The sequence below is a fragment of the Podarcis melisellensis genome, assembly GCF_964234715.1.
Source record: "Podarcis melisellensis genome assembly, chromosome: 5".
Classification (NCBI taxonomy): domain Eukaryota; kingdom Metazoa; phylum Chordata; class Lepidosauria; order Squamata; family Lacertidae; genus Podarcis; species Podarcis melisellensis.
Genome location: NC_138537.1, coordinates 94939530 through 95227887, shown reverse-complemented (window position 1 = coordinate 95227887; position 288358 = coordinate 94939530). Strand labels below are relative to the sequence as shown.

General features: G+C 44.4%; 2 protein-coding genes and 1 long non-coding RNA gene across 3 annotated transcripts; 1 reads left to right on the top strand and 2 right to left on the bottom strand.

Moving 5' to 3' along the window:
• Positions 1–48119: 48119 nt before the first annotated feature.
• SEMA3D (semaphorin 3D) lies at positions 48120–230570 on the bottom strand. The gene is made up of 18 exons (XM_081911730.1): positions 230442–230570; positions 180672–180849; positions 166546–166706; positions 157743–157805; positions 154889–155008; positions 151093–151186; positions 142528–142656; positions 134123–134265; positions 108256–108370; positions 104255–104324; positions 102802–102946; positions 80312–80534; positions 77173–77261; positions 74635–74676; positions 72580–72737; positions 70922–70986; positions 66082–66221; positions 48120–50437 (listed from the first exon to the last, which is right to left on the bottom strand). The coding sequence occupies exons 2-18, from the start codon at positions 180823–180825 to the stop codon at positions 50012–50014; spliced, it is 2337 nt and encodes a 778-aa protein (XP_081767856.1). The 5' UTR covers positions 180826–180849; positions 230442–230570; the 3' UTR covers positions 48120–50011.
• On the bottom strand, positions 66228–70913 carry LOC309370307. The gene is made up of 3 exons (XR_014168507.1): positions 70620–70913; positions 67402–70053; positions 66228–66581 (listed from the first exon to the last, which is right to left on the bottom strand). It is a non-coding gene; the product is annotated as an uncharacterized lncRNA (long non-coding RNA).
• On the top strand, positions 228254–231770 carry LOC309370616 (uncharacterized protein; the record flags this gene model as incomplete). Its single annotated transcript, XM_081912534.1, has 3 exons — positions 228254–228436; positions 230422–231114; positions 231241–231770. The coding sequence occupies 3 exons, from the start codon at positions 228254–228256 to the stop codon at positions 231253–231255; spliced, it is 891 nt and encodes a 296-aa protein (XP_081768660.1). The 3' UTR covers positions 231256–231770.
• Positions 231771–288358: the final 56588 nt, after the last annotated feature.

Sequence of the window (288358 nt, the reverse complement as noted above, 5' to 3'; positions counted from 1 at the left end):
ATTATAAGCAGCTGAATGTATGAACTGAATTCAGTAAAAAGCTTTGCATTTTGAAGTTGTGTTACAATTTGTGATGGCCTGATAGCACATGCAAGCCATTGCATGTTGCAGTCAAGATGTGGGGTTAGAGTTCTACAAACTAGATATATTATCCATGGAGTCTTCTGCAAACAGCACTGTAAAAATATCATAAAGTCAGAAAGTGAGAAAATCAAAGATTTTGAAATATGTGAGAGCCTACGCTCATCATAAACCAGCCTTGACTTGGGATACTTAATTTTGGAACAGTTCTTACAGAACTTAAAGCAAACCATCTGAATATAATCAGTCTATCGTGCTCCTGGATTCCTAACATAAATCGCCTAAGATCACTGTATATAGACATCGCACTGAACTTGATTACATCATCTTCAAATATGCTGTTTCCAAATGCTGGTCTATGGTGCTGTTTTCATGATCTTGTACCTGATTGAAATGGAATCCTTTCCAATTCCAACCCTAACTTGGGCCCCGTGAGTAAGAAAACACTTTTCAATCTCTTTCACATTTGTGAAGAAAGGAACATGAAAGTATGGAAAACTTAATTTGATGGAAATAAAAGCCCTAGAGCTATTTTCCAGTTCTTAGGAAGATCAGCCTGTAAAGTTCTTCCTGGCTATAGTAAAGATACTAGAGCACATCTTACGCTATCTTCCAAAGTCATAATAGCTTTGATTAATAGGGAACGTTCCAGGCATTCCTATTCTGCAGATATTTCCATCTTAGTAAAAGTGACATCACATATTTAGGAACATTGCCCACAATAACAGATTTCTTTTGCGAAGATGGGTTTATCTGCACAGATATTTTGCACATTAGCTAGATCCTAGCAATGTTCTCATTTTTTCTTAACGGAATTGGGTATATGAGGCAAAATGTGTGAGCTAAACGTACTGATATAATGATAATTTTTCATGAGGACTTTGGGAAAAAAACCAAAACACAGATGTGGAAATGTGGAGATCTAAGAAGGAATACATATCGTCCAACATCTCCTAGATGACAATAGGAACACTCAGATGCACTTTGTACTAACCCATCCACCAAGAATCTCTCCCACAAATCTGCTTTCTCTTCAGCTTTTACACATTTCCAATGGCTCTTCTCCACCTGCTGCCTTCTGGGTCCATTTACTCTGCAATTGCTCCTGGGACTGAGTTGTGCATCAGAACTCTTCTTTTCCAGGAGGATTTTCAGAAGTTGACTGGAAGGTTCAATCTGGCCATAGATCTGGCATGTGTCATTTCTGGCTCACTGGGAGGTTTTAGAGTGGGGTTTTGAGGTGATGGAAATGTGAGGTTATTGGTTTTAAATGGTACTTGGCTTTCCGTTACTTTTGTAACCTGCCTTGGGAAACTAGTTGGGTTGGTAAGGGATAGATGAATAAGGAGAAAGCAATATGACATGATAGTTGCAGCTCAAACTCATTTGGCAGCAGACACTGTCTGGATAGAGAGCTGTAGGACGAATGGCAGACAGGACTCCCATGCAGATGTGTGAGGTTTTAAAAGGCACTTCCAAACATTGGGCAATGTTTAAAGAACTTTGGAACAACAGACAGAAGAGGGTTAGTTATAATCCTTTTGCACTTTTAAGAGAACAAATGAACGTGACCTTCTTGAACCACAGATTATATATTTTTTTATATATATATAAATTTTTATTAAGGTTTTTCAATACAATTGCATATTTAATAGAACGACATTGATTGTTTAACATCATTTCATTACTACTTTGGACTCCCTCACGTCTCCCACTCCCACTTGCATCATTGTGAAATTGTTTCCAAGCAAATTATCGTTTTGTTCACAGTCTTAGATTCAATCATTAAAATACAGTCTCTTCCTTTCTCTTAAATAAAATATATACTTTCCTTATTTCCTTTATAATTAAACTCATATCTAGTTTAGTGGTAGACAATTATTTCTACTCTGACATCCTTGTTAACATTCAACCAAATTACAATACTTTTGTAAATAAATCTTGAATTTCTTCCAGTCTTCTTCAACCCTCTCCTCTCCCAGGTCTCGGATTCTGCCAGTCATCTCAGCTAGTTGCATATAGTCCATCAGCTGCATCTGCCATTCTTCCAGGGTGGGTAAATCTTGAGTTTTCCAGTTCTTGGCGATCAGTATCCTTGCTGCCGTTGTTGCATACTTGAACCACAGATTATAAACCTATAAATTAACAAAGCACTTTATTAAATACCTTCCTCCTATTAACTATATTCCACATATCAAGTACATTATTTCCTTTTCCTTTTCTTATTTCCTTTTCCTATTTCTGGATATTGGCAGCTTGGGTTATAATAGCAAACATTATTTAAATTCAGTCTGTTCCTAGAATGTAATGCTATCAATGTGAAATGTGAAATGTGTGAATATTGTTTTCTTGTTGTGTTTTTTCCTCTTCTCATCTTGGTGCTGGATCTTTCAACAGTGGACCAAGATTGTGGCGTGACCTTGGTCCAGTCACTGCCTCTCAGCCTATCCTGTAGCCAGGCAAAAACACTTTGACCACAGCCCAGAGCAGGCCCAGTGAAGGCTAGATAGAGAGGGTCACCCCCAGTGTAGAGCCGATGATGTAAAGTAAGGTAAAGGTAAAGGGACCACTGACCATTAGGTCCAGTCGTGGCCGACTCTGGGGTTGCGGTGCTCATCTCGCTTTATTGGCCGAGGGAGCCGGCGTACAGCTTCCGGGTCATGTAGCCAGCATGAATAAGCCGCTTCTGGCGAACCAGAGCAGCACACGGAAACGCCGTTTACCTTCCCGCTGGAGCGGTACCTGTTTATCTACTTGCACTTGGATGTGCTTTCGAACTGCTAGGTGGGCAGGAGCAGGGACCGAGCAATGGGAGCTCACCCCGTTGCGGGGATTCGAACCGTCAACCCACAGCGCCACCCGCGTCCCAAGAACAATGTAAAGTACATTGAACTAAATAGTCCAGTGGCATAAATGGGTATGATATAGCTTCCTATGGGCCAGATTTAACTTAGCAGTACATGTGGTTTTTGCATTAATATGCATCTTTTTATGTCAATAGAAGCAGTGGTGGGTCCCGAGGGGGGTGGGTACTGCAGCAGGCAGGGAAGAATTTAATTATTATTATTTTTAAAAAATATATTATTATTAATTTTTATATAAAGTTTCCAAAAAACATGCAACATATTTTCTCATCTTATACAATGTTTTGGATTTCCATCAACCACATCTGAAGATTTTTCAGTCTTTATCACTTAATCTGCATTTCATTATTTTCACTATTACTTTTAAAAGTCCTTCACTAATAATTCTCTTCATGCTTTCCTCTGCAATATTTCACACAGTCCTCCTTACAAAACTTATTGCAGTCCTACTAGCGTAATCTGTTGATTACAATTGCTTTTCAAATAAGGGAAGAGTTTATTTATTTTCCCCTAACTCTGATCCTGACAAAAAAATAAAAAAATCCCAGCGCAGTCATTGCTTATACTAGAAGGAAACACTCCTAACAGTAAGCATTTCAACACCAAATAATATGAGAAACAAATATCTCCAAACAGTACAACTATCTCTGTTTAGCAGTGACAGTTCCTATTTTGAGTAAGTAATATCCAAGGCAATACGATATCAATATACACTCTTTATATAGTGTGGAATATATGAAATCACATAAACAGAAAACTTATGAATCCCTGAAAGTCACAAAATATGCACTCTTAATGGATTCTCTTGAAAACATAAAACCAAATAAACATAAGTCTTTTAAGTCTCTAAAAGTCTTTGAAGACTATGCAAGTCTCTGATAGAAGCAATGTATCGTTGTATTTGGTCATCGTGTTGCCTTGGATATTAATATTGTTTGCAATACAGGGGTTAAATTGTTTAGTTCCTATTTTGAGGCAGTTTTTATTTTAGTTTTTGGAGATGCTTTGGGGGGTCTTTCTTCTCTTTCTTTCTTTCTTTCTTTCTTTCTTTCTTTCTTTCTTTCTTTCTTTCTTTCATATCCCCCCCCCCCATGAGCTCAAGGTGGCCTATAATATGGTTCTCCTCCTCATTTGAGCGTCACAACAGCAACCTTGTGAGGTGGGTAAGGCTGAGAGGCAGTGATTGGACCAAGGTCACCCCAATGACCTGCTTTCTTCTAGGCCTTGGCCACCTCTGGCTCTTCCCACGCTCTTATGTGAATGTCTTCTTGAAGCCCTGGATCTGTACCACTTAGTTCTGGCACCGTTTATTGACATGTGCTTCCTGGCTTCTTGAGAGAGAAGGGACGACAGGCTCCAGCAAGGAGCAGGGGCTAAGCAGGGGCAGCAACTTTCCTTTGCTAGAATATACAGTTACCTTCAATGGTGGCAAAAATGCCAGCAATCCCCCACCCATAGCTGTCAAGATAGAGAAGGGGAAATATGTTACCTAGGATTCCTTTTCATATGGCAGTAAAGTTATCAATCCCCCACCTCCTCAACTCTATAGCAGGCATAGGCAAACTCAGCCCTTCAGATGTTTTGAGACTACAAATCCCATCATCCCTGACCACTGGTCCTGTTAGCTAGGGATGATGGGAGTCATAGTCCCAAAACATCTGGAGGGCCGAGTTTGCCTATGCCTGCTCTATAGATAAAATACTGGCAGTGCACAGTCAGAGTTAGGGGTGTCCTTCTGACAGACAGTTTATTTCATTCGAAACCGATTATGTCTGGTTTGAATATTTCTTTCTCCCTCATTGGCTTGGGTCTTCAGAACTACAGGGGCCCTCATTTATCAGAAACACTTAATTTATCACCTGGTTTTTATTAAAGAGAGAGGAGGAGAGAGAGACCTATTCTGTTTGGACAGCCACTGTATGCTGGATTTAAGAGATTAAGGTTTACTCTAGGAAAGTGTTATTGTGAGATATGAGATGAAGAGCATGACATCATTCCTGGCAACCAAGTGTCCATGAACAGGGCAGGGGGAGGTGCAGCATGCTGAGTCTCAAGGGTGAATAAACCCAATATAAGCCAAACGAATCATAGGATTGCCTTCGTAGGAGTTTTCTGGAAGTATCAGCCCTGCACTGCTGTAGTCCTATAATATGGTAGCCCTTTTAAGGCATTGTATTATGGACGTGGGTGGCACTGTGGGTTAAACCACAGAGCCTAGGACTTGCTGATCAGAAAGTCGGTGGTTCGAATCCCTGTGACGGGGTGAGCTCCCGTTGCTCAGTCCCTGCTCCTGCCAACCTAGCAGTTCAAAAGCATGTCAAAGTGCAAGTCGATAAATAGGTACCACTCTGGCAGGAAGGTAAACGGCATTTCCATGCACTGCTCTGGTTCGCCAGAAGCGGCTTAGTCATGCTGGCCGCATGACCCGGAAGCTGTACGCCGGCTCCCTTGGCCAATAAAGCGAGATGAGCGCCGCAACCCCAGAGTCGGCCACAACTGGACCTAACGGTCAGGGGTTCCTTTACCTTTACCTTTATGCAAGGGCAGCAAAGGATCTCAAGTTATGCTCTATGTATTGCAATAACCAGACATGAAATAGCCATCTGTATAAAGGTCAATTCAAATGGGGATAAAAATACTGGCCTGCCAGCTGCTGTAGTCTTGAAGTAGGAAGGCTGGGCAAATGGGGATTCATTTAGGGGATTCTTAGATTGGAGAAAGCAATCTTGGTGCTTCTGGCACCTGAGTAAAGCACCCGAAACCAGCCATCAAGGCGATATTTACAGAATTGAACAAAGTGCCTCCAATATATAGTTTGAATTTTGTAAGCTCTCTTGAAAATGGCTATTTAGCATCTGGCATGGATATTTTTGAAAGGGTTTTTTTTTAAAAAAAGAGGATATTGTTGATGCAAAAACATACTCCTAACATCTGTGGCATCCAAACCAAATTTTGAATTATTTGGAACAGGACCAGAAACGCCATTAATGTTTCTATCAGCATTTTGATGAAAGCCTGATTCCCTCTTCTTAGCATCAACAAACTCTGACTACATCCAAGGAATCTTGTGTAATACAAGCAGCTAGAAGTTGGCATTATGGGGCCTGGGAGATGGTTCTTGATGATGCATTTGGAGGTGTATGAATGAGCGAACAGCTGCATGGAACCAATTTGTTCCACTGAATCAATGATTGGATAGAATGACTCATGCATTTATTCCACTGTTTTGGCTGCTTCTGTCTGTATGGTCTGAAGCTCAACATAAAAAAAAAAAACCATCGGAGATCATGGCCACTGGTCCCATCGCCTCTTGGCAAATAGCAGGGGAAGAAATGGAGGTAGTGAGAGATTTTACTTTCTTGGGCTCCATGATCACTGCAGATGGTGACAGCAGTCACGAAATTAAAAGACGCCTGCTCCTTGGGAGAAAGGCGATGGCAAACCTAGACAGTATCTTAAAAAGCAGAGACATCACCTGGCCAACAAAGGTTCGTATAGTTAAAGCCATGGTTTTCCCAGTAGTGATGTATGGAAGTAAGAGCTGGACCATAAAGAAGGCTGATCACCGAAGAATTGATGCTTTTGAATTATGGTGCTGGAGGAGACTCTTGAGAGTCCCATGGACTGCAAGAAGATCAAACACATCCATTCTTAAGGAAATCAGCCCTGAGTGCTCACTGGAAGGACAGATCCTGAAGCTGAGGCTCCAATACTTTGGCCACCTCATGAGAAGAGAAGACTCCCTGGAAAAGACCCTGATGTTGGGAAAGATGGAGGGCACAAGGAGAAGGGGACAACAGAGGACAAGATGGTTGGACAGTGTTCTCGAAGCTACAAACATGAGTCTGACCAAACTGTGGGAGGCAGTGGAAGACAGGAGTGCCTGGCGTGCTCTGGTCCATGGGGTCATGAAGAGTCAGACACGACTAAACGACTAAAGAACAACAACAACAACAAACTGAGTAATTGGCAATAGAAACTGCTAAATCATACAATTCAAGGCAATGTGTGGTGTGTGTGTGTTTTCACATAGGGAGATGTGGGAAAAATTTGTTTTGTTTTGAATTTTAATGCAACCCTATCTATTTGCAATCTCCAAAACAATACGCAGGACAAAATGCAGCTGTCCTTCAAATTGTGCAGCTCTCTGACTCTTGTGGTGCAACTCTCCAACACAAAAAAATATACAAAGATGCATCCATTAGTGGAGGGTCTACAAAATGTGCATATAATAGTGAAGAAAACATATGGAATGTATGTGTATATTAAGAGATGTGTGCACTGAAATGCTGACAATTTTTCATTTGTCCTTTTTTAAAAAGTGCTAACTGATGTAGAAATGTGCTACGCTGAATGTAAGGTTAGAAAAAAGAAAACTGAGAGAAACCAGAATTGATATCTACCCCTAGTTTCACATATTCATCCCTGCTTTAGTTTTCAGAGAATAAGTCAATCTACAGGCGTAGCTATATGGTGCTTTGTTGGGTCTAAATAAATGCATAAAGATCTCCCAGGCCAGATGCCTGCTGGAATAGATTGCCATTCCCTCTTCAAAGCAGTGGCCTCAGATTTACCTGGAGAACAGGTAAATGGGGCCTGGACTGTCAGAGTCCCAGCTTGAGCTGCAGCACCAGGCGTCTGAGTGACTCTCTGTCCAGAATTGGCTGTTGAAGTGAAATAATTGAGAGGCGTACTTATGACCTCTATTTCACAGTGTAAATCTGTTGTTCATTTGTACTAAGTAAGTACTCTTTTTTATCATCATAAATTTCTCTTTGCATTAAGCATCCTTCTTTTCACGCCTTTTGGAGAGGAGCCCAGAAGGTATGTTCCATATTTGGTTTTGACACTTTGGTCATCTTCCCCAGTGACTCAAAAAGAATAACACTAACAGACCAAGGGTCTGGCAGATGGTTATACATTCTGGACAAATTATTTATTTGAACTTTAGAACACTCAGTTCTTATTGCTTTAAAAAAACCCACCACCATCCAACCCTATATTTTAAGACTTCATTAATCAACAAGAAGCAACCAGTCTACAACTAGAATAATTAATTAATATGCTCATTTCAAGCAAGACTGTGAACAATCAATATGTTCATGGTGAGAATGGCAAGAAGATGCAACTTTAGCTTCACAAGACTTCCCTGAAAGTAGGACTGGCTATTGGAGATGGGAGATAAAGCTCTCAAAGCAAAATGGGCATGAGCTCCTAGTATAGGTTTTCCCTTCCCCTTTGCAAAGACTCATGGGACAGCTTTTTCCCATCAGCCTATCATACAGACAAGATACTGGGCAAAAACCTGCCCAGTATTTTGCTATGGGTCCCAGCGCTGCTGGGTAAAGGCGTCTCACACTTATTGGGCAAGGAATGAGGCTTACAAGGGCAAAATTCCACTAATTTTTGGATGGATTGAAACAGTCATTATGAGATCTTCTGTTGCAATTTAAATGATGAAAGTTTATCAGATTTACCAGTTTAGAAATAAAAAGCAGCAAGTGTCTTTATGCAAAGAGGTATGATTGATGAAACTTCAAGCCACAGTCTAAATAAGCTTGAACTGGGCACCTCATATATGCCCAACATTTCCTTTATGCCTTGTTGTTGTTGTTGTTTAGTCGTTTAGTCGTGTCCGACTCTTCGTGACCCCATGCACCAGAGCACACCAGGCACTCCTGTCTTCCACTGCCTCCTGCAGTTTGGTCAGGTTCATGTTTGTAGCTTCGAGAACACTGTCCAACCATCCTGTCCTCTGTCATCCCCTTCTCCTTGTACCCTCCATCTTTCCCAACATCAGGGTCTTTTCCAGGGAGTCTACTCTTCTCATGAGGTGGCCAAAGTATTGGAGCCTGACCTTCACGATCTGTCCTTCCAGTGAGCACACAGGGCTGATTTCCTTCAGAATGGATACGTTTGATCTTCTTGCAGTCCATGGGACTCTCAAGAGTCTCCTCCAGCACCATAATTCAAAAGCATCAATTCTTCAGCGATCAGCCTTCTTTATGGTCCAGCTCTCAATTCCATACATCACTACTGGGAAAACCATAGCTTTAACTATGCGGACCTTTGTTGGTAAGGTGATGTCTCTGCTTTTTATGCCTAATGAGAGTCTGAACAAGTTGAAGGAAGGCCTTGAATGGCCAGAGTGTCAAAGGTTCAAATCCTGATAGCCTTAGTTACACAAATGGGCCTCAGCTACTCTAGACTACAGATGCAAAACATTTAAACAAGATGAATGATTGCAAAACACATCAGGTGGTCTTCATTTGAAGGCATTTAGTGGAAGTCTTGAGGAATTGGAGTCAACAATGGAACGAACTGAGGAATATCATCAAAAAGACCACCTGGCTGGGTCTTGCATTGTGGTAACATATCTACCTGTCCTTTATCTCAATGAGCCACAGAGGGCAAAGTGGGTTGTTAAAGGCCAGGTAAGTTTGACAGAAACATACTGCATCTAGTTATTGCTTTGCAATGTTCCAGCTTATAAACACGTTCCTGTTTTTAAAGACAAGTACTGTTTAAAGTTCTTGTCTCTTAATGAAGTAGACGCTGTTTTTCTTAGTATCTGCCGAGAAGATACAATTCCACATTTCCTAAGCGCTGCTCCCACTTCTAAGGCTTCAATATTTTAATGTGACTTTATTATTTTCATAAGCATGAGCCTCGCTGTGTGTCTGGCTATATTTTATAAGCCATTAGCGTGCCAGCTGGCTGAGGGAACCAGATAAACGATACTCGCCTTAAACCGCATAAATGTGTGTCTTCCATCATTCTGCCCCGATCCTTCTCCTTTACCATTTTGTGTGGGGTGAAGTTTCAAAAGGGTTAAACTGAGCTTTCAGTCCAGCAATTTCCAGCTAGGCCTCTTGCCTCTTCTTTGGAAGAATTACAACCCTTTTGCCACATCTAATGGCCATTCTATGGGAAAGTCATGAAAACCTCATTGTAAATAAATAAAATGGCTTAAGTATGCTAGAGAGAGGTTTCCTATAAGCAAACATTTCCAGTCTTCTGGTTCTCTCTAAGAAACCTCTTCCTGCCCTTTTTAGCTGCCAGCATGCGGTGTTCCTAAAGAGAAAATGATGACCAATAAACACTTTCTTGCCAGGAATCACTGGAGGGCACAATTGTCTTCCCTTGTTCCAAGGAAAGCTCACAAAGCGAGGGATCTACCACACACACTGTGCCAAAGGAACGCCCTTCGTCGTTTGGGAAGGATATCCCTCAGACAGAAAATATAAAAGCAGTTGAAACGAGATTTCATGGACCTCAATTCCCACAGCCTATTCTGGGCAACAAGCTTGATTACCCTTATAAAACATTCTGCACTAAATAGCTAAGACACTTTTTGTTTTGTTTTAAAACCCAACACTTTTTACTTCTGTCTGATTTAGAAAGAAGAAGAAATCAGTTTTTTTCAAGAGATGTTTGGAGGAAACTGGACAGCTTTTCAATCAATTTTCCACCATAGCAAGGAAGGTCATTGTTGCCTTCTCTTTTGTTGCTGTCCATAGTTCTCGCTCTGATGCACTTACTGCGTCAATTTTCTGAGAGGAAAAGAAAGAGAAATGTTTGAATTGAAACCGATGTAGCAGAACAAGCGGCACAATAAAAATTACAAATTAATTTATGAGAGAGAGCTGCATAAAAACCATTAAAGTCACATTAGATTGTATTCTTAATTCAAATACAGATATTCCTTTCCTGATCAAAAATGACACCATCTGAAAGCAACATTGATTGATGGGGAAGTGAAAGCTTTAAAAGATCTCTCATCTCTCCCTACCCCCAACTCCATGAACTGCTTTCCCTGCTGGTGTGCAAGTAGTCTTAGGGATTGTGAAGCTGGTAGCATTTATCTTGTGTGGCAAGTATCACAGGCCACTAAGAGCACAAGAACCTGAGCAAAGTCCTCCTGGGTCAGCCAATGCCCATTTTAGGCCAGCATCCTGCTTTCACAGTGGCCAGAACAAACACAAACCCCTGTGTTGCAGAATGTGACAATCTACAAAAATGCAAACGCAACACGCTGGCTAATAAGTGTTAGTAAATATATAATCGGTATGGTGTCATTCAAAATATACGAATAAGCCACTTCAAAATAATATATATAACAACAACACATCTCACAAAATATAAAGTAACTGCAAGTTGTTATATATATCAGAGTCAAATGAAGGTTGAAACAACCAAGGAATAGCGAGGAACACCAAACCGTCTCTCAAAGGAAGACGTCTCACACAAGTCTCAAAGGAAGACGTCTCTCCGGTCTCAAAAGGACAGTGTATCTGGAATAGTTCAACTGTTTCAGAATAAAGTCTTCATCAGCAAATAATTATCTTCTTTTTTAATATAATTTTTATTAAGTTTTCCATATTTTATTACATTTCAGTATCAAAAAATAACGTAAGACATTGCTTAAATAAAGCATCAACCTCCTTCCTTCACTCTAACAGACTTCCATATTTCATTACCAATTTCTCCATATTCCTAAATTCACTTTTTTACCTTAAATCAATCTTTTAACAATCACCTACTTATAAGTAAATCAGCTCCTTCATTTCCCATTACCAAACATTTCAACTTAAACCTACAAACGTATTCAACTGTTTGCAATTTTCTTTCATATAGAGTATGAAATTGCCCCAGTCCTTTTGTAACAAATCATCACAGCGATTCCGAATCTTCCCCGTCAGCTTCGCCAGCTCCACGTATTCGACCATCTTTACTTTACTTCATCAGCAAATAATTATCAATGAAATATACATACTAGTGAAGATCATAGTAGTGTATCAGTGCTCTTCCTTTGGGACTTGTGTGAGACGTGATATATATGTTATTTTGAAGTGGCTTATTCGTATATTTTGAATGACATCATACCGATTATATATTTACTAACAGTTATTAGCCAGTGTGTTGCGTTCACATTGGCCAAGCAGATGCCTGAGGGAAGCTCCTGAATAGGACCCTGGCACAAGAACCTTCTGCCCACCTGCTATTCCCAACATCCAACTGTGGAGGGAGAATATGCCAGGCAGTCAGGGGCAGCCTTATCCCCCATGATCTCGTCTAATCCTCTTTGCTTTCACAAGACTGGTGGTCTGTTAGGATATTTCCGTTCCACCTTAAAAGGGAGCAGGCTATTGCGTGTTGAGTCCCACAATGCCACCCACCAAAAAATTCACACTTCACACATGATTTCTTTTGTTTAAGGTTTTTGGCATAATTTTGGCCACAACTTTATTAAAATACAAAAAATGTGAGTGGTTGCTTAGGCATTGGTTGACTATCTGTCCATGCCCTCAGGGACAGAGCTGGCCCTTCCGGATTCCAGCGGAAGCCAGCGTGGGAAACAAGTATTGGGTGAGAAATGAAGCTGGGAATCAGACTAACACTTCTCACCCTCATGTTCCGGTGGGGCTTGCACGGCCCAAGTCCGACTCCGGGGACAAGGACGAAAAGAATGGCAAGCCCCTGGATTCCTTTAACGGAATTCCCTTCGCATCATTTGGAGGGATAGGCACTTACCCCTCCAAGCACCAATTTAACCAATGCCTAACCGCCATGGAGCCCTCAGCTCACCGCCAAACCACTCACAGCCTCAACCAAGACCTCAGCTTGGTCACCACCGCACCAATCCAAGCCTCATTCCCTGAAGCAGAAAGGTGCACACCATCAGCACTGGGGAAAAAAAGGATGGCCTCTGAAAAAGAATCTTGGGGTGGGAAATCACATCACCACCCAGCTCCAAAACCTTTTTGACCACCGCAGCATTGATGCGTTTTCTGGCCCTTTCAGTGGCGGCCGGGCAACGACTGCCCCTCCAAACGCAGCGTTGCAAGAGCTTTGACCAAAAGATTCTCGCTGTTGGCACCATTGCCCGCAGCGTCTCCAGGTCACCCAAAATTGCAGCACGTAGTGACAAGCAGTCCATGGTCACTATGTCGTTCTCGCCCAGCTGCACCACAATAGCAGCTGGCGGCCCCTCCAGGAGCAACTGCCTCCGGATACTTGGCAGGAACTCTGACCAGCGCATTCCTCGTCTGGACAGCCAGGACAACTGAACGTGTGGAGGAAGACCGAGATCTGGACCCCATCCAGATTGCTGTGCTGCGACGCCAGCCCAATGGACGATACTGTGCCCCACCATCCAAATGCGGACCACCGCTAAACCTAATAAAAGTATAAAATAAAAGCAGTGTAAGATACCAATTGTCAGCGAACATAACCTTTGAACGCATTTGATTTCCAGCGACCCAAATCCTTTATTCTGGCAGCTGACAAGCCCCAGTGGGCAGCTGTCGTGGCAGCCCCTATCCTAAAAGAATGGGGGGCGAAACCTTGTGCTGTGCCGCCACAAGCCAGAATCGCCTTACGCATCACCTTTGCAAACTGGTGTCTTGACAGGGGCAAACCATTCTCATGCCTTAGCAAAGGCCCCATTGGTTCACGACTAGCAGCACCTGACCTCAGCAGGGCAGCACTGATGACTGGGCCCCACCATATCGTCAGTACCAACAAACATTGAGGGGAAGCAAATAATCCCAAGGCAATCGCATCCCGCCAGGCGTCGTTCCCCTTAGGGGAAAGATGCACCCCATCTGCCCTAAAGAGGGCAACAGCCTTGAAGAAAATAGCAGGGTGCAATATTACAGAACCACCTAAAGCAAGGGCCTATTTTATTTTATTTGTTATTTTATTTTATTATATTTACTTTATTTTATTCTATTGTCCACCACCTTATTAACATGCTTTCTGGCCTGCTCAGTGGTAGTTTGTCTAGGCATTGGTTCCCGACTAGCTGCACCTGACCTTAGCAGGGCAGCACCGATGACTGGGCCCCACCATATCGTCAGTAAAAATAAACAGTGTGGGGGAGCAATGAAACAGGATCAGACTCAAGCTCACCCCCAAATGCTCCCAGGGACTCTTGTGTGGCCCTACCCCTCGAAAAGGGTCGACAAAAGCATAGCGAATCCTTGGATTCCCTTAATGGAATATCTTTGCGCATTGGAGGGGACATGTGCTCCAACCCCCCCCCCCTCCAGACCACCTTGAACCAATGCCTTAAATTATTTTGAGTCCAGGGAGAGCTGCCATCAACTCAATCCAAGTCCTCTTGCATGCAGGAATGCAAACTTATGCTGGAGGAAGACAGCAAATATTCTCGCCCAGCTGTACCACCAGCACTGCGGGAGGACCTGCACAGGTCACACTCGACCACACCAAAGGAAGGATCTCCTCCCAAAGCATTCCCCATCTGGACATCCAGTAAATGTTCACATGGGCAGGAAGACTGAGATGGCGCCCCATTCCAAACTCGTCAACATGCTTGTCAGCCTAGTGTACAATGCTGTGACCCAAATGTGCACAGCTGCTCCTATGAAAAAAGGAAATAACAGACAAGCATCAGCACAGACATCATTTGACACTTCTTGATATAACCCTTGTCAGCGTCAGACTTCCAACGACCCGTATTCACAATCCTGTCTACTGACAAGGACCCCAGTGTGCAGCCTTTGCAGCAGTCCTATTCGGAAGGAATGAGGCGTGTTCAGCGGTAAGCAAGCCGCAGGCTGTGATAACTGGTGCATGACGTAAGCACATTGATGCCTGGCTAACGGGAACCCATTTTCATGCACTAGGAGCGGGCCAGCCCCCAGGGAATGAAAAGCCAAATATTATGTTATCCATAACCAGGCAAGGGCCCTCCTCACTTGTGGCGGGAACCCTGATTGTGGCACTCCTGCCCACTAAGTCTGTTTTTGAGTTCCCGATTCTAAAGACAAGCTCCAAAGGATAAGGAAAAGTCCTGAAGCAATAAGCCTCCAGACTCTCAGCCCCATGCTGGCACCAACAACCATTTTCCTAACCCTCAGTGCGAAAATGCAATGGACTACTGAAAGGAATCTCGCCTTGATCTTTAACCAGCAGACAAGTTTTAACTTGTTGCAGATACTACATAGGTAAAATTGACAAACTTCCTGCCCGCTGTCCTATGAGGTTGGAGCCTATTCCAACCTTCCAAGGCCCTGCGCACTATAAACTTTATACAAGGGTCTCTGAAAATTAAGCTTCAGTGTAACAGATATTGCAGCGGACTGAATTCTGATAGTTATAACAGCACGCCCAATCTGCAGCAGGTGGACCAAATACTGCAGGATCTGCTCAGAGGATAGGGGCCAATTCATCTGAATGGCCGAGGACTGCCAGCTTAAGGCTAAGAAATCCATCCAGGCCATCCCATAAGAGCTAAAAGCAGAAGGGGAAATGGAAGCTGCTGCTCTCTGTAAATACTAATTGTTGTCAAAATGCCACAGGTGGTCTGGAAAAGTCTGGCAACAGCTGAGATCTGAAGCACTTCATCTGAAAATGGGATAGAGTGACAGCAACATCATTAGAGGATCCCGTAATTTGGAGAGAGGAAAGCACAATATTAAACCTTAAGCGGCGCAGTTCGAAAGCGTGAGCGGAGGGGCGGAGAATCTGCTGGAGCGTGAGGACTGTTTTGCCAAGACGCTCACCACTACCTGGTTATCAGACCAAAAGCAGATCCGATGGTCACTGAACTCCTCGGGCCACATGTGAACTGCTACTACAATGGGGAAAACTCAAGAAAAGTTATGTCACATGATTGCCTCATCACACCGGGCTTGAGGCCATAGCTTTGCACACCAGCGGCCCTTGAAATAAAACCAAAGGGCAAAGATCCAGCAGCACCAGCATGAACCTGAAAATCCTTGTGCAGGTTCAAGGTATCCTGCCATGACGAACTACTATTGCATCCATTCAGGAATTGCTACCATCGCCTGATATCTGCCTTCACCACACTTGGTAGGCATACACAAAGGTAAGGGCACCTCAGGCCGCAGGCAGCTTGGCCTAGTGGGAAGATTAATTAAGTGGCCCAGAGGAAGTATTACAAAATAACTTTCTTCAAGGCAGACAGCTTCTCCATAGGCAAGTGGTTTGTTTTAGCAACGATATCCACTGGATCCCTAAATAAAATGGGAATAAGGGCAAAAGGTATTGAGCTATTGCTTGCCAGCTTCCAGCCCCCGCTTGGGCAGGGGGCATCTTGTGCTGCCATCATGATATGCAAATTTACAGGGCCGACGCTGGCCAGAACCCCTAAAGAAGTCCTGACAAAGCTGCCGCCGAGCCAGCTTCCTTTTCCGACACACACTCTGTGCAATGCAAAAAACACGCTCTGTGCAATGCAACTACACACTCCGTGCAATGCACACACAAACCCTCCGTGCAATGCAACTACATACTCTGTTCAATGCAACTACACACTCCGTGCAATGCAAAAAACATGCTCTGTGCAATGCAACTACACACTCCGTGCACTGCACACACAAACCCTCCGTGCAATGCAACTACATACTCCGTTCAATGCAACTACACACTCTGTGCAATGCAAAAAACACGCTCTGTGCAATGCAACTACACACTCTGTGCACTGCACACACCCTCCGTTCAATGCAACTACACACTCCGTGCAATGCACACACAAACCCTCCGTGCAATGCAACTACGCACTCTGTGCAATGCACACACACTCTGTGCAATGCAAAAAACAGACTCTGTGCAATGCAACTACACCCTCCATGCAATGCACACAAATTCCGTGCAATGCAACTACACACTCCGCGCAATGCACACACACACTCTCTGTGCAATGCAACCGCACCTTCCGTACGATGCAACAACACACTCCGTGCAATGCAACAACACACCCCTGTGCAATGCAACAATACACTCCGTGCAATGCAAACACACTCTCTGTGCAATGCACACACCCCTGTGCAATGCAACTGCAAATCTCTCACGCAATGCAATGCAATTGCAGCCCGTGCAGCGCTGTGCCCTGCAACGCACAGAACAAACTGCAATGCGGGCACGCAAAGGTGCTTTCTCCCACTTGCATATTGCAAACGTGGCGCCCGTTACATCCCTCGCAGTGAGGTAAACACCAAAAGGACCTAGGTGTCCAGGTAGAGCAATGGGGGAGCATGCAGCTGTCCCATACAGGGACCAATCCTGCAACCTGGGCATTACCGGCACTATGCGCTGACCCAGTGAAACCAATGCTTATAGACCACATAAGGACACTATTCAGGCCGGAAACGCTTCCAGGCCATCAAATTCTAGGACAAAGCCCTAGGATCACCTGCTAGGCCAGGCATAATTGTTTCCAGTGAAATAGGAGAGTTGAGGTAGCCCACAGCTTGCCCTTTTAGAAGGAAGCACCCCTTCAAGAAAACCCAAAGTTCTTTTATCACAAATGGGCAGAACTACCCAGCAACAGAATAGCCTAAAAGGAGCAGTTAGTTTTGTTTTGTTATAACAATGGCTAAGAGGGGGTTATGAACCCTGTCTCCCAGGTCCTAGTCTTACACTTTAGCCACTAAGCCACAATGGCTCGTCTCTAAAATGGCATTCACCACTATCAGGGCAAAACAAACTTAAAGAAAATAAACTTGTTCAGAAATGGCATAGTTCAAGAGCATATACAGAGTGCTCCAATCCTTGGAGGCAGAGAGCCTCTGGGGCCGTCTGCCTCAGATATACATTAGGAGCAACTGGGCCTGCAAGCAGATACATTCCTATAGCGAGAATGAGTCACGTTACAGAGACTTAACAATTAACTGCTACCTGTAGCAGACTTAGGCTTGGAAGTTAATGTGCAGGCCGAATAGGCCTCCCTGTTTCTGCTCTTGAAAATCTTAGTCTCATAGCAATATTAAAGGAAGCCAAATTAGTGCTCCCACCCAAGGCTAGCTTAAAATTTGGCCAACAGCGCTGCACACACTCAAATTAAAGCCAACCTTCGGGGATACTATAAACGAAAGTGATTCCAGCTAAGCTGGGAATAGCCCTGACTAGCCCCACAATTTCAACGAGAGAAATGGGGGAAACCTTTTGCGAAAGAAAGCCCCTAACGGGGGCTCTTTCCCTATTGGGAAAGGCAAGCCACAGATACAGGGAGAATCTTCCCACAGGGCAGGGTAAGGGGTGGGGTGGGAAATAGAACAGGAAAAGGGGGGAATTAAATTATTTAAGGGACTAGAGAGGATTAAAAAGAAAGGGGAAATAAAGAAATAAAGAAATGTAACCAGACAATGAGAAGATTGTCCAAGTGCTCCAAATGATCCGGTGCAAAAATGGCCAAGAGGACGTCCTACGTCTGGCCCCTGTATTTAAAGACTCTGACCCCTCCTCCAAATTGGCAACAATCAAAACTCCCCAGCAACCCAAAGTTAACCACTTAAAGGCTTGGGTTCCTCACCAAATTTGCCTAGTCACTGCAGGGTGGCCTGTTTCCCCAACCGCAACACGTGCTCTCTGTTAGGGAGAACACGCTTTGTGAGTCACAGAGTCTGCGTATTTCCTGTTCACAGGATGTTTATGTTTGCTATTGCTTTCGTTTTCTCTCTCTGCGCCAGAACACGCTAGCAGGCAGTCATGTTTGTTCTTTGTTCTGACCAATGCTGAATAAACATTCTAAATGATACCCTCCTGAGTGCAACTTTTGCTGTGTGAATTCTGCTGACAGAGTGTGCATCAGCCCAGAAATGTGGCAATCTATTTCTGGAGCTGGTGTCGCTAATCGCTGATACTGTATCTACGGGGGATCGATGGACGTCCGGAGTTCGGCCTGGAGGCAGTGACGGCCGATGTCTCCCTGGCAGTATCCCAACATGGTCCACCATACATGTTAGGTTTGCTCACCTCCCAAGAGGGCAGGGGGACAAGGGACCTGCAAGTATAATGGATTTGCTAAAAAGATACTTGGTTTATTGACAGAATAACATCCTCAACAGAGAGGGATTTGCAAGAGCTGCAGAACTCCAGAACTATGAAACTTACAGCAGGCAGTGAGGAATTAGCTGACTATAATTCTGAACGCAGGGAAGCAGGATACTTCACCAGCAAGTTTCACATGGTTATTAGTAGGGTTGCCATATTTCAAAAAGTGAAAATCCGGTCAGAAAGAGGGCAAATTTGCTGGGGGTTTTGAGCTATGTCTATGGAAATATGGGCTGCCATACACCTGGATTTTCCCAGACATTTAATACCGATTTCTGCCTGGATACTGCTGAAGTTTTCTGCATATGTCTGGGAAATTCCAGATGTATGACAACCCTATTAGGTGCCCTTCAATTACATGACAGTTCCCAGTTAGTGACCCTCAGGAGGCAACAGAATTAAAACCCCATTGCTTTTGCAACACTTGGCAACCATTTCTTGACTACGTGGAAACAGAAGGCCATGAAAAATCACCGCCACACTCTCATTTGAGCTTATGGGATGATTTATTCAACTGAGCCAAGATAGACATTTGGGACACTCATAACTTTTATTCTCGTAGGCAGTTGTAACGACCAACAACTTGTGATATTCTTTATTGCTTGTATAGTTCAGTGGACCTGAAAATGAATAAAAATATTTATATTTTTTAAAAATCAAAACTTGGTTCCTACTACTATTACTTCACTTTAAAACTTGAATGAATTAGTAGCTAGCACCTAACTTATTAAGTGAAAGTAGGAAACAAAGCTGAGTTTCAAAAAGGGTGTTATAGAAATATAGTGAGCACCACATGAAAATACACTGGAAAAAAAGCAAAGAATAAGCTATTATACTTTCATCACAATCCTCATAATTGCAGCATAAACCCATTCTCCGCCCTCTTCCAATAAATCTGCTCCACTGAGCAACAGGCTATAATTGTAATAGTTTAACAAAGACACTATCAGATGTTGCTTCCTGAACTATATTTGCTTTGAACCAATGTCTTCAGGCAGAGGTGAGCCACCCACCTTCCACCCAGTGAAAGTTTACTTGGATGAAAGAGAGAGAGAGAAGAAAAGAAGGATATTTCCAAGGCTATTTATCTGAGCAGGCATCTATATTTATCAGACACCTATACTTAAGGCAAATAGAGAGGTCTTCAAAATCACATGAAGTAATCAAACAGTGACAGATCTTATTTGCACTGCTGTACTTGCTGACAACTTAATTGTTCTTCTCCCTATGATATTTCAGTCACAGGTCTCAAGAAAACCCTGTAAAAGCAAGCAAGTCAGACAGTTGCATGTCTGTTCATATGCATTTAGAAAGCAGTGTGTGCCTGTTTGATGATTTCTCTGGTTTGGATCTAGACAAATCCTTGACATATCTCTGGTGTGGGGTATAAGGTAAACTGAGCCAATTGCAAAATACTTATGGGGTTTCTGTGCCTTTGACAGTTATATGCATATGGGTCAATTTGGATTCTATCTGGCCAATCTTTTCATATAATGGAATGAGCAGATGCCCCTCAAAGTAATCCCAGACTTATAAGGGTCCAGTTGATACTGTTCCTTCCTCTCAAGCAACTCAGATGTGCAGGCCAGCACCTTAAAGGCAGACAAAGGTCTGTATAGTTAACGCTATGGTTTTCCCAAGACGCCTGCTTCTTGGGAGAAAAGCAATGACAAACCTAGACAGCATCTTAAAAAGCAGAGACAATACCTTGCCGACAAAGGTCCGTATAGTTAAAGCCATGGTTTTCCCAGTAGTGATATATGGAAGTGAGAGCTGGGCCATAAAGAAGGCTGATCGCCGAAGAATTGATGCTTTTGAATTATGGTGCTGGAGGAGACTCTTGAGAGTCCCATGGACTGCAAGAAGATCAAACACATCCATTCTTAAGGAAATCAGCCCTGAGTGCTCACTGGAAGGACAGATCCTGAAGCTGAGGCTCCAATACTTTGGCTACCTCATGAGAAGAGAAGACCCTGGAAAAGACCCTGATGTTGGGAAAGATGGAGGGCACAAGGAGAAGGGGATGGCAGAGGATGAGATGGTTGGACAGTGTTCTCGAAGCTACCAGCATGGGTTTGATCAAACTGCGGAAGGCAGTGGAGGACAGGAGGGCCTGGCATGCTCTGGTCTATGGGGTCATGAAGAGTCGGACATGACTAAATGACTAAACAACAAAAGCATGGCTTTAGAGCAACAAAAAATGCGTCCTTGGTTTTCCACAGGCTCTGTAATTTCCTGATCAAAATTATCTTTTCCAATGGACGATTTTTAGACATGGACCATTTTTAACCCATGGCTGATAAAGCGTAAGGAAAACAGATGCTTCTCATCAGGAAACCAGTCTGCGTGCGACATTATTTACCATTACTTGGGCCTGTTCCAATCTGCATGCCTGACTCTCACGAGGGCAGGTCATACGTCAGAAACTGAACAAAGTATTGAACTAGTGTCAGAATGTATTTCTGTCACAGTACAGCATGTGCCTTATCTATGTATTTTGCTGTCTTGATACTAACACTTTTTGTGAGAGATTGAAGGCAAAAACTACAGCCATTGAAACAGATGCACATCTATATAGTAGGGTTTGCCATACATCCGGATTTTCCCGGACGTGTCCGGAATTCCAAATGTCCGTAATTTTACTTCTTGAAATATAGCAACCCTAATCTGCAGCAATAGCAGATCTCACATCCAACATAACTATTCTGAAAGATGATCAGTGATACTTCAGTGAGGCAGCACAGCACAGTTTTGACTAGGTCACATCCTAAGGAAAAATTGTCTCAATCTCTTGCTGCAAACACAATTAATCTTGTCATCCCTTAAAGACTAGCTGTACCTGCAAATAGCAGGATGCAAACCAGTTACTTACAGGTCTCCATTATAATTCTCTCCTCTGTTCCTGGCATTCCTGCTGCTGAATTGAAAAGGTGTCCTACACAGGAACGTATTTTCCGCCCGCAGAAGGGCTGCTTTGCATCTTTTTCCAGAGCATATATATCTTACATACATGGAAGCATAAAAAGGACCTATTGTAACACTTCATGGAAAGGATCCCCAGGGTCATCTAGTCCAACCCCCTGCAATCTCTGCAATCAGTCTCTGCTGAACCTCATCCCAAAGCAAACTTGAACCGCTGTGTATTGTTGCATACCACCCCAATCTCTGAGCGGAGCAGCACAGGCAGGGCTGTCTTACTGATCGGGAATGCCAGTGGTGCTGCCAGGTACCAACTGGAGGAGAGGCAAGGGAGCAGGGAATGCAGGGTGGTGCAAACGGTGGCAGGAGCAGTGGGTTGGCTTTGCTGCTGTGCTCGCACTGCGCTGGGTTCCCTGCTGCCTTGCACCTCACTCTCTCAAAAACCAGCAGTAGCAGGCAGGCTCAAGAAGCCAGCTCAGCAACACAGCTGGAGTGGAACCTCTGCTACCTGCATATCTCTCTCTCTCTCTCTCTCTCTCTCTCTCTCTCTCTCTCTCTCTCTCTCTTTCCATGTGTGTGTTTCTACATTTGTTTTCCTAGTGAAAGGGAGCTAATTCCACTTTACAGCGTAGCTCCGACTCCCCACCCCCACCCCACTTGCTTGTCAGTTTGTGAATTCAATCTTCAGTAAATCCGAGGAGCACAGAAGGTGACAGGCACAGAGGCCAGGACAGATAACAAGTCGGGAGGATCTGAGGATTAACCAATTGCTCCCTGATGTCAGGATGGGAATCCGTGGAAATAATCATTTTGGCATCCGCCAGGAAAGGCCAAAGGCCAGGGTTTAGTGCCGTCACAGTTTCTTGACATCATCTAAACAGGTGCTTAATGAGGCATGGTAGGTTTTTTAAAAACTGCTTTTAGGGGTTTGGAAGAAGCTATGCCCTGAAGATGCTATGGGAGACGGTAAGGCTGTTTGGGAAGTAATGATATATTATAAATGGAAGATCTGCCTAAAGACACCAGGATTTGCTGTGTTGTTGTTGCTTTATGGGAAATCTACCTGCAGGTTATTCATGGGAAATGGAAAAAAAAACAAAAACCCTTGAAACCATGCACCTTGGTATCATTGGTCAATTGACATATCCTGTGCTTTAATGTGATCCTTCTGACTGCAGCCAGAATAGGTAAAGGTAAAGGTAAAGGTACCCCTGCCCGTACAGGCCAGTCGTGTCCGACTCTAGGGTTGCGTGCTCATCTCGCTCTAGAGGCCATGAGCCGGCGCCGTCCGAAGACACTTCCGGGTCACGTGGCCAGAGTGACGAAGCTGCAGCTGGCGAGCCAGCGCAGCACACGGAATGCCATTTACCCTCCCGCTATAAAGCGGTACCTATTTATCTACTTGCACTTTTGCTTTCAAACTGCTAGGTGGGCAGGAGCTGGGACCGCAAGAAGAAGAAGAAGAAGAAGAGTTTGGATTTGATATCCCGCCTTTCACTCCCTTTAAGGAGTCTCAAAGCGGTTAACATTCTCCTTTCCCTTCCTCCCCCACAACAAACACTCTGTGAGGTGAGTGGGGCTGAGAGACTTCAGAGAAGTGGGACTGGCCCAAGGTCACCCAGCAGCTGCATGTGGAGGAGAGGAGACGCGAACCCGGTTCCCCAGATTACGAGTCCACCGCTCTTAACCACTACACCACACTGGTGTAAGACGTGAGCTCACCCCGCTGCGGGGATTCGAACCGCCGACCATGTGATCGGCAAGTCCTAGGCGCTGAGGTTTTACCCACAGCGCCACCCACGTCCCCGCAGCCAGAATACAGAAGCTCAATCCAGATAAGACAGAGGCACTATTAATTGATAGCTCCCAGGACCAGAGAGGTTGCCTGCTCTTGAGGGGGTTACACTCCCTCTTAAGGAGCAGGTACAGAGCTTACGTAGACCAGTACGGGAGAGACATCTTTTATTGCAGCTGGGGCAGATGATTCCATCAGGTGGTGCTGCTGCGGATGCACCATGGCAGGGGGCGGCAAGGCTTACCTTGCCTGGGCCGGTTCACTGACGCGGAGCCCCCTCCATGGGCCGGATCGTGGGCACGCACACAATTTCTGGTGTCTGCATCTGTGCAGACATGATTTCCGGTGCCACTCAGCGAGTCCCCGCGTGCTGCGCGAAACCAGCAAACGGAACACAACATAAATTTTCTTCCCAACCAAGCAAGGGATACTCACTTAGATGTCCTTCAGGCATAATGTATACAAGTATATTGCTGCTGTCATTGTGATGTAGCGTTTAGGGTTTACTTGTGAGGTACCTGAGCCTGACATCGCCTCTGAAAATACAAGAGTACTTGATAGTAACTTCCTTTCACTGTGATGGCCACTTCAAAGTGAGAAGTTTGTATATTTTTGTTTATATAAAGTCAACGCTTTGTGTTGTCTGAGCTACGTGCTAAATAGCTGTTCCAAGAAGATGCTTAGCAAAAATAAAATAAAATCCCCAAACCTTGTTTATTATCACCAGAGAGCCATGTTATGCATCAGGGATCATTTTCCCTGGTCTGTTCCATAGTTAACCTTTTGAGCTCCATTTCCCATATCTTTTCGTAATCTTGCTGGAAAGGCTTAGTGGAGTTGATGTTCTAGTCTGCTTCCTCATTTGATCCTCACAACAACCCTGTGAGGTAGGTTAGGCTGAGAGATAGAGAGTTTCATGGCTTAGTGAGGATTTGAACTCAAATCTCCCAGTTCCTAATCCACCACTCTAGCCACTCCACTCAGGAACTTCCTTCAGAGAAAGCACTTTCCCATGAGATCCTGGACTTGCCATGTCCCTGAACAGTCACTCCAGTCGCCATCAGCAGGTTCATCCTCAAAATGCTTTATTCGCCTTTTCAGCAAGTTTTTAACTTACCTGTTTCTCTCTCCTTCCAAGGCAACCTGAGCCGACATGAAATTAGAAGGAGCAGTGTTGTCCTCTCCCTTCAGCAACAAAACCCCCAACTTTCTCTTCATGAAATGACTTCTCTAGTTGCCTTTTAAAAGAAATGCCTTCTATTTTCCCTACTCAATTTCTCTCTGCTTTAAGCAACCTTCATATCCATGTGCTCCTTCTTTTCATCCAAAGACTATTAGTTTGAAAGGTAAATAAAACTTGATTCCGCCCGCTTCGCATCCCTTCATTCACCTTCATTTTCTCTTGGCTTTTCCAGTTAATTTTCTTGATTCTCTTTAACATCTCCATCTTGATATTTTTCTGAGTATTCAGTTTAAATTTTGCTTAGATAAACTTTTTTGGGGTGGGGACTTTCTCAAGGTCCACCATCTGTCTACAATTTACTGTCCCTGTTTTATTAGGATGAAGTCTTCATTGATCTTCTATTTTCCTTTGGTTTCAATTTAAAATTTAGTGCCTCTGTTAATGCTTTTCAGGGACAAATACCTGATTAAGATATATGTGAGCAGTATTTGAAATCAACCACAGCAGAGATCGCAGGTGAAAATTACCTGTGTCCCTTTTTAAAGTTGTAAATGATGAATTTCAGCAGAGGGAAATCCCTTCATTTACTCTATAAAAAAAAAATCCCAATAGTTTTGAAAAGTGATCTTACCTAAGCTGGTTGGTTGCCTTTTCAAACCTGTTTCATCTTCCCCACCTCCCTCCCCTAATCTCTCTGCCCATTAGCTCCTTCAGCTCTGACCAGTGAGAGGGCTAAAGCCAGTACTATAGCCAGGGACAGGCTCACTCAGTGGAATGCGGCTCGCTCCTTCCACCACTTGTTGGTCATAAGAACATATAAAAAAGTCCCCTGCGGCATTAATACAGTGGATGCAAATGTCTTTATTTTCTTTTTCTTTTTAAAAATAATTTTCATTAAATTTTGCAGTTTTGTGTTCATCACAAAAACATTGTCTCAAACAGAAAAATACAGTTCCCCAGCCCTGCCCCCGCAGACTTCACTCAACTTCCTTTTCTGGTTTGTTATGCAATAACATCTCCTGCTTATTTTCATGCCTTAAAAGGTAAAGGGACCCCTGACAATTAGGTCCATTTGTGGCCGACTCTGGGGTTGCGGCGCTCATCTCGCTTTATTGGCAGAACTGCTAGGTTGGCAGGACCAGGGATCGAGCAACGGGATCTCACCCCGTCGCGGGGATTCAAACCGCTGACCTTCTGATCGGCAAGTCCTAGGATCTGTGGTTTAGACCACAGTGCCACCCGTGTCCCATGGTCAATGAATAGAGCACCTCAAAATTGGTGCAGGCAAGGCTCCACAGCCCATAAATCTGCCACTGCTCAACACCACGTCCTCCTGCACCTTCAACCAGCATCTACTCATCTCCCTGTCTTCCATAGTTAGGTTGCCATTGGCTGTCACATCCATGTCCCTCTAGCAAAGCATGCAGAATTGCAAAGGCACCCTATAGCTGTAGTATTTCTCCCCCTGGTCCCCATGTCTTGGATTCCTTCTCTGGGTTTCCCACGCTCCCTTTGGGGGTCAGGCGCCCTGGTTTGGGATGTTTTGTTCTTCAGCAAGCAAATATCTTGCTGCTCTTCCAGCTTCAGCCACGTCAACCAATCCCGACTGGTGCCTTCTTTTTTTTTTTTTAACTTTGTGGAACGGAATGGCCAAACACTTAACTCTGCCAATCAAAGGGAAACTTAGCCTGAAATATTTTCCCCATGTGTTTCTCTTTGGGAGCCCCACTTTAGACAAACTCGTTCTGACTTTCATCTGGTTTGAACATCAGAATAAGACAATTAGAAACTGATGGAAGCTGTATTTTGAAGGGGAAAAAAGTGGTCCAAACCCATGCCATAAACTTTCTGTGACTTTCCAAGGTGTCAGTATTAACAGATTTGTTAATGATTGGAGATTTATTAGATCTGAAGATATTTCTCTCATCAAACTCCTTCTCTCCCCCCCCCCCACTGTTTTCCAACTCTGCAATGCAGATATCTTGTAGAAACAGATGGTTTGTACTAGCTAAGGAGCATCCTGGCCTACATTACATTCCCTCTTTATTAGATATCGTTGCTGGGCCCTTTTGCCAACTGCTCTGTATTACAGTAATTTGTGAGTATCTTCAACAGGAGCTCCTTATGAAAACACCACGGAGACCTTGAAAGGCCACATGTGCTTCTGTGTTGAATCACATCAAAACCCAGGTCACGGGAGGCACCGCTCTGCGCTGCTTTAAAATTCTCCTTGCCACCCTGTTCCGATCATCCTGTAGCATCAGAGTTAAGTCTGTTCATGCGGGTTTCATTCATGCATTTAACCTTTGTAAAGGTAAAACTAATAAAGATTAGATCCAACTGTCACTGTGTTAGATCACAGCCTCCAACTGAGCATATGGTGTGTCTGGGCATGAATTATGTTCTTCGATGCATAGATCTGCCGCTCAGGGTTTCTGCCTGTCACCAAGGTGATTATATAGCCAAAGGTCAGGGGTTGTTGGAACTATCAGAAAATATTAGACATAAGAAAATACCAACCCAAATATCTACTGGAAACCGCAAAACCTGCTTTTCTTCTCTGCACATGGAATAGGACAATAGACAATGCCTATTTATCAGCAGTAAGGCATATTGATTTCTGTGTTAGTTACTTCCAAGGAAGTGGGTGAGTCTGCTCCTCTCTGTCTCTCCCATCTTTAATTTATCATGGACAGCTCTGTCCCTCTAGTGCAGCCTTTCTCAACCTGTGGGTTTCCAGATGTTGTTGAACTACAACTCCCATCACCCCTAGCTAGCAAGGCCAGAGCTCAGGGAAGATGGGAGTTGTAGTCCAACAACATTTGGGGACCTGCAGGTTGAGAACCGCTGCTCTAGTGAAACACGTGGCCTTGAAAAATACCATAGAGCTGCAATTTTCTCCAAATTGTGTAGGATTACTGAGTGTGCACTCCTGTCTCAAAGACATCTACACTGGCTCGGCTGTGCCCACAGAATGGAAGATGGCAGGGTCCCCAAGGACGTGCTCTACGGGGAGGCCAACTCTGCATTGTAAAGATGTCTGCAAGCATGACATGAAGGCTGGCAACAACAACCGTGCTATGTGGGAATCACTTGCAGGCGACCGCAGTGCCTGCAGACATGCAGTTTGTGCATCCAGAGCAGTGATCAGAGGAGGAATGACCGCTGGGAGGAACACAGAAATAAAATCACCATGGTGCAGGGGCTGGCAACCTAAGGCCCATGGGCCACAAGCTGCCCATGGTGGTCATTTTACCGATCCATGAGTTGCCCCTGAACTGGAAAAGCCAAGAGAAAATGAAGGTGAATGAAGGGATGTGAAGCGGGCGGAATCAAGTTTTATTTACGTTTCAAACTAATTAGTCTTTGGATGAAAAGAAGGAGCACATGGATAGAAAGCCTGCTTAAAGCAGAGAGAAGATGAGTAGGGAAAATAGAAGGCATTTCTTTTAAAAGGCAACTAGAGAAGTCATTTCATGAAGAGAAAGTTGGGGGTTTTGTTGCTGAAGCTAGAAATGTGCATGGGGGTGGGAGCAAAGAAGACAGGGAGAGGACAACACTGCTCCTTCTAATTTCATGTCGGCTCAGGTTGCCTTGGAAGGAGAGAAAGACAGGTAAGTTAAAAACTTGCTGAAAAGGCGAATAAAGCATTTTGAGGAGGAACCTGCTGATGGCGACTGGAGTGACTGTTCAGGGACATGGCAAGTCCAGGATCTCATGGGAAAGTGCTTTCTCTGAAGGAAGTTCCTGAGTGGAGTGGCTAGGGTGGTGGATTAGGAACTGGGAGATTTGAGTTCAAATCCTCACTAAGCCATGAAACTCTCTATCTCTCAGCCTAACCTACCTCACAGGGTTGTTGTGAGGATCAAATGAGGAAGCAGACTAGAACATCAACTCCACTAAGCCTTTCCAGCAAGATTACGAAAAGATATGGGAAATGGAGCTCAAAAGGTTAACTATGGAACAGGCCAGGCAAAATGATCCCTGATGCATAACACGGCTCTCTGGTGATAATAAACAAGGTTTTGGGATTTTATTTTATTTTTGCTAAGCATCTTCTTGGAACAGCTATTTAGCACGTAGCTCAGAAAACACAAAGCGTTGACTTTTTGTTTATATAAACAAAAATATACAAACTTCTCACTTTGAAGTGACCATCACAGTGAAAGGAAGTTACTATCAAGTACTCTTGTATTTTCAGAGGTGATGTCAGGCTCAGGTACCTCACTAGTAAACCCTAAACGCTACATCACAATGACAGCAGCAATATACTTGCATACATTATGCCTGAAGGACATCTAAGTGAGTATCCCTTGCTTGGTTGGGAAGAAAATTTATGTTGTGTTCCTTCTGCAACTCTTTGTGCTAAGGCTCTTTCAGGTTGCGGTGATGGAGTTGCCGGAAGAGGCCCTATTCTGTGTCGCCACAATGAGGCTCACCTGCAGGTAGGAGAAAGCCACTCCTGACATAAGGAGGGGGGGTTGCGGGCTCACGCCCCATTTACATCCTCGCGGGGCTGGCTGCAGCCCAGCAGGACTTGGGGAATCCCGGGATTCATTAGCAGCCATCATTCACTGCACTAGCCAATCGGCTGGCGGCAGGGGCGGGCTTAGGAGAGTTCATTTAAGGTCGGGGCAGCCCGTGCTCGCCCCTTTCTTTTCTTACAGCCAGCTGCGGTTTCCCACCCACCCACCCTCTAGGTTGTCATTTGGACTTTGCTATGGGCTTCGGCTGGTCGCCGCAAGGGGCCTGGTAGGAGTTTTTCCACTTGGCTAATTGGCATTATTTTGGAAGCCATTTGGTTTTTTCGCCTACCTCGTAGCAAAACCTCACAACACCTTTGGTTTGGGCGGTTAGGCATTGGCAGGGGTATTATTATGCAAATGAGTTGGGGGGGAGGAACGCCATCACCTCCCCCAAATGTTGAAGGGTAGTTCGTTAAAGGACTCTGGGGGACGTCACCTCGTCCGAAAGCTATGGAGGCTAGGGCCTAAAGCACGCTCCCGAGCGGTAACCCCTTGGGGAGCGCCTAGGGATGTGCATCTCGGGGGCTCCCCCTGTTGGTGCTTAACCCTTCCCAGTTTTATACCGGTTAGTCTGATAGGGCCAATGCCTAATACCAATACCGCTCTTACCTGTAATCAATAAAGTTGTGGCCTTTTTTCGCCCATTAACCTAAATTCTGGTGTCCTGTGTCTTTATTTATTACATCTGTGGGAGGGGGCAGGAATCGCCACACAACACTTCTTTTCTTCCAGCTCTTCTTTCCTGCAGGCTTCCCACAGTTCACTGTACCTGAGGGAAGAATCACCTGCATTTGGACTGTGCTGCTTTAGGTAAGTTCACATTCCACCACTCAGTGGTCTTTTTTTCAATACAATATTTTTTGTATTGGTCTCTCCTTTTTCTCATTTTCTTTTCTGCTGGTCTTTTTACAGGTCTCTCCAAAGAGCTCTCAACCCTCAAATGAGGCCAGCGCTTCCAGCGAGTCCCAGAAGTCATGGTGGTAAGAAAAGCAATTTTTTTAAATAAATAAATAAAAACTCGTTTTCTGTAGGATTGGTGGAAGGTGACTGGGGGCAAACTAGTGACTCTAGATGGCAGACCAAAGAAGGGGGACCCGCAAGACACAAAGTCACCCTCAGATAGACAAACGAAAGGGTGAACAATCTTCTTCTTTCCACACTAAATCTGAATCTCATCCCTCTGTTGTGCCCATGTAGATCAATGGCTCATCCTGCTTCAAACAAAAATGGCGATCAAAATGGTATTGTATGATTGAAGGACATTCAGGTGAGTATGCCTTGCTTGGCTAGGGAGAAAATCTCTACTGTGTTCCGTCTGCAGCTCTTTGTGCTAAGACTCTTTCAGGTTGCGGTTGATGGAGTTGTCAGAAGAGGCCATATTCTGGGGTGGAAAATTTAGCCTGTGAGTTTTTCACTGTGGGCAGGAGAGAGAGAGAGAGAGAGAGAGAGAGAGAGAGAGAGAGAGAGAGGTGCTGCAACAACAACAACAACAAAGTCCTGTGTATCCATGTGAATACATGAAAGCAGGAGACCAGCAGGAGCACACTGAGTAGCCGTGGAGAAAGTCCAAGCCCTGGATTCCTGGGAGAGAGGCCATGATAGGTCGCAGGATGATGGCTTAATGAAGTAGCAACTTCTTCTCCTCATTTTCAGGGCTATAGAAAGTATTAACAAGATCCAGTGGCGGGGTAGGTGTTGATCCTTTCTTCAAGCAGGTGGAGTCAGGTTTCCCCTCTTTCCTGTGCCCCTGGGAGATACTGCTATATCGCTCCCACAAACGAAAAGTTCTTGAGGTAGGCTTTAGCCGTGCCAAAGCTTCACGCACACTTGTATAAATCGGAAGGAGCGTTACTGAAGTCAGTGAGGAATGTTAACTCTAATCTTGCTGATAAACCTGAGTGAAACCGGTTTGGAGATTGACTCTTTCAGTCAGTTTTGCAAGAGCAGCCAAAACGGTTTCAACAAGGTTACTTACGTAGCAGAATAGTGCTCCTCCTAATGTACCCTGTAGTATTATAATACCAATTTTTACTTCATGTGCTTGACACCACATCTTTTAGCTGGGTCCAGGCAATTCTAACTCCGGCTGACATGCTTTCAGAGCACACCGTCAACCTTTTCCTTGCTTTAAAGGTGCGGCCAGCATGTGCAGTCACGCTGGTGTTCAAGAGCCAATATATCGCTCCCCTGAAACTGCAGCAAAACTCCAGTTTGAAATGTGGCAATTGTTAGACCTAAGTTCTTTGGGAATCACTGTGAGCTTAGGCCTAATGTGAAATAGGGTGAAAGGCCAATCCTAAAAGTACTCCACAAAATGGTAAAATCAACTGAGGCTTAATGTTATTTATTTATTTAAAAAGGAGAGTGTGTCAGCCCTGCAGGGAGAAATTCAGTTCAGTTGGCTTAATTCCTACTTACCCAAACAATGTGCAAACCATGAGATTCACACTGAATTTTTTGATGCAGTTGTCTGCCCCACCCTAAATGTGTACAATGATGCATATTTCAAGGGAAAGTATGCATAAAGAGAAATATGTTGGTGAAAACAACCAGAAAAATGCATTGTGTTTTGGAAAATCGCTTGCAAAAACGTGTCTGTCAGTGGAAAATGCTGATGGTTTTTTGTGAGGACTTCAAAATATTTTTGACTGAGGCAACCAAGTCACATACATTCATAGAATTGTAGAGTCAGAAGGGACCCAAGGGTCATCTAGTCTAACCTCATGCAATGCAGGAATCTCAACTAAAGCATCCATGACAGATGGCCATCCAGTGTCCACCGTCTCTCATGGGAGTCCGTTCCGCTGTCAAACAGCTCTTACTGTCAGAAAGTTCTTCCTGATGTTTGGTTCAAATCTCCTTTCTTGTAACTTGAAGCCATTGGTTCGAGTCCTACCCTCTGGAGCAGGAGAAAACATGCTTGTTCCCTCTTCCATGTGACAGCCTTTGAGATATTTGAAGATGGCTATCCTATCTCCTCTCAGTCTCCTCTTTTCTTAGATAAACAGATCCAGCTACCTCAACCATTCCTCATAAGGCTTGGTTTCCAGACCCTTTATAATTTGGGTCGCCTTCCTCTATGCACGTTTGAGCTTTATGACCTTGGACATGATTTTAATCAATCAAATTGCACACTCAAAATTTGTTCAGCCGCGTGAAATTAATCATGGTAGCTGAACCCCAAAAGTGAAAGATCTAAGCATGCCTAATAACCAGATAAGCTTTAGGAGGTGAAGCAGGCTTCTGTAGGGAAGACAGCTTCTGTTGCCAGGATACATTCACTAATTGTGCATGCATGAAATCTGAAAAGTGATGATCTTGGGTTTCATTTGAAAGACACTCCACTAGTTCTCATGGAGGCCCTGTTAAAAATGGGTGAGTATAATCTGAGGAAATCCCAAAAGCCATAGGAAACATTCGGGAATAACAGTTGTGGGACAGCTCTCTTCTCTCAGTCAATGCCCTGCAGATGCTTCTGTGGTTAATGGTTATTGCTTATAGAGCACCATCTGCTTTATAGCATGCAATGCACAAAATAGACAATTCTTTGCCACACTGAGCTTCCAGTCTCAACAACTGCTCACATACACCCACTACAAATGCCTCCCTCTCCCTTCTTGCATTCTGGCACCTCCATTCTCGATTTGGGGGTTTGGTTTTTTTATAAAAAAAATACTTGAAATTTGAACCACCCCCCCAAAAAGTACACAAAATATTTTTGGTTTGCAGAGTTTATTCTCAACTCGGAACAGGGTTTCCTTGGCAAACAACTGATTTCTCTTTGGTGGTAACTTCCTTCTGAAGTGAATGTCTTGTTCAAGTATTCGGCTGCAGGCATACACCTCTATGACAGCAAATCCGAAGGAAAATTTCTTCCCATTTGTAGGCAGCTGGTTACCATATTCCACTGAAAACAATCCTTCCAGCAACATGAATGGTGTAGTATGCCTGAAAACCTTATATGCCTGCCTGCCTTTCTTTCTTTCTTTCTTTCTTTCTTTCTTTCTTTCTTTCTTTCTTTCTTTCTTTCTTTCTTTCTTTCTTTCTGCAATAAAAATACTCTCCATGTAGTTTAATGTCTGTGGCCTGTAAAATAATCTTTCCGAAACTTTTTTGAAAGCAGAACCTGGTGATCCAAAACATGCTTTTATTGAGAGGATGGAATTCCTTCAACAATCCACAGAATGCTCAGCCTTCAGGCAAATATGCTGTGGGTGAGTGTTTCGTTTCACATTTCTGACAAAAAGAGACAGCACTTTCTACCAATAATCTGAACCAGAGAGGCGGGAGAGACGCTTGCGTTTCCAAAGTGCTCCTGATTTGGGAATGGGGTGGGGGGTTGGTTTTCCTTTTCCCTGTATCGTAGGATTCTCACTAAGATTGAAACTGGCTTGGGGACTCAAGTATTGACTATGGCTGTTCCAGGGTGTGAGGTGCAGGTGGAAGTGAGGGAAACAGAGAATTGGAAAAGAGTTGCATTCCCAATGGACTCCCGTGTAGGATTTCATGCAGGTTGGCATTGAATGCTGTTGACCTTCTGCCTTTTGCTGTTCTCCAGATGAAATTAGCTGTGAGGACTGCACCAGGCATTTTGGTTGACGTATTTCCACTTCTTCTTTTTACAGGAGCGGCTAACCGGGCAAATATTTGTGTTGCAGCACGAGGCTAATGATCATGATGCAGGGCTGTTGAGAGATATGGGGAGGGGAGACTGGGACATTTCTTTTTTTATATAAATGCACCAACAGCAACAACAGTAATGTGAGGTATCAATTCTCATGAATCCTGGAAGCAATGGATGGATTGGCGCCTAAAGGACAAAGCCTTCCGAGCCTGGCAATCGGGAAAGAGCCGTTTGGGGATGACGTCTTTAGGATCTGGATGCAAATGTTAATGAAATTTTGTTGTTGTTGTCTAGTTGTTTAGTCATGTTTGACTTCTTGACCCCCTGCACCAGAGCACGCCAGGCACTCCTGTCTTCCACTGCCTCCCGCAGTTTGCTCAAACTCATGCTGGTAGCTTCAAGAACACTGTCCAACCATCTCATCCTCTGTCGTCCCCTTCTCCTTGTGCCCTCCATCTTTCCCAACATCAGGGTCTTTTCCAGGGAGTCTTCTCTTCTCATGAGGTGCCCAAAGTATTGGAGCCTCAGCTTGTGGATCGAGGGCCCGACCCCCAATATGTGAAATAAACACACAAGGACACACGATATAAGGTTAATGGGCAAGAAAAGGCCACAACTTTATTGATTACAGCAGTGAAAAGGTATTGGCTTAGGCATTGGATGACTATAGGAGGTGGGTTTATTCAACAGTAGGTGGAGCCTGTTAATGCTAATTCAACTATAGGCTCACCCCCTGATGTCACTGAGGGTCGTGCCATGGCCTCCCGCCAAGCAGGCATCGGACGGAATACACGACCGCCAGATTCCTTTAACGGAATAACCCACGGTAGATAGCATAGGCGATGGCCACACCTAGCCCTTGACACACATGAATCCAATGCCTAACCTACCCACCAATACCACAAAAGTTGTGACGATTGCTACGAGGTAGGCGAAAAAACCAAAAAGCCTAATGCCAAATGGAAAAATTCCTACCAGGCCCCCCAGACAACCGGGGCGACCAACCTAAGGTCCATAGCAAGGCCAAAAACCTAGACCCTGAGCTAAATGGGAGTGGAGGGTGGGTGACTCGCTGCGGGACGACGACGACTGAGGAGGAGGTGGAGCTGGGCCCCGCAGCATTAAGCTGCTAAACACGCCCCCTGGAGACACCTGGCTGGCTGCCTCCGGTGGGCGTGGGCACCAGCCAGGTGAGGAGGGGCGGGGGCTATGGCCCCTGGCCAGGAGGTGGAGCTCGGGCTCCCGCCCACAACCACTCCCCTCTCTTCCAGGGAGGAGAGTCTTTCACGATCTGTCCTTCCAGTGAGCACTCAGGGCTGATTTCCTTCAGAATGGATAGGTTTGATCTTCTTGCAGTCCATGGGACTCTCAAGAGTCTCCTCCAGCCCCCAGTAATCATGGACTCTGTGAAAGGATCCCCTTGCATTCCCATTCAGAACTGCTTGGCAGCGAGTACACCATCCAGTTGCATTTGAGTAACAGTGGATGACAAGGCGCAATGTTGAAACATCCTTCCCCCATCTCATGCCCGCCTTTCTTCTGTCACTACTTGCTTGGGGAAGAGTTTCTTTTCCCTGTTAGGTCAAGAACTCATTTTTTCAGTGTAACGTCTCATAAGAAGTTTCTCCTGTTCCAGAATCCAGTCCAAAACACACCAGTTTTACAGGATTTTCTCTGTTTGTATGAGTTCATCTAGTTCTGCAGAAAGGCTCATCATTAAAGAAGGCCCGGAACAACAGATATTTCACTAATTGTCTTTAATGCTTGACCCCTTTAAACCTTTTCCGACAGAATGAAATATTTCAGCTTAATTGGCTTCCCTTTCTGTGTATTTTGTGAAACATGATGCATAACTGGTGCCAGATCGCAATTTGAGAACTGCCCCGCCATATTTATTAGATGTGTTTCTCTTCCCCCCCTCCCCCTCCCTGCTTCTCTGTTTGCCAAACTTTGTACGTAGTTCTCTGCATTTATTAGCAGCCTGGCATTCATCTGTCAAAACTTTGCTTGACATGGATGTAATAGAAAGGGGAAAGCATCACCAGTTGGATTTCTGCTTGTCAAGGCACAAGCGCAGAGCTGGTTTAAAAAAAGCACTTCTCTCGCCAGTGTTTGATTTCATTCATCTGGAGTTTCCCTCCACTTGTGTTCAAGATGTCTCCCTGCTCAATTCGTTGCGCTGAGACCTGGTGTGTACCCAGGGATGGCCTGAGGTGTTTTGGCACCTGAGTTGAAACATTCCCTCTGCCGCCCCCCACAATGGGGGTGCAAACTCTGCAAGGTATCCTCTCTGAATCGCTCCCCTCCTGCCCGAAAGCAGGATTTTTCATTGGCTCTCCCCTTCAGGAGAAGCCAATGCAAAACCTCACCCTACTGCCGGGTGCGGGAAGATCTCCTCCCTCACCAGGCAGGAAAGCTAGGTGGCAGGATGCCTCCCCTCTCAGAGGGAGGGGAAGCATCCCACAGAGCATTGGCATCAGTCCCTCTCTCGCCAGAGTGGTGCATGCTCTAGTTATCTCTCTCTTGGACTACTGCAATGCGCTCTATGTGGGGCTACCTTTGAAGGTGACCTGGAAACTACAACTAATCCAGAACGCGGCAGCTAGACTGATGACTGGGGGCGGCCGCCAAGACCATATAACACCGGTCTTGAAAGACCTACATTGGCTCTCAGTACGTTTCCGAGCACAATTCCAAGTGTTGGTGCTGACCTTTAAAAACCCTAAACGGCCTCGGCCCAGTATACCTGAAGGAGCGTCTCCACCCCCATCGTTCTGCCCGGACACTGAGGTCCAGCCTCCGAGGGCCTTCTGGCGGTTCCCTCATTGCAAGAAGCAAAGCTACAGGGAACCAGGCAGAGGGCCTTCTCGGTAGTGGCGCCCGCCCTGTGGAACGCCCTCCCATCAGATGTAAAAGCAATAAACAACTACCTGACATTCAGAAGACTTCTTAAGGCAGCCCTGTTCAGGGAAGTTTTTAAAGTGTGACATTTTAATGTATCTGTGGAAGCCGCCCAGAGTGGCTGGGGGGACCCAGCCAGATGGGCGGGGTACAAATAATAAATTATTTTTATTTTTATTATTACTGGGGTGGGGGGCATTGACTGAAGCATCTCCCCCACTCACCGTTGTGGGCAGGCTGGCTGTGTGTGCCCCAAGGAGCCAAGTGGGTTTCATTTAACAAGAGAAGGGGCTCAGGGCCATGGGCAGGTTTGCGTATTCCCCAAATCAGCCAAGACGTCGACAAGAGCACCAGCCATATCAGCCTGGAAAATCCCCCAGAGCTTTATGGAAGACAACCAGATCTATCAACCTCTGATGGCGAACCATCCTAACAGGTCCCCTGCCTCTGCAGAGGGGGAAAGGGGCCGAGAGCTAAATCTCAGCAAGTGATAAAGGATAGATGCTCATACCCCCAACTTCTGGGTCACATCTCTAGTGAGAGCCATGCAGCTAAGCTGGGGCAACCAGCTCTGACCTCTTCGTACACTGGGTTTCTCAGGTGGACCAGGCAGGGGGAGGGGACAATAGGCTTTATTATCTATTTCCTCCCAAGATAATGGAAATTGTAGGAGTAACGGAGACAACAGGAGGTTGGATGCAGGTGAGCTGTGCAGAAGCATGCTGGTAAGCATGCTCCAAGCAAGCTGCCGACTAGCTCTGCTGCGGCTCCTTTTATTAGTCAACAATTGGAAACAGTAGTGAAACCACCCTGAACTTTACGTCTTTCCATCTAAGCACATTTCCAGCATTAGCAAATACACGTGTCAGCAGGTGTTTCCCTCAGATGTTCCCCCGATACTTGATTACGTCTGCGTCCCCGGTCATGCTCCAGCCAAGTGATATGTCTAACAAACAAATGGTGAGGGGACAAAAGGTCAGGGGGGAAACCCTGTTTTTTAGCCAAGAAGGCAAAATGTCAGGGAAAGCAGGGAACGCTCCTTGACACACTGTTGCATGTCTGGTGCGAGGTTTGCCTTCACAAAGTGGAGCGTTACCTCCACAGGAAATAGCACAGCAAAGTTCTCCAGGAATGCTTACTCTATGGTATTAAGCCTGTCATGCATTAGTTGGACTTGAGCATCTTGGTTATACGAGGCTGGTTATCCCACGCTTCCCAGACTGTTTGGGTTTGGAGTTGAGAGCCACTGGCTTTGATCTGTCTAGGAATCATCTCAACCATGTGCTCACCAATTCTGCAAGTTTCTGTAATTAGCTCAAATGATGGACACTGGTGCAGGAATGGAAGGACCCATTTATTCCTCCTTTGTGTCTCTTTGAGTCATTTTCACATTAATCTGCTATTTTTATTTTAAAAACATCTCTATGGAGTTTACATTTAAATCCTTATTAATCATTGGTTGGTTGGCATCTGCCTGTCATGGGAGACAATGGAGGAGTTCACCTTTGGGGGGCGGGGTGAGGTCAAACTGCTGGAAAGTTGCAGTGCCTGCTGTGACTGTAGAGACTGATAGGGGAGAGACATGTTTCATTGCAGCTGGGGCAGAGGAAGGCGTCTGGTTGTGCTGCTGCAGATGCACCATGTTGTTTCTTCTCTCTGCGCTCTTCCAAGTGGTCATTCCTCGTCTGATCACTGTAGATACATGACCTGACTGTCTTCAGGCATTGCAAATGTATGCATATTTAAACACACATTTCCCACACATTTTGGCATTACTATTTTTTGAGACAATAAGTATAGCACAAAATTGGGAGGATTTTGAAATTCCAAGGGAAATCACTTCCTGATCTGCACATTGCTCTGAAATATGCAGATCAGGAGATCAGTTCACATGGAAATTCACAGAAACCAAATTCACAGAAACCAAACCAGGCTGAAGTCAATATCTGCCTTTACTCCTGCTGAGTTGTACTATCAGGGCTGATGATCTTCGTCTGGTCTATGCTTGCAGCTACCATTTTCCTGACATAAGAAAGACACACACACACACACACACACAAAATAAATAAAAATTGTCCTTGAGCAATACATGCAATATCCATTTGTACACATGGTTCCAAACCCAGCAAGAGATGTATACCATCAAAGTCTCCAGTGTGCACATCATTCTACATAGATCAGGGTTTTATAAGCCCTCGTGCAACTGGAAAACCCAGTAGGTCACCTTGGGCAAGTGTCTCCATCTCTTAATCTCACCTAGCCAGCCTATTAGGCGCATAAACTGACAATGGAATTGAAAAGCACCACGGTCACAAAATATGGATTTAGAAATATCCAGGGCTAAATGGATCACCATAATGACCACATGGAAATGGATGACAAATGTCCAGTAAACAAGATTTGGTACAAAAAAAAATCCTATTGTGGATGTTAAATATGCACAGAAGCTTATTATGAAGGTGAACAACTTTTGGCTCCGTGGGCAAAATTGCAGCTGACAATGGAATGGGCGAGAAGAGATTGAAATTAAACTTCGACCTATTGACAGAGTCACGTCCCTTAGTTTTGCTGCTGTAGGAATAATTTGCATTTTGAACACCTCTATGAAGCTGTCTGTTCTGATGGCAAAACATTTACACATAAAGTGAAGAGTCCTTCGGAATTTACTGTTTGCTAGAGCACAATCAATATGTACATTTAAGAGCTCACTTCCATCTTGGATGCAAAACTAGAATCCATATTGATGGTAAAGTAAAAAACAAACAAACACACCACTCATGAACCACTTAGCAGTGTGCTAATTATTACTTTTCACAGGTAGCAATTTATTTTTATTTATTTTTTGCAAGCAGACCTTTTGGTACTATCTTAAAGGGGGAGATGATTATGAGGTTGAAAAACACTGCAACAGAATAAAATAATATGGGCCCCTGTTTTTAAAACATCTAACTGTACCCTCTAATCTGAATATCCTTGACTAATCCTCTCAAATCTACACTGAATTGATTCTGTGGTATTGAACTGTTTGCAGCAACCTGATCATTCCTACACATGACTATATATATATATATATATATATATATATATATATATATATATGCAGGTTTTGGTGTCTTCGGGTGTCTTCCCGTGTAAAAGTTGGGGTGTCTAGGCGACGTTTCGACGAGGTCTCACTCGTCATCTTCAGGCTGGTGCTTTCGGCTTCTTGTTACTGGAACAGAGCAGGATCTCAGTGTTTGAGTTCCTATAAATACTGTTGAGGGGGTGTGGTGTATAGCCTCCAATGTTCTGGGCAGAGAGGAAGTTCCTCGTCGAAACGTCGCCTAGACACCCCAACTTTTACACGGGAAGACACCCGAAGACACCAAAACCTGCATTCCTGTACCCGTGAAAATCTACGAAAGCAAATATATATATATATATATATATATTATTCAGGACTTTCTGTTACAAAATTATACATACATAAATCATAAAACATGACATGACTGGCAAAAATAGGCCACTAAGGGGTAATATTATTCCATTTTAAATAATTTTAAATTATTTCATTTTAAATCCATAATTACATTATTTTTATAGATCCAGACGTTGAGAGAAAATGTCCAAATGGCTTTTTAAACTGACCTTGAAATGTCAATTTCTTTAACAGTTTCTAAAATAACCATACAAAGTAGCCAAAAAAGAGAGAGAGGTCTGTCTTAGGGGTGGGGTGGTGGTCTAACTGGCCAAATTTATACATTTTATTTCTAAGTGGGTTTTAAATAAAAGTAGTATGAAGGATTGAGGAGTCTCCTCCAACTGCGTGGGTCAGATTCACAGGAATATAGTTGCGGACCATTTTATGATACATAAAACTGGAACTTAATTCAGAGTAAAGTTGGGAGGTGACTGGCGAGGGAATCAGAGTTACTTACCCGTCACCATTAATCCCGTTTCAACATTCAGATTCATTTTAAGATACCATAAAAACTGAGGTGAGTCCATTTGAGTCCAACCTAAAAATCATTTCATGGTGTGTGAAAGTAAAGTTATAGGCCATAATCTTAAGGGGTACGAACTCCATATGTGCAGAATAGGGATTTGGGGAGAAATTTTATTCGTTTTTCATATAAAGGCAAACCTACCTAAGTATTACTTTCTGAAATGGTACACTAATCAAAACACAGCTATCCCTTGAAACCTACGCTCCCCTGAATTATGCAATGCAGTTTACCAGGCAAATAATGGATAATGTACGTATTATTGAAAACAGCATTAGAAAAAAAGCTTTATAGTAGGGGAAATTACTCTGCAAAAATGTGTGTGTTGGGAAAAATTGCACACAAATATGTATATTTTAGGGAAAATCTGCAGTAAAATGCTGATGAATTTTCGTAAGGATTTTTTTTTACAATTACAAACTGATGCGGAAATGTGAAGAACTGAGGACTGGAAAACTGAGAAACTGGGACAAACCAAAATTAAACCATTTGCCCATCCCTGGTGTGAAGTTCAGCTTCTGAGGCCTCCCTCTCTGAAATGCATCGCTTAACATTGCCTGGAAAGCAGTTCCTAAAACATGGGAGAAACTTCAGGAGCTGGTGTATAGTGTGAAGAGTTACAAGAAGGAGGAATATCCCTGTATGTATCTGAGGACCTCGCAGGATTACAACTCTGGTAACTGACATTTGTAGCATCCAGTTCCCTATGTTTGCTGAGTGTTCACAAGTCCGATTAGGAATCCAAATCCCATTAAGGTTTGTGCACTGCAGACATGATACTACCAATATCAAAATATAGGATGGGGGACACCTGGCTTATTAGCAGGACATGTGAAAAGGACCTATGGGTCTTGGGGGACCACAAGCTTAACATGAGTCAACAGTGTGTTGCAGCAGAAAAAAGGCTAATGCTAGTCTAGGCTGCATCAACAGAAGTCTAGTGTCCAGGTCAAGGGAAGTAATCGTCCCACTCTGTTCTGCCTTGGTCAGACCACACGTGGAATACTGTGTCCAATTCTGGGCACCACAACTGAAGAAGGATGTTGAAGGCATCTCCTTCTACCGGCCAACAATAGAAAGTGTTCTTTCATACTGCATCATGGTGTGGTACGCTGGTTTGACATCAACTGATAGGAAGTGCCTACAGAGGGTGGTGAATACAGCACAAGATATTATGGGATGTCCCGTGAATCCACTGGATGAAATAGCGGAAGAGCGTTGCCTCAGGAGAGTGAGGAAAATTCTCAGGGATGATTCACACCCTGGCTGGCACTTTCTTGATCTCCTGCCCTCAGGCAGAAGATATAGAAGCATGATTAGTCGCACCGACAGGGTAAAGAACAGCTTCTATCTGTGGGCTGTTATGCTGAATGAAAAGATAACAACAGGGCAACTGACTTTTGGGTTTGCATCAGTAAATGAGGGGAATTAAAACTAAGAGAGCTGAGTGGGGGGTGCTTGTGTAATCTCACTGTATACAAGTTGTACAAGTGACAATAAAGTATTTCAATTTCAAAACAAGCTGGAACGTGTGCAGAGGAGGGCAGCCAAGATGATCAAGGTTATGGAAACCAAGCCTTGTGAGGAATGGTTGAAGGAGTTGACTATATTTAACCTGGAAAAGAGGAGACTGAGGGAAGAGATGAGAGCCATCATGAAATATCTCAAGGGCTATCACATGGAAGATGGAGCAAGCTTGTTTTCTCCTCTGGAGGGTGAGACTCAAACCAATGGCTTCAAGGAGATTTCAACTAAACATCAAGAAAAATTGTGGTGGCCTGGGAATCCAATTCAGAGGCTGAACCGGAGGAATCCCAACCTGCACAGGAGTCCCCGCCTCCAGGGCCGGCTGAACTGGGGCAGGGCCTTGATTCTGAGGCGCCTGCACCTGTGCCAGATCCTCAGGAGCAGGCACCAGGTGAATCCACTCTGGCTCCAGAGGTGGTTGAGGACTCAGTGCCTACAGGTGAGTCTTCCCCTGGGCCCAGTAACCCTTCAGCCTCTCCTGAACTGCAGAGGCTCAGGACAGAGAGGCGAAGGGAACTGGTTTCTCCCAGGAGGAGTGCTCGCCTTAAGGCCAGGAGAGGCGGGTCTCCTGGGGGCCGGGACCACCCCTGGCCTCAGAGAAGATAAAGGCCAGTCAGTCCGGTCCCAGGTTGCAGGATCAATGCCGTTGAAGAGCTGTTTCGGCCAGCATCCAGTCCTGTTCCCCCCAGAGTTCCTGTCCTTGCCCGGCTTCCCGCTGTGGACCCCGCTTCGCCCGAGGAGGACTGTCTGCCGACCCTCAACTCAGGTCCTGGACCTCGCCCCACGGTAACCTCCCCCCTGGACCAGCACAAAAACTTTCTTACAGTAAGAGTTGTTTGACAGTGGAAGGGTTTCCCTTGGGAGGTTGTGGACCCTCCTTCATTGGAGACGGTTGGATGGCCATCTGTCATGGATGCTTTAGAGGAGATTCCTGTATTGTGGGCGTTTGGACTAGATGACCCTTGTGTACCCTTTCAACTCTATGATTCTATGAATATCCAGATCAAAATCTGTCTGTTTGCTTTTTTTTTTTAAAGAACTAACACAAAATGTTTCTAGTTGGATATAGTCCACACAGCAGCAGCATAGCAAGAATAGTGGTTAGTACTAGCAGAGGCCAAGGTGTGTGGGTATGAAACACCACCCAATCGAAGACTTGTCTGGACCTTTTTCCAATATTATGACTTGTCTATGATTTTTTTGGCTTGCCTAGGCAAAGCTATTAACCAGCAACCCACAGCGGTAATAAAAGGCACCAGGAGCACTTTTTCTGCTTCTTACATCACTCCGGCAGCTAAAGAAACAAACATTCTCTACCCTTGTAAAGGCCTCCATACATTAGAATGCAACTTTCTTTAAAATCTCCAAATGCTTATTTTATTTGAACTTTTGTCTGAGGGAGACCCTGAGTGAAAATGGAACAGAATTATTTATCTAGTTACTCAAGGCAACGTTATCTAATGCGCCACCAAGCTACAAGAGATCTTGGCTTCAACTTTAAAGCAGCCTCACAAATGAGTTCATGAAAGTTATTGCCTTCCAAAACTTTTTACTAGCCCTCCTCAACTCTTGGCCTATGATGCTCCTTTGCCTTTCCATAGGGCCCAAAATAAGAAAGTGCCAGGTTGTATAAATTTAGCTACTCTAGCCGCTAGGAGATTTAAATCAGGACACCGAGCGAAGAAGTGATCTGCTTTAAATGAGGATAAATGTGAGCCTTTGAGGGGAAAGGAAGAGCAGGATAATAAAGAGAAACTCTCCACCAATCTTGGGTTGATGTATAAAAATATAAAATATATTATATATTTCACTGCACAATATAGTTTTAAACACTCTGCATGTTTTATAAAGACATTAAAACTGTAGTATTGCACTAGATCCCTCCTTCCCCTTAAGGTCTTTATGGGCAATGTTCTATATTAACATTGAGAGCATAGGGGTTTGCTGTTTAAAAAATGAAATAGGTTAAAGCCTAGCCAATGAATGAAGAACGCTCCCAAACAATTCACAGTAAGGAGGTAAAGGAACCAGCCTTATTACACATGAAAGGAAAAGACCAGCTTCACTGCAACACCTTGGCAATCTTTCCTAAGCTGTGCAACTTTTGTTTTTTAACTACTTTCAAATAAACCCAGACATGAACGGATTTCACACCTTGGCTAAACTATACCAGCTTATTGCAGAGGAATATTAGCCACACAAGGTAAAAATTAATAATAGAAAAGATTAAAAAGCCATATGGTATCGATTTTCTTCTACAAGTGTGATTCCTTTGTCCTCAAATGATTTACACCTGTATTTACACTTGCAATATCATTGAATTGTACATTCACCAGGTGATGTTTTTGGAATAATTTGCTTTTTAAAAAAAGGTCTCTTGGTTCCAGTTAAATCGTCGATGGCAAGGTGAGATGAAGTGGTCAATGAAATATTTTCAAATCTGCTATGTATATATTTACATTAAATACTTGCTATAACTTTGCCTTGCCAGAGAACTGGAATAACATATACAAGGCTCAACAGACCATTCACACTTCTCATGCGTAATGCTGTAACAGGGAAGGTTATGTCATTCCTAAACATTCTTTTTTCTGATCTTGCACTCTAAACAAGAAAAGAAAAGGAAACAATTTCTGGATCTGGTAACACTAAACTTACCTATATATTATCTCAAACATTTCCTATTGATGGATCCAGGTCAATGACCACATTGTTGCTCCTTTTCTTCTTGAAATGAGATTCAGAAACAGCATTCTAGACGATTGCTTGCATGTGTGAATGAGTTACACCAGAGGAAACACCAGAGAGAGAAACTTTATTTTGCCCCAAAAATGTTTTGGCTGTGTGCAATGGAGACACTGAAGCTGTGAATTACAAAATGTTGAATAAGCAAGATGTATGTGCGTGTATTGGGCTGTGGTATCCAATGTGGGTCCCTTTGGATGAAGCTGGGAGTACAACTCCCCTCAGCCTTGACCAATGGGCCATGCTAGGGAGGTGGAACGGGACTGATGGGACCAGAGTCTGGAGTATGAAACATTTGGAGGTCACTGATTGGTTCAAAATTGGGAAAGGCGTATGACAAAATTGGGAAAGGCGTGTCTCCCTGCTTATTTAACTTATATGCAGAATTCATCATGCGAAAGGCTGGACTGGATGAATCCCAAACTAGAATTAGATTGCTGGAAGAAATATCAACAACCTCAGATATGCAGCTGACACAACCATGATGACAGAAAGTGAAGAGGAATTAAAGAACCTTTTAATGAAGGTGAAAGAGGAGTGCGCAAAATATGGTCTGAAGCTCAATATCAAAAAACCCGAAGATCATGGCCACTGGGCCCATCACCTCCTGGCAAATAGAAGGGGAAGAAATGGAGGCAGTGAGAGATTTTACTTTCTTGGGTTCCATGATCACTGCAGATGGTGACAGCAGTCACAAAATTAAAAGACGCCTGCTTCTTGGGAGAAAAGCAAGGGCAAACCTAGACAGCATCTTAAAAAGCAGAGACATCACCTTGCCAACAAAAGTCTGTATAGTAAAACTATGGTTTTCCCAGTAGTGATGTATGGAAGTGAGAGCTGGACCATAAAGAAGGCTGATCACCAAAGAATTGATGCTTTTGAATTATGGTGCTGGAGGAGACTCTTGAGGGTCCCATGGACCGCAAGAAGATGAAACCTCTCCATTCTTAAGGAAATCAGCCCTGAGTGCTCACTGGAACAACAGGTCCTGAATCTGAGGCTCCAATACTTTGGCCACCTCATGAGAAGAGAAGACTCCCTGGAAAAGACCCTGATGTTGGGAAAGATGGAGGGCACAAGGAGAAGGGGAAGACAGGATGAGATGGCTGGACAGTGTTCTCAAAGCTACCAGCATGTGTTTGACCAACTGGAGGAGGCAGTGGAAGACAGGAGTGCCTGGCGTGCTCTGGTCCATGGGGTCACAAAGAGTCGGACACACCTAAATGACTAAACAACAGCAACAACATGTTGTATCCCCCTGGAACTTCTAGATTTTTTGATAACAGTTTGAGGCAGATCACAGCTCAAACTAACAGTAATTCCACATTCCACCACTACCTTTGAAATCAAAGGAGGAGAGTCATATATAACAAATGAAGTCATTTATTACTCACAGGATCTGCTATGTTTTAAAGGACTTTACTAGAGGAAGAATTTAAAAGAAGTGTTCAATATATGTGGAAACATATACGGTAATTTGTATATTTCAAGAGATGTGCATTTCTCCACCACACTTCCCAAACAAAATTGATTTGTTTGTTTTGTAAAAAACAATAACAACCCATTATTAATTTTTTCATAAAATTCCTGCAAATATTTTGTTTGTACATGATTCCCTTGTGCCCACATATCAAATTTTGATTTAGGAAGATTTCTACGTGAATAACCTTTGCAAGTGATATTAAAAACCTTCATGATTTCCCCCAGAGTTATTTGTTGTGTGTTGTCATTGCAGGATGGTCCAATATTGTTTTTGCTTTGGTTTAACATAATTAAGGAAACTTGCACAGCACTTTTGTGGTTGCGATGTACGGTAGAAATTATTGTATGACATAATTAGCACGTTTGGGGCATTTATTATAGCCATTTATTTTTTCAGTTGCATTGAAATTGTTCAAATTCTTGTGTTCATTCTGTTTCCCTTGAGGTCCTTCCCAAGATCTACAGTCCTTAGGCCTGACCTTCATTGCCGACTGAATAACAAGCAAATGGCTTTTTCAAAGACCTTCTTCCTCAATATCCTTTGCTTTGTCTAACTCCTTCAGTGGCCTCCAGTGCCCCTTGAAATGTTTGATCCTGTTAAAACCAGCTGTGTGTCTCATATATATATATCATGCACATTTTGATTGTGTGGTGTTCTTTTTTAAAAAATCCTATTTTGTAAAAAAATAAATAAATTACTAAATTGATATGAGAATCAAAGTCCTGCTAATATCTAAAATACTGGACATTTGTACTAAAAATATTGATTTGTTGTGGAGCCAAAAGCATATAGCGAAGGTACTAAGAATTTGCAATAGCCCCATTACCATACGTTCCTTCTATCTTTCTTGGAGATTCCACCCAGCCTCCATTCAACTGAATCTTGCACAGAATAGCAAATGCAACACTTGCCTTGCCCCGGGCACTGGCAACCCACACTATGCCACTGCTATAAAGCAGCGGCTATATTGCTAAATTGGGGGCGCGGGTGGCGCTGTGGGTAAAACCTCAGTGCCTAGTACTTGCCGATCACATGGTCGGTGGTTCGAATCCCCGCGGCGGGGTGGGCTCCCGTCTTTCGGTCCCAGCTCTTGTCCACCTAGCAGTTCGAAAGCACCCTTAAGTGCAAGTAGATAAATACCGTAGGTACCGCTTTATAGCGGGAAGGTAAACGGCATTTTCGTGTGCTGTGCTGGTGCAGGCTCACCAGAGCAGCTTTGTCACACTGGCCACGTGACTCGGAAGTGTCTTCGGACAGCGCTGGCCCCTGGCCTCTTAAGTGAGATGAGCGCACAACCCTAGAGTCAGTCACGACTGGCCCGTACGGGCAGGGGTACCTTTACCTTTTTATATTGCTAAATTAGAGTGTCCATCATGTTGGGGTCATTAATTAACTTGATTATGCACCACCACGTTAATAGGGGGTCTAAATGACCCAATGCTCATTTAATGAAATCTTTTTTTTAAAGAAAACCACCCTGGGGGAAAACCCCAACACCCCCATATTGCAATGATGGTTCAAAATGCCCCTGTACAATCAAACCTTTAGTGCAGCACAACCTAGGGGGAGCAGGTGCAAACCCCTTTAAGATCAGTTAGGAGCAGGAGCCCAGCATGGTTTGATTTTCTAATGGGAATTATGACGATGCGAATCATTAACATCCATATTTTCCATACACGTATCCCTTTATCCAAAAAACAAATGGAAAACACAAAGCAGCTGTACAATTATTAACCAGAAGGAATGTAGGTACATATACAGAGCAACAGACGATAACTACTGCTAATTTTTTCCAGAGCTGAGAGTCAATGCTTTAATGAATTTGCTTTAATGAATGGCCCGCCAATTACATGGCTTTCCCATAGACTTTGCTCCCAAGATGAGTAGAATGCATGAGAAACAAGGAAAGTCTGTCGTTTTTGGTATCCATCAAAGCTTTCTTCCATGTGAGGAAGTAGCTAATTTGTCATTTCACACCCAAAAAGGCGTGAAAAGCGAAAAGGGTGGGTGGGTGGGGGCAGCAGAAAGGAGGAAAACTGGTAAGAAGGCACTTCAGTGTAGGGGCAAGTCTTGAGATGATGAGATGCGACTCTTGTTTGAGCTCAATTTGGGCGTTATAAACCAGCTCCACTGATGCCAAAAGACTACGTGGCCACAGGGTTCTCCTGGAGGAAAAACTGAATTCTGTCAGGAAAACGGAATCTACCAAACAACAGAAAAGTTAAAAACAAACTAGGAATATTTTACAAAATTACAAAGCTGCCCAACTCTAACTTGTGCGTTATTTACACATGGACGTTGTTTTCATTTCATTTTAATAAAAATATAAAGCATTAATTTCCCTAATGCACCCCTTTCTCTAAAATGCACAAGACCTTGACAAAAAGAATACACAGCTAAGGACAAAGGCTGACTCTGCCAGGTTTGGCTGGCAAATGGCATTTTCCTTGGTGGGTATATATGGGCTGCCATTTACATCAAAGAAGCAAATGCAAACCAACAAAGGAGTTTAAAGTAGCAGAGGTGATGTGATACAGATGGGTAAAAATGTCTTAAGAGACAGACAGGAGAGGTGCTGGCAAAAATCCCATTACCAACTAATAGGATTTGTGTGCATAACTCCCATTCGCTTCTTAAGGAATTTTACTCTTGAGCATCTTCGCTGGCAGGTCCAATTAGAGTCAACAGGTCACCTCAGCAAATGGCCTTCAAACTGGTTGCTACTTACACTCTAGGGAATGAAGCTCTACACGTCTTCCGAAAAAGTGAGGATTACATTTGTTTGCATGTGCTATGATCCGTTCTGTCCACCCAGCCAAAAAATACCTAAGTGGACCTATGTGTCCTGAGACCCCGTGTGGTAAAGGTCCTGGGAGGGACATTCCTTGAGGGATGACCAAGAAGCTGGCCGAGAACCTACAACTTACCCGGCTACAACTTTAGGCCTAGGAAGGAACAGAAAGGGCCCAATTTTGTCAGCTGTGTGGATGAATCCCTCACATGCTGCTGCCAATGGAGCCTGGTGCCCATTTCTATGTTTCAATGCCTCCAAGGACAGGGTCAATGTGCAGGATCATGCCCTGGGAAGGGTTGGTGTGCTCAGCGCAAGAGGTCTGATCTAAACCAAAGGAGTTATGGTGCAGGGTGATGCCTATCTGGGATGGATCTTTTCAACAGACACCAACACTTTAACCAGCCTGCTGTGAAATGGCGCGGTGAAACATAGCGGCTGTTCAGTCAGCCCATTGTCCATGTTTTTAAACAGAAAACAACAGAGCAGCCATTCGGTACGTCACATAAATTAACTCTCCGGAGCCTGAGATGCAAAGAAAGTCATCTCAGTTTGAAACCAGGGGACATCGGAACAGCACACAAGTCCTGAAGAAGTCTCTCCTGCATTGCTAGTGTATTCTTCTATGGGGGGTCTCATATACATTAACAACTAGGCATGGACCGGTCTCTCTGAGAGAAGCAACATTGAAAGGGAGGGCCCAGAAAAATAACAAAATTGTTCTCATTTGCAAAAAAAAAGTCATTTCTTTAAATAAAATATGCAGACTATGTGGACGCGGGCGCAGTGTGTGGGGTGGCTGGCTGGTGATGCCTGCGGTTCCTTTTCTTCTTGATCTCCTGGATATGTTTCCACTTGGGTCCTCCTTTGTTCCGCTGACGCTTCTTTTCCCGGTGCCACATCTGCTCACAGTACTCATCCAGGCTGAAGCTGGGGCTGCTGAGAAGCTGGATGTAATCCTTGTACCGCAGCCGGGACTCCGCTAGCAGATCCCTCCCTCGCCCTTCTTCATCCTCCGTCTTCTGGGAGCCTTCCATCTGCCCATTCTCGATGACATTTAAACTCAACTTCACAACGGTTCGCACGAACGTGTGCTCCTGAGCATTGCAATAGTAGGCCCCCGTGTCCTTTTTTTGCAAGCTGCGAATCAACAGCCCATATTCTGTCTTGATGATCCTTTCATCCGGTTTCAGCTGTGGGTGGAAAGAAACAAATACTGTTGTAAGGCTTACGGAAACAAAAAGGAAGTTTTCTGTAAGTTGAAGTGAATGCCAAAGGTGGAGAAGGAACAGCTGACAAAGAGATCTGGTCAAAGAACAGGGAGCCAGTGAGGTCTGAGTTAAGTTTTCCTCGCTCATCTTCAGTTTTAACCACCATACACCTTATCTAAACTAGTTCACCTTGTGGTTGGCATCTTGTTTAAAACAGGTTGCTATGCTGGCATTCTTGAAAACCCTTGTAGAGCCTATCCCATACGGACAACTTTTTCTTCATTTGGCTGCTAAGGTACCAAATACACCTTTGACGATATAACTGTCTTCTTTTGCACCAAAAAGGGGGGGGGGATAAATTTGACTACTGTGTACACAGAGAAGGTGGGGGGAGGCGTGAAAATGGAGGAACAGAAAGCAATGGACACTGCAAGGAAACGGGAAGTGTAATACCTCATATAGTCCACTGTGCCTGTATCTGGGACAAGAATGTGTGTTTTGTTGGTGTTTGTGCTGCAAACAGGAGTCATGGGGGTTAATGCAGAGACCAGGTTCATGAACAGATTACTTTGCTTCAAACTGCTGGGGTGGCATTCCGAAGCTATGGGTATTTTTTGTTTTTAAATGTAGTTTTCCAAAATCATGCTAGGAATTAATATTGAACCCTTGTCCTTTCAAATTCCAATTGGTGTCCGGGGAGGGGGGGGGATGGTATTTTTCGTATTAACAATTTCGTATGTTTCAGTCAATGAGGTATTAGTTTGTCTTCAAGTCTGCTAATAACACAGAATACACAGTATTAAAAATAACGGGAAAACCACAACCATCTTGTAATCGACATAAGTGCAGTAAACATTTCCTGATGTGAAAGCCAGCATTTGATTTCCTGACATTTTAACATTTAAGTAATAATTATAGTGGTTACACGACAAAAATGTCAGAATTTGTTACTGAAAAGGTAGGCAATTGTCATTGAATGAAGACAAGGATGAAACGATATAATCTTGCCAAATCGGAAATGCTTAACTTGAGCAGGTCGATGCAAGCTGGTGGTCCTGATCCGGAGCAGGAAGACTGGAACAGTTAGTAGAAATTTGCAGCTGGGAAGCAGCTTCAACCCACTGCAATGTAAACTGCTTTAGATGAGATCCTATAAAAAGCGATGGGATGTATGCAATTCCTACAATGGTTTTCACAAATCATACACAGGCAGAGCAAACCAAACCCTTGATGTGCTTTGCCAGAAGAAGTTTGGATCAACTGGAACTGCCTCTACCAGCCTCTCCCCAAATGGACAGAAGCTACTGCTGGGACTATCCCTGCTGGTGGTAGCCTCAGAAACGGTGTGGTTCATGGGCAGAGAGGGGCAAATCCTGTGAAGGCCCATGTCCTGTGACACCACAGCAGCCACAACCTGGGCTCCTTTGCTGTGCTAGCCTGGCAGCTGACAGAGAAGAGGAATTTTCCTTGCCCTCCCCACACTTCTACCCTGGTCAGTGAGAGTGGCAAGGCGGTTGCTGCAGACATGGCTGACCGCTCAGTTCAACCCTGCCAGCACTCTCAGCCACAGAGGGTTGAATGGCAACTTACACTCCAAAGCAACTACTCTATTCCAAACTTAAAAATGGAAAGCGTAATGCTGGTGGTCAACAGAAGAGGTTTAAAGACTGTCTCAAGGCAAATCTAAAAATATATATATTATAAACATTGACAACTGGGCAATACTGGCCTGGAAGTGCTCCAGTTAGAGAACAACCTTTACCAAAGGTGTCATGGCCTTTGAAGACACTCAAACTCAGGATGAAAGGGAGAAACGCGCTAAGAGGAAGGCACGCTTGGCAAATCCACACCGTGATCAACTCCCGCCCGGAAACCAATGTCCCCACTGTGGAAGGACGTGTGGATCCAGAATTGGCCTCCACAGTCACTTACGGATTCATTGTTGAAACCGTGTTTATGGAAGACAATCTTACTCGGCTACGAGTGATCGCCAAAGAAAAAGAAGACAACTCACGCTTTATATAGTGCTTTTCTTAAATGCTCAAAAAGATCCCCCGTGGATGATCTCTGTAAGGTTGCTCAGCACAGTCCCTCCCAAATTGCAAATAGAGGGCTAAGGAAGATTGGCTTGGTGACCAAGGGAATGTCTGAACCGGGGATTTCTGTCCTGGCTCACGGCTCACAAAGATGCTCCTCTGGAAGTCTCAGTGTGTCAGGGGAAAAAATGGCTTGCAGAAGGCAGCACAGCGTTCTTCTACTGCCACACTGAGGCCCACAGCGTGAAAAGCAGGGAGGGAAGAAAGTTCAGCCTGATTCTGTAGCATGCAGCAGCAGGGACCCTTCAGAAATCTCAGCACCATGCTTGTTGTACAAGGGGACTATTCAGAGACACAGGGCTGTTGTGAAAGCTTTACTCTTTTTTAAAAATTGAGGGCGTATGGGGAAAAGAGAGAGAAAAAGAGAAGTGAAGCTGGAAAACTGCCCGAAGCGCACATGTGCCTTTCTAGCAAACTTCAGAAGGAATATAGTCAGGAGGCATGAAGATGGCTAAATTAAATTTATTCACACTGGGTAGACTGTACACTGTTTCTTTATGTGAAAAATATGTGGACAATTCCCTCTCTCCCTCCACAATATGCATACATACACAGCCTGGCTTGCTACCATGCAAACTGAACCATGGCTTGAGAGAGATCTGTGCAGCTGTCTGGATGCCACCCTGCCGACCCATTGACTGCATCACAGACCACTAGACAGCTGTTGGAAAAGGTTGTCTGTATGATGCAGTAACCAAGCATAGAGCTGGTGGCCAGGGAGGGCTTCCGGCTTCAGTTTTGTCCTGCCCCACACTTGCAATGTGATCCAGACAGGGTCGGATCCAGACCTTTAGAGGCCCTAAGCACTTAAATGATTTTGGTGCCCCCATAAATATCTACTTCAAAATAGAAACAATAATAAACTGTAAACTAAAATTGGCTTTTTGGAAACAAAACCTACAGTAAGATGGAAATTAATGTTTATTTTCGTATACTTCCACTTTATTTATATATTTTTTAAAAAATCTCCAACTTTTTCTAATAGCAGAATCTTTGATCAGATCCTCAGAACTAATCTTGCGCCACACATCTGCTTCTATACATAGTAGAGATAAGACGCCCAGCCTGCCTTGCTGCCAAGTTGTTCTGTTGGGATTTTTAATATTCTTCACCTGAGAAAATGAAAGCTCAGCTGAGCAATTTGAGTCCATTAATGTTAAAAACATACAAAAGAAAATGTCTTCATTTGGAAAGGCACTCAATATTGTCTTCTACAATTATTTTGTAAAGTTCAGCACGACTGAATCCTATTTTTCACATTTTTTGTGGCACTGAACTTATGATGCACATATGAGTGGAAGTGCTGAAGCTTAGCTGAGAAATCAGTGTTCAAGTCCTATGGGGAAGCATCAATCAGTGTCAGCAGGACTCGAACCCATGTCACAGCATGTGGATACAGGCTGTGAGGCCCCCTTGTGTCATGTGATGAAATGAACTTAGTTACTGCCCACCACCACATGAGAAAACAACAACAACACTGTCCTAATAAACTTAACAGAATCACACTATTATATACATGGCAATCAACTGTCATTCACTTTTTACATGATGCCTTAGAATTGGTAATAAACAAAATGAAACTCTAGGGTGATTCCTTTATCAGTTATCACAAACAACATAGCATGTGGCATCCGAACTAATGTATAAGTTCGTGTTTAATTTCATTGTAAATTGACACATCAATTGCCTCCAAAATCTTTGCTGTTAATATTTTGCTCCCCGCCAGAAAACAAAGAAAAGTTATCTCCAAAATTCTTGCCAAGGCCTTTAAAAAACCTCCACATTTGGAGAAAACCCACCCCCCCCCCAAATCTGGCAACTGAGCGTTGCTGCATTCACTCTCAGTGGACACCTGAATGATCCCATAAGCCAGGGGTCAGCAACCTTTTTCAGGTGCCTCAGACCTTGTGGTGGGCCAGACTATTTTTTTTTTTTGGGGGGGAGAAATCAACAAAGTCCTATGCTCCACAAATAACCCAGAGATGCATTTTAGATAAAAGGACACATTCTACTCATGTAAAAACATGCTGATTCCCAGACCATTCATGGGCTGGATGGAGAAGACCTTTAGGGCCTTAGGTCGCCTACCCCTGCCCTAAGCACTTAAAATTTAAGTGCTTATTTTACTTTATGGTTAAGCCAGCCCTGGATCCAGATTATTAGCCAGCGGCCACACGAGAGAGTTGGGGGAGAGTTATGTAGCTGCATAGTTCTCTCCAGCTGAAGTTCATGAGTCTTGAGAGTGCTTACCTTTGCCTGGATTGAACCCAAACTGTGTAGAAAGGGAAGTTTTGAAGAGGACCTACCTCTTCAAATAAAGTAGAGAGCATTACTGATCTGTTAAATATGGTGGCTCCTATCTGTATCTTCTTTCACTAAGCTTAAGCCAAGTAATGTAATTCAATGTTAATAAGGAAACCTCTTAAGGGATATTTTTGTGCGCAATTTCTTCTTGTGGGGCAGCTCATCTGATTTAGTGATCTGTTACTTATTATCCTTTCTTCTCTTTCCTTGGTGAAATTCCTCTCCCTGGTTTCTCATTTATCCATTTTGTGGGATTGCAAATCAGTAGCGTTCTGGGCTGAACATGACCAGGGAGCGATTGAATTTGTATATGCATCCCAGAAATGAAATTAAGACATTATAGCTAAGGAACTCTTAGTCTGGAAAAGGAGGCTTACAAAACTCTGCAGTAGCACTGGTAAAGCGAATGCGACCTTTTGTGTGTGGTTTTCCCCAAGGAAGAATCACGACACATTGATGTATCATCTAATAACAAAGGAAAAATGTTAACTTCATCCAAATAGACATTTATGCTGCTCTATCTGATTAAAACTCATACAAGTAAGTGGCCAAGATTTATTTAATTGAGTGACAGCCCTAAAGGAAACTAATGAATCAATAATGATTACACTGTTGCCTCAGCTAATATTTACAAGCATTTTAGTGAAAAGAGGAATAGAAAGAGATTAGATTTGATCTAGTGGTTTGGAAGAATCCAAGGGACAGCCTGAGTGAGATAAACACAGGACCAAGAAATCTGGACTTGACAGTCATTTGATGTATGAAGGTAGCATGGATGATAACATTAAGGCAAGTGGGAAATAATTAACAGAAGAGGGTCCTGCTGGGTGAGACCAAGGCCACTGAGACTAGGACCCTTCTTCCAATCAGCCAGAAGTTTTTGGGAAGTCATCAAGGAATGAACATGATAGAGCATTCTTGGGCGTTAAGAGATCTGATGAACATGGAATGTCTATTAAGCTCCTATTGTTATTGGCTGTTGATAGGCCGACCCTGCATGAACTTGTTTCATCTTACAAAGCCAGCTTTTGGCAATGAATTCCACAGGTCAAATATATGTTACTAGGGTCTGTGACCCTATTCACTCTGTTTGTCAATCGCCCTATCATTCCTCACACACTAACCCCCTACAGCACCCCTGCTACTATTCAACTGCTATATTTATATGTGATAACTCCCCATCTCATTTTTCGCTTATGATGGATAAAACAGTCTTGGTTACAACCTGTTTTGGAGGCTTGTTCACAGATTACAGAGGCAAATCCAGGGTTACCAACAAGCATACACTTAAGAGAGAACTGCAACTGATGAAACACATGTGATGTGGTCCCATTTTAAAATAAAAAGAAGGCTACTGTGTTAAATGGTACTGAATTGTGGTTGCCCTATCATATCTATCTATCATCTATCTATCTATCTATCTATCTATCTATCTATCTATCTATCTATCTATCATCTATCATCTATCTATCTATCTATCATCTATCTATCTATCTCTATCATCTATCTATCTATCTATCATCTATCTATCTATCATCTATCATCTATATATCATCCATCTATCTATATCTATCTATCTATCTATCTATCTATCTATCTATCTATCTATCTGATCTATCATCTATCTATCTATCTATCTATCTATCATCTATCTATCTATCATCTATCTATCTATCTATCATCTATCTATCTATCTCTATCATCTATCTATCTATCTATCATCTATCTATCTATCATCTATCATCTATATATCATCCATCTATCTATATCTATCTATCTATCTATCTATCTATCTATCTATCTATCTATCTATCTGATCTATCATCTATCTATCTATCTGATCTATCATCTATCTATCTATCTATCTATCTATCTATCTATCTATCTAATCTATTATCTATCTATCTATCTATCTATCATCTATCTATCTATCATCTATCTATCATCTATCTATCATCTATCTATCATCTATCTATCATCTATCATCTATCTATCTATCATCTATCTATCTATCATCTATCATCTATCATCTATCTATCATCTATCTATCTATCTATCTATCTATCTATCTATCTATCATCTATCTATCTATCTATCTATCATCTATCTATCATCTATCTATCTATCTATCATCTATCTATCTATCTATCTATCATCTATCTATTATCTTATGACAGGATGAAATGATGACTGATTTGGGCAACACTTCACTGCTGTCTTCCTCCTCTCCCGTCTTTATTTTTTTCGTATCCTGCTTGCCCAGAGGTTCAGCCCTCATTCTGCCTTTCCTCTTTATTTTACACCCTTCTCAGGACTCTGGAGTTTCATAAACACCTGACATTTCATTACTTGCTACTAGATCTTTAACCTTTCACACAGATGCTTAATTTGTACCAGTTTCTGGGAGGCAGATGAAAAATGGTCCCTTAAATTCAGGGAACAGACAAAAAAAGGTGGATAAAAAGACAATTTCGTCGCATTATTGGTTTTGTTTTGTTTGGATGGCTTTCATTCCCTTTCTATATCAGTCCCAGTGTTACTGATATAACTGAGCTGTTATAACGTGGTTGAAAAAGCCCACTTCATGTGTATATATAGTTTCATATTCATATTGGGTAAAATCAAGTCATGAAGAAGGGCCAATCCGAACAATCATTTTTACCTAAAGATGTTTCCCAAGCAGCCCCAGGGACAAATTCCCGCAGAGAACCTTCTCCCTGAAATGAGGGCTCCAAGATACAGGTGTGACTTTTGGGTGGTGATTCCTGAAACGGCCCCCTTCCAGCTCCCATGATCTTGAGTACCACACCAAGAATGAGAGCTCAAACACTATTGCTAGAACAAGACATTCTCTGAACTGAGACATCCTTGGGGACCATCGCAGAGAGAGCAGGAAACCATATGGCCCAGCCACTGCACTGTTGGATCTGTCTTAGGCCAGTTTTCTGTCTCCAATAACGGAAATAATAATAGAGAATCATAGAACTATATAATTGTAGATTTAGAAGGGACCCCAAGGGTCATCTAGCCCAAAATAATATAATATAACGATATTATATATACAGGGCGGTAAGCCAACAATGCTGCTCTGTTACATGTTTCTAGTCCCTAGTATTTAGTTGTAAATTGCATCTATGCTTGCATGCTCTCTTTAATAATTGCAGCTGCAGACTGTTTGTAGATCTACACTCGGTGCACCTTTTTTGGCAAGTGGGATCCTGTCTTATTTACTGGCCACCACTATCCTTGAGGGAATATGTTTCCTAATTCCTAATTTGTCTTCCCTGAACCTTGCAATTGCCAATCATTTTTGAGACTGGAATGCATTTGTCTCATAAATTAAGTATACCTTATGTCCAGCTCTCACTTCCATACATTACTACTGGTTTTCCCAGTAGTGATGTATGGAAGTGAGAGCTGGACCATAAAGAAGGCTGATTGCCGAAGAATGGATGCTTTTTGAATTATGGTGCTGGAGGAGACTCTTGAGAGTCCCATGGACTGCAAGAAGATCAAAACTATCCATTCTGAAGGAAATCAATTAAGAGTGCTCACTGGAAGGACAGATCGTGAAGCTCAGGCTCCAATATTTTGGCCACCTCGTGAAAGGAGAAAACTCCTTGGAAAAGACCCTGATGTTGGGAAAGATGGAGGGCACAAGGACAGTGTTCTCGAAGCTACGAACATGAGTTTGACCAAACTGCGGGAGGCAGTGGAAGACAGGAGTGCCTGGCGTGCTCTGGTCCATGGGGTCACGAAGAGTTGGACACGACTAAGCAGCTAAACAACAATGTTAGTATAATTACAAAGGACTGAAATACCATTTATTTTAACTGCCTTCCTCAGTCCAAATTGGAGAGTCATATTTAAGTATTCTGGACAGAAAGCCTTGAAGCAGTGAAGAAAGAAATTAACAGAGGATGCAAAACTGTGCATACAATCTGGCTAGGTCAATGCCACTTGCCCTTTGTGGATGGTGTGCTTTGAAAGCTCCCATCATTACAAACCACAGCAGCTCTTCCACTGTTAAAATATTGCACCTGTCTGTGAGGAGAGAGTGGATTCAAAGGCTGCTTTCTTTCATTAATCAACAAAAGCGCTGGAGGTAAAAGAAAGGCTACAAGCAGGTTAAATGCAACGTGGAAACAAAAAGCAAGCATGCATTTTTGCTGGGGCAAACGGAGAATTCTTTTTGGAAAACATTTTTGCTTTCATCTCTAAGGAAATTCTGAAACTCACCCTATATTTTGAGGAATGCTTGTCATTATCACCAGCACTTCTTAATATAACCAATCAAATTTAACAATACAGTGTGAAAGTTTTTCAAGTTACGCCAGACAGTTTTTGAGTTACACAAGGAACGAAAAAAAATGAAAAGGGAGAAAAATAATACTGTATTTAGGTCATTTGATTCTCTTGTTTCTGTACCAAACACATTTCTAAAATTAATCTTTAGCCATCCTGATAGACAAAAACATTTTTTCTTTTCTTCTACTGTCTGCCACAAAATGGACCTGTGAGTTCAATTAAGGTAGCTTACTGCTAGAGAGGGAATAGAATAACTGTTGGGTTAGTTGTTTTGGGGTTTTTTTGTATTTTCAAAGTGAAATACAATGCCTTCTAATTAAGGGAGACTTTTTCCAGAAAAGCTCTGGAGTTGCCCTTGAAGACTATCTGGAGACTGCAGCTAGTGCGCAATGTGGCTGCTAGGCTGGCAAGTCGGGCAACCCGATCAGATGATGTGCCACATGTCACGGCTAAAAATTGGCCGCTGTTTCTTTAATGCTTAAAAAGCTGGGTCAGCATGAGTCAGCGGCCTGCATCAGGTTGTAGATATAGAGTGAAAAATGTTAGTTGGGTTGGGTTGGTTGGTTGGTTAGTGAAAGCTGGTAGTGTTGACGTGTACAGTTGGTCAGTTGCTTTTGCAGAAAGACTTTTAAGAATAAAAGCAGAAAGTACTCTGCAAGGATACTTTTCTCGTGGACACTTTTATGCCGACAAGGGTCCAAGGACCAGGGAGCTGCTGGGCCTAATTCAAGGTAAAACATGCAAAGCTCTAAAAGTACCTAAGATAATACCTTGCCCAGCATCAACCATCTTGGACTCTATGATCAGCAGGTGAGGCCTTGGTGGTGGTGCCCAGTTGGCATTGATTCATGACAAGGCCTTTTCAGTGGTAGTTGCCCATTTGAAAACAGCCCTGTTTATCTGGGCATTTGGTGGCTGGAGGACACTGTTCCTGGCGACCATGAAATTATGGTATGAAAGAATGTTTTTGACTGTAACTCTCTCTAGAATATTTTAACTGATTTATAATACTTTAATTAAAAAAATTGTGGAAGTGTTTGACACTTTGGGCTCCTTCGAGGGGAAGGGCTAGATATAAACTCAATTAATTAGGCCTACAAGGACTATCCATTACTACTCTGAAATAATCTGTTGATACCTCTTGCATACACTGAGGTGTTTTTCCAAAGGACCCGTGGCACCAGTTGTAGACTACCATGATTTCATGTGACTACAATTCTTGCTGCTCCAATTCCTATGTTTCCACATGGAGGTTGCACTGGCAGAGTAACTCCCAATGTATTGGAAATGTTCTCTAGTTAGTTTGCTATTGTGAACAGTGCTGTCACCAGATGCATACAGGCCGCTCATAACTCTTGCAGTACAAATTCCAGATGCTGTTTCAATCCTCGGAAACTAGGAATGTTGGCCACACCATTCACTGCAACTAGGAAACAGCCAAGAAGGCGGAATACAGGGCTAGAGGAATTGCCAGTCACTTCTAATGCAACCATTTTGTTCTTGTGATCCATGACTATTTCCACAAAACATTCTAATTGAGTTTTCTGCTCAAAGCAATAATAAATAAGGAACCTCAGAAACGGTAACTAACAAAATCCAGGAGGCCATTACCAAGTGAATCATCCTTTCACATACATGAGCATCCATCCATCCATGTTTTTGAAAAGCCCTGCCAATATCCCACCATCATGCCACTTTTCCCAGCTGTGAATTTTACTAACTGTTTAGCAAGAGCAGGACTCAACTCACCATTACCGAACTCTGCAATTGCGGTTGCCAACTAGACTTTACTGCCACTGCCCAGTTCCAAACAACATGAAACAGACACATGGAAAAATAGCAGATTACTGATGGAGCAGGTGAGGAAAAAACTTGTTCTGACTCAGTTCCATTTGGCCAACTGTAAACATGGAGGAATGGAAGCAGTAACAGGAACTCGCAGTTGTCATTTCAAGAATACGGCTTGTCGCATATCCTGGAAATGTACACGGCTGTTTGGCAAAGCAAGAGTCCCATGGGAGTCTGCGTTGGGGCCAATCAAATGCAACGGGGGCTCAGATTTTATATATTCACAAGAGGCCCCTTTGAAGAAACAAATAAAAAAATCAGAGCTTCTTTTTTTGGCCCTGTCACTCATCATGTATGCAGAATAACTTAATGAGGAATAAATAAATAGAAGAGCATATGATGCATTGTAGCTTTATCATCATCATCATCATCATTTTATTTGTATGCCGCCTTTCCATAGTTGAAACAATGCTCAAGGAGGCTTACAACATAATTTACATAATTTACATAATTACCAACATAACAAAAGTCATAAACAATAAATAAAGGTAAAGGTAAAGGGACCCCTGACCATTAGGTCCAGTCGTGACCGACTCTGAGGTTGCGGCGCTCATCTCGCTTTATTGGCCGAGGGAGCCAGCGTACAGCTTCCGGGTCATGTGGCCAGCATGACTAAGCCGCTTCTGGCGACCCAGAGCAGTGCACGGAAATGCCGTTTACCTTCCCGCCGGAGCGGTACCTATTTATCTACTTGCACTTTGATGTGCTTTCGAACTGCTAGGTTGGCAGGAGCAGGAGCAACGGGAGCTCACCCCGTCGTGGGGATTCAAACCACCGACCTTCTGATCGGCAAGCCCTAGGCTCTGTGGTTTAACCCACAGCACCACACGTGTCCCTAAACAATAAATAAAACACATTAAAAAATTTTAAATGTGTTTTAAACAATAAATAAAACACATTAAAAAGTACACAACAAAAGAAAAAAAACCAATTTCCACATAAATCATAATATCTAAAACTAAGAATACAGCACTATGAACAAATAATGTCACAGATGTTATGAAGATCAATTCATCTCTCTCACCTCTCCCACAACCTACATAGTTCCTGTGATAAGTCAGTGACTAACTTTCAAACCACAGGAACAAACACGCCCTTCATTCAACAGCACTAGAATGAGAGTGCCAAGCAACTGACTCGTGACCCTTTTAAAAAAATCTTCAGACTGCAGGGAGCTGGACTCCCACTGGCGACAGAATGACCTGGTGACAGCTCCGGGGCCAGCGGAGATCCTGTTCGCTCCCCACACCCTGTTCTGACTGGAAGTGGGATTCCAAAGCATGACCTCAAAGGTGAAGACCAGGGAGGCATCCTGCTGGGCCAAATGCCTGCTAAACGAATCCGGATTTTGCCCTCTCCTTCCCCTCAGGAAACCGTATTGCATGTCACCGTGAACAACACATGACCCTTCTGTTTCTGGAGTGACATTTACAAGATCTGCTGAAACATCACAGCAGCTATTACAGCACTTCACTTGGTGGTATCCTGGGCACAATGTGCAAAAAGGTGGCATCAGCATCCTGAAATATGGTAGCCTTTAAGCTGATATATTTTTAAAAAAGAAGCATGGTTACAAAAGGAGGGGAAAGTGTGTGAGAGGGAGAAAGGGATGAAGAAAGACTGAAAGCAAGAAAAGTTGTTTAAATAAATGGGAAGAAACTGTGACTTTACAAAGAGTAAGGCTGAGTACACACCATACATTTAAAACACATTTACAGCACATGACTTCCCTAAACAATCTCAGGGCTTATTCACATCTATGTTTGCCTCTCAGTCGGAGGGGCAATTGGGTTTTCCACAGACTGAGCTCTAAAGGGCAGGTTTTCTAGGGGGGAACCTTTTTTCTGGTTTTGCAGAAAGGCAAAACCCCTCAGACTGGTGCCTCGGAAGCATGGAAGAAGCGGAAAACTGATTGGATCCCTGCTTTCTAGGCTTGAGACAAGTGGAAGTGCGGAAAAGCCCTAACTGTAGGTGCTCTTCAGCATTTTCCCAGCGCTTAAAACTGCAGTTCAGTGGTACCTTGGTTTGCATACGTCTTGGTTTGCATACATTTTGGATTACAAACATGTCAAATCCGGAAGTGTGTGTCCCAGTTTGCAAACTTTTTTTGGATTACAACCCCTTTTTTTTTTACGAACAAATTTTTTGGGAGGCCCCATTGGCGAAAGCGCACCTTGGATTACAACCTGTTTTGGTTTACAAACGGACCTCCGTAATGGATTATGCTTGTAAACTAAGATACTACAGTGGTGCACCGCAAGACGAATGCCTCGCAAGACGAAAAACCCGCAAGACGAAAGGGTTTTTCGGTTTTTGCGACGCTTCGCTAGACGATTTTCCCTATGGGCTTGCATTGCAAGACGAAAGCCCATAGGGAAATCTCGGGGACCTCTTTTAAATGCTGGCGGTGGGGAGCAAAGCCTTTTCACCCCCTCTGGACTTCAGAAGAGGTCCAGGAAGGCCGGCGGGGGCGAAAGGCTTTGCTCCCCACCGCCAGCATTTTAAAAGCGGGCCGGGATAGCAGGGAAGCGCTTCCCGCTATCCCGGACGGCTTTTGAAGGCAGGCGGGGGGGGGGGAGCAAAGACTTTTGCCCCCCACCAGCCTTCAGAAGAGGTCCAGGACCTCTTCTGAAGGCTGGCGGGGGGCAAAAGTCTTTGCTCCCCCCTGCCTGCCTTTCCGGGAGAGCGGAAAAGGCAGCGCTGCCTTCCCGCTCTCCCAGGAAGGCAGGCGGGGGGGAAGCAAAGACTTTTGCCCCCGCCAGCCTTCAGAAGTGGTCGGGGGACAGACTGTCCCCAGACCTGGTCTGAAGGCGGTTCGGTTTCCATAGGAACGCATTAATTGATTTTTAATGCATTCCTATGGGAAACCGTGCTTCGCAAGACGAAAAACTCGCAAGATGAAAAGACTTACGGAACGAATTAATTTCGTCTTGCGAGGCACCACTGTACTGTACTTTTAACATTGGGGTAATGTATTTCTGGGGATGCGGGTGGCGCTGTTGTGTAAACCACCGAGCCTTGGGCTTGCCGATCGGAAGGTCTGTGGTTCGAATCCCCGCGATGGGATGAGCTCCCGTTGCTCGGTCCCAGCTCCTGCCATCCTAGCAATTTGAAAGCATGCCAAAAAGTGCAAGTAGATAAATAGGTACCACTCTGGCAGGAAGGTAAATGGTGTTTCTGTGCACTGCTCTGGTTTCGGTGTTCCATTGCATCAGAAGCGGCTTAGTCATGCTAGCCACATGACACGGAAAAACTGTCTGCAGACGAATGCCAGCTCCCTCAGCCAATAAAGCGAGATGAGCGCCGCAACCCCAGAGTCGTTCGCGACTGGACTTAACTGTCAGGGGTCCTTTACCTTTTTAATGTATTTCTACAACTATAGGGATTAAGAGTGCTCAGCCAAACATTGTGAAAATGCCACAGCCTCCTGCTGGACAGCCCAATGCATCACAATTTACCAGCAATATGCTTTTATTTTATTTTTAAATTCTGATTTCAGGCATTGTTGTGTCCCCCGTGACACACTGTAGCGCAGAAACTACCAATCAGTGCTGGTTAAGTCCTAAAGACAGCTAGGCTCTTTGCTTCCTAAGTCCAGACCCAACTTCACTCCTTTTAAATTCCTTGATGGTTGTGTGCCATAGCTCCACAGCAGAACACAGGTGGCAGGGGCTAAATCCCAGTTTGGATCACAGGCATCAGCATTTAAAAGGATCTCAGAAAGCAGCATTAGGAAATACTCCTACTTGAGAATTTGGAGAGGTGTGGGTAGCCATGACAGATAATGCTGGGCCAGATGTATAATTAGTCTAGCTGGTAATGACTGTAATAAAGATTTGGTTGATTGATTGTTTGAATTAGCCGAGCTCAGTCTAAGACAGCTCCAGATGTGCAAACGATGCCTACTTCTCTACCCATTTGCTGTGCAATACCAATTATTAGAGTGCTTAGCCAACAGAATTAAAAAAGGGGGAGGAGCAAAGGATCCATCTCTGCTGTACTTTCCATCCCATTGTATACATGGCAATAGAGTTTATTTTATGGAATTATGTTTATAAATTATTAAATGCATACAGACACACACACACCTAGGAGCACAGAAATGCATACCGGTAATTCAGGGTCTAAAGGTCTGAATACAGGTTCCATCATGATTCATCATAACTTCTAAGATCACCCAAGAACATCATCTGCACACATTATAATTTTTTTGCAATGTACCACAGAGGAACACAGTAAAATACTGTAAAACAAAACAAAACAAAACCCTTTGCTGAACGCTTTGCCCTGAAGATCTGGCTCTGCATGTTTTCCAAAAGCACCACGAGAATTTTTGATATTTTGTTAGGTTTACAGTAGGCAAGGACATGATTGTATGAATACTGAATACATGCTTTATGTTATGAGATGGGCTTCGTGATGTTAAATTCTCGAGAATACTCTCCAAAAGATTATTCTCGAGAATTTAACATCACTAAATGTTATGCTCATTGCGTAAAAAGTAAGCCAGGTTCCAACTGCTCAGAGTTTCAGAGGCTCCCCAGAGACCAGCAGTGAAAGCCTCAGGGGATCAAAAGCCTTTCTTTCATCTTCTGTTGTTTATCTATGCTCAACTTTTGAGAGGTTAATTGTCTGTGCTTCTCCTCCTCCCAACCCCTGGGGAAAAGGAGTTTCCAGAGGAGATGTATGCACAGATAAACAATGAATGGAGAAAGGTGGCCTGCATCTCTGTGAGCGTTTTCAGTCATCTCTGCATGATTTGTTTGAACATGACTTATACGTGGTTCCTGTGATGAGCCCAGCATTTAGCCTGGATGGAAGAATTTCAGTGCGTGCGAACATTACAGTGAATATCCAAAACTCCATGCGTAATGTTAAAAGGAAGGCTGCTAATTGCACAGGGATTGTCTTCTCGGTCTTGATATTCCATTGTGATATTATTGGAGCATTCCCAAGTATGTGAGCTGAGGCAAGGGAGACTATATTTGTTCGTTCTATTAACCCCTGCCTTTGACCATGGAATTAGAAGTTTTCCAGAGGGAAAATACATTCTTAATGATGGTATCTTACCTCTTCCTCATGATCTTCTCCAGAGCGTTGAATGAACCACCTGATGGAAGCTTGCTGGGACTTTGGAATACATTCTAGGAACGTCGAATTAAATTCAATGCCAAAAATCACCTTTTCATCAGTGGTTTCATGACTAATGCCTGGAACGCAAACATGGTACAGAAGATTAACCCTGCCCTGATTTCTTAAAGTGAAGGGAAAACATAGCTGATGCAGAACAGATGGTAGAGCAGCGCATGGACTGTGAAGGGAAACAAGAGGCACCTCAGGTTTAGCACAACACACAAAGGTTCAACCTGGCGCAAGCTGTGTATAACAGTGCTATTTAAGGCTGAATTGGTCACTTCCTTTCAATTAAACCACTGATGGAATCAGAATCTGATCTATAGCCTTTCTTAGAGGAATTCTTCTCCTCTATTTAATGAGACTGGAAACAGTGAGGAGGATACAGTGACATTGCTGGCTGGCAGCTAGCTCCAGGAAGAGGGTTACCTCCCTCTCTATGGAGGCGCAGATTACAGCTATAACAAAGGCGGCATGTTTTCATCTCCGCCAAGCTAAGCAGTTGGCTCCTTACCTCTCTCGCCCTGACCTAGCCACTGTGATCCACGCGACGGTCACCTCCAGACTGGATTATTGTAACTCGCTCTACGTGGGGCTGCCCTTGAGACTGACCCAGAAACTCCAGCGGGTGCAGAATGACGCGGCGAGACTCCTTATGGGGTCTTCACTGCGAGATCATATTCATCCGGTACTATACCAGCTGCACTGGCTCCCGGTGGAGTACAGGATCAGGTTTAAAGTGCTGGTTTTAACCTTTAAAGCCCTATACGGCCTAGGACCCTTGTACCTATGGGACCGCCTCTCCTGGTATGTCCCACAGAGAAATTTACGGTCTGCAAATAAAAACATCCTAAAGATCCCAGGCCACAGAGAGGTTAGGCTGGCCTCAACTAGAGCCAGGGCTTTCTCGGCCGCGGCTCCAATCTGGTGGAACGCTCTGTCACAAGAGACTAGGGCCCTGCGGGACCTGACATCTTTCCGCAGGGCCTGCAAGACAGAGCTGTTCCACCAGGTCTTTGGCCAGGGTGCAGCCTGACCCCCTCCTCTGGCAATCTGCACAGAATTTTGCTTGATGGTTGCCATTAATTTGATTTTAATGAATTTTATAATGAATGTTTTTAGAATGTTGGACTATTTTGATTGTTGTTAGCCGCCCTGAGTCCAGCTTCGGCTGGGGAGGGCGGGATATAAATAAAATTTTATTATTATTATTATTATTATTATTATTATTATTATTATTATTATTAACAGAAGGACTGCTACAGACTTCCTTAGAGGCAAAGTTCCCAGGGACATCATCTGGAACCTGAACTCTAAATTTGCCCCACTACTGAAAAGTAAGCATTTGGGGTACCCATCCCAGAACTAAGTTCCTTCCCTGGGAGAATTCTTAGACTTTCTGAAGCAGCTCACAAATAATAAATGCACTTCTTAACAAACATAACTAGCAAAGATAACGAATAAATCAATGCAAACGTTTTTTCAGCTTAAGCCATTCAAGGTTACCTGGAAGAGGAACAGACTATACAGTGGTACCTCGGGTTACAGATGCTTTAGGTTACAGAAGCTTCAGGTTACAGACTCCGCTAACCCAGAAATAATACCCAGAAATAGTTAAGAACTTTGCATCAGGATGAGAACAGAAATCACACGGTGGTGGCACAGCAGCAGCGGGAGGCCCCATTAGCTAAAGTGGTACCTCAGGTTAAGAACAGTTTCAGGTTAAGAACAGACTTCCAGAACGAATTAAGTTCTTAACCCACGGTACCACTGTAAATCTATAAACACAGACCAGGGGTGTCTGGCACAACTCTCTGAAGTGATGTATGATTCAACAACAAGCCTTAGACGGCCAGAATCTGTGGTTTTTTTCTGCTCTGGGTGTCAATGCACAGAGTCAGGACACTGGAGCGTGATTGGAACCAGCCTTGAGTGCCACCTGCCCTGAATCACAGGATATAGCAATGGACACGCTAAACTTTTGGGATATCTCCCTGCTACCATGGTGGTGGAAGAAGCCCACCCTGGGCACAAGGCTTGACATGCCTTGTCTTCACCTTCCACCCTGTTCTGCCTTCAAGAACTCCCCATAGTCACATGGTGTTGTAAGATTTTGAGTTTGTACAGGAGGATGTTAACAGAGCCAGATGTTCTGCTGCAGACTTCTATTAATAGTCAGGGGCAAAGTAGCCAGAAGCATTTCTCTGTTAGGGATATTTCAGGCTGAGTAAGTCTAGGGAACAGTTGCCTTCTTCATCCTGATTCCATCCCTCCAACCACAGGGAGCAGGCAAACTAAGTGAGGGTGGGAGAAAATGAAATGTCTTTCTAGCCCTCCATCTATGCTCTGCTTGCATACATTTGTAAATAAACACAAATATTGCAAAATGCAATCAGCTTCCTGTGGCATCCTACCAAATGAAACCCAACTTGCTTAAATACTTTTTGCCTGGAACTTCTCCCCATTTGGGAAGATGAGGAGGGAGAAAAAACCTGCTTCGTAGATGTCTCCCACTGAGGCAGATTAGAGACCCATACTTGCACCTGGGCTTCCATCTAAGCCAAGTCTCTGGGCAAAGGCCAAGGTGAAAAGAACAGGCCCACATACAGCCATGAACAAAGCCTGTACCATGCAGATCAGAAGACGTTAAATGGGGCTCTTATATGAGGAACTCCATTCCCACAGTCCATAACTGCACGGTGCTTTATTTTGTGTCAACTCCTATCAGTCTACAGGACAAAGTCAATTGGCTCATTCCAGAAAGAGAACTTATTGTTTCCATGGGTCACTGCTTACACCCTCAAAGTAGCAGCACAGAAAGCAGCAGCCCTCATTCACCCTGTCTCTACTCGGGTCCATTTGATGGCCCTTAATTTTAGTTTACAGCAGAGCTCTAACTTGAAATAACTGAGGAGCAATTGAAAACAGTTGCTCTTCCTGGATCAAATAATAAACCAAATGTGTGTTCGGGGCAGGGGACCCTATTGTTTTGTTTAAGAAAGGAAAACAAAATACCCTGTTGAACATTTAAAACGTTACGTTACATTGTCACAGAAATTTCATCTTAACCACAAGACAGCAGTACCAGTTGCCAGGGGAACAAGCCAGACCACTTGGCAAGCCCATCAATGTCCATAGTGGTGGGAGACAGTAGGCCGTTGTTAAGAAGAGGATTGTTTAATTAGCAAGGAAGAATTAGAAGAAGGCCTGGATGGCTTGATAGCTGGAACTAAGATGCTAGATCTTTGACAAAAAGTTGCTCTGTGGAAATAAGCCAAGGGAATGGAAAAAAGTGTGCTTCCTCACTTTTCCTTGGGGGAATTCTGGTTATTTGGCTCACTTGCCTAAGCCGACCTCCTGCGTTGCTCTTGGAAAGCTGTAGCGTTCCTCTCACGTTCAGTTATAGTACTTACATAGACACCAATTAACTCTTCCATGGTCGTCATCTCCAGAGCTATTCCTTTCTTTGTGTTTCTTGAAGGGTTGCAGAGAGTCCAACCAGCTCATTGTTACTTCAGGTATACAGCAAGAACCAGCCAACCAGACCTGCTATTCTTTTTTTGGGGGGGGGCATATTTGCCCCAAATTGCTTCCCAGACTTCCACAGATTTCCCTGTTAACTATTTCTACTCCTGGTGAAGGCATAAGAAAGGAATACAGGCGACTGTCAACACGGCACAGAGCCAAAATCGTCTCTAGTCAGAACAAATTGGCTTCAATGGCAGGTGGGAGTGCAAAGGTTTTTCTTCCCCAGACACCTGCCCTCTTTCTGCTTTTTGTGTGCACAAATTAAAAGCGTGCATAGTGCAAGTTGCTTGTAATGAGTTCTCTGCCTGCAAGGGTAGTCTCTGCTTTTTCTGTGTTTCTGTTTTGCCTCCAGGTTGCATCACTTCACATGATGCAGCACATCTATGGACCCCGGTTTTGCCAACAGCAGGCTCACTATAGTCCTAGGCTAACTGTATTCTGCTCTGGTCAGACCTCACCTGGAGTACTGTGTCCAGTTCTGGGCACCACAGTTCAAGAAGGACACGGACAAACTGGAACGTGTCCAGAGGAGGGCAACCAAAATGGTCAAAGGCCTGGAAACGATGCCTTATGAGGAACGGCTAAGGGAGCTGGGCATGTTTAGCCTGGAGAAGAGGAGGGTAAGGGGTGATATGATAGCCATGTTCAAATATATAAAAGGATGTCACATAGAGGAGGGAGAAAGGTTGTTTTCTGCTGCTCCAGAGAAGCGGACACGGAGCAATGGATCTAAACTACAAGAAAGAAGATTCCACCTAAACATTCGGAAGAACTTCCTGACAGTAAGAGCTGTTCGACAGTGGAATTTGCTGCCAAGGAGTGTGGTGGAGTCTCCTTCTTTGGAGGTCTTTAAGCAGAGGCTTGACAACCATATGTCAGGAGTGCTCTGATGGTTTTTCCTGCTTGGCAGGGGGTTGGACTCGATGGCCCTTGTGGTCTCTTCCAACTCTATGATTCTATGATTCTAACTCTCAAGGCTTGCTCGGTCTATTAGCACTGAGGGCACTGCTTACAGATCTGCTTGTGCATGCCATCTATCAAGGAATGTAAGCCAGATGTTGTTTCCAATACTCCAATTCAGCCCTTGAATTTAAGAAGTAAATGCCTTTTGGTCTACACACAGTCACCACAGCCTGGCTACACTTCTGGTATCTGAGCATCATCTGCTCAGTAACCAGGCCTTGCAAGAGCTGAGCACATCATTAGGCCCCTCACCTATCTTTTTGGAGACAAAGATGCAGATACTTACTATCTTCTGTATCACCGCACTGGGTAGCCGGGTCTCCATATTTGACGTCTTGCCTCCTTGCACGCCTGGAAAAATAAAGGTTCTCATGACTTTGTGAAATTATGCCTGCTGTTCTTCGGATGTGGGATGGAGCTTAAGGGAAGTTGTTCCCTTGCAGAAAGTAACACCAGATTACATATATGAATAAGGCATAACTGATATTATAGTCCCAGTCAACTTTCCTTTTCTTTCTGGTGTTCAGGCTGCGAGTGCTGCTTCTTCCATAGCCAAATAGGCACCATGCACCCATAAGAATCAGGCAGGTAGCAACAGGCCTTGGGGTGCTCTAAGCTTGGCAGAAATGCAAAAGTGGCTGGATGGGGGGGGGAAGGCTATGGAAGAAGGAAACCTGGAAAACATTCCAGTGAGAACTGGGTGTGCTCCTGAATCCTGACCCACTTTTGTGGGGTGGTGTGAGGAATACCCAGAAATCTGGGGCCGAGGAAAGAGAAAATGGAATGGAATGGAGCTCCTGGAATCCCAAAGAGCAGCATTCCACACAGCAAAAGCTTGTTTCAGGTCCCAGATGTATTGCCCAATGCCAGGTTGAACACAATACCTTTTAATGGCTGCGCACTGAGCAGCCCAGGACCTCCAGACACACGGCCCAGGCTTGCACCCCAGGGAAGTCACTTTGGTGCTGCTAACATAGCAAAAAACAATGTAGGAGGCATTTCTAGTCTCTGCAGCCCCATCGGGCGCTGTGATTCTCCAGATGTTTGACTTCACCCCGGAGGCGCACTCCACTGTATCTTGAGACAGACAGATGCCAACAACCTTGGGACCTTAATTCCAAGGAAGTCAAGCCCAATATATGTACTGCTGTCCCTGAAATGTTTCCACTGTTCAGAGGTTAGGTAACACACAACACTATTCAAAGATTCCTCCTGCTGACATCATGGAAACATCTCTGTGTGTATGGGTGTGTGTGTGGGGGTATTTAACTAAGTTTTACCCAGAGTGCAGCTGTTGAAATCAATGAATGTGACTAAAGGTAAAGGGACCCCCTGACCATTAAGTCCAGTCGTGGCCGACTCTGGGGTTGCGGCACTCATCTCGCTTTATTGGCCAAGGGAGCCGGCGTACAGCTTCTGGGGCATGTGGCCAGCATGACTAAGCCGCTTCTGGCGAACCAGAGCAGCGCACAGAAACACTGTTTACCTTCCCGCCGGAGCGGTACCTATTTATCTACTTGCACTTTGGCGTGCTTTTGAACTGCTAGGTGGGCAGCAGCAGGGACCGAGCAATGGGAGCTCATGCCGTCACAGGGATTTGAACCACCGACCTTCTGATCGGTAAGTCCTAGGCTCTGTGGTTTAATCCACAGCACCATGTGACTAAGTGAGGTCTATTAATTGCAAATGGTCTACTCTGAGTGAAGCTTAGTTAACCCTACCCAGGTTACCTGTACATGAACTAGCAGAGCAGATGGTACCAGAGGATCCATGGGGAAGCTCTGGTGTCCTCCATCGCCAATGCCAGCCTTGAACTCATCCCATAGAGCCCAGAGCTTCACAGGTTAACCCAGCAGTGTGGGAAGGAGCTCTGCATTAAATCATGGGGATCACGTAAGAAGCTGCTCTTAGATGCTCGGTCAAAGCAGGAACGATATCACTCACCTTTTAGATGTCGGTGTGTATCTGGAGCATGAATTTCCATCCCAAGCACAATAGGGGTCTCTGGCAAGGCAACAGTCTGCACAAGCCTTGCCATATGTGTGACATCTGTGTAGCGAGAGCTGAGCCAATCCATCTCTGGAACCAATGTACAATTGTTGCTGAAAATCAGGCGAGGCAAATGAATTAGAAGCGTTCTTCAAGAAACCTCTTTTTCTTTTGGCCTTGATTTCCTTCTTAGCAATTTTTCATTTAAAAATTTCTATTTTTATACAATCCTTACAAATTTATACAGCAAATGCAATTTATGTTCTGGTAATCAGTGAACAAACTCTGTTTGTCCAAGTAATCTCTCTGCGCAGTTAAACTCCAAGTTTTTAGAACAGGGCCTATTTAGTTGGCTTTCCTCAGCCAGTCTGATATAGATGGCAATCATCGCTTCTCCAAGTAAGTTGCAAGAACAATCCAACCCAAGTAGACATAACATTGCCAGTCTTTTTACACTGGCTCTCAAGTCCACATCAAAGATCCAGGGCAGGTAGCATATTGAAAACGGTATAAAAGTTCTAAAACACATACTAGTATTGAATTCCATAATTCCATTCACAGAGAGATGTGAGCTATGAAGCTGACTAGCTTAAAACCAGAGCTGTGTCAAAAAACACACAAAAAAACCCTTCCTTAAAAACAAAACAAAACAAAACCCTTTCAATTAATAAGTGAAATTGCATCTGAAAATTATCAGACTGGAGCAAAAAAAAATCATGGGTGGAATGTGGGGTTTTGTTGCGGTTACTTTACTTTTGAGATGGCTAAGGGGCATTTGTGAGCATTGTTTCATTCATGCTCTAAATCATTTCTCTGGTGGTCTTCACTCTGCCGCCTTCCTGGGTCTGCAAGCTTTGTGAAAACCCATGACATCCTTCGCTACACTCAGAGATGCCTACCACCTGCCTGACAGCTGTTTGTTGTCATTTTTTTAAAAAAGGGAAGGCCTTTTACTTTGAAAGGAATCACTGCATGAAAGCTACATGTGTGGAAAGTCTTTTTTTAAATAATAATAATAATAATAATAATAATAATAATAATAATAATAATTTATTTTTTATACCCCACCCATCCGTCTGGGTTTCCTTAGCCACTCTGGGTGGCTTCCAACAGATTAAAAACAGAATAAAACATCAAACTTCACTAAACTTCAGATGTCTTCTAAAAGTCAAATAGTTGTTTATTTCCTTGACATCTAACAGAAGGGCGTTCCACGGGGTGGGCGCCACCATCGAGAAGACCTTCTGCCTGGTTCCCTGTAACCTCGCTTCTCGCAGGAAGGGAACCACCAGAAGGCCCTTGGAGCTGGACCTCAGTGTCCGGGCTGAATGATGGAGGTGGAGATGCTTCTTCAGGTATACTGGGCTGAGGGCGTTTAGGGAACATTAAGGGAAGGAAATCAGCCCTGAGTGCTCACTGGAAGGACAGATCGTGAAGCTGAGGCTCAATACTTTGGCCACCTCATGAGAAGAGAAGACTCCCTGGAAAAGACTCTATCATGAGCTCTATCAATATGGACTGGAGTAAGTTACCTAAATCAGAAAAATGTTCATTGTAGTTCCATTGAAGCTGTAATCCTGGCCACTCACTTATTAAGGAGCAAGCCTCAATGAACACAATGAGACTTACTTCCAAGTAGAGTTGCACAGGATTGTAAAATCACTGACTAATTTAATTTCAGTGGTACTTCAGTGCAACTCATGCGTTTGGGAAATAAAAGAACAGAACAAACATTACTTCACCCCACTTCCCCCCCTTTTATTTTTTTATTTTTCTTTTTCATAGATACAGGAATATATTTCAGAACAAGATAAGTATTCTGATATTGAATGTGAGTGGTTAGAGAAGACAGACTAGGGTGTGACTTTTTTTTGTATGCTTCAAGAAAAAGAAAGATATGGAAATATTAGGATAGAAAATGTTTAGATGACCTCTTTGAAAAACAGGTATAGTTATCTCCAATAATGTACAAGCAATTTGTAGGTGCTAAAATTGCTAATTATAAATTACCTGCTTTGGGGACATCTCCATAGTCAAGATGGGTGAGGAATGCTGAAAAGGAAATGGAAAAAACCCCCAATGAAAATCCTTCTTCTGCTTAGATTGAGGACTATCAAACATTTGTCGCTCCACCAGCAGGAGGCCAGTAGCCAAAACCCTTTGCAATTTTACTTAGTACTTCCCTAGAAACCAAAATATTCTGAGACTTTCAGCCTGGGATGAATTCACCTGTGACAGGAATGGAAACTCATTTGTCTTCCCTGAGAAGAAAACAGGGTGTATTTCTGGAATTGTGCCCATTTTCCAGGTGTGTTAGTCACCCACTAGACTCTGGGACTCAGCGGGGATTTGGAGCTCTGTTTCCGTGTCTTAAGTCCAACACTCCAAGCATCACACCTTCCGAGCTCTAACATAGCCATTGAAATGGATCAACTACAGCTGTGAAGGCCAACCTTCCTGGAAAATGTGCTCAAAGAGAAGTATCTGAGCAGGGCTCCCTTGAACACTACGCGATTCATACTGTACACAGCCCTCAGGTTCCTTCTGATCCGCTGAGGGAAAGCAGACAGGAATATAGTGCTGGAAAGACAGGAAAGAATGACACACTTTCCACAGCCTCTTCTTCTCCTGTCTGGGAGTGCCAAAAATGTCAAATGCCTGTGCCTCTGTGGCACCCATCTCACAGGTTGTCCACACATAAAGAGGGTGGGCATCTTTATGTGTGGGTGTTTCGGAACAGCCAGATTCTCTTGGCTCCTCTGTCAGTCACAGAGGTCATGGGTTGATTTGAGCCTCCACACAGTCAGTACGCGTGTGGGCCCCTAATGTATTTGCCGTTTTTATGGTTTTCATTTGTCATATTTTATGGTACTTGTAAACTGCTTAGATTTTTCCTCTCAAAATGTTAGGCAGTATATAAGTTAAATAAACAAATACATGGAAATAAATGTGAGCCAGCAACAAGATAAATTTCATGTGCTACATTCTAACTTATTATAAAGAGCTGTTTTCCCTATGTACTGTGAAATGGAAGTGGGCAGAATGGGCTGAGTAGACAGACTCTTTGGTATGAGTCTTACATCCATCACTTGCTTAGGGCAAGGGACTGTGAAATGTTCCTGGTCAGTCAAGGAGCTTCACAACCCAGCCATAACTTGAGGTTCTCCTGACCAAGAATCTCAATGGAAGGGTTGCCAACTAAGGCCATGAGGGGCTTCCATGGAAAGCAACTGGGTGGCATGAGATGTCAAACACTAGAATACTCTGCCTGTTATGCTAGATCTGCAACCATCACCTGATACAGCCACTCTTCAGGGCTTGTGAGTGCTGCCTTGTGTTGAATGGGGCCAGGGAAGGGAGTAACTATTCCCTCAGGGCAAACCATATAGATGACTGCAGATGAGGCTGAAGGCAGGAAAGCATCTACCAAAGTCGTCACAAGGGCTGGCTCTTGGAAACCCCAACATCCAATGACATCATTCTGGTGTGGCTTCTTAAACATGTAAATAAACTACAGTCCCTTCTCTCTTTCTATTTTTTCCCCGCATGAAAAAAATAAGAAGTGCATTTATAACATGGAGGAACATCTGCTGAGCTAATAGCCCTGTTTGGTATTAAATCTGATATGGCGCCTTTCCCTTTGACGTGATCTCGCAAGTATGCAGCAAATTGGTACATGCTCGGAAATTCCTGATTACTTGGCAGCCTGTTGAGCACTCTTGGCCTCCATGGCCGCAAAAAGATGACATTTAAAACAAGAAGTATTCCACCTCTGTAATCAAGGTACCAAGTGCACAGGGAGAGATTTACCTGGAGAAAATATTGTTTTTCACAGACGTGTAAGGCAAGGGCATCAAGGATGATTTCAAAGCCACTAGACCATTGCAGGAAAGCCAAAGGTTGGACCTAAAGCCGACTCTCTAAGAATCATGGCAAATGAAGAACATCTAATTCCATCATAGTTATGGGCCAGGAGCAAAAACTGCTATTTGGGGTGTGTGCTTTTTCCTTCCTCACCTAGCCTACCCCAGGCTGCAAAAAACCAAGAAATTTTGCTAATCTGATATTGAAATCAATGCAGATGTTTTGCCCAAGCAGGAACCTCCAAATTCACCTTATATTTCACTTCACTTTCTGTGGCAATTCTGTTATGAGCATTTGAGTTTCTTTTCACCATAATTCCTTAGTTTAAAAAAGCATACAGAATTCTTAGTTAAACTTCAGCAGATCCTAGAATTTTCTCCAGGTGACCGATGTGAGTGACTTATTCTTGAGGAACACAAAATGAAGATTTTATGCCGTCCCAAAATGATTTTTTTGAAGAATGAAATCTATTGAGCTTTATTTTCCTTCAGTTGCCCTTCTGAAAGAGCTCAGTTGGCAGAGCATGAGATTCTTAATCTCAGGGTTGTGGGTTCAAACCCCACCTTAGGCAAAAGATTCCTGCATTGCAGGGGGTTGGACTAAATGACCTCTGTGGTCTCTTCCAACCCTGCAATTCTGTGATTCTGTGAATTGTGTTCCAATGGATGAGGCTTGTAATCTTACCTTGAATATCTGCAGCTCTTCCAGGACCACTTCCTCCATGTCTCGCTTCTCCTTGGTTATACTCAGAACTTTCAGTACTGTTCCGACATCTGCAAGAAAGGGACACAGCCGAAAATCAGTGGCCATTTTTGGATTTTAAATTAAGATTTCCCATCTTCTTTAGATATGGCACCCAACTGAGTGCAGACCTTCCTCACTGGATTCTCACTCTCCTTGTTTTTTTAAGCCTTTGCTCCATGAATCTCCCCAGTGGTTTTTTTTTGTAAAAAAAAATGTTTAGGGTTACTCTCATTTTCCTACTCATTTTGAAATACTGCCCCTCAATGAGGCCAGACATAGATTCACAAAATGTTAGATTCACAAAAAGCACCGGAACTCCCTTTCTTTTCACTATACGACTCTCTGCCACTGGCTAGGAAACAAAAAAAATGTACATCTTCCTAAATGCCAAGGATGGAGACAAAGAACTTGATATGGGGTTGCCGTTTCCTGCAGGAGCCCCATGCCAATGGTCATGTTGAATTGACCACCCTTAAATAACCACAAGCTCTTGTAGCACATTCAATGTGGAAAAAACTGTATCTGGAATCCATGATAATTTCACCATGCAGCATCTCTACAAGGTATGTGTTCGAATAAACTTATCCAAGTCAAATTCATGGCATCTTGAAGTCACTGGTTTAGCATTTGGAAACTAATTCTACAATGGCTTTGTTTTCCCAAATTTGAAATGAGGACAGTGAACGATGACCTTAAACTACAAGAGTGTTGTAGTGTTGAGTACAAACAGAAAAGCTGTTGATTTAGTTCAGGTCTCACCAGATCTCATGTCTTGGAACTATTTAGTAGCTCTGAGCATGCACGAAGTACCTTTCCTGAGCACTGAGTAACCACAGCCTCACGCTCTGCATTGTGAAGCATTAAGCAAACAAACAGCAAAACCAATGCCATTGCAATCAATTGTCCTGCGTTATTTCCAAAAGAAAAGGAAAAAAATCCCTTCTCATTTTGTTCTACTCCAAGGCTACACATGGGACATGCATATGGCAGTGATTAAACAAACAAAAGATCCTGGAATTGAGTGACTGGAAAACAAGGCTGGAAAAAGTCTTAGTGAGCTGAATCATTTATTGCAACATGTTTAAAATACTGCAGAATTTACTCTATTGACTAAACTAACTTTCCCCACAATCTTACTTATGGTAGGTAAACAGAAAAAGAGACTAACTATGCAATCCAATACACAGAAATAAGCAAGCAGTGAAGTCTGTTTTTAGCATGACTTTGTAAAAGGCAGGTTTTAAATTTGTAAAATAAAATAAAAATGTCATGCTTCCCTTAGGAAGCTCAATTTTCAACAATTTAGATACCGCAGGCAGTACTCTTCTGTCTGCTGAAATTCTGGACTGCCATCTACTGACTACATTTTGTGCTATAACCTGCAAAAAAACTATTTTAACGAAGAGCAACACTGAATAATGGTAGTTTTTTCACACATTGGCCTGGTGGAGACATAATGCTTTCAACCATCATTAGCACTAACCATGGTTGGTTGCCTTAACCCTGATTAAGGCCCCAAAGGTACCACAGTACATTGGTTTAGCTTCCTGAGTAAAGTCCTGCCCCTGAAAAATATACCGTATTTTTTGCTCTATAGGATTCACTTTTTCCCTCCTAAAAAGTAAGGGGAAATGTGTGTGCGTCTTATGGAGCGAATGCAGGCTGCACAGCTATCCCAGAAGCCAGAACAGCAAGAGGGATTGCGCTTTCACTGTTCTGGCTTCTGAGATTCAGAATATATTTTTTCTTGTTTACCTCCTCCAAAAACTAGGTGCGTCTTATGGTCTGGTGCGTCTTATAGAGTGAAAAATACGTTATATCAGGATATAGCAACATGACCTGTTTTATCATTTTGCAAGCAGAGAGACTAGGAAAGGGGGGAAACTGACTTAACCACAATTTGCGTAATGCAGATATAACGATTAACCATGCGTAATGCAAACAATGGTTTGCAAACCCACGTTCAGGCCTTGATTTCACCTCCTGATTGGTGCCCAGGCCTTAACCATGGCTAAAGAAAACCATTGTGCACATTTTGACCACAGAGAGTTGATGCTATGCGGTGTTGAAACAAGCAGAAATGTGGAAATACAGTGATACCTCGGGTTAAGAACTTAATTCGTTCTGGAGGTCCGTTCTTAACCAGAAACTGTTCTTATCCTGAAGCACCACTTTAGCTAATGGGGCCGCCGGAGCACGTTTGGTGTTCTCATCCTGAAGCAAAGTTCTTAACCTGAGGTACTATTTCTAGGTTAGTAGAGTCTGTAACCTGAAGCGTATGTAACCTGAGGTACCACTGTACTCAGGAGGCTTCAAATGGAGGGAGCAGCTTTGCACTTATCTGCAGATAGGCACCTGTTCCAAATGCCTTGGCATTTCTGCAGGGGCAGAGGAAGGGGAGTGCGGTGGGTGCAGGCTGCCCTGGGTGTCACCACTGAGGGGGGTGACAACATGCCAGGTGGCACTCACCACGGGGCCTACAGCGCGAACCATTTACCTTCTCACCAGAGAGGTACCTATTTATCTACTTGCACTTTGATGTGCTTTTGAACTGCTAGGTTGGCAGGAGCAGGGACCGAGCAACGGGAGCTCACCCCGTTGCGGAGATTCGAACCACCGACCTTCTGATTGCCAAGCCCTAGGCTCGGTGGTTTAGACCACAGTACCACCCGCATCCCTTGTGTTATGTAGGTTCATAAATTACCATATAGCATATTTTCAACACAAAAATCAGCGACAATTTGTTGTTGATCCAGGCCAGCTGGACATATAAAGGGCCCCATTACCTTCAGTAGCTTAGGGTCTCATCAAACTTAAATCCGGCCCTGTGTGAGATGGTGCACAGCCAATGGACTGGGTCCACAATCTGACTAAGGCACATACTCTGCCCCAAAGAGCAAATGCTCTTGCTCCAGGGTTAAGAAAGGAGGGCAAAGTCTTTTGCAATCCCAAGGCAATCCCCAGACAATGATCCATACGCGCAACATTGTTCCATGTGTGTGGGATACATGCAAAGGGCATTTTGCAAGAAGATGGAAGTCTCTATGGGAAACAGAGGAGCCAACATCATGCATCTTACCTGTCCCTAAGAACATGACATCATACTGGCCATCTTCAGCCATGACACGGTCCACCACAATCTGCGTCAGTCTGTAGTCCACATTGATTTGAGAAAACACCGGCGCTCCGGTTACTGGGTAGACTGATTTGTACATCACCGGATGGCGCTTTATGAAGCTAATGACATCGTCAGGAAAATCTCTGGTGGACTTGATGGATGGGTCGTATGTTTTGCTGGGGCACTGCACAATGGAGACACAAGAGAAAAGTTTTGAGGTTCTTCTTCTTTGCCTGCCTGTAGATTTTGAAATTTCTGTTTGCCTGGTTGCCCATTGTGTGTAAAAAAATCACCTTTAGGCAAGCAGGGAGAGGAGGAAAAACAGAAAAAGAGTTTCTGGACAGAGTTGAAAAGAAAGGATTAGGAAAAAAAGACAGAGAATTGGAACAATGTGAATGATCCACTAAGTTCTGCCAGCATTTCAAGAATGTTACTTTGGTACTGAAGGCAGAATTTTTTAGGACTTGAAGTGTTAAAACACAACCTATGAAAATGCAATCCATGACAATCTATTTAGATGTAAGTCCCACTGAGTTCAGTGGGGATTGCTCAAAGCTGAACGTATATAGGTTGCATTTGGTCAAGACAGATGTTCAACATACTTATGAACTGTATTTCCCCCTCAATAGTTAATAGACACTGCCCCCTTGAGGCTACTCAGGAAAAGTAGTAATGTTCTGAGGAAGTGGAAACCAGTCTGCGAAAGCTTCTGCGGCAATAAATCTGTTAGTCTTTAAGGTGCCTTAAGACAGTTGCCTTTGCAGCAACAAAAGAGCAACATATTAAAACAATATTAAAACATATGCAGACACATTGCAATAAGTCTTGTTTGTTATCCAGGCTCCCGAGTGACATAAAATTGGTTTACAGTAGAAGAAGTCTAGCAGAAATTATGACAATATGTACAATAAAATATAATGCTAAAGTGGGGGGCGGGGGGGGGGCTGTAGCCAGCATGTGAAAAAAACGATGAATTAATTTACTTATATTTCTTTTGGCCACAGACCATCCTAATAATAAAAATGTAGCACTGTAGCAAATTATATTAAAAAGCAGTTGCTTAGAGAAAACAGCAAAGAGAAAACGAGTGCAACGCAGCTATAATCAAATTTAGAGTTGAACACATGAAAATTGGAAAAGGCATTGAAGGGACGGGCAGCGGCTATGAGCTACTTTTCCATGACGCTTCCTGGTCTCCGTTACCAAGAAGATTGCTAATTTTTTGCAGGCATTACACAGGTTTATCTTATCAATAACCAGCACTGGTTATACCTGCAAAGGTGGACTATCTAGTCACTTTTAAATGGTGTTATATATGTGCAGGGGGACATTTAGATTAAAAATAAAATTAAAATCTAGAGGTTGGCCACTGTGAGAACAGGATAGATACTGGACTAGATGGCTTGTGGGCCTGATCCACCAGATGCTCTTTTTGCATTCTTGTGTGATTTTATACACAGAGACTATCAAGGGGAGGGAGCAATGCATTCTAGGATTGCCAGATAAAGCACTTACAGTCCTGCAACACAAGAAGTCCATAGAGGGCTTGACAACAGTCACTTGCGCTCCAGAAAAATAAATTAAAACTGGATGATGTCACCTTTGTTCATGGTCCCATTTCAAAGATGTTCGAGTAAGGTTGAAAGACTGTCTCATGCCCCTTGTGCTAGTGGGATAAAGGGGCAGCAGGGATTATGTCTGGGGTTTCCTGAGTAAATGTATTTTTTTTATTTTTAATATTGTTCGCAATCCAAAAGTGTAGTAGCAGGGCATTACCTCATACCACAAAGAAAGCGAATAAGCAATAAATAAGAAGAAAAGGAAATGGCAGGGTTCCCCTGGATATAAGTACATTTTATGCTATAGAATGCTTGGGTTACACATGGTACCACAAAAGGAGGGGACTGATTTATGGCATGAAATTAGCTGAGTGTTTTTCTATGCAGCTTTGGGGAACAGAGGAGAGAGCTCTCCAACATCCCACAATATGCAAACCACAACCAGAGCTTCTCCTCCATCCGGCTGATGAGTACTATCTCTAAGTGGGGGCCCTTAATTTTGGAGGGACTTTGAAACCTGCTTTTAAATATTCTCTGGGCTACACTGCCGACTGTGGGGAATGGGACTGTGGGGAATGGGCTGATCTGCTGAGGAGAGACGGAGATATTTTCGAGTTGGAGTATCCCCGAGACTTACTCCTTAATGAGAAAGGAAAGAAATTAAAGAGATCAACAAAAGACAAGGTAAACTGCAGGTACAAACAAGAAGAAGATCTGCAGAAGGGACATGGAAAAGACTTAAGAGCCTCGGACATAAGAGTACCAGGTTGATGGACTAGACGGAATGGACAGTAAGGACTGACATAACCCGAGACGAGGAAGAAGAGACGTTGGAGGAAGATTGGAAGAAATTTTTTCTAAAAATTTACTTTGGGAATTAGTGTAAAATTAATGAGCATTAGGAAAAATGTTGGAATGAAAATACTTGGCTTTAGTAGAAATGATATAAGGAATTATGTACAAATAAATATTAAGTTTTAAGCTTTAAGGTATTTTATGGTAAGATAAGGTTAAAATAAATTAAGGTAAATTGAATGACAGAATATAGTGAAAGATGGAAAGGATTTGCTGAGCTAATTAATAGGTTAGACTGTTAAGACAAATTACCTAATAAAAATTGAGAAAGATGGAAAGAATTTGCTGAAATAAATAACTAAACTAGAATACAAAAGGGGAGGTGTGAGGAGGTCGATGAAACAAGTAAATGAAAGTTAAAGATATGGAATATTGGATGTGTGTTTTTATTGTTATGGTTGTATTGGTTTTTATGTTTTTTTTTCCTTTTTATGGATTGTTATGTATGTTTTGTTAATTTTTTTGTTGTTTTCTTCTTTTCCTTTTTCTGTAATTTTTGAAACTTCTAATAAATATCATTTTAAAAAACCTATCTCTTTAAATAATCACTACAGCAAAACGATGGGCCATTATGCTGAAACTATTTGTCTGTGGTCTCAGTGGAGCTGCATGTTTCCAGAATCTGAGCTGTAATCTTTTCATACTAACAAGATAATTCCCAAATTTCCTGCCAGGTGGAGCTACAACATAATCTGTGAAAGAGGAGCTGCTCCTATCTAGCAAACAGACCATTTTATAATGTGTTTAAGATGCTTCTTTTAAGTTTGCAGGCTCGCTCTGTGACACAGACCTTTTAAACAGAGAGAAAGAGGTAATTGTCTCTCAGCACATTCTTCCAATACCAAATATGCCATTTGGCAGATTGCTCCAACTTAAACTTTGTTAGGGCTTTGGACCAACTTCAGCACTTAAGATCTGGCGCAGCTCAGAGAGCATTATGCATGCTGCATACCAAGCCAGGAACTGGACCGAATCTTCCCAGTTATTTGTGTCCGTTTTTAATACCCAGATGACAGCGAAAGTTGCCTGGAGGCACTTAGGTAATTCGATGGCAGGATGCCACTTCTCTAAGTAGAAGCAGGGATTCAGTGCTTGATAGCTCAGAAAACGATCTCTGATAGGATCGGGAAACGGAATAAATTTCATCAGCGGCAGCTAGTATCTGTCAGATAACATTTACAGTCACCTCATCTTTGAAATCCAACAACTATCCATTTCATTGGGGGAGAAATGGGATCATCTTAATAGATGGTCCTGGTTGCGGGCAGACCCTCAAACTGGTTCCCCCCCCAGCATGGGTGGAGCTGTCGCCCTCATGCCGGGGTGGCACCACAATCTCCCAGGGCTATTGCCCAATCATGTCAAAGGGTGATAGTGACGGAAAGTATAAAAGTGGCAGCGTGACATGTGCCAGGCTCCTGCTTCGCGCTACCAAACCGTCAGCACAAACGACAAAAATACAGACTGATGAGTATAGTGCACACCACTACAGACTGGTTTTGAACTTCCTAGTTGAAAGCATAATTACACATAGGTTCTACCCATAGCCCACCCTGATCATTTTTTTGTTTCATGGCGATTTCCATGGAGAAAGACCATTTTATTTTTATTTTCCAGAGTACTAGCTTATTCATTCAGCTGAGGTTACTAGCGAAACAGCATGGCTGTTCCCCTCCCTTTGACCTTGGTAAAGTTTTGGAATTGACCCTGCAATGTAAATACACTCAAGTATGAAAAGTGGGGCTATTATGTCAAAATAGAATCTTCTGTAAACAGACTCATGCTTCTCTCTTCTTGATTCAGAGAAGCGAAAATGGGACAGATTTGAATATTTTTAACACTTAAATAACCCCAAAACAAAGGACACGGGGTGGCACTGAGGGTTAAACCACAGAGCCTAGGATCACAAGGTCGGTGGTTCGAATCCCCACGACGGGGTGAGCTCCCCTTGCTCAGTCCCTGCTCCTGCCAACCTAGCAGTTTGAAAGCACGTCAAAGTGCAAGTAGATAAATAGGTACCGCTCCAGTGGGAAGGTAAACGGCGTTTCCGTGCGCCGCTCTGGTTCGCCAGAAGTGGCTTAGTCATGCTGGCCACATGACCCGGAAGCTGTCTGCAGACAAACGCCGGCTCCCTCGGCCAATAAAGCGAGATGAGCGCCGCAACCCCAGAGTCGTCCGCAACTGGACCTAATGGTCAGAGGTCCCTTTACCTTTTTAACCCCAAAACAAAACTCACTACCTGAAATGTCCCTCCCCACCATTGCACATTGCTGCCCGAAAACTCTTCAGTCTCCTTAAAGTAAATCAAAACAAAAAACCTTTAGAACCTTTAATACAGTAATTAATATTACAATGGATATAATTGTAATATTAATTGATATAATTGAGATTTCTGCATTGCAGGGGGTTGAACTAGATGACCCTCAGGGACCCCTTCCCACTCTAAATTCTATTATTCTATGAACATAAGTGTGGAATATTTATAATCAAACCAACAACTGATGCTTTGCTAAAAAGGCAAATGATGAGAGCTGAAGATCACAAAGTTTTTCTGTGAGAGACACTCCCACTGTGCCCTGACAGGTGAAGGGCATGACAAGAGATATTGTCTTTCCAGCTTGGGCACATCCTCTCTCTTTCTTCTCTTCCTCTTCATCTCATCACCAAGACAGAAATGTGAAGGACATCTGCATGTCTGAGCTCCATTGCTCAGACACCATTTTAAGCTAGACTTAAGTATGTCTTTGTAACTGAATTACCATTTTAAGTCTGCCTGAACAAAGCTACTGTATCTGTTACTCTTCAACAAGTATTCTGGGTGAGTAAATGCTATTTTTACCCTTTACAGGACTGTTTGTGTGATTATTGTCTTAGGGGGGGGGGCAATACCAGGAGAATCCAGTCTACCTGAAACTATCCTGGATTACTTGAATGTAAAGGGATGCACTCTGCTGAACTCGCAAACATGAGGAAGGAAGGATAATATCTAATAAATATGTCCTTTCCTACAGTAAGAAGATCAAACCTATCCATTCTTAAGGAAATCAGCCCTGAGTGCTCACTGGAAGGATAGATCCTGAAGCTGAGGCTCCAATACTTTGGCCACCTCATGAGAAGAGAAGACTCCCTGGAAAAGACCCTGATGTTGTGAAAGATGGAGGGCACAAGGAGAAGGGGACGACAGAGGACGAGATGGTTGGATAGTGTCTTCGAAGCTACGAACATGAGTCTGACCAAACTGCGGGAGGCAGTGGAAGACAGGAGTGCCTGGTGTGCTCTGGTCCATGGGGTCACGAAGAGCCGGACACGGCTAAACGACTAAACAACAACACAGCAAGGGTCTTCTGATCAAGCCAATGGCCTGTCTCATTCATCATCCTGTTCTCATAGTGGCCAACCAGATGACCCATTGAGAAACTGGCAAGCAAGACTCAAGCTAGCCAGACCCAAACCACTAGGGATTCCAAGAAACAGGTATTCAGAGACACGTTGTCTGGTAGCACATATAACAAAATGGATGCAAATCCAGCATCTTCAGCAACATTCAATACCTGTAGGGGCAACTGGGTGAAAGGGAAACAGTTTACTGGCGTTGTGTGTCTTAGGTTGGGCAACCTGTACCCCTTTAGACGTTGCTGGGCTCCCACCGCCAGCAGCCTCAGGCAGTATTGCCAGGGATTAGGGGCAACCACTTCTTGAACTACACATTTAACTTCTGGAGACAGAGATGAAACTTGAAGACCTGCCGCATGCATGTGTGGACCCCCTTAACATTTCTCCACAGCAGATACCAGAAAATAGAGGCTGCCACTGGTAAATGCGGACTGTAGGAGAGGTCTTTGGACCAGAATCAGGAAAATGTAACTGCTGGGAATAATTGTGCTGTTATAGTTGGCAAGGCTGATCCTTTCAACAGCTATCTCTTGACAGCCACACAGTTTATCCAGAGCAAAGGAATGAAATGTGGAGTATCTTTCTTCTCCACCCAAGGAACTGCTGACTTTCCAGTCGCTAAGTACCAGCTGTTGAAACCAATTCTGTCCACCCAGAGTGACTGAATGGCCCTTTCTGATGTCTTTGGGTGGTGAAAGTAGGTGGCCGGAACGCAAGTGAACAAGGCTGCCTTTCAGCAGACTCTGAGTTCATCTCCTGCCAAATGTCAGGGGCAAGTGCGGGAGTCTCCTCCCAGTCCCTGGTGGGCTTTAGTGTGCATCCAAAATGCCAAATGTTGACCTCAGAGAAGAGCAGGGAAGCTTGCCTAGTACTATGAACATCAACTATTATGAACCACAGGAAGGAGAAGGGGCAGAGGAACACAAGAAGAGCCCTGCTGATAAAGCCAAGCTGCATCTAGTCCAGTATTTCGCTTCCAACAGAGGCCAGTCAGATGCCACCTCAAAGTCCTCAAGCAGGATGTGAAAGCAAATCCCCTCCTTTCCTGTCTGCTTCCCAGCAGCAGATATTCAGAGGAATAAGGTCTCTGAAGCTGGAAGTTTCATTTTAGTGCAAACCCACAGACAGACGTATCTTCCCAAAAAGTATAACCCCTTTGCAAGCCACATCCTCTTGGGAGAGCAAATTTCTTAACTATGGTTCTAGATTCAGGTAGGTAGCTGTGTTGGTCTGATGCAGTCAAAATTTTATATACTGTATATACACACACACACACACACACACACACACACACACACATACACACACACAATCATACCTCGGGTTAAATTTGCTTCAAGTTGAGTGCATTCGAGTTGCGCTCCACGGCAATCTGGAAGTAATGGAGCGTGTTACTTCTGGATTTCCCCGCTTGCGCATGCGCAGACACTCAAAATGACGTCATGCGCATGCACAGAAGCAGTGAAAAGCAACGCGCGCAGACGTGCCATCGCTAGATACGTTTACCTCTAGATGCGAACGGGGCTCCGGAATGGATCCCGTTCGTATCTAGAGGTACGACTGTGTGTGTGTGTGTGTATGTGTGTGTGTATATGTGTGTGTGTGTGTGTGTGTATGTATACAGTGGTGCCTCGCTAGACGAAAAGAATCCGTTCTGCGATTCTCTTCGTCTAGCGGTTTTTTCGTCTTGCGAAGCAAGCCCATTGACAGTTTAGTGGATTAGCGCTACAGCTGTCTAGCGGCTTCTAGCGATCAGCTGTTAAGCGGCTTATCAGCAGAACAGCTGTTAAGTGGCTTAGCGGCTTAGGAAAAGGGTAAAAAAAGCGGGGGGAAACCCGCAGGGGGATGCAAGATTTTTTCATCTTGCGAAGCAACCCCATAGGGAAAATTCGTTTTGTGAAGCGCCTCCAAAACGGAAAGCCCTTTCGTCTAGCGGGTTTTCCGTCTTGCGAGGCGTTCGTCTTGCGGGGCACCACTGTATATATATATATATATATGTGTGTGTGTGTGTGTGTGTGTATATATATATATATATGCAGGTTTTGGTGTCCTCGGGTGTCTTCCCGTGTAAAAGTTGGGGTGTCTAGGCGACGTTTCGACGAGGTCTCACTCGTCATCTTCAGGCTGGTGTTTTCGGCTTCTTGTTACTGGAACAGAGCAGGATCTCAGTGTTTGAGTTCCTATAAATACTGTTGAGGGGGTGTGGTGTATAGCGTCCAATGTTCTGGGCAGAGAGGAAGTTCCCAGGCTAGTGTGCCTTTTCTTCTTTTGTTCCTTAATTACTTGAGGGATATCTTGAGTGATTTCTTGAGTGATATCCTGAGTACCACTTAGGTGGGTCATTAGGTGTGGATTAGTTGCTAAAGTCTTTGTGTCTTGACCTCTTGAACTTTGTGAAGAGTTTTTCTGAGAAGATGGCTGTACTGCACTTAGTTGTGCTCTGGCTTGGCTTCGTGTATAGGGGCGAGCTGTGGTTTTGTGGCCTGTGTCAGCCAGATCTGTGTAGGGATTGCAGGGGGGTGCAGCATCCGGAGGTGCCACCATGGTTTGGCTACTGGATGGTGTCTGTAATTTATCTGTGGAGAGGGTCTGGGTTTGGGTCTGGTGTGGTTGATTGGTGATGGCGTTCTGTGTGCCTCTGGATCTGGTGTCAGTTTTTGTGGGGAGGGCTAATTTCCAGATGTCTGGCAAGCGGGATGTGTCGTCACGCTTGTTCATGTTGTGAGGGTGTTTCTCTATCTCGATGGCTTCCATGATTATTCTCTTGTGGTGATGTTCCATGTTAAAGAGCAATTTGGAATCTGCAAAATTAATTTCGTGTCCTGTTTCTTTCATGTGTTGGAAAAGAGAGGAAGTTTTTTCTTCTTTTTTGACGGCATTCTTGTGTTCTGCGATACGTGCATTTATTCGTCTGTTTGTTTGTCCAATGTACGTGGCTGGGCAGACTTTGCAGGGTATTTCATAGACCCCTTGGTTTTCCAACTGGATTTTATCCTTGGGGTTTCTGAGGATATTGGCTATTTTTTGGTTGGTGCAAAAGGCTGTTTTGATATTGTGTTTATGGAGGATTTTGCTAATTTTATCTGTAGTGCCCTTGATATAAGGAAGGAGGGCCATGCCATTGTTTTCTTCTGTGTCTTGGTTTTTGGGGGGTGTTTCTTTTTGGATTAGCTTCGTAACCCTGTTTTGCTGGTATCCATTGGCAATTAACACATTTGAGAGATTCTGTAACTCAGTTGTCAAGTGGTCTTTGTCAGCCAGGCGTTTGGTTCTGGAGATGAGAGTCTTGGCTACGGAGTTTATTTGTGCAGGGTGGTGGTGTGATTGTGCATGTAAGTAGCGGTTGGTGTGTGTTTTTTTCCGGTAGATAGTGTGTCCTAGGGAGCCATCAGGTTTTTTGTAGATTAGGACGTCAAGGAAGGGAAGTTGGTTGTTGGCTTCTATTTCCATAGTGAATTGTATTTTGGGGTGTAGGCTGTTGAGATGTGTGAGGAAGCTATCCAGTTTTTCCTTCCCGTGTGGCCAAATTACAAAGGTGTCGTCAACATATCTGAGCCAAAGTTTGGGTTTGTGTTCTGACTTGTCTAAAGCATTGGTTTCAAAGTGTTCCATGTACAGGTTTGCGATGACCGGTGAGAGGGGTGATCCCATAGGTGCTCCTTCTATCTGTTTGTATCTTTGTCCATTGTGGATGAAGTACGTGTTGGTTAGGCAGTGGTTGGTCAGGTCCAAGATGTATTCGGGGGGATTGTATTTGTTTTGAATGGCTGTCAAGGCTTCATTAATGGGCACTTGTGTGAAGAGAGATACAACATCGAAGCTCACAAGTAGGTCATTAGGATGTAGGTTTTGCTTCTTTATTGTTTCTATGAACTGGAAGGAGTTTGGAACGTGTGAAGAGATGGATTCTGCATAGGGCTGAAGTTGCTTGGCGAGAAATTTAGCGAGATTTTGTAGAGGTGAGCCTATGGAGCTGACTATTGGTCTGAGTGGTGTTCCTTCTTTGTGTATCTTGGGGAGGCCTGCACAAATAAACTCCGTAGCCAAGACTCTCATCTCCAGAACCAAACGCCTGGCTGACAAAGACCACTTGACAACTGAGTTACAGAATCTCTCAAATGTGTTAATTGCCAATGGATACCAGCAAAACAGGGTTACGAAGCTAATCCAAAAAGAAACACCCCCCAAAAACCAAGACACAGAAGAAAACAATGGCATGGCCCTCCTTCCTTATATCAAGGGCACTACAGATAAAATTAGCAAAATCCTCCATAAACACAATATCAAAACAGCCTTTTGCACCAACCAAAAAATAGCCAATATCCTCAGAAACCCCAAGGATAAAATCCAGTTGGAAAACCAAGGGGTCTATGAAATACCCTGCAAAGTCTGCCCAGCCACGTACATTGGACAAACAAACAGACGAATAAATGCACGTATCGCAGAACACAAGAATGCCGTCAAAAAAGAAGAAAAAACTTCCTCTCTTTTCCAACACATGAAAGAAACAGGACACGAAATTAATTTTGCAGATTCCAAATTGCTCTTTAACATGGAACATCACCACAAGAGAATAATCATGGAAGCCATCGAGATAGAGAAACACCCTCACAACATGAACAAGCGTGACGACACATCCCGCTTGCCAGACATCTGGAAATTAGCCCTCCCCACAAAAACTGACACCAGATCCAGAGGCACACAGAACGCCATCACCAATCAACCACACCAGACCCAAACCCAGACCCTCTCCACAGATAAATTACAGACACCATCCAGTAGCCAAACCATGGTGGCACCTCCGGATGCTGCACCCCCCTGCAATCCCTACACAGATCTGGCTGACACAGGCCACAAAACCACAGCTCGCCCCTATACACGAAGCCAAGCCAGAGCACAACTAAGTGCAGTACAGCCATCTTCTCAGAAAAACTCTTCACAAAGTTCAAGAGGTCAAGACACAAAGACTTTAGCAACTAATCCACACCTAATGACCCACCTAAGTGGTACTCAGGATATCACTCAAGAAATCACTCAAGATATCCCTCAAGTAATTAAGGAACAAAAGAAGAAAAAGCACACTAGCCTGGGAACTTCCTCTCTGCCCAGAACATTGGACGCTATACACCACACCCCCTCAACAGTATTTATAGGAACTCAAACACTGAGATCCTGCTCTGTTCCAGTAACAAGAAGCCGAAAGCACCAGCCTGAAGATGACGAGTGAGACCTCGTCGAAACGTCGCCTAGACACCCCAACTTTTACACGGGAAGACACCCGAGGACACCAAAACCTGCATTCCTGTACCCGTGAAAATCTACGAAAGCATATATATATATATATATATATATATATATATATATATATATATATGTATGTATGTATGTATAGGTATATGTATAATTTAAAAATTGTCCAGTAGCACCTTAGAGACCAACTAAGTTTGTTCTAGGTAGAAGCTTTCATGTGCATGCACACTTCTTCAGATACACTGAAACATAGGACCATGGAAGGCACCACATTGAGCCGCATGACTAGAATCCTTAACTATGGGTTTGTGAAGAAGTATTTTCTCTCACCTGTCCATAAACTACTGTCCATCCATTTGGTTGGATCAGGGCTGGCACGATACTTGAGAGAGGGCAGCAGCAGCAGCTGCGCTGTGGCAACAAACAGCAGGCTATCTGTCACTAGAAAGAGCAAAGGCTGCAGAGAGGCATTCTGGGAAGTTGAGATAATGGGAAGTTGAGATGATTGCAGCTGAAGCCACATCAGCTGAGACTTCAGAGAGCTGGGATGTAGATGATCTGGCACTGTAATATGCACAATATTGAAATGCTTTTTAAAAACGTGTGTGTGTGTGTGTGTGTGTGTGTGTGTGTGTAATGACAAAATGTGGCTTATTCTGCCTCTGAGCAGCTTCTGCCCTTCGAAACCACTGGCTGGCTGGGCATTGGGAGTTGTTGCTTTGATGGAAGTCTCCGAGGTCACACCTGGTGCTATTGTGGTATCCCACACCACAGGCAAATACTTTACCATCTTAGCATTCCAAACTCCACCCACAGTTTCACCACTGCTGAAAAGACATTAGGGATGTGGGTTTGTCGCCACTAATTGCTTCGAATCAACCTCTAATTATGCATTGGCATAAAACCAGATGTGCTGTGAACACAAGCCATTTCCAACCACCAGAGATCACCAGCTGGACATTTGAAATATGTCCCTTGATGATCCTAAGCTAGTTTGAGTTTGGACTTGCCCATAGATTGAAGTGGAGAAGCTTCCACCTGAAACCATTTTGTCTTGACAGAGAATGAAGCTTTTCTGTGATTCGAACCTAGAAAAAGACGTGCAAGCTCTCAAAATGTGACCTTCACAGATGCTCCTTCTCAAATTCTTTTTTGTTTCTCATACAGGCACAGATTTTTCATAAAGGCGCAAATGCTATTAGTTACAGGCTGAAAGTGAATCCTGGCAAAGCAGGAATCAATAGATATGGAAGTTTCAAGGAACAGTATATAGTCCAGATATTGCAAGTCAGGTGAAGACTTACGCGGGTATCTAAGGGACAAGTCCATTCAGTTGTTATAGTCCTCACATGGAGATGGTCCAAAGTCATCACCATGGGATGGCAACTCCATGTCAAAGTCCTAAAGTTTGACCGTTATTTACCATGTGGTTCAATAAAATTTTGAGGCAAGAGTCAGAAGGCAGCAGTGCATGAAAATGTTCTTTAATATGACTGCACCAGACAGATTTCTGTTACCTGTATTACATTTATTTCCCACCACCTTTCCAAAGCAGGCGTCTTCCAAGCCTAGATTCCTCAGCATCCAAGCATTGACCAGAGCTTCATAGCTCCAGCAAAGCATTTGCCTTGTGTGTCTACAGACACACAACCAATCACCCCCAGAATCTGTGGCAACGTAAACAACAATTGTTGTCATTTAAGGAACCCTCAAAGGGTTTTGCAGGAGAAAATAAGTCTCTATAAGACTGAAAACTGACAGAGAGAAGCTTCTCCACCGATCACTACACTTAAACCCATCTCTTATCTCAATGTCTTTCCATGAAATTACCCATAAATTCATTTGCTAAGGAAGAGAGACACCAAATTTACTTGTTCGTTCTAGGTAAAATTTCAGTGGGAACTTGAATGTCATGTTGTTGTTGTTGTTGATTTTAAAAAATCTGATTTTTAATTCTGAGTGCCTCACCTTTCATCTTGAAGTGTTGCCTACTTTTTTGGAGATCATGCTGTGGTGCCCTGATCATCTTGGCTTCTAAGTTGCTCAGGGAAGCTACACAAGTAGAGGAATACATCTTTTTATTACGTATTTTGTGTGTTTTTATTATAATTTTATGTTGTGAACCATCCTGAGAGGTACAGATAATGGGCAGTACAGTGGTACCTCGGGTTACATACGCTTCAGGTTACATACGCTTCAGGTTACAGACTCCGCTAACCCAGAATTAGTGCTTCAGGTTAAGAACTTTGCTTCAGGATAAGAACAGAAATCATGCTCCAGCGGCGTGGCGGCAGCGGGAGGCCCCATTAGCTAAAGTGGTGCTTCAGGTTAAGAAGAGTTTCAGGTTAAGAAATGGCCTCTGGAACAAATTAAGTACTTAACCCAAGGTACTACTGTATATAAATTGAAGAAGAAGAAGAAGAAGAAGAAGAAGAAGAAGAAGAAGAAGAAGAAGAAGAAGAAGAAGAAGAAGAAGAAGAAGAAGAAACCACTGATAAAGAAGCCAACATCAGGGATGCAGATAAGGGTGAGGGACCCATGGTTCCATTTGCACTGTCAGGTGAGTCTGGGGTGTCTGAAGAGGGATAACATTAACCTGCAAAAGCTATCTGCGGCCTGTGGCACTTCAGATTTTCATGGGGAGAGGTCCATGTTTGACTGCATGCTCACCAAAACCAAACTTCCCTGCCCAAAGAAAAATAGTGTGTTGTCAACAAAGCTCAGGTGAAGTGCTCCCCCAGATACCCTAGCTTTTTTAGTGCAAGCTTCTACTACAGTGATGCAGTCCAGGGAAGGTTCTTGATTCTGCTGAATGTATATATTTGCTGTGTCAAAAAAACAGGGCGGGTGCAACCGAGAGAATCAGAGGAATGTAAGGAAATCAAACTTGCACCAACTCTGCTGATTTTTAGTCACAAGAGGGATGGTAATACTCATATGGAAAACAGTCAGGAAGCAAACTGGTCAAGGACCAAACTCTCCCTCCCCCCGCCGCCCCCGACAAAAAGAAATATTTTCATAAAAGAGGGTTGGCCTCTCCTGGCTGATGCCTGATCCTGAGCCGAGCCAAACTGTTAGTTCAGGTGGCAAGTGGAATCAGCTAGAACTCTGTTTGACGTTTGCTCTGCACCCTCTGCTACGGTTTGCCGTATCATTTTCCCTCCAACGCATTTGGGCTGTTGACAGTAAGAAAAACTAGGAAAGAGAATTTGGAGAATTACAGGGATGGAGAGAAGAAAAGAAGGTTGTTAAATGACCTCCCGTTGGCATCACTTGCTAAATAACTAGCAAGCATGAAATGAGACAAGATTTACAATGTTCGGAAAACCTGCTATGTAATCAGCAATGATTCATATTGTAGAAAAATAGAAAGAGAGAATGAATTTGGGCTGGGCGAAGAGGAGGCTTGTTCAAGAAAAACACACAAACATTTTCCTCAACTAAGACAGGCCAATTACACTGAGAAGATCAGGGGAACATCTAACTGGAGACACAAGCAAGATATTAACTGAGACCGGATCAAGAGCAACACCAAAATTAGTCAAAAAGGAGAAACAAACAAATTACGGAGAACTGGAAGGTGGTCTAAAAAAATTATAGCAGCCACAGAGGCAGCTGGAATGGAGAAAAGTGGGAGGTCTCTTTCCATAGAGAACTCTATCTCACCTTCTGACACATCAAAGGGTATAAAAAGAAAGGTGAGTCAGAGAGACAGAGACGGTGCTAAATTATCATAGAATCATAGAATCATAGAGTTGGAAGAGACCACAAGGGCCATCGAGTCCAACCCCCTGCCAAGCAGGAAACACCATCAGAGCACTCCTGACATATGGTTGTCAAGCCTCTGCTTAAAGCCCTCCAAAGAAGGAGACTCCACCACACTCCTTGGCAGCAAATTCCACTATCGAACAGCTCTTACTGTCAGGAAGTTCTTCCTAATGTTTAGGGGGAATCTTCTTTCTTGTAGTTTGGATCCATTGCTCCGTGTCTGCTTCTCTGGAGCAGCAGAAAACAACCTTTCTCCCTCCTCTATGTGACATCCTTTTATATATTTGAACATGGCTATCATATCACCCCTTAACCTCCTCTTCTCCAGGCTAAACATGCCCAGCTCCCTTAGCTGTTCCTCATAAGGCATTGTTTCCAGGCCTTTGACCATTTTGGTTGCCCTCCTCTGGACACGTTCCAGTTTGTCAGTGTCCTTCTTGAACTGTGGTGCCCAGAACTGGACACAGTATTCCAGGTGAGGTCTGACCAGAGCAGAATACAGTGGCACTATTACTTCCCTTGATCTAGATGCTATACTCCTATTGATGCAGCCCAGAATTGCATTGGCTTTTTTAGCTGCCGCGTCACACTGTTGGCTCATGTCAAGTTTGTGGTGAACCAAGACTCCTAGATCCTTTTCACATGTACTGCTCTCAAGCCAGGTGTCACCCATCTTGTATTTGTGCCTCCCATTTTTTTTTTTTTTTTTGCTTTCAAAACAGAGGACATGCAAGCAAATTGAATCAGAAGCCTTGTGCAGATGGTCATGTTTATGGAGTGTAGACATGGATATTGGCAGGGAGGGAGTGGGGGACAAATCAGGGCTGGACCTCCTGGGTTCTCCCCTCCACATGTTCTAGGGCTCATGGGCAAATTGGCTGATACAGAATCGATGCGCATTTTGCATAGAATAGGAAGCTGTGCACATGGGGTCTTGAGCATGTGGTGCTAGCTGGCATGATCCACAGGGGGCAGGTCCATGCATGCTCAGGTGCAAGGAGCACTGTAGGAACTACAGTCACAAGTCACTATAGGCCCGACAAAGAAAATTCACCAGTCTTCTGATTGATTCTTCTAACCTACACATATTTGTACGCATTTTTTGCATAATGTACACATAGAGAGTGATTTTTTTTGCATGTTCTTTTCACCAGTATATAAATGCTTACGCCCTCTTTACATTGTATATGCATTTTTGTACAGTGGTGCCTCGCAAGACGAAATTAATTCGTTCCGCAAGTCTCTTCGTCTTGCGAGTTTTTCGTCTTGCGATGCACGGTTTTCCATAGGAATGCATTGAAAATCAATTAATGCGTTCCTATGGAAACCGCCTTCCCCCGACCTCTTCTGGCGGGCGGCATTTTAAAATCGCCCGGGACAGCGGAGGACTTCTCCGCTGTCCGGGGCGATTTAAAAGCCCCTGGGAAGGCAGGCAGGGGGGACAAAGACTTTTGCCCCCCGCCTGCCTTCAGAAGAGGTCCAGGACAGGCTTCGCGGACCTCTCCGCAAGCAGCGGGAGCGCTCCTTGCGGAGAGTTGCCAGCGCGCCCAGGCTTCGCGGCCCCGCCGCCCGGCTTCGGGACATTGTTCCGAAGCCGGGCGGCGGGGGGAGGCTTTCCCGCCCCGCCGCCTGGCTTTGGGACATCGTTCCGATGCCAGGCGGCGGGGGGAGGCTTTCTCGCCCTACCGCCCGGCATCGGGACGATGCCCCGAAGCAGGGGGGCGGGGGGAGGCGTTCCTGCCCCGCCACCCGGCATCGGGACGATGCCCCGAAGCCGGGCGGCGGGGGGAGGCTTTCCCGCCCCGCTGCCCAGATTCGGGACGATGCCCCGAAGCCGGGCGGCGGGGGGAGGCGTTCCCGCCCCGCCGCCCAGCTTCGGGACATCGTTCCGATGCCGGGCGGCGGGGGGAGGGTTTCCCGCCCCGAAGCCGGGCGGCGGGGTGAGGCATTCCTGCCTCGCCTCCCGGCATCGGGGCATCGTTCCGATGCCGGGCGGCGGAGGGAGGATTTTCCACCCCGCCGCCCGGCATCGGGGCATCCTTCCAAAGCCCGGCGGCGGGAGGAGGTGTCCCCGCCCCGCCACCAGGCTTCGGAGGAGGTCCGAGGACAGCGGGGAAGATGCGCTGCGCTTCCCCACTGTCCCGGAGATTTCCCTATGGGCTGTCGTCTTGCGAAGCAAGCCCATAGGGAAATTCGTCTTGTGACGCGCCTCCAAAACGGAAAACCCTTTCGTCTAGCGGGGTTTCCGTCTTGCGAGGCGTTCGTCTTGCGAGGTACCACTGTACATGCTACTTGGCTGAGAATGGGACCGCATCATTTGGAGAAGGGCGAATTCTGAAGGATGCTTGTGCTTCGATTTCTGTGTTCTTTTGGAAAGTGTGACTGCGATAGGTTTGCCTTTAACTGTGAACTGAACTGGCTTCTTCTCCATCCGTAATTCTAACTTGGAAATCCAGAGCGAGGGGACTGAGAGTTAGTTGGTGGGAAGGGAAGTGGCTCCTAAATTTCGCACACTGATCTGCATTAACTAAAGATTTTTATTTTATTTTTTGGATTCAGGCAGAACACAGCATCCCTTGGTTATTTGCGAGACAAAATTTTGGATGTGAATATTGTTGTCCACTGATGTAAACAATGATGATGAACCATTCTTATGGCTGGTTCGATCAGCTTCACTAACTCTTGAACGAACGTAAGCAAAGAGAAGAGAAAAAGACATGCGCATCATGTTGTGCACTGGAAAGCTTTGCCAGTGGTGCTTTATTTTCAGTGGGATCCACATTCCCACGGAAGAGGGGGGCACTAGTGGCTCCCCAAAACCAATGAGCTTGCCCCCCTCCCCCCATTGCTGGACTCCTGTCATTGACATATACAGTATTTTTTGCTCTATAAGACTCACTTTTTCCCTCCTAAAAAGTAAGGGGAAATGTGTGTGTGTCTTATGGAGCAAATGCAGGCTGCGCAGCTATCACAGAAGCCTGAACAGCAAGAGGGATTACTGCTTTCACTGTGCAGCGATCCCTCTTGCTGTTCTGGCTTCTGAGATTCAGAATATATTTTTTTCTTGTTTTCCTCCTCCAAAAACTAGGTGCCTCTTGTGGTCTGGTGCGTCTTATAGAGTGAAAAATACGGTCCTTTTTCAGATGATGATGATGATGATGATGATATATTTATACCCCGCCCATCTGGCTGAGTTTCCCCAGCCACTCTGGGCGGCTTCCAATCAAGTGTTAAAAATAATACAGCATTAAATATTAAAAACTTCCATGAACAGGGCTGCCTTCAGATTTCTTTTAAAGAGAAGATAGCTGCTTATTTCCTTCACATCTGCAGGGAGGGCGTTACACAGGGTGGGCGCCACTACCAAGAAGGCCCTCTGTCTGGTTCTCTGTAACCTCACTTCTCGCAATGAGGGAACTGCCAGAAGGCCCTAAGCACTGGATCTCAGTATCCGGGCTGAACGATGGGGGTGGAGACGCTCCTTAGAAATATACATTGCCTCCTCCATGCCCCCCTCTACACAATCCAAGCCAGCGGTACAGAAATTGGTCGCCTTCCACATACCAGTCCATATAGTTCATGTTATTTTGCACAACAGCTTTTTGAAGAAATTCTAAGAATCTAAGAAATTCTTCTTCCAGAGCTCAGCTCCAAAGAGGAAAATATGCATTTGCATCGAAAGCAGAGAAACCACCTCAATGTCAGCCCCAAAAAACAGGCAGGTTTTCAGTCATTTCCATCGGCTGTGGCCTCTTAAGTAGCACCAGAGGGCAGACAAGTGATGCTCAGGGAGCAACTGAGAGGCTGAGCAGTGCACTTGCTCCATTTGGCACCATGCTGGCTGTCCATTTCCAGGCTACCTTAGCAGGAGTTTCTCTCTGACACAAAGTGCTACATGTTTAGTCATAGCTGCAATTTCAGAGTGCTCTCCCACAGCACATGTACTTTGCGACATTGTTTACTTGGGAGACGAAGCTCGCTGAACAGAACAGTAAAAAATCCGCCTGCTTCTGTGTAAAAGAGTGCTAAGAAATGCCTTGAGGAAGTGAACTTCATCTCTGGCAATTAGACATGAAAGAAAATGTATTTCACAGCAAATTAGTTTGTTGTGCTTAATATGCTACCAGATGCTTAGGAACTTTAAACAAAGAAGGAATTTCTTCCTTTCTGGGTAGTTCCAACACTCTCAATGAAGCAGCTTTTGGTTGAGGTTGTTGTTTTTATACAGCCAAGACAACAAATCCAGCGTCATACCATCCCTAGGAAACTTGAATGCACACACAAAAATAAGATTAATGGGATACAATATTGACAGCTGGGATAGCTCAGTCAGTAGAACATGAGTCAAAACAAAAAAAATTCCTTCCAGTAGCACCTTAAAGACCAACTAAGTTAGTTCTTGGTATGAGCTTTCGTGTGCATGCACACTTCTTCAGATACACTGAAACAGAAGTTTCCAGACCCTTCTATATAGTGAGAAGGTGGGGAGGGGTATTACTCAGAAGGGTGGTGGGAATGGGTGATTGGCAGATAGCTGTGATGAGCCTGTTGACGACTCTTAACGACTGCAATAGGTCTTACAGGAAAAAGCAAGGGGTGAGAAGGTGAAAAATGGCTTTGTCATGTATAATGAGATAAGAATCCAATGTCTTTGTTCAGACCAGGTTTCTCCATGGTTTTAAGTTTGGTAATAAGTTGCAATTCAGCAGCTTCTCTTTCCAGTCTATTTCTGAAATTCCTTTGTAGTAAAACAGCTACTTTGAGATCTTGTATAGAATGTCCTGGGAGATTGAAGTGTATTCTCAAGGTCATGGGTTTGCGCCCCACGCTGGACACAATAGTCTTGCACTGCAGGGGTTGGACTAGATGGCCTTTGGGGTCCCTTCCAATTCTACAAATTCTACGATCCTGTCCCTGATTACTTCCCATTTTAAACAGCTACATCTGTACCTATCCTTTCATGTAGTAACTCCCTACCTGCCCACTCCTGTACTTTACCAAGCATTAAAAACAAACAAAAAATACTTAAAGTATTAGGGATAAATTTAAGATTACTGATCAGGGTCCTGGACAGTGAATAGCAGGTACCCATCATAGCAGCAGGTGGTGATGTGGTCTAAACCACCGAGCCTCTTCGGCTTGCCAATCGGAAGGTCAGCAGTTCGAATCCCCGTAACAGGGTGAGCTCCCATTGCTCTGTCCCAGCTCCTGCCAACCTAGCAGTTCGAAAGCATGCCAGTGAAAGTAGATAAATAGGTACTGCTGAGATGGGAAGGTAAACAGCATTTCTGTGCACTCTGGTTTCCGTCATGGTGTTCCATTGCACCAGAAGTGGTTTAGTCATGCTGGCCACATGACCTGGAAAGCTGTCTGTGGATAAACACCAGCTCCCTTGGCCTGAAAGGGAGATGAGTGCCACACCCCATAGTCACCTTTGACTGGACTTAACCATCCGGGGTCCTTTACCTTTTACATATCTCTTACCAGGCACAGATCTGGAGGCTTGTTTCAAGCAATTAACACTTGGAGCCATATAAAATCCTTTGTCCAGAAGCAATGGGGCAACATGAACATGTTCAGGATGGACAAGGAAAGTTATTCTGTTAACCATGCAACATTTGCATCCAGGAAACTGTCTCCCAGTCAGTGCATTTAGAATGGATTTGGGGTGTCTGTGTGTGTAGTGGTTAGAGGACTAAGACTTGGGAGACGAGGGTTCAAATCTCCCCCCAGCCTTAAAGCTCAGTGAGCAGCCTTGGGCCAGGCCCTGCCTCCTCTTAGACTGACCTACTTCACAGGGTTGTTGTGGGGATTAAATGAAATGGGGGGGGACCATGTTGAGAGTTTTGGAGAAGAAGGTGGAATAGAAATGGAACAAGGTAAAGGGACCCCTGACCGTTAAGTCCAGTCATGGACGACTCTGGGGTTGTGGCGCTCATCTCACCTTACTGGCCGAGGGAGCCGACGTTTCTCCGCAGACAGCTTCCAGGTCATGTGGCCAGCATGACTAAAGCGCTTCTGGTGAACGAGAGCAGCACACGGAAACGCTGTTTACCTTCCCGCTGGAGCGGTACCTATTTATCTACTTGCACTTTGACGTGCTTTTGAGCTGCTAGGTTGGCAGGAGGAGGGACTGAGCAACGGGAGCTCACCCCGTCGTGGGGATTCGAACCTCCGACCTTCCAATCGGCAAGCCCTAGGCTCTGTGGTTTAGACCACGGCGCCACCCGCGTCCCAATGCAACAAATAAATGACAATGTCTACATCCTTACTAGATATGTCACACACACAAATATATAAATAAATCAAAAGGAGGCCATCATAAAAGCAGGAACTTCTGACTGAGTGCACCTGAGTAGTCAGACACCTTGGCGGCCAGCCATCTTCTTCCCCTGCCTGATGAGAAGCCTGAACTGACCCAAGACAGGGACTCCACATTCCCCCAAAGGAGGACTAAATGTCCCAGCACACCTGTGACATTAATCATGTCCACTCCTGCCAAGGTGAAAAGGGTGTGAGTCACACCATGTTCCCACCCGGCAGGTTGGTACACGCATTCCCTCGGGTGTCATGGAAAGGTGTATGATGCTCCACCAAGGAAGTGGGGCAATCTTTTGCTCCCATCGGCTCCCTCTTCTCCTGCCCCAGAGAAGTCTAGGGACCTCGCAGCCGGCTGGTGGGGAGAGGCAGTGATGAGAAGTGCTTCGGGTTTTGTTTTCTTTGTGCACAAAGCACTTTGTGATCCTTTATACATACAGGTATTCCACACATCCCTTTCAAGGGTGAACAAAATGATGTGCTTTTGTTTTTGTTTTTTTTCATTTCCAAGGTAACCTTTGGAACTAAGTCACAATGTGTTTAATGAGCCTTTGTCCAAAGTAACGGTGAACGGCCTGAGCCTTTGAAATAGCTGTCAACTGTACACAAATGCAGAGCTTTTAACAACTCAATATCTAGAGGTTTTCCTTGTACTAACCATAACTCTTTTCTTCCCATTACTGACATATTCATTACCATATCTTTAAAAAAGCCAGCCACTATTTACTTATGATGTTCTGAAACAATTTATACCAAAGGGGGTCAAATTTAATGGCCACATCTAAAGAAAATATCATAAATAGAGACAGTAAAAACAAAACAGAACCGCAAGATTTAAGACACATACGCTCATAATTTAATGTTTGACAAAGCAAAGCATTATTCCAGGGCATGAGGTGCTGATGGCTCGGAGACAATCCCTGCCGACTCACGGAAATGCAGCCAAAGATTAGAAAAGCAGAGTTTGAGAGACAATCAGGAAATAAGCAGTTTGGCCACAGCTGCCTCAGAGAAACGGAAGAAGGGCATATACAAAAGAAAAAGAGGGGGGAAAAGATAGCAACAGAAACTGTCAACATGAGGAAAGGGATGAATGGAGAATTTAAAGCATCCTGGAAGGAAAATATATCTGTTGGAAGACGCCCAGAGTGCCATGGTATAATAATAATAATAATAATAATAATAATAATAATAATAATAATAATAAATAATAATAATAATAATAATAATAATAATAATAATAATAATAATAACACATTGTTTGTCCAGGCATATAAAATAAGCCACATTGGAAAACACGACACCTACCGTCCCAGGCCTGGGATATGGAATCCTCCCATCGTATTGAACCCAGCGGTGGTCCACACTCTCCTTGTGGGCATAATGTCCATTGAAAACAGCTCGGATATCAGCCATGCTGTACACACAAACAGCAGAGCCCTTGAATACAGAGCTGCAAAAACAGAAGCAAGCCGTGAGTGCAGCGTATTCAGCTCAGCACCTGAAAACAACCGCTGATTTCCAAGATCAATTTACGTATCAAACTTTCAAAGTGAATAATTCCTTCTTCTTTTTTGCATGATAACAACAAATCCCCCCATAAGTACACCAGGGACTTTTTGGTGGGTGAAAATCACATGCTCCGTCATTTGCATATAATAGGAAATGAACCAGGTCAAACTGGTCAAATTCAATATACTCAACAATATTTACAAAGTTTCAAAAAACCACCACTGCTTTTAAAGACAATCTAGATACACATGTGAAAGACTTTCCTGTTTGCTTTTACTGAAAAGGGAGGCAGAATCTTGAAGAACAAACTAAGTTTTCTTCCATCCTCCCCAAACCTCTGCAACATGCAGTACATTTGTGGCAGGAAGAACATAAGGTTCCTTGATAGATAAATTGACATGGCAAGGATTCCCAGAGGGTGGGAAGCTACAGAACATTAACTGAAAAACATTATAGTGCAGAATCCACTGACTGTCTCTAGATTATCATGTATAGTGGACTTCATAATTAGAATTATAAAATTGAAACAAGGCTCGGGAACTAGCAGGCCCTGGGCTAAATCCACCTGTTTCCATTCCCTATTGCCAATTCCAAAGAGAAAAGAGGGGCAGGGATGAAATGCCTGTGGAAAACCTCCATTTTGCACCAAGTCTTTTGTCAAAGTCCCTCAAAAATAGTTGCTGACCTGTGGTTTGAAGTAATAAACTACCAAGAACAGTTCCCATTGAAGTTGGAATCCATCTTATATGAGAGGGTAATGGTTGGTGGGCTCTGCTGAAGGCCTGACATACTGGCTTATAACCCTTGCAGAGTTTTGTTTAAATCTTGAAGAACAGAAGGGATCCCATGCTAAATGGACGCTGGGCTTGGATGTCAGCCATATGTTATGTTTGTATCTTGCCTTCCCCGCAAGAGCTCAAAAGTGCATTTTCGCCTCAAAGCATGGCGGTGAGATCTGTCAGGCAAAGAGAACGTGCTTTGGCCAAGCCTAATAGCTGGATCTTGGACTTGAACCTTGATCTCCCACATCTGAGCCCAGCACTTCATCTGCCACACCAACTGGCTCTCACTGGGGGGCACTGAGAAAGCCACAATTTCCCTGCCTGCGCTTACCTCCTAAGGTGGTTGTAAAAAGGCAAAATAATATTTACTGTAATCCAATCTGAGGCCTAGTATTGCATTATAAACCAGCCATAAATGCTCCATTTTAGTTTGTGCACAGGTTTGGTCTCCAGGAGTTAAAGCATACCTGGTGGTAGTGAAGACACCATAAACCATAGGATTTCTTTCATCTCTCGTAGAAAGTAAGAACACGTCTTCTGCAATGGAGAATATGTTGCTTTTAAAGTTAAGTATGTAGGTATTTTCTTACTTATATGCATTTTTCAAATTTGCAAACTTTTGGCTAACCCCTGAAAATAAAGCAATGGCTCTCACTTTTTAGTTTCTATTGTTGCTTCGGCAAATAATTTACTATTTCCCAGACCCTAATTATTAGTATGCCTCACTAATACACTCCAAACCCATAACAGCAGATACTGTACATGCGGTAAGCCTCTGTGTCTGCCCCTCACTGCATACAGAATATAACATGTGGCAAGATGTTGCAGGTGTTCCTGCAATCTCCCCTTGTCAAAAAGGAGAGTATGGGAGCAAGTAGCTACATGCAGAGTGTGTCTCTTGTGGTACCCTACATTACACAAATATTGGGCAGAGCATGCGTGGGCCCATGGCCACGTGTCCAGACAGAGGCTGTGTCAACCAGTCTGCAAAAGCAGAACAAAAACAAAACAAAACCCCCAAAATAAAAGCTATCAAATCTGTAAATATCAATCCGTGTCTGAAGTCCTAAAAGGGCTCCATGCTTATGCTTGTACCGGCAGAGCTTAAGCCATTTAAGCCACTGTTACTCTGTGTGATGGAATGTTGTGATTCAGAGTTATTTTAAACTCCAGCTCATTCTCTCCACTTTGGGACTGAAAAGCTTGTAGACACAGAGTGGCCAGGTAGAGATGAGGACCTGACACAGGAACATCTACAGTGGTACCTCGGTTTATGAGCAGCCCTGTTTAAGAACGATTTGGTTTACAAATTCCACAAAACCAGAAGTAGTGTCCCGGTTTGCGAACTTTACCTTGGTCTAAGAAAGGAATGGGACACGGGTGGCGCTGTGGGTTAAACCACAGAGCCTAGGACTTGCCGATCAGAAGGTTCAAATCCCCGCGACGGGGTGAGCTCCTGTTGCTCGGTCCCTGCTCCTGCCAACCTAGCAGTTTGAAAGCACGTCAAAGTGCAAGTAGATAAATAAGTACCGCTCTGGTGGGAAGGCAAATGGCATTTCTGTGCACTTAGTCATGCTGGCCACATGACCCGGAAGCTGTACACCGGCTTCCTCGGCCAATAAAGCGAGATGAGCGCCGCAACCCCAGAGTCGGTCCCTTTACCTTTTAAGAAAGGAATCCGAATGGTGGAAGGGCACCGGCAGGGGCGAACAAAGGCATTGTGACACCTGGGGCGGGGTGCCGCTACATAGCATGCATGTGCAGCGCTACTACGTCCGACGCATGCGCCGTACGTAGTGATGCCACACATGCGCTGTACATGGTTTGCCAGTGGCGGTGCTCCAATGCCGTACAGACGGTGCTGGTATCCTCTGCTCGCAGCTGCAGCTGTGAACAGAGGATCCTTTACATTTTGCTGTAGCGGCGACAGAGGGATCCCACTGCCGTCTGTACGGCGCTCAAGCGGAACTGGCAGCAAACCACTATGTAAAGTGCATGTGCAGCGTCGTTGTGTACAGTGCATGTGTGCAATGCTGCACATGCGCTGTACATAGCGGTTTGCCGCCGGCACCGGGATCCTTTGGTCGTGGCTGCAGCCACGAACGGAGGATCTTGCCATGGCGGGGCGAGCTCCCGTGGGTTGCCTTCTTGTCACCCACCCCCCAGACATTGCACCCAGGGCGCAATGCCCCCCCCACACCCTGTTGCGATGCCACTGGGCACCGGCGGCGGTTTAAGAATGGTTTTGGTTTAAGAACGGACTTCCAGAATGGATTAAGTTTGTAAACCGAGGTACCACTGTATTTTCCTTCCTTCTTTTGCACTGAGCCACACCCACGAGACTCATAAACTCGATACGTCCTCCAATGAAGGCGCAGCTCTGCTTCACTAAAGTGGTTTCCAAAGTCTACAATTTCAGGCATGGGGTAGATGCTGGAATGCTCCCCTGCAGCACTCCCCTCCCTTCAGATAGAAAGCTAGCATATAAGGGGAAAGGGTTCTAGCCCAGCCTTTCCCTTTGCATCCTTTTATTCTATGTGCAAGGTTTTCGTTTCTTAAAATGCAAATGTGAGCTCATGTGAGCCCCTACCTGCCATCTAGATTGCCACAAAACGTGAGGTGACCAGCTCGGTTTCTAAGCACAAGTCATAAACAAATATATTCTCTGGGTTTGTTGTGTGCTGCTTGCTTTTCCTGTACAAAGCAATACAGACGCCAAGGCTCCGTTTACCTGTCCAGGCAGGGTTGCCACCACTGGGCTATTACTCACATGCTGTTGCAATTAGGAGGAGTAAAAGTGTTTGCTCACCCACAGGATTCTTGTTTGCAGAGCTTTGTATAACATGTTACGCAGGTGTCCCAAAGGGCTGCTCTTACTTGGCTGTCATGAGGAACCACATGGGTGGAAATCTTTGCATTTAGTAAGATCGGTGTGCGAAGAGCAGCAGAAGAGGCAGCCAATAAAGGACCCGGCGGCATGTCTAAAGGGAGGCCAGAACTTTGGCTTGGTACTCTCTAGAGGTCCTCTCTTAAACATGGCATGTATTGCGGTGAGACTTGGAAACTGACACCCTGTGTTGTGGGTGGGTACGATTGGTCAGCCACAACACCCGATTGGTAGGTCCCTTGAAGCTGGGTGCAATCTGGCCAATGGGACGCAGTCCAAATGGTTTGAGGGACCTATTTATGCCCCTGCACATGACCCAGAGCTTCCTCTTTGGCGCGTGCATTTGGAACACCCACCCACCTCTTCCTACTTTTAGGGTTTGTGCTTGACCTTGCTATGCTGTCGTGTGTCGTCTGTCATTGGGACAGGTGCATGGCAGGAATTTCCCGCACTTGGCTGATTGGCTGTTGCTGTTTGGGTTTCACCTGCCGCATAGCAAATTGTCACAACTTGTAAGGTTGCAGATAGGCTCTGGTTCAGTGATAGGGATGGGAGAACGCTCTCACCATCCCTGTGTGAAGGGTATTCCGTTAAAGGAATCCAGGGACTCGATGGTTTGGTCAACCCCTGATTGGGGGTTTTGCCTGAGTCCAGGGGGACATTTGGGTGGCGGAGATAGCCTGTCCCCAGCTTTGTGCTCATCCAGGGGGTTCACCCTTGGCTGACCTATGCTGGAACTCTGGGTCAGCGCTACCTGCATGGCAGGGAGCTAATTGAACCAGAGCCTATGCAACCAGTCACTTTCTGTAATCAATAAAGTTGTGGCCTAAATTCTGCCAAAAACCAAAACCAAAATTTGAGTCATGTGTTAATTTATTTAGGGGGGAGGTCTCTGCGTCTGAACAAGCAAATTTTATGACAACAAAACCTGCTTACAGGGATCGCCTTGGCTAAGTAAAGGTAAAGGTACCCCTGCCCGTACGGGCCAGTCTTGACAGACTCTGGGGTTGTGCGCCCATCTCACTCAAGAGGCCAGGGGCCAGCGCTGTCCGAAGACACTTCCGGGTCACGTGGCCAGCGTGACATCGCTGCTCTGGCGAGCCAGAGCCGCACACGGAAACGCCGTTTACCTTCCCGCTAGAAAGCGGTCCCTATTTATCTACTTGCACCCGAGGTTGCTTTCGAACTGCTAGGTTGGCAGGCGCTGGGACCGAAAGACGGGAGCGCACCCCGCCGCGGGGATTCGAACCGCCGACCTTTCGATCGGCAAGCCCTAGGCGCTGAGGCTTTTACCCACAGCGCCACCCGTGTCCACAAAAGTCCCCTAAACATCAGGGGACTGTTAGTTGACCTCTACAGAGAAAGATTACACTGTACACATTTTTGTTCCATATTGTCTGTCTACCTTACAGCTGAGCCCATTTTGGGGGCAATTTGGGAAGTGAGAGTTTAAAGAAATTTCCCATGCCCCCAGTAGCAGCTACTTTCAAATGAAGAAAATGGGTTTATAGAGTCTTGATGTTCTGTGATTAAAGAAGGGATGGGAGAGAAAGACAACCACTAAAGCCGAAATTCACTTACGTAGCTCGTCAAAATGTGTAGCTGCTCCCTCTGGACCTGGGATCGAGCAAATGAGCCTGGCTTTCAGGAACGTGGTCCACTTGTTTATCAGACTGCGCTGGCCCCCCATGTCGTTCTGATGGAAAAGAAATAATGTAATTTAATTTCTGCTGGAAAGAAAGGAAGACTTTCACCTAAACAGCTTGAAAAGGTGTAACAGGCCTGTTTTTCAGAAAGAAAACTTTTTCGGGGGAGGGGGAAGTTAGGAAAATGAAGAGATAATACAGCATTTTCTACACTGGATTGGAGCAGAATACTTAGCTGCAGGAGATTTTAACAAGCTGAGCAGCCATTTGTGGACTAGTGGGATCACTGTCACCCAGTGTACCCCCAGCACAAGCACCTCACCTTTCTCTGGGCCCGACATAGACAGATGAACTTCTTTTTCCATATGTAGGCTCCAGTCTGACACAGGTAGACTCAACTCATACAACTAACATGTCTCATAAAATCCTGGTAGCACCTATGCAATGAATCCTTGGATGGTTTTTGAGTAGAGCCTAGGTGGCCATCTGTCATGGATGCTTGAGCCGAGATTCCTGCACTGCAGGGGGTTGGACATGATGACCCCCAGGGGTCCCTTCCAACTCTATGAGTCTATGAATAGCAGCACCAGAAAAGAATATCTGAGAGGCAGGGGGTGAGAAGGGGCAAACAAAATATCTGATTGGAGGCGAGCTTTGTATCAACAGGATCAACTGGATCTCAGGCATTCCTGGTGATAGTACCTCTCTTTGGAATGACCTTCTCAGAGAAGGGCACCTGGCTGATAGCCTTGCAACTTTTTCTATATCGGAGTCCAACAATTTATTGGAGTCCAACAATACCTGGAGGACCACAGGTAAGCACACCAGCTCCAGACAATTGAACACAGATGCTAAACAACTGCACGTTGTACGAACAAGAGTTGTCTGGGATATGATTTTCATAGCTTCATTTTTCATCTCAGTTCTGTTCTTTAGTTCTTCCCCTTTCCAATGGTGTCTATGCCCTGGACACAGCTGATGGAAAACAGAAGGTCCTCAGTTGAGTGCAGGGGACAGCAGTGGGCTGATAATCTGCCTTTGTGCACCTTCTACAAAAAGTACATTTGGCCACAATGAATTCAGACTATAGGGTGCCACAGGGCTCTTAGTTGTCTTTACAATAAACCTCATTATATTGCTAGATAAAGCTCTTAAGGGTTTTCATTTCACTATGAATAACAACTTAATTAGCACCTACTGCTTAGTAGTCTCTTAAACTGTAAGGAAACCCTAGCGCTCCGCCTACAAGTGACTCCTTCCAAGGAACAAGAAAGTACCTATCAAAAGTCTGCTATTCACTTGTGCCTGGGTGTCAGAAGCACGTACAGGAAGGCTGCCAAATGTGAGGGAGATATTTAACCTTGGTCAATTACAGTAAAACTATAGTCACATGGAAAATCTGAACTGACTTTTTCGGGAGGGGAAGGAAAAGGTACTAAGAAATTCAGGGCAATTATATGCTAGGGAGACAATGTAACTATCTTGTAGACCATCATGAACAGTTCACCACTTCTCTGATCACAATCATATTTGGCAAGAAGAACTGGAATAACGGCACAGAGCTGCCTAAGAAAAGCACACCGCTTTCAGAAACATCCTATTATAACGTTTTAACAGTCAGACGCAAGCTGAAGCAAGTACTGCATCCATCAGCACCTTCAATGAAATTCAGAATCACATGGCTGGAAAGAGAAGCACATGTGGCTGGAATTCCTTGTTTCTTTATATCTGGTTATCATAAATTTGGGGTGGAGGCCTTTTCCAGCCTTTGGCCACATTTGATTCCCCCGTGGGCAAAACGTGTGGCACTGATGGGCCAAAAGGGGGCAGAACAATGGATGGTTTGACTCTGACTTTCATAGAGAAGGCTAGATTCCAGCCATGTGAAATAATAATAATAATAATAATAATAATAATAATAATAATAATAATAATAATACTGTAATAATAATTTATACCTCGCCCATCTGGCTGAGTTTCCCCAGCCACTCTGGGTGGCTTCCAATCAAGTGTTAAAAACAATACAGCATTAAAGCAAGATAGAGGTTAAGAACAAGGTTCAGGCTTGGTGAAAGCACTTGAGGAGGCCCCAATAGGGGCTGTGGCCTGTGAATCCACAGAGAGGATTGGACAGAGAAATCTTTATGCATTTTCTTTTTTCATGAAACCAGCCAAACTACCTCAAACAGGAGTTTTCTGTATGTGGGAATATGGGGGAATATGTGCACTATACATTTAAAGCAGCGTCACACCACTTTAAACAGTCACGGCTTCCCCCAAAGAGTCCTGGGAACTGAGAGCTGTGAGTTCCCTAGGAAAAGGAAAGGGCTGTTAAACCATTAGTTCATCTGCCCTCAGGACAAGAGAATGTCTCCCTGTCAGGCAGGGTCAGCCCAAGACATTTTGGCACCTGAAACAAACCACAAAATGGCGTCTCCCTCCTGCCTGCCAGGAGAGAGCTTTCCACAAATGGGGAGCCACTGTGGAAAAGGCCTGTCCTTGTGTTGCCACCCTCTGGACTTCTTGCTGAGGAAGCACATGAAGAAGGGCTTCAGAGGATGATTGCAGGATCCTGGTCAGTTCCTTTGAGGAGAGCCAGTCCTTGATGTACTGCGGTCCTTAACCATCACATGCTAATGCCAGGTCAATATGGGTGTTTGGGGCAGTTTGTTTTCAAAGACCTTGACACTCAAAAGGAAAGGTGAGCGTGCTCAGGGAGGTACCTAATTCAAAACTAGAAATGGAGACGCTTTGCCAGCAGGAACCACACTTTGAGCAACAGCTGCTCCTGAGAAAATGAAAGCAAATTGTGATGGCTGCAACCATTTGTTGCCCTCCAAGATGGAGTCTGGGTTCCAAACATAACATGAAGGATGTGCTGATGCCATGCTTGGCTAGGCTAGCTCACCCTGTTGGCTAACAGGAGAAAGAAAGATATCAGAGAATGCCAATGGGAGGCCTACTAGTCAATTATCAATATGAAACAGGTGCTTTCCATGTTAATCTTAGGCATTCATTTGAATCTTCTACTCAGTACTTTTTGAACTATGAGGCACATTCTGTAGAAGCAGCAAGAGAGGAGACATTTCCTCTCCTCCTGTGTGCCCCATGGCAATATGTCATTTTACAGAGATACATCACACACCTGCCAGTGGGAGATATGTGTCTCTCTCCCACTTGAGTATGATCTACAAACATAGGTAGAGGAAAAGCCAATGTATTTTGCTTCATCTTCATTGAGGCTCATGCAATCCACACCAGCCAGGTAAGTAAGCTGTACTGCACAGAACACAGCATGCAGACTTTGCAAATCACAACCACAGAAGAGAACAGATGCCAAGGGGGAAATTAAGAGAACATCTGCAGCTTGCCATTCCTAAATCTTACTGTAAGTCAAAATGACACACGTCAAGAAAGAACAGCTGAATGCATAGGAAGTTTTCTGGACATCAATCAAGCTGGAGGACACTGAGAAATGGAAATGCATTGCAGTTTAAAAGTAATAATTACAGAAAGCAGCTGTGTAAGTCAAACCAGACAACATGTGGAATTTGAAGAAGTTGCTTATTAATTAGTGCCTGCAGCAAGTTATGCAAAAGCATCTATCAAAGGAAATTCCTGGCAAGAACAGCAGGAAATAAATGAAAATCAAAAAGAAAGAAGCTCTTGAGTTCTCCTTGCATACGTAAGGAGAGAGTTGATATTACTGGCAAAAAGAAATACACCACACACACACACACACACACAGCTACAGTAGGTTGCATTAGAGAAAATTCTCTGGTCACATTTAATAAATTCCCTGAGCTATTCTATCCTGAAATGGACAAAGATGTTCTAATTTTCCCATCCCCGAAAAAGAGATCAAGTTTTTCACATATTAAAGAAAGAACAGCTAGATATAATCTGTTTGCAAGAAACCCATATTGCCAGGATACACAGGAAACTTTTGATAAATAAGAGATTAGGACTGGAATTTGTTTCCTCAGACAAAGTTAAGAAAAGAGGGGTGGTGATTTATGCCAAGGAAAAATGGGAACCAAAATTGATCTTTAAAGATGATGACGGAAGATACCTGGCAGTAGAAACTCAAATTCAAGGAGAAAAGATCTTAATTGTTGGAGTTTATGCACCTAATGAGGGGAAGGCAGAGTTCTTCAAGAAGTTGCATGAGACTTTAATGGACTTTATGGACTTTAAAATCATAATGATGGGAGATTTCAACGGAGTTGTCTCCACAAACATGGACAAGGCACAAAGACAAGTAATATCTAAGGACGGGAGACTACCAAAGACCTTCTTTGAACTCACTGACACCATGGACTTGATTGACATTTGGAGAACTAGGAACCCTCTGGAAAGAGAGGGAACCTTCTTCTCGGAAGCAAAAATGACCTGGACTAGAATTGATCAAATTTGGATTTCTAGCAGTCTGGCACCAAGAGTGAAAAAAACAGAAATCTGCACAAAAACCTGCTCTGACCATAATGCAGTCAAGATGGAAATGAAATTAACAACGGCTGGAACCTTCAGATGGAGAATGAATGACACCCTATTTAGAGATGAAGAAATTTATCAAAAGGCCCAAAAAATATTGAAGGATTACTTTGAGATAAATTTGAGAACGGAGGTGGAAAAAAGAACAGTATGGGACGCAAGTAAGGCCGTGATGCGTGGATTCCTAATTCAGCAAAATTCTATAAAAAGGAAGAAACAAAATGAGAGGAAGGAAAAGATTTTGAACCAGATAAAAGAAGGAGAAAAGAAACTGAGATCTAAACCGAAGTCTCATGAGATCTTAAGAGAAATAAAATATCATCAGACGCAATATATGGAATTGATGAATCAAGAAATAGAATGGAAGATAAAGCAAATGAGACAAAAGACATTTGAATCGGCAGATAAATGTGGGAAACTGCTGTCATGGCAACTGAAAAAGAGGCAAAAGTTAAACACTGTGACATCCCTGGAAATAGATGGGAAAATTATCAACAAACCAAATGAAATAAGTAATTGTTTTCAAAGCTTTTTCAAAAAACTTTATGCACAAGGGCCTACAAACGAACAAGAAATAGAGGAATTTGTTAAAAAATATGGACTATCAAAGATTTCAGAACAAAATAAAAGGATTTTGAATGAAAAAATTACAGAACAAGAAATAGAGGGTGCCATCCAGAATATGAAATTGGGGAAATCACCAGGACCAGATGGTTTGACTGCGAAATACTACAAAGATCTTAAAGAATGGCTAATACAGCCATTGAAGGAAGTATGCAATCAGATATTAGAGGGGAAAAAGGCTCCCGAATCGTGGAAAGAAGCATTCATCTCACTTATACCGAAGACAGAAACTGAGAAACATCAAGTTAAAAACTACCGCCCTATATCACTCTTGAATGTGGATTATAAAATTTTTGCAGACGTTTTGGCAAAAAGATTTAAGAGAGTTTTGGTGGAGGAGATTCATAAGAACCAAACAGGCTTTCTCCCAGGGAGACATATGTCAGAGAATGTGAGGAACATTATAGACATTTTGGAGATGCTAGAGGTAGACATTAATAGGAAGGCAGTTCTGATCTTTGTGGACGCGGAGAAGGCCTTTGACAACATTTCTTGGAAATTTATGAAGAAGAATCTCCATGGGATGGGGGTAGGCCAAGGGTTTGAAAACGGTATAGGTGCAATATATTCTGAACAAAGAGCGAAACTAATTGTGAACAATGTGGTAATGGATGAAATATCAATAGAGAAAGGTACACGACAGGGATGCCCTATATCCCCTTTACTGTTTATATCTGTCCTGGAGGTTTTATTAAACATGATTAGGAAGGACCAGCTGGTAAAAGGAATACAGGTCGGATCCAAACAATATAAGTTAAGGGCATTTGCAGATGACTTAGTGCTAACTTTGCAACAGCCAGAAGCTAGTACCAAAAGAGTTTTAGAATTAATGGAGATATTCGGCCAGGTCGCAGGATTCAAACTGAACAAACAGAAAACAAAGGTGCTGGAAAAAAATTTAACAAAAGAGGAGAAAGATAGGTTTCAAAGTGAAACTGGGTTGGAAATAGGAAAAAAGGTTAAGTACCTGGGGGTAAATCTGACATCAAAAAATGTGAATCTATTTAAGGATAACTATGAAAAATGCTGGACAGAAGTTAAAAAAGATCTAGACATATGGTCTAGGCTGAAACTCTCCTTGTTAGGCCGAATTGCTGTTATTAAGATGAATGTATTGCCAAGAATGTTGTTTTTATTTCAGACGTTGCAGATTCTAGACAAAATGGACTGTTTCAAGAAGTGGCAGAAAGACATATCTAAATTTGTCTGGCAGGGCAAAAAGCCCAGAATAAAATTTAAGATCTTAACTGATGCAAAAGATAGAGGGGGCTTTGCCCTGCCGGACTTAAGACTTTATTATGAATCAGCAGCCTTTTGCTGGTTGAAGCAATGGCTACTTCTTGAAGACACAGACATTCTTGATCTGGAAGGATATGACAATAGCTTTGGTTGGCATGCATATCTGTGGTAGGACAAGGTAAAGATTTATAAAAGTTTTAAAAACCATATTGTCAGGAAAGCATTGTACAATGTTTGGAATAGATATAAGGATTTACTGGAAAGTAAAACTCCTAGGTGGTTGTCACCAATGGAAGCGAAAGCAGTGAAAAAAATTAACATGGACTCTAATTGGCCTAAGTATTGTGAAATTTTAGAATATGATGGCGAAAAACTGAAGCTACAAAGTTTCGAGAAGCTAAAGCATAAAGTTCGAGATTGGTTACACTACCGTCAGATAAATGAGATGTTTAAGCAGGACAGGAAACTTGGTTTTCAGAAGGAGAGGTCAAAGTTAGAAACAGAATTGTTAGAATCCAATACTAAAAATCTATCTAAAATGTATAATTTGCTGCTGAAATGGAATACACAGGATGAAACAGTGAAATCAGCTATGATTAAATGGGCACAGGATATTGGTCATGACATTATGTTTGACGACTGGGAACAGTTATGGACCACCGGTGTTAAATTTACGGCATGCAATGCCCTGAAAGAGAATATAATGAAAATGATCTATAGGTGGTACATGACCCCAGTCAAACTTGCAAAGATCTATCACCTGCCCAATAACAAATGTTGGAAATGTAACGAGGCTGAAGGTACTTTTTACCATCTTTGGTGGACCTGCCCAAAGATTAAGGCCTACTGGGAAATGATCTATAATGAAATTAAGAAAGTCCTTAAGTGGACATTTGTTAAGAAACCGGAGGCTTTTCTCTTGGGCATGGTCGGCCAATTGGTACCAAAGAAGGATAAGACATTCTTTATGTATGCAACCACAGCAGCAAGAATCCTGTTGGCAAAGTATTGGAAGATGCAAGAATTACCTACTCTGGAAGAATGGCAATCGAAGGTGATGGAATATATGGGATTGGCAGAGATGACCGGCAGAATCCGTGACCAGAGGAAAGAGACAGTGGAAGAGGACTGGGGGAAATTTAAAACATATCTAAAAAACTACTGTAAAATTGTGGACTGATAAGATGTTAAGGGGTAGGAAACAAAGAATTACAGCTGTAAATCTTAAACTTTAAGAAAACTTAAAAGGGACTTGACTAAAGACTGATCGATGAGTTGCTCGAAAAAATGGTAAAACAAGGATGTGGCGAAGGGAAGGCATGGGGAAGTCAATTTTTGTTGTTTGTTTTTAATGTTTGTGTTTGTTTTGTTTGTTCTTATTATGTGAAAAAAAACCAATAAAAACATTTTAAAAAAAAAAGATGTTCTAATTTTCTTAGCTCCATAAGCTTATTTACTTTAAATGCACCATTACATTTGTGGTTTCCCAGTAACAGTACTTTGCCTCAGTAAATCCATCATTGCTCACAATGCTTGCCTGTAGAAAACCAAGTCCCTGCCACAAGGTTCAAGTGTGAATTGTGCATTGTGAACAGGATGGGCTGTTTAAATAGTTGCTGTTATTACAGTATTGACCAGCAGCAAGAGACCATTTTGTGCAGATATAAACACAATATTTAAAGAGAGTCATTGACCACAATAAGCTGTGGCATGGGAATCTATTTACCCAGAGTTCATTATGGGATTGACTACTCCACCAGGATAAATTGCAGATTCTTTTGGACATTTCCTAAAAACTTAGCAGCCTAGGATAAGATGAACCTGGCCAACATCCAGAGACATAAAAATTGAGAGAACTGCTGTGCTCTTCCTAATACATTGTTAGACTGCCATCATTTTGTTGAACCAGAAGAGTGTGCAATTCTAACCGTATTACCAACACGGGAAAAAGCATCATTACTCTAATGTTACTGTAAACATGTAACGTACTTTAATGCAGAGTGGTATTAATATGTTTCTGTGTGGACATGTGGCAGGGAATACCAGGATACTGCCTCAATTTTGACAATTTTGTGGTCATGGGGGGTGGGCAGGCCAGCCCACCCATAAAGTGGACTGAAGCAACCACCTCAGGCAGCAGAATCCCACAGGGGATGCACAGAGAGATCTTGTGAAAGTTCAGTGAGATCTTATGCAATCTTGTTAGAAACTGCTGCCATGTGACCGTGGTAAGCGAGGCTTTGATGGTAGGGTGGCCCATTCCCAACATTGCCTCAGGTGGTGAAACAGGACAGGCCACCCATGGAGGGTGGTAATTTTTGGGTGGAGCAGCTGAAGTCTAGTTACTTGGTCTCCACCCTCCTTCTTGACCCCTCCACTCCTCAGAAGTGCCTGCCTCCTTATTTGCTGGGCTCCCTCGTTCAACTGTGCTGTTGCATAGCTCCAGGTCGATCCAAAATTAGACCATGCTCATCCATTTCTTTATTATGGATGAAGGGCAGGTACCACTGACATCTGGGTGGGTGATCTAGGTGAGACTGACCTAACTCTGGAATGCCTGACTGGATCCTCAGTGCAGAACAAGGCAAGACTGGAGGGTCAGGCAGGGTGTGTCACCATGGACCTCAGGAGTTCCACCTCCTTCAAAAGAAAACCTGTTGACCCCAGGATGGGCTTAGAGGGTTTGCGTTCAGTGTTGGGTGTGAGAGAGAAATAGAAATGCTGTTGGAGTACTCACCACCACATGGGAGCCAATGAGAGCCAACAATTCTCAACCCATGAGCAATGTCCAGGGGCTACCTCAACGGGAGACCCAGTCTAACACATCGACCGGGGCATACTCTTGATGTAGCCTTTGCCATGAATGATGTGAGGGGTGGCCTGAAGACAAGAGGGTACAGTGCCCCCCTTCATCATTGTCTGGATGGGTGGGAGTCATTCCCATTTGGTGGGTGTCAAGACCATTTGTAGGCTTCTTTTTGCTCTTCATTTCATTAGACTTCATCAAGGAGCCTGGTAGATTCAGTCTTATATTCTGGTAAAATGCCTCCCTTCTTTTACTTTCTCCATTTCACAGAAATTGTACTAGAGACAATTCTACATTGCGTACTTGGACTTCCTAATTTGAAATCACTCCAAAAATAATTCAGGGGAGGAAAACTTCCGGACATGATGTGAAAATATTTTCGAACTCAGGAGTCAGGTTTTCCGCAGCTAACCCCATAATTCGGCACATCTGATGTGAGAAAATTACAGCTCTAAAAAAGTAATGGGAAGTCTGCAAGGCTGGCCAGCAATGGGAGCTAAAATAATCTCTCACACATAGTTCAAACAAAAGCTGTTTCCAGAGCTGATGTGGTTCACTCATTCAACATTCCTTCCCTTCACTTGCTGTTTCCACTGCTGTAAAAGGTTGATAATTGCAAGAAAAAATTATGTGATATGTATTTGTTTTTATACAATTTTATTTCAATTTATATTTTTTTTGATGTGCGGATGGTACAATTCCTTGAAGTTTGAACCAGTTTTGCCTTCTGGTTTAACCATCAACACCTTGCTCTAACAGGTCTCTAGTATGAGGATTTAAGAAGGCAGTAAATTACAGAACTGGTTCAATAAACATGTGTCTGCTTATTTCTCTGGAACCACCAGACTTCTCTTTTATGGCCCACCGATATGTCAACAACGAGGATAAACTAGGAATACTGAAAATATAGATGTGAATTTAAGGGGGTGGGGTAATTTCTATGAGTTCTATCTAACCCTTTCCTGCCCCAGTGCACCCCCACATCACCCCAAAGATCTACTCCAGCAGATTCATGGGGAGGAGAGCTTCTGGCATCCCTTGAGCAGGCTCAGGCAGGCTCCGAATACATCTGAAGGACTCAGTAATTGAGATCTGTTGCTGAAGCCCAGTAACTGCAGATTTTGGCACCACCCCTCTGTGCCATCAAAGGAGTCCTCAGAAACATTATTGCATATAATCCATACAGGTAAATCCATCTGCTGCAGGTGCTTGTGTTTAATCCTCCTTGAATGTATACCTCCAGCAACGTGGCTGCTGCTGGATCCACAGTTGCTCTCAAGCTGGTCCAGATAAGTGCAAAAGGGTCTGCCAACCCAACCCCTCGCAACTATGGGATGGCAGCAACTGCCAAGGCAACATCAGCCATGCAGGTAAAAGGACAAAAACAAGTATTTTAAAGCTGTCTTAGGTAAGGATAGGCCCATCCATCAGTTCTGGTTTCTTTCTGTTTCTCATTTTTCCAATCTTCAGTTCTCCTCATTTCTACATTGATAGTTTATTGTTTCTTTTTAAAAGTCCTCATCAAAATTCAGCAGCAGCTTAGGGCAATTTTCTCCTAATAGCCACATTCCCCCCCCCATGCAATTTTGCCTAAAATACACAATTTTGCTAAGTAGCCCCTCACCCAATATAATGCATTCTGTATGTTAGTTTCAATAATATATGCTCCGATCCTTAACTTTAGGCCTCTTCTACCCATATGGCAGTATGTTCTGGTGGCAGGCCTAGCCCTCCTGGAAGGCAAGGGGAGACAACCACCTCAGATGGCAGGGTCCACAGAAGCAGTAGACTCCAAGGTAGATCTTTATCCCTTCTTCCCGATGTTGATCTTGTTGGTTTCTGCTTCCCTCACTGAGCAGCAGAAGTGCTTGTCACGAGACAGGTTGTTTACATTCCACAGAGTCTGTACTGTTGGGTTCCCACGGGAATGGGAGACTGGATGTGACGTACACTGGTTTCCTGTTTTTCACTGTTCTTTGCAGTTTCAGTTTGTGATTCTCTCCGTGCCTTAGAGGAGAGATGACGCTTTCTCTGCTCCAGCAGAGGGAAGATGTTTTTCTGTAACTTACCAGCTTTGAACTGTAAATAAAGTAGTATAGAGCATGTTGGCTCATACTTCTCATCATTCCGCTGTGCACTGGACACTGCTTATCAACTACATTTGGTTATGGGCCCAGAAAAATGCAGTGTTTTGGAGTTGGTCTTCAGAAGTCGGGCTCCTGGCAAAGCAACAAAGGAGCAAGGAGACAAAGTGCCGGCAAAGCATCGGAAAGCAGCAGAGAGACGGAACGCACGGTATCTGCTCTGCGCGTCAAGATGATTGATGAAGGTATGTGCTACTGCTCCGGGCAGCCTGCCAGCTTCTAATTAATGGCTTTATGGCTGGACTTTGAACTTTTATAGCCGGTTTTGCCGCGGCACAGGCAAATGGCTCAAAGGGACGCTATGCTGGGGGAAAACGAAAGTAAAGTGCTGTTGTTTCAAAGCAGCTGCAAATGTGACGCAGCAAAAATTAAAGGGCAACATTGAGAAAGCACTTGGGGACTATCACTTTTGAGCTTGCTTTTGGAATGCAGTTTGAAACAGCTGCAGATAAGCAACGTAGCATACAGAAAGCAGCACAGGCAAGGCAGAGGCTGTTTTGAGATTGCCTTTGGATTGAAGCAGCTGTACACAGAAGCAGCATGTATACAGCAGCTTGATTTAAAGCAGCAGACATGACGCAGAAGGCGAATGCCAGAGTCATGATGGCCCTTCAGGATGCTTGTGGGATTCCTAAGCTCAATAAGAAAAATTACGCGGACTGGGTTTTGTATGCAGAGGCAATTCTGCGGAAAGAGGGTCTGTTTGAGGTGATTACAGACAACCCCCCCAGCTCCAATTACAGATGCATGGGAAGCTAAGGATTCCAAAGCAAGGGGAACTCTTACGTTGATAGTATCCCCAGAAGAGCTCTGTCTATTGCGTGATAAGACCTCAGCCAAAGAAATTTGGGATGCTTTGAAAGAGGCTCACTTAAGGACAGAAGCTGGGTCCACTATGTTTTACTTCAACAAGCTGCATAATATGGCTCTTGCTGAAGGTGGAGATGTGCGTATACATCTGATGGAGATGCAGAATCTGAGACATGAGCTGCAACAGAGAGGACTCAACTTTCCAGAGGCTGTGTATTCCTTCATGATACTACAATCTTTGGGTTCAGGTTGGGAGTCTGTTGCAACTCAGATTGCTGTACAGCCAACTGCTCAGCTGACAGTGGACTATGATACTGCCATGATTCAGACTGAAGCAGATCGCCGAGGTGATAGCTGCATGGGAAAGGGGGAGTCTTCACAGACGTCATCCCATAGTGCAGTGGAACCACCAGATGGCGCCAAAGCTTTGAAGGCAGTGAAATGCTACTCGTGTGGACGTCTAGGCCATATGAAGAGGGAATGCAAATATCCCAGGGCCAAGACAGAGCAGCGCAGCGGAAGCTCATCGCGTGGAAAAGGCCAGAGCAAAGGCAAAGGTCCGGTGTCCAGGACAACGCAGCACAAGGCAATGGTCTCACGCTTCGCTCCAAAGGTTGCAAAGGTTGCAGAGGTTGCTGAGGTCCAGAAGAAGTCTAGATCTTTTTTCGTTGTTGATTCAGCTGCAACGCATCACATGTGCAACGATAAGCGACTGTTCGTGTCTTTTACACCGCAGGAAGGTGCGATTCACCAGGCGGATGACCACACAATCCCCAGTAAAGGCTACGGAACTGTTGTTCTTCACAGTTTGGACTTATCGATACAGGACGTGCTTTATGTGCCGGACGCGAAACATAATCTGCTTAGCGTTGGACAGCTGATGGAGCGGAAAATAGACGTTTCCTTTAAAAACAAAAGATGCATCATCACCAAGAAAAATGATTATCAATTGTATGCTGAATTTGTTGATTGTTTATTTCTTTTGTATTATGATGATGTTGTGCAAGATGACACTTGTTGCATTGCAGGTTCTAACAAAAGTTTGCATGCAGAATGTATTCACGATTTTCACAGGAAATTTGGACATTTGCATTTTGAGGCAGTATCAAAAATGCCTGCCTTGGTTGAAGGTATGACTATTAAACCCTGCAGGTACCACATGAAGTGCAAGGCATGCGCAGCAAACAAGGTGAAAATGGCTGCGAAAGGTAAGGTGCCTACTAGGCAAGCTACAGAACCATACCAAATTATTCATGCTGATTTGGTTGGACCACTAGCGCCCTCTTTGGGTGGAAATAGGTACTTCATGGTTCTCATTGATGCATTTTCCAGGTATATTTATGTGTACAATCTCAAGCAGAAATCAGAGGCTTTTCCTAGGTTCAAGGAATTCTGTGCTTGGTTGGGAAATGTGCATGGTAAGAAGATTAAAATTCTTTTCACCGACCGGGGGGGAGAGTTCACTTCTCAGCAGTTTGAAGCTTTTCTGGCTGAGAAAGGAATTCAACATGATTTGTCTAGTCCTCGCTCGCCATGGCAGAATGGGCTTGCGGAACGAGCAAATCAAACATTGCTTCAAGGGTTAAAAACCTTGCTGCATGATGCAAATCTTCCAAAGAGTTATTGGGCCGAAGCTCTCTCATGTTTCACTTACAGTTATAATCGCAGGTTATCTTCAGCGATTGGTTGTACCCCCTATGAGAAGATGTTTGGCAAGAAGCCATACATCAAACACATGAAAATTTTTGGTTCGGACATGTGGGTTCACTCACCACAAAACTCCAAGTTAGACAAGCGTGGTTTGCATGGTATCTTTCTAGGTTATCAGAAAGGGTCTTACAGAATAATGATGACTGAGTCTAAGGAGATTAAGCTCACAAGAAGTGTTGAGTACAATGCCAAGTGGGGGGAGAATGTGGGAATTTTCCAATGTTATCCTGATGACAGTGATGAGACTGAGGATAGTCAAAAGCAACCGCAACAACCCACACCCACTGATGAAGGTTCTGATTCTGAGTCTGAAACTGAATCAGATGATTCAGAGGATTTCAAGAGTGCGAAAGCCTCTATGCGACCCTCTGAAAGCTCTGATCAGGAATTGGAGGAACCATTGTTCACAATAGGTCACTTTTCTCCTAAGAAGGAAGAGGAGAGTGTTGAAGATCTAAGGCTAATTCGCAGGTCACAGAGAGCCACAAAAGGCAGACCTCCAAAGAGATTTGCTGATGAGTTTGCCAAGATAGCAGTAACAGCTGTTAAAAGCTCCAAGAAGGTTTTTGAACCTTCAAGTTTCCAAGAAATCCAGGATTTGGATTCAAAGGAAGCTGAGCCATGGTTAAATGCCATGAAGGCTGAGCTTGATTCCTTGGAAAGGAACAAAACATGGGACCTTGTTCCAGTAGTTCCAGGAATGAAATTGCTTGGAAGCAAATGGGTCTTCAAAGCGAAGACTGATCAAAATGGAAAGATAGTCAGACACAAAGCCAGGTTGGTAGCCAGAGGATTTGCACAGGTACCAGGTGAAGACTATCATGAGACCTACTCACCCACAGTGAGGTATGAGAGCATTAGGCTTATGCTCAAGCTAGCTGCAGAGGAGAATCTACACATTAGTCACCATGATGTGAATACAGCTTTTCTGTACGGATCTCTACATGAATCACTTTATATGCTTCCACCTGATGGCGTACAGGTAAAACAGGGATTTGTTTGTGCTCTGAAAAAGTCAATTTATGGTCTCAAACAAAGTGCACGGTGTTGGCACACAAAACTCACTGAAGTATTGTTTTCTCTAGGTTTTAAGCAAGGGAAATCTGATCCATGTGTATTTGTCAAAGAGGAGGGGCAAAAGAAACTGTATTGTTTGTTTTATGTTGATGATCTTTTATTCTTTTGGGAAGATGTCACAATGTACAATAACGCCCTAGCTCAACTGAAAGAGCACTTTGACATGAAAGATCTTGGTGAGGTAAACAACTACCTATCTCTGGAAATAGAGAGAGATCAAGATGGTAACATTCTAGTACACCAGTCACGGAAAATTGCTGATGTGTTAAGCAAACTAAACCTGATGGATGCTAACCCTGTAGACACACCGATGACAACAGGTTATCAGGTAGATGACACTGAAGAAGCATTTTCTGACACTACACTGTACAGAAGTGTGCTAGGCAAGCTAAACTTCATTGCCAGATGTTCAAGACCAGACATTGCTGTAAGCTGTAATTTGCTAAGCAGACAAGTCAACAATCCTACTGTTAAGGATTGGAAAGCTCTGAAACGCATAGCGCGGTATTTGAAAGGCACTATGCATTACAGACTGAGATTTAACAATCAGAAGTCTGGTGGTCTTGAGATATTTGCAGATGCAAGTTTTGGAAGTGACACTACAGACAGGAAAAGTACGTCTGGAGTTTGCTATAAGTACAATCAGGGTCTATTTGATTGGTCATGCAAGAAGCAAACAACAGTTAGCTTAAGTACTTGTGAAGCTGAACTGAATGCACTGTCTTATTCACTTAAGGATTGTGAATGGTTGTTACAATTGTGCAAAGACATGAAAATTCCTGTCAAATGTCCAATCCAGGTTTACCAGGACAACAAAGCATGTTTGGCTTTGCTGAATTCTGAAGGTTGTAAGCAAAGCACGAAGCACTTGCAATTGAAGTTGCAACATGCTAGGGAACGTATTCAGAAGGGACTCGTAACGGTGTCCTATATGCCAGGTAATGAAATTCCTGCTGATGTATTGTCCAAGATTGTATCAAGGGATCAACACTGTACCTATGTGCAGAAGTTGGGTTTGTACTGATATTGTACGAACACGCTGCCCAGTGATGTTCACAGAAAGGGGGAGGATGTTGGTTTCTGCTTCCCTCACTGAGCAGCAGAAGTGCTTGTCACGAGACAGGTTGTTTACATTCCACAGAGTCTGTACTGTTGGGTTCCCACGGGAATGGGAGACTGGATGTGACGTACACTGGTTTCCTGTTTTTCACTGTTCTTTGCAGTTTCAGTTTGTGATTCTCTCCGTGCCTTAGAGGAGAGATGACGCTTTCTCTGCTCCAGCAGAGGGAAGATGTTTTTCTGTAACTTACCAGCTTTGAACTGTAAATAAAGTAGTATAGAGCATGTTGGCTCATACTTCTCATCATTCCGCTGTGCACTGGACACTGCTTATCAACTACAGATCTTTGCTCTCCCTTCCCTCTCCCCCAGGAAGAGAGCGCCATTTTGTGGTTCGCCTCAGGTGCCAAAATGTCTTGGGCTGCCCCTGGCTGCCGGAACTGTATGTGGAGTGTAGCTTTTTTAGACTATATGTGGCGGTATGACTTTTGAAAGCTGCCTCACATCTGTGCAGGTAAAAATCTAGCATACTGTGAAGGAAAGTTCTAGACAAGCCAACTGCCTCTTGTGCCAGATTCCTGTTTTCAGTGCAGCACTTTAAAAATGTCATTTGTCTCCTGCATTCTGAAGAGGAAGAGCTCATTCAGTACCTCTGAAGTCTACCACCATCTCTTTTATTTTATCATTTCTTTATATATTATCATTTCTTTATATATACCGCCTTCTTCTCCAAGGATCTCAAAACATACATGGTTGTCTCTGTCCTCATTTAACCCCCCACAACAGCCCTGTGAGGTTGTGCTGTGCTGGCCCAAGGTCACCCAAGGTCAAGAGAGACTGTGACTGGCCCAAGGTCACCCAAGGAGCACCATGGCTGTGTGAAGATTTGAACCCTGGTCTCACAGCCCACAGTCCAACATTCTAACCACTATGCCATACTCAATGTTTCTGGGGCATATATAGAAGAGGTGTTACGATTACAAGCATGACGGCGAAAATAGACCACTTTCAGCAAGGCTTCTGTTCCTGACTGACATTTCCCTCCATGAGCTAAGTGCATTTATGGCCTGGGGATTTAAGTCTGCGAGTCCATTTCCCCTTTTAGAAGCCATGGGACTTGACAGCGCTTCCCTATGCCTGGATTGCATCCAGAGGGATAGGAACTGACTCCTCATCCATGAGCTTTAGAAACAAGCCTGCTGCAAGATTTACCAGATATTGCTGTGCACAGATTCTGCCCGGAGCCTCTGCCCTCCAGACATCCATGATGGGAAAAGCAGAGCAAAGCATCCAAGCCAAGCTTTTAACATCTGGCAAATCAGCGCAAAATGTTTCCTGCTTTGGCTGTTTATGGGACAGTCGACACGGAAATGAGATCACTCCAATGTCCACCTGCTTTTTAATTTTTTTTTTAAATGCCATTTTTTGAAGTTCTTAAATGATAGAAAGCACTAATTTACAAGTCTGAAAGTCCTTGTGACAATGTCTGCAAAAGACTGTGGGAAAGTCCAGTTTGAGAAAGGTGCTTATTTGGCAAACCCACACAAACGTTCTCTCGCATGGGGCATTCCGGTTCTGGATCACCGAGCAGAGAGCAAAAATAACTAAAAATTATGCTCCCGTCTGCATATTCAGCAACATGTCTGGGCAAAAAGTCCAGGAAGCAGAATGGCTTAAATGCTGGGAGGAATGACCAGATGCATAAGGGGATTAAGGTTTCTAGAACCTGGAAATTACTGTGGGGGCAACGGGTATAAGTCAGCAATTGCAAGTGCCTGCCTAGAGTTGACAACTTGTGATTTTACAAATACCTAGTTGGTGCCTGGTTGGAGCCCGATGGGATTCTGGCACATTGAGAAAGAGACTGCTGGGTATGGGATCAAAGGGGTGGGGTGAGGGGGAATGTGTGTGTCCATAGTGTGTTGGTATTTTTAATAGTGCAATCGTAAACAAAATTTTATATATTTTTTCCTCTTTGTATCCTCCCCCCATCCCTGGCACCTACAAAAGAATAGAAAAGAAGATTTTGGAACAGTGGCGTTGAAAATTAATATATTGCTACCATTAAGTTATCCCAGTAGTGATGCATGGAAGTGAGAGCTGGACCATAAAGAAGGCTGATCGCCGAAGAATTGATCCTTTTGAATTATGGTACTGGAGGAGACCCTTGAGAGTCCCATGAACTGCAAGAAGATCAAACCTCTCCATTCTTAAGGAAATCAGCCCTGAGTGCTCACTGGAAGGACAGATCCTGAAGTTGAGGCTCCAATACTGTGGCCACCTCATGAGAAGAGAAGACTCCCTGGAAAAGACCTTGATGTTGGGAAAGAGGGAGGGCACAAGGAGAAGGGGACAACAGAGGATGAGATGGTTGGACAGTGTTCTCGAAGCTACCAGCATGAGTTTGACCAAATTGCGGGAGGCAGTGGAAGACAGGAGGACCTGGCGTGCTCTGGTCCATGGGGTCATGAAGAGTTGGACACGACTAAATGACTAAACAACAAAAACAACTATTATGTTTAATGATATTGAAGGGGAAATGTGGCTAGCAAAATGGGCCAGGTTAAATCACAAACATACCCCCAGCTAGAAGGTACCAGTATAATAGCCTAAGGAAGGCAAAGCAAAATGTTCTCATGTGTGTGTTCCAATTATCAGGGCCAGGACTGTTAGAAATGCAGTGATGGGCTGCAATGTTACATTCATGGTCTGTGAAGTGCACCTCAGGGGAGAAGGTTTTAGGTTTGGGTCTTTTTGTTTTTAACTAAGTTCCAATTAAGGGGGGAAATGGGGTGCACCTACATGCTTAGCTACCTGCTCTCAAACAGTACTAAAGTCTAACCGAGAATGCATGTGATCCTTTTCCTTGAAATCCATCACAGTGAAGTTCTGAGAACCGATCACCAAGTAGCGCTTTAAACCCTGCCATTTTGAAATAATGCTTTATTTGAATAATTGCATGGTGCACGACAATACTGGAAGGTCTTTGATTGACGCCAACAAGGGTATCAATATACCCTTAACAATATCAGTATCTCATAGGATGTGACTTTGCTACGAATGCAATGGGATCATGTTTCATGTTAGGATCATTTGAGAAGACAGTTGATGTGAAGTATAATTGTTTAATTGACACATAAATGGAAAATGCCTAAATATGTATTACTCGGGTTACAGATGCTTCAGGTTACAAACTCTGCTAACCAGGAAGTGGTTGCTCCAGGTTAAGAACTTTGCCCCAGGATAAGAACGGAAATCACACGCCAGCGGCGCAGTGGCAGCAGGAGACCCCATTAGCGAAAACGCGCCTCAGGTTAAGAACTGTTTCAGGTTAAGAATGGACCTCTGGAATGAATTAAGTTCTTAACCCAAGGTACCACTGTACTGCTAACTCTGGAGAAATTCCACTGCAGTATTCTAAGGGTTTCTGAGCTCTAGATGAGGTGATAATTAACTGCCATTGTTTTCTACTAGCTAACACATGAGTAAGGTAAAGGTAAAGGTACCCCTGCCCGTATGGGCCAGTCTTGACAGACTCTGGGGTTGTGCGCCCATCTCACTTAAGAGGCCAGGGGCCAGCGCTGTCCGGAGACACTTCCGGGTCACGTGGCCAGCGTGACATCGCTGCTCTGGCGAGCCAGAGCCGCACACGGAAACGCCGTTTACCTTCCCGCTGGTAAGCGGTCCCTATTTATCTACTTGCACCCGGAGGTGCTTTCGAACTGCTAGGTTGGCAGGCGCTGGGACCGAGCAGCGGGAGCGCACCCTGCCGCAGGGATTCGAACCGCCGATCGGATCGGCAAGTCCTAGGCGCTGAGGCTTTAACCCACAGCGCCACCTGCGTCCCGGCAACACATGAGTATTTAACCTTAAATCACAAGAGAGGTATTGAATTGCAAATTCGCCATTTTGAAGGGAATTGCCTTGTTTTCCTTATTCCCAGGCTCTGTGAAAGTAAGGATGTGTAAATAGCTGTCTAGGTAAACAGCCTCAGGCAGGATGCAAGCTGGAATGCAAGGCTGCGGGGAAAGACAGACCTCTGCTTCCAGGTCTGTTGAAATTATTTCATATTTTGTAAGATGCTGAGTTTATGCCTTGGACTGGCACGTGTCTTATGGAAGTGTGTGGATGTATCATTTGATGTTTTCATTTTGTTTTGAAGACTGTTCTGCAAGTAAAGTTTTAATTAAACACATGAGCCTTAATAATGTTTCATTTCCAAAAAGGAGTCAGTTTTCATGCATCCAACTGTACTTCAGACTGCACAATATTAATACAGTGGTACCTCTGGTTACGTACTTAATTCGTTCAGGAGGTCCGTTCTTAACCTGAAACTGTTCTTAACCTGAAGCACCACTTTAGCTAATGGAGCCTCCTGCTGCTGCCGTGCCGCCACCGCGCGATTTCTGTTCTCATCCTGAAGCAAAGTACTTAACCCGAGGTATTATTTCTGGGTTAGCAGAGTCTTTAACCTGAAGCATATGTAACCCGAGGTACCACTGTATCTGCAATAGTCATTTCTGCAGACAAAAACAAGCAAAGGGATAGACCCAATCTATTTGGAATTTAGTAAAGCCCTGCTTGGCAACTGATTTCAAACAGGGTCCCTCATGTGTAGAATGACTAAAAGAGTGAGCAGTGCTGGCACTCCACTGACATTTCCATGTGATCCAAGAAGAGCAACAGAGAAGTAGGCTGAGCTCTTCCCCTATGAATCAAAGTTGGTCCCTCCCATTGGCCTGTGCCTCGGCTTAAACATGAGTGTGAGTAGATAAGAGAGAGGTTTGACCAGACCCTTGGTCACTGTTCCTGGCTGGTAAAACCAGTCTCTCCATTTGCCTCAGCGTGAGTGAAGTGAACGGGGACAGGGTGAGAACAGAGAAGAACATGGAAGCACCTGACAGGATCAGGGCCTGGCTGAGAGCCAGGAAGGGGTGGAGTCTCCACCTCCTTGATAAGCAGCTGTCAGTCTGAAGCAACAGCTCCTCTTCCAAACTCCATCCTTCCTGGCCTGGGGAAATGGGCAGAAAGTGGCAAGAAACTGGAGAAGCTTGGACTTAGATGACCCTCAGGGTCCCCGTCAACTCCACGGTTCTGTGATTCTACGATTCCATGAGTCACCTACCCTTATTTAAATGTGCAAACACTGTTCACAGGTTATGGCACCAGCTCTCTATTTGCCAGTTAAACTTGTTTTGTATTTTCTACGCTTAATCCTACCAGGAGGGAAAAACACAAAACAAAGCCAAGGAATTGGCTGCACTTCATTTGATATTAGTGGGAACATTCTAGTTTCCCCCCAAGCAGACGAAGAAATGCCAGCTACTGCAGATAAGCGGCTGATAACGTCTTTAAGAAAAGAAAAGCAAAATATCAGAAATGCCACTTGTCATGACAAATTATGCATTTCAGTCCGACCGTGGATGTTGAAAGAACTTCCTTGCAATTTATAACACTATCCCCTAGGTGATACGCAGAATGAAAAATGACGCAACCAAAATCAGGGGGGCGGGGGGCGGTTTGATGGTTCTTTTTTTAAAAGAAAAGAAAGAAGCATGAGTCAAAATAATACAAATTAAAAAATAATTTTCTCAAAATTAGAAATGGTGAAAGAAACCCAAGCAATACTACAGGACATCTGAATCCTCTAATCACTGCGTAAGATGAAAACGTTGACAGATGTTTGACCCAGAGGGACAGCATCCGTAAAGCCCTGATGTCAACTTGGTTAAGCCGTTTAACCCTTTCCCCTCAATGGTTGTCCACTCTCAGACCAGGGAGCTGCCTCCCACACACACAACTGCAAATGATCCCGCAATCTGTTCGGCTAGAGAGATCCGGGGCAGGCAGGCCTCACTCTCAAGCTAAGAGTGACAGGGTCTAAATGAGCAGAGCGATTGCAGCTGTAAAGTGTGTGACACACACCAGAAATAAATTCATTCCAACCATCCCTAGATATGGATTTAAAAATCCAGAAAACTTCCAAAGAGGTCCCCTTCTTAATTTTTTGAAAGGGGGGGCAACAAAGAGGAGGGAGAAAGGTTGTTTTCTGCTGCTCCAGAGAAGCGGACACGGAGCAATGGATCCAAACTACAAGAAAGAAGATTCCACCTAAACATTAGGAAGAACTTCCTGACAGTAAGAGCTGTTTGACAGTGGAATTTGCTGCCAAGGAGTGTGGTGGAGTCTCCTTCTTTGGAGGTCTTTAAGCAGAGGCTTGACAACCATATGTCAGGAGTGCTCTGATGGTGTTTCCTGCTTGGCAGGGGGTTGGACTCGATGGCCCTTGTGGTCTCTTCCAACTCTATGATTCTATGATTCTATGATTCTATGAAAGAGTCTTGTAATAAAGCTGCCTTATGCAGAGTTAAACCCAGTTCTTTTTCTGGGGGGACCCCTAAACATTTTGTGAATCTAAGTTTGGCCTCATTGAGGGGCAATATTTCAATATGAGTAGGAAAATGAGAGTGCCCCTAAACATTTCTTAAAGAAAAAAAGCACTGGTCAAGCCTATCCTGGTCCAACTATCCTAGCATTATCTACCCTGTCTGGCAGACGTAATGCTGAGATCTCTCCCATCCTCTGCTACTTGGTCCTTTGAGGTTGCCTGGGAGGGAACCTTGGCCCATCGACAGTACTCAGGCCTGGAGATCTGGCTCTTCCCACAGCACTTTAAAAGCAAACAGACTGCTCAGCAACACACACTCGTTAGCCAGCACTCTGTCCTTTCCCTTGGTTCTCACAGAGGTTGCAGACCTGGGTCTCAGCTGAGCCACTTCAGAAAGCAGGCAAAGGACCACGCGACTGAATGCTCAGCCACGCAGACCATGAGAAACGTGGTTGTTCCACATAAGAAACTGGATGTCAGAGAGAAGGGGTCCAGTTGTGGCTTCTTATGGGCAGGGATTTTTTTTCATTTTTATTTGATAGAGAAACAGTTCATTATGTGACACCCCATCCTTTTCTCTCTACTCTTTTGGAGGTCTTTTCAGGACTCACACTGTATGTAATTATATCCAGAACCCCTTTCAAGAGTTCATTCTAGGGCAGATACGTCGGGGAGGGGGGCGTGTCTTAGTGATGTTGGTGGTGATGGAGGTTCTGCAGCCATCCAGGACCACAACTGTTCCTTGGGAGAGTTGGACAGAAATCATGCACTATAAAGACCCCAGGGCCTGCCGTTCCTTGAGTCAGATCAGAAGCCTAACCAGTCCAGTGCTGGACTGTGCCTCAGGGGTAGGTGACAATCCTTTGGCCTTTCTCTCAGGCTCTTGAGATGCTCCCCAGGCTACACCTTCTTCTCCTGGGCCATGCTTCTCACTGGTTCTGATCAACACCCACCTCAAGTGCCCTCGCCTGACTAGAATGTATAATTAAACAGCGGCAAATGCTTCCTCATGGCTCGAATGGAGGGACCAAGTGTTTGTCAGAGGGCAGAAACTGCTAACCTTTCCATGGCAAGAATGTAGCCTACTGTACAAACTGTAAGAATCACATCCATTGCCAAACTCTGATTTCCTATAGCAGGCCCACCACTTGCAGTTGCCCCCTCCCAAGGTTTTCCACAGACGGATGTTTCCCCCTGGGATGAAAAATGTTTCCCACTCTGGAGAGTCTACAGTCAATCTCTTCCCCATATCTTGAGCTTCTTTAGCCTGAGTCAAGGCTTGAAGTAGATGCCCAGTCTCAGCAGTCAGATTCTGGCACGAATTTGAATATGTTATTAAAATCCATGTGACAAATTCTGTACAATCCTTATCTTGCTTTATCTTCATAAAACTACCACTAAGGTACACACACCCTTATTTCTGGCAGAGATCCTGCATTTTTAAAAGGTCACAAAGACAGACATGGAATTGGCGAAGCGTTTCCCATCACTGCTCTTTCATAGAAGGAAGGAGGTGCCAGTTAAACTTTCACCTGCCGCAGGGAGAAAAAAATTCATCCGATGAAATTGCTGACCTTAAGTTGAGCTGTTCGGACAGTATCTGGGCTGGTTTGGACACAAAGAAAACCCATCATTTTGGATTATGAGACTGAGCCTTGTGCCAGTACAATTTCCCTTCCTCCCTAACATCCCCACGATGAGGCTGGGTGCTTTTGTTTTGACTTCAGGTGAACCACAACTTCTTGTGTTGTTCAAAACTTGACAAATGGTGGTTAACGATGGTTAACTGAACCTCACCACCATTTATGAGCAGTCGGCTTATGTTCTGGATGACATAATAATCTATGGTTAATTATCAGTGGTCACCCTGGGGCACTAGAGGAGGGAGTGCAGGAGCTCAAGGCTTGTGTGAGTGGACTTGGCTGGTGACAATCCTGGAAGCTCTTTCCTGAGAAGAGCAATGGAAGTTATAGGACTGTTATGCTGTCACCTTTCTCCTTGCTTTCTCTGCTGCTCCAGAGAAGCGGAGATGGAGCAATGGATCCAAACTACAAGAAAGAAGATTGCACCTAAACATTAGGAAGAACTTCCTGACAGTAAGAGCTGTTCGACAGTGGAAGGAGTCTCCTTCTTTGGAGGTCTTTAAGCAGAGGCTTGACAACCATATGTCAGGAGTGCTCTGATGGTGTTTCCTGCTTGGCAGGGGGTTGGACTCGATGGCCCTTGTGGTCTCTTCCAACTCTATGATTCTATGATTCTATGCTTTATTTATCTATGCTTGGCCTTTGTTTCCTTTAGCAACATGTTTATTCCAAGGAGTTGAGAGGGGAAGGAGCAAGACAATGATGAAAGAACAACTCTTTATTTGCCACGGCAACCAGTGTGGAACTCCGCTCTGGCAAGGTACTGTGAAACACGTTCACAAAGGGCATCCAACTGATGACTTCTTTGGTCTGCAAGCAAGCTTTCTCCTTTTTAAAAAATGTTTTAATTAGTGGTCAAAATGGTGTTTCATTGATGGCTGCTGAGATTTCTACCTGGGATGGTTATTGATTGACTACTGTTGTCATTGACTGTTGACTTTAAACTGATTTTACAGTGCTTGGTCATATTTGCGTTTTGCAGTTCTTTTGTTTCGGGATACCTGTTGTGCATTAAAGCTCATACCTTGGCTTGGGTCCTTTCGGGCAGAGCATACAGTGTATAAATATTGGCTGGGATTCAAAGCACTATTTCAGGCACACCCAAAAGCTTGAACATACCCAGGTTTTTAAACAGCTGACCCTCCCCGCAATGCTATCTCCTTCGGAAATTCCCTCCAGTTTCAAAACTGGTTTCTCATGTGATGGTGGCAGTGGTTTGCTGCTTGAGAAACACAAGCCCAGAGCCCCGTTCATTGGATTCTAGCCATAATAAATAACGTGGATGGAACCAGAAAGTGTGAGAGTACCACAAAGCTGCAGGTCAGGTTGTTTCAGGCAAGGAAAATATAAGGGCAGCCCCGCACAGCCCTTTGAATTCTGGGAAATAATATACTGGAGCAGAAGGTGATGAATGGGTGAAAGAACACAGACCAAATGCTATGGGGGGAAAGCAATAGCGAATACATACTGGAGAACTAAAAAAAACAGGAGTGGATTAGTTTGTTTGGGTTAGCGGTGATTTGTGAATGTAGAATGAGAGTCTCACTATTCAGAGGCAGGTAATTAAACTGGCTACTATTTAACTTCATTATCAACTGTGAAAATATAAGAATTCCACACTCACAGCTGGCTTATCAAACCAACAGTGCAGGACAAGTTGAGAGAATGTGAGACTCCATTAGTAATCCATATTATTGTAGGTAGCCTAGACAGTACTTTGAGGAAAGTTATTTCCTCCCTTGGGCAATTAATATTTATCGAGGAAACAAAACTAGAGAGTTAGCTTTGCATATATTCTCATTGCTCACCTTACAGACTCGGCCAACTCGGGAAAGGATGGTTTTGTCAGAGGTGCTGCTATCTTGAGAAACTTCTCGGAAAAAGAAATAGATTTTGTCATCGTCTGGATTATATGTGTCCGGGATAGGGAAGAGTCCAATAAACTTTGCTCCTAAAAGACACCCAAAATACCAAACATTGTAACTGCATTGATCTGTGTTTTCTAACTCCTATGAGATGACACAAGACACTGAAGCTGGTGCAGAAGGAAGACTTCCTACCCTGAACCACAATGGGGCCTCCAGATCTTGATGGACCATCAGCCAGCATCAGGTGGCACTGATGGAGCAGTTTGAATCCATCCAATGTCTGGAAGGCCACAGTTTTCTCCATCCCTGGTCGGTGGGATTGTGTGCTCTTCACCTCTTCTTTCTCTGAAGTCAAGTGTGGTGAACCTCTGGCCCTTCAGACGTTGCTGAACTAAAACTCTCATCCCCCCTGGCCATTGGCCAAGACTGCTGGAGCTGATGGGATCTGTAGTTCAGCAACAGCGGGAGAACCTAGTTTCCCCACACTTGTCCTAGATGAATTCCTCATTGAACAATCAGAATTCGTCTTACACTTCTGATTCTAATGCAATGCCAGCCATGACACAAAAGAATGGAAGTCAAAGGTAACATTGTCATACTGTTAACCACCAGGATCATTCAGGCATCCAGGCTTGCTACCATAGGAAACCACTCATTCATCTGCAAGCATTTTGTCATTTAGGCCAGATTCACTCTTGTTTGCATGAACTGGACCAGCATGCATGCATACTATGTCAATATGATTTGTCATCCAGAGCATGGTGTGGACATGACTTTTCGGCGTGCATTTAAACTCACTGCCAGTGTGTCTGTGTGAATGGGCCCTTTTTGACTTCTTTTCCATGGCATCAAGCCCACTCCTTTTAAAAGTGTTTGAGCAAGAGTCCTAAGACCATGCTTACATACATTTTTTAAAATGAATCAATGTTGGCAATGCACATCACTTTTAAAGAAAGGGCTAATGTAAGCTCCACTACATCTCTGTACAAATCAGGAGGAGGCGGCAAAGCCAAGGCAAAGACTCATGCAGAGGCACAACAGGCAGCCACCTGTAACATCAATTCTGCTACAATCTGCAGTAGGAGAAACACATTACTCAGTATCACTCCCAGCAGAAAATGGTTCGGAGGAGTAAGATTAGAGCAGGGAGGCTGCAATGTTATACACACTTACATGGGAGTAAGTAAGTTTCATGGAACTCAGTAGGACTTGTGTCTGAGTATACAGGCTTGCATAGGATCATGCAAAGACCAATAAGCCAACAGTGTGACGCGGCAGCTAAAAAAGCCAATGCAATTCTGGGCTGCATCAATAGGAGTATAGCATCTAGATCAAGGGAAGTAATGGTACCACTGTATTCTGCTCTGGTCAGACCTCACCTGGAGTACTGTGTCCGGTTCTGGGCACCACAGTTTAAAAAGGACACTGACAGACTGGAACGTGTCCAGAGGAGGGCAACCAAAATGGTCAAAGGCCTGGAAATGATGCCTTATGAGGAACGGCTAAGGGAGCTGGGCATGTTTGGCCTGGAGAAGAGGAGGTTAAGGGGTGATATGATAGCCATGTTCAAATATATAAAAGGATGTCACATAGAGGAGGGAGAAGGGTTGTTTTCTGCTGCTCCAGAGAAGCGGACACGGAGCAATGGATCCAAACTACAAGAAAGAAGATTCCACCTAAACATTAGGAAGAACTTCCTGACAGTAAGAGCTGTTTGACAGTGGAATTTGCTGCCAAGGAGTGTGGTGGAGTCTCCTTCTTTGGAGGTCTTTAAGCAGAGGCTTGACAACCATATGTCAGGAGTGCTCTGATGGTGTTTCCTGCTTGGCAGGGGGTTGGACTCGATGGCCCTTGTGGTCTCTTCCAACTCTATGATTCTATGATTCTAAGGCAGGTTGCTCTGAGAGTGGAGACTCTGAGCTCTCCAAATTTCTTGGTGTTTTTATTATCTTGCACAGGGACACTTTATAGGTCGCAAGCACCACTTATTGCAAAGAAGCTCGCACAGTCTTCCATTTTAGTTCCACCGCAGCCCCATACAAACACAAAAATATGTCTTGTACCAGACAAGACTCTCAATCTTAGGGCTGTGAGTTTGAGCACACTTTGCTCCCACACAGCCATCTGTCTGATGACTATGACATCTTTTCAAGTCCTAGAAGGATATGAGGCAGAGCTCAGGTAAGGGATGTAGGCCTGGGTGTTGTCTCTCCCTCCCCCCAACACAGAAATGCAATAATACAATAGTATAAATACAGAAGGTGAAGCATCCCCCATTACATTTTTATTGCTTTGACTTCCTGGAATTCCAACTTTTCTTTGTTTGTATGCGCTTTTATACAACTGTTTTACTGGGTTTGTGTGTCATTTTTGTTTTAATGATGAAGTTTATTGCTTTTATGTTGTTCAGAGATTTTAAAATAGTAAGCCGCTTATAAACACCTTTAAATCAATAAAATAACAGGGCCTCAGCATCTTTTAAAAGCCTGGGAAAGGACTGGTCCTTCTGAGACCTGCCACTATAAGCTAAAAGTTCTTGCCCCAAGAAATTCCCCTCTGCTGATTCAGATCATTGCTCAGCAAGGTCAGCTCTGGGAGAAGTCTCTGACCTATTGCCGGTTACTTAGGATCCTTTTAATTGGAAACGCGGGTTAACAGAACTTGAGAGTTTTTGTTCTCTACCACTAAGCTGTGGACTTTTCCTTGCAGTGAAGTGAACTATTCAGCTGAGAGAAAGAATCTAGTTGAAAAGGGGGAAAATCTGTCTCATTCCTATATAAGCAATTTAATACTAATTGCACAATTACTTAAGTGTGCACCATTTTTCATTGAAGGCCAAAACAAGAATGGGTGGTTTAATCTTTAGTGTGTATATTTATGTGTCTGTGTTTTCTTTAATTGTAATACTATCATCAGCCAATTTCTTGACACCAGAACACCCCGAAAATACAAACTTTACGTCAATTTTAATAGTGGACTTTTTGTTGGAGTGAAACATGATTACCTTGAGAAACCAATTTTGGGAATCTCTTGAACTCTAACAGAATAACACAAATTCTAAAAGCATTTGACTTAAGACATTATGTCAGATTTCAGACACACTAACAGACACAGAACAGAAGAGAACAGAATAGGCCAGTGTGCTTAGAGACTGAGACCTGAGTTCAAATTTAAAATCCTTTCAAAAAGAAAAAGTAATTCGACTCAGCTGTGAAGTTCAATGGGTAAGATCCTTGGATGAGATCCTATTCCTTTGTCTAACCTACCTCACTGGGTTGTTATGAGGGATAAAATACGATTCCCACTGCCACCACATGGACCATCCTCAATCATCTCTTTGAAGAAAGGAAGCCCAAACTATAATATACTAATGAAACACTCATTTCTTCTGTGAAAAGTCTTCATGGCACCATACGAATGTTTTGACATTCAAGCCAGGAGTGGAAACCTGGTGCTCTCTGCCTGATGCCAGAATGCAACTCCAATCAGCCCTGTCCATTAGGGACAATGTTCAAGGGTAAAGGAGCTCTAACATTGTCCAGCTCTAAGCCGATGTGTTCCTTTCAAATGCATTTGAAACCAATTAATATGGTTCCCTTTGCAGTGTGGTTCCCCAATGGCTGGCTCCTACATCTCTGCAACAGATGGATGTCTGCTTCAGCTCATTAGGGTGACCCAGAGAGACGTGGCCCATAAGAATCCCATAACCAGGCAGTTCAACAGCATCGAGAACTCTATCAGAGCCAAGGCCAGGCTTCTCATACAGCCTTCCTGTGCCGCAACCAGAAGCAACAAGCAGCAAAGCAACACTGGATGAAAGCACCTGCTCCCTAAAGGTCCATGTTCAAAAATACTAGATGGTGAAGCCAGGAAACATGTCCGCATTCCCAACAGCCAATGAGAAATACGTATTACACGATGTAACAGTTCCCCTGCTAGTGCTTCCCCTCCGAAGGGACTTCTGAAGTGACGGCCCCCTCTCCATGGTCTTGGTGTGACCCAAGAGGCAGTCAAGGGGAGCAGCTTTGCAATCGCATCTGTGTCACAACTATATCTTCTTTAGACTGTGCGCCTGCCAAGGTAAAGGCAAAAAGGTAAAGGACCCCTGGACGGTTAAGTCCAGTCAAAGGTGACTCTGGGGTTACGGCACTCAACTCACTTTCAGGCTGAGGGAGCCAGTGTTTGCCCGCAGACAGCTTTCCGGGTCATGTGGCCAGCAGGACTAAACCATTTCTGGTGCAACGGTACACTGTGACGGAAACCAGAGTGCACGAAAATGCAATTTACCTTCCCTCCACAGCGGTATCTATTTATCTACTTGCACTGGCATGCTTTCGAACTGCTAGGTTGGCAAGAGCTGGGACAGAGCGATGGGAGCTCACTCAATTACAGGAATTTGAACCGCTGACCTTCTGATCAGCAAGCCCAAGAGGCTCACTCCGGCACCACCGTGAAAGAGAGGGAGGCTGGGCAGGGGACATTGTTTCAGCTGCTCCATCTAGTTGTTGCTGTGATGCTTCCCTGTGTCCTCAAAGGTTGTCTGTTATGTACTGAGTTGAATAGGATCCAAACTGCAGCAGTCTGGTTGGTCCTAGAACAATAGGATTCAGAATGCAGCAGTCTGATTGGTCCTAGAACAATGCAGCAGTATGATTGGTTAGCAGGAACCACCCAATCATGCTCCAGATAGAAGTGAATCCACAGCCTGATTGGCCTACAGGAGAATTCCGGAATTAGCCAATCATGTGCAGCCCATTGTGTAAATAACGTATATAAAGCAGATACTTTGAGGGGACATTCATTCATTCCTCCTCACCACTAAGAGCTGAATAAAGAGCATGAAATCACTTTGCGACTCTGAGTATATTTCATTGTCCTTAACCTCTTCCCTGATTCTTTCTTCATTCCAGGGCAGACCTACAGATAGTCTCGCCTTCAATTCTCTTTTCTGCTACCTTTCTCCCAAAGCTCCAAAGCTGCTTCCAATTCCCATTTCTCTTCACTTGCTTGCATGGAGCTATTTCTCAGGCAAGTATCACTGTGACCTTTCAGGGAGGCTATTCCTACCATCCCCTTCTGACTACTTAGGCCAGCAGCACAGCCACCATGGGTCTGCTATGGCGGTGGGCTTCCCCACTCAGAGCCACTTCCGTTGATATCTATCAGATTTGTGCAAGAAAAGAGCTCAGTGACAAAAAGATGGGACACCTCCAGGGTCGGCTTCATATCTTGCCATTAAGGAGGGCATAGGATACAGGATCAGTGCACAGAAATACAATGAAGGTTAGAATCATAGAATGATAGAGTTGGAAGAGACCACAAGGGCCATCGAGTCCAACCCCCTGCCAAGCAGGAAACACCATCAGAGCACTCCTGACATATGGTTGTCAAGCCTCTGCTTAAAGACCTCCAAAGAAGGAGACTCCACCACACTCCTTGGCAGCAAATTCCACTGTCAAACAGCTCTTACTGTCAGGAAGTTCTTCCTAATGTTTAGGTGGAATCTTCTTTCTTGTAGTTTGGAACCATTGCTCTGTGTCCGCTTCTCTGGAGCAGCAGAAAACAACCTTTCTCCCTCCTCTATGTGACATCCTTTTATATATTTGAACATGGCTATCATATCACCCCTTAACCTCCTCTTCTCTAGGCTAAACATGCCCAGCTCCCTTAGCCGTTCCTCATAAGGCATCGTTTCCAGGCCTTTGACCATTTTGGTTGCCCTCCTCTGGACACGTTCCAGTTTGTCAGTGTCCTTCTTGAACTGTGGTGCCCAGAACTGGACACAGTACTCCAGGTGAGGTCTGACCAGAGCAGAATACAGTGGCACTATTACTTCCCTTGATCTAGATGCTATACTCCTATTGATGCAGCCCAGAATTGCATTGGCTTTTTTAGCTGCCGCATCACACTGTTGGCTCATGTCAAGTTTGTGGTCAACCAAGACTCCTAGATCCTTTTCACATGTACTGCTCTCAAGCCAGGTGTCACCCATCTTGTATTTGTGCCTCTCATTTTTTTTGCCCAAGTGCAATAGTCTTGCCTTCAGTTCTCTTGCCAGAGTGAGAATTAAAAAAGCAGGCCATTGTCTTGCTGAAGGCTGCAAGGCATACAATGGCCCTTCTGTGCATTGCTGGGAAGTCACCATGTTCTTTTGGTCAGGAGATCTTTGCTTTGCAAGTCAGCCATCACAACCGCACAGTAACCCTGAATTATGGGAAGCCAGGTCCTCCATGGAAGAGACAATTAATGGCCAAAAGAAACACATTTAAATATCCGGTTGACGGACTGTGTATAAAATGTGTCTTTAAATCTGTGTCTGTGGTTTGGGGTATTGCTCGAGAGTGTGTGTATATGTGTGTGTGCATGTGGTGATTTTAAAAAGTGTTCACTAGTGTTCAAAAATTATCATATTAGGAAAGGAAAATACTGTAAGTACTTCCATTTAGGAAGCTCTTTTAATATTCCCCTTAGTGGTATTTAAACTGCTTTTTGCAGGCATGAAATGCAGTGGCGTAGCGTGGGGGTGCAGGGGGGGCCGGCCGCACCGGGCGCAACATATGGGGGTTAGGGTTAGGGGGCGCAAATCCACGGGTTAGGGGGTGCAAATTACTTGCCTTGCCCCGGGTGCTGACAACCCACGCTACACCACTGATGAAATGTACCTTTATGGTCCAAAAGAGAGATGTTCCTATCTAAGGAGATTGGATTTCAACCTCAGTGTTTCAGAGAGATACAGATAACTGGTTTTGATCTAAAATTAACTGTTTAAAAGACATATATGAAGGCTGCATTCCTAAACTGGGTGGGTAGTGCCAGTAAAAAGTGAAGCCAGATCAACCAGGAGCTGGGCTCCTGCAGGAAAGGGAGAAGGGAGAAGGGAGCAACATTCTTGCTCTCCTCCATTACATACATTAATGACAAAAATGCTACTGCTGCTACTACTTCACAGATCTTGTGAAGAACTTCGTTGTCATTTTTGCAGAAGCCTTATACAAGCAAGGCAAATAAATATCACTTTTCCTAAAGATTTCAGGATTAAATTTTTTAATATATATATATATATATATGCAAATTGAAATTGCAACACCCCACCCCAAACAACAACACAAGCTTCCATCTCGCCCATTGTGAGGCATGATAATTGAGGCTGGTAGTGTTCGCTCTCGCACAGTTTCTGTTTTCATTTGCTTGTTTTCGTTTCAATTAGATGTGTGGGTATAAAACATCTGCATGCATACCGCCTATGCGGCATACTGCATGCATGGAAAATTGAGGAGGAATGGTTGGGTGTAAGAACAGAGAAGTACAGCCAAGCCCCACCTGCTGGTGTGGAGCTCGCATCTGGAAGCCTGTAGCCAGGTTTATTTGGAAAACTCCAGATTAGAACACACATGTCTAACTTTGCTGCACATTCTGTTTTCCTAGGGTACCTGCCTGCCTAGGCAAAACTGGAACATAAGAAGCTGCCTTATTTTGGGGCAGACCATCGCTCCATGTTGGTCAGCAATTGTGTAACCAGTGACTAACAACAGTTCTCCAGGGTTGCAGGAAGGGAATATTCCCAGCCCTAACTGGAGATGCCAGGGCGGTTCTGCCAATGAGCATCAAATCTGCCTTAGATCAAGGATACCTAATGAAGTGTGGGCTTTGCATTCCAAGCTGCTCTTCTAGGCCAGGATTTTATGGCTTCTTGATATTTCTGCAGAGCTAGAGCTGTGGGTTAAACCACAGAGCCTAGGACTTGCCAATCGGAAGGTCTGCGGTTCGGATCCCCGCAATGACGGGGTGAGCTCCAGTTGCTCGGTCCCTGCTCCTGCCAACCTAGCAGTTCAAAAGCACATCAAAGTGCAAGTAGATAAATAAGTACCACTTCGGCGGGAAGGTAAACGGCATTTCCGTGCGCTGCTCTGGTTTGCTGGAAGCGGCTTAGTCATGCTGGCCACATGACCCAGAAGCTGTACGCTGGCTCCCTCGGCCAATAAAGCAAGATGAGTGTCGCAACCCCAGAGTCATCTGCGACTGGACCTAATGGTCAGGGGTCCCTTTACCTTTACCTTTAGAGATGTAAATTTCAATGGTAATTTGTTGGTTGCATTGGCACAAACAGTGACACATATACACATATCTATTCCAAACATGGAACTGCCCTGTACAGAAGTTCCAGGTGTTCATCAGAGCACCTGCGGAGGGTTGGGTTGAGGCCTTGAATGCAACAGAAGGAAATACGTCAGGATGTCTGCGTCTGCAGTTGTATAGAGGACAACTAGACTGTACAGTAAAACAGGTTTCTGGGCTCAAAAACAGAGACTGTGCGTTCCCTAGTGACACATGCTTAGTTCTCTTACCACTGAGCCAGTAATGTTCTGAAATATCAGTCCGGATGTAATGGTGGTCTTGTGACGAACCCAAAGAACGTGTTAAAGCAGTGTCTTTGCCAAGGAAATCCGAGGCCGTTCCAGAATACAGATATTCATCTACAAATGGAAAACAAACAGAAACACATTATTTAGGATTAAGGCATGCAGACAGTGGTTGCTCTTATTTTGTAGACAATCTCAAAAGAGGCATGTAGGCCTGTGATCTCAGAACCATTGCAAATGTTGTTGTTTTTTCTCCTCCCTGGAGCCAAAAACTTCACTTTCATTAAAAAAAACCCCTGCCTAGATTGCTCAGTTACTCCAGCATTCCAGTGGGCAGCCAAATGCTCACAGGTGGAGAGTGGAGAGGATGGCCTCCCATTGTAGGTCCCTTGAATCTGAAATTCAGAGGAGCAAGTGGCAGCTGCAACAAAATGTAGCAGTGTGCCATTCCATCAGTCACGCCCCTTCTCCATTCCAGTCTGCTTTGCGCCCCACAGCTCCCCAAAACCCAGCTTATTCTGCACTCTGTGGCAGCTAGGCACACTCGGATCACACTATTGGGATGTTTCAGGAGTTTCTCCCACTTAATAGACTTTTTAAAAAAAGATTTGCAGAAGCATGTAAGATTTACATGCTTTTGCAAATCTCAGGGCTCCACTTAACCTGGTGCTGTTTTGTTCCAGCCTTTCTCAACCTGTGGGTCCCCAGATGTTGTTGAACCACAACTCCCATCACCCCTAGCTAGCAAGGCCAGAGCTCAGGGATGATGGGAGTTGTAGTCCAACAACATCTGGGGGAAATCAAGGGCAAATCAGACATTGAGGGAACGATGCCATTTCCGTATCCAGAGGTTCTGTTCAGACAGCATTCCGAATCCATCTACAAATTCACTTGCATCAGCTGATACTGAAAACCAGGAGCAGCACTTTAAAGCAGAAGACTTGTGAGCTTTTTAATTATTGCATCAAGTGACAGGAAGACAGACAGCCCTCCGTTCAAGAGCTGTGAGCTTGTTACACTATCCAAAACATGATTTGCATGCAGTATTCCTACCAAGCAAATCCTGTCTCTGCTTATTTTTCTATATCCATTTGACCTCATTGTTTTCAAATTATTCCAACACCGTTTGACATCTGTGGACACCTGAGCTTACCAACCTCTGTACGCACCATCTATAATGGCTGAAAGAACAACTTCAAAACACTTTTTAAAAAAAATCAATGTGAAAATGTCGAAATCCTTGATTTAGGGCCAAACCAGATGTGATTGTAAACATGTGGCTGACATACAAAGCACTAGTTGTGCATTTTATCTCCCCGCCCCCAAGCAACATGTAGCAAAACTTATCCGGTCCTGTACTCTTCTCTGCAACTGGCAGCCGATGATATGGAGAGGGGAGGAAGAATGCAGAATGCCAGAGCCTAAGGCAAACTCTTCCAGATAGTATAGAAAGGAAGGGGGGGGAGAGATCACCAGAGGCTGTTTTCAGCATCAGTCATGGTTTTAGTATTACATCTAATGGTGTCTATAGAAATTTGATAAAACAAAGTATGCTTTATGTGTATACAGTCTGCTTATTATTATTATTATTATTATTATTATTATTATTATTATTAACAAACAGAAGAGTGTGTTTTTTTTTAATTTCCCCATTTTCAGATGACACAAGTCCTTTTTTGTGCAGTGATCACAACACATTCTGAAAGGTAGGAGTTGTAATGAAGAATGAATGGTGTAATTAATGTCTGCTAACTGACAGACATGCTCAGTGACTGATAAAAGGGTTAAAAGAAACAGCCCATCTTGCTTTAACCTCTGGTGACAAGGACCTTTCAGCACTTGGCTTGTTCTTTGATCTCCTGCATGCCTGTTAGCTCCTATGAAGAGCTTGGAGATCGTGGATTGTTAGAAGACAGAGAACATGAAACAGTGAAATAATAGTGGCATATGTCAGAAGGGATGTGCTTGCGTGCATCAGTTAAGTTGTTTGGGTGCACTTTGTCAAGCGGGTTTCCAAAAAAGGGATAATGTTCATTTAAGTCATTTCCAGATTTATTTCCATTTTGCACCATTACAGTGTCCTTCCCTTTCAAATGTTGGCTCACACATCAGCTTTTCTCCATGTGATTCTTCCAAATGATTCCCAGGTGCCATTGCTGCCAAACTTCCCCTAAAGGGCATCTGAAGTGACTGCGGGAGTTTGGTCTCAGATAAAACAGCTGAGGGCACTCCAAGAGTCCAAAGAGATTCATTAAGAGAGAAAAGTCTCTCTCTCTCTCTCTCTCTCTCTCTCTCTCTCTCTCTCTCTCTCTCTCTCTCTCTGTGTGTGTGTGTGTGTGTGTGGAGCAGGAAGAAGACCCTCTCTAGCTTCATATTTCACAGAGAAACATATACAAGCAACAACAGTTGAAAGCCATTTCTACAGTCCTGCTGTCACATCCACCATGTTCATCGGGGAAAAAACTGAAGGTACCATTAACAGTTGTATAGAAGATGGAATTTGGGGAGATACAGTTTGTCATAGAATCATAGAGTTGTAGAGCTGGGACTCCAATCCGGTGCAATGCTGGAATCTCAGCTAAAGCAGACATGACAGATGGCCACTCAACCTCTGCTTATAAACCTCCAAGGAAGGAGAGTCCACAACCTCCCAAGGGAGTCTGTTCCACTGTCAAACAGCTCTTACTGTCAGAAAGTTCTTCCTGATGTTTGCTGGAATCTCTTGTAACTTGAAGCCATTGGTTTGAGTCCTACCCTACAGAGCAACAAGCTTACTCCCTCTTCCACGTGACAGCCCTTGAGATATTCGAAGATGCCTATCATATCTCCTCTCAGTCTCCTCCAGGGCCGTCTTTAGCAGATGCAGCACTGGGGTGCAAAAATCCACCCAGCACCCCCAAATTACCATGGATAGTGGGGGGGGGGGGCAAGCCGCCCACTGCCAGCCATATAGTTGGCGGGGCGCAGCTTCCATCCTAAGACTCTGCAGGGATCGCTCTCCTCCCATGGAGGTTTGGGAAGCAATCTGCATGCTTGCCAGCCAGATGGTTGATGGGGTGCAGCTGGTGGGCATGCAGGGAAAGGGGAGGCCGCCAGCAAAGCCGTGCAGCTCCCCCACTCGCTGGGGCGCCCCTAAGAGGCCGGCGCCCTGGCACAACGCACCACTAAGCCCTATGGGAAAGACGGCTCTGGTCTCCTCTCTTCCAGGCTACACACTCCCAATCATTCCTCATAAGGCTTGGTTTCCAGATCCTTGGTCATGTTGGCTGCCCTCCTTTGCACATGTTCCACCTTGTCAACATCCTTGTGGCGCCCAGAACAGGTGTGGTCTGACCAAGGCAGAATATTACTTCCCTTGATTGGGACACTACATTTCTGTTGATACAGCCACTGTTCCTTGGGATTCCATCTTCTTCCACGAAGTCTCTAAGAAGGGGACACATTGCTGACTGTCTCCCTGTGTTCTCCATCCTTCAAATCTTCAGAAAGTTTAGGGATCCTTGCCCATGAGAATCCACTCCTCTTCCCCTTTGCATCTGGCCCTTGCAAGCTGTGTCCAAGCGTGTGCCTCAGAAGAGCTGGCATGATGAATGAAGACAGCAAACACAGGAACCAGCCCATTCATCCTGGGCCCTTCCTTCAAACAATGTATTTGCCAAGGAGCCTGCCTCTCCTGCGGTAAGCTTTCCCACATAGAAAGAGCTGGAGATTAAAGGCTGCCTTTGCTCTTTGGCACTGCCACATTGGAGTCTGCTTTAAGTTGCTCCAAGTCTAAGTGGTGGCAGAAAGCTGCTGTACCAATTCCATCTAAAGCTTGAGAGCCTGCCTTTCCAAATGTTTGTGACGATGTGGAGAAAGCGGAGCAAACCACACCATGAGCCACTGCACAATAATAAAACAGTTGCCATGCAGGGAGCTTTTGAGTTCAGCTGGCCTAGCCTAGAATATGATGACTCTGTACCCAAATCCTGGCACAGAAGGAGCACTGTCTTCCACCCTTTGCTGGTGGTACAGAAGCAGTGGATTTTCAATTGCTCCTGAGCGGAAGCTTGAACTGAAAGCTGTCAGTTTCCCTGGCCAACCCCAAAGTGCTCAGATCACCTGCCAATCAAGGGAGAGGGAGCAGATGTTACACCACCATTCACATCGTACCTGAAGGGGGCTAAAGCCTTACCATGGCTGTGGGCAGAAGGTGGACAGAAGATCATACAGGATTTCTGGATCTCAATTATCCAGTAACAAAAAAAGACCACAATTCCAGGAATTCCAATGAGGAAGAATGCTGTTGCCCTCAAGTTCTGCTTGCGGTCTTCCCATAGGCATCTGGTAGGGTTCTATGCGAACCGGATGCTAGGGATGATGGGCCTTTGACCTGATTCAACAGGGCTCTTATGTTCTCATGCCTATTTTTAATTGACTGATCAATGGACAAGTTGCATATCTCTGAGCCTCAATGCTCCCCTGCTCTAAAATGGAATTTTATGTTTAAGAGTGACGGCTCAACTTGTTCATTAAGACTGTTTATCATCATCATCATCACCATCATCATCATCATCTCTTGGCTGCCTTTGGGGAAATGGTTCCTCTCTCAACAGCAGTGATTCTCACCTGTAAAATATCTGCATTAATGGTTGCCTTTGACCGGGTTGTTGTGCATTCCTCCTGCCTATTTTTCACATTTTGTTTGAATCCCTTCTCTGCTGTAACTCAGATGTAGATTTGTATTGATATAGGAAGGCGACCCCAGGGTAAAGCTCATGGGGTGCCTGACATAGTTGGTTCAGTTCCCTAAACTGCCAGTTTCCATCTGGCTCCGCCTCCCTTTGCTTAAATCTTGCCTTGGTTGGTAGGTGTCCTTAAAAACCTGCCTCCCTGGAGTCTCTGGCCACAGGGTTTGCAATTTGAGCCCTGGACACTTGGACACATCCTAAAAGTGGACTCTGTTCGTAGAACACATTCATTGTTAGCTATATTATGCTTCCACCAACTCAGCTATTGATGCACCCTCTCCTTGTGACATTTCAAAGGTGCAGCAATGTTTCTTAGAACATTGCTTAATTCTATAATAAATCATTGCCTTTGTATCAAAGAAAAGGGAGACTAGGGGAGTTTCCCAAGCTGTCTTTAAAGATTGCTTTAGGGTCATTTAAAAGAGGTAAAACATTCCAAGACAGACAAGTCCTATTGTTGCTGTTTTTTAATAATGGAAGTCTGGGACCTCAGCAGGGTCAGGCAATAGGAATCATCAATCTCGTTATCCGAGAATAAAGGGTGAACATTAGTCATATTCTTTTTATAACTACACTGTGACCAATCCTTCAAAGAAACTTCTCTTTTGGCACAAGTAAGAATGCCAGGGTGGATCTCTCTTATCTTCTGTAAGGCATACAACTTGATGGACAAGTAATGAAAATGTGGAGGTGCTCAGAAACAATAACTGTGACAAAGATAGCCAAAGTACATGCAGAAACAGAGGAATTAGTCTTACAGTGCATGACAGCGAGTATCTGACTCTACTCAAAGCTACAATTCAAAGGCAGGAAGAAGACCGGGCGATATTGCACATTCATGCCGTGTCTTACAGTGCAAGCTTAATCACGTCTACTCAGAAGTAGGTCTTATTTCTTTCAGTGACTTCATTACTTCCAGGTAAGTGGGGCTAGGTTAGCAGCCATTTTTGTACACAGGGTTGTGTTGAAATTTCTCAGAAAAAAACTATTTTCTGACTAAAACCTTCATTCCACAATATGAGCTGAAAAGGGTTTCATTCTACATTGAGGGAGCCAAAATACCTCAGAGGAAGAAAATATCAGCCCCCCCCAATCTATTTGACAAATTCCCACCCACCCTAATTGTGCCACCTACAAATAGAGAATTTGGGGGAGTTGTTTTCACTCAGTTTTTCATGGAGACTGCTCTGGAGGGGGAAATGAACACTCAGAAATGGAGCTTTACAGCATAGCCTGTGCCTGGAAAGTGATGAGGAAAGGTCAGTGTGGAGAAGCCCAGAGAGAAATGCATACACAAATATGACATAAATGAATCATAGAATCATAGAATCATAGAGTTGGAAGAGAGCACAAGGGCCATCAAGTCTAACCCCCTGCCAAGCAGGAAACACCATCAGAGCACTCCTGACATATGGTTGTCAAGCCTCTGCTTAAAGACCTCCAAAGAAGGAGACTCCACCACACTCCTTGGCAGCAAATTCCACTGTCGAACAGCTCTTACTGTCAGGAAGTTCTTCCTAATGTTTAGGTGTTTAGGTGGAATCTTCTTTCTTGTAGTTTGGATCCATTGCTCCGTGTCCGCTTCTCTGGAGCAGCACAAAACAACCTTTCTCCCTCCTCTATGTGACATCCTTTTATATATTTGAACATGGCTATCATATCACCCCTTAACCTCCTCTTCTCCAGGCTAAACATGCCCAGCTCCCTTAGCCGTTCCTCATAAGGCATTGTTTCCAGGCCTTTGACCATTTTGGTTGCCCTCCTAAATGAAGGAGCTTGGAAAAACTGGCTATGTTGATTACGACAGGCATGTTCTTAAAATACATTCAAATACATGGGACGGGAGGTGGCATTGTGGTCTAAACCACTGAGCCTCTTGGGCTTGCCGATCGGAAGGTCGGCGGTTTGAATCCCCAAGACGGGGTGAGCTCGTATTGCTCTGTCCCAGCTTCTGCCAACCTAGCAGTACACCAGTGCAAGTAGATAAACAGGTACCACTATGGCGGGAAGGTAAACAGCATTTCCATGCACTCTGGCTTCTGTCGCGGTGTCCTGTTGCACCAGAAATAGTCATTCTGGCCATATGACCCAGAAAACTGTCTGAAGACAAAAACCAGCTCCCTCAGCCTGAAGCAAGATGAGCACCGCACCCCATTGACTGGACTTAACTGTCCAGGGGTCCTTTACCTTTTACCTTTTTTTTTTTTTACTTCAAATAAATTGGATAAGTGTTCTATATGAAGCTGCATAATATTGCTCCAGCTCAGAGATGACTGGAAGCAGCTCATAATAACCATAGAAGAGTGTGGGATATCCAGGCTAATATAACCAAGATGCTTAACTCTAAGTAATGCATAAGGGGTTAAGACCATAGAGTAAGCTGTCCTGCCAGGCTAGGTCACCCCCCTTACCTTGGGAGGAAGGGCTACCAAACTCTTGGTTCTCCCAGTCCACCATGTGAACCCTACCAGCAAGGAGGTCTAAACTGGAGTGAACGGCTTAAGTAAGCCATTTTTATATTTCAATACAAATAATTTTAAAATTCTCGCTACTTTGGAATGTACATTTTACTGCCTGTCTTTTCTGAATGCTGTGTGAAAAAGCACATGTATCTGAGCTTTGAAGAGTTTGTAAGAGGTTTTAACTTACCAAACATGTGGCCCTTTTCTATGCTAAGGCAAGTGGGAAGCAACTTATATTTCAAAGGTCTAACAGCCTATATCCCTACACTGTATTTTGCTGCATATTTTGTGATTTCAAATCTCTGCTAGGGTTCTCTCACCAAAGAGCAGTTGCCCCAAACCTGGGTATTAATCATCCAAGGAATTATCCTTTTAATTTTACCTAGTATTTTTCACCAAAATACTAAAAACCAATAAAGAACTTGCTGGATCGCGCCAGTGGCTTATCTAGTCCATGACTCCCATCCCTCCTGCAGTTTCTAGCAACAGGTATTCAGAGGTATACTCCTTCATGTAGTTATTTTGGCATTTACAGTGGTGCCTCGCAAGACAAAATTAATTCATTCCACAAGTTTTTTCTTCTTGCGAGTTTTTTGTCTTGCGAAGCACGGTTTCCCATAGGAATGCATTGAAAATCAATCAATGCGTTCCTATGGAGACCGTCCGGGGACAGAGGGGAAGCGCCACGCGCCTTCCCCTCTGTCCCCGGACCTGTTTAAAGCAAGGGGCGGTGGGGAGAAGATTGCTTCTCCCCGTTGCCTGCCCCCGCAATCTCCGGGGACAGAGGGGAAGGTGTGCACGCCTTCCCCTCTGTCCCCGGACCTGTTTTAAAGCAAGGGAAGGGGCAGCGGGGAGAATCGCTTCTCCCCGTTGCCACCCCTTGGTTCAAAAGGGGACCGGGGAGAGAGGGGAAGGCGCGCAGAGGGGAATCCCCGGAGATTGCGGGGCTGGCAAGCCCTTTTGCGAAGCAAGCCCATAGGGAAATGCGTCTTGCGAAGCAGCTAAGAAAACGAAAAACTCCTTCGTCTAGCGAGTTTTTCGTCTTCCGAGGCGTTCGTCTTGCGGGGTACCACTGTATTTATAGACAGCTTTCAAGTATTTGCCTTATATGCAGCTTTCAGGTGTGTGCATCGTAATCCTTACGGCAAAGGAAGGTTGCCATTATTAGCCTAATGCTGGAGACTGGAGAGGGGGAAAGTGGACTGAGTCTTAGTTTGCCATATAGCAGGTTCATTACAGGAAAGGGAACTTCCTGGTTCATAAGAGTCACTCAGCCAATATGCAACACCAGGTTTTAAACTGAATGTTCTTCTTATACTATGATGAGCGGGAAATCTTTGCTTCTGCTAAACTCTTACCTGCCATGACAGATGCAAACGGTTGCTGAGGATCAAAAGGACATTTCAGTCTGCCAGACTCCAAGTTGTGAGCATCAAATCTGAATGCCACATCCTGCGTATAAAGAATATGTTCATTAGTCCCGGAGCGGTCTGATTTCTAACGTAAAAGCCCATATAGGAAAAGGCAGCAAACTGAATTATACGGCTCAGATTTTCTTTGCCGTTTTCTATAGCGGCCTAATATTGCCCTTTCATGTGCTGATTTATGTTCTTGTCTCTGAAAAGCAAAGCATTAAACTGGTGATGCCGTATATCTTACAAGTCATCTTAGTTTGGGCAAGGGGAGAGCTCTGTCCAGCTGCGTAGCAATCGGATGCTCAGCAAAGTCACTTCCGCACTAAGGAGTAGGTGGGGTTGCGGGTTTCATGGCCCCTCCACAAATGTGGTGGCCCCGTGTGATTGGGGGATTCCTGGCTGCATCACCCCCCAGCCGGCCAATCGGCTGGCTCAGGGGCAGGGCCTGCCCTATAAAGGCAGGACGCAGCCTGGGGATCTCCCTCTTTGCCACCCACCAGCTGTTCTTGCTTTTCCCACCCTCCCGCCCTTATAGGTTTTCTTATTGACCTTGCTATGGACCGTGGTTGGTTGCCATTGAGGGCCTGGTAGGAATTTTTCCACTTGGCAAATTGGCACCAGCCATGTGGTTTTCGCCTAACTCGTAGAAAATCGCCACAACTTCCTGGGTAGGCATTGGTGGTTAGGCATTGGTTTAGTTCTGTAGATGGAAGAGGGGAGGTAGTGCCATCACCTGCCCTGCTAAAGGATTCAGGGGGTGGGGTGGCCCTGTCCGAAGCCTAGGGAGGTTAGGGCCTAAGACATGCCCCCTATTGGTGACCCCCGGGGGGAGGGGTTCCTAGTTGATGTGCATCAGCAGGACTCCCCCTACTGGTGGTTAACCCTTCCCAGACTTCAAGCAGATGGGCTGGAGTCGGATAAAGTCGGTTAGGACCAATGCCTAAGCCAATACCGCTCATCACCTGTAACCAATAAAGTTGTGGCCTTTTTTAAGCCCATTAACCTTAATAATTTGTCATGTGTCATTATTTCCACCTGGGGGGGGGGGAACTTGCCACGCAATAGCTCTGCTCGTTCACAGTGCAAGGTTTACACCCTGCTCAATGGAGCCACAGCCTGGTCACAACATATACGTGACCAGGTATATGGTCACATATATACCTGGGTCAATACATATATACGTATGTATATACCTGAGTCAATACCTGGTCAATACATATATGTGTATTGACATGTTTATCTTCCTAAAGGCAAAGGCAGGCATAGCGTAACAGGGACAACTGACGCAAAAGTTTCCCCACAACTTTGCAGCTGAACTGACAGGCTGGTCTTGTACTTTCCGCCCCCTTCAACTCAACTGCATGACTACTACTCTTGCCTCCTGCAGTGAGGGAAAGTGGAGGAGGCATCCCACCAGCCACAGAAGTGAAAGGACCACCCATCCCTCCATTTGGTGAGCCCAATCCTCTGACTTTGTGCTGGGATCCAAGGAAGGGAAGGAGGGAAGGGCACCACCTCTTCCTGGGCCCATGCTAAAAAGCAGGACATTCTCTAGAGCTGTCTTTGGCTGGAGAAGGTGGTAGATGCTGCAGGAGAAGGAAAGGCAGAATCTCTGGAGAATGGAGGTGTTGGTGCTTAGGGAGAAGACTGACACCTGAGCTCAGGGTTTGTTTGCAGGTATGCATATCTGTGAACTGTGGCTGCTCCTCTTCTTCATGACTCTCTGCACCTGAACGGTGCTAAGAGACTGCTTTGAAAGACTAGCATGCTATCCCTCCAGGATAATGAACTCTTCAGACCTTTTACATACAAGAAGGCCTGGTTTAAAATGTGTGGGATGACTGGTGAATGATAACATAACCGTGCAAGGCCAAAACCTGAAGGGTTTGGGGTGTCCTGGAGGGCAAGGCAGTTGGTGGCAATAGCAACATGGAACTGCCATGTTCCAAAGAAGTATACCCGTTAAGATCAGCTGCAGGGAAGGAACAGCCAGGGATAGCTGCACTCTTCCTACCCGCTTTGTAAGCTCCCCGGGGGCCTCTGGCTAACACTCTAGTCTGATTCAGCTGGGTAGGTCACACACCTGTAAGTTTTACGATAACCAAAGGCACAGCCATCTTGCTTCCATGAAATTAGACTTGGCATCGACTGCAATGGCAGAAGGCCTAGATTTTTTTAATCTCCTTGTGCTGAACTCTCTGACCCTTCTGGAGAGAGCCTTGCATAGTTTAAAACCAGGTTGTAAGCCATCTGATCACCAGCCAGACATTTATCTTTCTACAGAATGGCCCCAGACGGCAGGTAGCTGGCAGGTCTCAAAGGCTGACCAGCAGGCATGAAAAGCTCATTAGAGGAAGGAAGAACATCTTGAGATTTTTGCTTCCACAACAGGAGATTAGAGTCTTGCAACAAATCGCAACTGTGTTGTTTGATAATTACAAAGATTAGGATAATGGTCATCTGGCTCTTTGAAGCTACAGAATTAGATAGAAAGAACTTGGCACCACAGCACAGCTTGGCTTTTGTATAGAGGAAGCCTACACTCAGCTATGAGGCTCTTGCAAGATAAATTCCTTCTCTCCCACTTTCCCCCCTTTTGTTTTTGTCTCGATGGGGTGCTGACTATGTGTCTCAGAGTCATTCCCACCATCAGAGGCAGCCTTCATTTATCTATCTATCTATTTCTTTACACATTAAGAGCTTTCAGAATCTGCCCTTCAGCTAAAGGTCCCGAGGTGGAGGACCGTAAACATTCAAAATTAAGCATTAGCAACATGATGCGAAAGCAGAAACAAAATACGACACCGTTTCATTAAATGTGCAATCAATCTCAAAACAAAAACCACACAGTGGCGGAGAACTCTCAGTCCCCGGCACACCTAATGGAGGCATGATACGCCTTGCCATTCCTTTACTTAACATTATTATTGCTCAATTTCTGCAGCATCTGCATATAACGTACTTTGGAATGCTCATTCCATGTATCCTCTAACAAGCTCTGGGCCACATTCAGCTAAAGAGTTGTCGTAAGACTATAATTGACTGTATTGATATGGGGCTATCTGTTTAGCCCATTTTAGTGTTGGCTAAGCTCTAAAATCTTCCTGGATGTTTAACTGTGTATTGACAAATGTACTTTTTTCTGACTGACGGTCAAATAAAAGGTTGATGATGATGCTAAAGAGTTGTGCCAGTGGGGGCTAGTGCAATGAGCCCCAAAAGTGCAGCGAGACTCCCTCTCCCCAATGGAACAATCAACACAAGACTGGCCTCCACTCTAAGGATGGAGAGAGGTCAAGAGAGAAACATGTTTTAGCAGGGACTTGGACGGGAGATGCCAACATCCAAATCCAGCTCTCTAGCCTGCCCATTTAAATGGGCCTAGTGTGCTTCCTTACTCTGGCTACCATTCCCTGCTGGGGAAGGTCACGCAAGCCATCTGGGTTCAATGGGCCCGTTGCACCATTAATCACCCGGAAAAGCCAGCCTGTGCAGAATGATATTAATCACCTTGTTTGAGCGCAGAGGTTTGCTAACGTGCAATATGCACACATCAAAAATGTGAGAACATGAGTTCTTACACGACTGGCAAAAACTTAACATTGCCCCATTGTTTGTATAAAGGGCTGTCAGATCATTTTTTATATGGCCATAGACTGTATTTTCAAGGGAATGATGGATGTGAGGGAAAGTTAGAACCATTCCTTGTCATGCACCATTTGGGAGTGGATTAAATTACCTCTTTGTGTGTTCCAAGCTCTATGTAGCCACAGACCGGGTGGAAAGCTCCCGTACCGCAGACATAAACATGGGTCCTGTTGTAAGGCTGTAGGACTCTGATGAAGTTGGCACATTCTGTCTATTGTGGAAAGAAGGGCAGAAATTATTCATCATCATTAGCTATGCAATATTCCATTCCATTCCATTGCCAGGCCAATATACTACATGATGCCGAGGAAGGTTTGAAACAACTTGGAGAAATGTCTGGCAGAAAGCCGGCAAACAGGGTTTATTGTTTTAAAACTAAACATTGCATAACACCCAACTTTCACACCAAACCATAGTTAAGGAAGCTGAACTGTGGCTTGGCGTCTGAATTAACAAACCATGATTTGTGATTGGGGAGTATACCAGAATCACAAATCATCGTCTGAAGTGGGTTTGCAAACCGTAGTTTCAGCTAAATATAGTCTAGTGGGACATCCAAACCAATAAATTACTGCATTACTTGATGGAAGCAATGGATTTGCAGAGAAGGAGCGGGAAGAGAAAACCAATGAACAGCTCAGAACAATTGTTTGAGTGCTGCACATCTAAAAGCTCAAACCATGGAATCATGGATTGGGTTCAAAGTTTTTAGTGCCCGTGCTGGCTCCAGGTTTCCGGGAAAATAGATGCTGCCTTGTTCCAAGTCAGACCATTAGCTCAGCATTGTCTATGCCAGGCATAGGCAAACTCGGCCCTCCAGTTGTTTTGGGACTACAATTCCCATCATCCCTGACCACTAGTCCTGTTAGCTAGGGATGATGGGAGTTGTAGTCCCAAAACAGCTGGAGGGCCGAGTTTGCCTATACTGACAGCATTTCAGACAAAGGATATTCTCAGCCCTACCTAGAGATAATGGGGATGGAGGTTGAGACCTCTTCCCTTGGGCAAGTGTGGTCTATATATAACCTAGTCCAGGCATAGGCAAACTCTGGCCCTCCAAATGTTTGGGACTACAATTCCCATCATCCCTAGCTAAGAGGACTAGTGGTCAGGGATGATGGGAATTGTAGTCCCAAACATCTGGAGTTTCCCTATGCCTGACCTAGTCCATCTCCTTTGATCTCAGGGCAGGGCACATAATTCCCATAAAGCATCTATAATGTCATCATTATATACAAGAAATGTCCTCAGTGGGTCCCGCTCCCTGAGTGGGTCCATCTCCTCCTCGATGAGGTCTCCACTGGCCATTTATGGGTCCTCTCTCTCTCTCTCTTCCCAGTATTTGCAGCCACCCAGAAGCAAGTGGAAACTGCTGCTCTGGTGCCTTGCTCTTACCACAGTTTGCAACCTCAGAGAAGACCAGTAAGCAGGCAGAGATGTCAAGGAGGCTCTGGGGATCAACGGTGTGGTCCCCAAAGGATGTGGTCCTCAGCAGCTGCCCAACAAAGCCTCCCATCGCCCAATGGTTTGGTATGACGACCAAACTAAGTTACTGGGGAATAAAATAGTCTGGTTTGGACAGGTGGGGAGAAATGGAGAAATTAAGAACAGTTGTGCCCAGAGGATTGTGGGGCTTTAGCTCAGGATGGTATGTGTTTGGCATTCAGGAGATCCATTGTTCAATTCTCATCTTCTTTATTGAAGCAACTCAGGCAAGAGCAGGTTTATCTGTCTGCGACTTCTGACTGTTAGAGACAACAGCACGGGGCTAGAGGGACCAATGGTTTTCTCTTGCATAAGCCAGCAGCATGGGTTGGTTAGAACATAATAATATTCTGCCATCAACTAATTACTGTAATATTAATGCACAAGTCTGCTTTTGTTAATATGCTGTGCTCAAGCTGTGCTCTGCACGTTCCTAGCACAAATGGCTTTTTCAACAGGCATAAATGAAAATGGAGTAAATCCACATAATTTACAACTCTCACGGACTTCAAAGGGCTTATGCTGAATGGTGGAAACCTACAAGCTCTGTTCTGTAATGAATACTCCCCCTTCAATAGGGAGCATTGCCACAGTTCTGCTTCAGTCAACGTTGTCCTTGAAGCGCCTTTATTATGTCTTGTTGTGATGGATCAGAGCATCTCTTATGAAATACGCATTCAAAAAAGAGAATGGAAGGAAACCCTGCCTTACCAAGGCTTGACTCTTGTGCATCAATCACTCTATATCAGTTGGCCTCACTTTCTTAACATCCCATCACGTTTGAACATGACTAAGGAACTAGAGTTGAGCAGAGGTTTGGGGTCCCGTTCCCCCCTGCCTTTATCAAAAAATAATAATTGAAGGAGGTAGTGAGGTAAAAGGGAGGATGAAAAAAAGAAACCATTTTGGAGTGAGGTATATATTTCTATATAGATCCCAGAGGGTGATAAACAATTGGTGACCTTTTATTTGATTCCTTTTTTAGAATTATCATCTATGCCAGGCATAGGCAAACTCCAGCCCTCCAGATGTTTGGGACTACAATTCCCATCATCCCTGACCACTAGTCCTGTTAGCTAGGGATGATGGGAATTGTAGTCCCAAACATCTGGAGGGCCGGAGTTTGCCTATGCATGATCTATGCTGCCACTTTCACCAACAGAAATACAACTGGTGACCCGCTGGGTCGCTCATCTTCTCGATGCGTCTCTATCTGAAGGTCACGGGCCAGGAAGTAGGATTGCTCCACAGGGAGTGTTGGCATTAAAGACGGTGACTCCACCACCATTAAATATCGTGACTCTACCACCTTTCTCTTCCAAACAATGCCTCATATTGCATTCAGTGGGGTTTACTCCAAGGTAACTGGGGATAAGACCAACAAACAGAAACCAACAAACAGATTTTAAACAGTGCCCACACAACTGAAGGCAGTTTCCATCTGCATGTACTGTACTTACCTGTGCATCTTTCCCAGCTAGTTTGCATAAATCCACCTTGTCCTTTGTTGCTGGCCAATATATCTGCAATCAATTTAGAACAGGTGTTTTAGTATCGGAAGATTTCACAATTTATATAGGTAAGGGTTTTGGTGTTGTTGTTGTTTTGCCTATCTGCATTCCTGTTCTTGCTTCAAGGAACTCAAAGAAAGGTTGGGGCAAAAAAAAATCATTGCCAGACCTCCCTCCTTGCAGGCACAGATCTCCATGTAGAAAGGCAATCACATTAAGCTGAGCAGATACTCTTTTCCCCACTTTGCAACTGGCCTTGTAATTCATGCACAGCAGCATGCAGGATGTGACCCATTCTTCTCTGGGTCGTGTCCCACAAGGTGCTCACAAATGCAGCTGACTTCAAGACCCTCTTTTCATTTGCCTATCAGAATTTATCGTGCTTCAAGCAGTACATGTTTCAGGAACCCGCAGCAAAAATGAACGGGGTCCTTCATTTTTATCCTCACAATCCCCACGTCACCCCCAACGCAGGTGAAACAAAATCTCTTGTTCGAGGCAGCACAGTGAGTCTGCTCTTGAAATCTAATTCCAGTAATTTTCCATAAGCCATATTTGGAGGAAAATACAGATTACACTGACCTCCCCTCTCTAGCTCACTACTGGGGTGAGGTTGATGCTTCAAAAGCTCTTATTAAGAAATTTCTTTACAATGCTCAGATCAGAAACGGGCCTTTCCAAATGTCAAAACATCCAAGATCATTCTTTAGCTTGATTCTATAAAAGGATTTAACAGCAGTGCAGTGATAACTGATTATTCAGTAGGATAATGTCCATTGGTATTAGCTAATTCTCCCAGGATGACCACTTGGAAGAACATCTAAACTGACTAATTAGAAACCACAGAGCCTAGGACTTGCCGATCAGAAGGTCGGCGGTTCGAATCCCCACGACGGGGGGAGCTCCCGTTGCTCGGTCCCTGCTCCTGCCAACCTAGCAGTTCGAAAGCACATTAAAGTGCAAGTAGGTAAATAGGTACCACTCCGGCGGGAAGGTAAACGGCGTTTCCGTGCGCTGCTCTGGTTCGCCAGAAGCGGCTTAGTCATGCTGGCCACATGACCCAGAAGCTGTACGCCGGCTCCCTCGGCCAATAAAGCGAGATGAGCGCCGCAACCCCAGAGTCGGCCACGACAGGACCTAATGGTCAGGGGTCCCTTTACCTTTACCTTTAATCCATGCCAAATAAACTATTAATCTACATTTTTTACAGCACTCTCTAATATTGGAGTCTTTTAACTTCTTTAAACCATCAACTGAAACTAGAAGCACATTAACAGTGTAATCAGAAATGGGATTCAGAGAAGAAGAAAGGCATCAAATCCACAACCAGATATATTTGAAAGAGGTCTCCGTGTGTGTTCGGAGTGGGGAAATCTCAACTTCTTATTGCTCTGTCTTCAGGGTGCTGTTGTAAAGCGCCCAAGAATCATGCCTCTTAGGAGAGCTGCAGGGTTTGGATCCCAAAGATCCTAAACTGCTCCCACCCTGCCCCCAAATGCCCCATTTCAGGATTTTCTGCTTGCTACCAGTGATGGAAAAACCAGCAGCAGTAGCTTTCTGTCTGCCTTGGGCAAAGCTGGACAGAACCTCCATAACTGTTGGTGCTTTTTCTGCCAGCAGAGATCACTGGAGAGACAAGTACCGTATATGCAATGCCAATCTCCTCCACCCATCACCATTGGGTTTTAAGATTGCACTATACTGTATAAGGCCATATCCTGCAGACACTTAGACACAAATCCAATTAAAGTCAAAGGGACCTATAGCCGAGTAAACATTTATAGGTTTCCAGTGTTAATTAGTGAGATTTGATTATTCTTTTAAATTCTGTGTAGGGAGCCAGGGAAAGCACCTCACGAGCATTTGACACCGTAACATTGTTTTGTACTTTTCTAAACTCCTAGGTGGGACGTGGGTGGCGCTGTGGTCTAAGCCACAGAGGCTAGGGATTGCTGAAGGTCAGTGGTTCAAATCCCCGCAATAGAGTGAGCTCCTGTTGCTTGGTCCCAGCTCCTGCCAACCTAGCAGTTTGAAAGCACGTCAAAGTGCAAGTAAATAAATAGGTACTGCTCCAGTGGGAAGGTAAATGGCATTTCCGTGCGCTGCTCTGATTCGCCAGAAGCGGCTTGGTCTTGCTGGCCACATGACCCGGACAAACGTCGGCTCCCTCGGCCAGTAAAGCGAGATGAGCACCACAACCCCAGAGTCGTCTGCGACTGGACTTAATGGTCAGGGGTCTCTTTACCTTTTTAAACTACTAGGACTTTATATAATCCCTAGTAAATTGTTTGCATGCAATTTTTTTTAGAGATCGTTCTGAAAAACGCTTCCTTGCCAGCAGCACAGCTCCGAAGAAGTTACACAATAATCTTGTTTAAAGCACAATTTCCTGTCCCCAAACAAATGTTTCCGACCCACAATGCTCCAAAGAGCAATAGTTTGTGATGTATCCTCTCTCTGTCTGTGTCAGGTGGGAGGCCAAAGCAGCTGATGCACAAGAGAGTTCTGGGGAAATGTCTCCTCCATTTATCTCTGTGGCCAGATGTGGCTGAGGCTCCTGGAAAACACAGAGCCTGAGCATTGGCAGCTGGTCAAAAGTTTGTTGCTCCTTGATAGCACACTCATTACAGCAGACGTCATGGGCGGATCCCGCAAACAGTTCCACAGCAATAATCAGAACGCCTCCTATCCTTGCTTAGCCTCCTGAGCAGTGCGGTGTCTCATGCAACTATCTCAAGATAAATATTTCAAATGCTCTTAGATTATTATTATTATTTTCACATGATACTTAGGAAATATCCTAACCATGCTCCACCATGTCATTGTGGTGATGTCATTAACTTTGGGGAGCAATTTTGTGGGTAAGCTAGAAGCTACACAGCCCACGATATGGATAGGGGGAAACCACCTCAGGCACGGACCATATTTGTCCTTTTTAAATTGCTCTTAAAAGCACAGCATTTCAATATTGTACAATAAATGATGTTGGTTTAGACACCGGGTTGGTCAACACTTTTCCGGGCAAACCCTCTAATTGCCTCTATGTGCATGCCTCTTTCCAATAGAAACAGAAGACTCTGTATAATTCAGATTTATTTGCAGGGACTTAAACAATAAAAATACGCTTATTTGTTCAGCAGACCTAATTCCCACTTCGGATCACGGCATCCATCTTAAATATCATATGGCAGCGTTTCCAAGTCATTTAACACTCGTATCATTTGCAGGAAGGCATTTAATATTCCAATTTACTGCTTTGGTCCCCAGAGGCTACCTGTAACGGAACGTATTTTGTCAGATGACTCTGGATTCCGAGGCACACAAAGGACACGCTTGAAGCCCACACAGCTCCCCGTGTGTGCGGAGGAAAGCCTGGAGCAAGGCCGGGTGGCACCCAGCCAAGGCAAACCGCGGTCAGTCTAAACACAGCGCAGCACAAACACCACATTTTGACACTTATTTGCTACTGGGGAGTACCTTTCAAGCGCTGAAGTCTTTCAAGTGAGTTTGATATACACCAAGCCCAGCAGGAATGGTACATGTATCGTGACCAGGGGTGCAACTACAAAGAGCAATTAAAGAGGAAGGCGGACAGGCAGAGATTCCTTCGAGACCGTCGTTCCAAAAGCCAGACCTATAAATCTGCCCTGGGGGACTGAAATAGGTAGGGTGGCTGCCAAAAGACTGGGGCACCCACAGATCCCACGGGGATCGCTAGGGAGGCAAAGGAGCTCAGAATAGTAGTTTACCTTTTATAGTAATTAAAATATGCTGCTCCGTAGCGATGGCCCATAATGATAAGCTTGGGAGAGAAGCTTATCAGAAACAGACAGACTCTTCTGCAAAACCGTAAACAGAACCTGCAATTTCTCCCTGCACGTCACTAACCACAGCCCAAGGAGGGCCAGGGGCTGCCAAAGCTGATCGGAGGATATGCTCCTATGTTTGTTTACTCACTCGAAAAAGCGGCAAGCGTTTGTGCAGAAGGAGAAGCCGCAGGAATGAAATTAGTGTTCCTCTTCGGCAGCTTTGACATGAAATGCGGAGCATCGTTCTTACAGCATTTACAGTGTTCCAAATGTTTTGCTATAGAGGCTGTGGTTCAAATCTCACCTCTGCCATGAACTAGAGGTTCACTAAGTGCTGGGCTGCTTCTGAAAACATCGGCCGCGCACCTTCTTTTGTTATCCAAAATATCATGCCATGACACCAATTCCCAGCCCTGCAAACATTGCAGCTGGTGAAGTGATTTAGGACTGAGAAACTATGAGCAGGATCGCCTCCTGTCCCATGTACTGTTATAGGGCAAGAGAGACCCTCGAATCATAGCTGTCAACCGTCCCTTATTTGGCGGGAAACTCCCTTATCCCAGCGCCGTGTCCCGCTGCTGTTCCTTATTGATGATGTCCCTTAAATTTTCTGGGTTTCATACTCGCCCGGCTCGGGGGGGGGGGGAGCAGCGGCTAGGGGTCCTCCGCCACAAGAGAGAGAGCACGCACGAGCTGTCGTGTCTCCGTCTCTCCCTTTCCCCCTCAGGGGCGCATCATGAGGAGACGGGTGGCGGCAGGTGGGCAGGCAGCCCCTCTCTTGCAAGACTTCCGCTAAGCTGCCAGGGGAAGCTGGAGGGGGCAGCGGAGGCTGAGGAGGCAGCCTGAGGGAGGAGGAAAAGGAGGGGATGGGGAGGGACACAGAAGGGCGACGCTTCAGCGGCCTGGCCGCTGCAGTGCCACAAACGCCTCATGCTGGGCTCGCGGGAGGCGTGGGTGAGAGTCTCTCTCCCTCCCTCCCTCTCTCTCGGGTGGGGAAGGGCCGATGGAGCTCCTCGCGCCAGGACGACGACAGTCCCGACGTGCTGCTTAGCATCCCCTCCAACCAGTGCAGCATCTTAATCTAGTGATTTCCCCCTCTGCATCCCTTTCATAACTCTATTTTTAACAATCATTTGTCCATCCATAGTTCAAATTTTTACTACAAGTTTTCTGTCAATCCTACCAACGTATGTAACTCTTTACAATAGCTTTTCAACTAAATGATAAACTTTCCCCATTCTTTATGAAAGAGGTCCTCTTCCTGGTTTCTAATTCTGCCTGTAAGCTTTGCCATCTGGACGTCGTTCATCAGTTTTGTCTGCCACTCTTCTTTGGTGGGAGTTGTAGACCCTGAGGCTCATCTAGTCCAACCTCCTGCAAAACACAGTCAGTGGCAGCCAAAGCAGCCTGGCTCCATCAGTGCCGGATGTCTGTATAAGCTAAGCAAAATCCCTTATTTTGGCTTCTGGTCCCTTATTTTCAAATCTGTAAGTTGACAGCTATGCCTCGGATATTGAAGGATTCCACCTCCCATCATCTCTGGCAAGATCTGGAGAGCCACAAAGGATGGGATAAGCTTCAGAACTGCTGCTTTGGACCAGTAGCTGTGATGGGTGGACCCACACCATACCCACATGTAGAGCACATGGCATTACCCAAAGAATACTGGGAATTGTAGTTTGCTATGGGTGCTGGGGATTGTGGCCTTGCTACACTTCCCAGGAAGTCATATGCTTTGAATATGTAATGAAAATGTGGTGTGGATCTGCCCAATAACTGCTACGTTATTTAGTTCCAGCCTGAACCAGAGATGCTGACTTCTCTGTCTCTGCTGAGCCACAATATAGAGAAAATAATGCAGTTTTACCTTACAGGATCATTGTGAAAATACGGAGGAAGTTTGCACTCTCACTTCACTCACTCTAAAAGTGCAATGCTAAGCAAGAACAAAGAGGCACATAAGCTAACTGCACTGGCTTGCATGGTCAACAGCTTCAGCCATGGGAAAACTAGGCTGCCTGTAGATTAATTTATTGGAAGTCCAGCCTTAGTGGGAGATTTAAATGCTCTTTCCCACCTCCCATAAATAACTTAACATCCATTGTCTGGGATAGCCATCAATACACGAACTAATATGCTTTTGAATTACTATGCTTGTGGAAAAAGTAGAAATCGATGACAGAGGGACAAAAAAAATTACTTTAATTACATCAAAATATAATTATAGTCTCAGTTATTGCAATGTAATATATTCAAATCAAAAGTTTTCTCACGCAAGCATCTGGTTCCCATATTGCATGGTTTCAGGCTGTTGACAGCTAAGTAAGGAGATTGCCATCACCACAGATACCCATGAGTTCAGTTTTCTGTTAGGCATTGTTGAGAAAGTTGCGTCTCATCAGAGCGTTACGGCTTTTGTATGTACGGAACATTATTCAAGCTTCTAAGATTAAGGCTGCAATGATACGCACGGGAGAAAATCCTACCGCTCTCAGTGGGACTTACCTCTGAGTTGACATGCATACGATTGTGCTGCAAGGCTGTGATCCTCTACACACTTAAGCCCCATTAAATGGAATGGGATGTATCTCTGAGTCAACCTGCACAGGCCGGGGGAGGGGGGGTTGGCAATCACTTGGGGCTGAGCTCCTCGGGGTTTAGAACAGGACCTGATGCTTCTATTATGACAAATGGTATTCAGTGGACACCTAATGGTGGAGGGGAAAATCTACATTAACATTAGAGCCAGAGATGAAAAGCATCCACTGTTCCCTTATTTTGAGGGAAGGGATCACACTGAAAGGGACCAAAAAAGTAATTAATCCTCAAAGTATGGCTCTCAATAAGATTTATTTGCCTTCTGTGACTTCATCAATTGCTGATTGGCTAGGATACGCTATGTGGTCAATCTAAGAAGCGTTGCCTTCACTCTAAATGCCTTCAGTGATGTCTGCATGTTGATAAATATGAATGTTCCCTATGTGATTAATCATGTCCTCCTCACAGAGGGCACACGTTGCAGTGAGATCAATGTGACTGACCGAAGGTTGTGGGTGGGGTGGTTTGGATAGCCACAACACCCGATTGGTGTTCCCTCATTGCTGGGTTCAATTTGGCCAATGGGAAAGAAGGCAAACAGTTCAAGGGACCTATTTATACCCATGCACATGTCGTAGAGCTTCCTCTTTTCACTCGTGCATCAGAATACCCACCCACCTCCCCCTATATTTAGGTTTTTTTCAGCAATTGACCTTGCTATGCCGTCATGCGTTGTCTGTCGTTGGGACAGGGTCACGGTAGGAATTTCCCCACTTGGCTGATTGGCTGTTGCCATTTGGGTTTCACCTGCAAATTATCACAACTTGTAAGATTGAGGATAGGAACTGGTTCAAGGTGGATAGGGATGCAGAGCTCTGCCGATCCCTATGTGAAGGGTATTCCATTAAAGGAATCCAAGGACTCAACTTGGTTTGGTCAACCCCCGAAAAGGGGTTGTGCCCGTGCTTGAGTCCAGGGGAGCATCTGGGGAGTGAATAGAGTCTGTTCCCAGGCTTTTCACCTGCCTCAGGTGTTCACCCTTGGCTGACCTATGATGGAGCTCTGGGTCAGCGCCTCCTGCAAGGGTGCAGGGAGCTAGTCGAACCAGAGCCTATGCAACCACTCACTTTTCTGTAATCAAAAAAGTTGTGGCCTAAATTCTGCCAAAAACCAAAACTAAAATTTGAGTCAAATGTGTCTTTATTTATTGGGGAGGACTCAGGATCTGAACACGCAACTGATTTGATCACTCTATGAAGGAGTGGGGAAACTCTAATCGATTAGGAGTATTACACTGGGGATATTTGCAAATTCTGTGTGTGTGCCTGTGTGCTTGTGTATGAATTTTATCACAAAGTGGAAAAAAACATATATTATATCACAAAATGTGTATTTAAATAGTATTTTAGCTCAATGCACGCATTTCTAACTATATCTTATTTGAAAATGTGTCTTGTGGAAGACTGCATGCAAGATACAACATCTGCACATGTATTCATCTTGCAAGACAACACTTCATGTTTGCTAATTTTTTAAAAATTTCTCAATGAAGTTTGTTTTTTAAAAAGTACCTTGTTAATGTAAAAGTACCTTTCGCTTTGTTTTTTTAAATGAGAACTGTGTGAAATCTAAAGGATAATTATGTTCCAATCTACTCATGAATCTGAGAGGTGAGACTGAGGCCACCCTGCCTTGGAACTCGCAGAAATATTATTCCACAGACACCCTTATACAGTAAGGTACTTGTGCAAACCAGGGCTTCCAATTTGAGCCAAAGGGAAGTAATGGTGCTAAGAGTATCTTTTAAATATATATCCAGCTTCTGCTATATGAAAGGTTATGCTTCAGGAGCCTTAGTTTTGATTATTGACTGTGGGAGGTTCATCATTAAAAACTTTGAGAAGACTGAGCTCTGGGAACAGACGATGCGGGAAACACTCCCAGGGTGTGAGCATGAACGCACACATGTTGGCAATGTTTCTAAATTGTTTCTGTAAAACTCTGAGAGCCTACTGTAGAGGGTCAAACTTTTTGGCTGAAAAAACCTGCACAATAGGTATAATTGAGATGAGAACTTGGGCTAAGTGAAGACTGCCTTTGCTTGGACGTGGTTGTCATAACATAAGATGGAAGAAGAGATGTTGCCATTTGCTTACATTCCAGCTAGATGGGGGCAGAAGTCCAATCGATATTTGTCATGTTATATTACTGTACGAGAGGCCATGCGTGCTGACAAATCTAGTTTATTAAAAGCAAACCACGTTAACTGTGGGAGGGGAAGCTATTAAATCCTTGTGATGGTGCATGTCAATGTTCGCTCTTTGTCCAACGAAAGCAGGAACAGAGTGGCTAAAAATGAATTTATCAGCTGAAACGAACACACATATATCCTCTTATAAACTGACCTTCTTTACATTTTTGTTTAAATCAACCAGGCTGAGCAGAAAGATGTGGTCCTTAGCGCCGAGAAGCAGCCGGCCCCTTTCCTCGTCGAGAAGCACAGTTCGGAAGTCCAGCCCCTCCGCGGAGCCCAGGAATGGAACACAGCTGTTAGAAAGCAGCAAGTCTGTGAGAGAACGAAGAAAACCTTTATCACCAAAAATGTATACACACGGCTCATTGGTGTCTTCTGTAAATATATGCACCCAACACGCTCTTCACTGGTTAAGATAACAGGAGCATGCAACATTTCTTGCTATAGGACAGTGGGGTGGAGGGTAGCACACCAGAGCTGTGTGTATCTCTTCCTCCATCTGGGTCTCCTGAACTAAGTTCAAGGTGATGAACAGCTTGGAACCAGTGGGCTTGTGGAATTATCCTACCCCAATGTGACCCCACTTGACTGCTCTGATGGGTGCAATTGGCACTGGTGTATCTGCCACATGATATTCGTTCCACATCTGTAAGAAATTAATATCAATATATCAATATATCATCAATATATCAATATTGAAATGAGGCAGGGACTTTTGTTCTACTCTTTCTGGTTCCCTCCTGCTAAGAATATTTTTGTTTAAACAAGCCTATCCAGACACGTAGAAATTACATGCTTTTAGAATTTGTTTTTTTAGCTTGCAGTTGATATGAATTAGTTTTTGAATGCTTCTCAAATACCTGCTTTAACAATATTTTATTGATAATTTTAATGTTTTCTTTTATTGCAAACCCCTTTTAGGCTTTATTACCATCAAGAAATATATATATATATATGTGTGTCTGTTAAATAAAAGAAAGTAAATGAATAATGTAGATTAGGATGTAGACTGTGGATTTGAGCAACCTGAGAGGGAACTCAGTGCTGCAACTACCCAGCCAACTGTACAGTTTTGGATTAATTTCCTTTCCTGAATGTTACATTGCTTGCATGAGCCATCAAATGTCCATGTGTTTAGCAAATGATGCAACTGTTTGATTCATTAAGGCAACAACTTTTAAAAACATATTGAGCAATGGTCATGTTTCAGTGATCTATGCACCTGAACACCATGCACACATGTAAATGTTTTATACCTTTCCAATACAGAGATCTCCCTGGCCTTGCTCCTTATCCCAGGCATTGTGTTAATCAACACAAGAAGTAAGGGGTTTTTTTGGTGGTAGCACCCTAGAGGGTTGTGAGAGGCCAAGGAGAACTCTTTTATTCCAGTGGGCATTGCATTTCTGTAGTTCTACTTGAGATTTTTCTGGGAGCAACCTTGTTAGTTCCTTGTTTTGAGAGTTACTTGCTTTTTCTCTTTGCAACTGTATCTTATCTATTATTGTTAGTGACTGTAATGGGTTTTTATGAATGTTTGCAGCCACATCCTAAATTCATGGCAGAGTGACAGGCTGTTATTTACTTTTTACAGGGTCAAACACGATCCAAACATTAACTCTTGTGCTCTGCAATAAATCATTTGATTAATCTGTTAATTAGAATTATTTTTTAAATGGACATTTACCATTTATATTTCTGAATCTATAACTGTGTATGAAAATGCTGATATTGTTTGGAATGTTCTATGTGTGACTTTATATATGAGATGTCAAAAGTAAACAAAAATAAACATCTCCTTTAAATGAAGTTGTGCTTATTGTAAGCCAGCTTGAGGAGTCCCTAGAGTCATGCTTCTGGGACGTGTTTTTGTTTTAATAAACAAATATATAAGCAAATTCATAAATAAGACAAACTGGGAACAAAATGCAAATGCTTTGGACAAAATGTACGTGTGCGTTAGTGTCCTCACAAGTCTTTCTCAGCCAATTTTTCCCACAACAGCAGAGAACCCCAGTACAACTGAGGACCTGTAAGAACCTGCTGTAATCCAATGAAGTCAAAGGGCCTCCTCTCATGTGTAACAAAATAAAAAAAAATTCCTTCCAGTAGCACCTTAGAGACCAACTAAATTTGTTATTGGTATGAGCTTTTGTGTGCATACACACTTCTTCTTTCGTGTATAGTTTGCCTGTCCTCTCCACAAATCATTCTGTCTCTGTCTCAAACTCTGCCCTACTTTGCCTCCAGAGCAAAGGCAGCCACAGAACTGGTGGAAAATCCAAAGCTGACATTGGAGTGTGCACTTTGCTGCCAGAAATCTCCGTCGCAAACAACGCCCCAGCAGAAGACCAGAAGCTGGCACTGAGGAGACAAATCTCTCAAGTCTCTGGTTTCCTGCTGGGCATAGCTGTGAACTTTCAGATTTGAAAATAAGGGATCAGCAGCCTCGAAAATAAGGGACCAGAAGCATAGCTGTCAACTTTCGGATTTGAAAATAAGGGATCAGCAGCCGCACCTATCCCAGAGACAGTCTACGGGATATCTAACAATCTGGGATAGCAGCGGGAAATGGCGCTGAAATAAGGGAATTTCCCGCCAAAAAAGGGAAGGTTGACAGCTATGCTGCTGGGCTAACAGTTTCCTAAAGAGCTCCACCGAGTCAGCTCCAACACTAGGGCCATCTATTATTATTATTACTTCAAGAATAAATAACAATATCGTTTACAAGGAAATAAAAGCCAGCAACAAATTAAAAAGAATAAATCCAATTATAAAAAACAGACCTACCTGTAATACACAGCAACACAGAGTGAAACAACTACATTAAAACATGCATATTTTAAATATATAGTAAATAAGTCCATGGGAACACCATAACAACTGAGAAAGAGTGGGAAACTCAAGTCAAGACATTGGAGAAATGCTTGCCTAAGCCGTGTTACTTCCAAGAGCTGGTGGAATGCTAATAGTGATGGGGCTTTTCATATTTGAGCAGGAGGATCATCTCGCAGCCCCCATCAGTGCCCCCCATGGAAAAGTTTGCTTCCATCTTACTACAAGTTGATAATCATCAGGCCAGGACAAAGCCAAACAAGTTAGCTAACGTTCAGTTGTCAGCCCTAAAGTGGTTGGGACCAATGGCGGTAATTTACAGAGCTGGGCAGTGTGAAGGCCAGCTCAAAGTCCTGACATTTAAAACAAATCTGTTTTTTTTGTTTTGTTTTTGTTTTGTTTTAAGCAATGCGAAACTAATGTCGAGTTGGCAGACAGTGCAGTAGAGAGGGGAGGGACATGGTTAACAGCACTAGGATTTCAATGCTGTTATCAGGTATAATTTGCAGCGGTTTGGTTTGAGCACAGGAAAAGATTAATGAACCTCTACAGGGTAGTGTATTTCAACAAACCCATTGCTGTTTTAGCCTCCAGTCGTTCTCCTGGGCACAGACGCTGATTCATATCAAATCATGTCAGGCTCTGTGATGTAGACAAATGAGGATGGGAAAGAAACCAACTCATTTTCACTTACAAACTAAAACGTAATAGTTGAATCTTGGCATGGGGCGGATCGTCTGTGGGTCCAGCTTTCATACTTCTCGAAATGAACCAAAGCCTACTATTTCCTTCTCATCGACAATATTTGGAATGAATGAGCAGTATACACATTATTGGAATACAGCTATTTCAGGCTTAGAAGAAATGGAAGGAAATGCCTTTCAAGCATGCATTCCAGAAGACTCTTGCATTGCTTTGTCTTTAGACGGACAATGCAAATGCCAAGGAATAGTGCACAGTTAAAATGAATGAGCTGAATGATGGAGGAATAAAGTCCAGATCCACATTTCCTTCTGCTCAGTACAATCACCCTGAAGACCTTTGAGCAGCACATAGCAGTTCTGCTTGGTTGTGACCTGAAGTCCGCAATCATGGCGATCATGAAAAGACAAATCAGAAAGGTGGCATGCAATATTTTGTAACCGGCCAAGTGAAGAGCGATGCCTTTGGTTTAACTTGCCATTTTGGGCTATCCTCTCTTTCTTTGTACGTTGGTTTGTTTAGCCTAATTCCCTCAAACACCCAAATATTGGGATATGGTTGTGTCTCTTTTTAGAACATAGCTCTACAACCAGGATCCAAAGGCTAAGTACAGGTATGCACCAGGGATTACCCAAGTTCCTTTGAATGAATGCATCCCCTGCCAATTTGAACAGCAAAGCTCCAGCCCACATCATAAACTGCTGTGGAAACTCCTTTCAGATTCCAAAGTGGTTTGTTATATGGCACCCAGTGGGGCAGAACAGCTGTTAGCACAAGCTAATATTCACTTTGGGCACACACAGCTAGTTGTGTGCTTTGTTGTAACCCAGACAATGTTCGATGTTTCCAGACAAAACTGCAGCTCAGTGAAACTTGGGTATATGTATAGATTTATGACCCAATCATTCCATTTCAAGTTAGAAGAACAGATTCTCTCTCCCCCCGCACACACACATACACACACACACAATTTTAAGGAAAGATGCCAAATACACCTTCACAAGATATCTGAAGCATCATCTATTGAACACAATGATTTAGTCATTTAATTTTTAGGAGACACCTGTGCTTGAAACAGCTTGAAAATTTAGACAGCCCAGTACTGATTGGATTTAAAAAAAAACACCTGGATCAGCACAACACATTACATTTTGGGAAAATATCATGGATAGTTTTTGCCCCCTGTTACTCTGACTAATCATTCTTACTAAAAAGAAGGCAGCTTCGTGGAATCATGTTTCCTCTTAAAGTCCAATCTTTTCAGAGAATTTAGAATGAGCTCATAATGACCCAAGTTATCAGGAGATGATTAAGGTCCACCGAGAACCAAGGGAAATTGTTGCCTCTTTGGGAAAGCTTGGGCTTTGTACCATTTGCAAAGCATGAGCATTGTCATGTAAGAAATAGAGGGGAGAGCAGAGACCCCCTCGCCTGCTTTAAACAGTCCTTGTTCTGCTGGTTTCAAGCAAATTAATGTGAGCAGAACACAACTTCATCTTGTTTGCTTGGCTGCTTGCTTCAGCAGCAGCCTTCAACCTCTGTAACTCTTCAAGTCAACCCCCAACATGGAGCCCAGTTGCCATTCCTTCTCTTGCAGGGAAACTGAAATCACAGTCACAGAGGGAGGTAAAGATCTCTAGCTATGACGCTTTGTTTTTCAGTACATGTAACTTAGAGCTATTTATTTGTTATTGGACTTAAAACCCACCTTTCCCCTGACAACAACAAGGTACGTAGGCTAGGTTGAAAGTTGGTGACAAGTTACCCCATTGAGCTTCATCACCAAGTGGGGTTTTGAAGCTGTGTCTCTCCAGTCTTAACCCAACACCTCTACTGCTGTGTCCCTGCATTCAGCAGACTTGATTTTAGTACAATCGCAAGATTTAATAATAGGAAAACATGGCTCAGAGATTCCTCCCTCCCTCAAGTAGTTAAACATCCCACTCTAATCTCCCTGCTTGTTTGAACAAGCCTAACTGCCATGATGAAAAAGTGATGCCATTCAAGAAACCACTATCCAAACCCTTTCTTGTGACTGTGGGATCCATGGTCAACTTCCCTGTGGTAGGGAAAGTGGTGGTGTTGACAGACAGGGGGCTGCCATTGCTGATGAAAGCTTGTCAATAACAGCAATGTTGCATTTTGGGCAAGGCCCTCTGTAAATAATACGAAGGTTTGATGTAGCAGAGTACACACAAGAAACAGACTCACAGGATGGTTGCAAAGGGCCTATAAATTCATCTACATCCCAACATGCCCTGCTACAATGCACATCTGTAATTATATTGCTAAAGGCCCCAGTAACTAAAATCAAAATGAGCATTTTGACCCACGAGGTTGGCAGGGCCCACCTGCCCTCCACATCAGGTAAGTAAAGTAATTATGTAAAGTTTTATTTATACCCCACCCTCCCCGGTCAAGACCAGGCTCAGGGCGGCTAACATCAAATATCAAATACATTAAAACACAATCAAACAATTGATTAAAATGCAGCTTAAAAATTAGAATCAGGATAGAATTAAATGATTGCCCATGAATTACAACCATAGGGGTCGGGAACCTCAAGTATTCATCAGGGCCAGCTGTCCATGTTGGTCCCACATGAACCGATAAAAGGGCCAAGAGTTAACTTACAGGGTCCCATAGAGGGAGGTCAAACTGGGCCCGGACCGAAGGCCAGGCGGAACAACTCCATCTTGCAGGCGCTGCAGAAAGATGTCTAGTCCTGAAGGGTCCTGGTCTCCTGCAATAGTGTTCCACCAGGCTGGGGCAAAGCCAAAAAGGTAGCTGGGTCTGTGAGGCTTGGCTTTTATTTCCCACAATACCCTGGATGGAAACTATGCTGGGCATTCCAGAGCATCGTGGGAAGTTAAAACGGCACTGCTGCCAGAGTGCTGCTGCTATGCCAAACTGTCCAGTAAGCCTGCAAGGGGTCCCTAAATGTAAGAAGGGGGCGCCAGGCCAATTTGCCAAGGCCCCTGCCCACCTGGCTCCCCATGAAATCTGGGACGGACAAACAAATTACCCACTGGCTAACAGAAAAAGTAAATGTTCCCGGAAGACAAAAACGAAAAAGTAGTGCCAGTAACGGAGCGATTGTTTTACCACATCCATCAGAGATTCTCCACGCAAGAAGATCACAACCCTTTCACCCCTCAGCCTCTGCTGGGCCCATAATAATTAACTCTTTTGATCAGAGCTGAGCAGAACAGCTGATGACCTTCCACAAAAGTGAACTTTAGACCTCTCAGAAAGGAGAAGTTTCATTAAAAATAAAAGCAGTTCTCTGTACAGTCATAAAGTCCACTCTCCTGAAAGCTCCGCGGGTTGCCTGAAGTTCAAAACAGTTCCTCCTGACCATTTATGGCTAGCTCTTTAATGTTGGATATTTTTGAACTAACTCTGAGTAAAGACACAGCTGCACAAAGAAGAGGGGGCTCTTTTTCAAGTATTGTTGTTGTTGTTGTTACAGAGATGATGAAATGCTCTTCTGTGACTTCGCATTATTGGTGAAAAAGTCACAGGCCCAGTTCAGAAAACATCACACAGCCAAGTTAAATAATTAATCCTGAAGCATCGTAAATGGAAATGTATCCAGTTTGAAGCATTTGTTATTACAAAGAGGACCTCGGGCCGTGGACACGCACAGGTTCCCTTGTTCCTAAGCAGCTTATCTTTCTTGTATGACTGCCAAATAAAGCAAAGCCATCCTTGTTACTGAAGCAATTAAAAATGGAAGAGTATTTTTTGTTTTTAAGGAAAAGGAAACTGTCCACATGAAAGGTTACAAGTTGAGTTCCTGATCCCATGCAAAGTCTTTCCAATATTTCAAAATATGAGAGATGATCTGGTTCAACATTACATCAACCTTTACCCAAGAAGGGTCAAAGTCAGCATAGAAGACGAACCCCATGTGTCACAGAACCTTGGAATATAAAGAACTAAGACACAAGATCTACCCACCTTGGAAGAATGGCAGATGCAAGTAATGGACTATATGGAAATGGCGGAAATGACTGGAAGAATTCGAGATCAGGGAGAAGAGTCGGTGGAAGAAGACTGGAGGAAATTTAAAATTTATTTACAGAAACATTGTAAAATTTCTGAATGTTGATGACATTGGAATGAAATGAAGGGGTTCTAGTAATAAGGTAAAAGATTATGCAAGAGTGGATTGATATTAGATGAAAGTTAAAAGTTAAATATGTGATGAAAAACAAGTAAAGCTAGACCAATAGGATGAATTTGCTGAACTAAGTTCTTAAATGGAATACAAAAAAGGGAGGCGTGAGGAAGTCAGGAAAACAAGTTAATCAAAGAAGAGAGATTAAAAAGTGGGATTTTTTGTTATTCTTTTTTCTTTTTCTTCTTTTTTTTCTTCTATTATGTTAATTGTATTTTTCTATTTTTGTGTTTTTGTATTTTCTCTTGTGTTTTTTCCGGTTATTGTCTTATTTTGAAAACTTTAATAAAATATCATTTTTTTTAAAAAAGAAAGTAAAGCCTTCCTGGGCAGATGCGGATGGTTTTACCAATGATTTCGGGGGGGGGGGGAGGAATATAAAGAACTGAACCAGCTATGGATCCCTCTCTATGAAATTTTATTCATACATTCCTATATACATACATACCCACTCTGCCCATCTGGCTGGGTTTGCCCAGCTACTCTGGGCAACTCCCAACAGATTCAAAACAGAATAAAACATCAAATATTTAAAACTTCCCTAAAGAGGGCTGGCTTCAGATGTCTTCTAAAAGTCAGGGGGTGCCACCTGCAGCGAGCGCCCCGGGGGTGAGTGTCTCAGGCGGGCAGGGTGGCAATGTCACCCCCTATTACGGATGACACCTGGAGTGGACCACCCCCACCGCACCCCCTTCCTCCGCCACTGGGTGGTGGGAGGGGAAGTAAAAATGACCACCAGGTTTTTACCAGGTTTCTTGGTACACCTGGTGGGATTGCCATGCACAAGTGAGGCTACATGGCTTATGGTCTGCACTGGGGATAGCGGGTTATAGACTGAGCAGACCTTCAGCAATCAAAATGGAAATGTTGTTCCCCTAGATTTTTAATTAGTTTACCTTGTAACAGATATGCTGGTTGTGCAATCTTGCAATCAGAAGATTATTTCCTCCCTTATCAAGAAAGCAACCTGTTGAGTGAGATGCTAAGCAGGGCTGGGAAAATGTCTTAAATTCCTAGGCAACAACATCACATTGAGAAGAAAGAATTCAGAGGCAGCATCAAACTCAACAACATCCTCCGTATGTACAGCTGACAGTGAGATTCTCAGTTCCTAGCCACCTGCATGAAATATTTAGGCATCCAGTCAACCTGGTGCCTGGTTTCTTTTCCCCTTCTCAGCCTTGATTATAACAAACACAGCAGCATACCTTCCCACATATCACAGGTGAAATGAGGGGCAATTTTGTACCCTTGAGTTGTAACACTCCCATTGTCACATGATGCTACTCTCTTAGTTACATGCTGCTGGAGAAGCCTGACTCTGGGCACATTTAGTCATTGGCTCTGCAGTTAAATAGACTGTCCACTTCTCAGGCAAGATGCCTAGAACTGCTTACAAGAATGCAAAATGTTTAACCCCACAATAGATATCCTTCTAATAGGGTATTTCTACCAATCAGTACCTGCTTCTTGGGAGAAAAGAAATCACAAATCTAAACAGCATCTTAAAAAGCAGAGACATCACCTTGGCGACAAAGGTCCGTATAGTAATGTATGGAAGTTGGACAATAAAGAAGGCTGATCGCTGAAGAATTGATGCTTTGAATTATGGTGCTGGAGGAGACTCTTGAGAGTCCCATGGACTACAAGATCAAACCTCTTAAGGAAATCAGCCCTGAGTGCTCACTGGAAGGACAGATCCTGAAGCTGAGGCTCCAATACTTTGGTCACCTCATGAGAAGAGAAGACTCCCTGGAAAAGACCCTGATGTTGGGAAAGATGGAGGGCACAAGGAGAAGGGGGCGACAGAGGACGAGATGGTTGGACAGTGTTCTCGAAGCTACAAACATGAGTTTGACCAAACTGTGGGAGGCAGTGGAAGACAGGAGGACCTGGCATGCTCTGGTCCATGGGGTCACGAAGAGTCGGACATGACTAAACGACTAAACAACAACCAATCAGTATCTGGAAAATGATTTTGCTGCAATAGGAAGACATTTAGTTGGGGATCTGTGTTCTCTCCTAAGCCTTTGGGTTTTAAAATTTACCACCGCTCTTTAAGTATGTGTGTGTGTGTCTGTGTCTGTGTCATTGCCAAAGCAATCAGCGCCTTGGGGAGTTCTAGGAAAACATGCTGGACATTTCGCTGAAAGTTATTTAGAAGGGAAGCTGTACTGTTTGCAAGCAAGAAAAAGGAAATCCTTTCTGCCAAAGGCAAATCAGTTTAATGATGCCAAGTGGGAATATTCCAGAGTTCTTTCTGGTTACCCACAGGGCAAGCAGCCATATTATTCTGCCTGATGGGCAGTAGCACCTTGCGTAAACAAAAGATTCTGTCCACCTTCCTAAAGGAGGCAACAGCCTGGAGTCAGATGCATGCATGCCATAAAAAGTAGCCATTTCCCTGCATGATTCAGCAACTGTGCACTCAAGAATCTTGCAAGTTAGCTACAATAAGCTAACTTAAAGTTGGGGTAATGGGAAGATCAGTCCTATGCAGGTGTTGGTAATTGCCTGCAGAACAGCAAATAAGGAGTATTTTAATCGTAATAAGCAATCAACAGAAAGCAACCAGGTTGGGAATGGTGCAGCCAGTCAGTGACAGAGCTGGGTTCAAAATGCAGGCAAGCATGGAGGAAGCAGACAGCAGAGGTCAAATGGTAGAATTCTGGAGCAGAGCTGGCCCACACATTACACAGAAGGAGGTGGTATTGCTGGTGCTCTTCCAGCCTCATCGCTGGGGTCTTCCACAGGTTTGCTTCCAGTGTCAATTCCTGCACTTTTCTTAAGGATTTGGCCCACACTTCAAATGATTCAGATGTGTCTTTATGTAATCCATCAGAGCAGACCTCTGCTAAACCTCTCTCCCCTATCTGACCCAAATGCCCAAACAGGACTACAGCAATTGCCCAAGAGCTGCTTATTATCCCATGTCAAAATGTCGCCTCAGTTGTGTTCTCCATTTACAGCACAACTGTACATCACTGGGGATGTGAGGCTCCCCTGACCCTGCTGAAGAACCTCTTGTGTTTAGCATTGCTGCCTCAGTTCTTCAGCTCTAAAAGGCAGGGAAATGCTGAATCTCATGGTATCGTGTCAGAAGTTTCATTTTATAGACATTACTGGGGAGGTGCAGGTCAGCGGCAGCTGAGAGTCTCTGGTTAGGCCTTTGGAAAGGAGCAAGCCCCACAGGGGTGACCACACCCACAGTTGTTCGCAGCCTCATCCTTTTTCAACTGCCTGCCTCCATTCCCATCCCCCCCCATGTCCTATCTCGGCTTCTGGGATTAAGCCAGGTCAGCTTGAAGAATTACTGGATAGTATCTTGTGTAGAAAAAAATGTCCCCCTTCTTTCCTCCCAAAGACCCTTTTCAAAGACACAAGTTCATAACTGTTTACAAAGTGGATATGGGTCTGTTCTCCAAGGTTATTCTTAGTTTGGCTGCTGTGTAAACAACTGGTGTCAGTGTGGAGGCTGTCCTGCAGGAGACAATGGGCTGGGTAATTACAAGAAAAAGAGTGCAACAGGCACTCAAAACGCATCTTCCATATTTAGTGTCTAAAAGTGGTATAAAAGAAAAGACAACATGATGAAAACTATTTATTATCCAGCTATGCTCAGCTTCTTTCCTTCCCCTCCTGCCTTGCAGTTGTTTCCTGGTGTTTGGGAACCTGCATTGGCAGAGACAACCTTAATCAAACCATTTTGGGGCTTCCTTCAGCATACCAAACTGGGAGGGGTGGCTAACACCCAAGAGGACAGGATCACACTTCAAAACGACCTTGACAGATTAGAGAACTGGGCCCAAACAAACAAGATGAATTTTAACAGGGAGAAATGTAAGTATTGCACTTGGGGGAAAAAAGAGAGGCACAAATACAAGATGGGTGACACCTGGCTTGTGAAAAGGATCTAGGAGTCTTGGTTGACCACAAACTTGACATGAGCCAACAGTGTGACGCGGCAGCTAAAAAAGCCAATGCAATTCTGGGCTGCATCAATAGGAGTATAGCATCTAGATCAAGGGAAGTAATAGTGCCACTGTATTCTGCTCTGGTCAGACCTCACCTGGAGTACTGTGTCCAGTTCTGGGCACCGCAGTTCAAGAAGGACACTGACAAACTGGAACGTGTCCAGAGGAGGGCAACCAAAATGGTCAAAGGCCTGGAAACGATGCCTTATGAGGAACGGCTAAGGGAGCTGGGCATGTTTAGCCTGGAGAAGAGGAGGTTAAGGGGTGATATGATAGCCATGTTCAAATATATAAAAGGATGTCACATAGAGGAGGGAGAAAGGTTGTTTTCTGCTGCTCCAGAGAAGCAGACATGGAGCAATGGTTCCAAACTACAAGAAAGAAGATTCCACCTAAACATTAGGAAGAATGTCCTGATGGTAATAGCTGTTCGACAGTGGAATTTGCTGCCAAGGAGTGTGGTGGAGTCTCCTTCTTTGGAGGTCTTTAAGCAGAGGCTTGAAAACCATATGTCAGGAGTGCTCTGGTTGTGTTTCCTGCTTGGCAGGGAATTGGACTTGATGGCCCTTGTGGTCTCTTCCAACTCTATGATTCTATGATCCTACCTCAGATGTTTGTCCCTGAGTGGAAACCCCCAATTTTGCTTCTATTTTGGTTTTAGACAAAATATCAGGGCCAACACTGCTCCGCAGCGATTTCCTCAGGACATTTTGCTGCCTGAGACAAAAGGCTAACCTGGCACAGCTGCCGCCGGCATTCCATGAGCAGAAGGTGACTAGCCCATCAGGTGAATCTTGATATAATGCTTGAGACAACACCGTATCCTTCCCTTCACCTGAGGTCAGGGCACAATTTTGCCCTTCAACATCTCACTGCAGCTTTCCAGGATCAGCTGCAGGAAGCAGAAGGCTCACTCTGCCCAAGGATAGGGCCAAGGCTGCATCTCACTGTATTGCCGTGTGCACATTCAAACAAATTGCATGTCCATTTCTAGGTGCAATTAAAATGTGCAATTAGGTAAAGGTAAAGGGACCCCTGACCATTAGGTCTAGTCGTGACCAACTCTGGGGTTGCGGCGCTCATCTTGCTTTATTGGCCGAGGGAGCTGGCGTACAGCTTCTGGGTCATGTGGCCAGCATGACTAAGCCGCTTCTGAAGAACCAGAGCAGTGCACGGAAATGCCGTTTACCTTCCCGCTGGAGCAGTACCTATTTATCTACTTGCACTTTGATGTGCTTTTGAACTGCTAGGTTGGCAGGAGCAGGGACTGAGCAACGGGAGCTCACTCTGTTGTGGGGATTCGAACCGCCGACCTTCTGATCGGCATGTCCTAGGCTCTATGGCTTTCCATTTCTTGCACAGAGGTTCCTTCTTAGCATTTCTGGCAAATTATGTGAGGGCAACCAGGGCCAACAATTGCCAAGTTCATGTAGTTGTTGTGATGCTGCATCGCATTAAGCCCAAAGGTTTAAGATTGAGACTTCTCTATTTTGATTCCTTTCTCCACCATCCAACACTAACAGTTTTGACACCAGTGAGTTTAGTAATTTTAGGAAAGTGTCATTATGATAAAATAGTTCACAGGTTAAAACATATGTCCTTAAAAAATCATCTGCAAAATTTGTGGGAGGCATTTTTTTTTTATTAGTTGTGCCTCAAAAATTGAATTCTGAAAGGAAAAAGGTTAAATGTTAAAAATTCCAAAGTCAGATTTGGATTCTGAAATTTTCTAATTTAAAAACTGGTACAATAATTTGTTTTTGAATTATGTAATTCCAGAAATAAGATTAGGAAAGGATTCCAGACCAGGCACAGCTACAAGAGCAAGAATTCCAGGGTATGGTATACATACACATGGAGGAGTCTACCTTCTTGGTTAAAGCAGGTCTAGGTCTGATCAGCACTTTGGATAGGAGACTACTTGGGAACCACATGTTTGCTGCCCTGGGTGCCATCATGGAAGAAAGTCAGGGTGCAAATGTCAGAAAATAAAAGCAAAAACAAAAAGCAGGATGGAGTTTTGAAATATATTTTCCAGCCAGACTTTTCCTTCTTAAAAATAGTGGCCAAAAGAAGCTAAACTAAACAATTGGGTTATACCAGTGCCATAGAGGATTCTCAATATATTACCAAATTTTAAAGGCATTTATTCAGTGAAGAATTTGGGACCTTTTCTTACCAATCAGAAGAGACTGATTTATTCTCTTGCTCCCATTTTTCTTGCCATGTTTTTCGCATTAAAGCATGCAATGCACTCTTATTTACCATGTAAACAACTTATTGTTTTTAATCATTTTTTATCAGCTAGAGAGTCATAAAACTAATCTGAATGTCTTCATTTCTTTGCCAGACTTTTCCACTCAACCACCACCCTCACAAACATACAAACATTATTACTCAAAGTTTTGTTTTGGTCTAGATTGTTTAAAATATCTTATGTTGCTATTTACCATTTTCCAAAAGAATGACAACAACTGAGTTACTTTTCTGGGGTGGGGGGGACCTGAATAACTGAAAATATTTGTTGGCAATGCTACAACAAAGCAGGAATAATAACACTGAAAAGTCACTTAAAATGTTTACCTTTATAGGAGAGTTTAAGTCTTGGGACATTTTGTTTAGATGTTACGGACAATGGCAAGAGTATCATTCCCAAGCAGAACATCATACGAAGATGTTGGGTTTTGAGAGATATTGTTCCAACCATTTCTCCGGAATTTTTTCTTGCACTTCTCATTTCTTTCAACAATCCAAAAGAAATCTGTAAAGAAAAATAAAATGTCATTGTCTTTGGTAAAGTAAGATTTGTTTTCTTTCATTTTTAAATGAAGGATGGCTAAAAGCATTCTTCTCAACGGAAAATATTTTATGATATACTCGGAAAAAATTCAGATGGACACAAAGGAGCCAGACATGCTTGCTCATGGGTAGACATACTAAGACACAGGGGCTGGATCGCCTTCTAAATCCTGCCCACAGACAGTCCGGGAATCAGCGTGTTTTTAGTGAGTTTTTACATGAGTAGAATGTGTCCTTTTATGTAAAATGCATCTCTTTGTGGGGCCTAAAGGTACTCTAGGGTTGCGTGCTCATCTCGCTCTAGAGTCCGTGAGCCGACACCATCCGAAGACACTTCTGGGTCACGTGGCCAGCGTGACAAGCTGCATCTGGCGAGCCAGCACCAGCGCCGCACATGGAAACGCTGTTTACCTTCCCGCTATAAAGCGATACCTATTTATCTACTTGCACTTAAGAGTGCTTTCGAACTGCTAGGCGCGGCGGCAGCAGGAGGCCCCATTAGCTAAAGTGGTACTTCAGGTTAAGTACAGTTTCAGGTTAAGAACGGACCTCCGGAACGAATTAAGTACTTAATCCGATGTACCACTGTACATAACTGACAGTAGTAGCACATGCATTTTTGTCATTTGAATACTCATCAATTAGTGGCTCATCCCTTGGTAACTTTCAGCCAGACATGCAAGTTCCTTAGGCATTTTCAGAAGTCCCCCCCTGCATGTCCCCCCCCCCCTGCTGTTCACACAACCAGCCTCCGTAAGTTCGGCAAATGTTTGGGATGCACACATGCAAGAAGTGAACATGTTATTTCTTCTTCTATGTGTTCAGCGAACATCAAGCGGGCACACTTCTGAAACAGACTGTTTTCTCCATGGAAAACCATTGTCCTTGAGCTGACCCTGAGCAATAGGAACATTTCATGGATAGCAATTAGCCAGTGATGGGTATTTGCACGTGCAAGCTACCATTTGATGCTGCAGCCCAACCAATGATGGCGCTCCTTTTGTATCCAGCCCACCTATGTTATGGGTCCTAAGATGTGACTTTCCAGCTGGCTGCTGGCCATCCGCACCAAATCCCTTAGACAGAACCACTGAGTCAAGAAATCTCCCCACCCCCTGGCAATGGACGACTGTGAAGATATGCAGCATTTAGGACAGGAAGGAAAGGGGGAAATGAGCTTGAGACGAGCACATCTCGGCTGGCTCACCTGAGAAAGAGCTTTTGAATGGGAGGAAGAGGAAGTACTTCAAGTACATGAGAAAAACCAGCAAATAAATAAATAAATCCAAAGATGCAGTTGCCTGCTTTTGGTAAATCCTGAAAATGACTACAGAATGAACATTTCTTCCTCTGTTGAGCAATTTTTGTTTACTGAAGACATTTGTCCTTTGTGTGCATCTCCCTTTTGTCTATTTATTTTAAAATACAATCTCCTTAGAACACAACACACTAGGCCTCCTTTATACACAAGGCAGCTGCTCAGCGACATCGGGGCCAACTGAGTCTCCCTCTTTATTCATTGCGGACTTGGCTGCTGCTGGAGTTGAATCTCCATCAGATTCCAATTTGTTGCCCCATCTCCTAAAAGCAGAAGGGAGACCTCGAGAGCTTCTCTTAAGAGACTGGTGGCTGTTTTGCCAATGGTGCCCATGGGACATCAAGCCATAGGAAATTCCTGCTCCCTCCATTGTCAAGGGTTAATGCTCTGAGACTGAGCCAAATAAAGCCACTGTTTTCTGTGTGGACCAACTCATTCGCGTTCTTTATCAGACACAACTCAAAAAGGGGCTTCTGCTTTTGGTTTAAGTCTTTAGTATTTCCGTTAAGCGTTTTTTCTGAGAATCCCTTTTGGAGAGATCATGAAAAAACCAGCAATGATATGGCGGTCGGAAGGGGGGGCAACGCTTAACCAGGGGGGGAGGGAGGGCCTTTTTTGCACTGAGGACCACACTCCCTCTTTGGGGCTGCGTGCCAACAGTGGGGAGCCAGAGGCAAAAAGTGGCCAGAGCAATGGATGTGAGCCTCCCCTTTGTACAGTGGGTAACATTCCACCCATGCAAAAGCCAGAGGTTTCACATACACACAAACAGACACCCAATCTCCCCCTTCTCCACCCCGGCAAATGAGGCATCATCACAGGTCAAGGACATGTTCCAACCAGGCGAAGGCGCTCGATATCACAGCACAGGGGCAGCAGAGCCTGGTCCATTAGGGCAAGTGGGGCCAGGGCCATCTTAGGCATATCCAGCGCTGTGGTGCAAAGATCCCTCTGCCTCCCCCACCACCCTGATCCCCGGCGTAGTGGTGGCGATCAAGCAGGAAAATGTGCTGGCAGAGATGCTCTCTGGAGTCGGGACGCCCGAGAAGGCAGCCTGGAAAGGCTGTGCGCCGCCCTTCGCCAGGAAGCAGGAGGAGGACAACGACCGGGAGCAGGGACATCTTTAGCAGATGCAGAGGCCATCCTCAGTCTCTGCAGGGATCGCTCTCCTGCGGAGGCTTGGGAAGAAAGCTGCACGCCCGCCAGCCATACAGTTGGCGGGTCGCAGCTGGCGGGTGTGCGTGGAAAGGGGAGGCTGCCAGCAAAGCCGCACAGCTCCCCCACTCGCTGGGGCGCCCCTGAGAATCCGGCGCCCTGACGCAACGAACCACTAAACCCTATGGGAAAGACGGCTCTGAGTGGGACACGGCCCTACCAGCCTTCAGCCAGCACCTACCATCCAGGGAGTGGCACAGCCTGTCAGCTCCCTTCTCACTAGTCTGGGCATTGCCATTGTAGAAGGGAAGAAGATGGGGGCGGGGGACTAGAATCGGTCAGTTAATAAATCTGCTATGATAAAATGGGCACAAGATGTTGGACATAACATTATGTTGGCTGACTGGGAACAGTTATGGACCACAGGTATGAAATTTACGGCATGCAACGCCTTAAGAGAAAATATTATGAAAATGATTTACAGGTGGTACATGACACCAGTCAAGCTTGCAAAAATATATCACTTGCCCGACAATAAGTGTTGGAAATGTAACGAAAATGAAGGTACATTCTTTCACCTTTGGTGGACATGCCCAAGGATTAAGGCTTTCTGGGAGATGATCTATAATGAAATGAAAAAGGTATTTAGATATACCTTTCTGAAGAAACCAGAGGCCTTTCTCCTGGGCATGGTCAGCCAATTGGTGTCAAAGAAGGATAGAACTTTTTTTATGTATGCAACAACAGCAGCAAGAATACTCATAGCGAAGTATTGGAAGACACAAGATCTACCCACCCAGGAAGAATGGCAGATGAAGGTGATGGACTATATGGAACTGGCGGAAATGACTGGCAGAATCCGAGACCAGGGAGAAGAGTCAGTAGAAGAAGATTGGAAGAAAATTAAAGACTATCTACAGAAACACTGTAAAATTAAGGAATGCTAAAAGGATGTTGGAATGAAGTTATGTGGTTCTAGCAGATATGTTATGAAGATTAAGTAAAAATAGATTGTCAATTGGTGAGAATGTTAAGTTACATTATATTAAGATAATTTAATAGGATAAAAGTAAAGATGGAAAGGATTTGCTGAAATAGCTAACTGAACTGGAATACAAAAAAGGGAGGTGTGAGGAGGTCAAAGAAACAAGTAAATGAAAGATAAGTTATGGAAGGTTTGGTCTGTTTTTTAACTGTTTTTATTTTTCTGTTTTTTCTTTTTTTCCCCGTTTTTTCTTTTTTTTTCTTTTATATTTTATTATGTCTTGTTTTTGTAACTTTTGAAACTTCAATAAATATTACTTTAAAAAAAAATAGAATCGGTCAGTTAACTCTATGTGCTATTGGCTGTGGCTTCACTGACTCTTGGGCTCCCTGCTTTCTGCCCCACCTGTTCCAGGGAGCACCAGTCTCCCCTGGAGCAGCAGGAGGAAGGAGCAGGTCTTGGGAAAGTCCGGGGCAACCTTTATCCCTGCTGCACCAGTGGACTTAGAAGGCAAGGTTTACAGTCAGTCCCTTTAAATCAGACATTTCAAACATATTCAAGCTGCCCATGACTCCTATCATAGCTGAACCACCTTCAAGGCTATGGTGTTCCCCCATAACAGGCAAAGTGGCTGACTCTGCCATGCATTGTCTTGCATGCCACAACTTACGGATTTATTCGGATCACACAATATTATTTGTTGCCATATGGAAATGAGGAAAATTTTTAGTGTCAAAGAGTGCAATCCTATGCATGCCTATCTGGAAATAAGGCACTTGTGCTTACTTCCGAGAAGACATAAGCCCAATTATTTCAATGGCTTTACTCCGAGTGTGATTAACGTTGGATATCACCCATAGGATTGGGGCTGTCTTTGGCATGGAATGGTCACTTCCATTCAACTCCACAGCCATGTTAATGGAGACATCACCCTTGCTACTATGTTGCATAAAGGGAGGAAAAGACACAGCACACACCCCAATCTCTGATGAAGCACCACACTACATAGTTTCACATTTGCCCTGCTTCATGTCTTGACAGATATCTGAAAAAGAAACTGTTCATTTTCCCCAACAGCAGTCAGATTCACAGTGTGATCGTCAGCATGTTGCAAAGCCCGCTGTGTTCAGTGGGACCTACTCCCTAGTAAACACAGTTTGGATTGCACCTTCACAGCACAACCATATCAAGTCCCACTGAAGTCAATGTCTTTGGCATCAGTAAGTAAGTTTAGGATTAAGACCAATTTAGTTAACATCAATAACTCCAATGAAACCACAAAACTGTGGAGCTGGAGCCAATTGATGGATAGTTAATTTATTCCAGGCTCTCACAGCAGCCAATAGGAGTCAGTGTAACTATATGAGACTTCATAGGCCACTCTGTTCAATCTGATATCTAAATGCAACTTATAGCACTTGGGGAAGGTTTTGCGGTTTAGCCACAGAGTCTTAACGCAAAAGGGTTGTGACTCACCCATAAATTCAGCCTGTCAGCCTTGACTGACATAATATCCATGTTATTATTCTTAAACTACATTAACTGAATCCAGAGAGAGTTTTAAAGGAGCCATTAATGAGACGGTTCCAGGAATAACGTTGAGTATGCGTGTATAGAAAGACGTATCAGGTGCAGTGCACTACAGTGGGATTTGTTTAAGAAGAAAAAAGTTGAACATGATGTGCTAACAATGGAATGTCAACCTGCCTTTTCACTGCAAGGCTTAAGTTGATGATTGTGAAATAACCTTTAGAGTTATCACATTGCTTATTGTTATGCTGCGTGCCTGAAGGCTGGGAGTTCAATATCAAGTAAAATTGAGGTCATACCCTTTCGTCTCTACCAAGCACTGTGATGAATAAAATCACAGCAATCACTGCTATCCTCAGTTATTGTTTTACAACAGCAGTTATTTTCTGCCTTGGGACTGTAGCATAATGGTAGAGTGAACATCTCCAGGTTTAGCAAATGATGATGGGAAAGAGCTGTAAAACCCTGGACTTCCTGTGATGTCTACTTTAGGCTTTTGTCAAGGTGGGCTTTGTTTTCCATTTTGGATCTTGTATTATTATTATTAATGGAATTGGCTGTGCCTTCTCCCTGCTTCCATTGATTTAAAAATGGGACACTATCAGGAGAACTTCTCCAGTGGATTGTGTCCAATATAAAAAGCTACTCTCTGTGGCTTATGCCCAAAGGCAGGTGTTAACAAGAGCTTGGAAGAGAGATGGATACGTCATTCTCAAGGGCCAGGCAGGATTCCATGTGGGGGGGAGAGAATATCAGTTGAACAAAGCACTTAAAAAGCACTTATCAAGGGTCAAGCTAACCTCAAAGATATTTGGTAGAAGAGACACTGATCCCAAAGGTGAGATCTAAGGAAAAGAAATGCATACCATGATAGTTGATAATTGTAATACTCCTTGTAAACCACTTAGAGGTTTCACTACCATCAAATGGTAAATAAATTTTATTAGATATACACTTTTAAATTCATCCACCAGTAAGATGTGCATTTTATATGCATCTCTTATGTTAAGCACGTATTTTTGTGCAAACATTTTATGCACTGAAATTTCAGAGCAAAATTCATAAAAGTGAACATTCCAACTGGGAGCTGTGTTCTGATCCTCGAGCAAGTTTGGGAGTACCAGACTGGGCCAGTCTGCTGTGAGAGGCAAACCAAATGAATTCATCCCCCAAGCCTAGTCCAAAGCTCATGATTCCCAGCAGACAGGACTTCTGAAGCTTAAACCAGCTTTTCCAACTCATCTATTGGAGCATAAGCCAAGTTAACACACACTGAAGCATTGATCAAAGCCTTGCTTTGGGCTGCTTCTCCAGTTACTAAGAGATCATCTCGGACTCGGTCGATAAGAGCTGCACCTGAAATGCTTAGGGCCCAGAATGTCTGCTTATATCCACGAGCACCCCTTAGCTTTTCTGCATCAGAATAGCACTCTTTGAGTTGCTTGTGTGCGATTCTACTGTGACAAAGAAGACCACAGAAGGGACAACTCTTATCTCTCTAGCAGGGAGGGTGGTGGAGTTTGATTGTAGCCAGCAAAAGCGAAAGAAATGTGGTTTGGCTAGCAAAAAGGAAGAGGAATATGGGAGGGGAGACAACTGCATAACTGCTCTTGTTTTGATAAACTGGTGCTACATTAAATATTAGCACTTGATGTCTGGACCTCTGCCTGCGGTACATAAATGATTCTTGCAGGAACACCCAGTTCTCCTCCAGTATTCTCTCCTCGCAAGGGAACCAACCTTGTAAAAAAACAAAAAACACCTTCCCTTGAAACTTATTCCCCACTTGGGAAGGTGGGGTGAGTGAAACATCCCTGTTCTTACCATGTCATCACCACTGTATACATCTCTTAGCTCCTAATACTAGGAGGTGCTATTGAGAAAGAAGTGCGTTCAGCTAATAGGAATGCTTTCAGAGACGTTCTGCTTCCTCCAACTAGGTTTTGGATTCGCATTTTTATAGTCAGTTGACGCAATCCAGAAAAAGCTCTCAGGCCTCAGCCCCGTCAGTTCCAGTGGAATGTGTTGCACACACATAACGGACTTTTGCTGGATTTTGCCCAGAGGGTAAGAGGAGAATACATGCAGGAAAAGTGCAGAGCACAGTACCCATTTCTATGTGCACTCAAGCATATTCCCAACTGGGATTAATTCCACACACACACCCAGACAAAGTGTGCCTGGATTTTACAGAAATAGAATTTGTGAGACAAAATGCTTATGCAGCACTTCGAATTGATTACCTTATGCAGAGCAATTCAATTTCATCATAGCCTAAAGATATGGATTTCAGTGGGCTTTTGCTGTCGTGGTTTTATCAACGCATCACACTCAGTTCTCATTTGTCTAGGCTGATATTGGGGGAAAGTAGCTTAAGATAACCCAGAGTTGGCTACATGCAAATAAAAAGAAGTAAGATTGAGCTCTTAGGACCAGTTGCCTCTCCCTTTTCCCGTGAATAGAGCACTACATTTGCCCTTCTGCATTGATTCAGGCCATACCTGACCCAGAGCAGAACTGAGTTACAAATTGGCTAAAGAAGAACAAAACGTTTAATGGAATACAACCCATGAGGTACTGCAGGATGACTGTGAAGACCTAGTCCAGGAATACTCATGCTTACGTGTAACTGTAGATCCACCAGAGAGGAACTGTACATCACCTTGAAAGGTAGGCTGTGCGTCTGCATTCTGGATGTGCTTATAGTTTTTGGTCCAGATCTGTGCATGTATCACCTTCCCTGGATTGTGGGTGGGGGACCATAGAAGCAGAATCCTAGGGGCTGAGTTCCCTTCACACACCCCTAAAATATTTGAGGGGGGCGCCGTCCCCAAACTTGATGGGTATTGCCATTCAAATGGGGTGTGCATGCCACATCATGTGATCCATTATGCAGAGTGGGGCTTACTTCCCCCCCAAAAAAACCATAATAATATTATATTCAAGTTGGTACTCCTGGGTAGAACTGTTCATTGATGAAGAACTGAAGGAAAAACCTGTATTAATTGCATTCGGATTTGTGTTAGCATCTCAGTTTGCAATGATTTTAGTATGTGGCAAAGCACCCTGAGGACTATGTAGTGTAAGAATAATTATCCTAGGAATTTCATCAAACATACATGCAACTGAGAAGGGTTTGCACTTAAACATGCAATTAAGATTCCTGCCTTGCAGTATCAGTGCCAATATTTTGTTGTTGTTTAGTCATTTAGTCGTGTCCAACTCTTCGTGACCCCATGGACCAGAGCACGCCAGGCACTTCTGTCTTCCACTGCCTCCCGCAGTTTGGTCAGACTCATGTTTGTAGCTTCGAGAACACTAGCCAACCATCTTGTCCTCTGCCATCCCCTTTTCCTTGTGCCCTCTATCTTTCCCAATGTCAGGGTCTTTTCCAGGGAGTTTTCTCTTCTCATGAGGTGGCCAAAGTATTGGAGCCTCAGCTTCACGATCTGTCCTTCCAGTGAGCACTCAGGGCTGCTTTCCTTCAGACTGGATAGGTTTGATCTTCTTGCAGTCCGTGGGACTCTCAAGAGTCTCCTCCAGCACCATAATTCAAAAGCATCAATTCTTTGGTGATCAACCTTTTTATGGTCCAGCTCTCACTTCCATACTTCACTACTGGGAAAATCATAGCTTTAACTATACGGGCCTTTGCTGGCAAGGTGATGTCTCTGCTTTTTGAGATGCTGTCTAGATTTGTCATTGGAGTTAGAAATGAGCTAACAGCAACTCAACATGGCTCCTGAACTTCAGGTGACAGCTGGCAGGACCAACTGCCCCTTGTCTGACAGTCATGAATGAATTCACCCTGGCTCTGACTGCCAAGGATCAGTCTGCATTGGTTCTTGGGAACGGATCACTACTGTTCAAGGTTGGCCTCCCCATGAGGGATGGGCAAATATGTCAACTTCAGGGTCTCTCTGTTCCTCAGTTTCCCCATCTTAGGTGGAATTCTCCACATTTCTACACCAGTTTGTGATTAAACAAACATATCAGTATTTTAGAGCCATTTCTCCATACACATTTTTGCAGGCGATTTTCCTTAATAATATTCTCTCCTTTTTGGTATGTTACTTTCATTAATGTATGCATTCTTCTGCATCCACCCAAGGTGTTCTGGTCTTCACTCTCCCTGCCTGCCCAATCTATAGCTACCAGCTGTACCAACAAGAACATAGCCAATTGGCCCAAATTAACAGTCTTTAAATTATTTCACCTGATCTCAAGAATTAATTTCAGATTTCACTCCTCAGAATGTGTAGAGTGTTATATTTCTTTCCTTTTATGGGTCTGAGCATGAAAATATATGACAATTGCTATTTACAAAATATTTTTGAAAGACAATGCGTGGTTATTACAGCTGCTTTGTGCAGGTTGCTCAAAACACTTTCAGAGCCTGAGTGCTTTGTAATGTTGTTCCTGCAAACCAGAAAGTTCTCTAAATTGCACCACCCATCCCAGGTGGCCACCAAGGCAAAAAAGGACCCGCAAGCAAATTTCAAATGTTGCAGCTTCACTGTCTTCTTGAATTTGGTGATTATAACATTTCAGCCAGTCTTAAATAACAGGTTTTTTAAAAAAAATAAAAAATAAAATAATGCGTAGTAAAAACAACATTATCTCAAATTGCTTGTCTCTCCTGCCCCCGAAAAATCACCCTGTTTTTGCAATCAGTTCCACAACCTGTAATTAAAACTTTTATACCTTGATCATGAAAAAGAGTTCACAAGAAGAAGAATCACAAAACACTATATGGAGCTCAAATGTCTCATATTAAAAATCCAACCATCTTTGAATGGATGAACGTTATTAATTATTATTATTATTATTATTATTATTATTATTATTATTATTATTATTATTATTAATATATACCCCTCCCATCTGGCTGGGTTTCCCCAGCCACTTTGGGTGGCTTCCAACAAAATATTAAAATACCCGTATTTTTCACTCTATAAGACGCACCAGACCATAAGACGCACCTAGGTTTTTGAGGAGGGAAACAAGAAAAAAAAATATTCTGAATCTCAGAAGCCAGAACAGCAAGAGGGATCGCTGCGCAGTGAAAGCAGCAATCCCACTTGCTGTTCTGACTTCTGGGATAGCTGCACAGCCTGCATTCGCTCCATAAGACGCACACACATTTCCCCTTACTTTTTAGGAGGGAAAAAGTGAGTCTCATAGAGCAAAAAATACGAGTATATTAGTTGTTAAACATTAAAAGCTTTCCTAAGCAGGGCTGCCTTCAGATGTCTTCTAAAAGTCATATAGTTGTCTATTTCCTTGACATCTGATAGGAGGGCATTTCACTGGGTGAGCACCACTACCGAGAAGGCCCTCTGCCTGGTTCACTGTAACCTCACTTCTCGCAGCGAGGGAACCGCCAGAAGCCCCTCAGTGCTAGACATGAGTGTCCGGGCAGAAAGATGGGGGTGAAGATGTTCCTTCAAGGCGGAACCAGCATAAAATACACCACAGCAGAACACACAACCATTGCTCCCATCCAAGCAAAACCTTTGGCTGAATCTGGAGGCAAAGAAAAAGCTTTAAAAACTTCAGAGCTTATCCAAGCTAAACATGGTGAAGAAGGTGTGACCTATAGAATGCGTTTTATTCAGAAGTTATGCTTCTATAAGCCAGCAATGCACTTTGATTTCCAAATAGCCACCTGAGATGATGGACAAAAAAACAAGCCGAACTGGCTTGGAAGGGTGTATACCTTATTCACAATTGCCAAATGGAGAGCTGTTCATCCCAATGCTTGCAAACTTTGACATGCCGTGTAAACTGGCATACAGAACGTTTGCCAAAACCCCATTATGATGTGTTTTGAAAAGCTCCAAACTTCAAGAAACCCCTTCCACATCTATTTATGGCCCCACATCTGGTGGAGCTCACTCAATAACACATCCAAACATGGCATTTAGAACGGCTTCCCACACATCTGGAATCATCTTCCCTGCAACTGCACCCATCCCCTCATTTTTGGTTTGTGATTGTGTACGGGGGGGCGGGACTATGTTGGGAGATGGAGCCTCCATAAGGCTGTATTTCAAGTGGAGCCGCGTAACTGTACAAATTGTGCCCAGAAAATCAAAATAAAGAACATCTTGCCTTTGTGTCATACTTGTGTTTCAGCTCATTAAACTTATCTTCAAATGTCCTGTGGCTCTTCTGCAGCATTCTTGGGTTCTGTTTATTATACTCTGAGGTAAATATGGATGGTTATATATTAAAATTCCTTACTACTTTGTTGGATTGTCTGTGGCTGTTAATTAATTCAATAGCAGAACACAAATGTTTGATTTCATCTGGTGGGTTTTACAAGCTCCCGTCATTATTAACTCCGGTCTATTTCTGGTTGCTACATGTTGCAGAAAAGCAATTACAATGGTTAAGCAAAGGCCATGGCAGCAAAAGGTTCAAGAGGTTGAAGCTCTAAGTATAGGCAGGAAATATTAATTTAGGACACAGCAGAGGTTTATGAAATCAAAAACAGTGGGGTCAGATACACTGTCCCTGTCCCCCCCACTACTCAAACTAAAGGTTTCTCAGTGAGGTTGGCTGGCAGAAAATTCATCGCTGACAAATGAAAGCATTTTGGATCAGAGGAGCCAACTCCTAGGGGCCAAGGTACCTTTGCCCCCTACCCCATAAAATATTTGAGGGGGCTGCCATTGAAATAGTTTGTGTGTGCCACAGCATATGATCAATTATGCCAGGAGGGGCTTACCTGTCTCCTACTCCATATTTTATTCAAGTTGGTACCCCTGCTTTGGATAAAGTGTTTTGAAAAGCCAGTAACTTTTCATTAATATCTGGGTAAGAAATTGAATCCATGTTATTGTTTAAGGATGCCTCAGTCAAAATTGGGACATGGGTGGCGCTGTGGGTTAAACCACAGAGCCTAGGACTTGCCGATCAGAAGGTCGTGGTTCAAATCCCTGCAACAGGGTGAGCTCCCATTGCTCGGTCCCTGCTCCTGCCAACTTAGCAGTTCGAAAGCATGTCAAAGTGCAAGTAGATAAATAGGTACCACTCTGGCGGGAAGGTAAACGGCGTTTCCGCGTGCTGCTCTGGTTTGCCAGAAGCGGCTTAGTCATGCTGGCCACATGATCCAGAAGCTGTACGCCGGCTTCCTCGGCCAATAAAGCGAGATGAGCACCACAACCCCAGAGTCGGCCACGACTGGACCTAACGGTCTGGGGTCCCTTTACCTTTTTACAGTCACAATTATTTGGCACCAGCCTACAAAATGTTCACTGGAACTGAGTAGCCCATTTAAGGTGTAATCCAAACCGCCTTGGGATAGGACTAAGGTGTTCCTCTGCCCAGCCTTGAATGCCTCCATTGGCCACCATGTGGGGCTCCGCCTTCCAGCTCCTGACTGGGCTGCTCAAAGTACCAGGGCAGGATCCTTCCTGGTGGCAGCCAGCAAAAACCCCTGAACTGAAGCATCCCAGTGGCAGGGAGGGGCTTAGCTAGCCCAGGATACATGGGACACTGAGCTGGTGATGGGCCAGATCTGTATCCAAATGCTATGCTAGTACCAGGCTTTCACAGCAATTTTCCTGTCCACTGCCCCACCTCTGGCTCTGGCCGGCATGTGTGGCAGGCTTGAGGATATGGCATTGGCTCTACTCTTCTACTAAGCCCTGCCAGCCAGGGAAGAAGTCTGAAGAGCAGAGCTCGGCCACCTTCAGACCTTTTCTCCAAGGTCTGAACAGCAGTGGATGGACCCAGGCATGGAGTGGCCAAGCAAGGGACTGTGCTATAGCATTTGAATATCAACCCTTTATTAGGTAGCAGTATATTAGGTAGGTGGTAAATAGCTTTGAATTTGTGGAGGGATAAAAAGATTATAGGTCCAATGTAACCTTCCAAACCACAAGCAACCATCTTTGTTTCAGAACACTTTGCTCCTCACTGCTCCGAGAAGTACGGAGCAAAACAATCCAGGGCAACTTCCATTCTTGTCATCATCGATTAGTAATAATAAGAAAGCTAGAGAAAACAAAACTGAATGGATCTATTAGAGGTTCAGGAACTCCTCAATGAGTACTAACTCCCAATTAAGAGTTATCTGTATTTTTGTTGGCAAAATGGTGCTTTTCTCACAAAAGACCTTCTGATGTCAAAGCACGGCAGCTACGATATCAAAATTCCTCCAAAAAAAACCCACAAAAAGACTTCTTATCTCCACTGCCACAGTGGCTTCTGAACAGATGATATCCTTGGTAGATGTTACATTCCCACAGGAGCACAAATCTCCCTGTAGGTCAAACAAAAAACGCGTCATCTCAGGCCAATAGAAATATCATTTCTTGCATTATTGGATTGATTTGGCACAGTAGTTTTTGCAAACTTTGCCTGTTGAGATATGGTCCATTATGCTAGCTGCATGTTTTTACATCCTCTGATGTTCTTAATCAGTGAGAAGTGAACCATATAAAAGCCAATTTGAAGGACTTTCGACCTGGAAATGAATGTTACTGTCCCTTGAGCACAGCCAATTAATTTCTCGTCTCTCTCATGAACATCAAGGGAAATGTTAACGAGGCAAGGCAACTGAAAATCAATGTGTTATCAAGAGAAAAGGAGATAAAAGAAACAGGAAACTGGCAGCTGGAGGGAATGCAGTTGTGCATGACAGTTTTTCATTTAAAACAAGAGAAGCTAGCCTTTTTCAGACCAAAAGGCACAAGAAAGAGACTGGCCACAATGGTCAATGCACACACATGGAGGCCACTCCCTACACATTCAGGCAGACACACATTGCTCTTCTCCTAAGTCAGTGCCGCAAGGGACTATTATTTGCAACTTTCACAAACATAGGCACACGGATCAGTGTCTATTTCAAGAGAGCAACAGATATGTGGCTTGCAGAATATTTCAGAACGGACTTCTCAAAAAGGAAACCAAACCTATGAGCTATGCATGTCCAGAGATGGCTTTGATATTAAAACAGAAGGTGAATGTTAACTCCGCACGGGGGAAGAGATGGGTCTGCAGGAGACCAACTAAGTCCTGAGGAAAGCAGAGAAACAAATCTGTACATACACCCTTTTGAGGGCCACAGTTAACCGGCTCAGGCTACTACATTGCAGGCTCCCTCAACCTGCCCCTTCCATCAATGGGTCTCAGCTCCAGTTTTGGGATGCATCAGTACCAATGTCAACTGCAGCTGATACCAAACTTTTAAACTAGGGATGGATGCATAATTATATTTCCATTCCATGCCAGTTTTCCTTGCATTCAAGCAGAGGTTCACTCCATCCTGGTCTTTGGTAGATCTCCACACCACCCAGACATGAACAATCCATGTTTACTTTATATACCGTACTTTTCCGTGTATAAAATGACCTTTTTTATTACAAAATTATGCTAGGAGGGACATGTGATTGGGTATTTTGTGGGCAATCGGCAGCTTCTGTCGGTGGGTGGACAGACAATAGTTGGCTTTTGCGTCACGTGCGTTTTTCAACAATTCCCCCTAAAAAGATCCCAACAACTGTGGGCCGCCACCCCCCAAAAAGCTCAACAATTCAGGACAATCTCCCCCCATTTTCTTAATGTTGTGTCCCCCAAAATAGGGGGTGTCTTATACAGGGGCGTGTTATACACGGAAAAATACGGTACATTTTATGAGCGTTTTACACGGAGAAAAATGCAAGCTGCCTCTACTACCTTCCTGGGTGTTGGAGTGGGAACAATTTAGCCCCTTTCTAAGTGCCCATGAAGATTCACTCAGCTAAACACAAGCTGCACTGGCCATGTTCGGCGGTGTATCAGGGGCTCCATAAATAAACACATGTTTCTGCTGGTTGCCTGCAAACAACAACAAGCAAAACTTGAAATGGCTCTCCAAGCACATGGCATGCCAGGGAACACCCCCACTTGAGTTGTTCAGACCTGATTTAGTGCAATTGCACCCAAATTAGACAGGGATGTAATTCCTGGTATTTACTCTATGGAATGAGAGGATGAAAATGAAATAACCTCTCATCTACTAAGTTCATTCCATTTATTTATAAACACCCAAGTTATAAAAGAGCAATATTTTAATATGCCGCACACCCTAATTTATAGGTACATCTGTGTTTCCTTTGATTGTGGTCCAAATTCCTCAAATTATAACTTTTATTGTTTCCCTTCTAGCTTGGCAGCAATTGGGGGAAATTTGCTCATTTCTTCCACACTTCTGAGGTGAACGAAACACACATGCCCTTATCTCTTTAGCAGAAGTTCCAGTTATCTGCTTTCTGTGAAATCTGGCTCTCAGTTAACACTGCGATGATGGAGATGAATGCCTGACAGAGTCACAAGAGGGAATTTTCAGAAACAGGGTATCAGAATTTTAAAAAATAATGTGCTGGAACTTTTTAAAAAGTTAAATAAGCACAGGGAAAAAAGGTTGAGCCACAAGACCCAGCGTCAGTGCTAAGGTGTAACTGAACTGTTGGCACACAGCCATTGAATTACTTTACTGAAACTTTCTCCCTGCCTCTATAGAGTACACTAAGACGACATTGCTGGGAGTTACTCTATTATCTGTGTAGGGTTGGTGGTGATACTTCAAGCATTAACCATTTTAAATCCTCTTTTATGATGGTCTGGCAAGGGTTTACAGCTTCTGCTTCCTCCTTCTGCTGAAGTTTTTGCCTGCTATTTCTTTTTTCTGTTTTATTTCTCCTCAAATGGCCTAGACAATCAGGGATCAGGCACTAGGCAGGATGATGCCCGAGCCTATAAGATTTAACTATGTTCTGACATCAAGAGGGGCAAGTGTAGCCCACTGGAGTGAAGGCAGCAATTCTTGATTGGTCCACATGGGTGATGCTAGCCAGTTAAGGACAACTACCAGGATTAAACAGTTTCTCAGTCCTTAGCAATAACTCCACAAATTGCTGATGTGATGGCCCTCCTGGGAAACAGGTTAAGAAAACAAATCCCAATTTCATTTTAGCGCTCCTCCAGACTGTGGGATGTATTCCATTGGAGCAGTCAAATACAACATTCCTTGTTTCCCTAGAGTGGACACAGGCAGGGGGATGTTATCCAGCCACTATAACGTCCTGTACCACTGGTCTGAAATGTCGTCCCCTACATGTGACCAGGCAGATGGGCATGACCCTGGCTGACTCTATAAAAGAGCCGAGTCACACAGCCATCTCTCTCTTGATGCCATTTTCTTCTCTTGATGCTGTTCTCTTAATGTATTTTGCTGTCTGCTAGCTCTCAGCAAGACAGGGACGCGGGTGGCGTTGTGGGTTAAACCACAGAGCCTAGGACTTGCCGATCAGAAGGTCGCTGTTCGAATCCCCATGAACGGGGTGAGCTCCTGTTGCTCAGTCCCTGCTCCTGCCAACCTAGCAGTTTGAAAGCACGTCAAAGTGCAAGTAGATAAATAGGTACCACTCCAGCGGGAAGGTAAATGATGTTTCCGTGCGCTGCTCTGGTTCGCCAGAAGCGGCTTAGTCATGCTGGCCACATGACCCGGAAGCTGTATGCCGGCTCCATCGGCCAATAAAGCGAGATGAGCGCCACAACCCCAGAGTCAGTCACAACTGGACCTAATGGTCAGGGGTCCCTTTACCTTTAGCTCTCAGCCAGCAGCACATGGTTTCAATCCCCATATGGGATGAACTCACACTTCGTTTTGCAACTACTAGCTAAAGCCTGCCTACTGTGAACTGAATGTGAGTAAACTTCTTGCTACTTTTAAGGAAAGACTCTTGTGTCTTTATTCTTTTATGAGGGAGCAAAGGGGGCTTACCTGGAATAATCCAATCTGGGCAAGCCAGACTGGATTGCTTAACTAAAGAGATTCAAATGAAGCAAACTGCTTTATTGAGGGGAATTTGCTCTGCTACAGGACTCACTAGTGTGAGTGAAGGAAGAATAATATTGAATCAATATATCCTCTCCTAATATCCTTAACATTCCCTCACAGGCTCTAGGCAAGGGGCACTCCAAACTATGGGAAACATCAGAAAAATTGTCTGTCATCAGAGTTCTGCAACTGCCTGCTTAGAAGGGAGGAGTGGCTCTAACCACACCCAGGCCCAGTTTTTGACATGAAATGCAAGATTTTGCTCAAACACCAGCTTGATTGGCTATGCAGGGATTTTACATTTACATCCTTAAGCAATGCTATCCATTGAACAGCATTGCCTTTCTTAGAACATTTGAAATAAATTTTCTGTTTAGCCATGATCACCATTGATGAATGCAACATTTCTTTCCCCAAAAATGCAGGCTAGCCTTTCCAGGAGTGCAAAGCAACAGTCTTGCAACAGGAAAGTATGGCAGAGTGTGAATGGGATTGGGCCAAATGTTGGAGAAAGAAAAGCTAGCATCTGTCAGATTGTTTTCACTATGTTCCCTTCTTAATTAAAAAAGAAACACTATAATCTTCTTTGTTCCCCAAATGTGCCATTTGTTGTCAAATCAACACTTCATTGTGCTTTTCTTAAAACTGAGACTCTACCCAAATGGAGAATCATGGGCAAAACGCGAATGTCAACACAGATTAAGGATAAAAACAAGCCAACATTGGCAATATTATTGACGAATGTCTCCAGAGGAATGCACAATATTGAACTCTTGCCAAAATGTTTGCTGGCCTGCTTTAGCTTTGGCCCAGTGTTCAAGGGACAATTATTATTGGCTATGGGTAAGGAACATTTATTTAGCAGACTTTTTCATCTTCCAATAAGAGCAATCTTTCACTTCAGATTAGCGAGTACCAACATTCCTCCCCACTGAGAGTGAGTTCTTCAAGGCCCCTGGTGTCATTCTCTCAACAGTTCATCATTTAGTAGGGGTTGAATATCACTCTCAAACATACACACTTTGTCTCAATTCAGCCTCTTTGATAAAGGCTCATCAACATTCAGAGATGTGCCTGGCGAGACAGAGAGGTTACTGGTTATTGCTTCTCATTGTTACAAAGCCCTATTCACCACCAGTCCAAATTATTGACTCAGGAACTGTTTAAAATTTGCTCAAGGAGAAAGCAAAGATGAAGGCAAATAAGTGACTGTTAAAACTTGAGAGAAGATTTAGCAAAGAGCTTCCAAACCACATAATGGCTTTTTCAGAGTAAATCTCCACCACTCCCCTGTCCATTTTAGATGGACATCTCTGAGAGGCAAAACTTACTTTAGCAAGTAAGGGAAAAAATGCCCAACCCAAGAGGCTGATCCCCATCAGACTGAACTATCTTGCATGAGATCTTTTTCCTAGCCTTAGACTGAATTCCATTACACACATACCTGGGAACAAGTCCCATTGAACTGCATGGGGCTTCCTTCACAATATGATAAATCAATATGAATGGGAAGACTTCTGTTTAAATGAATATACATGTTGATAAATAAGGCTTTTTAACTCATTTACAAATATGGGGGGATTCAAATACAGAATCATTTATGTATGTTTCTCTGGAGGTAAACCCTATTGGCTTCAGTGGGACATACTCCCAGGTAAGTGTATACAGTGGTACCTCAGTTTATGAACTTAATCCATTCTGGAAGTCCGTTCTTAAACTGAAAACATTCTTAAACCAAGGCGCGCTTTTCCTAGTGAGGCCTCCCGCCGCCGGTACCCTTCCACCATTTGGATTCCATTCTTAGTCCGAGATAAAGTTCTCAAACCTCTCTAGGTAGGATAGGCTGAGAGACATTGACCAGCCAATGAGCTTCTTGGCTGAGTGCAGGCCTGAGATTTGGTCTCCCAGGTCCTAGTTCAACAATGTAGCTTAGGGGTAGGCAACCTAAGGCCGGGGGCCGGATTTGACCCAATCGCCTTCTCAATCCGGCCTGTGGACGGTCCAGGAATCAGCGTGTTTTTACACGAGTAGAATGTCTCCTTTTATTTAAAATGCATCTCTGAGTTATTTGTGGGGCATAGGAATTCATTCATTCCCCCCCCTCAAAATATAGTCTGGCCCCCCACGTGGTTTGAGGGACGGTGGAACGGCCCACGGCTCAAAAAGGTTGCTGACCCCTACTCTATACCACTCTGGCTTTTACACCACACTTCATATCACTAATAATGTACTCTTACACATGTTTACTCAGAGCTGAGGGCCATAGCTCAGTGGTAGAGAACGCCAAAGATCCCAGGTTCAGGTCAGACTGGGGAAATTCCTGCCTGAATGCCTAGAGGGCCACTGCCAGCCAATGTAGACAACATGGAGTTAGATGGAACAATACATTTACTTGGTCCAAGGCAGCTTCCGATGTTCCCATTGAGTCTAGTAAGGTTGCATTGGGTTGGTTTTTTTAACAGCATTCTCCCACTCTGTGTGTCACACTCTGGGTCCAGATTGTACACAAAGGACAGCAGACTGCAGGTGTGGAAATTATGTTGAATTCATACACTTAAAAAAAACAAACTGATTCTGCAAGTCAGAAAGCAGACGGGAGAGGACAAAGCCAGTTTTCCACTCCAAGGGAGGCTTGGGTGGCGACTTGTTTCCCTTTTTTAAGTGGGGAACATTCAGAGATGTAATCCCCCACCTGCCCTCTGAATAAGGGTGATTTGGTTTCTGGCTTTTTCTGCTCCATGTATAAATCAAGCTTCAGATGTGACACATTGGAGAATAAAAGGTGCTCTTTGGGGCATTTCTGAAAACATCCCCAATCAAAACAAGGGGGGGGGGGAGAGAGACAGGTGAGCAGTAAAAGATCTTTAGAAACAAAGCATGATATATGCCTTTGTCCCTCACTTCCAGTCAGTTAAACAAATTAGCACTGTGCCAGAACATGTCTCCCCATCTCTCAAAAGCTTTCCTCCCCTACGAAAGATGCTTCCATTTTTCTGCCTGAGTCTCAGGGTGCTTTAGAATTTATTTTTATTTTTTGGTGGGTGGTGGGTTTTGAGCTTCCCTTATTGGTACAGTGGTACCTCAGGTTAAGTACTTAATTCATTCCGGAGGTCTGTACTTAACCTAAAACTGTTCTTAACCTGAAGCACCACTTTAGGTAATGGGGTCTCCTGCTGCCGCCGTGCTGCCGGAGCACAATTTCTGTTCTCATCCTGAAGCAAAGTTCTTAACCTGAAGCACTATTTCTGGGTTAGTGAAGTCTGTAACCTGAAGCTTATGTAACCTGAAGCGTATGTAACCTGAGGTACCACTGTCTTTTTTTCTGTATATGTGTGTACACATCTCTAGCATCCTGCAGCCTCCCTGGCTGTTCCTGCTGCCTGACCAGCAAAGCCCCCATGGGAGGGGTTCCCTCATGTCATTGTCCCTTCAGGTGAAGTGCAGGCAACCCAGGGAGGCTGCAGAGTACAGGTTACTGGATGAGATGATTTGCAGGATGAACAAAATGACTCTCACAAACACTCCTCGGCCACCTCAAAATGAAAGCAAGCGCAATGAAGACCCTCTGCCCCACTCATGAGAATGTCACCATTTTTATTTTTACATTTTATAACGTTCAAATGCAGTTAGGTGTGTGTTTTTTCATTAGCTGATGGACAGCGGTCAAAAAACAAAGGAGAATTTTACAATACTGCACTGAAACAAACCCATCTCTGACTCCTGTCAATCAGTTTCCGGAGTTAAACCTGGGTTTTAGTGTAAAGAAAGGAGGAGAAAAACTTCCCTCTATCAACTTTCTCCACAACATGCATAACTTTGTAAATCTGTCATGCTCTCCCTTGACTTGCCTGTTTTCTACATTAAATATTTGCCATCCATTACTCAAGTCAACACCCCATCTGACCCGATTCTTCCAAAACCTCAAAGCTGGCAAAGCAAAAACAAAACTATGATAAAACCCAGTGATAACTATAAAGACAAATTGGTTAGAAAGGAAACAAGAGAGAACCTCGGGTGTGAGAGCCAACAGAAATCTTCAGTGGAACCTCTGGAGTTTGAAGTTTTGTTTTGTTTTCTAAGAAGGTCGACCCTGGGCTAAAACTCTGTCGCTGACTCTGGCTGCCCTTCAAAGGAAGGAGTTCCCGGGAAGTGCTGACAGATTTTGAAACACAGCCCAAGAGACAGGTGAGACAGTGAAAACAAATAGCCCTTAATCACTAGGTGTGTCCACAATTGCCCAGGCAGGGAATGATCTGATGAGTTCAAGGTGGATCCCATCTTAAGATGTTATTGGACTGAAGACAGCAGCAAGATTGTGTTTTGCATTTGGTCCAGCAAAGCTTGCCTTGACTTCAGTGGCATCAGCAGGTCAAGGCCCTAGAGTGATCCCTCTCCTGACCGAGATGCGATGAACTGATTATTTGTTTAACCTTTCTCTGAAAGGTTCCCGTTTGTCATTCCTGTACAGTAAAAGGCTTCAAGGAGCTTTGAATGGTGTTGGCTTGTCACCATCCACCTATTTAATTATCACATTGTCACAATAATGGAGTTTTCTGTGTTCCACCTTTTCTATTCTCAGTAAAAATCATTGCCTGTTCCAGGAACATCTCCACATGTAACACGGGTGGCATCATTCTTCTCTTCCTTCCCTTTACCTCTTCACTTCTTTAGATATCCCCATATCAGAAACTTCATAATACAGTGCTACCTCGGGTTACGTAAACTTCAGATTACAGACTCTGCTAACCCAGAAATAGTACCTCGGGTTAAGAACTTTGCTTCAGGATGAGAACAGAAATCGTGCTCTGGTGGTGCGGCAGCAGCAGGAGGCCCCCGTTAGCTAAAGTGGTGCTCCAGGTTAAGAACAGTTTCAGGTTAAAAACAGACCTCCAGAATGAATTAAGTTCTTAATCCAAGGTACCACTGCATCAGTAAGCATCAGCAGGAGGTTGTTGTTGTTGTTTAGTCGTTTTGTCATGTCCGACTCTTCGTGACCCCATAGACCAGAGCACACCAGGCACTCCTGTCTTCCACTGCCTCCCACAGTTTGGTCAGACTCATGCTGGTAGCTTCGAGAACACTATCCAACCATCTCGTCCTCTGTCGTCCCCTTCTCCTTGTGCCCTCCATCTTTCCCAACATCAGGGTCTTTTCCAGGGAGTCTAGTCTTCTCATGATGTGGCCAAAGTATTAAGCAGGAGGTTAAGTTTACTTAAATGCTTGATATGATTAAGTAGAACTGAACCAAAAATGACCAGTCCAGCTTTAAGGATGGGGAAAATGGGAGGTAACAGAGGATACGGCACCTTGAAGAGTATCTTCGAAATGGAAGAGAATCTTCTCTTTGGAATGCTGTGTTACGCCCTCCTCAGAAATATGCCCCCGGGACCACTCATTTTAAGTTTCTCTCTGCAGTCACAAGGACTAGAAACTTACCTCAAACTTCTCAAGATGCCCATTTGCTCGCATCCCCCTTGAAGCCACAAAGACTAAAAACTCAACTCTGTTTTTAAAAGGTACCCTTGGGATGTTGAATTCATCAGACACCGCAACCATATGTTAACCTTGTAGGCGCACTGAATTTGCACAGGCTAGCCAGTAGTCTAAATAACTGAGCTAACCACAGTTAATTTCCCTTTTCATAATGGCGAAGAAGATAAAATGAATCATGATAAAGTTACTTAGCTGGATGAGGTTCCTGGCAAGGACACTGATGAATATTCAGCCAGTTAAAGAAAGACACTTGTGTTTGCTGGCTTGAAGTGCTTGCAGTGAAATGCATTGCAGATTACTCACTGCAGGAAGTCAAAGATACCTTTCAGAACATTCTGTACACCTGCCTCAAAATCTGCTGCACGGATTGCTTTGGGTTATCAAATGTAGGCAGGAAAATGATATTTAAAACTGCCAAGAGAAATCTATTCAGAATTGCAGCCCTACAAATTTCCAAGGGCTAAGTTTCATAATATTTAGCTGCTGCAAAAATATGTCCAGGGCTCTACGAGTAGCAACAATAACAAAAATGGAAGGTTTGGGTGATTTTTTTCCTTGCTACTGTGGCGACGCCTGTATAACCAAACAGGGAGATGCAAATTTGCATAACATTTGTGCATGCTAACTTATATGTACAGATGCAGGTTTAGAAATAATTTCAAACCATAGTAGGAAGACTGTGTCCAGCTGCCTGCGAGGTCTGTGGTCCAAGTATTAACTGTTGATGTTCAGGGCCTCTTTCTTCTTATCTAGGATTCTTGAATGCAGCTGATTTTCTAGATCCATTTCATTTTGGGGTTAGGCCTGGTTTTGGCAGAGAAACAGACTTGCTCACCCTGTCAGATAGGGCAAGTGTGTCCCTGTCAATTCTCCTTGATCCTTCAGTGGCTTTCAGTGCCATTGACCATGGTCCATGTTTTCTTTCTGGGGATACTCAATGGGGATACTTTTCTAGAAGAAAAGCATGAACCACTGTATTTTTCTGAAGAGGCTATCTGAACTGGTGGCAGGTGGTCCTGATCCAACTTGGATGGTCATTTTCAGAGGGTGGTGCTGGAGGAATATTGTTCAGCCTCATGGGGCCTTTAGTGTGGGGTTTTGCAAGGTTCGATTTTTATACCCCTGGTGTTTGACATCTACATGAAAAAAAATGAGCATTTTGGAATGTGCTGTTGGCAATATATTGATGACACAGAGCCGTGCTTCTCCTTTACATCTGCAGGTGCAGCATCAGAAATGCTAGACTGGTGTCTAGCCTCAGTAATGGCCTGGAGGGTTTGGGACAACTGCACAAGAACTACACTATTCAATTGATTCTGTCTGATTCCAACTCTGCGGGCCAGTGTAAAAGTTCTCATGTTGCTTGGCGATGGAGATGTATTGCCAATACAGTGGTGCCTCATAAGATGAAAAGAATCCGTTCCGCGAGTCTCTTCGTCTTGCGGTTTTTTCGTCTTGCGAAGCAAGCCCATTAGCGGATTAGCGCTATTAGCGGCTTAGCGGGCTTAGCGGATCAGCTGATAAGCGGCTTAGCGGATCAGCTATTAAGCGGCTTAGCAGATCAGCTGTTAAGCGGCTTAGCGGATCAGCTGTTAAGCGGCTTAGCGGATCAGCTGTTTAGCGGCTTAGCGGATCAGCTGATAAGCGGCTTAGCGGCTTGGGAAAAAGGGGGGGAAAGGAAAAAACCCCCGCAGGAACTCGCAAGACATTTTCGTCTTGCGAAGCAAGCCCATAGGAAATTCATTTTGCGAAGCACCTCCAAAACGGAAAACCCTTTTGTCTAGCGGGTTTTCCGTCTTGCGAGGCATTCGTCTTGCGGGGCACCACTGTAGCACAGAGGACATTAATAATCCCATCTTGTTTCTTATTTGAACACCTTGTGAGATGTATCCATAGGTCAGCAGCCTAACAGTGCAATCTTATATCAACACACTCAGAAATAAGCCCCATTGCATTTAATGGGACTTACTTCTAGGTTCTAGCTTATTCTGGTCTGACCTGAAGAAAGCTGCATGAAAAAGAAGAAGCAGCCAATGCAAAACTCACTTTAACAATTTGAGAGTTGTGGGAAAACACTTTCATAGAATCAGAGTTGGAAGGGACCCCAAGGGCCATCAAGTCCCACCCTAAACAATGCAGGAATCTCAGATCTAATGCATCCCAGGCAGATGGCCTTCCAACCTCCACTTAAAAACCTCCAAGGAAGGAGAGTCCACCACCTCCCGAGGGAGACCGTTCCTCTGTCGAAGAGCTCTTACTGTCAGAAGTTCTTCCTGATGTTTGCTGTTGTTAAGCATCAATCCTGGACAGCTTCCAAAACAAACCTGATAAGATTAGAGTCATCACATTACAAGAGAGGTATTCACTCTCATATTATAAATCATCTCTGGAGTACTTCCTCCATCTGCGTGCACAGAGATTCCTTTCACTGCCTTCACTTGGTCCAAAATATGCTAAGAATGATATCTGCCCCAAATTTCCAGCTTCCAGAACGCCTGGCCTGGCAAGGATATATGACTCTCGGAAAGCATTTGGGAGTCTCTCTGTTCAAACAGAATGCAGAGCTGAAGTAGAGTGGAAGAGCACAGCATTGAATGTACAGGCTATAAAGGAAAGAAAGAAAATCTTGTCTACCTGCACAGACAGCCAAACAAGGGTTCATAAAATACAAAGAAGCAGGTGTCAAATAAATTACTATTTCCCATTTATGTTAAATAGAGGGGGGGCTTGGTCTGTGTTTGAAACACACGTCAGCACTCTGTTATTGAAGCAGAACTGATCTCTTATGGCAGAGCCAACAGACATGTTTGCATTTTGGAAAAGACTAAAGTGAGTCCAGTGATTTATCATTATTTTTCATTTGAAGTAAATGAGCATTGTTCATTGATCATACATGTACCTACCCCAAGTTAAGTAGGAAGACTCTCTAATGCAAGACTAGTTAAAACTCTTGCCTGTGTGACCAGTTCTTGTGTAGAAGTCACAGCATCCTAGATGGCATTCAATGTTATTTGAAGAAAACTTTCTTTAAGTGTTCAAAGCACTAGTACAGTGGACACTCGGGTTGCGAACGTGATCCATGTGGGAGGCACGTTCGCAAAGCCTCTCCTCCTTCCAGAGGGGAGGGGTTGTGAGCGGGAGCCGATTCCCACGTCATGCAGGGGCTCAGCCCCTGCCCTTCCATCATCGCTGGCGCGCCACGCCTCCCATTTGGGCACCCAATCGGGTGGCACCAGGGGGAGCATGGTCTAGCCACTCAAATGCAGCCGTGCCAGCTCTCCCCGCCATTGCCCTGCCGATTTCAGCGAGTCACCCACCCACCACTCCCTTTAGAGCGTAGCATCTCGCCGGACCTTGCTATGGACCCATGGTTGGTCGCCCTGGTTGCCCAGGGGGCCTGGTAGGAGTTTTTTCCAGTTGGCAATTTAATTGGCACCGGCCTCTTGGTTTTTTTGCGTACCTCATAGCAATCATCACAACTTTCTTGGTATTTGGCGGTTAGGCATTGGAATGTGTTGTTGGTGTGTGGAAGGGCAAGGTGTGGCCATCGCCTACCCCTTCACTTTGGGTATTCCGTTAAAGGAATCCGGCAGTCGTGGATCCTGTCCGATGCCCGGTGTGGCGGGGGGCCATGGCACGACCCCCGGTGACATCAGGGAAGAGCTTATAGTTGTATTAGCATCAACAGGCTCCCCCTACTGGTGGTTAACCCTTCGACAGACTCACCCCTCTCCAAGTGGGTGGAGTCAGATTTGGTGTTGTCCAATGCCTAAGCCAATAACTTCTCACATGCTGTAATCAATAAAGTTGTGGCCTTTTCTAGCCCATTAACCTTATATCCTGTGTCTACATGTCATTATTATTCCCAATAATTATCCCCAAGCAGGGAACGGGTCCTCGAATCACAAACCGCAGCTCCGCGTCTGTGCATGCGTGGGTTGCAATTCGGCACTTCTGTGCATGCGCAAAGTGCAATTTAGTGTTTTTGTACATGCGCGAGCGCCGAAACCCAGAAGTAACCCATTTCGGTACTTCCTGGTTTGAGCACATCTGTAACCCGAAAACGCACAACCGGAAGAATCTGTAACCCGAGGTATGACTATATTGCTTTTCCTTTTCTATGCCATACATCCGTCTCTCTTATGTAAAGCTGCAATGCAATGCACGCTAACTTGGGAGTAAGTCTCGTTGGACTCAGTGAGACTTCTAAGGAGACAAGCACGAGATTGCACTCCCCAACATCCAAGTACACTTCCATGAAAACTTACTTCCGAATTAACATGCATGTTTGACATTATTCTTTTTGCATGTGGTACACGGCAAGGTTGATCAATAGGAAGGAAGGGGGAAGTCTGACTTAAGGAGCAAAGCCTTTGCTTCTGAGGCTGCCTAATGTTGTAAACTGTCCTGTGAACAACAGATGAAGGGCAGTATATAGATTTAATCAGTGCTTTTTTCTGGAGGTACTTTTGTCCATTTACTGTATTTATTTTTCCTGATTTGAACTATAAAATGGTGATTTCCTTGAGTCAAAATGAGAGTACCCCTAAACAATTTTTTTAAGAAAAAAGCACTGGATTACCTGTACCCGTGAAAATCTACGAAAGCATATATATATATATATATATATATACTAGCGAGGCTCATGTCAATAAAGTTCATTTCAATTAAAATGCTTACAATATACTTCTTGTATAAATGAGTTTCATTTATACCATCTAGTGGAGATTTTTTTTAAAAAAAATCAACGTGTTTGTTGATTGTCGCTATGCTTTGAGGACAAGCTAATATTCCTTTCCAGAAAGCTTTTCATTTAAAAAAAAAAAAAAAGGAGGAACTGTAACGTAGGAAGTGAGTTTCATTCGGTTCAGGCCTTAGAGTCACGTCTTTGCGTGAGATCCCAAACAAACCACACTGGTAATATTCGTACATCTGGATCATGTGAGAGGGATATTCCGTGCACCCAGACCCGACTCAGCGAGGTTTACTTACAATTTGGCTGATAGCCTTTAATTTGAAACAAATCTCCCCCTGTAAAGTATTAACTTTCATGAATATCTGTGGCGTGAAACCATTTCTTCTTTCAGCTGCTTCTCTGTCACGCTAAACAGATTCTGCATATTTGAACAAGAGATGCATCGAGCTGCCGCCACCTTGAGAAGTCTCCTCAGCAGGGCTGGCAGGCTTCGGCGGCCATGACTGAGGTGGGTTTGGGCAAATGAAGGAGCCCCCAGAACAGATTTCTGGGGCACATGGAAGGAGGAAGAGTGGGAAAGGAAGCGCCATTGCTTGAGTGGATTTCATTGGATACAACCCAACACGTATTGTGCTGCTTGGGAATGATGGGAGTTGTAGTCCACAACATCTGGACTGGAGGACAATACAGTGGTACCTCAGGTTGAGTACTTAATTCGTTCTGGAAGTCCGTACTTAACCTGAAACTGTTCTTAACCTGAAGCACCACTTTAGCTAATGGGACCTCCCGCTGCTGCCACACCGCCGGAGCACGATTTCTGTTCTCATCCTGAAGCAAAGTTCTTAACCCAAGGTACTATTTCAGGTCTGTAACCTGAAGCATATGTAACCTGAAGCGTATGTAACCCGAGGTACCACTGTACATTGGCTGCCTCTACATTAGTATCTTTATTCCCAGGTCTTCTCACTGCACAACACTTTTCATTGCATCTCTCTTTTTTTAAACCCATTTCAAGAATCACGTCCCTTTCATAAAATTCTGTGTTGAAAGTTCTTTGCAGGGGACGTTGCAATCACTATCCTTTGGGAAATGGGCTTCAGTGGTCTTTTGGTTCTGCTTGGTCCTCCGGTTGCGGACAAGTGTGAAGAATTCTATTGCCATGAGAACACAACATTTATCTCGATAGCGCTCTCCCCAACAGTCAACGTTTTGAAATCACTTCCTCACATTTGATTCCAATGCAACGCAGAATGTCTTGGCGTGCATTTTATCTCCAACAGCTGGTAAATAAGAACAATTCTCTGCAATTAGATTGATGGCATTGCACAGTTATGACATTAGCAACATAGTAAAGTTTGATATATTTTCCATAACACAAACATCACCTTACTTCCAAGTACGCTGACTAGAACCAAGTGGCGCCGGTCATTTATGTTCCACATGTGAGATCTGTACATGCAAAATTGAATACTCTATTTATGCTACGTGGGAAACTGGGATTCACACAACCATGATTATGTTGGCTATACACGTGGAGTGGATTTTGAGTGGCTCTCACTGGGTGATTTGAAGAGACATAGGATTCCTCAGATTACATTTTTAATATATGCCTATTTTGTGGGGGGGGGGGGGGAGTCCAAGACTCAGCAAAAATGGCTTCCAAAAAAATCTCCATGTTATTTATGATGTGCAAAAAGGGGGGTCAGTTCCCCAAAGTGGCTGACCGGGGGGGGGGGCGAGCTGCTGTGCCTGTTAGATTACAGCAGGGCAGCTGCTGACCAGAAGGCAGAGGGCCAATGGGGCAGGGAGGAGGTCAGGGCAGTCCAAATGCCCTGGTGGAGGCCATCCTGTACCCCGGCTGGGGCATCCGCAGTGTGCTGGCCCACGTGTTCCCTCGCCCCTCACCTTTCCCTCCCAGTGTTAGTCTTCAGCTTAATAATAATAATAATTTATTATTTATACCCCGCCCATCTGGCTGGGTTTCCCCAGCCACTCTGGGCGGCTTCCAACAAAACACTAAAATACAATAACCTATTAAACATTAAAAGCTTCCCTAAACAGGGCTGCCTTTAGATGTCTTCTAAAAGTTTGGTAGTTATTTTTCTCTTTGACATCTGGTGGGAGGGCGTTCCACAGGGCGGGTGCCACTACCGAGAAGGCCCTCTGCCTGGTTCCCTGTAACTTGGCTTCTCGCAGTAAGGGAACCACGGCGCTGGACCTCAGTGTCTGGGCCGAACGATGGGGGTGGAGATGCTCCTTCAGATATACTGGACCGAGGCTGTTTAGGGCTTTGTGCTCAGAACGTACTGGGAGCCGGTGTAGGTCTTTCAAGACCGGTGTTATATGGTCTTGGTGGCTGCTCCCAGTCACCAGTCTAGCTGCCGCATTCTGGATTAGTTGTAGTTTCCGGGTCACCTTCAAAGGTAGCCCCACATAGAGCTTACAAAATGGAAAGTGTAAACCATTTGCAGAAGGAGGTCTGAAGCTTAAGGAGAAGCCTGTGTGGTTTGGAGAAGAGCAGCTTCGCTTGCCAAGTGTTCCAGATACCCCTGGAGCCGCTTTGGTTCGATATTTTGAGCTCTGTCTGAAGTGGACACACAACACTTTGTGTGTTCTTCCATGGCTCACTCCCGCCCACACACTTCTTTGAAGACTCATAGCACCTTAGCATTATTTTCCCACCTGGTTTAAACAGTGTGTAGATGTTGTGGTTATGGCTGCAGTGAGCAGTTGATCTCATAAGCAGAGCTAGGGTAAAATAATTCTGATATGTGGATCACCAGCACAAACATCTACTCATGATCTTGCTAAGGGCATAAGAAGCTATCCAACATAGGGGTCCATCCAGTCTAGCACTGTCTGTTTCAACTGGCAGAAGGTCTCAGGCTGGCAGATTTCCCAACTTTGCCTCAGAGATAGTTTAACTAATGAATGGGAGACCTGTAGTCCTCCAGATGTTATTAGACACCAACTTCCACCAGCCCTATTCTTCATACATATGCATTTGAGGATCCTAAGAATTCACATACTCTCATCAAACTTGGTCCTCAAACTACTACGACATTCTCCATGCTGTAAAGATGACTTGTGATGACTCTGTTTTCCTACCTCTATGCTATAAAAAGTGTCAGTACTTGGCAGAAAAAAACTGCAATTAAAAAAAGAAGTCATTTCTGTACACATGGCAACTTTACAGGAGGTTAGAATAAACAATCGAGGAAGTGGGAAAGCAGCTTGTGGAAATTAGAAAGTTAAGGAGGTGGGTTTGGGGAATCTCATTGTAACTGAGACAGCATGTTGCCCATAAAAATAGTTTGCAGGACACAAATACTAAAAATAATGAGAGAGTATTCTTGAGCTGTCCAATAACTCATATGAGAAATCAAGCGACTGACTCATATGTTTTTAGCAGGTTGGACCAATTAGTCCCAGTTTTCTTTGAAGAGAAAATGAATGCTCCTACTGAGGTCTTTAAGAGGGAATTTCCTGGGTTGTCCATTGTCCCCTGTATTGCTGTTAGGAAGCCTTTCTTCATTACTCTTGTTTTCAAAAGAGCCCACTCTGTGAAGCTGGTCTGCAGATGGACCCCCCAGCCACTGAGAGGAGCTGGTTATTGCAGTTGGTCAATTTCCATCTGTTTTTCCTTAGCCATTAAAATAGGGTGCCCATAATTGAATTCAGCATCACAGATCAGCATTACGCACCACTGACCCGTCAATGGCCACCAACAAGGTAAGGCCCACAAACAAGGTAGCCCATCATTTCCCAGGTAAGTTTCATAAGCCTTGTCAAAGCTAGAGCCATTGGAAAGAGATGTTCACTCACAGCATTTTTCAGAGAATGCACTTCCGATATTTGCATTTTGCCCCAGATTTAGGAGAACACTTAAGGAGAGGAAGAAAATGTCCTCCATGCTTTCTCTCACTATTCTACTCAGAAATGGGAGCAGCAGCAAGCTCCAAACATTGACATCACCAAATCCCAAATTTCATGGCAAAGCAAAGCGTGTTCTCCTTCAGAGAGAGCACATGTTGCGGTAGGGTCTACTGAGCCACCCCTTTGTTGCTGGGTAAGTTCTCCAAGATGGCCAGGGGGCATTGATTGGATTGCCGAGTTGCTGGGGGGAAAGTTATGTTGCAATTTTGGTGGGAGGGGTAAAAGGTTTCAATACTCTGCACGCAGCCTTCTACTTTCTCTTTTGCTGCATGCAACGGATCACCCGCCCACCCGCCCTAGAATAAGGGGTTGTTGCGTTGACCTTGCTATGCCTGTCATGGGGTCGTCTGCCTTTGAGCAGGGGCCTGGTAGGAATTTTTCCACCTGGCAAATTGGCTGGCTGGGTGGTTTTTGCCTACTGCGTAGCAAATAGTCACAACTTATAAGGTTGTGCTTAGGTATTGGTTATAAATCTGGTGGAGGAGAGGTTAGGATAGGCTGGGCCTGCCCTTCCATGGTTGCTGCGGAAAGGGAATTCCATTAAAGGAATCCTGGGGCTTGCCATCTTTTCATCCAATCCCTGGAATGGGACTAGGGCCGGCAAGCCTTCGGGGAGCATGCGGATGAGAATTGAGTGTCTGTGACTCAGCTCCATTTCTCCCCGACTTGCTTTCCCCCGCACTGTCTTTCGGTGGTGCCCGGAAGTCAGTTCTGTCCCCAGGCGGGGGGACAGATAGTCTTAACCAATGCCTAAACAACCACTCACAGTTTGTATTTTAATAAAGTTGTGGCCAAAATCATGCCAAAAATCTTAAACAAAAAATTACATGTCCGTTGTGAGTTATTTTGGGGGGTGGATTGGGGACCTCGACACGCAAACAAGTGTATCATAAGAAGCACAGCCATAATGAATGGATCTGTCTGGCCGGCCACAAAGGAGGCTGTCCAATGCATCTCCACATGATTCATGGTTTGAGCCTTTCTTCCTCATAATCAGCCTCTGTTGAGGAAAAGTAAAGGTCAGCCCTGGGCATTTTTTTTGCTTCCTGCGGTGAAAGACAAAATGGTGTTCTGTTGCAACAGAAGCAGTTTAGTCATGCAGGCCACATGACCCGGAAAGCTATCTGTGGACAAACGCCGGCTCCCTTGGCCTGAAAGCTAGATGAGCGCTGCAACCTCATAGTCGCCTTTGACTGTACTTAACTGTCCAGGGGTTTATTAACTTTTACCTATAAAGCTACTTCTTCCAATAACCCTCAACAACAGAATTCTACCACACATGACAGAACCCCGACGTTTACCAACTGGGGCATACAAGTTTTATAAAGATATGCAACAGGCACACCTAAAAAAAATTAAAAATTGAACCCAGAAATTTATTTTGAGTAGCGGGACTGAACACAGCTCACAGTCCATCCATACAAAAACCCACTGCACCCCACCCCTGACAGCCACCTCATTACTTGCTTTCTTCATTTCAGAATTATAGTTTTTTGGAGGGAGGGAAGTTTATTTTGTTATTCAAGCACCAGGAAATCCTTGTTGATCTACTGGAAATCACGATAAATCTACCAGTAGCTCCCCATCTACCTTCTTCCCACCCCTGAACTACACGGGTTCAGAACTCAAATATTAAATTCGCTGGGCTCCTGCAGACAAGATTCCAGACTACTGTGAACTGGGTTATTAATCTTCTCTTTTATCCACCTCATCCTCCCATTATTCTGACCTTGTTCCTTGATTTACTGCCCTGGCATCTCACATTCCTTCACAATATTTATACTCTATAAATATATAACTATGGATGTCTGCTGCCTCCCCCACCTTTTGGCTAAGTGAAAACCATGAAAGTTCTAGTTTATTTGAGCCCATCAACATAAATCAGTCCAGAAATCAACCCATCCCTAGTTCTGTTATTCTTTTTATTTATAAGCTCTCTGGAAATAAAAATGCTAGTCCAACAGGCCTCTGACTTTTGGCTAAATATAAAAAGCCCCAATGCAAAACGAAAACGAAAAACACCCGCATGGGAAGATTCCTGGCAGACGTGTCCGATAATGTGACTAGGTAATAAAACCTGATAGCTTGGGCCCACTTTGATTCTAGAGCCAGGATGTCCAGAAGCAGAAATCTTCTGCATGCAATGGGTCTCGTTGCTGCATCTTTGCAGTAATCCTTGGAATCAATGGCTGGTCCAGTTTCTTCCAGCTATCACTGGTCTTTTTACTGCGATCACCAGAAACAGAGTCTGGATATAAAGATGCATGCGACCAAAATTAACTCAATAAAATAAAAATGTTGTTTTTCATATGTTGAGCTCCACTCGTCCCCTTTCCCATGTCTATTGTCTCCACTCCAGCCTCTTTGCATTAAATCCAGCCTTGAAGTGGTGAAAATATTTGGAAGGAAAACCCAAAAGAGCTGCTGCCCTTGAGAAATATTTACCTCCTAGGTGGACCAAAGAGCTCAGATTTGCTGAAGGGCTCATCCTATATATCTAGCCTTGTAATCACTATGACCCAACTTCATATCTCTAGCGCTGAGACATACGCAACTCTTGGCTTCCCTGCTGGCCTTGATCATTGGGAACCCCAAAACAAGAGAATATTTTCCCCAGAAAGCAAATGCAAAACCTGTACCAGATATAATTTTCAAGAAACCACAGCAATGCTTTTTCAATAAGGAGGGGGGAATAGCATGCTCGCTAATAAAGAGAATATCATCATATGTGAAAACATAATAGAAAGCATGTGTCTTGGAAAAAACCAACATGCAAGATCAGATGCTTCCATGAGGACCCTTCCAACGTTAAAGACCAGCTGCTACAATTTACTACCTACCAATAGCAGACAGAAAGACACCAGTGAGCTATATTACATTGTTATTTTCGACTGCAATCACAATTTTCAGCATACATCAGTTGCAACAAATAATTCTTCCTGTTCAAAAATAATTGTCTTTTTTTTGGGGGGGGGATTTGCTGTACACCTTGTGCATCCACAAAATCTAGCTCCTGTTTTGGCAATGTTTCATCTTGGGCTGCTGCCCCCTCACTGGTCCTCCCCGCCAGCAAGATTAATGTGAGTTGCCCATGGCCAAAGTTATAGTGTGACCTCTGAAAGGCACCTGCTATTCCCAAGACTGTACACCACCATGATAATTTTAATCAGCTGGTAGTTTATAAATGGGACGCAGGTGGTGCTGTGAGCCTAGGGCTTGCCGATCAGAAGGTCGGCGGTTTGAATCCCCGCGACGGGGTGAGCTCCCGTTGCTCAGTTCCTGCTCCTGCCAACCTAGCAGTTCGAAAGCACGTCAAAGTGCAAGTAGATAAATAGGTACCGCTCCGGCGGGAAGGTAAACGGCATTTGGGTGCACTGCTCTGGTTCGCCAGAAACGGCTTAGTCATGCTGGCCACATGACCCAGAAAAACTGTCTGCGGACAAACACCAGCTCCCTCGGCCAGTAAAGCAAGATGTGCACCACAACCCCAGAGTCGTTCACGGCTGGACTTAACTGTCAGGGGTCCTTTACCTTTACCTTTTTTTAGCTTATAAATACTTTCTAAATAAAAAGCATTCCATACAATTGCCCTATATTACACGGGCTGCAGGAAATAGAGGGGATGTAAACAGATTTGTTGGGATTTGTGCAAATATTCAAAACCACAGAGATGCTCCCTTCAGTGTCATCATTCACTGCAGTATATCTGAGGGTCTAAACTAGATATTAAGTGTACAATTTATTGAGGACACATTATTGGGGGGGGTATAGCTAGTGTGGGTGCTGCAATCCAGTTTGGTGGGGGAGGGGGGGCTTCAGCCCTTTCCAGGTTTGATCCCCAACTCTTCACGCTTGCAATTTGCATTGCAGAGGACAGTAGCAGCCCATGTGGTATCTCCCAGTCCCAATCAACAATGACCATTAATCAAGGTTGATGGAAGTTGTATCTGGCAGGATCTGGATAGCAGCACTTTGGCTACCCCTACATAAGAGTGATTGAGAGATCCTACCCCCTCCAAAAAATATTCCAGATCCAAAACTGTAGCATTCAGGGAGCACCTCATTCAAGAGTAAACAACTTGATTTACATTGCATGCTGTTTGGCACCGAAAAGAAGGTAAACCAAATGTGTGTCTGTTTTCAGGTATATTCACAAGATTCATCTGAGGTTGTTGGCATTCACACCAAACAGATGTGTGGGTGTGCACACATGAATGTGCACGATGCCCGAGGTCATGGTGGCTGGGCAGCAATGAGAGTGGTGAAGGGAGGGTGGACTTTAGTCCTCTAGAGTCAGTTGACAATGAGGATGGGGTTTTCAGAATGAGAGTTTCTAGCCTTGTCAGTTTGGGTGCCATATCTGCAGTTGAAAACAGCAGAGCACATACCTCCCCTTTTATTTCTGGGCACACAGAAAAACTTGACAAACTCCAGTCTCTCTTTCAATCCAAGGAAAAGGCAAAGGCATGTATCAAAGACAAAATTCAAACATTTCCTTTGAATTACTTAGGTGTAGCCAGTTATCTCCCCTTAGATCAAAGTAATGGGAAAAACAAAAGCTTCCATGCATATATTTTATAGAGTGCTCCTAAAAGCCATAATAAATAGCAAGAATTGAAACATCTTGAGGAAAAAAGATCAATCAGAACAATAAAAGTATTTTTCCATTTTATGATGAGATCTTAACATGCCTTTAATAACTTGCTATCATAAACATAACTAGAGAGAGAAAACGCAGCATTTTTGCTGCAAGAGGTTCAGTATCATTCCATAAAGTTTTGCCAAATGTTTGCTTATCAAAATTAAATATCCATGGGAAAGAATAGGAGTTTTATATGACTGGCCGGCTGCTCCCATCGACAACCTGGTCATCACATTCTGCATTAGTGGCAACTTTGTATTTCTATGCCACAAACTGCCCTGAGATCTTTGGGTGAAGGCGGTATACAAATTTAATAAATAAAATAAGTATTTAAAAATTCCAGGTTGTCTTCCTGGGTAGCCCCACATAAATTGACAACCTAATGCAGGGTGGGAAATTTGTGGCCCGCCCCAATGTTTTTGGACTCCAACTCCCATCAGCCTCAGCGACCGTGACCAATGGCAAAAGATGATGGAGTTGTAATCTGACAACATCTGGAAGCTGACCGGTTCTCCACCCCTGCCTAAAGGAATACAACTCAGACAATGCAATGCATTTTCACAGGAACCTGCTAGCTTAGAAGTTACACAGAAATAATCACCAAGTCAATTGTTGTTGAGGGCATCTGCCTGTCTTGAGAGACAATGGAGTCTGCATCTCTGGAAGGTGGCAGGAACTCAGCCACGCAGCCTCAATGAAGGAGCCTGTCGTGGGGGCCCCTCTCAGAATTTTGTGTCCTGGGCCACCACCACCCCATGCTATGCCACTGGCAGAGCGTGAATCAGGGTGGCTCACTTAGAAAGGCAGACCCCAATGAAATCCATGAGCATCCCTGGTATGGACACATCTCTCTGTGCACATGAAATGAACTGGGAAGACACATTCAGGTATCATTTCAGCACCAGGTGTGCATATGTCCTGGAAGCCCTACAGAGAAGCTTTGGACTAGGGCAATTGGCCCAGTTACTAACAGCAATAAAGAGGGCGGTCAGCAGCAAGAGGGCCAACTCCGCAGGCCAATTCTTGCATCATATTGATCGTATGGGAAATCATATGGAAGCCATTTGTGCGAAAGCCATTCTTGTCTCCCCACCCCACCCCGCCCCTCGCATGCACATGTCACACAGTTTGTGTGATCTTAAACATACAGCTGAATAAGAAGGATTTTGCTGGTATGGTTAAGATCACACAGACCGAGCAGGAAGTTGTTTGGGCAAAGAGGCTTCCTTGTGTGTTGTTGGGTAAGCAACCACACGGCTGCTTTCTGCAAGGCCGGCTAACCCACAAATCAACCAAGGCCGGTAGGGTGAATTAGTTCCAAATTACTCGTCCAAACGAGCCCAGAGTTAGTTTGCCACCTGAATGATAGAAATGTGGGTTACAATGAGGGACCTTTTCGCATCCTGCCATTATAACATCTGATGATTCTATTTACCTTTAAAAAAAAAATCAAGGAAACTTATCCTATTAATAATAGTAAGTTTCGGGTTGGAAATCTACCTTGTGAGAGCAGATTATAATCTTATAATATTTAAGGAAATTCTTTTGAAGAACGATTGAGTAATTATTTATGTAAAGCATTTTTACCACACTCCTCACCCCTGGCCTCTCCAGACCTTCAGATGCCAGGGGTTGATGTGAGACCTTTTGTGGCAGAAATGACCGGCAGAATCCGAGACCAGGGAAAAGAGTCAGCGGAAGAAGATTGGAAGAAATTTAAAGACTATTTACAGAAATATTGTAAAATTAATGAATTTAGAATGATGTTGGACAGAGATTAAGTGGTTTCCAGCTGTAATGCTTAAGAGAATATGAAAAAAAAGGTTTAGAAACACCGGTAAGTAAAAATTAATGGTGAGGATTTGCTGAACTAATAATCTGAATTGGAATACAAAAAAGGGAGGTATGAGGAGGTCTGAGAAATAAGTTAAAGGAAAATAAGTAATGGAAACTTTACGCGTTATTTTTATTTTTGCATTTTTGTTATTTTTTCTTTTTCATTGTATTATTATTGAAAATCTTAATAAATATTATAATAATAAAAAAGTTATAAATAACTTTAATAAAAAATAAATAAATAAAGCCTGCAAAGTTTTGGGGCTCCAGCCCATCCCCACTGGCAACTGTACAGTTGCAGAGGGCTCCCTTCCCACTCTACAGTCATATGATGATTCTACGTGTAACCAGCTTCCACATAGTTTCCCAGTTGTTCCTCCTCCAGGCGAGGAAGAAAGCAGAGCCACGTCCCCCAGCAAAGCAGATCGGGAGCAAGAGGAGACCCATCTCCCCCCTTGCTCAGTGCATCACAAGCCTGAGAGGTGGTCACAAAGGTGTAGACTTGGCCTTGGGACTTCAGTTCTTGTTGTGTGTGCCCCTCCCCACCACCACACCACCCCCCAAAAAATGGGTGCAGATACACAGCAGGCTGGAGTTGCCTGCTTTCCCTGCTAACAAAAGCCCTTCCACCTTCCAAAGTTGCTGGCTAGGCAGAAATAGGTTTTCCAGTCACTTCTTTCCCAGGAAAAGCTTCACTTGGTAGATTAAGGCATGGGCAGACAAACTAAGGCCCGGGGGCCAGATCTGGTCCAGTCGCCTTCTAAATTTGGCCCGCGGACAGTTCAGGAATGAGCATGTTTTCACATGAGTAGAATGGGTGCTTTTATTTAAAATGCATCTCTGGGTTATTTGTGGGGCATAGGAATCAGTGGCGTAGCGTGGGGGTGCAGGGGGGGCCGGCCGCACCGGGTGCAACATCTGGGGGTTAGGGTAAGGGGGCGCAAATCCACGGGTTAGGGGGTGCAAATTACTTGCCTTGCCCCGGGTGCTGACAACCCACGCTACGCCACTGATAGGAATTAATTCATTACCCCCCCCCCAAAAAAAATATAGTTCAGCCCACCACATGGTCTGAGGGACAGTAGGCCGGCCCCCTGCTGGAAAGGTTTGCTGGCCCCTGGATTAAGGCTTCATCCAGCAGCTTTTAAAGGCACAAGGAAAAAAGTTGGCAGGATTATCACAAGTAAAAAGTGTGCACTATTTCAGCCAGTTAAAAGACCTTGAATTGGGGTATGTCTTGGGTAGTTTTTAAAGACACAAGATCTTTGCTAAGGGGGGAAAAGGGTTGGCCACCCTACTGCAGACAGAAGGTGTGTAACGTTAGGTATACATGCATGTCCTGCCCCACATGAGTGATCATGTTCATGTGTGACTACGACATCACAGGCAGGACGCCACAGAATTTTGTCAGCTCCCACCCCATCTCCATTCACACATCTGCTTCCAGTCATGAAACGAAGAGATGCACACACGTGTCAACTAACGAGCAACTTCAGCTACTAAAAACAGAAAGTGGCCTCTTCTCGATGCAGTCATATACATTTATCAGCTCAACGCTGTTGTCACAACTCAGGAATGCTATTCAGGGACAGAGGAAAACCATATTGCTTTAAACGCTGAAGCGCCTCTAGCTACAGTTCCATTGGATGGATGTGGCCTTTGCAAAATACTGGCCACTCCTGGAATGATCGATATATGGTTTGCACAATCTAAAACAAAGGCAGAACAAAACTGTAAACTTGAATATTCCAGGAAATTCAACCATTTCCCCTCTTTGGTATAAATCACAATCCATTCCCCTCCACCCCCGACCAGTGAATCATAAATAAATATTCTAAAGGCCTGGCTATTTTGGCAAAACATCTGCTTCCTGAAGTAATCCTCAGGCATTTACCAAGTAGGTTGGAAGCAATCGAACTGCTTGCTGTTTTAAAGATTGGAGACACATGCATGTGTATTCAGAGGGAAGAGATGCATATTTACGGAAAAGATGAGAACAGTTGGTTTCCTCGCCAATGCTCAGTGGAACCCTGTGGTGCTTCAATTAGAGGTCAGGCTAAGAGAACCAAGAGAAGTTTGCCCACCAAACAAGTGCGCCTGTGAGACTGGGACCAGGCTTGGCAGTCCTTTCCATCCTGTTTCGGTCTCCCTGGCAATCCAGCACAGGTCCAAGCCACCTCCCTGTGTGCCATCCCACCCTCCTGCATGAATTTTGTACATGCTTGGGGGGGGGGGAATTCAGTCATTTTACACAAAGCACCCACCTTTCAATGTTTGTGTTTTTCTCACCTGGCAAATACACATTCGGAATGCACCTTTTTGTGCAAAAGATGTATTTCTATGCACATGTTTTTGTCCAGCAAAAATCTGTTACAATCCGTAAAGAAGTTGGGATGTTTCAGATTGGGTCCATGGAAGAAACGAGAACCAAATGGGTTCATTCTAGGTCACACCCACAGTTTGCAAGGGGTGACAAGAAGGTAGGGATGGATGAAATTGTCAATTTCAGTCTCTTTCTGCCAGACTGCTCCCTGCCTTGCTGGCCTTTTCCCACCTGGCCGTGTGTGTGTGTGTGTGTGTGTGCAAACTGACACCTGCTACAAAAGCTGAGGCTACTGAACAGACTCTTGAGCTGGGGTGCTGTTTGGAGGGTTTTGTTTGGTGGGTGAGTGTGGGTGGGTGTGTTGCTGTTAATTTTTTGCATCTTTATTTTGGACCTTATGATTTATGTGGAAATTGTGCAATTTGGTTGTGTACTTTCTGGTGCTTCACTTATTGTTTATGCTTTTCTTACGTTTGCCGCTATGCAACGTTTTATATGTTGTAAGCCGCCTTGAGGTTGGTTTTAACTTTGGAAAGGCGGCATAGAAATAAAGTGAGTGATTGAAAATCAAGTGAGTCACAGCTCTTAATCTTGGATTTTAAAGTTCGTGAAGAGTAAATATATACAGAAAGGATGCATTTAGCTGAAACACTGATGGACGTGGAAAGAGGGAGGACGAGTGAGCAGAAGAGGAAACAAAAAGGGTGTATTCCAGGGCTATTTTAAGCCCTGGCATTGTTAGGTTTACAGTATGACATCCAGACAAAGATGTCAGCTTTTGCTGAAGTACGTCTGAGGTGCAGCACTATTAAAAAGGTAAAAATAGCTCAGCGGAGGAGTTAAAGGCTCCTTCACATGAATTAAATGGAGCCCTTGCTCTTCACGGTTTCAAATGCCTTGCAGGCATCTCTCTTCCAAAGTTTGGGGTTTTTATATGGCTCATCCCCAGCCCAGGCAAATTCCACGAAAACAAGGAAGCAAATGAGTAACACATTGACAGTACTTGTGTGTTTCCATTCAACACCACCTACTGCTGCCACTGGGTTCTGCCTGTTTGGCAGAGATCCAGAAGACAAAGGGGCTGCCTTCATCTCTGAAAGACCAAGGCTGGGCAGGGTGAGGGGAGGGGGATGCTTTCCTATGGAGCAACGCAGCACCTTGTTACCTGAGAGGCATTGTCCCCAGGCAGAGTACTTCCAGGTGGGATCACACTAATGCAGAGATTTCTCATAATAAAAAGCAGGAAAGCAGGAAAGATGGGAGGGTATTCCCACTGCATATGCCTTTCCTATCCCAATAATCCCTTTAGCATATGCGCCACCGGGGTGCAAAGATCCGCCCAGCGCCCCCAAATTTAGTTAATTTCGCATGCACAGCTTTGGTAAATGAGCGCACAAAGCCGAAAGTCCTTTAGTGAAACAATAGGTATACCTTTCGGTAATACCTAGGTATATATGTACCGTATTTTTCGCTCTATAAGACGCACCAGACCACCAGACGCATCTAGTTTTTGGAAGAGGAAAACAAACAAAAAAATATTCTGAATCTCAGAAGCCAGAACAGCAAGAGGGATCGCTGTGCAGTGAAAGCAGCAATCCCTCTTGCTGTTCTGGCTTCTGGGATAGCTGCGCAGCCTGCATTCGCTCCATAAGACGCACACACAATTCCCCTTACTTTTTAGGAGGGAAAAAGTGAGTCTTATAGAGCAAAAAATATGGTATTTTGTTTTTCTAGCTTGATCAAAATTATTTATTATTTCATAACAGGGAGATAGTTAAGAGCTTATGTGGCCTCAGCGGCGGGTGCCTGGCGCCCCCCAGAATTCGGCACCCGAGTGCCCCACACCCCCCGCACCCCCAGGTTAAGACGGTCCTGGAGTTATTCATCAGAGCTCATCAGACTTCAGAATTACTGGATCTTTCAGTGTTTTCTACTGAAACCAGAGGAGCATGCAATAAAGAGGAGACTGAGAGAAGGTGTGGTAGCCATTTTCAAATATCGTAAGGGCTGTCACACAGAAGATGGAAAATGCTTCTTTTCTCCTGTTCCAAAGGGAAGGATTCAAACCCTATGGCTTCAAAATCAAGTTACAAGAAATTATATTCCAACTCAACATCAGGAAGAACTTTCTGAGAGTGAGAGCTGTTCAACAGTGGAACAGATTCCCTCGGGTGATTGTGGACTCTAACCTGGGGCAAGGCAAGTAATTTGCGCCCCCTAACCCCTAACCTGCCGCCGCTGCCAGCTTCTTCTTGCTGCTGCCTGGGCTGGCCTGGTGTGGTTCTCTCCTGCGCTCAGCGCTGCGCTGGGCGGCCGCTGCACTGTCCCTCCCCCAGATAGTCCCTCGCTCTCTCTCCGCACCGCACGCCTGGCACCTACCCCCTCCACAGTGGGCGGCGACCCGGCGGCTCGGATCGGATTCGCACAGCCAGCACTGCAGTGAGAGAGAGTGAGTGAGCCAGGTAGGGGCAGAGAGCTGTGTGAGAGAGATGTTGCGCCCGGTGCGGCCGCCCCCCCTGCACCCCCCACGCTACGCCACTGATGGCCATCTGTCATGGATGCTTCAGCTGAGATACCTGCATTGCAGGCAGTTGGTCTAGACCTTGGGGTCCCTTCTACCTCTACAATTCTATGATTCCAATTCCCATCAGTCCAAGCAGCATAGCCAGGAGCGTCTCCACCTCCATCGTTCAGCACTGAGATCCAGCTCCAAGGGCCTTCTGGCATTTACCTCATTGCAAGAGGTGAAGTTATAGGGAACCAGGCAGAGGGCCTTCTCAGTAGTGGCGCCCGCCCTGTGGAATGCCCTACCAGAAGATGTCAAACAGATAAACAGCTATTTTATTTTTAGATGCCCTCTGAAGGCAGCCCTGTTCAGAGAAGTTTTTAATGGTTGATGTTTTACTGTGTTTTTAATATTTTGTGGGGAGCCACCCAGATTGCCTGGGGTAACCCAGTGAGATGGGCGGCATATAAATAATAAATTATTATTATTAATGATCAAGGATGATGGAGCCAGAAGCCAGCAACTTCTGCAAGGCCACAGTTTCCCCATTGCATTCTAAAAAAAAATAAAAATAAAAAATTGGGAATAAATTTGACTGAAAAATAGTCTGAGAAGACATGTACACACTGTAAGAAATTAATTCCATGGAAGCTCTGTGAGCTACAGGCACATTTTAACACAAAAAAAATGCTTCAGAGCAGAAGCATAAAACTCAAAAATATATCCATACAACTTAAGTACACTATAACTGCAAAACAACAGGGATGTATTTATTCAGAAAAAAGCAAGCAAACCTAAAATTGATTTGACATAAAGATATGTACCAACTAACACATAAACATGTAAACAATAACAGAACCATTCATGGAGCATATTCAATATAAAAACAAAATGAGTTGCAAGTACACATAGCAAAGTTTTAAAAACCTAGCTACTGGGTTTTTAACGTTATCCAGACAATGTTATCCAAAATGCACATGTATCCTGCACTTTGTTATAAAATACTACTGCATGGTGCATTGTTTCTCAAACCAGCATCACACTGATTGAAGTTCTTAAGTCATTCAGAGAAAGTCTCTAACCAAGGTGTGAACACCTTTGCATAGGCTAAAGACATCCCACCGCCCATCAAGGCCCCCTGGTGGGAACACAAACAGAAATGAATCTGACACTAAATAAGTCATGCTGATGTGAACATTTTCAGGGGGGGGGAGAGGCTGGAGCTGAGGCATGCCTGGAGGGGGAATAACACTAAGGCATGTTGCCACCCCTTTGGAAAAAGTTGTTGAAAATAGTCGTTCTTCAGCAATGATCTGAATTGTACACAAGGGATTTTATTAGCTTTGTAAAATCTGTTCGTAACTTACTAAATACGCCAAAGGTAATAGATGGCCTAGAAAAAAACCTAGCAAGCTAAATACAGATTTAAAGGGTTTTTTTTTTTCTTTTTTAGATCTTTAATGCAGTCTTCCGCCACAAGCCCAAACCCACTTAATTTCAAGTCATTCTCACTTATTGCAGTGAAACAGATCCCATGGGAAATGTCTCTCACTGCTGGCAATTGCCAGAGATTTGTTGACCACTGGTTTTGGAAGCAGGGAAGGAATTTTGCAGACTCTCAAATCCATCCCCTGATCCCTTAATGATAGCCAAAGACTTCCTACAAAGACGACACCAGCATTTAGCCCTTTAGTCAAGAGGCATCGCAGCAGGCAGTCAAGTGGGAGCCGGACCAAGGTGGAATAAATGCTCAGCTCAAATTCTCTCACCATCACCACATGAGAAATGATTCACCCATGATTCTTACCCTTAGTCTGTTATTATTTTAAAAATATTAATAATAATAATACCCACCCTTAGGTCCCAGGGTGAGTTGCAACATTAAAGCACAATATCATATATATAGCATTTTTTTAAAAAAAGAAGAAGTCTGCCATGTGGAAGAAAAGATTGACTGTAATCAACTTCAGCTGGTCCAAATTATGAAAACTTTACGAAATCAAACTACTGGCATAGAATAAACAACTTTAAATTTGTTCCTTGATTTAAATTTGAAAGTTAATTCTAACAGCACGGGTCTAATCATGTCTACTCAGAGGGAGTCTCATTGAGTTCAGTGGGGCTCCTCCCCAGTAAATCTCAGAGCATCTTACAAGAATTCCACATTTACATTAAGGAAGCATGGGTGAGGTGCAGAAGATGAAAATTTGTGATAGCAAAATATTGGGCTTTGGAATCCTATGGATTCAGTGAATGGGGTGGTAAAGGGCAGAGAGAAGACAAGAAAGAACCTGCAGGGTCAGACCAATGGCCCAACTAGTCCAGCATCCTGTTCTCACAGTGCCCAGCCTGAAGCCTCTTTAGGGAAAACCACAAGGAGGACCAGAGGCCTCTCCCCTCTCCTGTGCTTTACAGAGAATGGTGCTCGGAAGCTAAGTGCCTCTGGCCACTTCCATCTTCTCTCCAATGGAAAGCAATGTCCTTCCTCACAGGTCTTGGACAAGGGAAGGGGGAAATGGAAGGATGCTTCTCATTTTCTCTCGACTAAGTGCAGCTCACTTGCAGAGAAGGCGAGGAAGAGGAAACTGTGGAAGGGCCAGTCCATTTTGACAGGCGAAACGAAATGCTCTGCGACCTTTTATAAAGCAGCAAGTGTTGGCTTGCCTCTTTGTTTTTTCTTTTAAAGATATTTATTAAAATTTTCAATATTAATACAATAAAAAAGTCAGAAAGAAAAAAGAAAAAATAACAAAAATACAAAAACAAAAAATACTTAAAAACACACAAAGTTTCAATAACTTATTTTTCATTAACATATTTCCCAGACCTCCTCATACCTCCCTTTTTTGTATTCCAGTTCAAATTGTTAGTTCAGCAAATCCTTATCCATAAGTTTTAACCTGCTTTTAAACCTTTTTTCCATATTCTCTTAAAACATTACAGCTGAAAACCGCTTAATTTCTATCCGACATCATTCTAACATTCATTAATTTTGCAATATTTCTGTAAATAGTCTTTGAATTTCTTCCAATCTTCTTCCGCTGACTCTTCTCCCTGGTGCCTCTTTGTTTCTAACATTTGCCTGACTACTTTTCAGCCCAGATGCAGCCCAACTGCTAAATAACTTTAATAAGGTGCATGTTGCTCGTAGCTCTGTGTGTCAGGAAAGGATGAACGCAGAAACTTCTAAAGAAACCTGCCATTTCCATCACCAGAATCAGAAGAGAAACGGAGTTGTGATTCGTCTGTTCACAAGGAGGAGTAGAAACTCACATGGGGGGACAGAGAAACAAGTCAACAGATCTGTGAGATTAGGAGGATGAGCTATTGGAATTGGGGAGTGTCCTTTGTGGTTACTGAGCCCAACCCTACTCAGTGCAGGGATATTGAAACTCGAGCATCCCTGAAAGAGGGCAGTTCTTGCCATTTGAAAGTTTTGTGCGATTTGCCTTTGGTTGCCAGCTCATGTTGTTGTTGTTTAGTCGTTTAGTCGTGTCCGACTTTTCGTGACCCCCTGGACCAGAGCACGCCAGGCACTTCTGTCTTCCACTGCCACCCGCAGTTTGGTCAGACTCATATTTGTAGCTTCAAAGACACTATCCAACCATCTCGTCCTCTGTCGTCCCCTTCTCCTTGTGCCCTCCATCTTTCCCAACATCAGGGTCTTTTCCAGAGAGTCCTCTCTTCTCATGAGGTGGCCAAAGTATTGGAGCCTCAGCTTCACGATCTGTCCTTCCAGTGAGAACTCAGGGCTGATTTCCTTCAGAATGGATCGGTTTGTTCTTCTTGCAGTCCATGGGACTCTCAAGAGTCTCCTCCAGCACCATAATTCAAAAGCATCAATTCTTCGGCGATCTGCCTTCTTTATGGTCCAGCTCTCACTTCCATACATCACTACTGGGAAAACCATAGCTTTTACTATACGGACCTTTCTTGGCAAGGTGATGTCTCTACTTTACTTGCCAGCTCATATCCAGACCCAATTCAAGATGCTCACATTGGTGCTGGAAGCCCTAAATGATTCGGACCCCGAATCATTGGCAAGACCATCTCCTTCCCTACAAACCTTCTGCGATTGGGGTGGTGGCAGCTGTGAGCTGTGGAACTGCCTCCCCACATAGATGCATCCGGCGCCTCCATTACGCAGCTTCCGGAGGATGCCGAAGATGCCCCTCTTTACTCTGACTTTTGAGGTGTTTATTTTTAGAATGCACCTTAATTTTTATTATTCTAAGTTGTATTAAACCGTCTTCAAGTTTGCATTCTAATGTTGTAACCACCTTAGGACCTTAGAGGGAAGGGAATGAATAAATAAAAAAGTAATATTCAAATAATCTTCCTTTTCTCTTGGATCAGGTTCCCCCCTAGTTTAGGTCTCCTGTCTTCTCCACTTGCCATAAAGAGGAAGCGTCCAGCTTGGCCTCCTGTCAGGGCACAGGGGACAGGGGAACCAACATGGTGTCTGGGCTGCACCTCCTCCCATCGCTGGTCATTGGCCAAGCTGGCTGAGGCTGATGGAACTGAAGGCCACTAAAGACGCCTGCTTCTTGGGAGAAAAGCAATGGCAAACCTAGACAGAATCTTAAAAAGCAGAGACATCACCTTGCCAACGAAGTTCCTTACAGTTAAAGCTATGGTTTTCCCAGTAGTGATGTATGGAAGTGAGAGCTGGACCATCAAGAAGGCTGATCGCCAAAGAATTGATGCTTTTGAATTATGGTGCTGGAGGAGACTCTTGAGAGTCCCATGGACTGCAAGAAGATCAAACCTATCCATTCTTAAGGAAATCAGCTCTGAGTGCTCACTGGAAGGACAAATCGTAATGCTGAGGCTCCAATGCTCTGGCCACCTCATGAGAAGAGAAGACTCTCTGGAAAAGACCCTGATGTTGGGAAAGATTGAGGGCCCAAGGAGAAGGGACGACAGAGGACGAGATGGTTGGATGGTGTTCTTGAAGCTACCAGCATGAGTTTGACCAAAATGCGGGAGGCAGTGGAAGACAGGAGTGCCTGGCGTGCTCTGGTCCAGGGCGTCACGAAGAGTTGGTCACAACTAAACGACTAAACAACAATAACCTTTGGAGACCTCTGCTCTGGCTACACCTGCATTAGAGATGCATTGCCAGAGGAGGTGCCGCCAGGTGTTTCTGGAGCCAGCGCCAGAGCAAGGGAGAAGCTGGAGAGCACGTCTGCTGATCAAAGCCGAGAACTTGCTGCTCCCCATCATTTGGGGGCAGGAGGCACCCGTGCTCCTCCAGAACTTCACAGAGCATGATACTGAATGCTACTGCTGCAGAGTGAGGATTCAAAATCTTCCCCAAGAGACTGGGCACTAATCAAAACCATTTTTTTAAAATTTCAAACTCCTGCTGCTCTAAATGAAGTTTGCAATGGGAATGCTAGAAAAGAGGCCAGTCAGGGATTCTTGTTTGAGCACAGCGGCCAGAGGCAATTATACTACACTCCCTGAATGACAATACTCATTCCTACATCTCACAGCCAATACTTGCAAAAGAAGAAGTTGTTTTAAAACAGGCCCCGACCTGGTGTCATCCAGATGTTTTGAGCTACCATGTCCCCCACTCCCAGCCAGAACAGCAGCACTTGGCAGGAGCTGATCACAGCTGGAATCTCAAACATCTAGAGGGCACCGGGTTGGGGAAGGCTGTTTTAAAGCCTTAACTGCATCCCCCTGGAAAGGCTGGTCCCTGATTTCTGGCACCACCCTAAGCAACTCTCATGTGCCAGGGGGGCAAATGAAAAGTGAACTTACACAGTTACATAGTACATAGTTGTTACAGATGTGCTAACCTAAATATAAATGCAACTGATAAGGCCAATCAGCCCAAACACAACTCTAAGTGTTTACTACGTGATTCGGAGGGACTTACTGGTACCTCTGGACCTTAGAACTTATTTAAGTGCACCCACCAGAAAGGTTAGGCAGTTAACATCTGAGTGCCATGAAATTAACAGGAGGACGAGGGAGAATTGCCTTAATGGAGAAGTTATACTCCACCGTCCACAAGTCCTCCATTCCAGTGTTAATCATCATTGGCCCTGATCTGTCCGGGATGGGGGTCAAAAGACTTGTGTCTTTTGCAATGTTGCTACCCAACTAACACACCTGTGCTCTTGGAAGAGAAAACACCACTTGCAGTTCAACCTGTCCAAAGCTCCCAAGGAGAGGATTGCAAGGGAAATATTATGAAGAAAGATCTGTGAATTGGGAATCCTTTCTCCCTCTAAGCTTTTGGGTGTGGGGGTGAGTTTTGGTTTGACATTATGCTGCTCCAGCTCCTTCCAAAGCTCCTGCTTAGATTTATTAGACACTCTCAACTAGAAAGCACCCACATGCTTTTCCGGAAAACATGCTCAGAAGTCACAGTAAGAACGCACCAGGTTTAATCTCCGAATAAAACTGCAATCAGCTGCAATCCTAAAACACATGTGGTTAACCCTCTTGGGTTAAATGAGGCTTATTCCCAGCAGCTGAGAGGTGCATAAGATTTCAGCCTTAGGATCACGCTGCAAAGAAGCAGCGGCAGGTGGGATATGCAGGCGACAGGCATCCTTGGAAAATAAAGAACAGCCAAGAGCCAAGCCCCCGTTTCGCCAAAACCGAATCGCAGTGGAAAATACAAGTGATTTATTGTTCTCGTTATTCTTATAGCTTTCCTATTGCAGAGAACTGTGCTTGGGCAAGCATTTTTTTTAATAAAACAAAATAAAGGATTTCCCTACTTTTTAAAAAAATAATAATAATTGAAAGCCGACACGTCCCAGTTTGTTTGCAGCAGCCACGCTGCTTGTGAGCACATTAGCGCAGCGGCACAATTGCTTAGCCAATTTGTCAGCCGCAAATCGCAATCGTTGCCCTGGAATAAGAAAGCTGGGGTAGCTCGGTTGGCAGAGCCAGTGGCGAACCTACACTTCGAGGGTCCTGAAGCTTGAACTGTCATGGGGGGCCCTTTTCAACCAGCAACGAGGTCTGGGTAACAACCCCTGTTCTCTTCTTCAACGAGGCTTTTTCCAGGACAGATCATCACACCTTGACAACATCTGTGCTACATAATCAATTTGAGTCGTGGCACTCAAATGGGGACCCAAAATAAGCCATGAGGACGGGGGTTCGAGCCCCGGTGTTGAGTGAAGGATTTCTGCCTGGCAGCGGGTTGGATCCTGCCGATCCTTTCCAACTTACACTTCTGTAATAATACTGTAAGTAAGCAAACAAACAGGCAAAGGGGCAACGGAGAAGGGGACCCGCGCGCGCCCCCAGGTTGCCCAGCCGGTCCTTACCTGTTCCGGGCTTGAGCTCGCTCTCTCGGCTGCGCGAAAAGACGAGCGCTGTGCGCGCTGCGGAGCCTCGCCTGGCCGGGATGCTGCCCGAGCGACTCCTGCGCAAAGCCGGCTGTGCGTGGCTCTGGGCGCCGGAGAGCAGAGGGCGCGGCTGCTGCTGCTGCTGCTGCCGGGCGCCGCCTCCTGCCTCGCAGCGCGCTCCTCTCGCTCGGGGAAACTTGGGGCAGCCAAGCCTTCGCCGCCGCCGCCTCCTTTTGCGCTGCTGGCGGCTCTGCGCTTCTCCTCTCCGGCTCCCGAGCTGCCCGTTTCCCCCTCCCGGCAGCCGGCGGCTCAGCGCAGCCACGTGCGGCGGCAGGAGGGAGGCGGCCGGTGCTCTCCGCCAGGCGGCTGCCCCGGGGCCGGATCCAGCCAGGCGAGCGTGGCCGCGGGCAGCCTTCTCGCAAAGGCGTCGGCGGCGTCGGGGGTCTCCGGCTCAAGGTCGCCTCACAGGCCGGGCGCTTTCGGCAGCGGCGACGCGGAGTTGGCCGGTTGCTGCGCCAAGAAGGAGCCTTGTGCTCCTTCGACTCGGCAGCGTGGGATCCGCCGGGGGCTGAGCGGCGGAGAGAGGGGCGCTCGGCTCGGCTGCGGGGATTTTGTGGGTTTGTTTATTTTGAAAGAGTCTCTTTATGCGCAGGTGGGGCTCCGAACTGTGCCTGGGGAAGACCCTCCCCACCCTCACCCTGAGCTCCGAAGTGAAGCCTGTCAAAGTCCGGAGCAAAGGGCTGGCCTGACTTGCGCGTTTGTTTCTGCTCTGTTTCAGGAAATCTCCAACTGATCTTCCGTGCAGCCTTGGATTTACTTAGAAGATTTTGCGCAGGCTCTCATTCTCATTCTCTCTCTCTCTCTCTCTCTCTCTCTCACTCACACACACACACACACACACACACACGGTTTTCAATATGTAAAATCTGCCTGTTTCCGATGTCTATGATAACTAGCCCCCCTCCTCACAGACGGCCAGTATTTTGCAGAAGGGATTTAGGTTTGGACTATAGGAGTCAACCCCTGGGGCCAAGGACCTTTCACCCCCACTCCCACCCGCAAGAAAATATTTGAGCCCCCACCCCACCCCATAGAAAGGCATTGCCATTCCAACGATGCGCTTGTGCAACATAGTGATTATGCAGAGCGGGGCTTACCTTCCCGTCCCCCAGTGTTTTATTCAGCTTGGTACCGCTGGTTTGCACAGCTTAAGTCAATTAAAGCGGTCTGTCACTCCGCTGCGTTTTGTCACTCTTTGTTGCTGTTGGTGCAAGTGGCTCTCCATTGGGAAGAATGGCAGGGTACACAGGGAGTTAATAGTAACACCCTTTTGGAAATGGACTGGTCTGGGGCCCTGCCTCATGGCCTCCATCTCAGAAGGAGAGGGAAAGAGATGCATGGGAAAGATGCTAATTGCTGAGAGCAGAAGACAGGTGTGGAGACTCTGTGGCCCTCCAGATGTTGCTGGACTACAACTCCCATCATCCTTGGCCGTTGGCCCTGTTGGTCTGAAGCACAGAGAGCCCAGCGATGTTAGGGAGGTCATAGCCTTCCAAAATAAAGGAAGAATGCAGGCTTCCCCAGTCAGATGCTTCCAGATGTCTTGCACTACAACTCCCAGCAGCCCCAGTTCCTGTGGATGTGCTGGTTGAAGGTAGTTGTAGCCCAAAAGTTCTGAGGATACCAGATTATGGAAGTCTGGGATAAGAATATAGTCCTGGTGGTTTAAACCTTAGCAGGAGAGAAAGTGCTGCTCCAATTCTCCAGCTTTCTGGTTATTTGGCCTGAAATTCACTTACCGTATTTTTTGCTCTATAAGACTCACTTTTTCCCTCCTGAAAAGTAGGGGGAAATGTGTGTGCGTCTTATGGAGCGAATGCAGGCTGTGCAGCTATCCCAGCAAGAAGGATTGCTGCTTTCACTGCGCAGCGATCCCTCTTGCTGTTCTGGCTTCTGAGATTCAGAATATTTTTTTCCCTTGTTTTCCTCCTCCAAAAACTAGGTGCGTCTTGTGGTCTGGTGCATCTTATAGAGCAAAAAATACGGTATGTCTGAACCATTATATCCAGCAAAACAAAAAACAACCCCCCCCCCATTTATTCACACTTTTCATGACAATTTCTTGTGCAAAATTGGACCACACAAGCCACACCTCTTCCCACCTGGTTGCACATAGATTTTGGGGACATTGCAGTGTTTTGTATGTGGGAACACACAATCCTTGCCCTTTTGTAGCCCTGTTTACCTGTATATTGCTATGTGGTTGGACATATATGGTGCATGGACGGCTAGCAGGGGTTGTCAGGAAGCTGACACTATGGGTGCAACAGATGCTCCGTCTCAGTCCTGTTCATGCTTCACAGTTCCAGAGTTGCCTGGATTGCCCGTTTGCAAAACAGCTGCCCTGTCAAAGCTTCCGTTTAGCTCTTTGTTTGCACTAAGGATGGAGTGTTATGTGCTGAACGTGAATGTGTGACTCATTCCATATTGTAAAAGTCCTCTCTGGAGCTGGGGTTGCAGGAAAACAATGACCACTCAGTACTGCAATGATAGTAAATCAACAGCGACAGGAACTTCCAAACATAAGATGTACAAGGAGGAAGTGGGAGAAGGAATGAGGGAGGAAGCCTCTTGCCCGGCACATCACAAAGTGATCATCAGCCGCAGGGAGATTAAACTCAGAAAGAGTTCCCTTTCTATCTGAGCCTGTTGTTCCCCCTCCTGCAACTACTCCAGGGACAGAAAGAGACATTCTTCCTTCATCACAGACACTGTCGAGAGGATAAGAGCATGAAAAGAGGCTTGCCCAAGGCCTCTGTGGCCCTGCATCCTTCCTCCCACAGAAGTTCACCATCTGTCTCTCTGAAAACCCCACAAGTGAGCCAGGAGGGATTCTCAGGGTACATCTTCTGTGGCTGCTGCCCAGCAATGGCTGCCCCAGATCCTGGAGGCACCACGTGGCCATCATGACTTCCAAAGTCTGGGAGCATCCACCCAGAAGGCAGCCAGACTGAAAGAAGGGCTGGGCAGGTTCATACAGGAGAACATAGTTCTTCAGATATCCTGGGCCTAAGCCCAAAGAGTTTTACATGGAGTAAACTCATCAAATAGTCATGCACATTATTGTCAATGGGTTTGTTCTCACTACTGTTGGACACTATCCATAGTGTTAGTATGTATATTATCTAAAACACAATTTGCGGTTTGAAATTCAAACAGCTGCTCTGCCTATTTGCAAAGGAGCTTAAGGGAAATGCAGACTATACTATAACGCAATCTATGCCTTGGAGTTTGAGATATCAGAATGGAAGTTGCTGTGCATAGTCAAAATACCACCCAGTGTTTCATTTTCAAGACCCACTTAAATCTCCACACACATTTTATGTTAAGGCAGGAAAGATGCAACGCGGAAGTTCCATTGAAAAGATCAAAATAAATCTTTGTATGTAATATTATTAGGCCATAGGGACGTTCTCTCACTGACATTTCATTTGAGCACAACCTTGTCCCCCATTTTATGGAGGGCATTAAAGGCAAAAATGTAAAATACATTGCCTTGAAATATGTGAAGTGAGATCTCTCACACATGGAGCTTCACTTGTGCTACTGATTTAATTTAACTGGATTAAAAAAATATTTATTATACAGCGTTTAGCACACTTACGTTGTAGACAATACGGTTATGATATTTGCTCCTTTGATACAATTTTTCTTAATCTGACACCCACATAAAGAACATGCTTCTCAGTCAGAAGATGCTGACCATCTTTTGGCCGGTTGCTGTTTATAATGCAATTTCATATTCCCAAGTGGCATGTGAGAGAAATTGACATTTTGGATAAACAGCAGTGAATCTTACATTGGAATTGGATGGAGGGCAGATCTGGACAGATATTTGTGGCCTGAGGTGAGGGATGAAATGGCACCTCTCTCTTCAAAGTTCTAAACATGCAGGATGGAGGGGTCATTTCACCCTTTGCCTCAGGCAACAAGCATCTCAGACCCACCTTGTCCAAATCTGTCCTCTCGTGCCAATGTAATTAACTAGACTAATGGAGGGCCTGCCCTTTCCGCACTTAATCTGTGTGTTTCATGTCAGCAAGATAAATGCATTATTTCAAGTTTAAAGGTAAAGGACCCCTGACAGTTAAGTCCAGTTGCAAAAGACTCTGAGGTTGTGGCGCTCATCTTGCTTTACTAGCCAAGGGAGCCGGCATTTGTCACAGATAGTTTTTCCAGGTCATGTGGCCAGCATGACTAAGTCGCTTCTGGTGAACCAGAGCAGCGCACGGAAACGCCATTTATCTTCCTGCTGGAGTGGTACCTATTTATCTACTTGCACTTTGACGTGCTTTCGAAATGCTAGGTTGTCAGGAGCTGGGACTGAACAACAGGAGCTCACCCCGTCATGGGGATTCGAACCACCGACCTTTTGATCAGCAAGCCCAAGGCTCAGTGGTTTACACCACAGCACCACCCATGTCCCCCTTTCAAGTTTAAGAAAGTGCAATAGACCCTTTTAGAAAGGCTAAATGAAACCAGCCAGTCCTTTCCAAAGTGACCAACAATCTACCAAACAAAACAAAACTAAACCCCAAGAAACAAAAATAAATGGAGAAGGACTATGGGTGGGATGTTAAAATTAGCATAGTTCAAATAACAATATTATTATTTAAACTTTGACTCATGCTGCATGCATTGTTTGTACAAATGCTAGGCATACCACAGTAATCCACCAGGTTTGATTTCTGATGCAGATTTATTCTGCTGACAGAGACAAGTATCCCAGGCCTTCCATATATCCAATTTTATCTATTTTTTGAAGTGGAAAAAAATGCACCAGCAGCTGGAGCCGTAGACTCTTCTGCTTGCAACTTAGGTGGGGAAATGGGTTGGATATGTAACATCTTGCACAAGCTTGGAGGATTGTGTATAAAAGCTGTAAAAAGAAGCCGTGAAACTGATAAGCTTCCCCTGCCCACCCGCCCTCAAGCAGCATGCCAGAGAAGTCCTTTTCCTGTAAACTGACAATGTGTTTGAAACCATTTGCCAAGTCCATCTTAGCAGAAATTTATGGCCCAGTGAGAAAGTGGCTTGGTTTTTTAAATTATTATCATCAGAATTTTTCTCTGTTTCTCATTTTTCCAGTTCCCCACATTTCCACACAAGTTTGTAAAAAATAAAAGGAAATAAATAATAATAATAATAATAAATTTTATTTATATCCCGCCCTCCCCAGCCGAAGCCGGGCTCAGGGCGGCTAACAACAATAAAACAGTACAAAAGTACAGCACAAACAACATTCTAAAATCATTCATTATAAAATTAATTAAATTCAAGCCACTGGCAGCCATTGGGCCAGAGCTCCGCGAAGATTGCCTAGGGAGGGAGTCAGGCTGTGCCCTGGCCAAAGGCCTGGCGGAACAGCTCTGTCTTGCAGGCCCTGCGGAAAGATGTCAAGTCCCACAGGGCCCTGGTCTCTTGTGACAGAGCGTTCCACCAGATCAGAGCCACAGCCAAAAAAGCCCTGGCTCTAGTTGAGGCCAGCCTAAATAAAATAAAATGCAGGGGCATAGAATTGGGGGAGGATGCCAGGCTGATTGCCCTGGGCGCATTTTGGAGCGGGTGCTTCTCACACCACCCTCCTTGAGCCAGCCCTGCATCGCTTTGTCTCCAGAGCCGCTTGGAGAGGGCGGCATGAGAAGGTCCTCAGTCTCACAAAGCAGCGAGGGCTGTCATGGCGCAGCAGGCTCTGTTCACCCTCCGCACCCCACCATGGAAACACTCCTTGCAAGGCCACTCAGGAAGGGCGCCTGAGAAGGTTGCAACAGCCTTGCCTGGGATTGAAACCTGGGCACACAGCTATTGCAGCCATCTCATTCTGCCCTCCCAAGCGACTGGTGTGTCATTTCAGTCCAAAGAGGCAGCTAGGTGATTCTGCTTTGTGTGAAAGGGTACCCCAGTTGGCTCACAGGAAAAGGCAGGCTGGCCAATAAAGCAATTTTTGAAACAAGTCCAGTTCCCACTCTTGGTTCTGTATAAATTTTCTAATGCAGTTTCATAAACGAAGGTGGGAGAAGTGGAATCTCTTTGGAATAACACTGGATTTTGCTTCCTTTAAGGCTCCTAACTAATCTGAAGGAAACAATAAACACTAAAGTGGTGCCTTGGTTCTCAAACGCCTTGAAACTCAAACAACTTGGAACCCAAATACTGCAAAGGTGTTCTGGTTTGCGAACTTTTCTTGGAAGCCGAACGTGCTCCGTTTTGAGTGTTACACTCCCGATTTGAGTGCCACACTTCTGTTTGGAGTATTACGCTGAGGTCTGTCTGTTTTTGCTGCGTATTTTGTGTTTTTGTTTTTGCAGCTCTTTTTTGTTTGTTTTCATGACTATGTGGAACCCAGTTCAGCTACTGATTGATTGATTGATTTGATTGATTGTGTGACTGCAGTACATTGTTTATTGCTTTCATTTTATGGATCAGTGATCTCATTAGATAGTAAAATCCATGTTAAATGACTGTTTTGGGGGTTGTTTTTAGAAGTCTGGAACATATTAATCCATTTTGCATTACCTTCTAGGGGAAAGTGTGCCTTGGTTTTGGAACACTTTGCTTTTGGAACGGACTTCCGGAACAGATTAAGTTTGAGAACCAAGGCACCACTGTACTGGGAAACAAGGAGATGAAGACAAAGAGGCAAGGGTCAGGAACTTCATGGGGCTGACGAAAAAGCCTTGCTCCCAACAAAGATTCCCAGGGTCAGAGTAGAGTGGAAGAAGAGACGTGCGAGAGGTGAGTCCAGTGAGATGAGCATCCCAGAACGGAACCAAGTGGGGACTGAGGGCTATCCAGTAGAACTAGAGCAAAGGCTTTGTCTCCAAGACCAATAATGAACAGAAGGGGCATTAAAGGGCAGAAGGTAATGGTGACTTAACTGTCAGCGGGCCTTACAGTACAATTTCCTGCTGAAATTGCTGGAATGCCACAAAGGATCTCTGGCCAATCAGAAACCACGGGCAGCCAACATGGGTGTCCCCACAGGTGTGGGGGAAGTTAAAAGGGACCCCTGACAGTTAGGTCCAGTTGCGGATGACTCTGGGGTTGCAGTGCTCATCTTGTTTTACTGGCCGAGGGAGCCAGCGTACATCTTCCGGGTCATGTGGCCAGCATGACTAAGCTGCTTCTGGTGAAACCAGAGCAGCACACGGAAACGCCGTTTACCTTCCCGCCAGAGTGGTACCTATTTATCTACTTGCACTTTGTCGTGCTTTCGAACTGCTAGGTTGGCAGAAGCAGGGACTGAGCAATGGGAGCTCACCCTGCTGTGGGGATTCGAACCGCCGACCTTCTTATTGGCAAGCCCTAGGCTCTGCGCCACCTGCATCCCTGTGGGGGCAGTTAGGTAGGAGCATTTCTCAGAAAATGTAACTTTAAAGCTAATCCAATACGAGCAGAAGATGCTTGCTGGAGGATGGTTTTGATTACTTTCCAGGAGGTAATTAATAGCTAAAGAAAGATGCCCACTTGCATTAGATATGGCAAAGGTTCTGGGCACTGATCAGGTTTGCACTGCTGTTATAGTTTATCCCACACTTAACAGCCACTGTGGGATGAAATTTTGCAGGAACCACTCTGGCTTCCTTCAGTTCCTTGGCAATGGCACTATGCCCAGTGCAAAGCAATTGTGGGCACATGGTTCCAGGGCATGTGCAGAGTTCCAGATGAACTGAGCTTCTCAATAAGAACACCCTTAAAACTAGAATGTCATGACTATGAGAGAAATATGAGTGAGGTGAGAGAAATACATTGTTTCTGTTAAACTGATCGTATCAAACCTGCTAGAATATAAATTTGCAGCCAGTCTTTTCTGGTGTCTGTTAAAACCTGTAGGTAGCATTGATGAAACAGGGCGACAAAATGCAACTCTTCCAGTGGCCTTCATCTATCCATTTCTGCTGCTGTTTTTCTTCCTGTTGGCAATAGTTTCTGGAAGTCTGAAGGAAGAATTCCCTCGGCATATATATATATATATATATATATATATATATATATATATATATGCTTTCGTAGATTTTCACGGGTACAGGAATGCAGGTTTTGGTGTCCTCGGGTGTCTTCCCGTGTAAAAGTTGGGGTGTCTAGGCGACGTTTCGACGAGATCTCACTCGTCATCTTCAGGCTGGTGCTTTCGGCTTCTTGTTACTGGAACAGAGCAGGATCTCAGTGTTTGAGTTCCTATAAATACTGTTGAGGGGGTGTGGTGTATAGCCTCCAATGTTCTGGGCAGAGAGGAAGTTCCCAGGCTAGTGTGCCTTTTCTTCTTTTGTTCCTTAATTACTTGAGGGATATCTTGAGTGATTTCTTGAGTGATATCCTGAGTACCACTTAGGTGGGTCATTAGGTGTGGATTAGTTGCTAAAGTCTTTGTGTCTTGACCTCTTGAACTTTGTGAAGAGTTTTTCTGAGAAGATGGCTGTACTGCACTTAGTTGTGCTCTGGCTTGGCTTCGTGTATAGGGGCGAGCTGTGGTTTTGTGGCCTGTGTCAGCCAGATCTGTGTAGGGATTGCAGGGGGGTGCAGCATCCGGAGGTGCCCCCATGGTTTGGCTACTGGATGGTGTCTGTAATTTATCTGTGGAGAGGGTCTGGGTTTGGGTCTGGTGTGGTTGATTGGTGATGGCGTTCTGTGTGCCTCTGGATCTGGTGTCAGTTTTTGTGGGGAGGGCTAATTTCCAGATGTCTGGCAAGCGGGATGTGTCGTCACGCTTGTTCATGTTGTGAGGGTGTTTCTCTATCTCGATGGCTTCCATGATTATTCTCTTGTGGTGATGTTCCATGTTAAAGAGCAATTTGGAATCTGCAAAATTAATTTCGTGTCCTGTTTCTTTCATGTGTTGGAAAAGAGAGGAAGTTTTTTCTTCTTTTTTGACGGCATTCTTGTGTTCTGCGATACGTGCATTTATTCGTCTGTTTGTTTGTCCAATGTACGTGGCTGGGCAGACTTTGCAGGGTATTTCATAGACCCCTTGGTTTTCCAACTGGATTTTATCCTTGGGGTTTCTGAGGATATTGGCTATTTTTTGGTTGGTGCAAAATCCTCTGCTCCAGCAAACCACCCAGAAGCAATTTACACAAAGAAGAACAGAAAGCACTCACCAACCTGAGGAAAGACAACAACATAATCATTCTCCCAGCAGACAAAGGTAATGCCACTGTTGTGATGAACACATCGGACTACCAAGCAAAACTATCAAATCTACTCCAAGATCCTACCTACCAACCTATAAAAACAGATCCCACCACCTATCTGGAAAAAACCACCAAATCCAAAATAAAAGCCTCTCCTATCAGTGAAGAAATCCAGCTAAGAATCATCCCCAGAGAAAAATCATCCAGATGCCCCAAACTCTACGGCCTCCCCAAGATACACAAAGAAGGAACACCACTCAGACCAATAGTCAGCTCCATAGGCTCACCTCTACAAAATCTCGCTAAATTTCTCGCCAAGCAACTTCAGCCCTATGCAGAATCCATCTCTTCACACGTTCCAAACTCCTTCCAGTTCATAGAAACAATAAAGAAGCAAAACCTACATCCTAATGACCTACTTGTGAGCTTCGATGTTGTATCTCTCTTCACACAAGTGCCCATTAATGAAGCCTTGACAGCCATTCAAAACAAATACAATCCCCCCGAATACATCTTGGACCTGACCAACCACTGCCTAACCAACACGTACTTCATCCACAATGGACAAAGATACAAACAGATAGAAGGAGCACCTATGGGATCACCCCTCTCACCGGTCATCGCAAACCTGTACATGGAACACTTTGAAACCAATGCTTTAGACAAGTCAGAACACAAACCCAAACTTTGGCTCAGATATGTTGACGACACCTTTGTAATTTGGCCACACGGGAAGGAAAAACTGGATAGCTTCCTCACACATCTCAACAGCCTACACCCCAAAATACAATTCACTATGGAAATAGAAGCCAACAACCAACTTCCCTTCCTTGACGTCCTAATCTACAAAAAACCTGATGGCTCCCTAGGACACACTATCTACCGGAAAAAAACACACACCAACCGCTACTTACATGCACAATCACACCACCACCCTGCACAAATAAACTCCGTAGCCAAGACTCTCATCTCCAGAACCAAACGCCTGGCTGACAAAGACCACTTGACAACTGAGTTACAGAATCTCTCAAATGTGTTAATTGCCAATGGATACCAGCAAAACAGGGTTACGAAGCTAATCCAAAAAGAAACACCCCCCAAAAACCAAGACACAGAAGAAAACAATGGCATGGCCCTCCTTCCTTATATCAAGGGCACTACAGATAAAATTAGCAAAATCCTCCATAAACACAATATCAAAACAGCCTTTTGCACCAACCAAAAAATAGCCAATATCCTCAGAAACCCCAAGGATAAAATCCAGTTGGAAAACCAAGGGGTCTATGAAATACCCTGCAAAGTCTGCCCAGCCACGTACATTGGACAAACAAACAGACGAATAAATGCACGTATCGCAGAACACAAGAATGCCGTCAAAAAAGAAGAAAAAACTTCCTCTCTTTTCCAACACATGAAAGAAACAGGACACGAAATTAATTTTGCAGATTCCAAATTGCTCTTTAACATGGAACATCACCACAAGAGAATAATCATGGAAGCCATCGAGATAGAGAAACACCCTCACAACATGAACAAGCGTGACGACACATCCCGCTTGCCAGACATCTGGAAATTAGCCCTCCCCACAAAAACTGACACCAGATCCAGAGGCACACAGAACGCCATCACCAATCAACCACACCAGACCCAAACCCAGACCCTCTCCACAGATAAATTACAGACACCATCCAGTAGCCAAACCATGGGGGCACCTCCGGATGCTGCACCCCCCTGCAATCCCTACACAGATCTGGCTGACACAGGCCACAAAACCACAGCTCGCCCCTATACACGAAGCCAAGCCAGAGCACAACTAAGTGCAGTACAGCCATCTTCTCAGAAAAACTCTTCACAAAGTTCAAGAGGTCAAGACACAAAGACTTTAGCAACTAATCCACACCTAATGACCCACCTAAGTGGTACTCAGGATATCACTCAAGAAATCACTCAAGATATCCCTCAAGTAATTAAGGAACAAAAGAAGAAAAGGCACACTAGCCTGGGAACTTCCTCTCTGCCCAGAACATTGGAGGCTATACACCACACCCCCTCAACATTATTTATAGGAACTCAAACACTGAGATCCTGCTCTGTTCCAGTAACAAGAAGCCGAAAGCACCAGCCTGAAGATGACGAGTGAGACCTCGTCGAAACGTCGCCTAGACACCCCAACTTTTACACGGGAAGACACCCGAGGACACCAAAACCTGCATATATATATATATATATATATATATAATGTGGTATCAGAAATGTGAATAAAAATTCATAGCAGAAAATGTTCTGCAGATATATATATATATCTGCAGAACATTTTCTGCTATGAATTTTTATTCACATTTCTGATACCAAATGATACAATATCACCAAAACCCAGACAACAGCTTTTCCTTGGTAGTTCAGTAAGCAAAATTCATTAAAACAAAATAAACTAATAGGTTTTTTAAGTGTTCGTATAACTAGCCATTTGTTGCAGGCAGGAATCCAAGAAAAAAGATGCCCTCTGGTGGCTACTTGTCAGATATTTCCAGTGATGCATAGGAGCTTATAAGAGCTAATAAAACCCTTGGTAAATTGTGAAGAATGAGCTACGTGCCTCCCCCTTAAAAAATTAGAAATGCCATTGGGAAGTTACTGAGATTCAGGCATTAGTGCCAAGCTGAAAAGCCATATTTGTTGTGTTTGCAGTTTCTGCTTTTCTATTCAGCCTGGACAAAATGTTCTGCCCGGTTTAATGTGGTATTTTAAATCATCGCTGATCATGACATTCCACTGCAGTTGCACATGGGTGCATATAATGTACTGATAGTTCCTCTCAGTTGGAGGAAATATAACCAGAAGTTTGAACCAGGGCCGTCTTCGGGCATTAAGTTTACGGCATGTAATGCCATAAGAGAGAATATAATGAAAATGACATAACACCAGTCAAGCTTGCAAAAATCTATCATTTACCCGATAACAAATGTTGGAAATGTAAAGAGACTGAAGGTACATTCTTTCACCTTTGGTGGACATGCCCAAGGATTAAGACTTTCTGGGAGATGATTTACAACGAAATGAAAAAGGTATTTAAATATACCTTTCAGAAGAAACCAGAGGCCTTTCTCCTGGGCATGGTTGGCCAACTGATGCCAAAGAAGGATAGAACTTTTTTCATGTATGCAACAACAGCAGCAAGAATACTCATTACAAAGTATTGGAAGACACAAGATTTACCCACCCGGGAAGAATGGCAGATGAAAGTGATGGACTATATGGAACTGGCGGAGATGACTGGCAGAATCCGAGACCAAGGTGAAGAGTTGGTGGAAGAAGATTGGAAGAAATTTAAAGTTTATCTACAGAAACATTGTAAAATTCAGGAATGTTAGAAGGATGTTGGAATGAAGTAATGTGGTATTAGCAGAAATGATACAAAAGATTAGGTAAAAATTGATTTTTTTTAACTGTTGAAAGACCAGAATGTAATATTATATTATATTAGGATAAACTATTAGGATAAAAACCAAGTTGGAAAGGATTTGCTGGAATATTTAATTGAACTAGAATACAAAAAGGGAGGTGTGAGGAGGTCAGGGAAATATGTTAATGAAAGATAAGACATAGAAAGAGGGAAATGTTTTTAACTGCTTTTATTTTTCTGTATTTTGTATCCTTTATTTTGTTTCTTTCTTTTCATTTTCCCCCTCATTTTTTCTTTCTTTTTGTAACTTTTTTGAAACTTTAATAAATATTATAAAAAAAAGAAAGAACCAGGGCCGTCTTAAGCATATCCGGCGCCGTGGTGCAAAGATCCCTCCGGTGCCCCCCCCAGCATCTCCAAAACAAGGGAGGGGGCAGTGGAAAATGTCCTCTGCCTCCCCCACTGCCCTGATCCCCAGCATGGTGGCGGCAATCAAGCAGGAAAACATGCTGGCAGACATGCTCTCCAGCGTTGGGGCGCCTGAGAAGGCAGCCCGGGAAGGCTGCGTGCCACCTTTCACCAGGAAGCAGGAGGAAGACAACGACCAGCAGGGCTGTCTTTAGCAGATGCAGAGGTTCTGTGGGGAGTGCTCTCCTTCTGCGGAGGCTTGGGAAGAAAGCTGCATGCATGCCAGCCATATAGTTGTCGGGGCGCAGCTGGCGGGCGTGCAGGGAAAGGGGGGGCGGCTGGCAAAGCCGTGCAGCTCCCCCACTCGCTAGGGCGCCCCTGAGAGGCCGATGCCCTGGCGCAATGAACCACTAAGACCAATGGGAAAGACGGCTCTGGTAAGAACATGCAGCTGGGCATCCTGTTGCAGCGGATGCTCAGCTATAGTAGGTGGTGATACATGCAGTATTCTTGACAGTAGTTTCTTCTGATCCAGTGCAGAAACTTCAGATCTGTTTTCTTTTGCCATGAATGTCCTTTGTATTCCTGGATGTAACATTTTTAATAATAAAAAGATGTGGCTGAGGCGAGGCCAAATAAACAACTGAGCAACAGGGAAAGTTGGTGAAAAGCTCTTTGTGGCTTTCAAATGACTAGTTCACCTCTTATTGATTATTTATTTCTCTGTTACTATTATTATTATTTGTTTAGTGTGCATAACCGCCTACCCTGATTAAGGTCCTTATAACTTGGTCCATTTTCAAGGAAAATATCTGCTATGGTAAGGCCACATGCCCTAACAGTTTAGACTGGTGCTCTTGATGTTCTTTGCAACTTTTCATATTCAAATGAAAGCTAATTTGCAAGAATAGGTAACATAGAAGTTTTCCCCTGGAATGGTTCATTTTGGGCTAGAACCAGACCACAATCTTGTGTATATGAACATTGAATAAATGTGTGGTTTTGTTTAGAAAAGTACGCCGTACAACATTTAAGAATAATGTTAGCATTTGTATGTAATTATTTTAACAAACGCAAAAAAATATGGATGTCAAGTGTCTTGTGAACTCTTTAGGTGTGAAAATGAATTTATCAAATAAATAAAAGAAATAATGTTGTGTTGTTTAGTGGTCATATGAATTTATAGCCATTTTTATACTTCACTGTTTAATCTGCATTCCTATATTCAACAATATTACCACTTTGCCTGCAGTTCTTTCCCCATTATGCTTTGAGAGCACACTGGGCATTCAAAAATGTTAGTTTAAAAATAGAAACTGACAGGGATGGTTTATTGGTCTAAGGATGAGGTTCAGAATAACGAACTTCCTTAAAATAGCAGAGTCAGCTAATCTTTGCTGGTGATTTTCTTTAAAAAAAGTGCCTTACAGCATTGTGTGTCCAAAACAAAGCTCTCTTTTTTATATATAAATATAATTTCATCTTTTTTTCTGTGTTAGTATAACACAGAGCCATACAAAAGATTCACTGACAAGTTACCAAGACGAAGTGGGTTACTCAGTCCCTCTTGGCATTCTTTGACACCTTCACCTGGTATTCTCCATTCCCCTAAAGGTAAAGGTAAAGGTACCCCTGCCCGTACGGGCCAGTCTTGACAGACTCTGGGGTTGTGCGCCCATCTCACTTAAGAGGCCTGGGGCCAGCGCTGTCCGGAGACACTTCCGGGTCACATGGCCAGCGTGACATCGCTGCTCTGGCGAGCCAGAGCCGCACACGGAAACGCCGTTTACCTTCCCGCTGGTAAGCGGTCCCTATTTATCTACTTGCACCCGGAGGTGCTTTCGAACTGTTAGGTTGGCAGGCGCTGGGACCGAGCAGCGGGAGCGCACCCTGCCGCAGGGATTCGAACCGCCGACCTTTCGATCGGCAAGTCCTAGGCGCTGAGGCTTTAACCCACAGCGCCACCTGCGTCCCACCTCCATTCCCCTAGGATTGGTTTAATTTGCGCAGTTCTTTCTTTTGATTTGTCTTCTTCCAATATATATATATATATATATTTATGATTTTTAAACTTATGCTGAATTGCACAATAGGCACACATATCTCAGCCATCCACAGGTACTGTATTTACAAATCAATTACCAGCCCTGTGTGTTCCCTATCATAAAATCATGGAATTGTAGGGTTGGAAAAGGACCCCAAGGTCTCTAGGCCAACTGCCTGCAATGCAGGAATCTCAACTGAAGCATCCATGACAGATGGCCATCCAACCTCTGCTTAAACACCTCCAAGGAAGGAGAGTCCACAACCTCCCAAGGGACAGTTCTACTGTCAAACAGCTTTTCCTGGGAAGAAATCTATTTCCAGTGGATTCTCTGCTATCAGTAGTGCCACTATTGCAGGTGTGAGGAATTCTTCGCCTTTCAAATGTTGCTGAACTACCGGTTCTATCTGTCCCGGCAAGCAGATGATGGTAGTTGTAGCTGGCAACATTTGGAAGGTCAAATGTTCCTGACCCCTGTGATATTGGAACATCCTGTGATATTGGAACATTTTTATATGCAGCAACAGCGGCAAGAATTTTGGTGGCTCAAAAATGGAAACAGGAAGAAATCCCGACGAAAGAAGAATGGAGAATGAAGTTGATGGAATACACAGAACTAGACAAGCTTACGGGGAAAATTCGGAACCGGCGAGACCAGAGATTTACCGAGGACTGGAATAAATTTACAGAGTATATTAAGAATATACGTGAAGCTCAATTAACATTTGTAGGTTTTCAAGAAGCTCTGTGATAATAATGGAAAGAAATATTGTTTTATAATCATTGTTAAGATTAATTTGGTTAAAAAAACAACAACAATACAGATGCAAGAAATGTGAACAATTGTGAAAACATGAAAATTTCCAGAAAGGCTGAAGGAAGTCTGAAAGTGGAAAGATTAGAATTGGATGTATAATTCAAATGGAATGTTTTTCTTTTATTGTTAAATTTGAAAATTTTATAAATTATTTATATATATATATATATATATATATATATATGCAGGTTTTGGTGTCCTCGGGTGTCTTCCCGTGTAAAAGTTGGGGTGTCTAGGCGACGTTTCGACGAGACACCCCAACTTTTACACGGGAAGACACCCGAGGACACCAAAACCTGCATTCCTGTACCCGTGAAAATCTACGAAAGCATATATATATATATATATATATATATATATATATATATATATATATATATATTGGAACATCTCATGCGATTCCTCCAACCTCTGTGTTTACCCAAATTCGATCTGAGATTCAGCCACAAAGGAGTGGACACTATGCCTCAGACTAAGTAAAGAGTAGGATGTCTGGTTTAGTCATCTCTTAGGTACAAATCTGGAATTTCCTTCAGAGGCAGAATCCAGCAAAGCAATGGAAATCAGCATCAGATTGCAAGAAAGGTGCGGTCTGTGTAGCCAACCTCTTTCCTCCATGTCTCCTGGTAACATTTGTGATGTGATGTCATGTTGCTTCATGATTCCCTGCCCTCATTCCATATGGTCATCATGGCTTTCAGTCAAGTTAACTTAGACAATTTCCTCCTTGGCCACAGCAATTCATACGGGTTTAAATTCTGGCGTTGTTCTTACACATTTTTTTTCATTTTTACTAGCATTGTTTTATTTGAAAGTTGTATGGAACTTTTTACTACTGTACACTGCTTGGGGGGACTTGACGAAAGGTTTTAAAAGGCAAATCAACCGTATTGCACACAATTGAGTTCAATAGGGCATTCTTTGGGGTACACAATTGTACTGTAAGTGAGTTCAATGGAGCTTACTCCCAGGTAAATAGGTTCAGGACAGCAATGTTAGTTGGGACTTTCACTGGACTGCATTTTTAAATTCTTAGGTTTCACCCGTATTTTGTCTTTGGAAAGAATTTTGCATTGCAAGTTGCTACAGAAACTTGAGTTTCTATACACAAAACAAGCCTCACCACAATGCACTCATTTTGACTATTGGTCCGATGTTCTAATATTAATGAAAGTTTATACCCTAATCCGAAAGCAAACATTCTCAATTCAAGATACACAAACTACAGTTCTAATTCATGTTGTTTATTGCTTTTTCCAGCACAAGCAGCTTTTTGCTGGGCACTCGCTTTAATACAGTTTCCTTCGACAACATGTCTAGAATGTGGCTAGTGCTTGGCTGCCTTTCAGACTTTTGGGATAAAGTTTTAAAATGCATAACTTATTACGCTTAGTTTCATTGGAACCTTCGGCATTTATGTTAAACTGCCCACCTGCATTCAGTGTCAGTCAATTGCAAGTGTGGCCAAAACTCAGTATTTTTCTTTTCACTGTGCCATTGAGAGCGTGCTCACTTATGGCTTATGTGTGTGGTACGGAAGCTGTACTACCCAGGACAGGATGGCGTTGTGCAGAGTTGTTAAGGCAGCAGAGAGCATTGTTGGCTGCCCACTCTCCACCTTAGAGCAGATTTATGCCACAAGGTGCCATAGGAAGGCACTGGACATAGTAAAAGATCCATCACATCCTGGTCACTGTCTCTTCGAGCTCCTGCCGTCGGGACGGAGATACAGGATGATGATGACAAGAACGAGCCGTCTCAAGAACAGCTTCTTCTCCAGAGCGATCTCGGCCCTGAATGGGAAACCTGGACTTTGAAAGTCATCTAATCTTCCTTGCTGTATTATATTATATTGTTTTAATTAGTGTTTGAATAGTTGTTCTGATTTTGTGTGGAGTGCCCTATCTGGGTGGATGGAGCAGCCAAGTAATTTCGTTGTCCCTGAGAGGGGCCAATGACAATAAAGATATTATTATTATTATTATTATTATTATTATTATTATTATTATTATTATTATTTTCAGATAACTGTTCTGAATCATTATGAAATAGTGGCAAAGCATCTTTCATTATGTTGAGCAGGTTCTTTCTGGTGGGAGGGTTAGTAGATTGCAATATCACTTACAGGAGGGTTTTGTTGGACCCCAATTCCTATCACCCCTGCTAAACATTTCTGGCCAAAGGTCAGAAATGATGGGAGTCCAACCACATATAGAAAGCACCACACTGCTGCCGTCAGTTGGCACAAAAATGGAAGCAAGAAGAATTACCGACAAAAGAAGAATGGAGGATGAAATTGATGGACTATGCAGAATTGGATTAACTAACCGAAAGATTTCGAAACCTGTGGGACCAGAGATTCACAGAAGACTGGTGCAAATTTACGGACTATTTGAAAAGTAATTGTGATGACCAGATTACGTTTGTAGGTTTGCAAGAAGTTTTGTGAGGTAAATTATTTGACTCATTGCAAAAATGGTTAAAGAGGTGGATTGTGAGTTAAGATAATTAAAGGCAATAGGAATTTAAGAAATGCAGAAGAAATGATAAAAATGGTGGATCATCAGAGGTGGTGGTGGAAGTCCAAAAAGATTGTATAAGATGTGAAGTTCTGTGGAATGTATAATAATTGGTATGTTGAAATTAATAAAAATTATATATATAGAAAAATAGAAAGCACCACACTGGCTACTTAGGCTGAGTGGGCAGATTTTGTCACCATTGATTTGATGTCTCCAAATGTCATGCCTTATTTTCTTCTATATGGCTGTGAGTTTGGGAATTGTGGGGTGTGTGTGTGTGTGAAGAAATGGAACATTACAGGGAGGAAAATGGCCAAGGAAAATCCCCCTGGCCTTGTCTTTCCAAACATTTTGGAGTGCACTTGGTACGATCTCAACATTTTCTGAGAGTTCTCCAATAAAGCTTGGAACATCCAGATCAATTGTGAGACTGGTTTAGTGGAATTTACTCACTATGGTGAGTAGGAAAATAAGAGTACCCCTAAATATTTTTTTAGGAAAAAAGCACTGGATGAAACTCTCACTGAGAAGGTAAACTTTTGTCAAAATTTTATAGCTTCAGGTTGCAGTTGATGACACTGGGGGTTTATCTCATTGAATATTACTCTTTAAAAAAAAATACTCTGCAGGTAGAAAGCTGACATGTCAGGAAAGGTTTCTAGCATAGTTTTTGACATGTTTGCTTCCTATTACAGGGTTTTTTCTGTATGAAAGAGCATTCTAATAAGGTAAGCTCCTACTGGTACAGCCCAGACACAGGAAGGGCACCTCAGTAGGCCTGGAGGTGAAAATGTCCAACCTACTCTCCTGGCTCTTAGCTGGTGCTCCAGAAGAGAGCTGATTTTGCCCCATAAGAGACAGGGGAGGGTGATGAATTCCATTTGCTATATCAAAACATATTCAGCTCCTTTCCAAATCCCCAGATGTTTGCTTAACCCCAGCACAAACCACTTCATTCAGTTTGATGTCAACTCTAGGTACCAAACGAAAAGGATGTTGTGGTCAGGATGCCATCTTGGGTTTCATTTGTAGGAGTGGGCAAGATTCTCAGTGAGGGTTTACAGGCCTGCTTTTGAATCTCTTCAAGATGAAATTCAAGAGAGGTGGGGGAAAGAACGGCATTTTCGGTTGTGGTTACTTTTATGACTTATAATATCTTAAACAATGTTTTCAAGAATGGCCAAACAGTTTCCACGCCCCTCTTTACATTTTTTAAGACTTAATGGATATGTGCATTTGGCATACATACTTAGTAAACAGGACCATACAATTCTAACAATATAGGCTAGAAATAATTGGTTGGCCAGCTGTGTAGGTGCTGCTGATCTTTGCTTACATGTGGTCTGTATATGTACTCCCACCCAAGCCTATTAAATGATGTCACTTTTCGCAACATATTTTGTGTTTCTTTTTTGGGGGGATGGGCATTCCAGTGGCAGAATAATGGTCTCAGCTGAGAAATATGTCTGAACACAACACTGTGTATTTCTTTCTTTCTTAGTGAACGCATAGCTCTGTTAACTGGAGCTGGGTGCCAGATTCTCTTTGATTTCGCATCAGAAACAGCATAATGTCACTTATTTAAGTGGAGGCATATTGATTTCCCTGAGTTTTGGCAAACCTCAGACAATAAAAGAACTTCTCCTTGCCAAAGATGATTGACAGAATTGTGGATTTACAGCTCAGCTGTTTAGAAGGTTATGAGGGATAGCCTCACTTGAAAATGGTGGCTTGTTTGATTTAAAACAAAGGATATTGTGCTTGAGGGTGATGAGATTGATTCAGATATAACCGAGTGCGTGTGTGGAGCAGCCAGGGTTGTAATCCAGCCAACTGGCTGTTTAGTGTAAATAGAAATGTGTGTGTGTGTGTGTGTGTGTGTTCATAAATCTAGCTCTTGGCTTATCCTCCTGAACAGCTGACTGGTGGCATTTCAACTTTTACAAAAAGTCTGTGCATGTTGGAATGGTAATCTGGGTGTTGGCTTCGAAGGAGAAGCATATATATAGCCCCGGTTTACATACGGTTGCCCATTTAGCTACGAATGTTGTATAAGGCTTTTAATTCATCCAGGGCATGAGTGTTCACTGTTCACCAGTCATCCCTTCCCCTGCCCTTTTGTCTTCATCTCATGTACATCATTTGGTCCACAAAGCCCTTTCTGGTGGTCCTGTCTTATATACTTGGACCAGTTTTGCTATTCATCAGCATGTTTTGTTTTGTTTTGAAAAGTCGCTGGCTGTTTAAAACACTAGAATCTGTTTCTTCTGGCAATCTTACTTTGGAGCCTCCGTCCAACGTAAATGAATCTTGAGGGTTCTCCCCACTTGGGCACATATAACTAAGCATTTCAGGTTTGGAAAAATCCAGCAAATTTATGTTGCAGGTGCAAGCTATCAAAACTTGTGGTTCTCTCATTTCAAGCCACAGAGGCAATCCTATCTCTGTAGTTTGTGAAACCAGTTTTACATTCTGATTGTAAATTACATGGTCCCTGGTTCCTTGATGGCTTTTTAAATTCTAGCTCTAGGGGCAAGCAAAACCCCCAAAACACCCTACGAAGTGGGAGGAAGCTTGGCGTGCATTTAGATGGTTTCTGGAGAAATCGAAGTCAACATATTTCCAGAATTTGCGGTGGACCCAGGCAATAAAAGGTTCAGTCTAAGGCTGCAAGCCCGGGGCGCACGCTAATCCTCTAGCATGAGAAGACTTTCCTTATCCCTGGCCTCCAATTTTTGGAGATCTTATATTATTTTACCTGCTGTTTGTTTTAAGGCGTTGTGCTGTACTTTGCACACACACAGAGAGAGAGTAATTACCGTATTTTTTGCTGAATAAGACTTGCTTTTTCCATCCTAAAAAGTAAGGGGAAATGTGTGTGCGTCTTATGGAGCGAATGCAGGCTGCGCAGCTATCCCAGAAGCCAGAACAGCAAGAGGGATTGCTGCTTTCACTGTGCAGCAATCCCTCTTGTTGTTCTGGCTTCTGATATTAGAATATTTTTTTTCTTGTTTTCCTCCTCCAAAAAGTCTTGTGGTCTGGTGCGTCTTATAGAGCGAAAAATACGGTACGCGCAGAGGCAGTGTGCCTCTTGTTAATAACAAGCAGGGAGAGTTTTGCTGCATTCAAGTCCACATGCATGTGCTCAGCCACTATGGTAAGAGGATGCTGGGCGAAATGGGTCTTTGGCCTGACCCAGCAGAACTCTTCTTACGTACAACAACAACGGAGTAAAGTAAGACTTACTTCTCAGTAAACAGCATGCATTGAACTGAATGACATATGTATGAAGAGATTCCTGCCTATCCCTTGGGTCAATCCAATACATTTTGCTTCCTGAGGCAAAGGACAAAACGTACAGAATTTCATGTACAGAATCTCACCAGCCTGGCAGCTGAATTGAGGGAGAAGCCACTGCATCCAGGTGGACTTCTTTCTTTCCTTTTTGAAGCTAGCATGATTATTTGGCTTACTGTAGAGTTTCAAATCTAAGGCTAGTCTACCCATTTATATTCTGGAAGAAATAGAGGGGGAAGAGAGAGAGCGCTATAAATGATTTCTTGCAACAGTGTATAAATGACTGAGGCTGCAGTCCTAATTTCCTAGTGCTCTCTGGCATAAATAGGTTTTGCAACCTATTCTGAAAGCCATCAATGAACCTTCTTCTGGAAAGAGCCACCACTGAGAAGGTCTTGCTCAAATGTGCCCCAAAGGTAACTGGTAGTCTGCAGAAACACTGTAAGATTTTGTTTCTGTTCTCCACATGCTCCAGAAGGCAAGGAGCATAGTTTAGCATCAGCTAAAGCTTGGACCATAAAGAAGGTTGATCGTCGAAGAATTGATGCTTTTGAATTATGATGCTGGAGGAGACTCTTGAGAGTCCCATGGACTGCAAGAAGAATAAACCTATCCATTCTTAAGGAAATCAGCCCTGAGTGCTCACTGGAAGGACAGATCCTGAATCTGAGGCTCCAATACTTTGGCCACCTCATGAGAAGAGAAGACTCCCTGGAAAAGACCCTGATGTTGGGAAAGATGGAGGGCACAAGGAGAAGGGGACAACAGAGGGCGAGATGGTTGGATAGTGTTCTCGAAGCTACCAGCATGAGTCTGACCAAACTGCGGGAGGCAGTGGAAGACAGAAGTGCCTGGCGTGCTCTGGTCCAGGGGGTCACGAAGAGGCGTACACCACTAAACGACTAAACAACAACAAAGCTTGTCAGTTTTCTTCAAGGTAGTCACACTTAGAAAGCACTGCACAGGTCAATCCAGTGATATGGATGAGGACGGTAAGATTCTTCATCTTTAAGAGTGCACGCAGCCTACATAACAAAGTCATTCATAGATGCTGTTGGTCATAACCACTAATTGTTCTTCTAGACAAAGTACTGGCCCCCAGATCACCTCCATGAACCGGTTCTGGTAAGTCAATACCCTGATAAGCCCAAGTGAATTGTCTCTCAGAGAGCATTTCATCTGCCATGAACATAAAAACTCCTTATCTGAATTCAACATCAGTCTGTTCAGCTTCACCACCAGCTACAAAAACTGGTTTAGTACTGAAACAGCAGCTACTTACTTAACAAAATAAAAAATATAAGGAGACCCCTGACCGTTAAGTCCGGTCGCGGATGACTCTGGGGTTGTGGTGTTCATCTCGCTTTACTGGCCAAGGGAGCTGGAGTTTGACCACAGACAGCTTCCAGGTCATGTGGCCAGATTATCTAAGCTGCTTCTGGCGAACCAGAGCAGTGCACAGAAACGCCGTTTACCTTCCCACCTGAGCAGTACCTCTTTATCTACTTGCACTTTGACATGTTTTAGAACTGCTAGGTTGGCAGGAGCAAGGACTGAGCAACGGGAGCTCACCCCGTTGCAGGGATTCGAACCGCGACCTTCTGATCGGCAAGCCCAAGGCTCTGTGGTTTAGATCACAGCGCCACCCGCGTCCCTTACTTAACAAAATAGAGAGCACTTATTTCTCTAGTTTGAGGCTCTCTCCATGGCTAAGTATGGGCTGGTTTTCATTGAGATGGTTCCCTGTATCTGGGTTACATCATTTCAGGTGAGGGTTTGCTCAGTTGAATGCTCCTCTGTACAAAAGGCTTCCCTCTACAAAGGGAGAGAGGGCGGAAGGGAGATCAGAGGAAGAGGCAAGGCTAGAATCCTCCTTCTTCTTTCTGTATAGAGAGGCAGGTTTTCCCCCAGTGTTTTTCAATTGACCTTGCAGAAGCCTCCAAGGGTTTCATACAAGAAGCAAGACAGGATTGAAACAAGTCACACAAAGTCAACTCAGCTGCTGACTTCACAGCTATATATTTGAAGACGATGGCTAAATAAACTTCATTTTTAATTTTCTCACATTGGTACAACACAGTTTATTGCCTAGTAACATCCTATGAAAAATAAATAGATGAATTGAAGAAATATGAATCGCTCTGCTTTATAACACCCCAGAGTCGCAGCTCAGCTCAAAGCATCAGCTGGCAGAACTTGGTCCCTCTCCAGACATTTCAGCAGGACTCAGCCAAACATACACCAGCTGAAGAGTTGGCCTCTGATATCCCCATCTGGGCCATATTCTTTCCCCAGTCCTTTTATACAAATGCAAATTGTCTTAAGCATACAAAATCTTTGTTCTATCTTAAGCAATATCCCATAGCTAAGCCAAGCGATGTACAATGTTTGCTGAAGTGATAACTGATATATATTCTACATATGCACATAATTTTCTAATGTGAATGGTTATTCTTGCCCCTGAAAGACTCCATTATTTGGAATACATGATGCACTCATTTTAAGAAGAACAATAAGAATGATGCAAAAAAGGAGGGAAATCATCTGTTTTGGAATACTTTGAATTAATGTGTGCATGCTCATTATTCAACAGTGAGGCAACATTTTGGACTAAGTTCTAGGAGAGGCTGAAGAAGAGTGAAGCTCCTCCTTCTCCACTCCTGCTGTAGACTAAGGTCACTCACCAGGCATCTCACCAGGTGGGGAGGAGACGCAACACTCGGGTACCAACAGGAGAGTCACTGTTGCTTATTGGGAGGGGCAAGGTGGTGGGGAGGTTGGCATGATGCAAACACATTGGCAGGAACCTCGGACTGGCTCCAGAGGTGCGGCTACACCACACCCAACTCCCTAGTTGCAGCAGATCAGCTGGGCTCTTGGCCTATTTAGCAAAGCCTTTGGCAAATGAAGGTGTTTGACTGTTGGGGCCGCTCCACTAGATCTTTTTAATAGGAAACAAAGGAAATAAAACAGACCCAGGACTTTCTGCAGAATGTGCTCTGTCACTAAGGCCCCTCAGCTGTTCACTGCGGTTTTTGATTCCTGATCAGCATGGATGAGTGCACCAGCCAGGATGAGTGCACCTGCTACTGTCTATGCCTGCACTCGACTGTACATTATAAAATGAATATATCTGTGATGTGCTATTTGCTAACAGACTTGGCAATGTACTTTATTTCTTTAAAAGTAAGAGATTTACCAAAAATGAGTTGAATTATTGTTGAGGAGTCTGCTATTTTAAATGGTGTGGATTACTTTGCATTTACACCAAGAGATAGTCTTCGAAAACTGTCACCCATTATCTTTAATGCAATTTATCAAAAACTTGTGAACAGACTTAACGATTCTCAGATTATTTTACCCTTTGGGTGACCCTGATCCAGACTTCAACTCAGCCAACTAATTCCTTGCCTCGTTCATTAAGATTAGGGTTGAAAACGAAAAAAAAAAAAATCATTAAGTGTCTGTGCAACGAGAGCAGGACAATTTCTTGGCTTGCTAACAGTAAGAGATCCAGATTAATTCCATACAGAAAGAAAGAAAGAAAGAAAGAAAGAAAGAAAGAAAGAAAGAAAGAAAGAAAGAAAGAAAGAAAGAAAGAATTCAAAGCTGCGTGTTCCATGAGAAAATGTGGCAATGGCAACTACTTTTCAAAAGACAGATTAGTGGAGGATAGGTCTAGCAATAATGGCTAAATGGAACTTCATGAACAGTAGCAGTATACCTTTATACATTGGGAGCTGACAGGCAATGGGCTGCTTATGAACATCCAGAAGCATCTTCCTCACCTCTTCTGGAAGCAGAAAGCAGAGTGTTCAGTGGGAAGGGTTTTGATCTGATCGAGCAAGGCAATTTCACTGTCCTGGTTATGGAATTACACATTGTTTCTGTTGGAGAGACGGGTTTCGAAACAAGATCCTCTTACTCTCTCATAGCAGAGATTGCTATGGTGATTGCCACAATGGTGATTGCTACCAAGCACGTTAAAACTTGTTTAGATTTACATCTGCCCTCACCCACCTTTAAACAAGTGTTCTCCATGAAAATACTCAGGCTAGAATAAATCACAGAAACTTAGCTTGTAAATAAGTCAATGTTTTACTCACAGTGTTTCCAGAAGTTATAGCAAACAAGTTTTAATCTGCTGGCGGTTAAAGATGACAAGATGAAAAAACAACTTTAAAAGAAAAAAAATATTGTATTACTGTTATGGTATAAGGAATAGAAGCAGCAAATGGGAAAAGAATATCGATTGATATATCTGTCTATCAGTTGAAATATATGCCTATCCCAGATCAGTAGGTGTTTTTCTAATGTGTGTTTTCAATTGAGTAAGGGCTGAAGAGTGAGCCTCACTGGTCCTGCCCACTCACTCCCACATGTGCCAAAGAATGGACAAGAATCTTGTATCCCATGTGGCCCTAATGTGGACCATAACAGGGGCTCTCTTAGAGTTCTTGCTGGGTGCGGCAGAGTCACCATGCTAGCTTTCTAGCAGGTGGGTTGCTGTTGCCTTCTGGGAAAGGGAGCAGGGAAGGGAAGAGAGGGCAGTGTGGTGCAAGCACACCAGCAGAACTGAACTGGTGCTCCTCCTGCAGCTGCATTTGCCCTGCAGCTCCATCTCCACACAACAAACCCCTTTGGCCCTTATGCATTTCAGCTCCTAATTCTTGTATGCATGCTGGTACAGACAAAAGCCCCTGTTTACACATCTGGTAGCAGCACTGTGCAACACTGTTTTCTCCTGCATTTTGCCACTTTAGGCTGAAGGGAATGAGTATACACTTGGGATAGGACTCCTGCACAGAGAAGGAGAGTGAAGGAGGAAGGCAAATGTAACTTCAGAGCCTCTTTCAGCTAAGCCACTGCCCTTCTCCAAGACGGTCAATGGACAAGAACTCCACTGTGGGTGATATCAGCCCCATAGTAGGAAAGATCCTGGTGAGTTCTTTTTAAATATTGTTTTACTGTGATTTTATTATGCATATTGGTTTTACTTAAACTGTGGTGGATGGATTTGGTTCCTAGTCATGACGTAATAAATTACTATTACTAGCTATTTCTTTCAGTGCTACAGCTGGTGGTGCCTCTCCACCTCTGCTTCTCTGAATTTCTCATTATTTCAGCTTTCAATTCAATTCTCCAAATTGTGGTATTATTATTTTTAATCCTCATGAAAATTCTCATGAATTTTATTGCAAAATTTTCCCATCAAAGTTATTTTTATTTGTAATTTTGCCCAGCGCGCTCTCTCTCTCTCTCTCTCTCTCTCTCTCTCTCTCTCTCTCTCTCTCTCTCTCTCTCTCCCCTCCCTCTCTCCCTCTTTCTTTCTTTCTTTCTTTCTTTCTTTCTTTCTTTCTTTCTTTCTTTCTTTCTTAGAAAAAAAGGTGCTAGGACTTACAACGAAGTTGTTACAATAAGTGCAACACTTTTACCATTTGGGAAAAAAATCCTGGTGCTGTGTGCCTTTGAGTACCCCCAGAAAAAAGCGCTGGTTTTGACTAATGTACACATTGTTGCAGGGACGCAGGTGGCGCTGTGGTTGAAACCACAGAGCCGAGGGCTTGCTGATCAGAAGGTCGGCGGTTCGAATCCCCGTGATGGGGGTGAGCTCCCATTGCTCGGTCCCTGCGCCTGCCAACCTAGCAGTTTGAAAGCACATCAAAAAAAGGGCAAGTAGATAAATAGGTACCGCTCCGGCGGGAAGGTAAATGGCATTTCCATGCGCTGCTCTGGTTTGCCAGAAGCGGCATAGTCATGCTGTCCACATGACCCAGAAACTGTACGCCGGCTCCCTTGGCCAGTAAAGCAAGATGAACGCCGCAACCCCAGAGTTGTCCACGACTGGACCTAACAGTCAGGGGTCCCCTTTTACCCCCTTTACACATTGTTGCAAAGCAATGTTCCTTAATGCAACACACTTTTGTACACATTGGCTGATTGGAGTGGTGCATTGCAAATTCAGAAAACTGTTAACTTCAAATGATAGTTGTCTTTCCCTGTATATTGCTCTGAGATGTGTAAATTAGGTAGTTTTACATTAAAGTGCAAAATGCAAAAAGCGAACCCCTCCCCCCCAGTAAAGAGAGAGTGTGTGGCTTTTTTCTTCTTTTAGTTAGTATTTGTACTGTATTTGCTAGAAAATGTATTTTACAAAAAATAAACTGTTTAAGGGGGAAAGAAAACATATGCAGTGTAACAGCGGCAAAGCAGGTTGGCTGGTTGCATGGGGAGTTTCGGCATCCCCCCCCCCCGGAGGAAATAACGACACATGATGCAAGTATTTAGGTTAATGGGCTAAAAATGGCCTCAACTTTATTGGTTACAGGTGATGAGCGGTATTGGCTTAGGCATTGGTCCTAACCGACTATCTGGCTTCAGCCTGTTTGCTTGAAGTCTGGGAAGGGTTAACCGCCAGTAGGGGGTGACCCGCTGATGCACATCAGCTAGGAACTCCCCCGGGGTCACCGCTTGGGGGCATGCGTTTGGCCCTCACCTCCATAGGCTTCGGACAGGGCCACGCCCCCCAGAATCCTTTACCAGACTACCTATCAAAATCCGTGGGAGGTCGCCTTTGAGTGGACTTAACCGTCCAGGAGTCCTTTACCTTTACCTTATAAGGGATAGAAGATAGGGTGCAGCAAAAGGGGAAAATAAAGAAAACACCATGGAAAACAGGATGGGAAGTCAATAAAACAAAAGACTTTAACGCTAAGGTTTGAGTCATCACTCTGAACGACTCAAAAATTAGACAACACGTTTTCATTGGGCTGCACTATAGGGAATTATAATAAGCAAAGTACAGTGGTACCTCCGGTTACATATGCTTCAGGTTACATACGCTTCAGGTTACATACTCCGCTAACCCAGAACTAGTGCTTCAGGTTAAGAACTTTGCTTCAGGATGAGAACAGAAATCGTGCTCCAGTGGCATGGCGGCAGCAGGAGGCCCCATTAGCTAAAGTGGTGCTTCAGGTTAAGAACAGTTTCAGGTTAAGTACGGACCTCCGGAACGAATTAAGTACTTAACCTGAGGTACCACTGTAGCAGCATTTGAAGTCTTCAAAAGTAGTCACTTAATTTTTTCCCCTCCATTCTCTTCAATTCCATTTTCAGCCTGTTGAACTATGTTGCCTTCTGGGGAAGGGAAACAAAAGCTCCTCGTGTTTCTCTTTCCAAAACATTTTGCTTCCCAAGCGCTTTCTTATCTCCAGTGTTTACCAGTAAACACGACATTCTTCAGTTCAATTTCTGAGTTAGCCTCAGGGGCCACAGAATTATAGTTTTGCTCATGACCAAACAGGAGTCAAATCAATCTTCTGACATCTGGTAATTATAGTACTGTAAGGAGAACTACCGAGTCCTATCAGATAAGGAAAACAGATTTTTGATTTGACATGTGAATAATTATCCAGTAGAAGGATACAACATTTTAACAAGGCATCTACACCAACCATGTTCATGGTAATTCTGGGATGACTTTGACCCAGGCAAATTCCATAGGTTGGGATGGCAGTGGCAAAAACACTTTAATCTTGGGAGGCAGGGAGATCTCAATGTTTCTCAATAGTGGCTGCAGGTTTTTCTCCCCCAACTCCCAACCTCTTTTTTTAATAACAAAAAGAGCCTTGAAACAGCTTCGAGTGGGAGCTCAGCTGCTCCTGCCTCACATTCCTGGGAAGGGTGCGGAGATGAAATCCTCAGCCACCTGACACAGAAAAGTAGATTAAAAAACAAAAATGGCCAAAGATGTCTACATGTTCACATAGGATCAGTGGTCCTGAGAAGGGGAGGAGGAAGGAGATATTTGGCTCAATCTGAGTTTAATTCACATATCTGAAAAATACTCATCCTTCATGGCTGTGTCTGTTATCCTGCAATGTTATCAGATAAGAGAAACATTATCTTCCCTGTTCAGCTAGAAGACCTGACAGGTAGCGCCAGAGCCATTAAATGTGCAGTAATGGAACAACAATTTACTGCCAAATAATTAATATGTTACAACTCTTGAGTCCAAATTGCTCTCAGAGCATTCGCCCCCCACCAGAGACTCCCTTCTGGTTGAATATGAGGAGGATTCATGTAGTCATCACAGTTAGTCTTCCAAGACATGATCTTGGGGGGTTATCCCCTTCCCCAGTGGCCCCATACCCCTCACCCCACATTGTCCAGGAGCTTGCCCCCAGCCTTATATAGAGGCTTATGCTGAACAGGAATATTTCATCCTTTAGTGCACTTATCTTAGGATCCAAGCCAATGACTTAAAGTGGGGACTATTTGGCCCCAATACCTGGGTGGCACTGTGGTCTAAACCACTGAGCCTAGGACTTGCTGATCAGAAGGTTGGCGGTTCGAATCCCCACTACGGGGTGAGCTCCCATTGCTTGGTCCCTGCTCCTGCCACCCTAGCAGTTCGAAAGCACGTCAAAGTGCAAGTAGGTACCTCTCTGGCGGGAAGGTAAACGGTGTTTCCTTGCGCTGCTCTGGTTCGCCAGAAACAGTTTAGTCATGCTGGCCACATGACCCGGAAGCTGTCTGTGGAAAAACGCCAGCTCCCTTGGCCTGAAAGCGAGATGAGCAACCTAACTCCAGAGTTGTCCATGGCTGGACTTAACGGTCAGGGGTCCCTTTACCTTTATCTGATCAAAACAGTGGCTTTGTTCAAGTGTGTGTGTGTCGGGTTGGTGGTGATTAGATAGGTGGTTAAAGGCTACTACAACATAAATTATTTTTTTCTCAGCTTAGGCTGCTGATCCCTGGAATACCATTAATAAATGCAGGAGACTTTCTCTAACGTTGCATTCACTCCTAGGCATAAGCAAAAGTTTTCCACTGCCAAGCTGGCATAGCTTTCCTCCTACACAATGCTGCATTCTCTGACATTAAAAGAGGGTGCCGCAGGGGAGGGATTGGCGAGAGCCGGTAGTTTGGATGTGGGTGGTGTTCTTGGATCCAAGTAGTGGAGGATGACTGACAAACAGGCATTTGTTCTTACGATCTGTCAGATATTTTTCTAAAATCTGACAGGGCCTCCGCATGTTGCTGCCAGGGCTTGGGGTTGGCATTAGACAAGGTAAGCAGTTGGTCAAAACAAAGTTCAGGAACCTTAGAACCATAGAATTGTAGAGTTGGAAGGGACCACTAGAGTCATCTAGTCCAACCCACTGCAATGCAGGAAACTTTTGCCTAACATGGGTATTGAGATCAAGAGTCTCATGCTCAACTGACAGAGCTACGTAATGGGAGTCCTGAGGTCTGAATTTGGCCCCTCGGTCAGAGGTTCCTCATCCCTGATGTGGCAGGAGTGAAGTGAATAGAAATACAGTGGTACTTCGGGTTACATACGCTTCAGGTTACATATGCTTCAGGTTACAGACTCCGCTAAGCCAGAAATAGTACCTCGGGTTAAGAACTTTGCTTCAGGATGAGAACAGAAATCGTGCTCCGGCGGCGCGGTGGAAGCAGGAGGCCCCATTAGCTAAAGTGGTGCTTCAGGTTAAGAACAGTTTCAGGTTAAAAACGGACCTCCGGAACGAATTAAGTACTTAACCCGAGGTACCACTGTATTGGGGATTTAGGCTCCCCTCATTCACAGAGGAGTAAGTCCCACTGAATTCAATAGGTCTTATTTCTAAGTAGACACGGTCAGGATTCTGCTGTTAGATTGGTAGATATGAGATCCCCCCCCCTTCTCTCATAATACAAGATTATGGTGTTATCCATGATGCTGAACGCTGGGAGATTAGTTCAGATGCAGCTTCTCAAGGCACAGAATTTACTTATGGAATCCTGAATTAGTGATGCTTACCAGTCAGGGATCCCTTTACCTTTACTTTACCCTCTTAAATGGCTTCAAAAAGGGATTCGAGAAATCTGTGGGAGATATGGCTAAGGTGCCTACTTGATGGCTATATGACATGTTCATTGCCAGAGGAAGAGGAGCTGCTAGAGAACAAAAACAACTGAGGGCCGTGGCATCCCTGTCTTCCTTGTGGGCTTCCCATGGTCAACATCTGGTTGGCTGCCATGGAAGATGGGATGTGGGGCAGGATCGGCCTTTGCCCTCAGGGTTCTTCTTCTGTTCTCCTTATTGCCCCCCAGGGAGTTGCAGGGAAGAGAAAATCATTCTAGGTATGCAGGAAATATTTCTCCTCAGAAACTGTACATAACTGAAATCCCAATGCAGTTTGGGGTATCTGGGTGTGTACAGTCTAATGTCATTTTTGGCTACATACCCAGGAAGTGCACACTAAGTATGTCTGCTTTAGAAAGTTTGCACTGACTGAACCTTTGGTGAACTGAGCCATTGTGAAACTTGAAACATAAGCCGTGCATGCCGGCCGAATTTCTACTAGACGTGTAATCAGCATTACTCCCATGTTGAAGAACGATTTAGTCCCATGTGTGTTTGGATTTTGCTTATCTGTAATTTCCTCCTTCCTTGCAACCCACTCCAATGGCAACTGACCTAAATGTTTTTCTCCTGGAGAAACTCCTTCAGTGGGCTTTCCTTGATGTCTCAACATTTACCTGAAGGCTGATGGAGTTTATGTGAGGTGGCGTCGTGACTCAACTGTGAAACAGGATGTCCCTTGTTCAAATGTTGCTCTGGCCACAAACACAGCTACCAGCTTTAGGTCAGTCACTTGTGCCCAGCTTTCCAATATGGCAATAACTCTGCTCTACTCTCTGACAGGATGGTGTTTGTGAGGATTCCTGAGGTAACTTATAGCAGGGGGAGCCCATCAGATGTCATTGGGCTCCAATTCCCCTCAGTGCCAGCCAGTGTGGCCAGCAGTCAGGGATCATGGGGGCAACATCTGGAAAGCTCCACACAGACCTAGCCCTGACTCATGAAATGTGTTTTGGAGATTGAAAAGCATTTATGAATCTACATATTCAGGCCAGGGGTTTGAGGGTTTCACCACAGGGCTAGAAAAAACATTTTCTCCATGTCAGATTATCGAAAAAAATCCAGATTTAGAGGCAGGTTTTGTTTTGCTGCCTCACAGCTTGCATGGACCACCTGTCTTGAAAAAGCGTTGCTTCCCCGCAGACAGCTCTGGCATGGTGCAGCCTGTTGATTTCTGCTTTCTGACTGTGGCACACAGATAATCAAAAGGGCGTGGACTGATCTGTAAAAACTTTAATAAGAGTTTGCCTCACTGAGTGCCTCAGGGCAGGTTGTTGTCTGAGATAAAGCGTTGTTCGCATCACACTTAGCCCTGTGAGGAGTCAAAGCAGAATCCCGGGACCCCTGCTTAGTTCTTTTCTACTTACCATCTCATGGCAAGGAGCTAGAATCATCCCACCCTACCTGAGACTGCAAGCTAGTTATGAGGGGTTGGGCAATCTGTGTGGCACAAACACAACTCTCTCCTCCAAAGGAAAGGTGTGTCAGGAAACCCAGGACTAAGAGGCTGGTGCCATTGCCCACACCTTCTGCCACCTGAGGCAGTTGCCTCACTCTGCCCAGTGGTAGGGCCAGTCTTGAGCACATTTAAGGTAACCCCAACAGACAAATATTTTATTGTGAGGACAAAGGGACCTCGGCCCCTAGGAGATAGCCCCTATGCTTCGCAGCTAAGCAGGGCTTTTTGGTGTTAAGAGCAACACACCAGCTTTCCAATAAAAGTAAGGAAACAGCATGAAGACAGGGTAGCTGGACCCTTCCAGCCACTGATCATTTGATCTGCTTTTATGCCAAGCCGGTGGAAAATTAGCATGTCAGGAGAAAGGTATACAACCTAGTTCCCTCTTTGACATGTTTATTTTATTGGTGCATGATTTTTCTTTTCTTATCACAGGAGGACATTCAAACGTGAGATCCTTCACCTGCCTATGTAAGTGATAGAGGAGGACAGTGCATCCTGCCTTTTTCCAAAAGTGCAAACTGGACCTTACTATTGAACATGGCCTTACTATTGAACCTTTGCCGTGGCAAAGGGGCTTGAATAACTCAGAGAAGCTATGAGCTATGCCGTGCAGGGCCACCCAAGATGGACAGGTCATAGTGGAGAGTTTTGACCAAACGTGATCCACCTGGAGGAGGAACCAGCAAGCCACTCCAGTATCCCTGCCAAGAAAACTCCATGGACAAAGACAACAGGCATATAAGGAAATCAGCTCTGAGTGCTCACTGGAAGGACAGATCCTGAAGCTGAGGCTCCAAGACTTTGGCCACCTCATGAGAAGAGAAGACTCCCTGGAAAAGTCCCTGATGTTGGGAAAGATTGAGGGCACAAGGAGAAGGGGACGACAGAGGACGAGAAGGTTTGGACAGTGTTCTCGAAGCTATCAGCATGAGTTTGACCAAGCTGCGGGAGGCAGTGGAAGACAGGAGTGCCTGGCGTGCTCTGGTCCATGGGCGTCACGAAGAGTCGGGCACAACTAAACGACTAAATAACAACAGCAACAACAATTGAACATGAGGGAATCTGGCTCTCATTAAAAAGCTGTGTTAAAAAGCTCCAAGGAAAAGCAAGCGTTTGCCACAGCCTTCACCTCCAAGGATGTCTCAACGAACTATCAGATGCCTCAGGGAATTTTCTGTCTTGCCAGGAGACTGGGAGAACTTGACTAAATCACATCTTTGTCATTTGGCCCTTTGGGAGGAGGCACAGGCCAATGCTAACTAACTGAAGTGAGGAATATTCTCCACACCAGGATGCTTGACACATATTTCTGCCGCCTTGGCTGTTGCTTGTAAGCTCTGGAAAAGATTACCCAGTAATCTTCATTCATTACTGAATGGTCCTACTTAACAAATGGACGAATCCTATCCTATCTATCTATTGAGGTAGTTTTCCAACTAACCAATGTTAACAAAAATGCATATATTAGGGGAAAGTGTGCATGAAAATGAATGTATTTGTGAAACTGACATGCACAAATACATCATAGTAAAGGGCATGGCTTGCACAAATGTGTACGTTTGTCAAAACTACATGTAAAATGTATTTATTAGGAGATGTTTGCACTAAAAGGCTAAAGCATTTTCATGAATGTTTTTTTAAAATGCAAATTGCTGCAGAAATTTGGAGAAATGAATTTATGATTGGAAAAATTAGAAAATGAGGAATGGAACAGACTGATCCTTCCATCCCTTGTCCTCCTTTCCAAACATACAGTCTCTGTGGAACTTCCCTGACTTCTTTCTAAACATTTAGTTGGTTAGGCTTGCCACTTGGAGCCACGTCTGCTGCTGAGGCACCAGTAGTTACTGCCATCTTCCTTTTCCCAGAATGCCTCTGAGCTGGGCTCTCTGGCATTTGGGGGAAATGAAGGTGACAGTTACAGCTGCAGCCAGAGTGGTTCACTTGCTCAACTAAATGCTTCAAGAATGGGGATTACGGCAACTGGCATCAGCCCTGGTATACGGCTGTCCGCGCTGAGTGCTGGCACTGTCTGTTTCATGCTGCTGTCCCTGTCTCCTCAGATGGTCCAATGGGGATCCTTTAGGAAACAGGGCCCTAACCCATGCCCCCAAATCCAGCTCTAACAGAACCACTGTGCTCTCTTATCCAGTATAAAGAGCTATGAGCAATGCCACCTTACCAGTAATAAAAGGGTAAAGGTAAAGGACCCCTGACAGTTAAGTCCAGTCATAGACAACTCTGGGGTTGTGGCGCTCATCTCGCTTTACAGGCCAAGGGAGCCAGCGTTTGTCCGCAGACAGTTTTTCTGGGTCATGTGGCCAGCATGACTAAGTCACTTCTGGTGCAACAGAACACCGAAACCAGAGCAGTGCACAGAAACGCTGTTTACCTTCCCGCCGGAGTGGTACCTATTTATCTACTTGCACTTTTTGGCGTGCTTTCGAACTGCTAGGTTGGCAGGAGCAGGGAACGAACAACAGGAGCTCACTCCGTCGCAAGGATTTGAACTGCTGACCTTCCGATCGGCAAGCCCAAGAGGCTCAGTGGTTTAGACCACAGCGCCACCCACATCCCTTTACCAGTAATAATCTTACTAAATAGCTCCAACCCCTGTGTTCTTGAAATAATGAAAGGGAATAAGTGTGATTTTAAAACACAGCTCAAACCTTTCACAGACATTGCCGTATCGGACTTAACGCTCTGTGCAATTTTTGACAGTTTTCTTACTCTCCTGAGCCAACTGGGAAGGACCTCCAGAATTCCTCATTACTTATATGGTGAAAGTAGAAATTGTTGTGTCCTGATATCATGGAACTTAATTTTAGAGCTTATTCAACATATGATAGTTATGTAAATATAATCTAAACAACAACAAAGAAGAGAGGCCGAGGTATTAGGAAATGCATACGGTCATCTGATTCAAAGTGTGGGAATCAACAAAGAAATGATCTTAAGTCTAACTTTATTGCACGACCTGGAACTTGAGAGGTTGGGAGGGGGGATTCAGCTCTTCCTTGGTGGTCCACAAAGAGTATTTTTGTTTCCTAGGATTTCATGTGCAAAATGTCACTTAAAACCACCAGCATGGTATGCAAAAAAAATCTCAGAACCAACAACAAACGAAGGGAAGAAGTCAGTGTTATCCCAGAACAGGAGGCAGCCACTAAAACTGGCATCCTGCCCTAATTTTGAAGGGGGCATAATATTTGTGCAAAGAAAAGTAACAGCAAAGCCTTGTAGGATGCTTTGGGTAGACTATGTCTCTATTTAGAGTAACTCTCCATGCAGCATTTTTGCAGCTCATGTTCAAAGTCAGAATAAACCCACACTAAGCAAGTGACCCATTTCAGAATCGCATTGAGATTATAAGGCCTGCTCTTGGTTGCACGAATAAACATTGGGGCGAGGGATGACCTTGGGTTTTGAAGAGTATTTGTTTGCCAGGAAACCCAAAAAGAAGACTTGTGCCACATAATCATGGAGGAAAAAAAGGTTACATAAAACAACAACAACACAGAGGATCTGGAAATAAGACCAATGGACCAGAGTGAGCCGAATCAAATTAGTTTTGGGAGATGTTCTCTAATGAAGGAAGGATCTATGTCTTCCCATCTCCTGGACTTGTTTAGGTGTCACCAAGAAGCCCACAGCAAAGAAAATTCTACAAACTCTTAAAAACAACAAAACAATTTATGCAGACACAGTTTTGGTGATTTTGCACATCACAGAGATATTGACACTTCCAAGAAATAATCACATATAACTCCCCACCTCCCAAAATGGCACTTCTAACGTTCCTTTTTAAACTTTTGAACAAAGAGTACCAGGATTTAAATGAGAAAATGCAGGCATGGCACCACTGTTAAGGGCTGGTCTGTGCACATTTGAATGTCTGTTTCCCTCTTCATTCACCATCGGACTTCCTCTCGGGCAAGCATACATAGAATTGCAGTCTTACATTTTTAGGCCAGAAAACGAAAAACCTCATAGAATCATAGAGTTGGAAGGGACACCCAAAAGCCGACCCCTGGCAATGCAGGCATCTCAACTAAAGCATCTATGACATTCATGGGGCACACTGGGGAAAAAACAGTAAGTGCAGACCTGTCACTAAAACACGAATATTATAGACAAGGGTGAGTTAACTGAGTCACAGTAGGAATCTCTCTCTCTCTCTCGTCAATGACTGATACCAAATGCTACCGATAAGGATCAGTACATAATTAGATCAGTGTTGGGTTCATTTCTACAGCATGTTCTGGTTGCCATCAAATGGTTAGCCTATAGGTAAGCAACACATTTGTTCTGTTTATTTATCTATCATTGTAGTTTACCCTGTCCCAAGGGCTCAGAGCTGATCCAACAGAGAAAACACAAATCTGGTCCTGCCCCCCCTCCACAAAGCATTTGCTAACTATGAACAAGCTTGCCCATTTGCAAAAAACCTACAAGCACATGCGTGCATATGATAATGCGTTAGGCGACAAAGTCCATTTGGTGAAACATCCCAGTTCTCTGTTTTTGCCGGTTGCATCTTCTCCAAAAGAGAGAGTAACCATCTTGTCTGATTCTCTTGTGTATTATGGAAAAGTAAGTTAAAGGTAAAGGGATGCCTAACCATTAGGTCCAGTCGTGACCGACTCTGGGGTTGCGGCGTTCATCTCGCTTTACTGGCTGAGGGAGCCGGCATACAGCTTCCGGGTCATGTGGCCAGCATGACTAAGCCATTTCTGGCGAACCAGAGCAGCATACGGAAACACCGTTTACCGTACCTTCCTGCTGGAGTGGTACCTACTTATCTACTTGCACTTTGACGTGCTTTCGAACTGCTAGGTTGGCAGGAGCAGGGACCGAGCAACAGGAGCTCACCCCATCACGGGGATTCAAACCGCTGACCTTCTAATCGGCAAGTCCTAAGCTCTGTGGTTTAACCCACAGCACCACCCGCATCCCTATGCTAAAGTAGAGCCCATCAAAACAAGAAGATTGAAAAGGGGCAAAGGAGAGTCTCCATTTAATCCCCCCCCCAGGTCACATTGTTTGACCCTCATGACTCTCTGCAGGCTCCACACCCTCACAGGGAGAAAACCTTCCTTGAGTTCTTTTTGAGGATGGAGAGATGAGTCGTGTGAGAGGGTAGAAATCTCTGAGTTTTGCATGGCTGGAATGTGGACCTTGGCCTGAAAGAAAAGTTTCTCGGCTCCACCTGAAAGTCACTGCCAGGCAAAGTTGACAAGACTGACCCATGATGTCACCCTGACTCTGCAAAGCAGGTTTCAACTGAAGAGGAGAGTGTTGGCATAGGTCACTCAACCAAATTATCCAGACTTCCAGACATTAAAGCGGCTTCAGTGGGCAGCCAATCAACAGGGAAGTTTTGGTGGCTGTGTGACAGATGGCCCATTGCCTTGCAAAAGAAAACAAATACTGGCAGAAATCTGGCTGGCCCTGCTTCTTCCACTCCCTGGGTGGACAATACTGTATGTAGCACTGGTCTGAATTTTCATGGGGTTCTGTTTATGCTGGAAAACTGCTGTTTCAAGGGGTGTGAAAATGTTTGCAGGGAAACGTCTACCCCCAGTCATTATTCTCATACTTGTTTACAACTATGGTTTTCCCTGATGCTTTGCTGCACTCAGAAGGCAAAAGCTGAGCTCTGGCTCATAGAACAGTCTCAGCAGCCAGACTGTCCTTTGGCATCCTCTTCTCCTTGACAAGTAGGACGACCAATTCTACCAGCAGCTGCCATGCAAGGCACATGGAAGAAAAATAGATACAGAGTACCAACATGTTGTCTTTGTCCATGGAGTTTTCTTGGCAGAGATACTGGAGTGACTTGCCGGTTCCTCCTCCAGGTGGATCACATTTGGTCAAAACTCTTCACTATGACCTGTTCATCTTGGGTGCCCTGCTCGGCATAATTCATATCTTCTCTGAGTTATTCAAGCCCCTTCGCCACGGCAAGGCAGTGATCCATGAAGGGGATCACTGAAGACACTGAAGACATGAAGACAGCATCTTAAAAAGTAGAGGCATCACCTTGCCAACAAAGGTCCGTATAGTAAAAGCTATGGTTTCCCCAGTAGTGATGTATGGAAGTGAGAGCTGGACCATCAAGAAGGCTGATCACCGAAGAATTGATGCTTTTGAATTATGGTGCTGGAGGAGACTCTTGAGAGTCCCATGGACTGCAAGAAGAGCAAACCTATCCATTCTGAAGGAAATCGGCCCTGAGTGCTCACTGGAAGGACAGATTGCGAAGCTGAGGCTCCAATACTTTGGCCACCACATGAGAAGAGAAGACTCCCTAGAAAAGACCCTGATGCTGGGAAAGATGGAGGGCACAAGGAGAAGGGGACGGCAGAGGATGAGATGGTTGGATAGTGCTATCGAAGCTACCATCATGAGTTTGACCGAACTGAGGGAGGCAGTGGAAGACAGGAGTGCCTGGCGTGCTCTGGTCCATGGGGTCATGAAGAGTCGGACACGACTAAACGACTAAACAACAACAACAACCAACATGTTATCCTGCTGATGAAAAAATTACCCCAGCTGCCAACTAGTTGCTGGGCTAGATTCAAGGTGCTGGTTTTGGTGTACCTGACAGATAATCTCACCTTTTGTGTACCCAGTGTCTGGAGTTGAGGGCCTCCTGCAGATCCCATCTGATTAGGAGATCTCATTCCACACAATGTAGTCATCAGACCTTTTCTGGGATCCCCACCCCCTTAGACAGGTGTCTACTGAAGACCTTCCTATTCCAATAAGCCTTTTAAGTTGAGATCTATCCCAGTTTGAAATTGCTTTTAAATATGTTTTTAATATCACTTGTTGTTTGATGCCCTGGGCTCCTGTGGGAGGCATGGTGGGATATAAATTTAATAAATCTCTATCCATGATTTCCTAATGTGGGTCACCGGGCACTCCTTTTTGTTGTGAAATGTTGTGTTCCAAGTGTAAACCCAAGAGTGTGAGCATATAAAAGAGTTGGACGTTTGAATATTTGAAGTGAAGGTTAAGGACAATTAAATGAAGGCATTTGGTTTTTTTAACAAAACTGGGAAACTAAATTTCTTGCAACAAAATCATTTTTTCCCTGTGAAACAAATGGATTTGCTTCTGTCTATGAAAAGACTCGTGGAAGGAAATGCAAATCAATGCATTATCTTAGCTGAAATCTAACTGTTTGTGTTTTACAGCTGGATTGAATGAGGGACAGGACACTTAATATGCAGTATTTTCAACCAGGAAATAATATCTTCTTTGTTGTACATTGTTTGCCACAGACAAAAGAAAAACATAGCATATAATACATTCCTAGCAATGCGAAAAGGACTTTCATGCATAGCTTGGCTGTATTATTGAAATTATTATTCAGCTGCAGGAATGATGACAGAGTTCTTAAACTCAGATATAAACAGGTAAAGGACCCCTGACAGTTAAGTCCAGTTGCGAACGACTGTGGGGTTGCGGCGCTCATCTTGCTTTACTGGCCAAGGGAGCCGACGTTTGACTGCAGACAGTTTTTCCTGGTCATGTGGCCAGCATGACTAAGCCGCTTCTGGCAAAACCAGAGCAGCGCACAGAAACGCCATTTACCTTCCCGCCAGAGCAGTACCTATTTATCTACTTGCACTTTGATGTGCTTTCGAACTGCTAGGTTGGCAGGAGCTGGCACTGAGCAATGGGAGCTCACCCTGTTGCGGGGATTCGAACCTCTGACCTTTTGATTGGCTCAGTGGTTTAGACCACAGCACCAACCATGTTCCAGTAACTCAAATATGAGAACTCTCAAATTAGCTTCTGCCATGTGCTCAATCACACTGGCCTTGTCTTTAAAGAACTGCATCTTATGAGGACCTCTATCCTTCCCCCAGGCTGCTCCACTGCACCCTTCTCAAAATTATTGGGAATCCAAGCAGCCATTAACTATAGTTTGCAAACTGTGTCCATGGGCTTTCCTGGAAGCTAACTGGGAGTTTCTTGATGAAAGGGAGGATGAGCTTTATTGAATGATAGCTTCTCAATTGTACCAAACTAACTGTACCATGTGCGGCCAGTTCTGGAGAGCACCTGGTATATTCTAGTGTACATTCTCAGTGCATGTGGAATGGAAGTGAAGCTCAACAAGGCTAGTGAGCCTCTTGAGTGAACTAAATTTATTTCCTAACATGGGGAAATAAATGTGCTGCCCTTCTGATGTTACTAGACTGCAGCTCTCTTATCCTCTGTACACTGGCCATGATGTGGATGACACCACAAAGGCTATCCTTGCCCTAGAACTTACTCCAGAATCCTTTGCAAAGGGCAGAGATGCTGTAGATATGGGAAAGGGACACATGAAGGTAGAAAAATCGAAAAATGAGGGTGGTAAGTAAGCCACTTCCTAGGTGGTTCACATTTCTGTGGGGGAAAAACAAGTTGGTCCAATGTTTGGCTGGTTGTGAAGGACTAGAGCAGGGGTGTCAAACTCAAATTCATCGGGGGCCACATCATCAGTTTGGTCACCCTCAAAGGGCTGGTTGTATCTGTAGGACTATGTTGTATCTGTAGGACTATAAGCAGACCCCCTCTCCCCCCCCCATACATCATATGTACTTACAGTACAGGAGAGAAGGGTTCAGGCAGCCGTTGGATCTGTCACATCACAGGATGGCATGCACTCAATTTAAAAACAAGTGGAGGTTTCCTGAATGCATGTAAAGTGGAGGTTTCCTGTGTAGAACGGCCGGCGACGCTAGAGGGCAGACGTTCTCTGGCTTGTAGGCTGCCACGCACGCGCTGAAGAAGCAGCTTTCTTGTGTCAAAAAAAAAAAGCGAGAATAAAAGGTGAAGGCTGGCGGCCGCCGGCGGCTACACGGGCCACATGACGAGGTCTGGCAGGCCGGATTCGGCCCGCGGGCCTTGTGTTTGACAGACGTGGACTAGAGTAACACAATGCAGGAAGACACGGTCTTTGTCCCCACCTCCTGATGTTCCCAGCACTTATAATATTGCATTAGCAAATGGATGGAGAACTTGTGGCCCTCCAGATGTTGTCAGACTATACTGTCATCTGGGAGCATCATCCCCAGACCATGCTGACTGGGGGGTGAAGGGAGTTGGAATCAAACAACATCTGGAAGGCCACACACGCCTGTGTTAGCAAATTTATTCTCTTCCACAGGCATAGGCAAACTCTGGCCTTCCAGATGTTTTGGAACTACAATTCCCATTATCCCTAGCTAACAGGAACAGTGGTCCAGGATTATGGGAATTGTAGTCTCAAAACATCTGGAGGGCTGAAGTTTGCCTATGCTTGCTCTTCCATCTAGGTCCTGGTAAGGGCCACATCCAATTATTTTTCAACAATGCAACATCATCAGGTGCTTCCAGAAAATTTCCTGGGCTCCTGCCAGCTGAATTCAAACCAACTAACAGCTCAGCAGCTGTCCACACTGTGGTTGATTTATTTTGGCTACATTTTAAAAGGGGGAGAGAGAAATATTAGTTATTTTGCTCAAACCATCTCAAAGTAACACCAGAGAGTTTCCCATGTAATTAATGTGAGCATTAACAACATTTATAAAACATTAATTTATTGTCCTATTTATTAAATCTGCAAGCTACGCTGAAACTTAGTAACAAAGGGGACGTGGTACAGAGTCATGTTAAGCTTTCTTTGCTATCCTTTACTCTTTCCAGTTAAATTAAGGCTCTGCCTTTTCATGAACATGGGTAAGGCTTCAGCAAGCCTTAACAGTGCAATGCATTTGGGGCCTGAGAAATAAAGACGGTTCCAATCTCTATAAATCCAATAATGATATATGTTAGGGGCAACAGCTAAGGCATTCCAGGAAGTGGAAGAAGTCAGTGCCGTGTGCTAATTGGATATTGCTGCCCGTTGTATCACTGCTGCCTCAGGGGACTCGTGTAAAGAACATGCAAACATAAGGTTGGTTAGCAAAAATAATCATCTACCTCATGAGGCTGACAATAAAGCCCTGGCTGTTGGACTTCCAAGAGTTTAGTGGTCTCCTTTGCCTACTTCTAAACTGTCCGCAACACACCTTTGCACACACTGGATGGTTGTGTTCCTCTAGCCTTTGGAAGGCTGAAATGGCTCTATGAAGTGGCCGGCATTTGTGCAATGGGTGCCTGAGGAACCCCACAGCAGGCTCGCTTTATTTCTGCCCTCCTTAAGCGAATGCGTCTCTGCGGGGTAGCATTGAGGAAAGCTAGAGGAGCTCCAGGAGGCATTTACACAACTGGAACGATTCCAACTTCACTCGAGCCCAGCACATGGCTGCCAAAAAAAAGGAAGAAAAAAATGCTCAAGTCTAGCTATCCAAAATCAACAAGATGGAGTGGACGTCTTGAGAATTCTCTCTCTCTCTCTCTCTCTCTCTCACACACACACACACACACAGAGAGAGAGAGAGAGAGAGAGAGAGAGAGAGAGAGAGAGAGAGAGAGAGAGAGACTGGTGCCCTTCAGATATTATACTCCATCAGCCACAGCCAGATCAGGGATGATGGGTTTTGTGATCCAAAGGACCTGGAGAATCCCAGGAATCCACCTGTACCATACAATTAAACAGTAGGATACCACTTTGAATAACTCCAAAGAATATGGGAAACTGCAGTTTGTTGAAAGTGCTGAAAGTTCTTGGTTGCCCTAAGGAGGGTGACCAACCTGATTAAGGGTCTGGAAACCATGCGTTTGAGGAACAGTTGAGGGAGTTGGGGCTTTTAAGCCTGGAAAAGACAAAACTGAGAGGAGATATAATAGCCACCTTCAAATATGTAAGGAGCTGTTGCATGGGAAATGGAGCAAGTTTGTTTTCTCCTGCTCAAACCAACAGAGTCAAGTTACAAGAAAGGAGATTACGACCAAATATCAGGAAGAACTTTCCAACAGTAAGAGCTGTTTGCCAGTGGCACGGACTTCCTTAGGACATGGTGGACTCTCCTTCCTTGGAAGTTTTTAAGCAGATGTTGTACAACCATCTGTCATGTATGATTTAGTTGAGATTCCTGCATTGCAGGGGTTGGATTAGATGAGCCTTGGGGTTTCCAGGGGACTCTGGGGACTGTAGCTGTATGGTGGCAATAGGGGTCCCTGAAAAACTCTCAACAAACACCAGTCTAATGATATTCATCTCAGATCCTTCATAGATAGAAAGTCTTCTCTTGGGATGTTGCTTGTTCCTCTTACACTGGGCTTTCGAAGTGTTCCAGTTGCCCACTTGAAAAACCTCATTGCTTTCTCGGAAAATGTCAAAAACCAAATTTAGCTGCTGCTCTCCCCCCCCCCCATGAGACAGGTACAACAGATAGCAGGGAGCTCAGGTTCTGAGATTACTGTTTCTAAGGATAATTCTCCAGCCCATTTAGAATGAAAGTTATGAAGGAAAATAACACAATTTGAAAGAATTGCTTTATGATATATGACCCAGCCTGCTCCTATCTTTCAGCAAGTAAATTCAGTGTTGTGCTTGATGAGAAACGTATAGTTACACGTGTTCCAAAGGAGACGGACAGTGTAAAATAAACTGCCTGATTCGTTTTGAAACTGTGTTTTGCTTTTCCTTGGGGTTTGTGCCATTCCCGCCCCCCCCTTAGACTTGGACAATGGAGAATGGACTGCTTGATTTGTTTCAAAAGGACTTCCTGGCTCATTTTAGCCATTTAGCATTAAACTTATTTCCCATCTCTCCTGCAAGGAGCACAAGGTGATGGATGTACTTCTCTCCCTCCCCACTTTTTTCTCTCCACAACAATCCTGTGAGGTATGTTAGGTTGAGAGATGGTGACTGGCCACCTCTCAGCTCACCAGGTGAGTTTAATGGCTGAATGGGGATTTGAATGCTGTTACTCCCTTCCCCATTCTCAGGTGCAGAGGACACAGATCCTTACAGGAGAAGCCCCATGAGTTTTGGAGTGGGCAGGGGATTAGAGAGAACATTAAAAGATGTGATGGCCTGGGATTTGGACTCAGAGGCTGAACCTGAGGAATCCCAGCCTGCACAGGAGTCCCTGCCTCCAGGGCCAGCTGAGCCGGGGCAGGGGCTTGAACCTGAAGGGCCCTCACCTGTGCCGGATCCTCAGGAGCAGACACCAGCTGAATCTGCTCTGGCTCCGGAGATGACCGAGGACCCGTTGCCTGCAGGTGCTCCACTCTCAGCCCTGTCAGGGGAAGGTGAGGTTGCCTCTGGGTCCGGTAACTCTCCATCCTCTCCTGAGCTTCAGAGGCTCAGGGCAGAGAGACAGAGGGAACTAAGTACTTACAGGAGTAGTGCTCGTCTTAAGGCCAGGAGAGGCGAGTCACCTGTTGGCCAGGACTGCCCTATGCCTCAGAGGGCATAAAGGCCAGTCAGCCTTGCCCCAGGTTGTGGGAGCAACATCGTTGGTTATCTGTTCCTGCCAGCACCCTGACCTGCACTCCTGAGTTCCTGACCATGTCCGACTCCTCGCTTTGGACCTCGCTTCGCCCCTGACGGACAGCCTCCTTAGCCTCGACCTAGGACCGGACTTAGACCACGCCACACGGTAACCCACCCCCCGGGACCAGCACAAAAGAGCTACCTGTGGTCAGCCTACAAACGGGACCTGTGTGGGAATGTTCAGGGTGGCAGGTCAATAAAAGACGTTTACTCACTTCAGTTCACAGTTGGATTCCTGAAGGCAGACAAATATGTACATGTGGATCCATCCCATATGGGGAATAATCCCAGTGCTTCTACTAGCTGAGAGACATAGCAGAGCACTCCCAGCCAAAAAGCTGGTCCAACAAAGAAGGAAGTGAAAAAGAGAGTGCTGTGTGACTCGTCCTTTTGTTACCTGGACAGATTAGGTCACACCCACCTCTATGTCAGGATTCACAGAATGCTGTGTGAGATAGTAAGTCTGCAGGCTTGAGTTTGCTAGCTGATGCAACTGGCTGATGCAATATTTTCTATGGAAGTGCTGGGTCAGAATGGCTCAGCAGTAATGTGCTGGCAGTTGATTGGTTGTCATTGCTTTAAAAGGGAAACCTGTCCAGCACTAAAGGGGTGGTGTAGAGCAGTGTTTCCCAACCTTTTTTGGGCAAAGGCACACTTGTTTCATGAAAAAAATCTCGAGGCACACCACCATTACAGCCCCGTGACGTCAGCGCGCAGCGTCACGCCGGGAGGGACATGAATTGCTAGCAAATTACATAATCACCTCCTTGAGGGCTGGCTCATCTTCTCCGAAGGCAGAACCCCATTAATTAACAGCACAGACTCACACCATAGCCAAGACGAGGGGGGAAAACCTCAGTCATGCACAGTCATGCACATGTGGGGGCTAAATGAGGACGAAGACTGGGCAGAGAGCAGGGTTCAAATCACCCCACCTGGCCAGGACAATCCCTGGGTGCTCCCTTGGGCCACTCGTCTGACCCACCTCGCAGGGCTGTTGTTGCGAGGATAACACGGGGAGAACCACGCGCGCCCCCGGGAGCTCCTTGGAGGAGAAAGCTGGCGATGAATGCAATGCACGAAATATATGAGAGGTGACCAGGTTTTGCAGGTGAGGGGCCCCCGCCAGCCTCCGCTTCCAACACCCGGCGCAACGACGCCGAAGTTTCCCCCTGGGCTCGGCTCGGGGAGCACCGGTGCTCCCCCCGCGGCTCCCCTTCGCCTTCCCGGCTCTCTCTGCCGCCCACTGGGCACCCCCCTCACCTGCCAAGTCCGGAGCGCCGGTGGAAGTTGCATGCATGCATGCAGGGCGCCGCGTTGCCATTGCATTGCACTGCACTCCATGCAACGCCTGCACGCATGCATTGCCTTGCACGCCCGCCAAGGGGTCTCCCCGCGGTCCGATGCGTCCCCTCCGGCGCGGATGCAGCATTGCAAAAATAAAAAACCCCCGACGCAGCCCTACCTGGGGGGCAGCCTCCGCCTCCGCCGCTCCGCCTCCGCTGGGATCCCCGGGCTCCATCCTGCCGCCCGATCTCCGGAGGGCGCAGGCAGGCTGTGCGGGGTCTGCGCGGAAGAGCCCCTGCCCGCCCGGCTGCCGCCGCTGCGCTCATTCCATGGCCGGGAGAAGAGCGCTTCAAATAAAACGCCCGGCCCGCCAGGCCACGCTGGGAAATGTAGTTTGCGCACCCCGCGCGGGCGCGGAGCCCAAGGGCGAGGGGACTACGGATCCCGGCAGCCCCCGCGCCGGGGACAGAGGAGGAGAGGCCGGGTGCAGGGATGGAGGGACGGGTGGGCGAGCGAGTGAGTGAGTGGCAGCCGCCAAGCCTTGGCCGAGAGCCAGGAAGGGCCTCCCCGGAGGAGGAGGAGGAGGGAGGCGCAGAGCGGGAGGGAGGGAGGGAACCCCAGGGGTCATCTAGTGACGGCGCCCCAATCGAAAAGTTGACTTAAAAAAAAAAATCTTTCAATTTTTAAATTTTTCCCGCGGCACACCAGGCAACATCTCGCGGCACACTAGTGTGCCGCGGAACAGTGGTTGGGAAACACTGGTGTAGAGGAGTGTGGTCAGAGAGATAGAGAGAGTTAGAGGTCTTCCTATTTGCCTTAAGGTGCAGCCAGGTACTCTGTTTGACTGTATGAACTGCTCAAGTATTACAGTGGTACCTCGGGTTACATACGCTTCAGGTTACATATGCTTCAGGTTACACACTCCGCTAACCCAGAAATAGTGCTTCAGGTTAAGAACTTTGCTTCAGGATAAGAACAAAAATCAGGCTCCGGCGGCGTGGCGGCAGCAGGAGGCCCCATTGGCTAAAGTGGTCTTCAGGTTAAGAACAGTTTCAGGTTAAGAACGGACCTCTGGAATGAATTAAGTACTTAACCCAAGGTACCACTGTATAGTCTGTAGATATTTGTGTATATGTGTATATATCACAATAAATATACTGCACTGAAGAACCTGGAACTCTGAGCATTTCTCCTAAAGCGACACAAAGAATTCACAACACTCCAGCCACACGCAAGGGAAGGATGCTTCAGCCCAGGAGGAAAAGGAAGTTTCGACAGGCTGGACCAACATCCCCTTGCATCTCCACTCTAGGAAGACAAGGAATGTTGTATTTGACTGCTCCCAGTGGATTACATCCCACAACCTGAGCCCTCTCCCCGGTGATTCTCAGCAAGTGATCTCCCAGCATCGGAGAGAAGGTAGCAAGCAGAGAAATGCATGAAGGAAATGTTGCAAAAACAGACACAGCTGTAAACATGAAACTGAATCTTCTACTTAACAACATCAGCTATTACTGGTGACAGCAGAAAATAAGAAGGGAAGATGAAAGAGAAATTTGCAACTCAGGAAAGTCACACAACTCCTCTCTCACATGTATGTACAGTAACTCCTTAGTGGGTATTAATTAAGGGCTGTTGCTTATTCCAAAAGGGGGAGAGAGAGAGCGTGAGAGCACTCCACTGTGGAGTTGTTTTTCAATGACTTTTTCTTTGGGGGGGGGGTTTGCTGCCCTCCTCTCCTCTTGAACACTCATGTGGAATCCTATTCCGCTCTTTTGATCTCTTTCTGAAAGAATTTCTGTCTTCATGGTCCCAGACCAAAGGGACACGAAAGCTTTTATAAAAGGAATAACTGAACAGCACGCATGCTAAATTGCATGGCAGCCCTTGGATGAAAACATCAACCCACTTTCTAAGCACCATGCTCCGAGAGCTGTTTACAGCCATAAGCCTCCCTGGAGATGTCGTTCCTGCTGGAAACTCTGGCTAAAGGAAACCACCAGATCTTCCGGCCGATCTTGGCAGCTCCTTGCATAGACACGGCTAGTCTCAGAGACCGTTTTCAAGTCAGAGCGAGTGAAGAAAGCCAGCATCTGCTCCATGCATATGCTATCATGACAACACGATGCACATATAAACTTCTTAAACACATGCCCGGATATGGCATGTGCAGAGATTTCCAGACGGGTTTGGAGATTGGCTGCCAAGCACAACAAAACCAGAGCGCAACAAAAGAACCAGTCATCCTCAAGCTACGATTGTGTCTTCTCCAAAGCTCCACGTGGCCTGCAGCCTCCTTACTTTAATGAAATAGGTAGGCCATGATCAAGGTCAGTCCTCCAGCACAAATCATATGCCACTGAAGGAACCACAAACTCTCTCTCTAGACTCGGGGCATCGGGATTTCCTCATTCTCTCTTCCTACATCACCAGTTGCCTCACCCTCCTGTCAAGGAGATGTTCTTAGCTGTGCAAAGTCCATGGTTGTAGCTGACGCAGGATGGTGAATCTGAAGGGGGGGAGATTTGCTTGGCCATGCATCTCTAGAAGACCTCGGGGGCAAAGTCTGCCTCTCTCTTATTTTAAGCTGGCCATTTATGCTTTGACCAAAAATACAATACAAGGAGGGTTCCAATACAAGATTGGAAGGAAACGTATAGTCAAAGAAAGAGGACGTGGATTGGTATAATATTTGTATATGCTAATGTTGATGTATTGGTAGGAATTTTGCGGCATTTCCTTTGATTTAGTTTATTGCTTTTCCATATGTTGAGGACTTGGTTGAGACATAATTGCTATACATCTCAACCTAGCGAAGCAGACCTGTGTTCCTGCTCCTTCTGCTGTCTGAAGGCCCCTGTTCTCCCTTCTTATGGCTCTTTTATCTTTTAAGTAAGCAGCCCTTCCAAGAGAGGATTGTTGCGTGTCGAGGTCCCCAAGCCACCCCCAAATAAATCACAGAATTTTTGTTTAAGGTTTTTGGCATAATTTTGGCCACAACTTTATCAAAATACATAAATAGGCATTCTGTCCCCATCCAGGGACAGAACTGAATGCCAGATTCCAGCGAAACTCAGTAAGGGGAAACAATATTGGGGAGAAAATGGAGCTGAGATCCAGGCCCTCACCTCTCCCCGCATGCTCCCAGGGGGAGAGCTCCCACACCAGGAATTCGGACGAAAGCATGGTGAGCCCCTGGATTCCTTTAACGGAATCCCTTGCAGCAGCAGCATTGGAGGGGCAGGCACTGCCAAGCCATGCCCCTCCACCAACCAAAAATTAACCAATGCCTAACCACAACCTTACAAGTTGTGATGATTTGCTACGCAGCAGGCAAAAACCAAATGGCACCAGCCAATCTGCCAAATGGACAAAATTCCTACCAGGCCCTTGTCCCAAAAGCAGACGACCCCATGACAGGCATAGCAAGGTCAACGCAAGAGTCCTAAATCAGGGAGGGTGCGCAGGTGATCCGATGCACGCAGCAAAAGAAAACGCTCCATGCTGCATGCCCTGCATATAAAAACTTTGGTCCATCCCACAAATTGGCAACATCAAAATTAGCCCAGTAACCCAAACAGCCCAATCACTGCCAATGGCCATCTAAATGATCCCTCCCAGCATTGCTACTGAGGGGGTGGCCTGTCAGACCCCACCGTAACACGTGCTCTCCATGAATGAGAACATGCTTTGTTTGCACAGAAGGCCACCCGCCCAGTGCCACCCTATCCCTCATTCCCTGTGAGGTTATTTTGCTGCTGCCAAGGCAAGCCAAAGTGAATCTGAGCTCTGAGTTCCCGCAGAGTGGGAAAGCTCCAATGCTGATTTAAAAGTATGGAAGAAGTGAGAGAAAAGAAATGAGAGCCATAGCTCAGTGCTGGAATATCCTCCTTTCATGCAGAAAGTCCCTGGCATCTCCAGCCAAGGCTGGGAGAAAAACCCTAGGCTAGAGGGACCAATGGTCTGATTCAGTATAAGGCAGCTTCCTATGTCCAAACCAGACTTCTTCTTTTCATAGTATTTCCTGATGGGACTGCTTCACTGTTAACAAGTTGTGGTGCTGAATGGTACCTCAGGTTAAGTACTTAATTCATTCTGGAGGTCCATTCTTAACCTGAAACTGTTCTTAACCTGAAGCACCACTTTAGCTAATGGGGCCTCCCGCTGCCGCCACGCTGCCAGAGCCCAATTTCTGTTCTCATCCTGAAGCAAAGTTCTTCACCCGAGGTAATATTTCTGGGTTAGCGGAGTCTGTAACCTGAAGTGTATGTAACCTGAAGCGTATGTAACCCAAGGTACCACTATACTTAGCCGAAGGACTGTCATCTGAAGCCCCAGGAAGGCTGCGCTCCCAGTTTTTCTCTCCATGCCCCTCACCCAGCCCCAGTAGGACAAAAATCCCAGCAGGCTCAATAGGCCTTGAACCTGGAAAGGAGAGGAATGGGGGAAAGCAGGGAAATCCCATGGGCGGAAACAGAAGGTGAGCGAGCAGGTGGGACAGCACAAATTCCCTTTCCTCTTTTAGGAGAAGGAAGAAGCAAGGCCAATGGCTCAAGAGGCAGTATAGCAAAAGGCGGACGGTGGAACGAGGAGGAAGCAGGAAGAAGACAGAAAACCCAGGAAGGCGGCAAAATGAGAAACGTGCAATTGAAAGGCCTTTTAAATAGCACTGGAATCTATTTTGTTGAATGTTTATTTGTACATTGCTCCTGAAGCCGGACCCCCCAGCATTAGGAAACACTCTGAGCTGTAATAACTCCCAAGTATTTATTTGGCACCGTTGTGGAGAGTTCTCTCTTTTGGAATGCCTTCGGATGTTGCTACACCACCATTTAAAGGCGGCAACAGGAATTTGGCTGAGTCTCTTCAAGCTCAGATCCTGATGGGCATAGAGGGCCTAGGAGTTTAGCAGCTGGAGTTCTCTGCTCAGCAGCCCCAATTCAGCCACTGGGATACAGCTCTGATTTTCAGAACTTTGTCCTGAGAAAACCCCACTCTCCATCTTTCCTGATCTTAAAGAAGGAGCTGCATTTCCCACACACGGTGCTCTCTAGATGACAGGATAGGTATCGCCAATGAAGTGCTGGCCAAACTTGTCTTTTAACATCTATGTTTTTATACCCTTCACTTTATGGAGAAGCCAGCAACTAACTGCTTGCCACACAGCCACACATTTTCGCTGAGGCAAGCAAAGGAACTTGAAGGAAATGTATTCTTTTAAATGCCATTGCTGATTGCATTTTTGCTCTGAAATTTCCTCCCCCGAGCCTCATCTCAATGCTTGCTTGTCGCAGCTGGATAACTCTTTTTACTTCTCCCAGACCACTGAGACCAGGAAAAGCCAATGTTGAGCTAGCCAGTTAGTACTCTGCCTCAGTATTCCTCATCTGTAAAATGGGATCAGTGTCCTCTAAATCTAGTTCCTAATTAGGGTCCAGATTGTCAATTTGGCTCATTAGTTCACATGGAGCTATTGGTTGTTTCTTTCTATATGGTAACCATTTCACTGATCAACATGCAACATTGAGCCTATATGTGTTTTATATATCCGATTGCATTTTGTGGTTTGCGTCACTGCTTTTGTTATTTGCTTTTGTTGTCTGTTTCCATACACTTTTCATTTCCACTTTCTGGTTGAAGCATGTTTCAGTATAAATCGCTTTAGTTCTGCCACTGTGAGCCACATGCCATTGTTATTAATAATAACCTTTCATAACAATTTCAAGGCAGTTTAGAAACATACAGTAAAACAACTAGAAATAAGCTTAAAAACAATACAAACACCCGAGGCAGAGTCCTAACCCCACCCCCAATCCAGCAGTAAAAGTTTCTTGAAGCACTTTTCTGGGAACTGCAAGTCGTCGGCACCGGTCCTAACTCAAAGGGGATCTAAGAATCACAGGGTTGCAGTGCTGGAAGCGTCTTCTAGTCCAGGGGTCAGCAAACTTTTTCATCAGGGGGCCGGTCCACTGTCCCTCAGACTTTGTGGGGGGCCGGACTATATTTTGGTGGGGGGAATGAACAAATTCCTATGCCCCACAAAAAACCCAGAGATGCATTTTAAATAAAAGCTCACAGTCTACTCATGTAAAAACACCAGGCAGGCCCCACAAATAACCCAGAGATGCATTTTAAATAAAAGGGCACATTCTGTTAAGTTGTGGGTGAACATATCAGATGACACAACCATTCTTCAAACAGCTCTTGTTTATTCACAGGCCAGGACAGAACTGAGCTGAAGGGTTCAGCCAGCCTGCTTATATAGAGCTCCAGTACAACGTTACTGTAACAACTTTCTAAAACTATCCAATCACTGAACGTCACTTTCGATCCCTTATTTGCATAACTATCTACAGTATCCCCCTGCTGGCCCAGGGTGAGAACTTCAGTACACAACACATTCTGCTCATGTAAACACACGCTGATTCCCGGGCTGTTCGTGGGCCAGATTTAGATGGCGATTGGGCCAGATCCAGCCGCCTTAGTTTGCCTACCCATGTTTTAGTCACTGCTGCTGCTTACCAGGAGGCAGAGCCAGGGGTGCAAGGCAGCGGGGACGTCAGTGCTGTGCAAATGCACAGACTGAGCCATATGGTGTTCCTGCCATTGTGCTTTCACAGGGCCAAATCCCCATGGCTGCCCCACTCTGCCCTCTGCTACTCATTCATTCTACAAATAATCTCTGGCAGTCTTCATTCTTCAGCCTGCCTGGGTGACTTCCTTAAAAAAATGCCCCGTGCCATCCTTGGTGATGCTTCCCTATACAGTGGTACCTCAGGTTACATGCGCTTCAGGTTACAGACGCTTCAGGTTACAGACTCTGCTAACCCAGAAATATTACCTCGGGTGAAGAACTTTGCTTCAGGATGAGAACAGAAATCGTGCTCTGGCAGTGCAGCGGCAGCGGGAGGCCCCATTAGCTAAAGTGGTGCTTCAGGTTAAGAACAGTTTCAGGTTAAGTACGGACCTCCGGAACGAATTAAGTACTTAATCCAAGGTACCACTGTAAATGGGGACGCGGGTGGCGCTGTGAGTAAAACCTCAGTGCCTAGGACTTGCCGATCGTTTGGTCGGTGGTTCGAATCCCCGCGGCGGGGTGAGCTCCCGTCTTTCGGTCCCAGCTCCTGCCCAGCTAGCAGTTCGAAAGCACCCCAATGTGCAAGTAGATAAATAGGGACTGCTTTATAGCAGGAAGGTAAACGGCGTTTCCGTGTGCAGCTCTGGCTCGCCAGAGCAGCGATGTCACGCTGGCCATGTGACCCGGAAGTGTCTCCGGACAGCGCTGGCCCCTGGCCTCTTGAGTGAGATGGGCGCACAACCACAGAGTCTGGCAAGACTGGCCCGTACGGGCAGGGGTACCTTTACCTTTACCTTTACCACTGTAAATGGGGATGCGGGTGGCGCTGTGGGTAAAACCTCAGTGCCTAGGACTTGCGGATCGTATGGTCGGCGGTGTGCACTGTGTGGGAGCCAGTATGGTGTGGTGGTTAACAGCGGTGGACTCATAATCTGGTGAACTGGGTTCGATTCCCCGCTCCTCCACATGCAGCTGCTGGGTGACCTTGGGCCAGTCACACTTCTCTGAAGTCTCTCAGCCCCACTTACCTCACAGAGTGTTTGTTGTGGGGGAGGAAGGGAAAGGAGATTGTTAGCCGCTTTGAGACTCCTTAGGTAGTGATAAAGCGGGATATCAAATCCAAACTCTTCTTCTTCTTCTTAGAATTATAGAATCATAGAGTTGGAAGAGACCACAAGGGTCATCGAGTCCAACCCCCTGCCAAGCAGGAAACCCCATCAGAGCACTCCTGACATATGGTTGTCAAGCCTCTGCTTAAAGACCTCCAAAGAAGGAGACTCCACCACACTCCTTGGCAGCAAATTCCACTGTCGAACAGCTCTTACTGTCAGGAAGTTCTTCCTAATGTTTAGGTGGAATCTTCTTTCTTGTAGTTTGGATCCATTGCTCCGTGTCCGCTTCTCTGGAGCAGCAGAAAACAACCTTTCTCCCTCCTCTATGTGACATCCTTTTATATCTTCTTCTTCTTCTTCTTCTTCTTCTTCTTCTTCTTCTTCTTCTTCTTCTTCTTCTTCTTCTTCTTCTTCACAGATGCAGACTGACCACAAGGTCTGGGTAACGAGGGTTTCTGAGCTTCAATCAAAGATGGTATGAGGTGATTTCTCCTTTGGGGCTTTTCAGATGAGGATGTGCGGGCAGCTAAGGGGTCTGCAGAAGACTGGAAAATACCACAAACACATTTAAAAGGCTGCATAATATTAATCACACATGCCTCAAAACAATAAGGTACACCTTAGCCGAAACTTGCCAAACGTTCAGAGAAATGAGACAGAAAGAGAGAAGTAAACGTTTGAGAAATTGGAGGGGAGGTTTCAACACATCCTTAGTGGCTATTGATCAGGGCCTCTATTGTCAGAGTTACTAGTGAGTTCTTTTGGAGCAGCTCATTTATTCTCTCTATAGCTAACAACCGGGCTTCTGTTCTCCAAACCAGTACTGGTGAGTATCCAAATTTGATTCCATGGAAAGCTCCTTTCCCCCCTGATATAAATGCCAAATAAAGACATGAATGCAGCAGTTGGCAGGATAAAACATGGCTCTTTGTTCCAAATCATCTTTCACTGAAACCATGGAGGATATTCAGAATATATTCTGAATAATGTTTGTTTCTATCTTCATCTTAATTATATAACATTTTTATATAACATTTTTATAACATATAACATAGAGCTTTTCTGCTCTGTCTGAAACATGAATCAAAACAATATTTTTTAAACTATCCAGTGTTTCTAATATGAAACAGAGACAGTGTAAAGTTGCAGCGTTTAACAATTAACACATGCATTTGCACTAATATTGCATTCCTATTTTGTTTGAAGAAATGGCATTGTCTCTGAAGTTAGGGAGAAACAGTTATATTTACATTGAAATAAAATCGCAAGGACTGTCAGGGGTTAGGTTCCTATTCTGTGAGCCCTCTGGGGATGAAGAGGCAGGGATGTTGACTTCACCCAGGTACTTGTAAGGAGGCTAATAACAGCAGTTAATAATAATAATCTGCTCTTCTGCTAAAAATACACAGAGTGGTATATAAAATAAATGTTTTTCTGATTAATTTTATCTGAAAAAGTACATGCCAAAAAAAGATTTTCTGGAAACACTTAAAGCCAAATTAGAAAGAGAGAGTGGTCAGTGTTGTTTTATAGATTATGAATGCTGTAGCACTTAGTGAATCCTATATTGCTTCAGCTGCAATTGTGCTGGTTAGCCTATTTTTTTTTAGTTGTTGCTTTGTTAACGGTATTTTAGAGATTGCAATTGTTTCACGGATGATATGTTAATTATTCAGTATGATTTAGGCTGTATTTGTTCTATTTTGTTATTATTTATTGTTTGTAAGCCACTTTGGGATTCATTTGAATGAAAAGCAGCAGGGAAATATAATAAATCAAATCAAAATCACAGAGGCAGGGGACAGGGCGGACTGAGGCAAAAACTAGATGGCAATGAGGTCAGACTGTGTTGTTGTTGTTTAGTCGTTTAGTCGTGGCCGACTCTTCGTGACCCCCTGGACCAGAGCATGCCAGGCACTCCTGTCTTCCACTGCCTCCCGCAGTTTGGTCAAACTCATGCTGGTAGCTTCGAAAACACTGTCCAACCATCTCATCCTCTGTCGTCCCCTTCTCCTTGTGCCCTCCATCTTTCCCAACACCAGGGTCTTTTCCAGGGAGTCTTCTCTTCTCATGAGGTGGCCAAAGTATTGGAGCCTCAGCTTCACAATCTGTCCTTCCAGTGAGCACTCAGGGCTGATTTCCTTAAGAATGGATAGATTTAATCTTCCCCTTCTGTTTGCCAGAAGGTGATGGGCGCAGTGGCCATGATCTTTGTTTTTTTGATGTTGAGCTTCAAGCTGTGCTTTATGAACACAAAGCTCCTGTCTTACTTCCGGAGGGGACAAGCCGAGCCTCACCCCTCCTAGTAAAAGCATTGCTGACTTCTGACTGTGAGCCCCACCCCTCTTGGAAGGGGCCCGATCCCTTCGTTTCTCAGTGCAATGGAGCACACTGAATCATAGAATCATAGAGTTGGAAGAGACCACAAGGGCCATCAAGTCCAACCCCCTGCCAAGCAGAATTCGTTTTCCATATATTTAAATGAATCAGGAAAACTTTAATAACTTTTGAGCCACTGATCAGGACTTCAGCAAACTAAGGAAAATGTGGAAAAAGTAAATCCGTAGTTTTCACTGGAACAGGAAATAAATAATTGATAAGCTTTTTCAGTAACTTGGGGAAGTGTCAATTTTTAACATGTTCTTAATTGCTTTACCTGTGGCAATTTGTATCAGAGCAATTTTTAATTCAGTACTTTTGTAGACCTCACCAGATTATTAGGAAAACAGATACCATTTTTATAAGCAGTAGAATATTGAGGATCATAATGCTGGAGCCTTGTTTTTGCTACTTGGTGTATATACGTATTATATTTTTATTCTGCTTTTCTCCTTAACTATAGGAGCACTCTGGTGCTTCTATAATTTGCTCTTATTTATTATTATTTGCAAGGGGTTGAAGTTTAATATTTGTTCAGTTTACAAGTTTAAAAGAAGCATTTGTCAATTTCACTCACTGCCAGCTCAGCAAACTAGAATTGGCACTGCTCAGAAAATCAGATTTGTGGCATTGACAGTAAAGAAAATGATTCCATGTCCTTCGATTGGAGTTGACAGTAGTTACCAGTTACTTTTATGATATGTGAACCACAATGGCATTTGGCTTGCTCTCGCCTGACTTTGCAGAACTGATGAGGTCCATTAAAAAAAAAATGAAACCCTTACTTAACCATTAAAATCAGTAGATTTGATGCCAAGCACAAGAAACTGAAAAATGAAGTTAGGAAGCTCAACCATGAATATATGATTAAATAAGTGAGGCACTCATGTTCCAGGTTGTTGAATTTAATGCCCTTTCAAGAGCCTGCGGCTAATTATTTTCCTTGCCTCTTGTTCTGACCATGTCCTTTCCATCCCATTCAACATCATTTCTGTGACTTCCTCTCTAATGCACAATTTCAAGCTCCTCCATCGGTCTCCTCCAAGTCTATGCCAAG

Excerpts from the sequence above, each read along its gene's own strand:
- SEMA3D (XM_081911730.1), bottom strand. The coding sequence starts at position 180,825 with ATGAGAAGTGCAAGAAAAAATTCCGGAGAAATGGTTGGAACAATATCT. Across the intron at positions 70,987-72,579 it reads TACACACCGACATCTAAAAG|GCGTGCAAGGAGGCAAGACG; the intron begins GTGAGTGATATC and ends TTATTTTTCCAG. Across the intron at positions 50,438-66,081 it reads GAGAAGATCATGAGGAAGAG|CTGAAACCGGATGAAAGGAT; the intron begins GTAAGATACCAT and ends TTCCACCCACAG.